The 288,358-nt window shown below is 36.8% G+C and overlaps 1 protein-coding gene, 1 long non-coding RNA gene and 2 pseudogenes across 2 annotated transcripts; 3 read left to right on the plus strand and 1 right to left on the minus strand.

Moving 5' to 3' along the window:
• The first annotated feature begins 18,871 nt into the window (after positions 1 to 18,871).
• Positions 18,872 to 19,576, plus strand: LOC110261443 (large ribosomal subunit protein eL28-like; annotated as a pseudogene).
• Positions 19,577 to 24,617: 5,041 nt separating this feature from the next.
• Positions 24,618 to 172,049, plus strand: PIK3C3 (phosphatidylinositol 3-kinase catalytic subunit type 3). The gene is given in 25 exon segments (NM_001012956.2): positions 24,618 to 24,757; positions 27,710 to 27,898; positions 32,831 to 32,974; positions 40,548 to 40,677; positions 68,392 to 68,478; positions 70,529 to 70,624; positions 73,504 to 73,575; positions 76,316 to 76,420; positions 77,517 to 77,609; positions 85,623 to 85,808; positions 93,498 to 93,652; positions 95,797 to 95,887; positions 101,709 to 101,776; positions 110,255 to 110,360; positions 112,308 to 112,424; positions 117,548 to 117,679; positions 120,535 to 120,663; positions 121,376 to 121,445; positions 123,030 to 123,094; positions 126,550 to 126,634; positions 127,758 to 127,832; positions 151,400 to 151,568; positions 159,788 to 159,878; positions 164,933 to 165,058; positions 171,836 to 172,049. Coding segments are annotated over 25 exon segments (2,664 nt in total). The 5' UTR covers positions 24,618 to 24,689; the 3' UTR covers positions 171,851 to 172,049.
• Positions 103,576 to 108,036, plus strand: LOC146402816 (uncharacterized). The gene is made up of 2 exons (XR_014805159.1): positions 103,576 to 103,668; positions 104,955 to 108,036. It is a non-coding gene; the product is annotated as an uncharacterized LOC146402816 (long non-coding RNA).
• Positions 172,050 to 216,813: 44,764 nt separating the features above from the next.
• Positions 216,814 to 217,133, minus strand: LOC106507640 (large ribosomal subunit protein eL37-like; annotated as a pseudogene).
• Positions 217,134 to 288,358: the final 71,225 nt, after the last annotated feature.

Genomic DNA, 288,358 nt, shown 5'->3' on the forward strand with positions numbered 1-288,358 from the left:
AAAAAAAAAATTTTAACAGGCAGGATTTTGAGGAACACTAGAAATCATCATTTAGCTCAGGCTGAACACCAAAGGCAGAGGGTTTGCACATGTGTGGTCTCCCCATTTCCCATGACATCCTGTGAAGCAATGTAATTGGCTGAAGAGCACTGGTCCCACCTTAAGGCTGGACTCCAAGAGAAGGATCTTGCCCTCTGCAGCTGTATTCCTTTTCTGTGGATGGGTATATATTATAAGGGAAGACACCAGATTCTGAACCTGGGTACAACTGTTCAGGGGTTGCTGAATGCTAGCAGCCTTACACAAAGTTACCTATAGGAAGCTGATCTTTTCATAAAGCCAAGACTTAATTATTTACTGATGTGAATAATTTTCCTATTCCAGGATAATATCTGTCACTAAATATCAGCAAACTGATTTAAGTAGTCTTTTCTGCTATTTAGCACTTATGTTTTCAAATAAACATATATTCTCCCAAACCTACAGTAATGTAAGCCATCACTCCTTCTGTCACAAATTCTACTGACATCTTTTATCACATAGTCATATCAATGTTTGTGTCCCCCACTTACCTCTGAAACCCTAGTGAAGATAATTTGCCTTTTTCCCCTTTGTGTTACCTAAATTTTTACAGTATATAAAACCGAATATAGTAAATGTTCAATAAATATTTATTAGACTAAGAAAACACAAAAGATTTTCTTATAAAACAAGCATCCAAAAGAAAGAAAAGGGAGTGTGATTCTTTGGATTTATTGTATTTGATATTTCACTCAGGTATTTAAGTCTTTCACCATATTTGGAAAAATTTCAGTTACTATTTCTTTGATTAATTTTTTAGTTGAGTTTTCTCCTTATAAAAGAGGAGATATGGATCCAATCCAAGGATATATGGGAAGCAATAAGGAAACCCAGGGAAATAACTGTCCTGTGTTGCTGAAGTCCCTAGGCAGTCCATTTACTTCTTTCTACCCTTCAGACTCTCCTTATGTTCACTCGTTCTGTTATGTCCAATATTTTTTAGTTGACCTCTATTTTGATTAGAACCCAAAGTTTGGGGTTACTTTAATTCATGCAACTAAGACACTACCCAGATTCACAGGTGGGGGCTAGTCCAACCAGCAAGCTTCCTAAGCAAAAACACTTTAAATGAATGAATGAATGAATATCATATGATCTGAAATTTTAGAGGAGCTGCCTTGTGGTCTAGTGGTTAGGATTCAGTGTGTTCATCACTGCATCCTGGTTTCAGTCCCTGATGTGGCAACTGAGATCCCACATCAAGCTATTGCATGTCATGGCCTATATATGTGTGTGTGTGTGTGTGTATGTGTGTGTGTGTGTGTGTGTGTGTGTGTGTGTGTGTGTGTGTGTATTAATACATACATACATACATATATATGTATATAGATATGCATACACACATACATACATATGTATACATGACTATCACATATAGTCATAGTCCTTAGTCATTACCACATAATGAATCAGAAGCTTCATCCCACTACCATCTATTTTCAATGTATTTTAATACAACCATTCTTTATTTTCATGCTAACTAAAAAAGAGACATTTTACTAAGACAACCAGGCAGGTTAACATAAAAACACTCTCTGATGAATTGTGAAGTGTATATTATAATATTTTAAAAAATAGTCACTGATCAAATTTCTGAGCTTATCTCCAAATCTGATATTAAAATCTTTTTTTAATTTTTAAAAAGCTGATTTTTAATTTTTTTAGAAAATAGTACATGTTTAATATGAAAATCATGAGATATAGAAAAGTTTAAAGAAGAAACTAAAGATACTTTAATCTTAATTCTTTAAAAATTTTGGAATATTCTTTTCCAGTCCTTTTATGTGTGTGTTTGCTTAAATGCATTAATTAGATTTATCATAGTACACATTAAATTCTCTTTTTTTCCATCTAACACTGTATCTCAACCATTTTTGTTTTGTTTTTTGTTTTTGTGTTTGTCTTTTTGTCATTTCTAGGGCCACACCCGTGGCATATGGAGGTTCCCAGGCTAGGGGTCTAATCAGAGCTGTAGCCGATGGCCTACACCACAGCCACAGCAACTCTGGATCCTTAACCCACTGAGCAAGGCTAGGGATCGAACCTGCAACCTCATGGCTCCTAGCCGGGTTCATTAACCACTGAGCCAAGACAGGAACTCCATCGACAATTTTCTTATAATACTAAAACTACTGGGTAAATTTATTTTAATGGCAACAGAGTTTTCCAACTCAGGGGTAATTCTGAACTTATTTGAATAATCCTGTTTTGTCCAACCTTTAGATCGTTTTTATTTTTTGATAATTCAAAGTGTGTTGCAAAGTATAATTTTTAAACAAATGTTTATATAATTTTGACTGTTTCTTTAGGATAGTTTTTCTTTCCTTCAATCTTTATTTTGAAGGGGAATTTCTTCTCATAAGTTTAATGCCAATATTTTGGTCTGCTCAGTAAAGGGAGAGAAATAAACAGTCAAGATTCTAGTTTTGAACTTTGCACTATGCTATAAAAGCATATAAAATGTACACAGTTATATGGAAAGTGAGAGCAATGTTTCTAGTACATATTTACATCTTTGTGATTAAATGCTTTAATAGAGCGCATGATATTTTCAGTAGTCTCTGTAATTGTGTAGAATTAGTGATGAGTGCTCTTACCTGACATACCTGATTTTCCTAATGCAGTGTGAAGATTACATTTGAAATGGAAAACAACAACTTTAAAATATACTTAAACACAGTTTTTTCCATTTTAGATCTTCATGGTATCATGAGAAGAATATGCTAATTTTTCTTGAATGACATGTAGGAAAAACATTGTTGAACACAATTTGTTTGAGAATAGCCATAGGTAGCATGGTAATTAGTGGAATTTATAAAAACCTTTGGCTTACAAGAATCACATGATTTTTAAAAGAAGTGAATCTGTTTATCATGTAAAGCATAATAATTAAGCTTCAATAGAAAGGAGTATAAGGAATATCACAAAAGATGAAAAACAAATTCCCTGAGTTCAGATGTTTTGAGGATGAAAACAAACCAGTTATAGAGTTCTTCATTTCCTAAAATGCTCAATGGTAGAAAAAATATTCACATAAAAGAGTTTAAAGATTAAATTGCCTTAAATTGCCTTTTCTTCCTTTAGAAAATAGACACAATATGGCTCTTTGAGCAACAGATCTTTTCTGCAATTGAAATGATAAATAAATGGAGCTTGGGCAAAACCCGAGGTGGTTAGAAGTTTGAGCTGAGAGTATCACAATTACACTTTCCAAGTTTCCTTTCTTAACTTGTGACTCTGGGGCTGAAATAATGATCTCTTTTTTTCCCCCGTTAAAATAAATCTTTCCCTGCTACTAACTACCAGGGGAATATTGTGAAAACATTCAGAACTAACATTACAGAACTAACATAGCTAAAAACCATGTATCAGCATTATGAAAAGGCCTATAATCCCAGAGAGAGAAAAACTCCAAACATTATCAGCAGTGCTGGGTTCTTTACTGTTGATTCTGAGAAACAGTAAGTTTGGGGTTCTTCCTGCTCATTTAGCAAAAATAAACTTTAAAAAGAAGCAGCAGCAGCAGGAGGGAAGAAAAAAACAAAAGAAAAAAGGACCACATAGAAAATATTTCCTTGTGTTGCCCTCCACCTTAGACCTCCTGACCAAACTCTCACAGGATGAAGATGATAGAAAGGAGGGAGGGGAGGAGCACAAACAGAGGGGGAACAGGGTAGAAGCATCAAGTTTCTGGGGTGTTACTTTCTCCTCTATGCTGCTTTGCTCATCCAGAAAAGAATATAGATGGCAGACACCAGTTTTACTCCACTCTGCCTTCCCAGTTGGTGTGAGACTGAACAGGGAATCTTAAGCAGCTCAGGTTATAAAAGATATTCTCAGAATTACAACCCCCCCCCCCCACCAAACACACACACAACCAAGTTCTCTGGTTCCTTTTGGTATTTAGTTACTGTCACTATATTTTCAAAGTCCACTGGGCATACCCCTATCATAGCATGTTCAACTTTGTGTATTTGTTTGTGTGTTGGGAAGAGGGATAATTCTTTGTTTCACTGCCTCCTGCTTGATTATGAACTCCTTAAGAGTATCCTTGAATCTCTAAGATCTTGCGAAGTATTTGGCACAGAGTAAGCATTCAACAGTAATAATAATTATTATCTATTGAGCAACTATGGCCTCCCAGAAATTATGCTAAGTAATTTTACATAGATAAACAGAGGCTTAAAGGAATTAAATAACTTATCCAGGGTCAGCAACTAGGAGGGCAAGTCTAGCCCCAGGAGCTAGACTCCTAACAAGCTCCTCACACATTTGTTGAATGAACATAGGAAGTTCTCTGACTCTCTCCCCATTGTGATAACTAGCTGTGACTACAGCTATTTTCAATATAGGAAACTGAAAAATCTATCTTTTCACTGTCATCAAAACACTATTTAGCATTTATATATATTGAGATTGCCTTAGATGTTTCCTGCCTTCTAGGAAGCTGGAATCCAGGACAATTACATTATGGGAAGCACAGACACATAAAGGACATACAGCCTGAGAATAAAAGCATTCTCCTATACATCAATGAACCATAAGATACTAATCAGGGGATCTCACTTTTCAAATTACACTTAAAACCACACCAGGGACATATATATATTTATACACGTGTGTGTGTGCATATATGTGTGTGTGTATATATATATGTTTGTGTGTATGTATATATCTCAGTATGAAATATTTCTGTATATGTATACTTCTGTAGTTATATACACTTCTGTTTATATGCATCATATACAGGCTTTCCCTGCTCTCCAAAAACAGAATGTTTCCCTGAAAGCTTTTGTAAACCTAAATGACATAAAGCAAAGAAGCAATTACCTTAGGGCACATCTTGCTAACAGATGTGCCAAATAAATTGAGATAAGGCACAGATGCTGATAGACACAGCTCAAAGCTACGGCAGCTAGATGCTGAGATGCTGGGTATGGTACCTAGAGAAGGAGCTTGGCGGTACCCCTCTTAATGCTCTAGGTGGGAGCTGCCTCTATAATAAGTGCCGCAAAACAAACACTGAACACTAGCTATTTGAATTTTTTCCCCTTTTTTTCATAAAAGTAAAAATCCTCTTTGGATTTCTTTTGGTTATTGAAAACAAATACTAATGTAGGTCTTTTGTGAAAGCAAAGTGGCCTAGAGCCAATTTAAGAAAAGCAAGGGATACCTGTACATATACTTATACATACACATGACACAGAGTCATTGTTGAGGTATGGCCCCTATTTCTCTGATCTCTCCTCTGTAAAATGGGTTGTTGTAAGAATTGAATGAAATGAACATAGAAAGTGCTTTGAATATAGTCTGTACCCTCTACGTCATTTTACAGATCATCACAGCAGGAGGAGACAATCCCTCTGAGTTTAAAGTTAGTAATCAGGTGAGCTGAACTCCCAGAGTGAATTATCAAGGACCACCCACCTGCTTCTGAACAACTAAGGACCACACCAGGCATATCTTGCCTCCCATACAGATTGCACTCCCATCAAAAATACACTTTATTCATTATTCCCATTCAGCCACACTACCTCTAATCTGACTCAATTCCATCCCTTCTCCTCTCTGAATCATTTCCCTGGGTCTTCTGGAACAGTCTTCTGTGATCAGATGGTCGCAGCCTCATTTCTGAAAATTCTTTTGCCTCTGTACCTATGCGTAAGTTATTTGTCCTTGAGGATAACATGATTCCTTTCAAACAGAAGCTGTTGTTTCTTTTTGCCTCTTATACACCACATATTTCAGGGCCAGGAGGTGGATCAGATATGCTCTTGATCCTCACTCTGCCTCCAAACATTTCTCCTTCTTTCCTCTTTAAACACAGATGGATTTATCTATTGGGAACAGCAATCACAGTTTTGCTTCTAGAGAACTAGGCAAATATTTTGATTTCTTTTAAAATAAGAAGAAAAAATAAATACATCACCTGAATTATATACATCTCATTAACACAGTAGTTAAAATGTATGTTTTGGTATTTTTTTAATGAAGAAAGAGGCTAATATCTCTACAGCCTAGGAAAGAAAATAATATGATGGAGTTCCCTGGTAGCTTGAGGGATAAGGATTTGGCATTGTCACTAAGGCTAAGTTTCCATCTCAGGCCCAGGAATTTCCACAGTGCACAAGTGAAGCCAAAAATAAAGTGGGGGAGTTCCCATTGTGGCTGAGTGGTAACAAACCAGATTAGTATCCAAGAGGATACGAGTTCAATCCCTGACCTCGCTCAGAGGGTTAAGGATCTGCCATTGCCATGAACTGTGGTGTAGGTTGTAGACATGACTCAGATCTGGCATTGCTGTGGCTATGGTGTAGGCCAGCAGCTGCAGCTCTGGTTCAATTCAGCCCCTAGCCTGGGACATTCCTTATGTCACAGGTGCAGCCCAAAAGAAAAAAGAAAAGAAAAGAAAAAAAAGAAAAGAAAAGAAAAGAATGTGGCCCTGCTATAAACCCCTAGCTCTTTCCAAGTTCCTGCCCTGAGGGTCTATCACCTCTACTCCCCTACTTGTCCATCTAAGGGCCAGGCTTCTGCTCTTATTTATTGAGGACCTGAGCTCCCATCCACTACTCTCCTCTCCAACTAGATTCTAATATTCAAATTTGGCCCAACTGTACACTGAGGCAGTAATGCAAGAAGCTGCACTTCTAGATCAGCCTCCTCACTGGACTGGAGAAGGTATGTGTGTTTTGGATAGCTGTGGGGATGAAGAGGAGTGAGAGAGTCAAGGCTAAGGGCTGGAACACTGTAGGTTTTTCCTATCCTGTGCAGAACATCTCAGACTTTGGGGGGATGGAATCTGCTAGTAGAGGGCCTTGGCAGGCCTGATGAGAGGAGCTGAGAATACTAGAGGGGAGGGTATGGCAACTAAGGCTGAGGATTGCACAACCATTTGGGGTTCTTCTTATTCTCTCCCTCTCTATCTTCACCCACTCCCATTTACCTGGCTGGGCTGGGTGACCCAAGAGAAGGATGCCAAGTGGCTGCGCTCATGGCCAGTGATGCTAAGGATCTCTTTGTGCTTCAGCCCAGATCAGCAGACCACATGTCTGTGCCTCTGAGTGCCCTGTGCTCTGAAAGCCTTGAAGTGAGCTTTCAAGTAGCTTCAACACATCCTGTAAGGAAAGCAAATGCTCATCACAATGGGGCGGGGGGAGAGAAAGAAACTCCTGAATCCTTATTTCCCCTGAAGCTTCCTAAATTCTTGAAGTGCAAAACAGAGAGAAAAGCTCAATGGGTGTTCAGAGGGCTCTTCACGCTGTAGAAGCCAGCCTGAGAGTGGCAGGCCATGCTCATTAAGCAGGCACAGGAGAAAGCCTTTTCTTCAAAAGGCAGGAGGCAAGATAACAGCTGATGGGGCAGATGGGTTTGTTTTAGTGTGGGCTGGGCCCTGGGACTGCTTGGTGGGGAAGAACGACTGCCTGGGGTCAGAGAATGACCCGGCCCCAGGCATCTCTGTCTCCTACCCCTTTTCTCTCTTTGTTAAAATACAGATTTGCATCAGGAAGTAGCCCAGTTTCCTAATGATGGAGACTGCCTCTGTGCCTCTGATTGATGGAGTGTGGGAAGGAAATGAAAAAGACAAAAGAGTTTATTAATTCACTCTAAGTAAGGTTCAAATCACATCAGGGGCCCTGCCAGTCTCCTCAGGCATGAAATTGGGTAAGGCAGGGATCAGCCTTGTGTTTGTTGATATTGTGCTTTCTCCCCTCCCCCTTTTCTCTAAATCTCTCTTTACTCACCTAATGATCTACTGAACTTTCAGAATGGAGCTTTACCACCCCTTCTTACACAAGGCAAAACATAAATGAAGATTCTTGCTGGTTTTTTTTTTCTTTTTTTTTTTTTTTGGCTTTCTCTAGGGCCGCACCCTCAGCACATGGAGGTTCCCAGGCCAGGGTTCCAATTGGCCAGCCTATGCTAGAGCCACAGCAACGCGGGATCCAACCACGTCTGCAACCCACACCACAGCTCAAGGCAACTCGGGATCTTTAACCCACTGAGCAAGCCCAGGAATCAAATGCGAAACCTCATGGTTCCTAGTCAGATTCGCCAACCACTGAGCCACAACGGGAGCTCCAGCTTTTTTCTTTTTAATCATTGCTATTCCCTGGGGATGATAGCAAAACTGAATTTATTGATTCACTTTTAAAGAAACTTTCATCTAAGTTGCCTCAAATAAAATGCTCCAACCATTGTTTAGTTTACTATTTGTCTCAGTATTAAAATATTTATATATCAATACAAAACGGAGATTTACAAATGCTCACTGCCACCTAGAATTTCAAAAGATAATCAGTCTAACATCAGCACTTTTTCTTTTCTTTTCTTTTTTTTTTTTTTTTTTTTGGAGTGCTGTCAGCTTTAAAAAAATTCACAACTTGAAAATTGAGAGTTAAGTTTTATTGGGGAGAAAACTGGGACTTAAGCCCTACAAGCAACTCAGGTAGTTCTGAGAAACCACACAGAGGAGAAGAGCTAGGGTATATAGGAGTTTTTGCAATAGAGAGCAGGTAACAGGGGAAAAAAAAAGACCTGAGCTCAATGAAATCATTTCTTTGATATAACCTCCACTATCAGGGCCAGTATCCTGAGTTTTCACAGCCTGCAGGACTCACCAGCTCTCATTCTTGGAGGTGACTGCATTTGTAGATGACTGTGACCTTCTTTGTTTCATCCTTAACTAGAGCCTGAGCTGCAGTATTTCAGATAGCTTTGATATATTACCCAAAGAGGAGAGGGGGACTATCAGGATATGATAAAGGTGAAGGGGAGGGGCATATAGCCATACATATATTTTACAAAAGTTTGTTGCTGATCTCCTGAAGGTTACTACTAGTCACAAGGACCAGACATCACTATGAAGGATTTTAGTGTTTTTCTAGATATGAGGAGATGCAAGAATTGGGCACATAAAATCTTCTCCTAAAAATATCTGACTATCTGAGGACATGTTCTTCCAGTTTTCCCAGAGGACAGAGTGCTTCACTCCCGATTTTCACCTTGAGCTCTGCTCAAGTGTTGCTGAGGGTTAGCAGCTGCAGTAGCTCATGATTTAATCCATGTAGAGGCTGAAGGTGTAAGTGCCAAACCTTAGTTCACAGTGCCAATATTTGGCACTGTTCTGGGACCTTTGATGAATAGAAGAAAATCAAGGTTATATTCCATGATGATCAATGTGGGATGAAAAAGCGAATGTGTGAAACAATAACAAAGAAAGTCAAATACTACATTAAAAACTACCAATAGGCAGAACAATGAACCTTTCATATTCTAGGTGTTCCACACATGTACTGAATATATAAGGCTTATATTTTCTGTATAGTAATACTGACTTGTAAATACAGTATGCTGTTTCATTAATACTGGTCACCTCACCCATAATATGAAGATCATCTGATTCAAATCAAATAAAAGAGGGGGATATCTTTTTCCTTTTGAGCTGAGATTTGTGATGCTAAGGGGAAAAAAATCAACAAACCATAGAAAGTTTCTAAGTCACACAAAACTTTCCTTTCTTTTTTGGCCACCACTGGGGCATATGGAAATTCCCAGGTCAGGGATGGAATCCAAGCTGCAGCTACAGCAATGTTGGATCCTTAGCCCACTAAGCCGCAACAGGAACTTCCTCACACAGAACTATTTAATCAGTATTAAGAAAAACTTGCATTTCAAAAGGATGCCCTCTCTGTAGAAAAGAGGAATCCTTAGCGTCTATGCATTGCCCTAAAAAAACACTTTCAGTAATCCTAAAGTCAACTGGGAATACAAATACTGAAAATGCATATCATCTAATGATCTAATGATTTAGTATGATCATATCATACTAAATAACTTCTCACACCAAACACCATTCAAAACAAAATTGCGTTTTATATAATTTTGCCTCTAGAATTTTTCTTCCATCTTCATCTAACTTTTTATTCTTTAAATTATATACATAATTTAATTTAATTTAATTATAATTAGTCAAATCTAATAGAAGTTGTAAAATATTTATCAGAGGAATGTAGTACAGAGAGAAGCCAGCCCTCTTACTATTGTCCTAACAATAGTATGTTTAAACAATAGATTCAAAAACAGGTTGAGGCTCCAGCTATGGAATGGAAAGAGAAAGGACAAATAGAGTTGACACTGGAAATAAGCTTGCAGAGGAAATGATAATTTCACTGAACTTAGAAACTGTCTATTAAATTCTAGATTTCATTCCAATTTTAGCGATGTTTGGAGATACTTGGAATCTGGGAGAGAAATTACTTTTTTTCAGGCTACTAATATAGGGAGAACATTCCATGTCTGAAGATCAGAGTTTCTCAGCAGAATGGTTTCATTTTAGATTTTTGTAGGGAGAAGTAGACAAAAATTATAGGTAGGGTGATATTACAGCTTGGATTGTTTTTATAATCAGGGGAATTTTCAGTTAGTCAGCTGAACAGGAATATTTTTTTCTGTGTCTAGCTAATTTGGGGAGGACAAACAGTTAATCATTTATGAGACAAAGAGTAGAAATATGGAGGGTCTGTCTGGTCTTGTCATAAAGAAAAAAGGTTTATTAGCAAGTTTTACCTAAGGCACAGGAAGGAAGGGAGATCTTGATAGAAAGCCATTTTCCTGGGTCATGGAGGGTATGGGTTTTCTTAACTATTCCTGTTTTACAGGAACACGGGAATCAAGATAAAGTTCAACACTGTCATTCTCAATCTGGTTATTAAAACTAGACAATCTTGCCTCATGAGAGTTTACCTACTAGGCAACCTGACTTATTCATGCAGTTGTTCATTTATTGATGTATTATCCATTGAGGGCTTTAAATTACTGTAAAATATAATGTCAGAAAAGGGTAAAAAGATGACTTTCATACGGATATAAAGATGAAGACACGCTAACAATTTCACTCCACTCATTAACCAAGGAGGGAACCAGGCAGATGTCATAATCAGTTCAAAAGAGAATTCAAAGAATAAATACTCCTAATATTTTTAGACCAAGAATATTGACATGAATATAAAAATTAAGAAAAGAAATGTTTCCAAAGTTGGTGAAGGAATTATTTTGCATTGCTATTAGTTGTCTTCAATTTCCAAAATGGTAAAATAACATGAAAGACTAGAATCATGTACCCCGGAGGAATGTTAGTAGAAATTCATAGATCTTTGTTGAAGCACAGAATTGTTTTTTCCTACATTGCCTTACAGTGAAGTCTGAACTTTTTAGTGTTCTTTACCAGGTCTTTATCTTTCACCCACTTTCATTTCCTTTCCTTGTTGTTATTGGTTAAATTGTTCCCCCTCAAAATTATTATGATCAAGTGTCAACCTCCAATAACTTAAAATGTGACCTTATTTAGAAATAAGTTTATTGCATATGTAATTATTTACAATGAGCTCATGCTGAAATAGGATGGGTCCTAAGTCAAGAAAACTGGCGTCCTTATAAAAAAGAGGAAATTTTAGGAGTTTCTGGTGGCTCAGCAGGTTGAGGATCCCCAGTGTTGTCACTGCTGTGGCTCAGGTCACTGCTGTGGTGTGGGTTTGATCCCTGACCCTGGAACTTCCATTTGCCATGGATGGGGCCAAGAAAACATCGGCGGGGGCCAGAATTTTGGACACAGACATAAACAGAGGGAGAACACCATGTGAAGACAAAGACAGAGTTCAGAGTGATGCTTCCCCAAGCTGAGGGACCAAGACTACTTCCAGCAAACCACCAGATGGAGGGGATAGACATGAAAGGGATTCTCCCCCATAGACCTCAGAAGGAGCCAACTCTGCCTATAAGCTTATCTTGGACTTCCAGCTTCCAGAACTATAAGACAAAAAATGTCTGTTATTAATCACACCCAGTTTATGGTACTTTGTTACAGCATACCACAAACGAATACTTTGTTGTGCATTTCTTTCAAGTCATTCTCTTTTGAGGAAGCACAGTCTGTTTCTTATGTGCAGAACACTTGTCTTCCTTCTTCCTATCTGTGTTTCTCCCTAGTCACCTGGCCAACATCTACTCATCTTTCAGATCTCTGCTTCATCCCTTCTTCTTCGGCAAAGCCTTCCTTTTCTCAAATGCTTCTCATAAATGTAAGGAAACATATCACCTTTCATATTTCTCATAAATAACTACAGTCAAATATGGTTATTTGTGGTAGTTACATTCCATAGTTATGAACACTGAACTAGTCAATAGTGAACCATTGCTCCTAGGGGAAATACAGGGTTACTTTCCTATGAGCCACCAGTCACTGCATTTTCATCAAACGGTATATAATCTTGTTTTATATGTGTTCCTGTTTAAAGGCACCTTATTTAATATATATCATTGATTCACCAATACTGAGGTCATGACAAACAGCACTCTAACTCATGCCTGAATGGAACTTCAAGTATTTCCTCCATAAGGCACATCACAAGTTTTTATGCTTAGAACTAGGACAGCACTTCAGTACTACGTTTGGGGGCCTTTTTTTTTTTTTTTTTTTCTTTTGCCGTAGCCACCACTTCAGAATTTCCCAGGATAGGGATTGAACCTGTGCCACAGTGACTCAAGCCATAGGAGTGGCAATACCGGATCTTTAACACACTGAGCTACCAGGGAACTCTGAGGGGCCATTTTAAACAGTGAAGTCACCAATATGAGACACAAATATACAAAATAATGTGACACTAAATAGATTGCAAAAAGGACAACTGTTTACAGTTATGAGAGCTGAAGGCAGAGCATTGCTTTGTTTGACCTCAACTAGAAGCATGCACTTTGGATGACTCAGGTTTTTGCCACTCTGCATATGTCTGTGAATGACCATGAAAGTGCCATGAGTATTAATTTTGGGGTTACAAATAAATTTTAGTGAATAGGTAAATTCATAAGTATAGACCCCATGAATAATGAGGATTGACAGTAGTTATTCAGTTTTCTGCCTTCTCTATGAGAGTGTACCTTGGAGAAAGCAGAAGCTATAACTGCCTATGTCTATTTTCTCTCCAGGGCTATCCCTGGCCCATGGCAGATGCTCAGTAAATATTTGTTGAAGAATTATTGAATGACAGATGCAATAATAAATTTGCACGCTATTGTGCTATGGAAAATACAAAGATAAATTAATTTGGGCGCTGGGCTACCTCTACAAGAGAACAAATATGCTTACATATGCATGTCAATAAGTGTAGGAGTTTCAAATATAACTAGGAGTTAGGAAAATTTGTGCCTGAAAATGGGATAAAGTTGTTTCTTTAAGTAAGTAGGGCAATGAGGTGTTGTCAAAAAAATCACACTTTTGTTTCCATTGTGGTGCAGTGGAAGCAAATCCAACTAGGAATCATGAGGTTGCAGGCTCAACCCCTGGCCTTTTTGATCAGTGGGTTAAGTATCTGGCATTTCCGTGAGCTGTGGTGTAGGTCACAGACGCAGCTTAGATCTGGCATTGCTGTGGCTGTGGCATAGGCCAGCAGCTACAGCTCTGATTTGACCCCTAGCCTGGGAATCTCCACATGCTGCAGGACAAAAAAAAAAAAAAAATCATCACTCAATATAAAAAAGAAAGGGAGCCAAATTGAGGATTATAACCCAAGAGCAGCCTCTCAAAAAGTTTCAGAACTGTTCTGCCCATTAGAAGAGCACAGTTATATACAGATTTTTTGAGACAGAGGGCTGTACTAATGTACCCTCAATAATGACATATTTTTAACAGTTTACACATTCTGCATCTGCAAGTACAAAGTGGTATGTCACTATGCCTTACAAGATCAGGAATGGATGTTACCCTTTAAGGAGTTGTCTTGTTGATGCTGGAAGATTATTGCTTTTTATGGTTAAGCAGGTATTTCTGCTGACCGAAGGTCTGGTTGATGTGTAATGGACATACACAATGTACAGTAGAGCAGAAAGAAGAGGCCAAAGGGCAAAGAAATTTTTTTTATGTTTAAATTTTTCCTGTCTTGCCATAAAATATAATTTTTATTTCACAGAGGGGAAAGGTGATTTTTAGAGAGAAGACATGGTGTAAGCAACAGATATGTGGGGAAACATGGGTTTCACAGAAGACTTCAGTTGGCTGGAATCTAAGCAGATAGTCCATCTTAGGAAGTGGTAGAAAACAACATACCAAAAGGAGGCTGAAATAAGAAGATACAGCAATAGGAGACCTGATTTTTATTCCATCAGACGTGATGAGCCATTAAAAAGTTTTATGCAGGGGAGTAACAAACTCATTGTAATATATAGTAAAGTGTAGGCATAATGGAAAGAATAGAATAAATTCTTATCTAGGCTTATTAGAAACCCTATTAAGAAAGATTTCACTCTTTATAAGAACTACTAAGAAGACCATCACAGCACAGAGGTGGCCTTTAAGAAGTGCCAAAAGATTTGGGAAAAGAGAGGGGAAGCAGAGAGAAGCCAAAGGAGATCATAAATTCCTGGGAAGCCCAACCATAAATTTAATTTTGTGCCTGTTAGCATAAGAGGTCAATCTCCTTTATGAAGTCTTCTCAAACACTGTATCCAAGTTCCAACTTTATGACCTTGGCAATTTTCTTTCATTTCTATAGGGCTTAATTTGTGTCTCTAAATGAACAGGAATGAATGGTGCAGATCAGTACCACTCAAGACAGATTCAGACTCACTCATAGGAAATGAAGTCTCTCAGGTCCCACTGCCCACACCTCCTGAAACTTAACATTCATTAGGAGGATCATATGCACACTAATGTAGAGAAGCTCTTTGTTCTCTTCTGAGAGCAAATCAGTCGCTTCTCATTATTCACAGATTCTGTCTTTGCAAATTCACCAGTTTGCTAAAATTTATTTGTATTCCCCAAATCAATACTTGCAGCCATTGATGGACATGCATGGAGCAGTGAAAAATTTGAGTTACCCATTGTACCCAGTTGAGGTCAGAAAAGGCAATGCTCTGACTTCTTGTTTCAGCTCTTTTTCTGTAAACAATCATCTTTTTGCAGTCTATTTAGTGCCATGCTGTAGTTTTTGTTGGTTTATCTCGGGGTTTTTTTTTGTATGTGCTTTTTGTTGGTGATTTCACTGTTCAAAATGGCCTCCAGGTACAGTGCTTAAGTGCCATGTAGCACTCCTAAGTGCAAGAAGAATGTGACTTGCCTCATGGAGAAAATACATGTATTAGGTAATCTTCATTTGGGCATGAGTTATAGTGCTATTGGCCATGAGTTCAATTGCCAAGACCAGCTCAGCAGGTTGGAGCTGAAGAATGGGTGCTGTGAAACTTAAGGAAAAAAGTTAACAAAAACAAGACACAGAGACATTTATCTTAAGTAAAGGTGGAAACCAGGGGACTCAGGTTCTCAGGGACCAAGAGCGCTGCCTGAAGAAACCACACTGCTTTTATTGTGCCCTTGAGGATTATTTCATGTGAGGAGGGGGTTGTAGGTGCAGGATAGAGGTTTTTTTGTTATTTTAAAAATCACATAGCCGGTTGCTGATTAAGCTTTTATTCTGACTTTTAGGCATTTAACAATCATTAGCATTGAGGAAGCTTGGCATCAGCTATCTATGCAGAGCATTCTAGAGAATTACCATCTTGCTTCTGCAGATGGCTTGCCTATCTGGAGCAACCTTGCATGCCTAGGTTTGCACCTTGGTTCTCTTTGCTAATGCATATTCTGCTAACAACCTATCATAAACCACTTGGGGCCATGAGGTTCCTCCTCTTCTTATCCTTAAGAGGACCTATCATACTGTGCAAATGGTGGGCCAATCTGCACAGGTCCGGCTTGTCTAGACCAACACATTATGTCTTCATTCAGGTGACCCTATGAATAATTTATGCCTTTTGGTCTTTGTTCTTAAGTTTAAGTCATTTACCAGCACTGGGACTGTTTTTCAAGCAGGAATATGGGGTAAGTAAAGTAGGACAAGATGGAGTTTTCAGCAAAGAGGCTAAGAAAATATTGTAGAAACATGTCTCGCGACATTCAGTGTTAACAAATGTATATTAAATAAGGTGTCTATAAATAGAAACATAGATAAAATATTATATATTCATTGTTTCATAAAAATGTTGTGACCAGAGGCTCACAGGAACATAATCCTTTATCTCCACTATGAGCAGTCTTTCCATATTCACTATTTCAGTACATTATAATTTTTTTTTTCTGCAGCATGCGGCAGCTTGATGCCAGAGCTGAGTTCAAGAATGCAGCCTTGAGAGAGCAATGTGTTGTTGAGACCATCTGGACAATGAATGTGACTGAAACCCATTAGGGCCTCTCTACATAATTACCAAGAATAACAAGAATCAATTCTATCACTGCTGGCTGAAGATAAAGGCAAAATCTGAATGTAGAATAAGAGAAAGGATATCATTCAGAATTCTTAAGTTCAAACAAACATTGAGAAACAAATAGAGGATATCAATTTCACAAAAAAAAGTAAAACTGAGCTCAAATTCTAAACAGTCCATGAAGTCCTGGAGAGACTCTGTTTCCTCTTTACACCTGTAAAGAGGCTTGGTTTAGAATAGCACCTCTGTGTTATCTTGTCTTTGTTGGTTTGCAAACTTGAAAGCTTCTGAGTACAATCTGAAACTGGCTCCATCCAAAAAGAGCAAGGAGAGACCAAAGAAGAAAGAGGCAGCTTCTCAGTTTAGAATGTGGTGCCATTAAGAAGAAGGGAACTGGAGCCCTGAAAGTCAAGATGATCCCACCCTATTTGCCAGGATTTTGAGTTTGCAGAGAGGCCCAATGGGTTTCAGTCATGTTCACTGTCCAGATGGTCTCAACAATACATTGTTCTCTCAAGACTGCATCTTTGAACTTGGCTCCCAATGTGGGGACAGTGAGCATAGTGTGAATTCCAAGGATAGAGGAAGGGTGAAGAACCTCTGATTGAGCAGGTCCAGCTCCCAGATCAACCAGTGGTTGAGTCCTCTTACTAACCTCAGCCAATAGTCAGAAAAATAGAGTTTCACCTTTGCAGCATAGGTAGACTTCGGTTTCTCTGAAAAGGTGGGAGAGTTTTAGTTCTCACATTGTCTCCTTTGAGTCTTTCTCTGTTCCCTCAACAAATTCCAACTCCAACTTTAGTATTCTTCTCCTTCTGAAAAGAGCATTAACTTTTGGAAATCTTACAGTAATTCACAGCTCAAATTCAAGCAGACTCTCAAGCCAGCAGTTCTGCTTTCCCTCTCTCTCTTTTTCATTCCAGCATTTCTTTTAGTGTTTACATAAACTTTTTGTTTAGTTTCTCTTTAAAAGGTAAATTCATACAATACAGGGAGGGACTTTCCTCCTTTTTAGGGTCTCTGCCACTCTCTCCTTGTGCATTTACAGACTCTAGTTAGGTGACAAAGTGATTAAAATGACTCCAGAGACCTTGAGGAATTACTTGTGTCACTAATTACTGTCTATGGACTCAGCCTCTGATTGCTTCTCTTCCTTTTGTCTCAGAGACGCAAGTCTGAGTGTGGGGTCAACAGCCTTTCTGTGATTAAATATTCATGCACAAACACAAATGCATACAAGCAAGGCAATAAGAAGTGCTAAAAATTACAGCAGCATCTCTGTCCTGTGGAGCATGGAGAAGCATGAACAAGGAAAGAATGAACAAAGACCAGCACCGCAGATCAAACATAATGTGGGCTGAAGATGCACTCATTGAAATGGGTTTTCTAACAGTTCTCAGAAATGTCTGAAGTAATTATCATCCCACAATATTTCTAGAACAAATTATATAAAGCTCTTTATGACCTATGATTATAGAACAGGTTGCTTGATGACATAGGAAACACACTGATGGGTACCAGGTGTGGCACCAGATGCAGATAAGGTTCACTGTTTTTCCTCTAATGAGACTGGAGAAGCCACAGTCTAGTAAGATATGAATGGCACATTTTAAGCACTCAGTAAATATTTTTTAGATAAATGGATGACCTGCAAAGATGCTGAGTGGACCAAAATCCTCTCGCTCCATGGAGTTAATCTTTAAAGAGTAAAGATGTTTACCTGAGAATATAATCTATAGAGAGGCAGAGGGATCAATGACAGTGCTATATAACACTGAGGATGCTAAAGATACTGCCATTAATAATTTTTTTCTGTTGCAAATAGTAAGTTTAGGAATTATTCTTGAGTATTCCCTCATAGTTTGGCAAAAATATGATGTGTTTTGAAGTCAGACACACCTGGCTCTGCCATCTATTAGCTATTAATCATATATAAATCATCTAGCCTACATTATAGTTACTTTTTGGTAAAATAGGGTAACAGCATCTTCTATCTCATTATTTTGTTGAAATAATTAAATAAAATAATATACATTACCTGGCCTAACATGCTATCTGGCAGATAGCAGATTTTCAAATGTTAGTTTTTTCTTACTTTCCTTATTCAGCATCTGCTCTGTGCCGGGAACTAAAGTAGGGTACAGTGATAAATAAAATTGACACACATCCTTCCCTCGCAGGGCCTGTAGTCTAGTGGGAAAGACAGCAACTGACCAAATAATAATGAAAGAAACTCTTGAAAATTCTAAGGAAGAAGAACAGAGGAAAAATAAATTTTTGAGTGAGGTGACTTTAGTGTTGGGAGGAAGATGAGATCAGAGGAGGTTTCTCTGAGGGAATGATCTTAGGCTTGCAATACAAAGATCTCACAGTTTCTTTGGCAAGAGGACTGGAGAAAGATGGAGACACTCTCAAGGTGTGGAATATTTTGTAAAAGCCTAGAGTTGAAGAGGCTTAGACTTTTAAAAATCTTTTATAATCTTCACTCCAAAAATACAACTCTTTTCTGTCTCTGCCCACCACAAGGAGAGGAGCTGCTGCCATGTCTGTGCATCAGCAATGCATGGTGGTGTGGAACTACTCCAGCTTCTTGGTCAAGAGGAACAAGTAGGAGTTCCTGTCGTGGCGCAGTGGTCAATGAATCCGACTAGGAACCATGAGGTTGCGGGTTTGGTCCCTGCGCTTGCTCAGTGGGTTAATGATCCGGTGTTGCCGTGAGCTGGGGTGTATGTCGCAGACACGGCTCGGATCTGGCGTTGCTGTGGCTCTATTGTAGGCCAGTGGCTACAGCTCCGATTCGACCCCTAGCATGGGAACCTCCATATGCCGCGGGAGTGGCCCAAGAAATAGCAAAAAAAAAAAGACAAAAAAAAAAAAAAGAGGAACAAGTAGACGTATAGCACCAAAACCAATAACCTGGAGGCCCACAACTCATTCTGCTACAAGGGGGTCATTCACCACAACACTGTGGGCGTGGAGCCCACAGCTGACTACAAGGGTGTTGTGGTAGTGATGAAGTGGAGATCCGGGCAGCAAAAGCCAGTTTATTTTAATTTTTTTGTACTTGCAGTCTACCATCAATAAGAGTGCCCCAGCCACTCTCAGCAGCACCTGGCACATGATCTGAAAGAACAAGTACCACCACGATTTGTAAATAACTGCTATTTGCAGAGCCAGTGCCATCCTGTGCAGTGAGAAACCTGTGATGATGAAGAGGAAGCAGGCCCACCCCAGCAAGAGCTCCTGAACCACTCCCTTCCCCAAAGCTATGAAGATGTCAGCTAACAACAACAACAAAAAAAAAAAAAAAAAAAAAAAAAGGAAAGAAAGAAAGAAAAGAAAAAGGGAAGAAAAAAAAAAAAGAAAGAAAAGAAAATATAAATAACAAAGAGATATTTCCCACAGTATTTTAGCTCTCCTTTCCAAGGTCTAAGTACTAGAGATCATTATTCTTACTGAGTGAAGGGTTGAGGAAGCACAATAGCTCAACCCACAACTTTGTTCCTTGAGTATGACCTGATCATGCTTCCTAGGAGAGATACTGTGGGATTTTGAGTCCTCTCCAATGAGATAGAAATCAACGCCTCTGGGAGTTCCCGTCGTGGCGCAGTGGTTAACCAATCCGACTAGGAACCATGAGGTTGCGGGTTCGGTCCCTGCCCTTGCTCAGTGGGTTAACGATCCTGCGTTGTAGGTTGCAGACGCGGCTCGGATCCTGCGTTGCTGTGGCTCTGGCGTGGGCCAGTGGCTACAGCCCCGATTAGACCCCTAGCCTGGGAACCTCCATATGCCGTGGGAGCGGCCCCAAAGAAATAGCAAAAAGACAAAAAAAAAAAAAAAAAAAAAAAAAAACAAAGCCTCTGGGCAAGACAGAAATTACCAGACCCTTATCACTCCTGCCATTGTAATACCCCCTTCCCTACTTTGAGTGACCTGGCCAATTCCTTCCTACCCTCTGCTAGAAAAGGTATATGGCCCACTCCTCACCCCATCCCTTTGGGGCCTTATACATCCCCAAGACTCCTCTCTCCCCAACCAATCAGTAGGTCATCAAGTGTATTCTAAGACATCTCCTCTCCCTGGGCTATATAAACAGACACAATCATGCACTCGGGTTGTCCCTCCCTGATCATCAGGAAGTCTCCCACTGTGCTAGCAGTTTCTCTTATCTCAATAAACTCTTCTTTCTCTTAACATTCCTATGCTAAGGAATGAGAATGCTGGAAAATTATTTTTCCAACCTGCGCACACAGATCACAACAGCTATGGTCCCATTCCTCTTTCATAGCTGGGATTCTTGATAGTGACATCATTCAACTATCAGGATCCATCAGGATTTTTTTCTCACTTGTGTCACTAAGAGAGGAAGTGCTTCTATTACATAGTAGAAGGAGTACACACACAAAATATTCTTTTTTTTTTTAGGGTCACACCCATGGTATATGAAGGTTCCCAGGCTAGGGGTTGAATCGGAGCTATAGCTGCTGGCCTATGCAACAGCCACAGCAACACAAGATCTAAGCCACATCTGTGACCTACATCACAATGCACAACAATGTCAGATCTTTAACCCACTGAGCGAGGCCAGGGGATCGAACCCTAGTCCTCATGGATGCCAGTCAGATCTGTTTCCACTAAGCCACAACAGGAACTCCTACTTTTCTGATTTTTCAGTAAATGCATTCTTTTGATTCTTTCTCTGTTATAACTGATAGAATTTACCTTTTTGAATGGAACCACTCAGGGCTCATGGGTTCCTGCTCCATGATCTCTACGAGATATACTTAAGCCCATCTTCTTCAATATTGTCACTTGACAAATGGCCATAAGTCTTGACTTATGAGGTAGAATTTTTTTCCCAAGTTTCCTGATAATGTTGTTTGTTGTACCATATGATTAGGTTCAAAAACTTCTGGAGTTATTAGAAAACTTGTAAAGGTTTTTTTTTTTAATTGGATGAAAAGCAGTTATGAGATTATTTTAATCTCACATCAAGTCATTTTATCTTGATGGAAGTCTAATAGATGGTTTCCTTTTAAAGCTATTTGTGCAATTTTTTTATTACAAGCTGAAGAGAATAAATTGGGTGACAGAAACTGTCAAAAACAAACCTGATTATCACTATATGAGTCATGGACAACTTGAGGGATCTAACCGTTACCAACAAATTTCTCAACCAACATTAAAATTATCTGAATAATTAAACACAAAATTGAAACAAGATGGCAAAGGAAACACAGGATAAAAACTGAAACTCCAAAGGTAAATTAAATATAGGACCAAATTGTTAGTGAAGTAGCCTGTCATACAAAGAAAACACCTATGCAAATAAGTCATTTTCCTGCATGCAGCAATATGTGGAACCTGGGTTTCTGCAGTGCAAATTGTGTTCTATAATTATAAGTGTGTGTTATATTTATGAGTTGTGAAAGATTATATGGGAAAGAAAACATTATTTCTTTCTCTTCAGAATAAGATGCCTACTAACCAACATCTTCCTGATCAAGGGCTGGTCCATGGAAGGCACTGCCAGTTTTGGTTTCTGTGACTTTTACCATGCTTCTGTGACCTACCATAATCCTCCTTACTGGCACATTAGGTTTTTTTATTGAATTAATATCTTTGATAATTTCAGTCCATTTCGGTCCAGTCTTCTTAAGAGCCCTCCATAATATATTTCTTTTTCTTTTTTTGGCCACCCATGGCATATGGAGTTCCTGGACCAGGGATCAGATCTGATCTGCAGTTAAAACCTGCACCACAGCTGTTGCAACACCAGATCCTTAACCCACTGTGCCAGGCTTGGGATAGAATCTGCATCCCAGTACTCTAGAGACACCACTGATCCCATTGTACCACTGTGGGAACTCCACCGTAATATATTTTTAATGTTTTTTTTTCTTGATGGTTACCTTTTTGAAGTTAATACAGGTGTACACTGGATTCTATGAATGAATATCTTAGAACTAAGCATTGATATTCATTTTTATGCCTTTATCTGTGTTGGGTTTGTGACTATATCAGGCCTTTAACTGTTATGAGTTAATGAGAAAAGAACAGAGATAGACTTAAGATAAAAACTGCTTTAGGAGCCAAGTAAAGGCCAAATTCCATCATGGTACTTATACTAATGAAAATTTCATAGTAATTTGAATTGAAAATGAGGCAAGATAATTGAATTGCCATGTTACATACAGCAATACAGATGGGCTGAATTTCAAAGAAATCAGTCCTATAAGAATAGTCAATGCCATATATATGTTGTAGTCAACAGAGTTTCAGCAAAAAGCTCTGTATTTTATTAAGGTTGTTAAATTGAAGTTTTTATATTATTTTGTAAATTTAGTTTTTAAATAATTTATAAGAGGAGTTCCCTTTGTGGCTCAGTGGTTAATGAATCTGACTAGGAACCATGAGGTTGCAGGCTTGCTTAGTGGGTTAAGGATCCGGTGTTGCCGTGAGCTGTGGTGTAGGTCACAGACATGGCTCAGATCTGGTGTTGCTATGGCTCTGGCATAGGCCGGTGGCTACAGCTCCAATTAGACCCCTAGCCTGGGAACCTCCATATGCTGTGGGAGTGGCCCTAGAAAAGGCAAAAAGATTAAAAAAAAAAATTATAAGAAATATTCAAGTATGGATATATATACACACACATATGGAGTTTTACTTAGGTTTATACATTAAATAATATTATAATAAAATTAAGTCAGTACTGGGATAAGAAAATTTAGTTCTTTGCAAATTGTCAATATTAGATTCAAGTGAGAGAAACCTGTTTGACACCAGGCCCAACATCCACTGCTGGAATTATTCTGTAGACAGGGCACTTGTACTATTTGTTTTACTGTTGGGAGCTCTGATGAGTAGAAAGTTTGATTCTCATTGTTTACTGAAATTTCATTTACTCTTAAGTTCCAACCACTTAATTAGGAACAAATTAAGTCTGCTTTCTTTTGTTGGAACTGTAAGTTATAGGAGAATAACTATCATATTATTCTCCCCAGTGCTGCTTCCACAAATACTTTTGAGAACTTATTTTAGACAAAATATTATGCATTAGTCATTTTTTGCGTTTCCAGGTAAAACAATTAGAAGCCTTTCAATCTTTTCTTGAAAGCTCCCTTCCACCCCCAATTACTGTAATTTAAACATACTTTAACAATGTCCCTCTTACAATGTGGCACCTAAAAATAAACACATAGAAAATAAAGATGTATTCAACTATCACCCATAATAATGAATCGGAATTATTAGACTCAACAATAAGGCACCAAGGGAGCAGATAAAGAACTGTATTGCACATTATTCTTGCCAAGTTTTGGATGTAGTTGGAAATAAATATTACAATTTTAGATACTATTAAATAAAATCAAGAAAGAGTGTAGGAGTTTAGAGGTCAGAAATCAGAGTTCTAGAGTGGTTACTGTACATTTCTAGGTTCTAACAAGCGTTAGGTCTTGAAAGGTATATAGGCTTGTATGTACCCAGTGAATACAAGCACCGAAGTACTTTGCTTAAAGTAGCGTATATATATTAGTGCCAAAAATGGAACCCAAATCTCTTTGTTCTTCGTCTAGTCCTTTCTCCACTTTTCAAAATACAAAGAGGAAATCTTTGCTTGAGATAGCAAATACGTGATTAAATTTACAATTTTTGTAAAGGGTAGACACTTGATAAGGGTTTTTTGCTTTTTTTTTTTTTTTTTTTTCCCTGACCGCTCCTGCAGCATATGTTAAGTTCCTGTGCCAGGGATCAAACCTGTGCCCGAGCCACTAGAGTGACAATCCCTGATCCCTAACCCGCTGAGCCACAAAGGAAGCCCCAAATTCTAATTGTTCCCGGGTTAACCTCCAGACAGTGAAAGTTGTCACAACACTTTCTGAACTGAATTTCCTTTTGGGTTGATCAAAAAAACAGATCAGGTTCAGAAGTCAGTTTCTTATTTTCTTAAAAACAAAACCAAACCAACCAAAATCACCGGTTAGCACTGGAAGAAAACGGAAAATTTGGAACGTAACCAAATAGGCTGTATTTCCGGATTTCTATTTACATTCAGGCAAGATGGTGGGCTCCTTTTGCACATGTGCAGGAGGGACGCTTGGGCGGGGCGGGGAGTTCCGCCGCATGGGGATTGGCCGGGATTGGCAGAGAGGCGGAACCGGAAGCGCCTGTGTGGTGGGGAGCCTGCCGGTTCGATCTCGGAGTCTTCCCAGCGCCTTGCTTCCCGGCAGGGATTGGCGGCGCCAGGGCAGAGAGGCGGAACCGGAAGCGCCTATGTTGTGGGAGCCTGCCGGTTCAGTGTCAGAGTCTTCCCAGCGCCTTTCTTCCCGCTTTAGGTGTTGCTGTAGCCCGGGGATGCCATGGGGGAAGCGGAGAAGTTTCACTACATCTACAGTTGTGACCTGGATATCAACGTGCAGCTTAAGATGTGAGAGAATCTGGAGACAGGAGCTGGGATTGCGGAGGCTCAGAGGGGAGGCAGGGGCCTGTGGTTGGGGAGAGGAAATGATTCTTAGCCTGAGGGGCCGCCGAGAGGGCTAGAGCCAGGGAAGAGCGAGGTGAACTGCAGCTTGGAGAGCTACCTTGTGCGAGGATTCAGGACGTGGTCTCAGTGAGGAGGACAGCGGAAGGATTAAGTCCATTAAGTCCCAAAGAGGTTTTACTTCTTAGAAGCGTTTTGCTGCTTGCAGCAACCTTTTGTGGGATTATTACTGTCTCATTTTACAGATAAATCAAGTCTTGGTAAAGTTGTCGTCCCACAGTTAGTAATTGGAAGATCTTATTTTAAAGCGAGTTCGGAAGGTGGAATGGAGACTGCAGAATTTATGGAGAGGTAGACATGGGCAGATGAGGTAGTTGAGAATAAGATGAGCACATGGATGTGGTACTAAAAGCACAGGGAGTGATAGAAGCTTCGGTTGAATCTTAAGAAAGTCTGGCATTGTTTAGCCAGGAAAGTTGGGAGTGAGTCAAAGATGAAGGTTCCATTTGCAAGGGGATCAGAATAGATGACAAGAGACCCTTGCAGGAAAATCTTAGAGTACTATTGTTGAAGTGAAGGTCCAGGGCATGTCATCTTGAGATAAGAATAATGGAATTGAGTTGGGGAACAGGTAGGAAATTGGAAATTATGTCCATTTTAAGGCAGTCTTATAGTTGCACTTTCATGTGTAATCATGAATTACTAATCCCCACATCATTCATAATGTGTTTTAGTCAGTACTCAACAAATGTGCCTCAGGCAAAGGGCTTTATATCTGTAGTAAATACATTTTCTCAGTCATCAGGTGTTCCTTTGAATGATTATTTCCCTTTGTTTTCAGAAGTTACTTCAAACTCTGACAGGTCCTTTACTATTCATTTTATGGTGGTGGTCAACAACTAAACTGTTCTTTTGTATAGTACTCTACACACCCACTTAAGGTAATTTTTACAGCATACACCACTAGATGCTTGTACAGGATCTGTATTGCCATCATCTGGTAAAGGACTTTCCTTCAGTCTTGTTCCTCTTAGTCTTTCCTGGACTTATGAATATATTTTTTAGAAACTTTTGAACATTAAAATGAAAGAAGAAAAAATTTTAAGAACTGATCCATTATTAGCAGACACATTGAATATTTTGAGGCAAAGATAAAGCATAAATCAGAAGTTTGGCAACATGCAGTACTAACCATCTTATAGCTTCTGAGAGTGGTTTTGGGGAGGGCAGGAGGTATCAGTTTAGAATCATATAATCAGAGAATAGTAAATTTTAACACTTTATTTATTCTCTCCAGGCCTTTTTAATAACAACTTGCACCTTGATGTCTGTTTTCTTAGTGCCGTAATTGAATATCTAACTGTCCAGAAGTCATGGTCACTTTGGATGTCCCAAAGCAATTTAAAAGCAACTTGTCCAAAATTGAGCATATCATTAACCTGCCCTTCTAACTTTAATCTCCTCTCACCCTGTTTTGGTAATTGTTAGCATCATTCATCAAATTGGTTAAGACAGAAAATGAATCATGCAGACGCTTCTCTTTCACCTTCCCTGTTTAATCGTTTGAAAGTTGTCATGAATCTATATGCTCAACATCTCTGATCCATGCCTCCCTTTTAGCCCCACTGCCCTAGCCTTAGTCTCCCTTTTTCCTTTTTAAACTTTCACTGCAAGTCTTCCAACCGATCTTGCTTTTAGCCCCTCTTCATTACATTCTTATACTCCTGTCAAAGTGTCAGACACACAAACAAATTGCTTTCACTTAAGATTGTTCACTTAACAGGTTTTTGAATGTTCATTCATTTTGTGTAAGGCACTGTACCGAATTTGGTGGCTAGTTAGTTTCATTGCCCTCCTAAATTTCATTCTCATCTCTAGCTTCTTCCCCACATGAGCTTCATGCTTTAGCTGTACCAACTTGTAGTTCCCCAGACACATCATCTTGCCTTTTACCTTTGTATGTGCTTTTTTTTTTATTCTAGGATGACTCTCTGCCCCTTTGTCTCTCATCTCGCATATATTGCTCAGGCTCATTTCAGGCATCTATCTAGATTACAAGCCCCTGCCCCCGAGCCATGTTAGGTGCTCCTGAGACTTTTTGATTTATCTTTATGTAGTGGGAAGAACACTGGCTCTGGCTTCCTCTGTCCTGGTTTTTGTTCTCAGCTCTGTTACTTCCTTTGTGATCCTGAATAATAAGCTTGATCTCTAGTTTCTGCTTCATAATTTATAAAATAATAATATGAAAAGCAAAAAAAAAAAAAAAAAAAGTAAGAAAGCGTACATAAAATTCCTGGCACAATAAGTGATGTAATCTTGATGTCCAAGCAGTGTTCAGACCTCTTTTATAATGTTATACATATCTTTTATTACTTAAAACACTGTATTTCTTAAATGATCAGATAATACATCTACATAGTTAAAAAAAAAACTTGAAAGCATACAAAAAGATAATGTAGTTAAAAGTAAGTTTTCTCCCCAGAGCAAGGACTTATTATTTTCTTATAATATTATATTGTTTATCTCATCTTTCATTTCTAGACCTCTATGCCTAGTACAGTAAATGTTGAAAGAGTACAGGAATAAGTGGACAGCTTGAAATTAATAAACTAATGCTTGAAAGCTTGTGATATCTAGAAAGTAAATCCAGGAGTTGGTGACAGGGTTTAAAATTAAGAAGCCTAAAATAGAGAAATAGTTTGATGAAGATAGGACTTATTTTAGGTATATTGGGATTTTAAGAGACCTTCAGTAAATGAAAAAGTGACTTTAATTTCATCTGTAGGAAAATGTTCATGTAGCATAAGTTTACTGTAACATAACCATAAGCTCTTCTTACTATTAGTTGTGTATGTTCTTAAAAAATGTGCCTAAACATTATTATTTTTATGCTTACAGAGGAAGTTTGGAAGGGAAGAGAGAACAAAAGAGTTATAAAGCCGTTCTAGAAGACCCAATGTTGAAGTTTTCAGGACTATACCAAGAAACATGTTCTGACCTCTATGTCACTTGCCAAGTTTTTGCAGAAGGAAAGCCTCTGGCCTTGCCAGTAAGAACTTCGTATAAGGCATTTAGCACAAGATGGAAGTAAGTTGTTTTCTTGCACATGAGGGGTTCAGGACTTTCTGTTTTCCTTTTTCTTTATGGATGTTGAAAGTATTATTTGGTAGGGATTACAGAGGAATTTTTTTTTTTTTTTTTTTATGGTTGTACTCACAGCAAATGGAAGTGCCCAGGCCAGGGATTGAATCTGAGCCACAGCTGCTACAGGTGTGGCAACTCCAGATCCTTTAACCTGTTGGGCTGGGTCAGGGATGGAACCCATACCTCCACAGCAACTTGAGCCACTGCATTTGAATTCTTAACCCACTGTACCTTAGCAGGAACTCCAAAGGATTACAGAGGAATTTTTAAAAATTCTTTGTTTAATGCCTGTAAGCATTGATCAAGTAGTTTAAAGCCGGAGCCTATTCAAATAGAATAAAGTGTTGTACATAGAAGTTTTATAATTGCAATGAGGTGGAATTTGTTTTTATTGAATATACTGACATTTTTAGAAGAACTTGACTGATGGACAAAATGACCCAAACCACATCTTTAAATTTTCTACCATTCTGTGCCCTTGAAACACAGAAATACTTCTGGATAGTCGGTAATCTTGTCTAAGCTGATGTGTGGCGGGAGCTCAGTTCTTTAGAGCGATATCTGTTGACCTTCTGGTTACCTTAATTGTAAAACTTTTTTTCTCTCTTCTTTTGTTAAGTTCTTGATTTATTGAGCATGGCACATTAGCAAACCACTGTTGGGACTCGAGGTAAATGTAATGAACACAAAGTTCTTATTTTTCGGAGTAGCATTGTGGGTCTTCTAATATCTTTTGATACTTCTTATTTGATAGATCATGTGGTACAGTTTTAATGTTTGATCCATGAGTATTATTCAGTAGCCTGGTAGGCTTGGTACAGGATACACAAGTTGTATGCCTCTCAAGGAAGGAAATTATGTCTGCAGTTTTCATGGAAGACAGGGTGTGGCCACATGGACTCCCAGGCTGTGCTTTTGAGGTTACAACCTTTTGTTTACCAGGTGTAGCCCAGCTGACTGGGAAAAAGTTTTGCAATGAGATCAGAAGCCTCTGGTGATCTGCCTACATTGACACCAAATATTTTAATGGTGTAGTTTCTTTAGTAGTTTTTTCTGTGGTTAGGTAAACACACAGGAATATATATATATGTATGTATGCTTGTTCTGAAAAATTTCAAACCTGTAAAAGTAGAATAATATAAATGAACTTCCAGGGCCTCAATACCTAGTTTTAATAATTACTAACTCAAGGCAAATCATCTTGTGTCATCTATACCTACTGTTATTTTGAAGCAAATTCCAAATAGTGTATCATCTTTACTGAAATATTTCTGTATCTCTTTAACACAGCTACAGTATCATCATTACCTAAAACAACCCACCAAAACTCCTCAGTTGTATCAGAGGTTCTTAAACTGGAATTAAGAAATCTACGAAGTCCTGAAATTGCATGTAGATGTTTCTATCTTGTCCATTTTTACAGGGATAGAGCTCAAAGTTTTTATTAAACTTTTTGAGGTGGTTTGTGCCCCCTCCAATAAAAAAGTTTTAGAACCATAGATTTAGGTCAGAAAGTCAGCATTTATGGTGAATTCCACTTTTTTTGCAGGAAATTTGTTCCATGCCTTGGCAATAAAGGAAATTAAAGCAAAAGAAAATTCCGAATTATAAGGAGATTGACATCTTTCTCCTCTTCTTCTCATTTACCAACTCCACTCTAAATTGTTTATGTATTATGTATTTTCAAATATATAAACACTTTCATATTTGCTGTCTCAAAGTTTGAGGTTTTAATTTATATTTTTAAAATTGTGAAAGTAATAAAATACTCAAATAATTAGAATGGCTTTTTTAAAATTATGTAGAATATAGATTGAGAAAATAACCTCATATTGAGCAAATAATATGAGGATAGGCTTTTGTCTTTGAAATATACTCTTTGGGCTTAGGGGAAACATTTTCAGATTTTGTACATTCTGCTCTTTAGTTTTTAAGAGTTGAATTTTTAACCAAATCATCAAAACAAAACTTGGATTCCTAAAATAAATAAGGTCAGGAATTCCCTGGTGGCTCAGCAGGTTAAGGACTGGGCATTGTCACTGCTATGGCATGGGTTTGATCCCTGACCTGGGAACTTCTACATGCCACAGGCACAGCCAAATCAATACATAAATAAATAAATAAGGGCAAACTTCATACAGCCATTATTTTCTATATGCACTTACTTAAAAGAAGATTCTATAAACTGTGGAGAAAATAAATTATACTGTGAAAGATCTCTTGCTATCTAAATTTTGCATTTCCTTAGTTTAGAAAGTACTTTTGGGTAGTATGATATTCCAAATTATCTAAATCTGATTTTTGAGGGTTTTTTTTTTTTTTGCTATTTTTTTTAGAGCCGCACTTGCTGCAAATGAAAGTTCCCAGGCTTGGGGTCGAATTGGAGCTGCATCTGTTGGCTTATGCCACTGCAAGGCAGGATCCAAGCTGCATCTGCAACCTACACCAGAGCTCACGGCAATGCTGGGTCCTTAACCCACTGTGCAAGGATAGGGATCGAATTTGCATCCTCGTGGATAGTAGTTGGGTTTATAACCTGCTGAGCCACAACAGGAACACTCAGATTTCTGAGTTTCTGATAGTGAGTTTTGAAAGTTTGAATAATGAGGAACTTATTCAAAATCATCTAAGTGTATTCTTTCATATCCTGTTCTATTCTGTCCTATCGTAAGAGAGCCCATGGTGAGGGAACCTGTGCTTGCTTTAGCCTGTGTTAGCTAATCTCTGTAGTTTGTTCATTGTTAAGCAGTGTAAGGTGACACTGCTTGGTATTTATCTTTTCAGTGTGGCCTACCATGTGGATAGTAATTAAATAAAATTCATTAAGTTCCTCAAGCTTATCTGTAGTGGAGAATGGCTTTTTAAAACTTTTTTTTAAGAACTTCATAGAAGAAATGGATTTAATGACGTTTAGATTCTCCTTTAAATTGTTAGCCATCTCTAATTTTCCTGTAGGTCATTGAATTTATGTGGTGGGTGTAAATATTTGGTTCTTGAAATTTTTGAAAATTTTATTCAATTTCTAACTGATGCAGGTGTATTTGACCCAGACTGGGATATACACTTTGAGAATAATTTTGAGCAAACAGAATAATTTCAAGTAAACAGAAACAATTCTGTTTGTCTGCTGGGTATTAATTTGTGTGCTGTTTGTACAGTTTTCTTCTGGGATTTTAAAAGCCATCTGTTGTTTAAGGAAGTTGAAACAATCAGATAAATGCAGGGTGAAGTTTGAGTGCAGAAGAAAATTTGTAGAGAATAAAAACAATAAGAGAGCTATGCTGTCATATTACTGTTATTAAAAACTGCTATTCCTTAGTGAAGTCGCTTATACAAATGTGCTTTGAAAGCGTTTTAAAACCAATAGCTAAGCATTCATTATTAGTATCAATGAAATAACTTGAGTAACCAAAAAAAAACTCATGTAAAAAATTGTGTTATGTCTGTCCAGAGCTTCTTCATGTTACAAAGATTTTTGTAGTTTTTTTCTACTTTGTTGAGGTGCTTAACTCTTGGACATTATAGGACTGTATTATACTCAGTAGCCTTTTGAGTATAATATGAGTAATTCTTATTTTTTTATTTTCTTGATAAATAACTGTTCTAGAGAATGCTTATCAAAAAAAAGAGCATAATTTGGTTCAAAACAAGTTTGATTTTAACAGGTTTAAGTGTTTCCCAGATTTTTATTGCCATTATCATACTCCTGTGTCTTAGTGATACTTTTTTTTTAATTGAATTATAGTTCATTTACAATATTGTGTTAGTTTCAGGTGTATAGCAAAGTGATTCTGTTATACATATATATGTCTGTATCTATACATGTCTCTCTCTCTATATATATATATATATGTATTCTTTTTTTTTCTTTCTCTGCTGTACCTGCAGCATATGTAAGTTCCCAGGCCAGGGATTAAATCCAGCTGGAGCTGTAGCAATGCCAGTTCCTTAACCCACTGTGCTAGGCTAGGGATCAAACCTGCCCTTCTGCACTGACCTGGGCAGCTGCAGTCATATCCTTAACCCTCTGTGCCATAGTGGGAACTCCTATATTCCTTTTTAAGAAATTATTTTCCATTATAGTTAATTATAAGATTTTGAATACAGTTCCCTGTTATATACAGTAAATCCTTATTGTTTGAATTTCTTGATTGAAGGATTTACCAGTACTATTTTTCATGAGCTTTGTTTTTCATAAATTTTGTTTATATGTTCTGTAGGCATACCTCAGAAATATTGCAGGTTTGGTTCTAGATCACCACAATAAAGCAAATATTTCATAAAGCAAGTCAAAATTTTGTTTTCCAATGCATATTCAAGTTATATTTATACTCACTATAGTCTGTTAAGTGTGCAATAGCATTACTTTTAAAAGCACAATGTTCATACCTTAATTAAAAATTACTTTATTGCTAAAAAATCCTATCATCTGAGCCTTCAGCAAGTCATAGCAGTAACATCAAAGATTATGGAAAACAGATCACCATGACAAATATAATAATAAAGAAAAAGTCTGAAATATTTTAAGAATTACCAGAATGTGGCACAGAGATCTGACATGAGCAAATGCTATTGGAAAAATGGTGCTGATCACTTGCTAGATGCAAGGTTGCCATAAACCTCAATTTGTAACATTGCAAGCCTGATAAAGTGAAGTGAAATAAAATAAGGTATGCTGAATTTGAAATTGAAGTTGCCTAGAGCAAAATTGAGGTAAGTGTTACATTATTTTTTGTACTATTAATTTAATCTTTGGGACATCTCCTTTGGCCAAACCTTCTGTGTAGTTTGTTAATTTAAAAGAGAGTTATATACGTATGTTTATGTTGACCTTATTTCCTTAGATTTAGGTTTATGTTATCTTTATTTCCATAGCTGGAATGAATGGCTGAAACTGCCTGTGAAATACCCTGACCTGCCCAGGAATGCCCAAGTGGCCCTGACTATATGGGATGTCTATGGACCAGGAAAGGCAGTGCCTGTGGGTGGAACAACAGTTTCATTGTTTGGAAAATACGGGTAAACATTCTATTCTCCTATGGGAATATTTGTAGCTTGCTTGCTCTTTTCTTTTTGTCTTTAATAGTTTATGCCTGGTCTGGTTCTCTATGCTAGGAAGTAAAACATATTTGGTACATATAATTCTTTAGTTCTTGAGACTTAATTTGGTACATATTGGTAATGAGATTTCTAGTAGGAAATAGTTACTGGAAACTAGATCTTTATTTTTAGGGAAAAAAAGACTAGCATATTTTTTTTGTTTTGCTGCTTTGTCGTAATAGTGACAGAAAGGACAACAAACAAGCATAAAGAGCACTACTTTGCTGTAATGGTAATGATTATAATAGAAAAGTTAATTCTGTTTTTAAAAATCTACAGATATTAGAAGTTTATTCTAAAAAAAAAAGTCCTGAAGACTTTTTTCTCTGGCCCTTTTAAACAGAGAGATCAGTCTTCATCTTAAGAAATTTGTTGATATTCTATTCTTTCTATGTTTATTAATTGTAATATTTCTCTAAAGAGCTTGGTCTTTTACCCTGTATTGAATTACCTTGGTATACAGTTCATATAGAAAAGGCAGATAAATGTGGAACTTTTTTCTCCTTTAACAATTTTAAGAATGAGTTGATGATGCCTTGGTAATTTGCAAAGGTTTTTTTTTTTTTTTTTTTTAAGTTTTATCATGAACGTTTAGGAAGTTTTATAATATTTCAATCCATTGCTGTTTTTATTCTTTATAATTCTCAAAAACTCCTGTTTTTGGCCATTAGGAGTGCCTTCAAGTTAATCCCAGATTTTTTACTTTTTTTCTTTTCCTGGCCTTGACTGTGGAATGTGGAGGTTCCCAGGCCAGGGCCTGAACCCACACCACAGCCGTGACTCAAGCCACAGCAATGACAGCAACCTGCTGTGCCACCAGGGAACTCCCAATCCCATGTACCTTTGACAGTATACTCCAGTAGTTATGGGTAGTGTCTTTACTTTCTGATAGACAAACTATTCCAGGCTCATTAGGCATTTTTCTGCCCTAGACATGGAATCTCAGAAGTTGTAGTTCCTTTCAGTATGAAATGGTAGAGAACATAATCTAGGTATTATCGAACTTCTTAATTTTTGCCCATTTTTAAATTGAAAAATATTATCTCTAAAACTAATTTTTGCATTAGATGAATGAAGATTTTGACATTTTCCTTTACTGTTTGTGGATACATTTCTGTGAACTGCTCTTTGATATCCTTTGCCCATTAAAACAATTAGATATAATTCACATGCCATAAAATTCTTTGCTTTTTTTTTTAAGTTGTCATTTTCTTTTCTTTTTCTTTTTTTAGGGCCGAACTCATGGCATATGGAAGTTCCTAAGCTAGGGTTCGAATCCTAGCTACAGCTGCTGTCCTATACACTGCCATAGGAACGCCAGATCCAAGCTGCGTCTGTGACCTACACCACAGCTCACGACAATACCAGATCCTTAACCCATTGAGTGGGGCCAGGGATCGAACCCTCATCCTCATGGATACTAGTCAGGTTCATTACCACTGAGCCAAAATGGGAGCTCCCTCAATTTTCTTATTAATGTGATAAGGGGTCTTTGTAGATTGATGAAATTAACCCATTGTGTGTAACATATTACAAATATAGTTTTTCCTGTTTGACATTTTCCTTTGAGTTATGATATATTCATTAACTTGCTTCTTTACTTGAAATTCATGGGTCTTAAATTATGATGTTGAATTTATCAGTTCTTTAGAAACTGCTGGTAGTTAGGAAGGCAGGTTATAAAACTAAATTGATTGCCTGGCTCTTTTGCTTATATATGTTAACTGGGGCAAGTTATTTAATCTCTTTATGCCTCAGTTTCCTTATCTGTAAAAATGAAATAATTGTATTTACCTCACAGAGGAATTTTTGATGAAAATTTACTAAAGGCATTTAATGAGCTTGGTAAATAGTAGGTATCATTATTTCTGAACTATTCTTACTAGTTTTGGATACTATTAATTATGAAATGTTTTAATATTAGAGGGGGGTTGTCTTCCTTATTAGTATTCCTTTTAGAATTTCTCTGGATATTCTCTATGTTTTATCCAATAGATTTTAACATTTCCCCAGTTTGAAAAAAGGTCATTAAAAAAAGCTCATTGTTATTTTGTTGGGAAGCTATTGAAATATACATGTGAGTTACAGAGAGAATTGAGACCCTTATACTAATGAATTTTGCTATTCAGTATGTCTCAAAAGCTTCAACTCGTGAATAAAATCTAGATGTAATTCCATTTAGAATAGCTTGATTAGGTATTTTAGTTTAAAAAGATATTTATTATTGAACTTCATGCAGGAACAATAATTTAGATATATCTGAAGCATTGTGTCTTCCAGTTTTAAGCATGATTTTTGACAAAATGTCATGTTACAGTAGAATGGACATTACAAAATCAGTATTGTTCCTTTTCTGGAGTGTTTTTTCCTTTTTCCTTTCTCTACCATGGTAGAATTTGCTTGCCATAGAGGAAAAAAAGTACTGCAACTATTATACTTACTATAGTCTTAGTGGTTAAATGTTCTTGAGGAACAGCCAGATAGATCTCTTGAGTTTTCCTCCTGGCCTCTTCATAAATAGTTTACCTTTAGAAATATCAGTGGGAGGTTCCCTCATGAAAACATCTCTTTTAGCACTCATATACATTTTAGTTGACCTTAGGATATAGTTTCAATAGATACTCTAGACTCTAGGTGTGAAGCAATAGTTCATTTCCACAGAAATACAGTGAAATAACCTGTTTAACACCAAATACAGTCTGAGATTGACATTTGTGACACTGTTATACCTGACTTTTGCTGAGTTTTTAAAAAGAACATTAAATCGATAGTAATCAATGTGTGTCTAAGAATCATCTGGTAAACTCACTAGACAAACACCCTTCGGCATTCCTACTGATTCACTAAGTCTGGTGGGGACCAAGCATCAATATTTTTAATAAGCTTCCGAGAGATTCAGTGGAAGGTTGCCTATGGACCACATTTTGAGAAAAAACACATTAACCTTTTCATAGTAGTCTCTTTATGTGACTTATACATGTGATTGTTTTCAAAATTTCTTCCTTTATTCTATCCCCTGGTGCTCACTTTATTTGTATTTCTTTTTTTTTTTTTGGCTTTTTGCCATTTCTTGGGCGTCTTCCCACGGCATATGGAGGTTCCCTGGCTAGGGGTCGAATTGTAGCTGTAGCTGCCAGCCTACGCCAGAGCCACAGCAACGCAGGATCCGAGCCGCGTCTGTGACCTACACCACAGCTCACGGCAACGCTGGATCGTTAACCCACTGAGCAAGGGCAGGGATCGAACCCGCAACCTCACGGTTCCTAGTCGGATTCGTTAACCACTGCGCCACAATGGGAACTCCTGTATTTCTATGTATATACCAGTAAAGAAAAATTTCTTTATTTTCCATCGAAACCATGTTGAAAATGTGCTTGAAAGTACTGTTCTGCTTTAGGAAGTGATCAAACCCCAGTGATTTCAGTAAAGGTAGTAGTAGCAATAAGTTTTAGTTAAACTTCAGTTACTTTTGCTGTTAGTAAGTAAATTAAGACTTTGAATCTTGGAGAGCCATCTGTTATCTCTTTAACTCTAACCTGAAAAATAGTTCATGCTATTCTTCCATGTCCTGAACACATCAACTCTCAGATACAAATGAAACATATTTAACTGATTCTTATGAAATTACCTTGCTTAGACCAAGGTTTCTCAAATATGAGTCATTAGCTTACTACCTTCAGAATTCCTGCATGTCTCTACTAATTATATACTTTTTTCAACTTAATATTTTTATTAAACCAGCTCACTTTCTTTAAACTTCCATTTAGTTTAAAGCAAAAACTTAGTATCTCTGCTGTATATGGAAAATACATTAAACATTGGTGGCTGATGATAAAAATACGTACAATGATAATAACTACATAATTAAAGTTCTTAAATTGAAACAAACAAAAAACCCCTAATGAAATACAAAGGATAGTAAATCTATTTGATTTCTGAAATATACATACAATATCTGCAAAAAAAAAAAAAAGTCCTTTAATTAGCATGGTTCTGTTTGTGTCTAGTCAGATATAAGGGTCTACTTAGCTCACTGTCAGCTAAATTTAAAAATAAGGTTTTACATCAACATTTTCTTTGCTAAGCAGTCCAACTGCTATATGATTGTGGGACTGTTAGCCAAAAGATAACATTAGATTTTAATACTTTGCACAGAGGTAAAGGAATGCAAAAAAGATAGATCACTCACTCTTCCTTTTAGGCTGAGGCTTGTAGTAGCCTTCACCTCAGGAAAAAGAAATCTGAAAAGCCCTGTGAAATTAAAAAACTCCATTTTCTCTCTATGTCCTGGGGCCTTTCCTTGAAGGGAAACTGGGTTGCAGTAGGCATAAGCCCAACCATTCCTTCACAGGATACTGGGCTTCCTTTGCATCTCTGGCTTGTGGAAGGATATGATATTCAGTACAAACACCCACTTGTACTGCTGGGTCAAAGCTGCTTCTTTGTATGGTGTTACATTCAGGGAGAGAGAGTAATGTGCATCTTCTGGGTACCCTTAGCAGGAGATCTGTGCACATTGTTTTCTACCTACCATTAAAAATTATGTCATGTGCTACTGCAGTTTTCATGACTTGGGGAAATAGTGCTTTTGACCTTTATTTTGTCACATGTTTCTTAGGCAATGACATAATTGCAGTTGTACCTCACCTTGTTCCTTAAATAGTCCTGGTATGGACTTAGTAGTTTTTTAAAAGTGGTCCTCATGGTGTCTAATAGTTATTATAATAGTATTCTAGTACTATAGTATGAAGAATCCTGTGACTGCTGACTCTTGCTATTTGCTAATATCTATTTTGTATACCTGATTCAGTGTGAAGCAGTCCTCTTTGGAAAATAGTATAATTAATAACTGAAAGACAGGTCTGTTTGGATATGGCTAGAATAACTAATTGTCCTCAATTTGTAAGTCTAGCTTATGAGATCCCAAGTAGCTAAAGAATGGATTGATCATTAGGGTTGAATTAGTAAAGGATCATAGGCAAGCTGCAGATTTCTCTTGCAGATGTTTTTTCCAAATGTGGATTCCGAAGTCAGGGCAGTTGCTGCTGTTGTGGTGACGTAGCCATGGGAACTGGATCATCAACAGCAGATGTTTCTGGGGCCTCTGCTGGTGTCAGAGGGAGAGCCTGCTATACTATTTTGTCTTGCCTGTTTAACTTAATTTCTCAAATGGACTTGATGCTCTGAGCATCTTCTGGCTTGCCACCCGGAGGCTGTGTAACTTTCTGCAAAGGTTCCATTAGTGTCAAAAGAAAGTAATGTGTTCACTTGATCTTTTGAGTCATTTGGCATCATCCTTGCCCTCCATGTCCTCTGTCTTTAAATCTCCCCCATCCATCCCAAAGCACCTAAATCATTTAGTAAACTGACTTCCTGCCAAATGTACTTACTTTTGATTTAGTTAAGTTCAGCCAAACTGTTCACTTGGGGATAAAGAAGTGGAGAGAAGGAAAGGAGGCTTTCTGCTATTTCTGAAGATTCATTTAAGGATATTCATTGAAAGTGGTATTAATACCTTACTGTACCCAGTTTCTTAGAGATTAAGCAGGTCTGCTTGATGTTGAATCTGTATCTCAGTTGAAAGGGAAAGAAAATGAAATTTATAAAAGCTTTTTTAAATATAACTTTTTAAAAAATCTTTAATATGACAGATAAATATTAAGCATTTTGATTGTTCACAACCAGTCAGTACATTTTGTACTGTGCCTATAAGGTAAAATTTGCTGGATATTACTTGTTTATTGCCAACCTCACAGACCTTAACACATATGATCCTTAGTCTTATAGTGCTCATGAGCTTGTAGCTCTCTTTCATAGTTCCCAATATGAATGTTTACAGCATTATTACTTAACATATGTTATATAATATTCAGGGAAAATCCTCTTTATTACCTCAGGAAAATCTGCTAAGAAATTTTCCATTAATTAGACCATAATGATAATGGTTTAAAACTTTATGTAGACCTTTTACAGTTAAGTATAGTGTTTTTTAAGATGAGAAAAATGTACCAATTTATCCAAAATGTACCTAACTTAAAAAAGTTATTTAATGTGGGACTATTCAAGATGCTTTGAACTGGCCTAATCACCTGCACACACTTTTAGTCTTATTCCTTCCATTGCAACTGACATCTTGTCCTTTCAGCTTTGGGAGGATGCTGTTTGAGTAGACTTGATATTTATTTATTTTTGTCTTTTTGTCTTTTTAGCACTGCACCTGTGGCATATGAAGGGTCCCAGGCTAGGGGTCCAGTTGGAGCTATAGCCACTGGCCTACGCCAGAGCTAGAGCAACACGGAATCTGAGCCATGTCTGTGATGTACACCACAGCTCATGGCCACGCCGGATCCTGAACCCACTGAACGAGGCCAGGGATCAAACCTGCATCCTCATGGATACTAGTTGGGTTTGTTTACCGCTAAGCCATGATGGGAACTCCTTGATGTTGTTTGAAAGGCCTTGTTAACACTTTAAAAACCGAGAACAAACTAACAAAAGATCATCTTTAATCCCCTTCAAAAAGATGAAACTGAGAAATTTGATAGCATATTTTAAAAATATAGTCGTCTAAAGCTCCTTTATGAGTTTATTTAACCTTTACTCTGGATCTTCTTGGTAGCTTTTTGACGGGAATGGAATCATGGCAATTAAGGTTCATGTAGTCTTTCACTTTTGAGCAGAATCACTTAGCTCAGGTTGAATTCTGATCATATTACATTTCTGATTTGTAGACATGCAAATTTTTTCTGATTGAATCCACTATTATGTTCCTTTTTAGACATGCCCTCTCTTATGGAAAAGAAGATAGAAAAATAAACCTGTACCCAAGTGAAAAGGAAAATAATAGCTAACATTTATTGAATACTTGTAATGTGGCAGGCACTATTCTAAGTACATTTTACTTGTACTAGTTTATTTAATTTTTCTAACAACTCTATAAGAGTTATTCTTTATAATCTCATTTTATAGATGAGGAAACTGAGGCACAAGAGAAGTTAAGTAGTTTACCAAAAGTTTTGTAGGTAATAGATGACACAGCTGAGATCCAAACTCCAGCAGTTTAACTCTACCATTTATTATGCTGAGTTGTTACTTAAAGTAGAAAGGTATATAATTATGAAAATTTTGGTGTCAGTTATTGTAAATGTGACATTCTCTCATTGGGTAGAGATTTGGCTTTTATTTTTAAGATCTCCACTGAAGTGCTCAAGTGTATATGGTCTATCACTGATCTTTCTCTCTATCCACTCTACCTTTAGAATCTGTGTAATAGTTCTGACTGCTTGGAAGAGAAAAGAATGACATGTGAAAAACAGTTTTTCATGGATTTTAGTTTCTTGGTTAAAAATTGCTTCACAGCCCATTGGAGACTTAAATCTTGGCAAGAGAGTAATGGATTTCCTTGAGTAGAATTCTCTGTTCAGATATCTAAAATTTCCTTTAATGAACTACATTAATTTAATTCTGCCCTGAACATTCTTTCTTTGCCTAGCATGTTTCGCCAAGGGATGCATGACTTGAAAGTCTGGCCTAATGTGGAAGCAGACGGATCAGAACCCACAAAAACTCCTGGCAGAACAAGCAGTACTCTCTCAGAAGATCAGATGAGCCGTCTTGCCAAGGTAAAAAAAGAAACTATTGGATCAGGTGAAAAGCTCTGAATGATATGTGTTGTATTAGAAGTTGACATTATGAATTCTATCAGATTACTTTTTAATTTAAATTTAACTTTTTAATAATTTTATTGAAGTATAATTCACCTACCATAAAGTTTACCCTTGAAAAAAATGTACAGTTCTTTGTGGGGTTTTTTTGTTTTTTTGTTTTTTCCCTTGTTAGGGCCAAACCTGCAGCATATTGGAGTTCCCAGGTTAGGGGTCAAATTGGAGCTGTAGCTGCTGGCTTATGCCACAGCAACGTGGGCTCTGAACCATGTCTGTGACCTGCCCCACATCTCATGGCAATGCCAAATCCTTAACCCACTGAGCAAGTCCACGGATTGAACTTTGCATCCTCATGGATACTGGTCGGGTTCCTTACCACTGAGCCACAACGGGAGCTCCTGGAGAAAGTTTTGATGCCAAGTATTTTACAACTTGTTGCCTCAACCTACATAGGAAGAAATCTTAATTATAAAGAATAACTACTTGGATTGACTAGACTTTGTGCTTCAACATATATTTGTTTTGTCATCTGTTCTTTGTGTGTTTTTTTTTTTTTTTGTATTGCTTTTTTATGGAAAAATAATATCATAACTTCATTTTTATCCAAATGACTATTGCCAGCTTTAATTTTCAGTTTAGCTACTCATTCTAAGATTTGTTTATAATCTTACATGTGATATTGGAAAACTAAAGCTTTTCATGTCTAGCTTCTCTTTAATTTATCTTAGTGATAAACTTTCACTGGAACTACCCTCTGTGACTTTTATAAACCTCAAATAAATAGAAGTTTTATCAGAATCAGCTCGTTTATAGGCTGCTGTTCTTGTGAAGCTTACATCTTAAATGTAGGAAAATCTTAAATTTTTTTTTAAGAACAGCATTCATTTTGAGAATGAATATTATGATTCATACAATAATGAAATTCTAAATTTGAGGGGGAATAGGCAGAATCAAGAAATATAAAGCTGTATAGTTGTGCAATTGATCCACTTTGGTTCTCTTGTATTAAACAAATTATTTAGGCTTCTATTCACATGTTTCTGATCCCCCCCCCCTTTTTTTTTTTTTTTTTTTTTTTTTTTTTTTTTTTTTTTTTTTTTTTTGTCTTTTTGATATTTCTTTGGGCCGCTCCTGCGGCATATGGAGGTTCCCAGGCTAGGGGTCCAATCGGAGCTGTAGCTGCCAGCCTACACCGGAGCCACAGCAACGTGGGATCCGAGCCGCGTCTGCAACCTACACCACAGCTCACGGCAACGCCGGATCATTAACCCACTGAGCAAGCGCAGGGATCGAACCCGCAACCTCATGGTTCCTAGTCGGATTCGTTAACCACTGCGCCACGACGGGAACTCCCCCTTTTTTTTTTGATGCAAGGTTCAAAAATAAATCTTGTAACACCTGATTGACATTTGTCCAAAAGCAGTATATGCAGCATTGGAATTTGTTTGAACTGGACTTTTTAATGCAGCATAATGTTATAGATAGATTTCTCATTTTTATCTTTTGAATTTTATGGTAGGAGAAAAAGAAGTTACTTGAAATGATTATCTTTATTATGGTTGCAACAATAGCCCCTAAGGAGTTGTAAGGGTTCATATTTATTCATTTGATTACCAGTGTACTTTTGCAACTTTAGAACTAGTGACTAAGCATATACAGAGTTAAATGATGAAGAAGCCTTCTTAACATTTTTGTTAATTTGGTAACACTCATGAATCAGTCTAAATTCTTTATGTTGGAGAGGATGGCAAGTTGGGACCTACTTTTTCAAGAGATCATTATTAAACTTTATTTGATGACTGTATTGCCCAGAGTGGCTAACCGTTTTCAAGTGAGTTTTTATGCATTTGTTTCTAAATCTTTAAAACGAGGATAAAAATTAATGTCTTTCTGATACAAATTGGAGATGAACTCCTTTCAAAGTTCTTTGTCCCTAATAGAATTCTACTTTTTGCTTCTGAGTGCAGTGGAGACTTAAGAGCTTGCTGTGCATTAGTGTTTAACTCATGTTCCCCAGAGACTAAATAGAAACAGTAATTTTTTTAACAGGAAAAAGGCATCATATTTGTAGTGTTTTTAAAGGAATTGCTCTCCCTTTGGAGGAAGCTTTTTAAATTTTTGGGCACTTGGGCTAAGATATTTCATTCTTCTCTATACAGCAGTTGGTCATGCTTTTTGAGTTTTCAGAATCTGTTATATCCTTGCTGCTATTGAAGATTGAATGTGTTTTATAAATTCTTTGGCTTGAAGAAATTGGAAACTTGGGCACTTGGAAGCACTTTTCAGTGGGAAGAGCACTATAGTAAGAAGGAGAGATTTGGCCATTCCATAAATTCTGGGAAAATAATTTCTAAGCCTGTAAAACAAGAAATTTAGAATGGATGAGTTCTGAGGTCCTGTGTGCCTGTTCATATTCTATGATTCTACCAGTACTGAAATAGCAAATAATAGGCTTTTTTTTTTTTTTTTTTTTTTTTTTTTTTGTCTTTTTGCTATTTCTTGGGCCACTCCCGCGGCATATGGAGGTTCCCAGGCTAGGGGTCGAATCGGAGCTGTAGCCACTGGCCTACGCCAGAGCCACAGCAACATGGGATCCGAGCTGCGTCTGCAACCTACACCACAGCTCACAGCAACGCCCGATCGTTAACCCACTGAGCAAGGGCAGGGACCGAACCCGCAACCTCATGGTTCCTAGTCGGATTCGTTAACCACTGCTCTACGACGGGAACTCCGCATTTTTTAAATTACATGGATTTTATTGTAGTTACCACCTTAGTGAAAATAAAATGTTCAGTCATCAGTGGGCAATTGTGATTCTGTTATTCATGTCATTCCTTTTCTTCTGTAGTAGGTATGTTTAGAGTAAAGCATTTTCAGGACTTCCCTAATGAGAGTGATCTGATTATGCTCTTAGATTTTGTTTTTTGTTTTCGTTGTTGTTCTTATTTGATTAGTGCTTGCCTCATTAGTTATACTTTTCATACTGGCTACCTGAGTATTTCACTTGCCTTATACCAGAAAAAGTATAATTTTCTATTTTTTTTTTATGGTCTGAACTTCTAAACTTACCAGGGAGAGTATGTTTTGACACTTGATATGTTCTGAATTTAAAATTATACTTTGGTATTAGTTTTGTTCTTAAAATTGTGCCACAGTAGCTCTCTATTTCCCTTCTTCTCTCCTCCTGTTTTTTTCTGGTTCCATATTTAAAGGTGTGTTCAGTTAGATTGTCATTCTTTTTCTCAAGATATTTTGAAATGGTCTTTGGTACAATATACGTTTAAAATCTGGTAAAATCTGGTAAGGATTGTCTGTGTTCATGTTTCCATTTCCATAAAAGGAATAGATAGTTCTATTTCTCACATAATCATTTTAAGAAAAGAAATGAGCATTCGAATAGAGGAGGTTAAATGGTTAGGACTGAGTGGTTTCTTGTTGCACTTTGATTTTCCAGCCTGTGAATTTACTGTAATTGTTTCTAATTGTTGAGAGGGTGTCTTAAGAGTAAAAAAGGTGTATTTTAATCTTAATTACAAAGTGTAGTTATTATACATTGTACCCAGGAGCCAAAATAAATAGCATAGTGACATTTTCCAAACTATGGTGTGAGAAAGTTTATTCAGTTAAAGAACTGCTTTAGTCTTGGCTGCCTGGAGATAGTGATAATAGTACAAGAGGGAGGCGAAATGAAGATGAACTATTTAAATGGCCTATGAAGAAACTGATGTTAGATAATTATTAAGAACCTCAAACTCAAGATGGACTAAATATTATTATTCTGACTTATCATTCAGCTTTGAAAGTTGAATTATAGCTGCAGTATGAGGAGTTCCCGTCGTGTCTCAGTGGTTAACAAATCCCGTTTGGGAATTATGAGGTTGCAGGTTGAATCCCTGGCCTTGCTCAGTGGGTTAAGGATCCGGCGTTGCCATGAGCTGTGGTGTAGGGCGCAGATGCGGCACAGATCCCGAGTTGCTGTGGCTCTGGCGCAGGCAGGTGGCTACAGCTCCAATTAGACCCCTAGCCTGGGAATCTCCATATGCCGCGGGAGTGGCCCTAGAAAAGGCAAAAAGACAAAAAACAAAACAAAACAACAACAACAACAACAAACTGCAGTATGAATAAGTGAAGTTTAAAAACCTGATTTCTAGGTTTAATATTTTTTTTGGTCAAATCTGAAAAAATGATTTTACATCATTTTGTGAACATATCTAGTTTTCCTTTGAGGAAAAATTGAGTGTGAGAAAAGGAAACAAAACTGAATAGTCTTCAATTTAGTTCTTATTTTTTTAAATTTGCATTTCTTCGGCTTAGTAGGGAACAAGAAGAAAATGAATGTATCAAAATATACTTTTTTCCTTCATCTTACTCATTGTCTTCTTTCCCATCTCTAAATTTCTTTTTTTTCCCCATCTCTAAATTTCTTGAATTAATTTTTATTATTATAGTGTCTTTATGTTTGAATTTCTTTGTGAAAATAATCAAAGGCCAGACCTCTTGGGCGTTTATTACACTTTGTCCATGACCTGGCCTTTAGTGATTGTGAGCCTTACTTGAGCAAATTTGCCTATTGTTCCCATCTGCTCCATTTTTCAGCTTGTCATATTGTAAGCATTTTATGGCTAAGATGCATGTCCACCTGGGGTTTTGGATGTGACTACCAGGCTTTAGTGTTTGATTTATATTCGAACCCATGTCTTTAGACAGGAAAGGTTAGTGCAAAAGCATGCTTCTCCGCTGTCTCCTTTTCATTTTTGCACCTCTGCTTGATGCCTTTGGAATGTGCTTTAGTTTCTGTCAATTTGATTAAGAGGAGGCAAAGAAAAAGTAACAACTAGATGAAAAATGCTTTGTGATGTGTGTGACACAGATAGGTTGGAACTGTTAGGCAGAGTATATAGGTGAGCATTACTACAGAAAAGTAGTGGTAAGATGTGGTGATGTTTCAGGCAGACCCTCAGAGTACCTACATGGTGTCACTCTGGGTCCAGGATCCAGACTTAGATTTATAGCAATAGAAGTGGATTTTTTTTTTTTTTTTTTTTTTTTTTTTTTTTAGTTCATCCAGTAATAGTAAGTATCTTGAAAATAGGTTCATGACAATCAACTCAAAGAGTTATGAATAATCTAGAGCTGTACAGTCTAATAGCTACAATTCACTTGTGGCAATTTTAGTTAAAGTTAAATTCTGTTGCTCTGTTACCATAATCACATTTCAAGTGCTCAAATAGCCACATGTGGCTAGTGGCTACCTTGTAGACAGTGTAGATATGGAATATTTCTGTTTTTGCCAAAAGTTGTATTATATAACACTGGTCTAGCATACCAATTTACTAATTTGTATGAGTAACCATATTATCATTCTGGTAACCATATTACTTGTGTCTGCTACCCAGGACAGTTTATCAAGGCAAGTTGGAAATTAAAGTAGCTTTAGAGGTTGTTAACTTCTTAGTGAGCCATGAAGGAGCCTGAAAGAGCTAGAAAGTTTTGTAATAGTATCTCTCAGTTTGGGAAAACCCTAAAAGGACTTTCTCACCTTACTTTATCTTTCTAGTTGCAGGGTTTCTTGGGTATGCTGGCTACACAGTTTTAAATATTAAGGAATTATCATGATCACAAAATAATCTATTACAATTGAGATTAGAGTAACAGGAAATTTTCTGGTTATATAATTTTGTGAAATAAGATTGAGGCTATTTATTTTAAATTATTTTAAAATAATTTAAAACACTTTCCCTTGAAAGAAAATATTTTACATTGAATGCACTGGATTGAATGGGTACTTGTTTTGAAAAATGAAGTAGAGGGGTTCCCTGAGATTTTTATTTTAAGTATGTGGACAGAGCTGCTTTATCTCCATCATTATCACTTGCTATGTTGAAGGCACACTTCTAAATGTTGAAGATTAAAAGAAGTCTATTATTAGGTTGAGGCTATTATGATTATTGCCATTATGAATAATAATAAGGGTTAGAATAATAACCTTGCATGTATAAAATGCTGTAATAGCTCTAAAACCCTTTAGCATGAACTAAAATGGATATGTGGTTAAAATCATGACTTTGAAAACCATTTCTCATTCAGATTCCAGTTGTGTCTTCTTTAGTGGTAATCTTGAATTAGCTACTTAGCCTTTACTAAGCCATGTATTCCTCATCTGTAAGTAGGAATAATGGTTATATATACTTTTTTGAGTTACTATGAAGGCTAAATATAAATGAGATAAAATATTTAAAGGATTTAACATATTGTGGGGCAATACTGAGCACTACTAAATGTTAGATGTTGGACTCAGTAACAGTAACAACAACTGAAGCCATAACTGTTGTTTGTATAACACTGGTTCATTCATGGCACAGATATGTAATGGGTGCTCACTCACTGTTTACCGAGTTACCAGGCAGCATCCTTTAGCCATACTCGAGGACCTAAGGAATATGCATTGTTTTGTTTCATACTCTCCTATTTTCCAGTCTTAATCTTCTTAATAAGAACAGCCTTCTCTATGCAAGGAAATTCTTCACAATCACTGAATCTTAAATACATGACTGATACTTATCTTTGGAAAGACATCTATGTAAAGGATGACTTTAGGTCTTTGTTCTAAAACCTACTGTTTACTTGAAAAGTTACAATAAATCACTTAATTTGTCTAAACTTCCTTTTTTATGAGGTTAAAGACATTTCATGAGTTAAAAAACAATGTTACAAGTCCAATCACTATTCAAACGACGGCAAATAAGATAAAGTAACAGGTAATATTTATTAGTGCTCAGTATTGTCTCACAATATGTTAAATCCTTTGAATATTTTATCTCAAGGCAGAGCCTTGAGAATAGTCTATTATGTATATTTCAGGCTATAGGCAACCTTCTTTTACAAATATGCAGAGCCAGCTTGACTAAGCACTTGCAGCAGAGCAAAAGATTAGAGCTAGAGGAGTAGATCCAATATGAAGGCAGATTTGTTCTTCTCTGTTACATTACCAATGTGTAAATTAAAAGCAATGGAGGACAGTTACTCTTAAGATTTTTTTCACCCATAGATTTCAAAGGAGTAAGGTTTAGGAGGCAAGGAAACATGAATGTTGAAAAGGATATATATGTTGTTCAAAGAAACAATGTGATAGGAATGTCAGGGTACAGAAACATGTGAGACCACTTTTCTAAGCATAAAAGACAAAAAGAGATAATGATAAAACTGTGGAAACATTTTTGAACCTTGGAGAGGAAATGGCTGATAGTTCTTGGTGTGATCACAAAAAAATGATGCAGTTGATTTATTCAGCATACTTTTTTTTTGGTCAAATTACTGCTTGATTACAGTATAATTTTTCAGAAGCTTAAGGGAAAAAAGACACAGCTACTTTAGGACTAATTATAAACACTGTAGAACAACCAGTTGGTGAAAGAGGAATAACAGGAACTTAGGAAAAAGCTAGAGTTGTCACATATTGGGGATTGAAACTATAGTCAAGGAATGAAATAATGGACCAAGTTATAGGTTGGTCTTAGTTGTTTAAAAAAACAGTTCTCCACAAATTTGGAGAAAGGCAAGACATTTCATCAGTGCAAGAATCTACAAGAGAAAGTCCAAGAGAGACAGTGATTCTCAGATGATTTCAGTTGAACTTAAGAAGGGGTTATGAAAAGAATTGTCTGACATTTGTAAGGAAAAATCCTTAAGGATAATATTATACTCATATTTTTACTCTCCCAGCTGCCTTTCCTCCTTACCTTCATTTATTTTCTTCCTTCCCTCCCACTAAAAGCTTATTGAAGAATTAGTTCTGTGTTAGGGAACCTAATTGAGTTAGTTGACTTTCATCTTTATCAAAGTGCTCTTTGGTGTAGGAGAGTTAACCAGGTAACTTGCCTAAGTGGTAACTGAACTCTAAGACTGGTAAAAAGAGGTAATTAGAAGGCATTCGTTGACTATAGATTCATTCAGTTTTCCCAGTCCTAGCAAGTTAAATGTCTGGATTTTAAAATTATGAATGTATATGTTTAAAATTTTTTGCCTTTATTATAAAACAAAAAAATATGCAGAATAATGCAGTAGACATCTATGTATTCACTGGCAAAACTGGACATATATTAGCATTTTACCTTATTTAACATTTTTTAGAAGAGATTTTAAAAAAATCGCAGATATTTGTAAAGACTTCATTCTTTCATTTCAATTTGCCTTTTTAAAGTTAATGCTACTTTTAGTAAGATTAGATTAACGTATACACACTACTATTTATAAAATTGATAACTAACAGGGACCTACTGTATAGCACAGGGAAATCTACTCAATATTCTATAATAACCTATCTGGGAAAAGAGAGTGGATATATGTATAAACTGATTCGCTTTGCTGTGCACCTAAAACTAATACAATGTTTTAAGTCAGCTATATTCCAATAAAATGTAAAAAAAACAAAAACCCTCAAAACATCAACAAAAAGTTAATGCTATTTTTGAGATTTATCCGTGTTAGTCTGTGTAGTTCAAATGCTTTCATTTAAACTGTGGCATAGTATCCCAGTGTGCAAGCAAGTCAGTTTATTACATATTTTCTCAATAAGCTCATTTTTTTGTTCTATTATTATCAGGGCTGAAATGAATATACTTGTATGTATCTCTTTATGGCCATAAATGAGTTTCTTTAGTGTAGAAATCTAGGAGTAAAATTGTCAGATTTCCAAGATGAAGAGCTACACCTTTTTCTGTTTGGTTTATTTCTAAATTTCATGTAGTTTTTGTTGCTAGTATAAATATCTTTTAAAGATTATATTTTTAGATCATAAAAAGAGAATAATAGGAATTTTAAAATAATAACTAATTTCTGTTTATTAATCTTGTATCTAAAAACATATATGAAATCATCATTTGTGATACTCTATCAAGAGATGATTTCAGCTGAACTTAAGGGCTTAAGAAAGTGCTAGTTTATTTTACAAAAGTTTATATGATGAATATTTGTTGAAACTTACCAAAAAATTTTTGGGAAATCTTTTTTTTTTTTTTTTTTTTTTGTCTTTTTAGGGCCGCCCCACCGCACATGGACTTTCCCAGGCTAGGGGTCCAGTCGGAGCTGTAGCTGCTGGCCTACGCCACAGCCACAGTAACGCGGGATCTGAGCTGCATCTGCTGCCTACACCACAGCTCATGGCAAACCTGGATCCTTGACCCACTGATTGAGGCTAGGGATCCAACCTGTGTCCTCATGGATCCAGTAAACTACAATGGGAACTCCTGGGGGATGCTTTTGACCATATGTTATTTTTCTCTTTAATTTAATGTGCAGGAAATGGTTAACATAACAGTCTTGAAATACCTAATAACGTAATGGATTATACTAATAGATATTAATTGCTTGATTCAGTTTGCTTATTTCCTGCTGAAAATCCTATCTTTATTTACAATTGAAAATTGTCTATAATTTTCCTTTCTTTCAATTTCCTTTTATAGTTTTGCTATCATGTTCATTTGATTTCAGCAGGTTTTGTAGCTCCATCCAGCTTATAAAACCACTTGAGTTTGAAGAAAGGGGAATAATGGGGGAAGAATTACTCTAACCAATATTAAGGCTCACTTTATATAGCTATAGTAGTAAATAATATCTTGTTATTTTTTGCATTTTGATTCCTTGATTTATGTTTTATGTTTTTTCAGTATTTTATTTTGAAGCTTTTTTTTTTTTTTTGTCTATGCCTGTGGCGTGCAGAAGTTCCAGGGTTAGGGATTGAAGCTGCACCACAGCAGTGGCAGTGCTGGATCCTTAACCTACTGTGACACCAGAGAACTCCTAAAATATTTTATTTTCAGTATTACGTTATCTGAATTTCCGGTGTATGTATTCTATTTTTTTTTTTTGTCTTTTTTTTGCCATTTCTTGGGCCGCTCCCGCGGCATATAGAGGTTCCCAGGCTAGGGGTCTAATCGGAGCTGTAGCTGCCAGCCTACGCCAGAGCCACAGCAACACAGGATCCAAGCCGCGTCTGCAACCTACACCACAGCTCAGGGCAACGCCGGATCGTTATCCCACTGAGCAAGGGCAGGGATCGAAACCCGCAACCTCATGGTTCCTAGTCGGATTCGTTAACCACTGCGCCACGACGGGAACTCCTGATGTATATATTCTAGATATTTATTATGATTATTAACTTTAGCTTTTATTGGATTGTAATTTTAGATCACAGGCTCATCTTTTTCAGGGCTTACCTTCGTAAACTGTTGTACATATTTTACTGCTACTTCACATTTTTAGCTTTGTTGTGGGAGGATTTTCAGTTTATCTTAGTCTTTCACATTACTGAAACTGGCAATCAAACCCAATGTTATTTGCTTATCTGCTCTTGATATTATGATGTTAGAGGTACTTAGAGAGAAGACATTGGAAAACAAAGGTTGGCAAATATTTTGATTTTTAAAATGAGATATAAGAAATGGATTTTGTTATAGACTAGGTATCATTCTTGGTTACAAATCCAAGAATACAAATCCAAAACTATAAAAATGATCTTTTGTGTAGATTTATTTTCTTAAGTTGTTTTGTTTGTTTGTTTTTTTGGTTCACATCTGAGACATATGGAAATTCTCAGGCTAGGGGTTGAATTGGAGCTGTAGCTGCCGGCCTATGCCACAGCCACAGTGATGCCAGATCTGAGCCATGCCAGATCTGAGCCATGTCTACGACCTCCACCAGATCCTTTAACTCACTGAGCGAGTCTAGGGATTGAACCCACATCCTCATGGATACTAGTAGGATTCTTAACCCACTAAGCCGTCATGGGAACTCCAGACTTTTAAAACCAGTACCCACATAATGGTATTTATAGTTAGATACTAGAAAAGTGAGGAATGTGGTACATTCAGGGGAGGTGTTTTGAAAATTAAAGGCATTACCTTTTATTTTATGCTTTTAAAAATTAATAGAACAAAACTGATGAAAGATTTAAATAGTAATGAGGTACATTATAACTGGGTAGAAAGACTGGCAGTCAGAACTCCTCATTTATTGCTCTCACAGTGGCACACTGATTAACCCATTATTCCTGTATTTGTGGAAATTTTTCATTGATAAAATGTGGTCAGTTGGACTCCATTCTTTATGTTAATTGTAGGAATTATAGCAGTGTCATCATCATCATCTCTATCATCATCTCAGAGACTGTTTTCTTTATAGTAGTGCAAGTTGATTAAGTATACATTTTTTTTCGGATTCTAAATACATTTTTACCTTGAAGTAGCTATATGAAATCATTTTCCTGAATAAACTGATATTCTGGATAAAACCAGTTTAATAAAATAAGTTATTTAGTAGGACCAATAAATGATCTGTCCCCATCATAACTATATAATTTACTGTTTTCAGAATATAACACTAAATTCCTAGAGATACTTTCAATTTTATGTTAGCATTTTTTTGGGGAAAGTTGGTATTCTTTGTAATGTCTATGCTTGATTAGATCTCTTTACATTAAAAAATGTGTCCTTTTAGCCACATGTAAATCAATGAAATTACTACATTCCCTCACCCCATACACAAAAATAAACTCAAAATGGCTTAAGGACTTTATATAGTCCATGACACCATAAAGCTTTTCTTTTTTTTTTTTTTTCTCAATGAATTTTATTACGTTTATAGGTGTACAACAATCATCATAACCAAATTTTATAGCATTTCCATCCCAAATCCTCAGTGCATCCTCCACCCCCAACCTATCTAATTTGAAAACCATAAGTTTTCCAAAGTCTGTGACTCAGTATCTGTTCTGCAAAGAAATTCATTGTGTCCTTTTTTAGATTCCACATGTAAGTGATAGCATTTGATGTTGGTATCTCATTGTCTGACTGACTTCAGTTAGCATGATAATTTCTAGGTCCATCCATGTTGCTGCAAATGCCATTATTTCTTTCCTTTTAATGGCTGAGTAATACTCCATTGTGTATATGTACCACATCTTCTTTATCCACTCCTCTGTCATTGGACGTTTAGGTTGTTTCCATGTTTTGGCTATTATATGGAGTGCTGCAATGAACATTGGAGTACGTGTGTCTTTGCGAGTCATGGTTTTCTCTGGGTAGATGCCCAGGAGTGGAATTGCTAGATCACATGGTAATTCTTTGTTTAGTTTTCTGAGGAATCTCCATACTGTTTTCCACAGTGGTTGCACCAGTTTACATTCCCACCAACAGTATACTAGGGTTCCTTTTTCTCCACACCCTCTCCAGCACTTACTGTTTGTAGACTTTTTGATTATGGCTATTCTGGGTGGTGTCACGTGGTACCTCATAGTTGTTTTGATTTGCATTTCGCTAATAATGAGTGATGTTGAACATCTTTTCATGTGTTTTTTTGGCCATCCATATGTCTTCTTTGCAGAATTGTCTGTTTAGATATTCTTCCCATTTTTTGATGGGGTTGTTTGTTTTTTTTTGGTATTGAGCTGCAGAAGATGCTTATAAATTTTGGATATTAATCCCTTGTTATTCATTTCCTTTGCAAATATGTTCTCCCACTCTGTGGGTTGTCTTTTTGTTTTGTTTAGGTTTTCCTTTGCTGTGCAGAAACTTTTAAGTTTAATTAAGTCCCATTTGTTTATTTTCGATTTTATTGTCATTACTCTAAGAGGTGGATCTGAGAAGATGTTGCTGTCATTTATGTCAGAGAGTGTTTGGCCTATGTTTTCCTCCAAGAGTTTTTAATAGTATCTGGTCTTATATCTAGGTCTTTAATCCATTTTCAGTTTATTTTTGTGTATGGTGTTAGGGAGTATTCTAGTTTCATTCTTTTACATGTGGCCATCCAGTTTTCCCAGCACCACTTATTGAAGGGGCTGTCTTTTCTCCATTGTGTATTCTTGCCTCCTTTGTCATAGATTAGTTGACTGTAGATGTGTGGGTTTAATTCTGGGTTTTCTGTCCTCTTCCACTGATGTATAGTTCTCTCTTTGTGCCAGTACCTTATGGTTTTGATGACTGTTGCTTTGTAGTATAATCTGAAGTCAGGGAGACTGATTATTCCAGCTCCACTTTTATTTTTTCAGGATGTCTTTGGCTATTCTGGGTCTTTTGTGCTTCCAAACAAACTTTAAAATATTTTTTAGTTCTGTGAAAAATGTCCTTGGTAATTTGATAGGGATTGCATTGAATCTGTAGATTGCCTTAGGTAGTATAGTCATTTTGATAATATTGACTCTTCCAATCCAAGAGCATGGTATGTCTTTCCATCTATTTGTGTCATCTTTGTTTTCTTTCATCAGTGTCTTATGGTTTTCAGAGTACATATCTTTGGTCTCTTTAGGTAGGTTTATTCTTTTGGATGTGATGGTCAACGGGATTGCTTTCCTAATTTCTCTTTCTAGTCTTTCGTTGTTAGTATATAGAAATGCCTATTTCTGTGTATTAATTTTGTATCCTGCAACTTTGCCAAATTCATTGATGAGCTCTAACAGTTTTCTGGTAGAGTCTTTAGGATTCTCTTAAGTATAGTATCATGTCATCTGCAAATAGTGATAGTTTTACTTCTTCCTTTCCAATTTGGATTCCTTTTATTTCTTTTACTTCTCTGATTGCTTTGCCTAGGACTTCCAAAACTATGTTGAATAGAATAGTAGTGGCACGAGCAGACACCCTATCTTGTTCCTGATCTCAGCGGGAATTCTTTCAGCTTTTCACAATTGAGAATGATGTTCGCTGTGGGTTTGTCATATATGGCCTTTGTTATGTTGAGGTAGGTTCCCTTTATGCCCCCTTTCTGAAGGGTTTTTATTAGAAATGGGTGTTGGTTTTTGTCAAAGGCTTTTTCCACGTCTATTGAGAGGATCATATGGTTTTTATTCTTCAGTTTGTTAATGTGGTGTATCACACTGATTGATTTGTGGATATTGAAGAATCCTTGCTTCCATGGGATAAATCCCACTTGATCATGATGTACAATCCTTTTAACAGACTTTGGATTTAGTTTGCTAGTATTTTGTGGAGGATTTTTGTTTTGCATCTGTGTTCATCAGTGAAATTGGCCTGTATTTTCTTTTTTAGTGATACCCTTTTCTGGTTTTAGTATCAGGGTGATGGTGGTGGCCTCATAGAATGAGTTTGGGAGTGTTCCTTGCTCTGCAATTTTTTTGGAATAGTTTCAGAAGGATCGTCTGTAAATGTTTGATAGAATTCGCCTGTGAAGCCATCTGGTCCTGGACTTTTGTTTGTTGGAAGTTTTTTGATCACAGTTTCATTTTCAGTATTTGTGGTTGGTCTGTTCATCTTTTCAATTTCTTCTAGGTTTAGTCTTGGAAGATTGTATTTTTCTAAGAATTTGTCCCTTCTAGGTTTTTCTGTTTTATTAGCGTATAGTTGCATATAGTAGTCTCTGAGGATCCTTTGTATTTCTGTGATGTCCATTGTGACCTCTCCTTTTTCATTTCTAATTTTATTGATTTGAGTCTTCACTCTTTTTTTTTTCTTGAGAAGTCTGGCTAAGGGGTTATCGATTTTGTGGATCTTTTCAAAGAAGCAGCTTTTCATTTCATTGACCTTTTCTATGGTTTTCCTCCTTTCTATTTCATTGATTTCTGCTCTGATCTTTATGATTTCTTTCCTTCTACTAACCTTAGGTCTTGTCTGTTCTCTCTCTAGCTGCTTTAGATGTAAAGTTATGTTGTTTCTTTGAATTTTTTCTTGTTTCCTGAAGTAGGCTTATATTGATATAAACTTTCTTCTTAGAACATCTTTTGCTGCATCCCATAGGTTTTGGAGTGTTGTATCTTTGTTGTCTTTTTTCCTGCGTATTTGTTAATTTCCTCTTTGATATCTTCAGTGATCTATTTGTTGTTTAGTAGCATGTTGTTGAGCACGTGTTTGTGTTTTTTGCAGATTTTTTTCTTATTGATTTCACTCATATAGCATTGTGGTCAGAAAAGATACTTGATATGATTTCATTTTCCTTAAAGTTACTGAGGCTTGATTTGTAGCCCAGGATATGATCAATCTTAGAGAATGTTCCATGTGCACTTGAGAAGAATATGCATTCTGTTGTTTTTGGGTAGACTGTCGTAAAAATATCTATTAAGTCCATCTGGTCTAATGCTTCATTCAGGGCCTCTGTTTCCTTGTTGATTTTCTATTTGGTTGATCTGTCCATTGCTGTTAAGTGGGGTGTTAAAGTCCCCACTATTATTGTATTATTGTTCTATTTATCCTTTTAAGGTTGTTAGCAGTTGCTTCATATATTGTGGTGAACCTGTGTTGCGTGCATAGATATTTAAAAATGTTATATCTTCTTCTTGGATTGATCCTTTGATCATTATGTAATGACCTTCTTTGTCCCTTAAAATATTCTTCATTTTAAAGTCTATTTTGTCTGATATGAGTATTGCTACTCCAGCTTTCTTTTGATTCCCATTTGGATGGAATATTTTCTTCCATCCTCTCTCTTTCAATTTGTATGTGTCCCTAGAAGTGAATTGGGTCTCTTGAAGACAGCATGTATATGGGTCTTGTTTTTGTATCTATTCAGCCAGTCTATGTCTTTTGGTTGGGGTGTTTAGTCCATTACCATTTAAGGTAATTATTGGTATGTATGTTCTTATTGCCATTTTATTACCTGTTTTGGATTGTTTTTGTTGCTCTTTTTTCTTCCCTTCTTCACTTGTTCTCTCCTCTTGTGGTTTGATGGCTATCTTTAATGTTGTATTTGAGGTGAATTTTCTAATTTGTGTATCAGTTGTGGCTTTTTGGTTTTCATTTATTCTGAAGTTTTGATATAGGAGTCTGTTTTAAGTTCTTAGTCAGTTAATTGCATCTCCAGTGTCCTGAATTTGTACCCTCCTCTTCTCACGATTTCTAATTTTGGTAGCATAATTGTGTGTGGATGATTTCCTATCTTTACTGTATATATGCCTTTACTGATGAGCCTTGTCATTTGTGGTATTTTTGTTTCTGATTGCAGCCTTTTCTTTTCTGCCTAGATAACTTCTTTTAGTATTTGTGGTAAAGCTGGTTTAGTGTTGCTGAATTCTCTTAGCTTTTGCTTATCTGTGAAGGTTTTGATTTCCCCTTCAAATCTGAATGAGAGCCTTGCTGGATAAAGTAATTGTGGTTGGAGGTTCTTTCCTTTCATCACATTAAGTATATTGTGCCAGTCCCTTCTGGCCTGCAGAGTTTCTGCTGAAGAATCTGCCATTAACCTTGTCAGGGTTCCCTTGTATGTTATTTGTTTCTTTTCACTAGTTGCTTTCAATATTTTCTCTTTGTCTTCGATTTTGGTCAGTTTGATTAACATGTGCATCATGGTGTTCTCGCTCTCTTCTCCTTCTGCCATCCCTATAATATGGATGTTGGTGTGTTTAACATTGCCCTGGAGTTCTCTGAGACTCTCTTCATTTCTCTTCAATCTTTTTTCTCTTTTCTGTTCTGCATCAGTGATTTCCACTAGTCTGTCCTCCACCTCGTTTATTCATTCTTCTGTCTCCTGTATTCTTCTGTTGGCTGCTTCTAATGAATTTTTTATTTCAGTGACTGTATTTTGCATCTGTGTTAGCTTAAATTTTATTTTATTTTTTTGTCTTTTGTCTTTTTTTGTCTTTTTGTTGTTGTTGTTGCTATTTCTTGGGCCACTCCCGCGGCATATGGAGGTTCCCAGGCTAGGGGTTGAATCGGAGCTGTAGCCACCGGCCTACGCCAGAGCCACAGCAACGCCAGATCCGAGCCGCGTCTGCAACCTACACCACAGCTCACGGCAACGCCGGATCGTTAACCCACTGAGCAAGGGCAGGGACCGAACCCGCAACCTCATGGTTCCTAGTCGGATTCGTTAACCACTGCGCCACGACGGGAACTCCCAGCTTAAATTTTAAATACTGTATTTCTTTGCTCAGTGTTTCCTGCAAATTATCCCTCTTTGCCTCCAGTTTATTTCCAGAGTTTTGCATCATCTTCAGCATCTACAGTCTAAAGTCTTTTTCCTGGAGGCTGAGAATCTCCTGATCACTTAGTTGTTTTTCTGGGGTTTTTTCTTTCTCCCTTATCTGAGTTTTAGTTCTCTGTCTTTTCACTTTTATACGCTTTTGGTGTGGTGTCCTCTTTGCATACAGTAGAGTTATAGCCTCTCTTAGTCTGGTACCTGCCTCCCTTGTGGCTGAAGTTGATATGGCGGCTTGCTGTAGGCTTCCTGATGGGAGGGACTGGTGCCTGCCCACTGGTAGGTGGCAGTGATTACTCCCCCTCTGGTGGGTGGGGCTTTGTCTCTGGGTGAGATTAGAGGCAGCTGTGTGTCTGGGGGTCTTTAGTAAGCCTGTTTACTGATGGGTGGGGCTGTGATCCCACCTGGGTTATTGTTTGGCCTGGGGCCTGTCATCACTGATGGTTGGGGCCATATTTTCCCAAAATGGCCACCTCCAGAGAAACACATGCTGCTGAATATTCCCGAGAGCTTTGCCTCCAATGTCATTCCCCTGCAGCAAGCCACAGTCACCCTCTGTTTTCCCTGGAGATCCTTCAATAACTACAGTCAGATCTGACCCAGATTTCCATGGGGCCTTGGCTTTGCCCTGGGACCCAGTGCACATGAAAGTCTGTGTGCACCTTTTAAGAATGGGGTCTCCGTTTCCCCCAGTCCTGTGGAGCTCCTGCACACAAGCCCCACTGGCCTTCAATGCCAGATGCTCTGGGGGCTCTTTCTTCCAGTGCCAGATCCCCACACATGAGTTTGATTTGGGGCTCAGAACTCTCACTCCTGTAGGTGAGTTTCTGTGAAACAGTTACTTTCCAGTCTGTGGGTTTCCCACCCAGGGGATACAGAGTTGCTTATATCACATAATCACCCCTCCTACCTCTTGATGTGGCCTCCTCTTTGTCTTCTGGAGTAGGATATCCTTTTGAAAGTTTCCCGTCCCTTTGTTTGAAGGTTGTCCATCATTTGGTTGTAATTTTGTTGTTTTTATGGGAGAAGTTGAACTCCATTCCTTCTGTTCATCCATCTTAATCCCATCTCCCCAACACCATAAAACTTTAAGGAGAGGATTTGGGCAAAACATCTTTACATAAACCGTAATAATGTTTTCAGTCTCTCAAGGCAAAAGAAGTAAAAGCAAAAATCAACAAATGAGACCTAATCAAACTTATAAACTTTTGCACAGCAAAGGAAACCATAAACAAAATGTAAACTTTTGCACAGCAAAGGAAACCATAAACAAAATGAAGAGTGGAGAAAATATTTGCAAAAAATGCTACTGACAAGGGCTTAATTTTCAAAATATACAAACAGTTCATACAGCTCAACAAAAACAACAACAAAAATCCAATCAAAAAATGGGCTGAAGACCTATATAGACATTTCTCTAAAGAAGACGTACAGATAGCCAACAGGCACATGAAAAGAGGCTCAGCATTGCTAATTATTAGAGAAATGCAAATCAAAACTACATTGAGGTATCACCTCACATGAGTCAGAATGGCCATCATCAAAAAATCTACAAAAAAAAAAGAAAAAAAAAAAGGAGTTCCTGTTATGGCACAGTGGTTAACGAATCCGACTAGGACCCATGAGGTTGCGAGTTCGATCCCTGGCCTTGCTCAGTGGGTTAAGGATCCAGCATTGCCGTGAGCTGTGGTGTAGGTCACAGATGTGGCTCAGATCCCATGTTGCTGTGGCTCTGGCATAGGCCAGCAGCTGCAGCTCCGATTAGACCCCTAGTCTGGGAACCTCCATATGCCGTGGGAGTGGCCCAAGAAATGGCAAAAAGACAAAAAAAAAAAAAAAAAAAAGAAAAAGAAAAAAACTACAAATAAAAATGCTGGAGAGGGTATGGAGAAAAGGGAACCCTCCTACACTGTTGGTGGGAATGTAAATGGTGAAGCCACTATGGAGAACAATATGGAGGTTCCTTGAAAATCTAAAAATAGATTTTATGGACCATATGATCCAGCAATCTGACTCTAGGGCAAATACCTGGAAAAGATGAAAACTTTAATTCAAAAGATACATGCACCCCAGTGTTCACAGTAATACTATTTGCAATAACCAAGACATGGAAGCAACTTAAATGTCCATCGTTAATAGATGAGTATTTAAAGAGGATGTAATATATATCAATAACATAGATAGTGTGTGTGTGTGTGTGTGTGTGTGTATGTAATGGAATATTACTCAGCCATAAATAAAACTGTAGTATTGCCATTTTCAGCAACATCGATGGACCTAGAGATTATCATGGTAAGTGAAGTAAGTCAAAGACAAATGACATGCTATCACTTATATGTAGAATGTAAAAACTGATATAATCATGAACTAATTTACAAAGCAGAAACAGACTCACAGATACAGCAAACAAACTTATAGTTACCAAAAGGGAAAGATTGGGAAAAGGGATTAATTAGAATTTTAGGATTAACAGATACACACTACTATATATGAAATAGATAACAAGGACCTACTGTATAGCACAGGGAAGTGTATTCAATATCTTATAATAAGCTCTAATGGAAAAGAATCTGAAAAAGAATATATGTATATATGTATGTATATATTAAACTGAATCACTTTGCTTTATACCTAAAACTCACACAACATTGTAAATCAAGTATATTTCAATTTTCAGAAAGTATCTTTTTTCCATGTAAATAAAGATTATAGCTGAAGTAGCTTGATAATTTTTGTAAACTGTTGTTTAGTGTGAACAGAATTTGCAGTGCATTAGTAGATTGGGTGTAGCAATGTAGGGATGTGACTCACGTACCCATAGTTATACAAGCCACCTCTGAATAAATGTACATACAAAATGGGTACAGGGTTTTATCTGGGTATATCTCTATTAGATTTACATTTATTTTGGCCTTGCCCATTCCTGGGCCAGGGATTGAACCTGTGCCACAGTAGCAACCAAGCCACTGCTGTGACAATGCCAGATCTTTAACCTGATGCACCACAAGAGAACCCCTATTATCTTTACATTTTATCCACAATGTAAAATGAGCATTTGAGGCTTGACCATTTGGTATTGAGTACAGAAGGAATAATTTCATATTCTCAAAAAAAAAATGCATAACCTCCTTTACGTATTTTGTATGTAACAGTATACTTTAATGACAAGAAACAAACAAAAAATGTTTTTTAAATGTCTACATTTTAGAGGAAGGAAAACTGATCAAAAAGTGTTAATTGGTAGCTCCCTAGTGGCTTAGGAGGTTAAGGCTCCAGCCCCTTGGTTAAGGCTTGTCACTGTGGCATAGGTTATTGCTATGGTTAGGGTTTGTTTGAACCTGTATGCTGCAGTTATAGTGGGGGAAAAAAAAAGTGTTAATGGAGGAATTTTTGTTATTTTACTTCATTTTAATTAATTAATTAGTCGTTTTAGGGTCATATGGAGGTTCCCAGACTAGGGGTCCAGTCGAAGGTGTAGCTGCTGGCCTATGCCACAGCCACAGCAACGTGGGATCCAAGCCATGTCTGTGACCTACCCACAGGTCATGGCAATGCTGGATCCTTAACCCACTGAGCAAGGCCAGGAATAGAACCTGCGTCCTTATAGATCCTAGTCGGGTTTGTTAACCGCTGAGCCACGATGGGAACTCCAGGAATTTTTGTTATTTTAAAAGTAAAAAAATAGAATCCTGGCTATAAAATTTGATCTGTTCAGAAGAGTCTCATTTTATTTACCTTCCTCAGGTGTTTTGTTAATGACAATAATAAATGCCTATATTATGACGAAAGCTGGTGAAATTAATCAAGGCTGTGAAACATGTTTAGTGGCACCATTGACATCATCATAATACTTGTTAGTTACAGGTTTTTGTGTTAATAATATGTATAACTTTTTAGAAATGTAACATTTGATTTGATTCTATGTTGCCTTTCCTTTGTATCATAAAAGAAGTGTTTGGGACTCTCTTACAAATTTATTAATAATGATACATGGTAGAATCTTATCAGTCACTTTGATTTGCTTACTGTTGTCTAAAGACTGTTAAACTTTTAGATTTGTCTTGAAATCAGTGGTAGCAAGTAGACTAAATTAATTTTTGCCGGTGAAAGACTGCTCTCTAAAAGAATATTGATTTATGTTCTGTAAATGTATTGTATGTCTTTACAGCTATAGTTTCTGCCAGAGGAGTAGACAATAAAATGCTTTTAGGACTAGATTAATCTCTGAGAAGTTAAAGTGAGTGAAAACTTTATGAGGCAAATACCACTCTTCCTGAATAAGATACACCTGTAAAATTTCAAGATAAAATTGTAGATTTGTGGCTAAGACTTCAATAATCAGGAAGGTAGAAGAAACTCCTGTGCTTTTAAGAATTAAGTATATAGATGTATATACAGATTGTAACATACAGATACAACTTCTTTTTTTAATCTCATTAGTTCAAGTGAATTCTTAAACACAACTGTATTTTGTCTCAACTACAAATTACTGCATAGCTGGTATTTGATTTGACAGAGATAGCACCCATTGTCTATTTTTATTGAAGAATTATACTGTTTAATAATAGAAATCTATGAGTGAGACATACTGCAAATAGAGTAGCCGACCTATAATGGCGTTCTGTGTAACTGGTGCTTATTAATTTAGCTCAGTTCTAGTCTAGGCTTAGGGAAGTATTAGAGTTAAAAGAGTTACGTTGGACCTTTAACTAGAGGGAATTTAGAGGAACAAAATAGAAGGTAGTTGAATAAGCACAACCCTCTATAATCATGCTGAAAAAAAAATTAGTCATATATAGTAGTACTAAATGATTTTATTGACCATTACACCAGTAAATGTATGAAGAGAGAAATTTCATAGACTGTGAATCAAAGTATTCTATCTGAGGACAAGAGCACATTGGGTTTTTTGTTTATTTTTTTCAAGTGTCAGAGGCTAAAAAAAGAAGGAAAAATACAGCTTTGTCAGTTTTTCTCTTTAGATTCCCCAAGAAAGCATATGGGTATCTGGGTGCAAGCATTACCTGTTTATAGCTACTTATTTTTGGAAAGTCCATTTATCTTATAACTCCCCTCTTAAGGTTTCTTGACCTGAGTAAAGTTTGAAACCAAAAGCCTATAAACTTTTCTATAGAGGAGTTTTTATTAACCACGTATTTAAAAGTAGTACCGTCATTTAATTTGTATCAGTCTTTAGTTGGACTTAGTTGAAAGGCCTTTGGAAGAAATAATTTGAGAGACAACAGTTATATTACTTGGTTTTTATTTCACTTGTTTGAATTAAGTTAATGAGATGGGTCTTTATTCTTTGAGTTTACTATGAAGTAAAAATAAACTATTTTTTTAGTGTCATCTTGATAAATACTAATCTTTTGTGGTTTGCCTAACAGAGTTTTCTCAATTATTAATTGTTTTAAAAATAAATTTAGGGAGTTCCTGTCATGGCGCAGTGGTTAACAAATCCGATTAGGAACCATGAGGTTGCGGGTTCGATCCCTGGCCTTTCTCAGTGGGTTAATGATCCGGCGTTGCCGTGAGCTGTGGTGTAGGTCACAGATGCAGCTCAGATCTGGTGTTGCTGTGGCTCTGGCATAGGCCAGTGGCTACAGCTCCGATTAGACCCCGAGCCTGGGAACCTCCATATGCCGTGTTAGCGGCCCTATAAAAAAAAAAAATTTAGTTTTAAAATAACTTATTCATATTATGATAAATACACATCTTCAGTGGCATAGAATGTTGTTAAAGTACAAAGACTGTAAAATCTCTTCCAGTCCTCTACCCTTAATGGTTGTCATTAGTATTTTAGTTGATAAGCTTTTAGTAAGTAAGCAAATAAATAAATGTGTTATATATGCATCTGTATGTATTTATTTTTAAACTGGTATCATATTGTTTGCATGTTTTTCAATGAATCCTGCCTTTACATTTAATAGTGTCTCAAAACTGTTCAAGGTCATCTGAGATACTTTCATAACATGATTTGTAAGGACTGTAGGGTTTTTGCATATTGTGGAAATGCCATAATTCATTTCATCAATTTTCTGTGGTTGGCTGTTCAAAGTATTTGCAATTCACGGCTGTTGTTAAAGCCTTAAATGTTCTACTAGCTTGAAAATAAAAAGTGAAAATTGTTCTTTTAAGTTGTTTTTATATGGCTTGTTTGATATTTGCTCATATGCTATATTTCCAAATTATCAAACATAGATATAAAGTATGTGTAGGTGCTTAAAATCAGAATCAAAGTTCAGTATACATCTTTTTGAATTCTTTTTTTTTATTTTATCAGTTCTATTCTGTTTTATGTGTTCATCTTGTTTTCATAGCTAGATACTAAAATCTGTAAGCAATTATACCATCTTTTGATAAGACAACAAAACCAGAATTTGGGCCATGTATCATTTCTTTCCAGTTTCCCTTTAAGTCTTTCTGTCTCTGTCCATTTACTTCCCTATACATTCCTAGGCAGATTTGAAATAGGTAAACAGTTTTCAGTTCTTCTTAATCTTTCCTTTCTTCCTTTGGGCTCTAAGTGTGGTGTCTACTAAATCTAGATCATGGTGAACCTCAAGAAAGCTGATTCCTGCCTGAGAGGCCTATACAAGACCCTCTGTTATCTTCTGTCATATCACCCTTTTCATGACTTTCATATTACTGTTTCAGTTTGTATATAGTCATATAGGCATTGCCATTTAAATGGCTTGACTGTTCCTACCTTAAGTTCTGGGAGAGCAGGCAAATTGCTTTTTTTGTTCAACATTCTGTGCTTATCTCCACAGATAGTTAGTAACTTATAATAGCAAACTAAGTAATATATTCTTATATTGAAAGTATCTAAATTCTATGAAATGATGACTAAAGGCATAAATCATTCTTTTCTACAGCTTTCTTTTGAGTGCCACCCACTTCCCCTTGCCCTCACCAGTTCCCCAAAGCTCTTGAGCAGAGTTCTGGTGCATGTAAACATTTGTTTTCCATTCTGTCTGCTTTCAACATTAGAAGTCCTGTCAATACATACAAATATTCATTGAATGAATATATGCTAGGTTTCGTCAACCATTCATAGCTCTAGCACTCAGGAAGCTTAGGGTATAATAGGGCAGATGTGAATAAAGAGCAATGACTTGTCAGTTGTAATCATGAAAGTCTCCCTTTTCCTAGGAATCGCTCTCTGGTTTGACATTTGTTTTCTTTGCTGTTCCTAGTCTATAATACAATGTAACAAGTTGGCCTACCTTTATTTTTGTCTTTGATAGTTATATTGAACACATACTAATCTGAGGCATCTTCTTCAAGTACATATTTCTTTCCTCTCATTAAATCTGATGATGCATGATTAGTACTCCAAACAGTTTCCTAGGCATGTTGTTATTTGGTTCTTAGAGATTCTTGTATTTAAATAGCTTTTGAAAGTCCTTGCTGTTTAATTCTTAGAGAAGTTAGAACTCAATAATTATGATAGTATTTCTGTGACAGTGGGCTTCTCTTCTGAGCTCTATGACTTCTTGTGTATTCTGTAGAAATTATGTTTCTTAAAAGGAATGAGTCTTTTACTGATGTCTTGACCTAGGTGCTTTCCAGTATGGGTTCCCTAGTGAGGATTATTTCTTCACAAGAAATTTGAAACAGATTGTACTTGTTTTACCCTGGTGTTTAACAGACAGAATGTAGATTTCCTCATTTGAGAGATCTAGGTCACTGACATTTCATATCCAAAATGAAATATAAATTGCTCAGGTTCATTGTTGGGCCTCTTTTTCTTTAGATGTTACCAAAGTGGTGACAGCTAGAAGCTCCTTTGGATTGGTGAAAACCAGCCAAGTCTGTCTATATAATCATCAGCACTTATAGAGATGAAGTGACATGGATTATGGGCTAATAACAGCTACTTAAAACAAGCATAGTGCTTTGTAGTTTCTTAAATTTTATAGAAATTTTAGTAAAATTTTTCATTTACCATTTAATTATTTCATCTGCCTAGAGTCTTAAAAGTAAAAGGCCTTATGGTTTGAAGAACTAAAATGGTTGGCTGGAATGTAGCATGTCAGTTGGAGAGTTGCAGGAGCTTACTTTGGAGAGGAAGGCAGGGCCTAATCATTTAGGGATTGTGATAGCTAATGCTGTGCTTTACCTCTGCCTAAAGTCAAGAAATGGCTTTGCCATCTTCTGATTCACTCTCCCTGTTCTTTGCAATTGAGCCATCAATTGTATTGTCTGCTTAGATTGTCTAGTAAATGCTGTGCTAGCTAGTCTCCAAAGATGACCCTCAGTGAAACATAGCTTTTGATACCCACCCTTCTTTTTTTTTTTTTTTTTGAAAGTTAGTAACAATACTAACCAGATGTATTATTATTTTTTTTTTTGGTCTTTTTTGTTGTCTTAGGGCCGCACCCACGGCATATAGAGGTTCCCAGGCTAGGGGTCCATTGGAACTGTAGCCGCTGGCCTATGCCAGAGCCACAGCAATGCAGGATCCGAGCTGTGTCTGCGACCTACACCACCACAGCTCACGGCAGCGCTGGATCCTTAACCCACTGAGCGAGGCCAGGAATTGAACCTGCGTCCTCATGGGATGCTAGTTGGGTTGGCTAACCTCTGATCCACAATGGGAACTCCCCATACTCACCCTTCTGTGTTGGATCTGCACTAGCTCTGTGACTCATTTTAACTAATATTATGCAACTGAAGCAGTGTTATGCCTGTTCCAGAGTTCAACTTTAGGACACTGTAAAAGCTTCTGTTTTTGCACTTTGGGAATAATGAGCCACTATGTAAGAAGTCCAGCTACCTTGTTGGAGTGACTATGTTGAAAGACTACGTAGAAAGGGAGCAGCACTGAGAGTTCCTTCAGAAAAGACAGAGGCCACATTACCCTAGTTTTCCAGCTGAGCCCACCCTTTCCCACAAAGGCATTAGCAATGTGAATGAAGCTATCTTGGACATTCTAGCTCCTGCTAACCAGATGACAATAGCCTTATGAGAGACTGTTAGACTAATAGAAAATAAAATATCCAGCTGTGCCTCAAGAAATGTCTTCTTGACATCCCTAAGAATAATGTACAATAATAAAAATGAATATTATTTTAAGGTACTAAGTTTTGGGTGCTTTGTTACATAGTATCAGATAAATAGTACAAGTGGCTAGGGGACATTTTGAACTCAATTGCTATAGAAATCATAGAACTAATTCAAGCAGAGAAGTATCTAGAAATTCTGCTTTCAGTCTGATTGTCTGGTGCAGGAGAATGGTCATAGCATAAATGGTACCTTTCATTCCACAGTTGCTTTTTCATTCAACAGAATCATAATGGTCTTTTCTATCACAGTATATTGGTTTTTCTTTCTTTTTCATGATAGTATTTCATAGTGTGTGTACCATAGTTTACTTAACAGTTTCCACTTTTGATAGACATGTACATTTTTTTATGTTTGCAAATGATGATGCACAATGTATCTAAGATAATTTACACTTGTCCTCCAAAATGTCTTTACTCGTTTATGGTACTGCCATCCTTGACCATACATCCTTTAGTTGATATTTGTAAGGTTGAAAAATGGTCATCTTTTAGTATTCAAATAGAGAAGCTAGGAATATACTATATAGGAAGAAATATATATTAGCAGCAAACATGAATTCTGGAGCCTAGTGAAAATGACTAGAAAATTCTTGATTTGTCTGATGTCTTTCACAGAACAGATTTCTTTTGTGGATTGTGCCTTTGCTGGTGCATCTAAAAAGTTGTCACCATATCCATGGTCATCTTGTTTTTCTCCTGTTATCTTTTAGGAGTTTTATAGTTTTGTAATTTATGTTTAGGTCTGTGATTCATTTTGAGTTAATTTTTGTGAAGAATATAAGGTCTGTGTGTATTTGTTTTCATGTGCATGTCCAGTTGGTTCAGCAACATTTGTTGTAAAGGCTCTTTACTCCATTTTATTGCTCTGCTTTGTCACAAGTCAGATGACTCTAATTATGTGTCTGTTTCTGGACTTTCTATTCTGTTCCATTGATCTGTTTAACTATTCTTTTGCCAATACCATACTGTCTTGATTATGTTAGCTGTATATTAATTCTTAAAGTTGGGTAATGAATATCTTCCAGTTTAGTTCTTCAGTACTGTGTTGGCTGTTTGGATCTTTTGCCTTTCCATATATGCTTTAGAATCAGTTTTTTTATATTTACAGAGTAACTTGCTGGATTTTTTTTTTTTTTTTGACTGAGCTTGCATTGACTCTATAGATAAGTAGATGAGAAGTACTGACATCTTGACAATATTGCGTCTTCTTATCCTTAATGGAATATCTGTCCATTTATTTAATTCTTTCTTTTTATTCATCAGTGTTTTTTAGTTTTCCTCATAGAGATCTCATACATATTTTGTTAGATTATACCAATTTCATTTTTGAGGGGTGCTAATGTGAATGTATTTTTAATTTTAAATTTTACTTATTTATTCCTGGTATATAGGACAGAGATTTACTTTTACATGCGAACCTTGTATCCATCTTGCTATAGTTGCTTATTAGTTCCAGGAGCTTATTTGTCTACTTTAAAATATTTCCCACATAAATGATCATGTGACCTTTGAATAAAAGTGTTATTTCTTTTTTTCCCAATCTGTATACAGTTTATTTCCTTTCCCTTGTCTTGTTGCTTTAGTTAGTACCACCAGTATCATGTTGATGATCATTACCATTCTTTATTCTCCTTTCTGTGAGATCTTTCTTAAAATTTTCTCCATTATATATTTTTTTTTGCAGCTCACCAAGGCTCATCGACAAGGTCACATGGTGAAAGTAGATTGGCTGGACAGACTGACCTTTAGAGAAATAGAAATGATAAATGAGGTGGGTTGTATTGCTCTTTTTTATTTCAATATATTTTCTCCAGAATTGTAAATCAAGAGGTTTTTATTTATTTATTTATTTATTTATTTTTTGTCTTTTTAGGGCCACACCCACAGCTTGTGGAAGTTCCCAGGCTAGAGGTCAGTGGGAGCTGTAGTTGCTAGCCTATGTCATAGCCACAGCAATGCCAGATCCAAGCCATGTCTGCAACCTACATAGCAACTCATGGCAACACCGGATCCTTAAGCCAGTGAGCGAGGCTAGGGATTAAACCTGCATCCTCATGGATACTAGTCAGATTTGTTGCTGAGCCACAAAGGGAACTCCCAAATCAAGAGTTTTTAAGAAGAGTTATTTTTTGCCAGGTATCTCTTAAATGTGGGAGTATTGAGAATAATCTCTAGTTGTGAGTTCTCTGCTAATAAGAGGAAACTTGGAATATTTGCCTTTTTTATATTTTAGTGTTATGTTAAACTATGAACTAGGAATTGGATGTCATAAGTGTACTAAATATCATTTAAGTAAGCCCATGTTAAGCTTGATTTCTCACTTGCGTGGTCTTTTCTTCCACCTGGCAATTTATGTTTAACTTGATTGGGTAAATCTGTCAACACAGTGCTGCCTCTTCATTTCAGTTACCTTAAGTCATCGTTAGCAGTTCCTCTCCCCAGTTACGATTCTTTGTCTTCTGTAGTACATATAGGACTCTGCAAACTTAATGAGGTTAATGGCTCAAGTGATTTGTTTGCTTCTTGGTCTTGTGTATTGGTCCAGAATATGGTTAATTGCAAGATGGTTTCAGTGGAACTCTTTACAAAAGATAGAATATAAAAATTTTTTTTGTATGTTAGCACTAAAATACTAGATGTTTGGCCTAACATTCTATGTCTAGAGAGTAGAAATAACAGTTATATATTAATAATTTTAGAAAGAGGAATAGCTATTTTGTGAAATGCCTAGTTTATAGTGATCACCACATGGCACAGTTAATTTATGGTTTCTAAACAGTTTTCAGCAGGTAGACATTTGTAATTTATAGCAAACACCTGGAAAAGTTAAATTCTAGCATTCATTTTTAGAGAACAGGTTAGGGGAGTTCCAGCTGTGGTGCAGTGGGTTAAGAATCTGACTGCATTGGCTCAGATCACTATGGAGGCATGGGTTTGATCCCCAGCCCAGCACAGTGGGTTAAGGGATCCCGTGTTGCTGCCACTGTGGCATAGGTTGTGGCTGCAGCTTTATTCAGTCCCTGGCCTGACAACTTGGACATGCCACGGGTGCAACCATAAAAACAAAACAAAAACAAAAACAAAACACACATACACAAAAAAACAAATTAGTGGTGTTTAACAACATATATATTCGGTATGAATCCTGGGCATCTTTTCTAAATTTATAATACATTCTCATATACTGAAACTGAAAGAAAAAATTACTTTTTTGAATTTTTATAATGTCATATTCCAAAAACAGCTTAATCAAAATGCATACTTTTTTCTTTTTAATTTTTCTATTCTTCAACTTAGATACCCCTAGATACAGAAAAGCTAACATTAGAGCATACTTTGTTCAGCTTTTTTCACTGTCTCTATCTGTACTCTTTAAAAGATAGGAGACTATTACCATTATCATAATAGACTATGTAATATGCTTCATAAAGCTGAACAATTTAAGTGACATCCTTAGATCTTTATGATTATATACATAGGGCTTTAAAGTCATTTTTCAAACTGTTTTGAGTCAGGACTGATCACCCTTTTGCAAATATATACAAAAAACCTTTCAAGTTTTACGTGGTCAAATTCATACTTACTGAATAAACCAAAAATGTCATTAAATTTGAGGAGGGAGTTACAAGTGAGTAGTAAACACTCCTGGATAAATGAAATAGTAGTATTGTATAAACCATTTATAATAATGAAATAAAATTTGTTACATTTTAATTTATATTTGCTAGATTCTGTGTATTACTGAGTTGGGAATAATGATACAAACTGATGTTGACGAATTCAAATCATTTTTCATATAAATCTTTTTTTTTTTTTTTTAGAGTGAAAAACGAAGTTCTAATTTCATGTACTTGATGGTTGAGTTTCGATGTGTCAAGTGTGATGATAAAGAATATGGTATTGTTTATTATGAAAAGGTATTTTCCTTGAAACTGTTTATGGTCTCTAAAGTAGAGGGGAGGGGAAATATTAAAAAAAATTACTGTTGTTCCTGCCGAGATGAGTTATTTGGCTGCAGGATAGCAGCAGACAGCTGTCAGCAACAGCTGTTTATATATCTACAAATCAAATCATATAGCTACAACAAGATTACAAAAGCCGATCATTCATGTAATGCTGTTCTGGGTTACAGAATTCAGTAAATATGCAACAGATTAAAAACTTTTTGATTAATTGTTCTGTAAATTGGCAAGTAAGACATTAAAGCAATACCTTCAGTAACAATTAGTATTTGAAAAATAAAGAGGGGATCGTATTTTTTAAGTGGTAGGCTACTGAATGTCAAGGGTATGTTTGGTTTTTTGTGTGAATATATAATGTGTTAAAATTATATATGTGGCCCTAATATAAATATGTTTATGAAAGACTTCATAAACTTCATTTATTTATATAATATATGCAGAATTAAGCAAGCCATGTTATCACTGGACTAAGTGGAAACAAATATGCAGTAATGAATTTGCTCTGGTCTGTTCATTACCAAAAGAAAGTTGTCATATATTTGATATCTACTTAGCTCCTTGAAAAATAGCTGTGTCGTAAATGCTTATTGAAGGGTCTTCATTTCATTACAACAGTGTAATTGTATGCATAGTTCCAAAACCACATAAACCAGGTACCTTTTTTTGCTGTGGAAGTACCGAGACAATGCTTATTAGGATAGCGTGAATCAGAATCAGTGTGAATGAGGACAAACTTTCAACACACAGTATAATGGAGTAATATTTCCTCTACTGTATAGCTAAGCTATATGCAGTTTATTTGTTTATTAGAAGCAACACTTTTAAGTTACATTTACACATTAGTGTTATATGTTAACAAAGAGTGATTTTTTTTTTTTTTTTTTTTTTGGTCTTTTGTTTCTTGAGGGCTGCACCTGCAGCCTTTGGAGATTCCCAGGCTAGGAGTCTAATCGGAGCTGTTGTTGCCAGCCTGCACCAGAGCCATAGCAATGCCAGATCTGAGCCGCGTCTGTGACCAACACCACAGCTCATGGAAATGTTGGATCCTTAACCCACTGAGCGAGGCCAGGGATCAAACCCATACCTTCATGGTTCCTAGTCAGATTCGGTTCCACTGCACCACGACGGGAACTCCCAAAAGAATAATTTTTAAAAATATATGTATATTTTATAACTGTTAAATTACTGTTTAAAAGATATGTTCATAATGGAGGTTTAGGATTTATATAGTTAATTTGCGATCATTTTTCTGGTACTTTTCAAGGTTTATATTTTTTCCCCTCTAGTTTGCACCCATTCCTAAAGTAAAAGATTAGGAAAATTTATCTTGTTTCAAGTTTTATTTTATAAATGATACTCTGAGGAAAAAAAGATAGGAATATAGACTAATGTTGTTAATTCACTAGAAATACTGTATTGAAAAGAAATGTGGGTGGGTGAATTGTTTTGTTACTAGTACCTTTTAACAAAATCACATTTTACAGCTCTACTATATGTAATTTCATTAAAAGCAATATTTCCTCCCCCATAGATTTTATATTACAAAAACATGCTAATGGAGATGGTACTTTGAAACATTGGAGATGTGAAGGATCATTTGAAAGACAGTTTTGATAATAGATGAAATAATAACAGAATAGAAATTAGAAGAATTTGAAGTATTTTTGAAAAGGTTCTTGGCCCTTTCTAATTACTTCTTGAAAATTGTCCATAAATTAATGCCTGTCTACCTACCCTGTCATATTTCCACTTAGTGTAAAGATTGGTAGGCCAGTGTATTGAATCTAATGGAAATAGACTTTCTTGTCACCTGTCTTTCGTGACAGATAGCCTTAGTGAAGATTACTTGTCACTGTTGGGCTGATAAATGTGTTTTCTGGTATTGTGCCTGAGAACCAGCCTATTAAACAATGACTGTGGGAATTTGTACTTTTTCTCTAAGACTCAGTTACTAAACCTAAAGTAAAGTCACAATACTTCCCCTCCTTCAGTCTCTCCTGATTTTGCTGCAAGTATCTAAAATTGAAAATATATTAGCATTTGGAAATTGACAGAGAAACTTGATGTTAGGTGTACAACTGTGAGGAAATGAATTTTGACCTTAATTAGTTTAGCCTTTTCCAGGATTTATGCAGTGACATTTATTATGCTGAATCACCTTTCTTGGCCGAATTGGATAAAAATAAAAGCCAAAATTCTTCAAAAAATGATAATATCAACAAAATAAGACAGCTTTATTTCTTAAGTGATGGATTGATGTTTCTAATTCAGAATTGCATTAAGTAAGTGCCCTCTGAGAAGCAATGCTGCTGAGTTTCTAGCCCTGTGTAACTTTGAGTAATATTAACCACTTATTGAAAATTCTGCTTTTCTGAGTGGAACACAATTGTGATAATTTGAAAAATTAGCAAAATCCACTTAGTAGTTTTTGCAAATGATGCAATACATCCATTGTGTCATATTTTAATTATATTCTGTGGTTTCTTGTTTTAAGTTTGGAAATTAGCGCATATTACTTTGACCTTGTCATTGTAAACAAAATTAAAAAACAAACAGACAAAAACTACTAATTTCCAGGCCTCATATCTCTCAAAACCATACTACAGATTTTTTTATTATCAGATTTTGTTTTTTCAACATATTTATCACTAACTAAAAGTAAAAAATGCATATGCATTTTAAAATATCGTTGAAAAAAGATAATTTTTTAAAGGGAGGAACAATGTTCATTAAAGAGAATTAAAATACATTAGAGTTCACATTATCATGAATTGTTTCTTAAAATTTGGTTAAACTTCATTTATTAATTTTTAACTTGTTATGCTGTAATCCAGGATGGTGACGAGTCATCTCCCATTTTAACGAGCTTTGAGATAGTGAAAGTTCCTGACCCTCAAATGTCTATGGTGAGTCATTGTCAGTTTTCTTATCAAAGTGTTTTCTCCAGAATGATTATGACTTAGAGCCACATCATACACTTTCTTTTTAAAAAGTGTATCTGTAACTACCTTGGTTATTTAAGAGTGATTCATAAATTCATTTCAGCTATGTAGAATAAGGTTCAGATGGAATCTTTGCAAGAAATACGAACTCTTTAAAATATCAGGATAGTATAGTATTGGGGACCCATTTTATTTGAATTATTGAAAGAGCTATGGAATGTAGTCTTGAAGTTAGGACTTAGGGAAACGAGTATTTGAAAGGTTGTCATCATACAGAAGGAGAATTTATTTATACCAGGAGGTAACACTAGAATTAATGGATGAAAATTTTAGGGAGTCTGATTTTATTGAAAAATAGGGAAGATTGTTATAGCTACTAGAACTATCCAATTTGGATTATAATGTCTTAGATAATTTTGAGATGCCTGCCTATTGAATTTTTGAGATGATAGCTCTCTTGGAAATAAGAAACAGGAGTAATTCTTACTTTGCAGCAGAGGTTTAATTAGGTGACTTTAGATTTAGAAAGTTCCAGACAAAAAAATCCTTGAAACAGCACAATAAATATTCACACAGCTCGTTTACATCACTCTGAACCATTTTATTCTTTATACATTTCTACTTAGATTACTCTCCTAATCAGAACAAAGTAGATTAAAAGTAGTACATTGGAAGATGGAAACATGATGACTGAGGTAAATACAGGTGCAGGAAGTAATGGCTGATGGGCTAATATCAAAGAACAAAATAGGGGAAAAAAGAGAATAAAAAGTTAGAATAAAAAGGTAACTTGGGGATCCTTTAGAAACAAACTCCTAAGTACCGTCACAGCCCCTATGTGTAGTATAACAAAATATAAATAATAGATCTAAAATTGACACTGAATTTATTACATAATCAAATTACTTTTTACATTCTGGATATTTGAAACACATGAGTGGGTGTACTGTATGTTTATCTTCTAAATGGTTAAGAGTATACAAATTTTGTCATATTAGAACCATATGACTTTTGTGTAACTCCTACCAAAATGTTAGATAAATGAGATATCTGTATATTTAGTGTATTTTTTTTACTGAAGGAAATGTTCAGCAGTAATTATAGGTTTAACATTATAGATGCTGTAATTAAAAAAAAACAAAGACCAGTAGTTCCTGGCATGGTGCAGTGGCTTAAGAATATGACTACAGTGGCTTGGGTCACTGCAGAGGTTTGGATTCGATCCCTGGTCTGGCACAGTGCGTTAAAGGGTATGGCATTGCTGCAGCTGCTGCGTAGGTCACAGGTGTGGCTTGGATTCAGTTCCTGGCCCAGGAATTTCCGTATACCCTGGGTGTGGCCATAAAACAAAACAAAACAAAAACAAAGATCTAGGACCTCTGTTAATTTTTTTTAGTTGTAAATACAAGCAAGCACAAAACAAAACAAAATTTTTAAAAGAAGCAAACTACCCTCCTCATCCCCTATGCCAAAAAATTTTAGTTTGTAGCCATTAGTACTAACTAAATAGAGGAATATATTTTAACAAAGAAACATTGAGTGCCACCAACCTAGTATATTACTATATCATACAATAAACAGACTTTATAAGTATAGCACCTGTACATGTACTTACATAAACAGACTGGTAGAACCAATTAAAAAGCCCAGAAATAGGGCAAGTACATATGGAAATTGATAATGGTGGTGTTTTCATCACTGGAACATAGTGTTGGAGAACTGATTAGCCATTTGGAAAAAGATAACATTAAATCAAATCCATACCTCACACTGTACATAAAGTAAAACTCCAAATGAATCATGGATTTAAATATTATAAAATGAAACTTTACTAGTAATTTTTTCTCAGTGTAGAGAAAGACTTTATGCTAAGTCAGAATCCAGAGTCAATAAAAGAAATGAGTGATAAATTTGGCTATGATATAAAGAATAGCATGGCAAAAACAGTTACAGTCAAAAGACAGTTGGCAAACTATGAGAAACTATTTGTGACATACATCGCAGACAAAAGGCTGAATATCTAATATGTAAAGAACTCTTAAAAACTGAAGAACAAAGGACCAAAAAGCCAATTGAAAATTAGGGAAAAAACATGAATGGACAATTCACACATGCAAAAATGAATAAAATAAAGTCTCTTAAGCAAAGACAGTATATTCAAAATGAATGACTTTGGCCATAGCCAAAACAGCCATTGCCAAATGCATTTTGCTCATTGTTCCACCCTCAACTACTACTGGCAATTAAACTCTAAGGTGATAGTACAATGATATCACAAAGTCACAAGTAGCTCATAGCAAGAAGGAATGCTTTAGTCTAGGTTTCCAAGGGAGATTTTGTAGTGGAGGTGACATTTGAGTGGGTTGAGGATATAAAAACCTTGAATACAGTGGAGAATTAAAACAAGAAGCTGGAGTGGCATGTACATGTGCACTGGTGAAGCATAAGGCATGCCTGCTTACTTTCCTTATCTTCACATGGTGATCTGCTTTTGAAAGATGCAACTATAGGAAACTATAGTTATAATAAGAATAAAATTAAATGTCATAAACTTTTATAAATTATAAAATATAAAAATATAAAATATCATAATTTAAATATTATAAAATAGTAAATAAGTAACTATTTACTTTTCTAAGTAGTTATTGACACTGCCTGTTGGTGAAATTTACATTGTTGGTTAATATTTTTAAATGATTTATAGGAGAATTTAGTTGAGAGCAAACACCACAAACTTGCTCGGAGTTTAAGAAGTGGACCTTCTGACCATGATCTCAAACCTAATGCTGCCACGAGAGATCAACTGAATGTAAGAGAATTTATAAAATATTAACATAAAAATAGTTAAGTGCCTATTTTGGTTGCAACTGATGTGATAGCACATCACTTAAAAGTGATTCAGGTGCATGCTTTTTCCAGGTTAATGAACCCTATGTAATTTCAGCAATTTCATGTTACTATAGTTTTACATCCTTTTGGGGCTTTTAGTAAATACGTGAGCCTTAGAGACGGAGTTACAAATAGTATATGCTTTCTTAATGCTTTCTCAATACTTCTAAAAACTGTCCCTAAAGTACATTACCTGAGAGAGACCTTATTATGTGTTTCAACTTAACAAGAAAAAAGTTTTTTATTTGTTGTTGTTGTCCTTTTTTTTTGGGGGGGGGGGGAGGGCAACTGGGTTTTCTTTTTCTCACTTAAAAAATTTTAGTCCTTTGGAGTTCACGTCATGGCTCAGTGGGACTTAACGAATCCGAATAGGAACCATGAGGTTGCGGGTTTGATCCCTGGCCTTGCTTAGTGGGTTAAGGATCCAGCATTGCCGGGAGCTGTGGTATAGGTTGCAGACATGGCTTGGATCCCTCGTTGCTGTGGCTCTGGCGTAGGCTGGTGGCTACAGGTCCAATTCGACCCCTAGCCTGGGAACCTCCATATGCCGCGGGAGTGGTCCTAGAAATGGCAAAAAGACCCCACCCCCCAAAAAAAAATTTTAGTCCTTAGAGGTTACTTTACATTTATAGCTATTACAAAATATTGGCTTTATCCCCTGTGTTGTACAATACTTCCTTAAACCTGTTTACACCCAGTAAATAGGGGGGGCAAGGGGCCTGGCTTTTGTTATTTAGGTTTGTTGTGTTTTGGATTGAAGTAAATTAGCTGTGTAATTACATACTTTTATAAATGTGGAATGTGACTTTTTTTTTTTTATCATTTTCTCCCCTTTTTGAACTGATTAAGTGTAGCACATTTAAGTCTTATTTGGCTGCATGTCCATTCTCCTTGCTTCTATAATAGTTCGATTATAGGTATATTTAAATGAATGAAAATTTTTCAATGGAATGGAAATATATGGGACATTTTTTTTTTTATTTAACAAAATAGTTCTTTTTTTTTCTTTGTTGTAGATTATTGTGAGTTATCCACCAACCAAGCAACTTACATATGAAGAACAAGATCTTGTATGGAAGTTTAGATATTATCTTACTAATCAAGAAAAAGTGAGTTTCTTGACTATTTTCAAATATCAAATCTATCTACAAACTTTGTTGCTAATGAGAAAAATGAAGCAAAATTGCTGTAGGAATACAGACTTATTGTAAAATTGAAGAAAGTTATAGAGCAATATATATTACTCCGTTCTTAAAAAAATGACAAAGATGTACTTATAAAGACACATGCATAGATAATGTCTGAATGGGTTGAATCAGAGAGGCTTTGTTTCCTCATTTTTCCAATTATGACAAGCCTCTTTCACAAGTGAGATAACACAGATGAGTAAACTTTGTTGAGAACTTAGTGCATAACTGGTGCAGAGTAAATGGTAATTCACTTGTATCTTCATTCTTCTTACTTCTTTGAGCCTGTGTGGCTAGCAAAAGATTTATGTTATTAAAAGAACTATAGAATTCTGGAGGAGATGTGGCTAGAGAGAACATAGGAGAAATGTAATTTGAAATGATAGATTGAGTTGATGGAATGGCAACCAGCTTGACACACAGGATAGAGGCTAGGTCAGAACTAGACAGTTGCTTTCCATAATGAAACCATGGATTAGGTAAAGTTTCTTGAGAAAGAAAATTGGGATTTTCTAGACTTGAGTACTAGACTTGAGTCTGGAGACTTAGTTTTGAATCTTACTATTTATTTCTGTTTATTTTCACTAAGAAATTTTTTGACTGCTTTAGTTTCTTCATATTTAATGAATTGATTAGATGATAGTAAATTCTTCTAGTTCATAAAATAATAACTTCTTAGAGTTAGGTTCAAAGACTGTTAAGGTATTACAACAATAACCAGCCTTTATTAAACAACCACTATGTGCCAGGGCTCTTTGAAATCCCACAACAACCCCAAAATGTAGATATTAATGTTAATGTTCTACAGCTGGGGAAAACCTGAGACTTAGGTTGTGGAACCAATGCAGAATCAAAGCTGCCACTTGATAGGCTCACATTTATGAGTTAGAAGAGAAGGTAGTAAGTGAAATCATAGAAAAGAGGATTGTACAGAAAATATTTGCAGCACTATGCATGCCTTAGTAAGAATTCTGAAATGCTTTGTGGGCCAGAGAAGTATAGGGAAATTAATATCTGTCTGAAACCTGTTCTATAATTATGTGAGAATGAATGAGTATGCTATCTCACGAGGTTGTCTTTAGCTACTTTGTTAATAACATTTTTTCTGAAATAATTGTATTTCCTTTAGTTTCTAAAGTAAAGATAAAAATCCAGTTATAGCTCATTTTAACTCTTCAGCTTTTCCTCTTTATCTTTTATTGATGCCTTGGGAAATTCTTTGTAAATGAATCACATTCATTCTCTTTTATATCTACAACAAGAATGAGAGAGGAATTTTAAATTTGCTATTGCTTTTGGGTGTTATTCTCTTTATCACTGCAGAAAAAGGAAATATTCATCAGCAGAAGCATAGGTCTGTCATTTTTGTGTTTTATAAAAAGATTGAGTTAGTATCATGATACTCTGTTAAATGAAGAATAACCTTAGTCGCAAAAATTGCACCTTGAATGCAGCAGTGTTGTCTAAAAATACATAGCAAGATATTGAATTAAACCTGTTAGAATGTATAGGTTCAAGAAGTGTAGAATAAATTTACAGAGTACAGCTCACTTAGATAGAAAGGCTTCCAAGAAAAATTGTTTGTTTAAGCAAGTAGTCACTTCCTGCTGAAATTCAGTTACTTCTAGATATGTGCAGAAAAAAAATAAAATGCTTGTGATATAAAGTTTGTGACAAGTTTCATTTAACTAGTTGATTTCAAGGTTTTGAAAGGTAGGTGATGAAACTTCAATTCTCAGAAATTATAGGATTGTTATGATCACTGAGTAGAGTGAAGGATATTTTTTAATGTTGAGGAAGTGCTTTTCAGTAAACCAGATATATATTGTTCTTGAAATGACCGAAGGAATTATTCACATAGCCACATTTGTATCTTTAGAACAACTCAAAATGGGTTTTGTACAAAATAAATACTCTCGTACCCTTGCCCTTTAAATTATTTATAAAATAAAGTTATTCAGGACCAGTTTCTTGGGAACTGTGATTTAGGTTATTTGACGTTTGAGCCCTAAGGCCGAAAAGATTTCCTGAAGAGAAAGCAATGCTTAGAAAGCAAATTGGTGGAAATTGGTTCTTACAAAGTTATACCTTTGATTTATTTTTTAATTACATTTGGTCTTTCTACTTATTTTGTTTTAAATGACCTGTCTTAAGTATTTTGGATAAAAAGCCTCTTGTCTAGACTTAATGTACATGAAAAATTCATAGTAATAAGTTTATCTAACAAAATCAGTTAAATTTATGAAGTATTTTAAAATTTGTTGTCCATAGCATGTAGGAAGAGACTAATTTTTGTGGAACCCCGAATGTGAATATTGTAACTTTTTAAATTCAGCTTTTACATGTGAAGTGATCTTTCTTCTCATAAAATGTTTATTTAAAATGGAGTTTCCTCATGGATCCATGGGTTAAGGATCTGGTGTTGTCACTGCTGTGGTATGAGTTCGATGCCTGGCCTGGGAACTTCTGCGTGCAGCAGGTGCAGCCACAAAATAAAAATAACCATTGCATTAGTGCCTTTCAATTATGCTTCGGGAACGAAAAAACAATATTACTCTTTCTAGAGTCATGATTGTAAAGGATCACTGTTTTACCAGTAAGCAGTTAGGTAACGGCTATAATAGAGATGTGAAGGAGAGCAAGATCAGTGTGCTGGGATTTGTGTGAGGTTTTGCAGAGCTAAGATTGGGCTTAAAGTTTGAATAAACTTTGATGGTCATTTTTGTTTGATGATCATTTTTCATGGAAAAGAAAAGCATTAGTAAGGCAAAGTGTTAGGTTCAGGAGAAAGAATAGTTTGTATGAATGTTCCTTATTTTTAATTTTTAAAAATTTTTTTTGTCTTTTTACGGCCACACCTGTGGCATATGGAAGTTCCCAGGCTAGGGGTCAAATCAGAACTACAGCTGCTGGCCTACACCACAGCCACAGCAACACAGGATCTGAGCCACATCTGTAACCTACACCATAGCTCACGGCAATGATGGATCCTTAACCAATTGATTAAGGCCAGGGATCAAACCTGCATCCTCGTGGATACTAGTCAGATTCATTTCCGCTGAGCTATGACGGGAACTCCGAATGTTCTTTAAATAGAAGAGATGGAGTCAAGTTTTAATGAGCTTTGAATTCTGTGGTTTAGAGGTGAATCTCACTGGCAGTAGGAAACCACTAATGCAAGAGAAAGTATTTTAACGAGTGATGTATTAAGAGAGTTGAACCAGGCGGATTGGAGTAGAGCTGAGAATGAAAAAAAGAGACATAATTCTGAAGTTCATGCATGGATTTTGAGAGCTGTATTGGAGGGCAAAGGAAGGAGAGGATAATATACAAAGTGACTTGGAGGCAATTCCCAGATAATTAGGCCTGAGTGCCTGAAATAAGGAAATATGACAGGTTGAGAGGAGCAAAGTGAGGAGATATTTTCACTTTTGAATGTTTTGAATTAAACATATTAGGAGAATAGCTGTGATATGAGGATATAGTAGGAAATAATATATTTGGTCTTCATATCTGGTTCCTGGCACAGAGTTTCTAAAACCATAGGAATTTCATGAGTGGTAGGGATGGGAGGAGAATCTTTTGTTTTTCATAAGTCTCTTTCAACTACACCTGTATTTATGCTGATGGAGGTTGGAGCTGATTACCAGAACCAAATCTCTCATTAGAGGGTTGGAAATTTTCAGCCCCACTACCGACCTTTGGGGAGGGGCGAGTGAGATGAGAGAGGGGTTTGGGGATTGAATTGATAATCCAAGAATAGGTAATGATTTATTAAAACATGCCTTCATAATGGAATCTCTATAAACCTATAACATTGGAGTTCATAGAGCTTCTTGGTTGGTGAATGCATCCACATGCCAGGAAGGTAGTGCATTCCTAACTATGGGGAACAGAAGCTCCTATGCTTGGGACCCTCTCACACCTCTCTTAATGTCCCTCTTCCCCTGGTTATTCATTTATATATTTTATAATAAGCCAGCAATAATAAGTAAACTATTTCTCTGAATTGAATTATTATAGCAAATTATTGAGCCTAAGGAAGGGTCCTGGGAACCTCTGGTAGGTAGCCAAGTTGAACCAAAGTATTATGGGTACCTGAGGACCCAGTGTTTGCCATTGACATCTGAAATGGGAAGCAGTCTTGTGAAACTCATTCCTTAACCTCAGCAGTCTGCACTGAGTGTCAGAATTCAGTTAAATTATAGGACATTTAGTGTCTGCAGAGACTTAGGGAATTGGTTTTTGTGGAAAACCCACATATTTGGTGTCAGGAGTGTCTTGAGTAGAGGGACAGGTTTTCCATTAGCAACAAAGTAGAAATTTCTAATAATTAAGTTGGTTGAAGTTAAAATTAGAAATATGGGAGTTGCTGTCATGGCTCATCAATAGCAAACCTGACCAGGACCTATGAGGATGCGGATTGAATCCCTGCCTTGCTCAGTGGGTTGAGGATCCTATGTTGCCGTGAGCTGTGGTGTAGGTCTCAGACTTGGCTTGGATCTGGCATTGCTGTGGCTGTGGTGTAGGCCAGCAGCTATGGCTCTGATTTGACCCCAGCCTGGGAACTTCCACGTGCCCCAGGTGCAGCTCTAAAAAAAAGCAAAAATTTAATTAATTAATTAATTAATTAATTACATTAGAAATACATATGATAAATACAGTGTCTTCAGCTCTGAAATGTGATCATGATTCTAAAAGTAGGAAATAACAATGAGGTGATTATAATATCATAAAGGAGGTTAACAATATATTTATTGCTATTAATATAAAACATGGTAATGCATGCAATAATGTTAACATTTGATGCTGGACTCAACAAAAAAAATAAAATAACAGTAGTATCAGATATTGAAATAATTTACATATATCAAGTACTTTGTACATATGTATATGTGTATATATTAAATATATACATACTGTATATCTATATATGCACACAGTTTTAAAATTTACATTCATTAACTTACTAAATCTTTACCACAACCTTATAAAATAGATCACTTAAAAGTTACATAATATGCTCCATGTGACTCAAGAATAATTGTTGGAGCCAGAAATTGGGATTTGAACCCAAACACACTTTCCCTTTCTAAAGCCTCTACTCTCCAGTTACCTGTGGAAGCTCTAGGGATAAAATATGTTTGAATCTTTACCTTTATTTTACACAGATCTATAAAGCATCTTTAAAGGACCTGAGATTAAATGTCTTCATTATTATTGCTGTTTTCAAATTCTTATGCTTCCTTTCTCATTCCTCTTCTCCTTGTTTCCCCCTTCATTCTACTATCTCCTTGTTTACATTTGTAACATTTAACATTATAAAATGGTGAAATTTTGTACAGTGCCTTAAGTTTCATTGCAGCAGTGTACTCCATAAATTTTCCTAGTAGATCTATAAATCTGAGAATCTGGAAGATTGTTTCAGTTATTGATTTGAATACATAAGCATGCTACCAAATTTGCTTATAATGAGTACGTAACCTGCACATTTCTATTAAGTCTGCTACTGTACTGTGCATTGGAAAAGCTTTCACTGTAGTTATTTAAGAAGTATTGCTTTGTTTCCATATCTAATCTAGATTTACATTGTAGAAGTGAAAAATAAATGCATAGAATAAGTTAGAAGAGCAGTCTGTGTTCTTATCTGGAGAGCGAACATGGTTCTAAATGGAGTGCCAGAGGTGTGGAAGAAATGGTTAGCTGTCCTTGTGGAATGCAGACTCCAGTGGTAGAGGTAAGAATGCCCAGAAAAGCATTTGGTAGTTAGGACAGCCTCATTTAAGTGAAGGTAGTAAAATTGAGGCAACTGCTAAAGAAAGAGCTGAAAGTTGCTGAAAACTTCTTGGAAAAGTTGAGATTTTGACAAGGTGGCCGTAAAGAAGATGACACTGCTGTTTGGGTGAAGAGCATAAGGAAGGAACTTCTTGTAGACAGGAGTTAGTCATGTATAAAATAGGTTAACTTTTTTGAAGCATGGGGGCAATGAGAGTTTAATGTGAATTAGAGGTTTGGATTATGGTGAGAGGTATCAAGGAATGTTTTGAGAAAGAAACCAAGGTTTTTTGTTTGCTTTTCATATTTGTCTTTTATAAACTAGACTGACCTTATTATCTAGCGGAAATCATATTTAAATAATATTGGAGTTATCTTCACACATTGGAAAGACTATCCACGTGGTAGGGGTTTAAATTTACTCTCATTCTTTCCAGACAGTTAAACTGACCAACGGGCAGAAATTACATGAAGGAACTTTAATCTTTTCGTTCATTATAGTTTAAAAACAACAAAAATGGCTTTACTGTCTATAAATACAATGGATACTTTGGAAATTAGTCATTGGAATTACTTACGTAAATACTGGATTTCTTTTTTGGCAAAGATGTTATAAATTAAATTTCTGCCAACAATGGGAGGTTGTGCCATTAAAATCACTTCTCACTTGGGCATCTGACAGTTTGTGAAATGATTAGAAAAGAAAGAGGGATTAAGGCTTTCAGCTAGAAGGCTGTGCCAAATTCTAGATGTGTGGTATAGTGGGAATCAGTCTGAGGGGAATGACAGGAAATAGTGCCAGAAAATAATTGACAGGAATTGGGAATGGATTTAGGAGGTAAGTATTGGTAGAGTAATAGCTCCAAGGGGCATAGCATAGTCAATTAGGAGATGGTAGTGCCTTAATGGTAATGAGGAGCCATATGGTGGAACAAGTATGAGCTGAGAGTCAATGGATGTGGGTTCTAGGTCTAGCTTATCCACCATTTTGAGGAGATGGGCAAGCTACTTCATTGAGGTTATGTACAAATTTGAACACTGGACTAGATAATCTCCATAGTGCCTTTTCCCTTAATTTAGTCAAATCAAGAGTAAATTACAGATGGAAATGAAGATTTATTTTATATCTTACTAACAAGTATTGTGTTTTGTTGTCCAGGTGAGTATTTTCTTGAGAACTTGATTACTAATGAAAAGATTTTTGTGTCGGGCAGAGTAGGAATTTAAAAATTTGAAGTTATCTTTGTTCATGATAAATTTATAGAGGGGAGAAAGAAGAAAATAGCCAGAGGAGTGTTGCCAGTAGGGAGATCTGACAATAGGGACTGCTTTATTATGGAAAACAGGCATACACTGTACTTTAAAGAGCATTTATTATGTATGCCACCAAGGTAGTTTACTTCTCTGACAGTCTTATGAAGATTGTTTGTCTAAAGAAGACTACCTGTCTAAAGAAGTGAGGCTCTGGAAAGGTTCTGCAGACAACCAACTGAATCATAGAATATTTGCTAGCCTTTCTGTGTTTATCTATTTTTATGTTTGTTTCTGTGGAGGTTTTTTTTTAAATTATTATTGTCATTTTCAGTAATTACTTCTTTGAGTAAGAAACACACATATATTCACCTTAGTTTGAGTCCTCATATATGAGTATCTAGGAAAACCAGTGACTCTCATATGAGTATCTAGGAAAACCAGTGACCAGGTAGGTATTTCAAGAGTGGAGTTAGTGGAGTTCTACCCTTCTTGGCTTTGGACTCTTTCATTCATCAGCTGCAATATTTTATGTCTCACATGCTGATTAAAATAAAGGTTTTCTTTAAGGCATCTCAGAGTTTGTGAGGCACACCTCAACTGTTTCCTGCGGTATTTTAAAATGACGAAAATGAAAGGAAGAACTGAAGAAAATTTAGAAATTCATGGTACTCTGTAGTGGTTTGACTTGAAAAAAATGTAAGTTTACAGGAAACATTTTTTTTTTTCCTGATCTGCAGTATTTTTCTAAGATTGCATGTATAACTTTGTTTAATGTTTATACAAGGAGTATGTTATTGACTTTGTGACTGTCATCAGGACCAGGTTGAACTCTGGCTAGTCACCCCTGACCTTCCCTATTTCAGAATAAGATATTGTTTCAAATTTTTAATTCTTTTCTTATTTTAGGCTTTGACAAAGTTCTTGAAATGCGTTAATTGGGATCTACCTCAGGAGGCCAAACAGGCATTGGAACTTCTGGGAAAATGGAAGCCAATGGATGTAGAGGATTCCTTGGAGCTATTATCATCCCATTACACCAATCCAACAGTGAGACGTTATGCAGTTGCCCGATTACGGCAGGCAGATGATGAGGTGCATTATTATTCATTACTCCTCTTCAGCTGGGTAATTTTAAATTAGAGCCTGATTATAGACTCTGTGTGTGTGTGAGAGAGAGAGAGAAAGAAATTTTTAGAAAGGAAGAGGATATACTATGTGTATTTTCAGAAGTAAAATTAAAATATTCCTCCAAGGACTCCTCTGTGAAATGAAAATTTACTTCTTGATCTGTTACGTGATAGGACAGTCTCTCCCAGGACATTTACCTGGCAGCAGAGCTTATATTGCTCTGTCTGGAAAAAGGAATTCTAATGAAAAATGGTTTAATGTAGTGTCAGCTTGGGAATAATTCAGATCCCCTCTATCAGTCAGTCTACAACAAGCCACATTTAATTGTAGCCTTGAAAAGCCCTTGGGTCCTTTAAAGCTTAGAGTTGCACGGTCATCTTATTTTCCTAACTCTTCTTTTAAACTTTAAGCTGCTGACAATTATGTGTATATGTGTAGATTTTTGGAAGGTGGTTTTAAATCCTCTAGAAAGACTACAAACTTTATTGTGGCTGTTTATATATATATAAGGTTAGCAGGGAAAATAGAACACTCTGTTGACCCAAAGCATTGCTGGGTTTGGAATTTTAGTAAGTCCTAATAAGGTAGATGGATCTACTAATTTTTTACTTATTTATTTTTATGGGGAAATGTGTTCTCAAATTTAACCTAATATTTTATGCACCCTTTATCGCTTATGGGATACGAGATGACTCTTTTCAAGCCTTGATATACATAGGAGTGTGTTACCCCGTAGAACAACTGTTATAAGAGATCTTTTTTAAAAAAATTTTATTTTGAATTCCTAGTGGTATTTGAATTTCAAGAAGCAATATTCAGCATTTATTGAGATTGATAGTTGTATACATATTTAATTATGCTAAAATTTAAACACTAAAGGAAACAGTATAGTGAAAGCTTACCTGTAATGTACCTGTCTTCAGCGCTTGCCAACTCAGTCTGTTTTGTTTCATCTCTAACATCAGTTATTCTCTCCTCTCTGTTCCCTACCCTCTACTAGATTATTTTGAGGAAAATCTCAGATAGTGTATTTTTTGGGGATAGCATTTTTTTACCTTCCTATCAAATAGCAATTCTTAGCATTGTGATTCAGCATATTATCTTCTCCATCTTTGTTTTACTGTATCACAAGTAAAAACAATGTATTATAATATTTATTTAAAATAATGAAATATTTTTTTGAAATGTTTTAGAAATTTCACTTAAGTTATTAAGTCTCTATGTTTGACATGAGTCAGAGTTTAGATAAAGGCCTCTGGGCTGTAGTCAAGACAGCCTCTGTCATTGCGGGTTCAGAATTTAAATAGAAAATTGTAAATCATGATATTTGATTGTGTAACTTTAATTCACTCACAAGTTTAGAGGCCAAGCATTTGATTGTCTTTGGAGTTATTATTACTCATGCAAGTATTGAACTATTTCTCTACCATTTTGTAATTTTTGTTATGAGATAAAGGATAAATAGAAATAGTGCATGCATCCTAAAAAGCAAATCCTTTTTTATGTGTTTTTTTTTTTTTTTTTTTTTTTCTGAGGTTTTAGAGATAAAGCATAAATAATGTTGTGGTCATTATCTCTTGATTTTCCCTTTCTCTGAACTTACTTTAGTAATGAATTGTATACACTTAAGCTTAAGAAAAAAGTACTTTTAATTCAGTTGCACTGATTCTTTAGATATATATTAAAATTTGAATTTTGTCTTTTCTCTGACCCTGTGTACCCATATATCTTTGGGAACATATATTAGTCTCACCTCAGTTTCCTATTCAAAAAAAAAAAAAAAAAAAAAACAAAACAGTGATAATAGCTGCAAATATCACTTCATAATTATGAAGGAAAAATTATGTGGAGCAAAATTTTGAAGACTATATTCATATAGATATGCAGAAAGATTGTAAATTTATGTTTCATACTAAAATCATTCATGTTTTCTAATTGGTTTATTTTTTTTTTTTTTTCATTTTTTTTTTTTTTTAAGGCTGCAGCCAAGGCATATGGAAGTTCCCAAGCTAGGGGTTGAATTGGAGATGTAGCTGCCAGCCTACGCCACAGTCACAGCAATGCAGGATCTGAGCAGGTCTGCGACTTATTCCACAGCTCACAGCAATGCCAGATCCCCATCCCATTGAGCAGGGCCAGGGATTGGATACTAGTTGGGTTTGTTACTGCTGAGCCACAGCAGGAACTTTCCTAATCAGTTTAAATTGTCTCCTTGGAGTTCCCCTCGTGGCACAGTGGTTAACGAATCTGACTAGGGATCATGTGGTTGCGGGTTCAATCCCTGGCCTTGCTCATTGGGTTAAGGATCTGGCATTGCCATGAGCTGTGGTGTAGGTTGAAGATGCGGCTCGGAGCCTTTGTTGCTGTAGCTCTGGCTTAGGCTGATGGCCACAACTCCGATTGGACCCCTAGCCTGGGAACCTCCATATGCCATGGGTGCGGCCCTAGGAAAAAAAAAGTCTCCTCGTGTTTGCTTTATCTGTGGAGTATAATATTTATGATATTATAAACTTCAACTGTTTTTTGGTATTGTAACAGATAATATAGTATATAATAATATATTGTGTAATCATATAATCATAGCATGAAAAGATACATCAAAGACTACTTTGTCTAAATATACACATCTTGGACAGTTGGAGAACTTGAATGAGAAATACTGTATTTTAATATTTGGACAGGTTGTCTAATTTTTTTCAATATACCTTAGTCCCACTAGTACCGATGCCTCTATATATATATTACTTCATCATCCTAGAGGAGTGTTCACCCTGTTCATCCTTCAGGCTGCAGCACAGTCCTCACCATCTCTGGGAAACCTCTTTTAACCATTCCAGGAAGCAAATGGCATTTTTGTCTGTTTCTTTCCTGCTCCCACATCATTTACCATATTATCACCATCTTTTTTTTTTTTTTTGCTATGATTTTTAATTGTAAAAGAAACAGTGATATAGAAAGTAATACTCATTTAATATCTCTACTCCTCCAACCATTTTTTATCCCCAGAAAGGTAGCCACTCATACATCTTTTAATATATTCTATGCAAATTGCAAGCATATATATGCATGTATGTGTATATACAGCTCTTTAAAAATTAATATAAATAGGAATATCCTATACTTATTGTTAAAAACTTGCCTTATACACTCAACAGCATAATCTTGGACATTTTCTTATCATCAACACATATATTTGGTATTTATTAAGTCTGGAAACATAGGCAAATTAATATCAAGGCAAATGATGTCAAAGGCACATTCAGTCTGTAGAAAAACACTGCTTTTAGACTTTATGGACATCAATAGATCTACCTTATTCTTTTTAAACAATAACGTAATTTTTTACTAAAAGTTTAGAATTTATTTAACCAGTCAACCTCTTTTGGTAGGCAGTTGTGTTATTTCTAATCTTTTGCCATAAATGTATTTTGGTGAACAGAAATGTGTATATATTTTTCCGTATTCTTGAGTCAGTAGCTTACATTGGAATTATAAAGACAAATACTATATGCCTTTTATATTTTGCTGATAATCCTTATGAATCCTCCATTTTTGTGCTTGTATAATACTTTTAAAAAATTGCAGTTGCTTCATAACTTTAAACACGATTAGATAAATCCCCTTTCTTCTTTTTTAATACTTCATAATTTTTGTACGTTTATTCTTTCTAAGGATTTTAGAATAATTTTGTCATTTTCTTAAATCTCTACCAGAATCTTGAGTGTAATTACATTAAATTTATATATTAGGGAAAAATTAACATCTTTATGATGCTAAATCTTTCTTTCTGGAGATATGTGACTTTTTTGTTCAGGTCACAATTTTATAAGATTTTTTTCACATTTGAAAAAATTCTGTTTATTCTGTGACAGTTAATTACTGTTATAAATTACCTCACCCCTATTATCTCTTATTTCTGTTTATAAGTATAATGGAAAACTATGGTTTTTGTTTTATTTATTCTAGTTACTTTAGCAATTACTCTTACTAGTTCTGCGAGATGTTAGGTGGGTCCCTATAATCTGTAGGTATAGCAGTATGCTACCTGAAAAACATTGGTATATAATATATACTATATATGAAACGTATGCTGAATATCAGCCATATATTTATAAAATAAATGTTAATATATACTATATTGGTAGATAATATATACCAATTATATACAATGGTGTATAATATATACTATATATGAATGTATGCTGAATATATATCAGCCGTATATTTGTAAAATAAATCTTAGTATCTTCCTGAATTTGATTTGTTTAATGTTGTGTTTAGGATATTTGGGGGATGGAGGGATGGGGTGGGGGGAGAAGGGGGCTCTGTGTGCAGCGGTTTAATGTAGGATCTTTGTTCCCAGATCAGGGATTGAATCCTGGCCGCAGCCTTGAAAGCACCGAGTCCTAACCAGTGGACCACCAGGGAACTCCTGTTCTGGAATTTTTAAAACTGTATTTCTTATTGCCATGTGGCACAAAAGGGGAGAGAGTCCCTGTTAGAATTTGAGGAAGAAGTGCTATTTGAGGTAGATATTGAAGGAACTGTAGGATTTTCAGTTTGGACATGAGTTTACATTTCAAGTGGACAGAACAAGGAGAATGAAAAGTACAGGAAAAGTAGAAAATATTTCTCTTTTAATATAATATTTTGCTTTAACAGAAGTATGGCATAAATGTAACTGTCTGAGAAGCAAGGTCAGAATCCTTTTCTTTCTAACTATAAATGCCTATATGAAGAGTTACTCTTAATTCAATAAGAAATAGGAATGATTTTGACATGGAATGTTGCATTTGTACTCTGAAGCATTAGAATTAACTTGTTCTTGAGAAAAAGGATGATCACTATCTATATAGTAGCTCATAGCTATTGGGAAATTTTTACTGTATTGCCTGAGATAGAAATCTGATTGTTTGTTTTGTTCTACTTGTATGCTTATGTCCTTCATGCTTGGAGGAATTTTATGTTTTTTTCAAGATGTATCTGTATAATGAATAAACAGACTTGCAAAAGTTATAATTTTGTAATTTTCACACAAATGAAGGAAAGTGTAGTTTGAACACAGAATACCAGATGACCAACACAGTCAGATGGTGATGAGTGACTTAAAAAGACAAGTTTTCTTCTAAATTTCCCCTTCCTGGGAAATTTAATAACAGTGCAGCCTTTTTGATTTCATGCTGTAATAAGTCTTCTATAATTGGGAAAACACCCAGGTGACACATTCAGCAGCATTTCCCAAGCATTCCTGGTAATGAAGACTAGCAGTGAAACTGAATTACTTATACTTCCTAAGAAGGATACTTGATTAATCAATTTTCTGTTATGTAATTTTTTTCCTTAGAGTAAACATATAAGCATACCTATATCATTAGATGCCATAAATCTCAAAATAATAGAAAATCAAATGTTTATTGATCCAATTAAACTTTGTTTTTTTTTTTTTTTTTTTGTCTTTGTTGCTATTTCTTGGGCCGCTCCCACGGCATATGGAGGTTCCCAGGCTAGGGGTCGAATCGGAGCTGCAGCCACCGGCCTACGCCAGAGCCACAGCAACGTGGGATCCGAACCGCGTCTGCAACCTACACCACAGCTCACGGCAACGCCGGATCGTTAACCCACTGAGCAAGGGCAGGGACCGAACCCGCAACCTCATGGTTCCTAGTCGGATTCGTTAACCACTGCGCCACTACGGGAACTCTAAACTTTGTTTTTAGAAACAGAACACTATAGAATCCTTTATAGTTGATTTCCCTGTCCACTGATACTATTATATTTAAGTAAGAATTATAAAAAACAAAAGGAGTTCCCGTCATGGCTCAGCGGTTAACTAACCAGACTAGCATCTGTGAGGATGCAGGTTCAATCCCTGGCCTTGCTCAGTGGGTTAAGGAGCCAACGTTGCCATGAGCTGTGGTGTAGGTGCAGACGCAGCTCAGATCCCATGTGGCTGTGGTGTAGGCCAGTGGCTACAGCCCCAATTGGACCCCTAGCCTGGGAACCTCCATATGCCTCAAGCGCAGCCCTAAAAAAGACAAAAAGACCAAAAAAAAAAAAAGCCAGTTAATCTTTTAGTTTTTTTATGAAAAAAATCATTTTTAGTGGTAAAATCATGTGTGTTGCTTTTTGTCAGTATTTGGGCAGTTATAAAAAAATGTTGACTATGTCAGTATAAGGAAAAAATTATGAAAAGAATATTTTTTGGTATTAAGTAAAGGAAAATAGGTTGTCCTTAAGGAGTTTATAATAAAGCAGAAATGACAAAGAGTAGATAAGTACATAATTAGAAATGCTATAATTGTTACAAATATGAAAGGAAAAAGTGGTCCATGAAATATTTGCTAGGGATTTAACCTTGTTTCTGGTCTTAAAAAGGTGACTAAAATTGAACTAATAGTCACAAAGTCTCAAAATTATCTAATTATGAGTGTTGAGGGCTCGAGTGGCAATTGGGACTGGAAGAAAACAGGTGCCTTAATTTTTAACAGCAAAATTTTTGGAGTTTTCTTAATAGTCATTGGGGATGGCTAAGAACTACATTTATAGAGTAAAACAGGAAATGTTTCCATTCTAAACATTAAACATAAAGAGTCTAAAAACCTAAAGAGTAAAACATTAAGGTAAAACTCAAAAAAAGTAAACTGTACTTTGTTGAGACTTTTTAGTATGAATTATCTCATTGATTGTTGGTATGAGAAATTTAGGTTTAGGAATTTGTTTTCTTCAAGCCATTACTGGTAATTAGCAAGAAATTAAACATTTCATTTAATCAAGAATGTTAAAATACCTGTTTTATTGTAATTTCTATTTAAGAAACAATTCAAATTCTCTAAAGCTTTAGCTTTGGTTGGGGGAGTGTGGAGGAGAATGCTGTATTTTTAAAAATGCCAGTCAGAAAAGATTATGAAACAGAAGCTCTTTTGAAAACTTGAAAATTTAGAGTTTCTTATGTAATCTTAGACCTAAAATGCCATTATATATATGATCTATTGCTAAATAAAGGGTCCTTGATTAATTTTTTAGTTTTATATGAACCATCTCAGTCTTTTTTTCTGTTTTTTGTCTTGTTTGGGGGATACCACTTTAAATTTAAATAAGACATTTACTAATCACTTACTCTGCCAGAGACTATTTTGTAACTTTCTTCCATTAATTGATTAAATCATCACAACTCAGTCTCTTAAAGTTTATGTGATTGACCATTTTAAAGATGAAGACCCAAGGAGGTACCAAGAGTTTAAGAAACTGTAGTTCCCGTCATAGCTCAGCGGAAACGAATTGGACTAGCATCCATGAGGATGCAGGTTCGATCCCTGGCCTCACTCAGTGGGTTAAGGATCTGGCATTGCCGTGAGCTATGGTGTAGGTTGCAGACATGCTCAGATACACAGTATTGCTGTGGCTGTGGCATAAGCCAGCAGCTGTAGCTCCAATTTGACCCCTAGCCTGGGAACTTCCATATGCTGTGGATGTGGCCCTAAAAAGAAAAAAAAAAAAAGAAAGAAACTTAGTGAACTGCCCAAAGTAACATGGCTGATAAGTGGTAGATAAAAGTAAATTGTTAGCTTTATATTTGGGAATAATTAGACATTACTTGCTGTAGTCATATTGCATTTTTTTCTAATGTTAGCTTATTTTTTGTTTATTTTCCAGGATTTGTTGATGTACCTATTACAGCTCGTCCAAGCTCTCAAATATGAAAATTTTGATGACATAAAGAATGGATTAGAACCTACCAAGAAGGAAAGTCAGGGTTCAGTGTCAGAGAGTGTGTCAAATTCTGGAATAGGTTCTGCAGAAATAGATAGGTATGGAAATTTAAGGTGGACTAATTTTCAAATCTGATGGTTTTCCACCTTTTCAGTCTTTTCTTTTTCTCCAGATGTACCAAACCCTAGTTGGTACTAAGTTTGAAGTTTCACCAATGAATGTGGCATATGCACTCTCAGAACACAAACTAGTATATTGCAGGGCAGTGTTTTGCAGCTATACAGTCAGAATACCTTAGTTAAAATCTTCCTTCTGCCACTTACTAGCTGTGTAAATTTGTGTAAGTTAAATATTCTCTGTGTGGCCCCAGTTTCTTATCTCAAAAATTGGGGAAATAGCAAGAGTAACTGATCTTTAAGGGTTGTTGAAAGAGTAAATAAATGAGTTAATACACATACGCATTTAGAAAAGTGACACGTGGTACTTGGTAAGTGTTAGTGTTATTAATTCATGCAAAAATAAAATAAAGGACAAGCCATGTTAGTGGACTCAAATATTTTATTAAAGATATATATTTTTATTGACTGCCGTTTGCTTCTATAGTAGTTAAAACAACATGTTAGCTGAATGTTAGCTTTCAACAGTAATAACAATTAAGAATGCCCCCTTCTGTAGCAGATACCAGGAGATGGTCCACACACATTAAACTTGTTGTAGGAATCCTCTGAGGCAGTTATTCATATCCCTAATATAGATATGAAGGATTTAAGGAGAAGTTAGTAAATTGCCCTAAGTCTTTTATCTTGCAAATTAGGTAGACTTGACTCCAAAGCCCATCTTCTTTCTACTTTGCCATTTTGCTTTTCACGAAATCTTAAAATTCGAGATGAATGGTAACCTTTGGGTGAGAAATCTGAGGCTTAGTGATATAAAATTGTTTTGCGGAGTCATGAGATTTGTTAATTACAGAATGAGGTCTAGAATTCAGATTATCTGAATTAGGGCCGTTTTAATTATCACAAGATTATATTTCAGAATTTTTTTTTTCTTGCTTTTTAGGGTCACACCCATGGCATAAAGAAGCTTCCAGGCTAGGGGTTGAATTGGAGATGCAGCTGCTGGCCTATGCCACAGCCACAGCAATGCGTATCCAAGCCATGTCTATACCCTATACCACAGCTCATGGCAATGCCGGATCCTTAACCCACTAAGCAAGTCCAGGGATCGAACCCAAATCCACATGGATACTAGTCAGGTTCATAACCCACTGAGACATGACGAGAACTCCCTGAAATTTTCCTGATGATAATGCTGTTTTTAGCTTCTGTTTTTTATTTGGAGAACTGAGACATGGGAAAAAACATTTTTTTCCTTAAGGCTGCTTTATGTTTTTCTATTTTTTATGAGAAGAGGCCCTTACATTTTCTTACACTGTGCTTTGGAGGCCTTTAGTCTCTGGTCATGATTTTTTTTTTTTTTTTTTTTTTTGCTATTTCTTGGGCTGTTCCCGTGGCATATGGAGGTTCCCAGGCTAGTCGAATCGGAGTTGTAGCCACCGGCCTATGCCAGAGCTACAGCAACTCTGGATCCAAGCCGCGTCTGCAACCTACACCACAGCTCACGGCAACGCCGGATCGTCAATCCACTGAGCAAGGGCGGGGACTGACCCGCAACCTCGTGGTTTCTAGTCAGATTCGTTAACCACTGCACCACTACGGGAACTCCTAGTCATGCTTATTTACCTTCATCCTTACTTTTGCCACCTAGATTTTTTTATTGGCGGTCTATTTAAGATTTTATGACAGAATGTAAACTATAACCCAGTATTTCTGAAATTATGGTCTTCCAGTCACTAATTTGTATTTTTTTTTTTTTTTGGTTTGTTTGTTTGTTTATTTATTTATTTTAAAGTAGGAGTTGTCTTGTGGCCAAATAAGTTTGGAAAATACTGGCTTAAAGTAAAATGTGCTTTTAAAATATATGCATAGTATTTATCAGAAACTTTAATGCATGCAAAGTTGAATATATATCTCAAAGAGGCTATTACCCATATTCTTTGACTACATAGCCTTTTTTTCTGTAACATAATGTGACTCTCTAGTGCTACACAGAACATACTCTAGGAAGTGATGCTTTAACCACACACATTTCAGATGAAGTGTGCTAAAAAATAAAAACTGTGTATCTTCTCTTATGGAAAGAATATTTTAATATCAGTGATACCTCCTGTTATTTTTTTCAGCTCCCAAATTATAACCAGCCCTCTTCCTCCAGTGTCTTCCCCTCCTCCTGCATCTAAAACAAAAGAAAGTTCAGACGGTGAAAGTCTGGAAGTGAGTATAAAGCTTTTCAAATTTTCTATAGGAGAGATTCTACCAGATAAACATTTTATGTTGGTCTTAAAACCATTGATTTTGATTAATAAACTAAATATTACAACTTTATTAAATAACTTGGTTTTGTGATACATGTTTATAACTTTTCCTCGTAGTAAAAAGTGCCATCTTCAATTCAAGGCATTTTATTGGATCTAATGGATTTACATGCAGTGTGAAAATAACTGGGCTTAAATATTTTATTAAGGAAACTCAGAATATTTATTGTTAACATTTATGAGTGCTACTGTTATTGTTGGCATCTGTGATTACATTGTAGAAATTTATGACTTTGATATGGATATAATACAATAAGCAGCTGTTTTTAGCTGAATTAAATCCTTTTAGCTAAGCAGACTAATTTTTGAGGTAAAACAGGTCTATTTGGCTAGTGCTACTCTGAAAAGTGCATTTAGGAGTGCATTTGCAGAAACTGATCTAGAATATATTGTTGATTTTTCTAAGTCTTCTAATTTGAAAAGAATTTTTCATACCAGTAATGTTGAAAATAAATAATACATGCTTGATATTAGAAAGTTCAATTGATTTCTTAAATGTATATATTATTGCTTTTAGTCAAATTTTAGGAGCTACCTATTGATAACTGAATGACTTTTTGTTTTCACTATTAACTGTTAAAGCTTGCATATCCTACCTCTTGATAGAATAAAAAATATTGAAAAAAATTTTAAATTACGGGTTCATGGAATCCTTAGGGGATTCCTTTAAGGAACCCGTTCAGCTCCAGTTTAATTGTTTTGCCCTTTCAAAGCTAAGGAATTACTTATTGGTTCACTAATCAATTCATTCACACATATTTTTGATCTCTTAATATGTACCAGAAACTGTTCTAGGTGATGGGGATGATGTAGCAGAGAATAAAACAGTCACAATCTTTATCTTCATGGAATACTTTCTAGTGTTTGGGCTGATGATAGTAATATTTATATATAGTAGAAGAGGTAATAGTATCTGCTTTCTATGGAGAAAAATAAATTGAAGAAGAGTGATAGAGAATATCGGAATGGGGTCAGGTGGTCGCAATATTGGTAAGATTGGTCAGGAAAGGTCTCCCTGGAAAAGCACCGTCTTTTATAGAGATGAAGCAGGTGAGATAGCAACCATGTGGTGATCTGGGGGAAGAACAGTCTAGGCAGAGGGGACAAGTATAGAGGCGCTATGACCAGAACTTTGGTGTCTGAGACCTGCATGCCTGGCTCTGGGGAGTGAGCAGAAGGCAACGTGGTGAACGACTCAAAGAAAGAGCAGGAGATATGTCACACAGGGTCTGTAGGCCAAGTCAAACAAACTTTATTTGGAAGCTGCTGAAATAATCCAGGTGAGAGTTGGTGATTGCCTGAACTAGGGTAGTTTACATTGAAGATTGTGTGAAGTGATTGGATTTTGAAAGTTATGTTCAGAATATAGTTTTATACACTACCTGTTACTGAAAACTTTTAGGTTAAAAGTAAAATTGTTTTTATATATTTCTGATGTTTTTGTTTTGCCTGATGAACCTGTCTATTGTTACTCAGTGATTAAGACATTTTATATTTTCTCAGCTGAATAGTTCCTTAATAGTTTCTGATAATCCATGTTCTTTGTGAAAACTATGGGGATCATTTGAGTGCTGTTTCCTTTTCCCTGCCCCCAGGAGTGATAGTACTGTACCAGCAGTCATCACCTTTAATACATCCCTAAATAAGTGTTTAATAATATCAAGGTGATATCTACCCACGATGACTTACCTCTCCTCTGATCACTGCGGAAGACAGCATTCCAGTCTACTCCTGGATTCTTGATAGTGTCTTATTTATTTATTTATTTTTTAAATAAAGTCCATGAGTTCTTGAAAAGAAGGTCTATTCTCCAATTGTTGGGATACATCATTGTACATAAGTCACTAGAGCAAGCTTATTCATTGCATTGTCGGAATCTTTAGTACCTTTGCTTAGTTTTTTTTTCTGCTTGATGTGTTAAAAAAAATTAGGGTAGCCCCCCCCCATCAGTTTCTCCTTATATTTACTGTTGGTGTTTGCTTTAAGCATTTCGAAGCTATTTTATTAGACGCATTGAAGTAAATTGCATACTTCTATTAACTCTCTTTATAATCTATTCATGTTTTTTAAGCCTTTAAATCTGTTTGATACTAATGGAGCTTTGTCCATTTGAGAATTCACAGGGATACTTTTCAGTTCTTTCCTTTCAGTGTTTCTGTGGCCTTATATTTTAGGTTTGTAACTTGGAAACATCATATAAGTAGATTTTGTTTGTTGATCCAGTTTAACATTGTTGCCTTATAACTAAAACTTTTACTCCCTTTGCTTTTATTGTGATCAGAGCTATTTTAGATTTATTTCATCATTTTATGTGGTACTTTTTATTCTTTATATATGTGTGCATGTGTGTGTTTGTGTGTATGTATGTATTCTTTTCGTGTCTGTATTTGACTGGATTCCCTCTCCATCCTCCATCTGTACCCCCATCTTAGAAGTTACATTGTCCTTATCAATCCCTTTCCTGAATTATATATATTTTAACATCTTCCTTAACTTTAAATCTGACATAATCAGATTACCCTCCTCCAACACAGTATACTTCTTTACTTGTATATAATTTTTACCCAGTAATTTAGCTCTATCTTATTTAACCTTCAAACTAGATAATATTGTTGTATATAATCATTAACTATATAGATGTACTTAACTGTATCCTTTTTCATCATTTCTTCTTATATCTATGCCTTCAATATCGGATTGTTTTCTTTTTGCCTGTTTTAAAATTTTAAAATATTGCTTATTCAGACGAGTTTAAAAATTTACGTATTTCCTCTTTCACAAATGTTTTTAAATTTAGCTCTCCCCTTTTTATGCTCTGTAATTTTTTTTTTTTTGGCTTTTTAGGGCCGCACCCCCAGCATATGGAAGTTCCCAGGCAAGGGGTCGAATTGGAGCTGCAGGTGCCAGCTTGTGCCACAGCCAGAACAGCATGGGATCTAAGCAGCATCTGTGACCTATATCTCAGCTTGTGGCAATGCTGGATCCTTAATTCACTGAGCAGGGACAGGGATAGAACCCATATCTTCATGGATATTAGTTGGGTTCATTACCACTGAGCAATTGCGGGAACTCTGTAAATAATTTTTTAATGAAAAAAGTGTCAAATGAAGTACATGTATTTTCTCTTTAACTATATACATCACTATTATATACTTTTATAAAGTATAATATCCTCATGTAGTCAAATGTAAACTTTATGCCTGGATTCCACCTATTAAACTCAGGGATTCAGTCTTATATTATGGCTTTCTGATTGGGGTGTTTCATTATTGGGTTTTTAAATGCTACACATTTAAAATGCAGGGAAAAAATTTTAGCTCTAAAATTGGAGCTAAGATTCTCATTGCCTCTAAAAGCACTGACATATTTACTTTGCAATAACAGCCTCTTATTATTGTTCTAATTTAGTTTTTAAGTACTTCTCCTGCATTGAAAAGTCTAATCCATTGATCTCTACCCCTTTCTTTGTTTAACAATGCCCTTCAATATTTGTTTTCCTCTGAATGTAGCTTTTATCCCAGGGCTGATAATTTTCATCATTTTTTACTAATACTTTTGATTTCTTTTACAAAATCTCACACCTTGATAAGCCTAATTAATTACCTGATTTCTCTATGCTTGAATGTTGCTGAAGAAATCACATAGTTTAGCAGGCTAGTATTGCTGTAAGTTCATGACCACAGAGGTCAGGCGGGCACTCCCTACTGACTGCCTTCTTATATTTCTCTAGATGGGTTGCTTTCCCCACTCTGCAGCAGCTCTTTCATACCTTTTCTATTATTCTTCACACCTTGCCTCCTGTCTCTAGCTCACAATTATGCCTCATACTTAATGGAAATAAATAGAAGCTATTAGCTAAGAAGGGCCTCAGTTTTCCATCACCAGATTTACAGATGAATCTGTCCCCATACTTTACTTCTGTTTTCTTACATTGAAGAAATATAACTCCTTTAAAAGATATGTTCTCTTCTTTTCCAAATATTCAGATATGTATTTAAAAATTCAGAAGGAAAGACAAAACAAAACATTCTCCTTTACTACCACATCCCTCAAAATAGCACCTTATTTTCTTACGTCCCTTTGTGATCAAGCTTCTCAGAGGAGTTACTTATACATCCTGATTCTCCTTCTTTTCTTTCCAGTCTTTTTTTTTTTTTTTTTTTTTTTTTTTGCTATTTCTTGGGCCGCTCCCGCGGCATATGGAGGTTCCCAGGCTAGGGGTCTAATCGGAGCTGTAGCCGCCAGCCTACGCCAGAGCCACAGCAACGCGGGATCCGAGCCGCGTCTGCAACCTACACCACAGCTCACGGCAACGCTGGATCGTTAACCCACTGAGCAAGGGCAGGGACCGAACCCGCAACCTCATGGTTCCTAGTCGGATTCGTTAACCACTGCGCCACGACGGGAACTCCTCTTTCCAGTCTTTAATCCACAACATTCTGGCTTTTGCTTCCCATCATTATATCAAAACTTATTTTGCTAACGTGGCAAATGACTTTAATGTTTGTGGTTGTCCATGCTTTCAAGTTCTTCCCAGCATTATTCAGCAAAGTAAATGACTCCCTTCTCAAAAAACTGGCTCTTTTCATGGTTTGGATGATACCATGCATCCCTTGTTTTCCTCTTCACTTCTCTGGCTGTTCCTTCTCAGTCTCCTTTGTCAGCACTTTCTCTGCTGCTTGACATCTTATTGTTCCTTAGGGTGCTCTTCTTTTCTCAATTTATATTCTTGCCCTAGGCTGTACCAATAAACTCAAATTTATATTTCTAGAACATTTCTCTCATCTGAGTTTTAGATTCATATATCCAAATACCTACTTGATCTTCGTTGTATATCTGACAGGCATTTCAAATTTAATATTCCAAAATATAAATCTCTCCCTGCACTCTTTCCTGATCCTTACTTGAAATTTCCATCTGTGTTGTAACAAATCAACCCATTTGCTCAATCCATAAACTTGGGAGTGATTGTCAATTTTCTTTCCTTCCTGTCATCAGCAAGTTCTATTAGTTATCCTTCCCAAATATTTTAATAATTTGTCTACTTCTCTCCATTTCCACTTTCACCGTTCACTCTCCTAGACTATTATAATAGCATCCTAACCGATCTCAGGTCTATACTTCTCAGACAAACTGAAGTCTTTTTCAGAAAATGTAAAGCAGACCATCTCACTCTCCTGCTTAAGATCTTTTGTCAAGTATCGATTGCTTTGAAAATAAAATCCATACTCAGTACTGTGACCTTAAAGGTCTTGTACAAGTTGATCTTTGCCTACCTTTTACCCTCCTTTCTTTACTTTAGTGTTCACTATATTTCAGCTACATTGAGCCTTTTTACAATTCCTTGAACAGTCAGGTTCAGGGCCTTTGTACATACTATTATTTTGGTCTTTCCTTAATATAACATCTTTATTGCTGCCTATTCTGACCTCTCAATCTAAATTATTTCTATGACATTCTTTAAGGCATCTCTCCTCCACCAACTGTTAGCTTTTCAGTAGGGCAAGGAACTCTGCGAACCCTGCCGTCCTTAGCCTCTTACATATTGCCTGGTTTAAAATAAGTATTGGAAGGAAGGATGGAGTAATAGAGGGATAGACTAATGCATGAAAATTCAGTCTGTTGCATAGATATGTAGGTGACTGATAGGCAAATATAGACTCTTTTTTCCCCTTTGTTAATAGCAGATGGTGATAAAAATTTATATACATTTCTTTCAGCAAGATCTGTGTACCTTCCTGATATCAAGAGCCTGCAAAAACTCAACACTGGCTAATTATTTATACTGGTATGTGAAATAATTTTTTTGTGTATTTTCTCATCACTGTTTTGAACTATTTTTCCTATACTGTAAACAGTTTAAAATAAGGTATAAGCAGTAATCAAAAGCCCAGATGCAGTATATATATCTAACTGTATTCCTTTGCAACTGTGCTCACAGAAATGCCTGTTAACACCACTGTTTCTCTGCCTTCACTAACTTTCCAGGATCTAAGATAAAACTGGGTAAGGTAATGAGTTTTTTCAGTTTGATATCTATTTGCCTTTTATGCTATTTAAGTAGCATAAGTATGGATACTGCATTATCCTTTAGGACTATGTATTTTCACATTATTTACTAAAACATTGGAATCATGCAAAAATAGAAAGTTAGAATTTGTAGTTACTTATCTTACAGGTGAGGAAACTGAAGCAGAGGCGTAATGTAACTGAGATTGGTAAAACCTAAACTAGGATTAATTGTTTATCTAGCATTTTGTCATTTACTGAGTATTTTCAATGACCTTTTTTATTTTTCTTTGTGAAATTAAATAGGGCAAGTGTGAGTATCTCTATTTTATATGAGAGCAGATTTTCTGAGTGAGTTGAAGGAAAGAAAGAAACGAAGGCATAGAAAGGTTAACTGACTTCCCGAGACACAGTTAATATGAAGCATGACTCCTTTTGTCTGTCATAGACTAAAGTATAAAGAACAATATTTGGTTTAATCACTAGGATTAAACTCTAGAGAATAAAGCCTAGGAGAGCAAACAAAGGTCAGAGCCAGCCGGGTAAGCTCTACCTGAAGCTTCCTGCAGATTTGAGAGAACATTTTTTTAAACTGCTTGAGAAATGTGGTATTTTTTAAACTGTGAAATGATCTCTCATCTAATCTTATTGCTCGGTTTACTCTGTTTAACAATACAAATTAATAGATATCAATTCGGAAAGATAATTGCTTTTGAAGAATAATGAGGCATTTTGCTTTCCATGAGGAAATTAAACCAAGTACTCTATTGTTTTAGACTGAGTTTGGAGAAACTATCCTGCAGATCAAGTCAAGCTTTAACTTCATTTTCCAATTCTCCATAGTGTCATCCTAGATAATTTCCTCGAGGCCAAGAAATAGGTAAATCAATCAAAGGCCTTTTTAATAAACACCTGTGTCCGTTATTTACGTAACAAGTATTTTAGTTTTAGCTTTATGATTTCCACTGAAGAAAAACCACTATAAACAATCTTAACTAAGTCAGTCATTTTCCCCTCCTTTAGAACCTGTGATTTTTTTTTTTAACCTCTTTTGGCCTAAGTAGCAGGAAGAAAAAGAGTTATTTGCTTTCACTTTAGTAATTTAATATAGTATTCATAAAACTACATTTCTATCTCAAAAACTTTCAGTATGTCTTTGAAAATACCCACAAAATGTTTTGGCTAGTTGCTAATCACCATTTTACTTGAAAAGTTTACTTAGAAATCCTCATATTACCAAATTGCTCCTATATCGGTTTTTTTTTTTTTGTCTTTTTGCTATTTCTTTGGGCTGCTCCCACAGCACATGGAGGTTCCCAGGCTAGGGGTCGAATCCTATATCGTTTTAATATAACCTCTTGCTTCCCAATGTTCTCCATATTCTAATCTGAATTCTGTTTGTTTTTTTTACTTTTCTTTGCTCTTTAATAAAACAAGAGCTGTTACTTTTTTCCACTCTCTTCCATAGAATTCCATGAATTCTGACATGGAACCATAAAAGCAGTAGATTTTAGAAAATGTATTTCATAATATTACCCACATTGACAGAATATAATTCAGAAGGAAAATCTCCAATTTCTTTTTTTTTTTTTTTTTTTTTGTATTTTTGCCATTTCTTGGGCCGCTCCCACAGCATATGGAGTTTCCCAGGCTGGGGGTCGAATCGGAGCTGTAGCCGCCGGCCCACACCAGAGCCACAGCAATGCGGGATCCGAGCCGTGTCTGCGACCTACACCACAGCTCACGGCAACGCCGGATCCATGACCCACTGAGCAAGGCCAGGGATCAAACCTGCGACCTCGTGGTTCCCAGTCAGATTTGTTAACCACTGCGCCACGATGGGAACTCCTCCAATTTCCTATTTTATTGTCATATCACAGGTCTCTTTATTCATGCAGTCTTTTATCCGTATCCCGGTTAGAAGTACTGACAGAGCAAAGGGTAAAAGATGAAAAAAAACTCTTCACATGTGACTGTATGATAACTTTTGTGTACCTAAAAAATTTATTTCAACTATTTCTAGCAAGGAAAATGGAAAAAGTCTTTTATGGCCAACAAAAAAGTAATTTTTCTTATAGTTAAGGTATCCAGAACCTACCTCAAGGAGCCAGTTGGAAAATCCCGAGAAATACGAGAGTATCATCTTCCTTCCTTTCTCCTGCTCTTCTTCTCTCCCACTTTCCTCTCTTCCTTTCCTTTCCTTCTTTCTTTCTCTCTCTTCCTCTTTTTTTTTTTTTTCTTTTTAGGGCCACACCTACAGCATACGGAAGTTCCCAGGCTAGGGGTCGAATCAGAGCTGTAGCTATCAGCCTACACCACAGCAACAGCAACATCTACAAACTATGCCACAGCTTGCAGCACTTAACCCACTGAGCGAGGCCAGGGATCAAACCTGCATCATCATGGACACCAATTATCAAGTTCGTAACCTGCTGAGCCACAACAGGAATTCTCGGAGTGTCATTTTTCAATGGCTCCTTAATTAGAAAACAGTTTTTAGATTTTATAAAATTGAAACTGCTTGCATATTCAAAGTACACTTTAATTTACCCATGATTCCAGAGTTCCTGTGGTGGCTAAGCAGTAATGAACCTGACTAGTATCCATGAGGATGTGGGTTCAGTCCCTGGCCTTGCTTAGTGGGGTAAGGATCCGGTGTTGCTATGAGCTGTGGTGTAGGTCGCAGGTGCAGCTTGGATCTGGTGTTACTGTGGCTGTGGCATACCCTAGCCTGGGAACTTAAAAAAAAAAATTACCCGTGGATCCAATAGACTTCATAATGAAGAGAGAAAAATGTTATTAACTGATTTAAGGAAAAAACATTACCTATTAAACTTCATAATGGAGAGAAAAATGTTATTAACTGATTTAAGAAAAAACATTACGTATTAAACTTCTGAACTAGTGCTAAAAGCATACTTACAGAATCATCTCAACTCAGTGTTCATTGGTGAAAGCAACAAGCAGAATCCATACTCCACAGAGTCACTTTATGAATGAGGGACTGATTAAAACTTGTATAAGTGATAACCTATACTCAGGTTGAATTTTTTCCAATATGAATTCTTAAGTGTATATCTTACTCACTGTTGTTGTGACAAAAAGTTTCCTCATAAAAATCTAGGTGAATAATTTGAAGGAAAAAATATCTTTTTAAATATAAGTACTTACAAGCTTCAGGTATTTAAAATTAAGATTTTTATATCTATCTTAAAATTACTTACTAAAAGTTCTTTTATAGATATTTTTATTTCCTTGTAATATTCATGGAACATTTGTTTTGGCTCAGAATTTATAGTCTAGAGTAATCACTATTACAAGAGTTGTGTGTACATATACTGAGTATGTGGTGTTTAATATTATGTATTCTTTGGACTTTACTATTGACCAGATTTCACTGTAAAATTTGAAATTAGTCGAGATAGAATCTTTGATATCTTACTTCAAGTAGGAAGAGTTTTTGAACTATTCTGAAAGCACTGAACAGTAGGAAACCTGTTAGATGAACAAACTCCAAGAGGCAACAGTTTCTGTTCAGAAAGAACACTTTGTTTTCTCCATAGATAATAGACAAAATACAGCCCTAGCTCCCAGTCTCATAAGCAGTCCATCAAACTTAGACTTGATTTGTGTTTTCCCACCATGTCTCTGATTCATTGAAGTAATGGAATGTGCTGTGTCTGTTCATTCTCTGAGGAGTAATTGTTTTTCCCATATTTATAGTCTGCATATTACATATTCAGAAATACTTATGGGGAGAAAAAGCTATTGATGTGGACTGCTGTTTTGATAGGCACAGCTTCTGTGATTGTACAGTGAAAGTATGAGAAGTAATTTCAAATAGTTGACTTAAAGTGATCATTCTCTTCCTTTTGAATGTGGACAGATCAGTATAGAAATATTAATCATATGTAACAATTTATATGTCTCTTAGTCTTATCTTACACTATTATAACAAATGTATTAAAATACAAATTTTCAGTGATTGTGCTATTTCCTTTTGAGCATATCGAATTTCCTTTTTCACTTGTTCTCTTACCATTGATTTAAACAGTATTTCTGCCAAAGCTGAATCCTTAGGGATCTATAGTGGTAAGACAATCCTTTTAAAATGAATAGTGTCAACCTTTTAAACCACAGAGGGGAGTTATAGTCTCCAATCTGTAAAATGTTGGACGTCAGAATCTATAAATCGTTCCAGGTTTTTTTTTTTTAATAGCCATTCCAGTATGTTGAAATTGAAAGTAAACTTTGGGTGCTTTGACATGTTTTCCTATAACTTTTAAGGCCTTTCAAAGTAATAAAGGTTATTTACCTCACAAAATGAAATTGCCAGGAAACAGGTAGGCTGATATCATTATATAGTGGGTACCCAGGCAGGTTTGTCTGTATTTCTACTTGAAAATGACAGGTTTCAAGGAAATACCTTAGAGTGCTTTGTAAAACCTACTTACTACTGTGAACTGAGAATTCAGAAATGACTCAAATCTAGGTCCTTTAGTCTTGATCTGAATTTACCCTTCATTTTGGAGATAACACTGTCATTTTTATTTTAGATGGACTTTCTTTGCATCAGAACTTTGGCTTGAATGATTTTGAGAAATGTTTGATGTGTGACCTTTATCACACAGCTATAGCCATTGTGTTTAGTGAACAAAGCAATGGAGCCTGTATATTGTGGTCATCTGTATTGCTCCTTTAGAAAGGAGTTTGCTGGGTAAACACAGGAAAAGACAATGTGTATTCTGAGGTAATGGAGACCATCAAGGACTTTTAAGAGTTAGAAGGATATGGATTAGATTTGAATAGAACTGTAATGACAGTTTTATAGTTTAGAATCACTGTCTGACAATCTAGGTTGTTTCCTAAAATAACCTAACATCCTGGAATATCTTGAATAGGAAATATGAGTTTATCTTAACTGTCCTTAGCTTATTCATCTAGAACAGAGCTATCTGATGAATCTTTCTCCAGTGATGGAAATCATCATGCTATACACACAGGTACTGAGCACTTAAAATATGAATCGTGTGAAAAGCTGAATTTTAAATTTTGTTTAACAAATTTTATTTTAACTAGCCATATGTGTCCTGTGGCTATAAGGCGTTCTTGATTCAAGATTCAAGAATGCTTTCTTGATTTTTTTTTTTCTCTTTAGGGTCACACTTGCAGCACATGGAGGTTCCAGTGGTCGAATTGAGCTGCAGCTGCTGGCCTGTGCCATAACCACAGCAATGCCAGATCCAAGCCACATCTGTAATGTGCACCACAGCTCAAGGCAACACCAGATTCTTAACCCACTGAGCAAGGCCAAGGGTCTAACCCACATCCTCATGGATATTAGTCGAGTTCGTTACCGCTGAGCCATGACTGGAACTCCTTTCTTGAATTTTTGATTTAGAACTCTTATTGAGAACATAATATGTTGGTTTAGTGCCTCGTACCACTTTACAGAAAATTCTGAGGACTTCCAGAACACCTTTTTTTTATCATGGTATAGTGTCACACTGGGAAGTCAAGAGGAGATGGCTCCTAACTTTTATCAACTTTTAAAATATTTTCTAGGTATGAGACTGTATTACTAGTGTCAGGGACTACTAAAGATTTTTAAGATATGGAATCTAATGTCAGTTTTTTCATAACTCTGAAGGGAGCTATGAGTAAACATGTGAAACAGTGATGAGCAAGTTAATGTTTATCACACAGGTTGTGTGGGAGGCTGCCTATTCTAGGAAGTCAGAGAAGGGTTTGCAGAGACTTCCTGAAGAGATGGAGTTTCACCTATATTTGAAGGTGGATAGAATAAGGAGAGATGGAGATGGAAAGGTGTTTCTGGACAGTACTGAAACATGATCAGAAGCACAAAGAGGGTATATATGAAGGGTAGTTAGAGAGTGGATCTAACTGGAGTGTGAGTGCATAAATTGGGCATAGTGGTAATTTGAACCAGAAGCTCTGGGCCACAGAAACTGTTTAGGAAGCTATTAATGTCTTTGTCGATATATGTGGGAGAAGATGAAGATAGCTTAAAGAAGAAAATTTAGGATGATTATATTGATCAATAAAGGGTTTGTTTTTGGAGTTGGAGACATCAGATAAAAGCCGTTATCTGGTTGATTCCAAATGGACTGGCTAGTAATACAGAAATATTATAAGAAGCATTTTATAAGAAAAAGCAATAGAGTCCAGTGAATAATTTTTTTTTTGTTTTTTTGTTTTTGTCTTTTTGCCTTTTCTAAGGCTGCTGCCGCGGCATATGGAGATTCCCAGGCTAGGAGTCTAATTGGAGCTGTAGCCGCTGGCTTATGCCACAGCCACAGCAATGGGGGATCTGAGCCGTGTCTGCGACCTACACCACAGCTCACAGCAATGCCGGATCCTTAACCCACTGAGCGAGGCCAGGGATTGAACCCCCAACCTCATGGTTCCTAGTCGGATTCGTTAACCACCGAGCCAAGATGGGAACTCTAGTGAATAATTAAGGATAGATATTTGAAGTGGGGGAATGTGAACTAAGTTTGGCTCTAGATACACAGACCACAAATCAAAGACAGTGCTGGTGATAGTTTTAGGTAGAGCCTATGTTCTTTGGTGGGGTTACAACCTCACTTCTTTTTTCATATAGTCAAGTGATTCAAACATTTATGTTTTCAGCCTAACTTTTGAGAAAGCTTGAATTTGAAAACCCTTCCATATGAGAATTTCTAGCCTGAATGTATGTAATATTTGATAGTACTTTCAGCTAAGTTAGAAGAATAACTCTTTTAGTCTGATGTCAGTTTTATACATGTTCAGTTAAAAATGACAAGCAATGCCTTGAAAAGGAAATCTGCTGCTTGAAAATTCGGGCAGATGAATGTAAAAGCCAGCCACATAATGAAATATAAAATTAGGGCTTGCTTAGATATGAAAAAAGAATGTATATTCATATTTTGAGAATTATCAACATTGACATAAATAAATTCATAAGAATATAGAGTCATTCATTCAATCAATAGATTGAATATTATGAGCCAGGCATGGAAGTGCTGAGGGTATAGTGCAAACAAAACAGACAAGTAAGCTCTCTGGTCTCATGAAGTTTACCTTCTAGATGGTTAAATATTTTCCTTCCTGAAAATAGTATAAAAGAGAAAAATAAACCCAGTGACTTGAAATTTAACTATCAATTAAGGGGGTTGAAAAGTTTCATTGTGTTTTTAAAGATGAAACAGTAAGCTTTTTAAAGCTTGGTAGAAGAGAAAGAATTCTTCTGGCCTAGGGAGTCCAGAGTCCAAGGTTCTGATTTCAGCTCTTCAGTCAACTAATTGTGCCACCATGGACAACATATAGCAACCTCTAAGTTTTGCTATTGATGAAACAAGCAAGTTTCAAACTACAAATCATGATCCCTTGAAATCAATTTTAAAGGCTTGCAATCTAACATTTGTTGTTTAAATAGAACAGAGTAACAAGTATTAAAATATTCATAGAGTATTGCTTTGTGAACTTTTTTTTTTCAGTTTTATGCTTCTGTGTGTACACATGTGGCTGTGTGTAATGAGTTGTGACATAAAATGCGTTTCTTAGTATGGCTTGTTCTAATCAAAACAGTTGGAAACACAGATTAGATAACCTCTAAGATCTAAGCCAGATTATTATGTGATTATATGCATTGTATAAGTAGTTCAGGTTTAAGAATATGTTCATATTTTTTAAAAATTTAGCTTGCTAAAACCATAGTTTTATGATGGAGAAATTGAGGGTTATAAATGGAATGTTGATAAATGGTGAAATTGGATGGGAATGTAAAAATTAAGATTTTTATTTTTCAGACATACGTTAACGAGAAAAAACTTTAATTTTCAGAATAAGACAGGCTTATGTAATAACAAAATTATTATGTGGATTTTGAAAATATTTTTGTTCATGAATTACCTGGTAGATTTGTGAGTTTATATGATTTCTGAAGATGTTAATGCTCTACGTACCTCATGAAGCATTAGGAGAAAATGCTCATTTTGATGCCATTTTTAGAAAATCTAGGATATTGTACATATTAAGACATTACTGTTATTAATTTACCTTTTATAAATGGTTATATATGTTGTTCCTTAATTTTCAACTTTTAAAGGAGTGATGATAAAATGTTTTGTTACTCCCCTTAATTATTTTTGCAAATATGAATTTATCTGTTTTAATGGAAAGGCATAAATATTTACAGAATGAATATGAGTTTGATTTCACACTTATATGAATGACTTAACATATTTTTAAGGTATGTGATAGTAGAATGTGAAGATCAAGATACTCAGCAGAGAGATCCAAAGACCCATGAGATGTACTTGAATGTAATGAGACGATTCAGCCAAGCATTGTTGAAGGTAAACCCTTAATGTAGGGATTGGCAGACACTCCTTGGGCCAGATATGGCCTCTTGCCTCTTTCACCATGCCCTATGAGCTAAGGTTTTATTAATTTTAAATGATTGGCAAAAGTCAGAAGAAGAATAATACATTGTGACACATGATATTTATGTATAATTCACATTTCAGCAAGTAAAATTTTATTGGAACTTAGTCATGTTCATTTGTCTTCAGATTGTTTAGGAACACTTTTGTACAGCAGTGGTTATTCAGTAGCTTGAATGGAAACTCTGTGGCCAGCAATACATAAAGTATTTATTCCTTGGCCCTTTCCAGAAAGTTTTTGACCCCTGGTATAATAAAATACACCTAGACCTGAAACAAAAAACTCATCACTTAGGCAAATAAAGGAGAAATAGCAGTTCCTGTTGTGACATGGTGGTAACAAACCCTAGTAGTATCCATGAGGACTCGGGTTTAGTCCCTGGACTTGCTCAGAGGGTTAAGGATCCCGCATTCCCATGAGCTATGGTGTAAGTCTCAGGGGTGGCCCAGATCCCGCAATGCTGTGGCTGTGTTGTGGTCCAGCAGCTGTAGCTCCGATTCAGCCCCTAGCCTGGGACCTTCCATATGCTTCTTGTGCAGCCCTAAAAAGAAAAAAAAAATGACTAGTTACATTTATGGAAACCTGGCAATGGTCATATTATAGATACTTTTATATAACTTGTACTTTTGCTTTTACAGTTTCTACAGATACATAAGCCATTTTTCACCAGGTATTCCTGTGATTCTTAAGGCAATGTCACAGTTCAACCAGCAGAGGGAGTAGGGACAATGAAAAGCTGTCACAGCATTAATGTGATTTGCTGCAGAAATGTTTTTACTTCAGAGCATCTTTATCTGCTGTGTCGTGTTTCATTTAAGTTTTCTTAAAAATTTAAATCTCATCTTTTTGAACTCTAAAACTAAACTTTGGTATAGTTCTTAGAGCTCAGAGATTCTCTGTATTTAACTGATTGGCAAATAAGCAGTTGGTCCTGTCCTCTAATCTCAATTCTGTCACTTATAGCCTTTGTCATCCTGTGAGAAAATATCAGTTTCTTTGAATATAAATTTTCATCTTTGAAGTAAGGATAAATAGTATTTGCTCAGCTTCCTTCATCAATGTAATTGGGGAAATTAAAAATGTTATTTTATAGTATTTTATGAACTAAGAATTACTACATGAGACTTTATAGCATTTAGTTTTTATAGCTTCTGTTTTACTAAGTAAGCATACTATAATTGCAATTTGAGAGGTTTGCTTTTAAAAGTGTATATTTAGTTCCTTGAAGATAGTATTATTTCTGTCATATGCCCAGCACATTTAGAGGATGTGATAGGCTTCCAGATATTTTTTTTTTAGGGCTGCACTTGCGGCATCTGGAAGTTCCCAGGCTACAGGTCCAATTGGAGCTATAGCTGTTGGCTTACACCACAGCCACAGCTATGCAGGATCCAAGCCATGTTTGCAACCTACACCACAGCTCACAGCAACACTGGATCCTTAACCCACTGAGTGAGGCCAGGGATCAAACCTCCATCCTCATGGATGCTAGTCAGATTCATTTCTGCTGAGCCATGATGAGAATTCCAGGCTTCCAGATATGTATTGAATCATTGAGGGGAATATATTTTGGGTGTATGAATTCGTTCTTGTCACAAGGTTGCATGTAGAAAAAAAGTGCAATTTTTGATAGGCTGTTATTTGCTGAAGACTCAGGTAATTTTCAGCTGTGGAAGAATTTGCCATGTTTAAAATAGCAGATTCCTCATTATCTGTGAATAAGATAATTTTTTTTCAATTTTACTTGGTATTGAAGTGTTTAGCTATTAGAAGAATAAGTAAAGGTCACCCATGGTATTGAGGAAGTCCTGATCATTATTCTAGAATTAATTTTTCTTTCTTTTGAATTCCTCCTTCAGGGTGATAAATCTGTCAGAGTTATGCGTTCGTTGCTGGCTGCACAGCAGACATTTGTAGATCGACTGGTGCACCTAATGAAGGCAGTTCAACGTGAAAGTGGGAATCGTAAGAAAAAGGTAAACCTGTGAGCATTGCACCCTGTTTATGACTAATAATGTCTTGGTATCATAAAATACTGAGTTTTGGTATTAATTCCTTAGTTGATATATTTTATGAAGTTCTTATCATGTAATTACAGGCATACCTCGGGGATATTGTGAGTTCAGTTCCAGACAGACCATTGCAATAAAGCAAATATCACAGTAAAGCGAGTTGCTTCGGTTTTTTGGTTTCTCAGTGCATATAAAATTTAGGTTTATACTATACTGTAGTTTGTTAAGTCTGCAGTGGCATTATGTCTTAAAAAGTAGTCTATATAGCTTAGTTAAAAAAACTTTATTGCTAAGAAATGCTCACCATTATCTGAGCCTTCAGAAAGTCATAATCTTTCTGTTGGTGGAGGGTCTTGCTTCGGTGTCGATGGAATGATCACTAATCAGGGTGATCATTCCTGGAGGTTGGGGTGACTGTGCCAATTTCTTAAATAAGACAGCAATGAAGTTTGCCACATCAATTTACTCTTCTTTTCATTAATGATTTGTTTTCACTGTGGCGTGCAGTGCTCTGTGATAGTATTTTACCCACAGTAGAACTTCTTTCAAAATTGCAGTCACTTCTCTCAAACCCTGCCACTGCTTTATCAACTAACTTGGTATAATATTCTAAATCATCTGTTTGTCATTTCAACGATATTTACAGCACCCTCACCAGAAGTAGATTCCATCTCAAGAAACTACTTTCTTTGCTTATCTGTAAGAAGCAACTTTTCATTTGTTTTATTGCAAGTTTGTAGCAATTTCATTACATCTTTAGGCTCCACTTCCAAGTCTAGCTTTCTTGCTAGTTACTTCCTCCACCGAAGTCTTGAACCTCCAACAGGAACGTTACATTCTAAGGGTAGGAATTTTTATATTTACCACTATATCCCCAGAACCTAGAAAAAGTGCTTGGCACATAGCAGGCATGTAATACATTTTTATAGAATAAATAAATATTATAACCTAAAGAAGTACAATGTGAAAAGAGACTAGTTACATTCAAAATGAAAGCTTTAGGAGTTCTCTTGTGGCACATCAGGTTAAGTATCCCTCGTTGTCACTGCAGTGGCTTGAATCACTGCTGTGGCATGGGTTTGATCACATGTTCTTCAGTGGAACAGTTAAGACATTCACACTTTATTAGATTAGCTATTTTATATGGGCATGGTTCGTGATACCCCAGATCAATTTAATAGCAACATCAAAGATCACTGATCACAGCTCATCATAACAAGTATAATGAGAAAGTTTGAAATATTGCTAAAATTACCAAAATGTGACATGCAGTCACAAAGTGAGCAAATGCTCTTGGAAAATTGGCACTGATGGTCTTGCTTCATACAGGGTTGCCGCAAACCTTCAATTTGTAAAATGTAATGCTTGCAAAGTGCACTGAAGTGAAGTACAATAAAAATGAGGTATGCCTGTTATTAGTAATAGGAACGGTTAGAAGTACTGATTATGTATTGATGCTCCTTTATAAATTTTTATATATTGATTTTATTCTCACAGCACCCTTGTAAGTTAATTACTATTATTATCCCATTGTAAGGAAAAGTAGGTAATGGGAGCTTAAATAATTTGCCATATGTCCTCAGGTAGTAACTGTTGGAGTTGGAATTTGTACCCAGGCTTTCTGAGTCCATATTTATATCTACAGTGCTCTTCTGGCTCTCATTTTAGGGTCTTCACATCTTAAAATCTTTTTTTTTTTTTTTTTTTTTTTTTTTTAGGGCCGCACCAGTAGCATATGGAGTTCCCAGGCTAGGAGTTGAATCAGAGCTACAGCTGCCAGCCTGAACTACAGCCACAGCCACAACAATGCTGGATTTGAGCAACCTACACCTCAGCTCACACTGGATCCTTAACTCACTGATCAGGGCCAGTGATCGAACCCACATCCTCATGGATACTAGTCAGGTTCGTTACTACTGAGCCACAACAAGAACTCCCTTAAAATCTTTTTGACATGGAAAGAACCTCTAGGAATTATTTAGACTAGAATTCTTCTGAGAAAAAGAAGATCCAGAGTAACATGCCCATAATTGCAGAACTGTGATAGCATCTGGCAGTCTCTTCTCATGGCAAGTACATTGATCTTGCCCTCAACAGGGTGAGGTGTCTATTTGATGAGAATAGATGAGTATCTGTTCTTCATATGTCATTTTTCCTGATTTTTAGCCCAAATGATATTAAGGATTCATTTGATATCTTCTCTTTACTAATCTCATAATTGGAAGATCTTTCTTAGTGACCTTTGTTGAACAGCACAGCACATTTTACTGTTCTTCAGAGCTATGAGAGGAAACTGGAGTCAGGAATTTAAAGGCAAGGAATCAGGTCTAATAAGAAATCCTAGCAGAGATGTGTGCAAGGAAATGTTAACAAGGTTAGGAAACAGGAAATAGGCTGAAGAAAAATACATTTTTATTGAGTTGACATTTTCTTTGTTTTTAGAACAATCACAAGCCATGGTTAAATAACTGTGTTCCTGGAGTTCCCATCGTGGCTCAGTGGTTAACAAATCTGACTAGGAAACATGAGGTTGCGGGTTTGATTCCTGGCCTTGCTCAGTGGGTTAAGGATCTGGTGTTGCTGTGAGCTGTGGTGTAGGTCACAGACACGGCTCAGATCTGGCATTGCTGTGGCTGTGGCTGTGGCCAGCAGCTGCAGCTCCAGTTAGACCCCTAGCCTGGGATTCTCTATGTGCTACAGGAGCAGCCCTAGAAAAGGCAAAAAGACAAAAGCAAAAACAAAAACTATATTCCTACTGTTATTTCTCCTAGAGCCCATCTCCAGAGGTGTGTATGTGAAGCAGTGTGATCCTAAACGCCCACTAGCAGAAGGAATGACTGTTCTTGTCACTGTCAGTTTGGGGCATATATTTAAACCAACACAGTTTGTTCTTGTGTGACATGTTCTTCTGTTCACCACACACTTGAGCCTCTGGCTACATATCAGTTTTCACTGTTCTGGAGGATGACTAGCTACCTACTTGAGAGATAACTTATAGTCCTCCAAAATCATTTTTTTTTTCCTGCATACCCTATGTTTTAAGTCAGTCCCAAATTGTCAACACTTGCTAAACATCCTTTAATTTTTTTTTCATGATATCATAAAAGACAAAATTTATTTACACAGTTTTACTAGAAACAAGCCCTGGCATAACAGAGAAATGCCAAGATAGCTGTCTCCATCATTTGTGTTACTCTAAGGAATAATGAAATGACTACAGCTAATAATTTAAAATCATATGTAGTTTTTTTCTGTCCCTCATAATGCAGTTGGGAAAGACACAGCCTTGTGAATGCCACAGTGTGAGATATGTAAAAGGGGATCTGTGAGTTAAGTATCCCATGGTAAAACAGATGATAATATTATTGCTACCTTCTTTCCTTTACTGATCTCATTTAGGGAAAACTTTCTTGATTGAGGTCTCTGAATCTAAATATTTGAGTTCTAATAAAAATGCATTGATTCTAGACTTAAAAAATAATAATAATAAAGCTTTTTTTTTTGCTGCAGTTGAGACATGTGGAAGTTCCTGGGCCAGGGATCAAGCCCATGCCACAGCAGTGATTCAAGCCACTGCAGTGACAACGAGGGATACTTAACCTGATGTGCCACAAGAGAACTCCTAAAGCTTTCATTTTGAATGTAACTAGTCTCTTTTCACATTGTACTTCTTTAGGTTATAATATTTATTTATTCTATAAAAATGTATTACATGCCTGCTATGTGCCAAGCACTTTTTCTAGGTTCTGGGGATATAGTGGTAAATATAAAAATTCCTACCCTTAGAATGTAACGTTCCTGTTGGAGGAGAAAGTTAACAAAATAAGTAAAATATATAGTGTCCCAGATAAGGTTGTAAGCTGTGGAGGAAAACAGAATAGAAAAAGAGACTTTGAAGTGCCAAGTTTGAGTATTAAGGCTGTGTTTCACTTCTCAATGGAATGAGTGGTCAGGAAGGCCTCACTGAGAGTTGATAACTGGACAAAAGCCTGAAGCAAGTGTGGGAGCAAGCTATGTGAATATCTAGAGAAGACAACAAAAGAACAAGTACAAGGGCCCTGATGAAGCCAGAGGAACAAGAAGCGCAAAGGCCCTGATGTGGGAACATTTGAGAATTAGCATATTTGATCCAGTTTTCTTGCTTTAAGAGCAAGCTCACCTTTAAAAAAAATTGCAACACTCTTCATTCACAGCTTTCAAAGGATAAAGTTTGTCCATTTGAAATTGAATAGATGGGCTTGGTTTAAACACTATAGATGCTGCTAAATGACAAAGCCGTTTCATCATGACTTGAATTTCTGTTTCTGTAATCTTGGTTCAGTGCAGTATGGGTGTGAACTAATAAAAAAAAAAAATGATATCTTAGAAGAAGTTTGATCAGATAAGAGTTACTGAACAGTAAAATCCTCCAAGTGAATTGAGTTTACTTTCTAAACCCAAAACATGCAGTGGAGCAGCTAATGGAATTCTTAATTAATATTTGGTAATGTAAAACTAAGCTTCAAATGAAATTATAGTTTCTCTTTGTGACTTCACAGATCCTTTGAAAATGGAAATTGAATCTTTATGTCCAACTTGAATATATTCCTGATTCTCAGTTGCAGCAAGAGCAGTGTTCCTCAACCTTGTGAAAGTCCAGCTTTTCATAGGTCAAGGAGTTGCTCCTCTTAAAGCATGTTGCTGCTTTTGTCAGGTGGATTATAAGTGCTTGCCTCTCACACATACTATCTCTATTATATTATGTTATTTTGCATATTTTATGGTGTGTTGCAGATATTTTAAAGGTAATTGAAGTTCCCCCTCTTTCGCAGTGAGTTAAGAGTGGCTCAGGTTGCTGCAGAGGCATGGGATTGATCCCAGGCCCAGCATGGTGGGTTAAAGGATCTAGTGTTGCCGCAGCTACAGTGTAGGTACCAGCTGTAGCTTGGATTCAGTCTCTGGCCCAGGAATTTCCACATGCCACAGGTGTACCCCTAAAATAATAAATATAATAGTGAAGTTAATAGAATCAGTCTTTATGTCTTTTCTATATATTTTAAAAACCGCTTTTCCATTTTCACTTAATACTTTCAAACTTGTTCTCCTAGAATGAGAGACTACAGGCATTGCTTGGAGACAATGAAAAGATGAACTTGTCAGATGTGGAACTTATCCCATTGCCTTTAGAACCCCAGGTGAAAATTAGAGGAATAATCCCAGAAACAGCTACATTATTCAAGGTAATTATAGTGGATCTTTAATGTATATGATTAGACCAGAGACACTACCTCAAAAAAAGATACCTTTTTTTTTTTTGTCTTTTGTCTTTTGTCTTTTTAGGGTCACACCTGCAGCAAATGGAGGTTCCCAGGCTAGGGGTCAAGTTGGAGCTGTAGCTGCCAGCCTACACCACAGCCACAGCAACACAGGATCCTAGACTTGTCTGTGATCTACACCACAGCTCACGGCAATGCCAGATCCCTGACCCAAGGAGCAAGGCCAGGGATGAACCCACAACCTCATGGATACTAGTCAGGTTCATTAACTGCTGAGCCACAACAGGAACTCCTAAAAAAAGATACCTTTTAATTATCCATATATTTAAAATCTTTTTGCATTACCAATAGGCATTTTTATATGAAATGTATAAAATATTTTTATACCTCTGGGTTGTTTTTTAATCTTTAATTCTTTGAACTATTAATCAGAGCCACACCTGCTTTTTTCCATGTAAACTTTTATTTAAAAAAAAAAGTTAAATTGCAAACTTAGGCATTCAATTCACAATTTCTTAGGGTTACATGAGAGTCCCGGTTAATCTTTCAAAATTTCTCAATCTGATATCTGTTCCTATGACTTAATTTTTTTCTTTTATTCTCTCTTTAGTCCTTAATAGCATGCCAGGCCTTCTTTTGGCTGGCCACCACTTTGACAGTTAGAAAGAACGGGGGACAGCTGCCTTCTCTAAGCCTGCCGATGGGCTGAGTGTCATTATTTGTGATACATCATTATCTGCTGGGCATCATATCGAAAGGTCTCTGTAGACATGGTGTTTTAGGTCTTCTGATTCTAAGGGTGGAAAGCCAGAAGTTGCTTTGGGATATTATTTTGTATCAGATAAGAAGGGGCTCATAGAACAACTTGGGTTTATAAAAAGGTAGGTAAATACAGTAAGACATAGTTCAGATTTTTTTTTTAAAGGTTGTATTAAGACAACCTATGGCAGTCCAGCTTGCACAACTGAAACATAAGTTTCATAAAATAGTACTTACCCTTACTGCATGTTATAGACTCCGATAGTTTCTGTTATTTTAAAAATTATTCTATTGCATTAATTTTTAAATGTTGTTTGCAACCTATTTAATTGGTTTTAAAACTCATTATTGAATTTTAACTTTCAATTTGAAAAATGCTGGTACAGGAGATTAAATGCAGATAATTCTTAGTTCATGTTTGCAGTCCACTGGATGCTAAAATATAATAAAGAACTTTGCATAAGATAGGGTTTATAACAACTGATGTTCCTTTGTGCTAGAACTCCCAGATAATACCTCCTTCTAATATTTTCATTCCCTAAAGACTAATTAAGAACAGTGACTCAGGGAGTTCCCGTCGTGGCGCAGTGGTTAATGAATCCGACTAGGAACCATGAGGTTGTGGGTTGGGTCCCTGCCCTTGCTCAGTGGGTTAACGATCCGGCGTTGCCGTGAGCTGTGGTGTAGGTTGCAGACACGGCTCGGATCCTGCGTTGCTGTGGCTCTGGTGTAGGCCAGTGGCTACAGCTCCGATTCGACCCCTAGCCTGGGAACCTCCATATGCCGTGGGAGCGGCCCAAAGAAATAGCAAAAAGACAAAAAAAAAAAAAAAAAAAAAAAAAAAAAAAAAAAAAAAAAAAAAAAAAAAAAGAACAGTGACTCAAAAAGTTAGTTTTATCTTTTTTTCAAACAGATGAAGAAGAATATTTAAGACATAGATCAGGAGTTATAGGAGTAGGTTATAAAATCTATGATATTTTTGTTAAGTGGGTTCTAGACTCATTTTTTTCCTTAATTAATTTTATAATTATGTCTTATATACACAAAGTAACTGGTCAAAAGAATATCATGGGACATCTTTTTAATTGTAACATTCAGTCCCAATTTTTTTCTTCCAGACCTTATTAAGTATGTGGACATTTTTGAAAATTCTGAGTTGGAGTTAAGGTTTAATGATTTGGGACATTTACTACATAACTAGCATAGCAATTCTTAACCATTTTGGGGTCATGGATACCTTTAAGTATCCAATGAAAGTGATGGATTGGACACTATAGAAAGTAACCTTGTACATACAATGAAATGTCTGCACACAGTTGTAGGGGACATCAATGAATTATCTTTTTATGAGCTCCTTGGAGCTGAAAAGGTTCTAGAACCAGTTTTTGGTATTTTTAAACAGTATTTTGTAGACCTTAGCTTAAGAACCAAAGCTAGATTTCCATGGGGAATTAACCCCTTAAGGCACTGGGATTAGTGCTTAGTTTTCCTGTCAATTGCTGGTATTAGATTTCAGAAGAAATCTAAATTTCACAATCAGATCTGAATCTGAAAAAAGAAATTACAACAAAGAGCCTCTTGCTATCATTCATCTTTAGGAAGATCCCTTCCAGTTGTTCTTGAACTTTTGTGAGCTAAGATACAAGGTAATTTATAAAATATATTTTTGCCTCAGGTGATAAAGGATACTGCAGATTTATGACTTAGAGTTTCAGTCTACTAGAGGTTATAAGTTAGAAACGTATATTCTTTGAAGCATCTTTGATGCCATTTCCCCCAAGATTGTATAGAAGCGTTTTCAAATATATAGCAAGGTTGGAAGACTTTCACAGTAAACAATGATAGACCTACTACTTCTATTCTGTTATAACATTTTACTCTATTTGCTTTTTCACATGTCTATTCATCCCTCTCCCTGATACTTTTTGTGCTATTATTTCTCATGGCCTGTATAAAATAAGGTTATTATAATTTGTTTTCTTTTTCAGGCTGATTTCTTTATTATAAATTTCTTCACATTTCCATCTTATATAATTCAAAAACAATGTTTTTATTCCCAGAGTGCCCTTATGCCTGCACAGTTATTCTTTAAGACAGAAGATGGAGGCAAATACCCAGTTATATTTAAACATGGGGATGATTTACGCCAAGATCAACTTATTCTCCAAATCATTTCACTCATGGACAAGGTGAACATAACTTTATGTTGGTAGGGAACATTTTTTCATTTTAGAATCTTTGGTTTAGTGGTTATGCTGTACATGGACACAGAACTATTTGTAATATCCAGGTACAACCCTGGAAAGCTGAACAGTCTCCACTTGATCCTGAACAAATTTAGTTGTTTGTACACTGCAGGATGTCTCTTATGATGAGTGTAAAATGAAACTGCATGTGTTCCTTTTTATAAACAGTTTCCCTAGTTAAGTTCTCTTAGAGTTGGATTTAGTAATTTTCTTCCTTTTAGTCAATTAAATCTTCTTTTTAAAATCCCATTTCTGTCCCTGACTTTTAAAGCAACATATTTATCCTCATTTCCTTTATGACCAGAAAGGCCTACATAAATCCTCAGAAAGAACCCTTTCTGTTCATTGAAAACTGACAGTGATTTGGAAAAAGATAGAAAAAAATTGGCATATCACCATATAAAGTGCTTAATCCATTTATTTTGATGATTAAAGGTAAATTACCTAATTGATAAGTAGATCTTAAAGTTTACCTTCTGAAACTCTGTGGTATTAAACTGCTGTAATATTTGCCTGCAAAAAGTTAAATTAATTAACTTAAACCTTAATTTAAGTTTACCTTCTAAATATATTATATTAAATTGCTATAATACTTGCCTACAAAGCTGTTTCATAATAATCTTTACATTTGGCCAATATATGTTTTGATCTTAAGCTGTTGCGGAAAGAAAATCTGGATTTAAAGTTGACACCCTATAAAGTATTAGCCACTAGTACAAAACATGGTAAGTTTATTTTATAATGTGTCTAAATTTTAAATTTAGACACTAAATTTATTTCAGTGTCTAATGAGTCTGTTTTTCCTTTTTAAATTAAAAATTATTAAGAATGTCAGAGATTGAACTCATTTCAGTCTGGCCACTCCCAAAACTTTTTGATGGTTTAATTCATCTTCTCATTTTCCTCTGAGAATGATCTTGTTAAAAGTCAAATGTGCTCTTTTATGATTCTACATAAATTGATTTACTAGCTTTCTTTGCCTTAGCTTAGCTTACAAGTTCTTGTATGCTGTGATATACATCTGCATCTGTCTCTCGCACCTCTCTTTTTGACATTCTCCCTCTTCTTCTTTGGCTTAGCCATACCAGCCACTTTCCATTTTTCTCAAATGTACTATGCTCTTTTCAGCCTTCTATGATCATTATTTTTAACATCCTTTTTTCTAAAGCTTTTCTTATTAACCTTTACTATACTTTAAAACATCGTTGTCCTCTGATCCCTCTTGTAACATAGGTCTCCCTATACTATTTCCTTTAATAGTACCCTTTCATTCACAGTGTTTATCCTAATAAAACTTGTAAATTTGTGAGATCTTTGAAGGAAGGGTCAAGGCTATATTTTTGCTTACCTGTCAAAGTTCATGTACATAATAGAAAAACTGTAAATATCTGTTAAGTGCATTAACGCAGACTGTTCAGTATTTGTGATATAGGAATAAATGAGACATTTCTTATTGAAAGAAATATGCAGTCTCCTAATTTGCATGCAAATAATTATAATGTAAGGCTTACTAAACCCAGATTATGGTTGTTTATGATCCTGAAATAGTTTCCCTAATTCAACTTTGATTTTTTTTTCATGGATTTATAGCTTTATACTTCCTTTCTTGGACCCATACTTACCAGACTTACTTTTTTTTTTTTTCTTTGTTCTCTTGTCTTCTGTCCTCTTCCCCCTCTTTTTGGCAATTTTAGGGACTTATACCTCCCTCTCATTTCATTTCCAGGGAATGGCAGAAGATGGAATATTACACAAAGAAAGCCAATGAATATAATTTTAGGGTTAGATGATTGCTATTCCACAATTCCAGACTCCTCTTTTTTTTTTTTTTTTTTTTTAGCCACACATGCAGCATATGGAAGTTCCCAGACTAGGGGTCAAATTGGAGCTGCAGCTGGGGCCTATGCCACAGCCACTCTTAACCCACTGAGCCACAACGAGAGTGTCTGGATTTCTTAAACTGATTTTAAATTTAAAATGCTTTTAATCGACATATGTTATAAAACTATAGAAGAAAATTTTAGGACAGAATTAAGAAGCCTAGCCTATTACTTTGTGTTCCTTGTGTATAATAATAGAAATTGGCTGAGTGACATTCAGATTGTCAGCTTAATTTTTTAAAAAAGTTTCCTTATATTTCCTGTGATGTCAATGCCAGTTATGTACTAAATATAATGTTTATAGAGCTCTATAAGCTTTTAGTCGTGTGGTGTATACATTTGCAAACAAAGATTGTTCTCAGTAGAATCTGTATTTTTTATTGTTTAACCAATAGTTAAGCTTAATGCATTGCATCTATTTCTGTGTAGGCTTCATGCAGTTTATCCAGTCAGTTCCTGTTGCTGAAGTTCTTGATACAGAAGGAAGCATTCAGGTACAGTATTTATTTTAAAGGTTTATAAATTTCATGAATATATTCTTGGTATAAAAAGTTCAATCTTTATAAAAAGTGTATAAAGTTAAAAATGAAAGTCTCTTTTAATCGCCCTTATTCCCTGAGATTGTCTTCCTTTCTTGAGAAGTAAACAATACTAACAGGTGGAAATGCTCCCGTGGTAGTACACATAGATGTTTAATTCCTTAAACAATGCCTGGCATCTAATATCAGGGGTTAATTGGCGCACAAATTTAAATTTGTTGAAGTTTATGATTATATTATATTCCAGAATATGGAAATATTATAATTTATTTAGCCATCAATGAATATTTTAGTTCTGATTTTGTATTCATAACAGTGCTTTAAGTGATATTCTCGCTCATACATGTTTTGTGTAATTTTTTCTAAGCCTTATCCTCTCTTCCAAACTCATCACTCTCCTTTAATATGAGAAAAGGCAAGTAGTTTCTGGGACTGTAACTCATTTTTAAAAGACCCCATGAAATAATGTTTAATACAAAATTCTTATTGCATCTTAATAGTTTATTTTTATCTTTTAAATATAATTTTCCTGTTTTCCCTAAGAAAAATATATGTAATTCACACAGAAAAATTGATATGCCCCAGGTGAAAAATAATACAGAGAATGCTTGATAGAGGATATTTACTACGATTCATTTTTGTCTTTCTCAGTTTAGAGTGTCCCAGTAATTCAGTGTGGAGTTTAGATTTGCAGAAAAGCATTACTCTGGTTTCTTAGCACAGCAAGTGTTTGGTTCTTTTTGGTTTGGGGTACAGTTCATCTTTGGTGGTTGAAAGCTCAGGCTCAAAGCGTCAAACTGCCTTAGTTCAGAGTTTGGCTATGCAACTTTCTAGCCGTCTTTTGAGTGACTGCTTAACCTTTCATGCAGTAAAGAGCATAGCAGGCCTAAGGCTATTATTAGAAAGACCTACTTGCAAGGGTAGCCTTTGGGTTGTATCTGACCTTTAGTGGGAACTTGGCACTTAACTGATAAGGGTGGTCCACTTACCTAGACTGTTTGTACAAATAATATGATTTATAGCAATGAACCTGCTTTGCTTCTATGATTTTGATAGTTATTGGATTAGACAGACTATGGATGGTGCTTATATGACCAGCCCCCATTAAAAACCTTGAGTGTTGAGTCTCTAATGGGCTTTCCTGATTAGTAATGTTGCATCCGTATTAAGCCTTTTTAAATTGTTCCCTATTGAAGAAAAGTAGTAAGTGTGCTCGATGTATCACCTCATAGAAGAGAGCAAGGAGGATTGTGCATGGATTTCATAGGCTTTGCCTGTGTATTTTTCCCATGCTCATCTTGATATGTTTACTTTTGCTGTACCTTCCTTGTGATATAACCATAAGTTGAGTCTGTGACTCCATTTAACACATCAAACCTATAAGAGGTCTAGGGGACCCCCTAACATACTTTCAAGTCTCAGTTGTTGTTTTTTTAATCTATAAAATTTGAGTAATAATTGGAGTTCCTATCATGGCACAGTGGAAACGAATCTGACTAGGAACCATGAGGTTGTGGGTTCAATCTCTGGCCTTGCTCAGTGGATTAAGAATCCGGTGTTGCTGTGAGCTGTGGTGTAGGTTGCAGATGAGGCTCGGATTCTGCGTTGCTGTGGCTGTGGTTTAGGCCAGCAGCTGTAGCTCTGATTGGACCCTAGCCTGGGAACCTCCATATGCTGTGGGTGCAGACCTAAAAAGCAAAAAAAAAAAAAAAAAAAAAAAAAAAAAATTTGACTAATAATTAATAGTACCTAGCTCTAGAGTTGTTCTGAAGATGACCTGAAATGTATGTAGCGCTTTAACATAGGCTGTAATTGAAGTGATTGTTTAATAAAGTTATCACTTACTGTGTTGCTTTGTGTAATTATGATTTTGTAAAATACAAACAGTGATAGTTTGTGTACTGATACTTAGTTCCACGTGTGATCTGCGTAAATAGTTTCCCTGAGTCATAGTTTATCTCATCTTCAACTTTAGTACATAATTAAAAATTGTTTTCCAAAGTAGTTGTTTTTGGAAACAACTATTTGTCATTGCTATACATCTTTGCTTAATACTGATATTGTCAAACATCTAAATTTTGGTATTTTATCATTTAGTTTTCATTTTGCTGATTATCCACAAGGTTGAGCACTTAAATATATGTATAGGCAATTTATTTCTTCTGTAAAGTGCTTAATCATATCTTCTACCCATTTTCCTATTGTGCTGTTTTGTCATTTCCTTATTGATTTATGGGAGTTCTTCATATATTCTAGATATAGACTCATTGTCAAACACTTATTTTTTTTTGTAGTATGGTAGTTGTGTTTTCAAATAATATACTTCCTGTATTTTTCTTTAACATCTAGTTATAAGGAAATAGGTCCAGTTGGTTATCCAAAAAAAATTAAATGCACAATTTTCTCAGTGCTTTCAGACTCTTTGGACACTCTGGTGGTTTTATTGTGCCCCTGTAATTCTTTAGTTCAGTATGCAACTTTTATATTTATCTTTCTAGCAATTTTTTCTGAATCAGAAAACTCTTACCATTGCATTCTAATTATTTTAAAAATTTTTAAATCGGAGTTCCCGTCGTGGTGCAGTGGTTAACGAATCCGACTAGGAACCATGAGGTTGCGGGTTCGATCCCTGGCCTTGCTTAGTGGGTTAACGATCCGGCATTGCCATGAGCTGTGGTGTAGGTCACAGACGCTGCTCGGATCCCGTGTTGCTGTGGCTCTGGCATAGGCTGGCGGCTACAGCTCTGATTGGACCCCTAGCCTGAGAACTTCCATATGCCCTGGGAGCAGCCCAAGAAATGGCAAAAAGACAAAAAATAAAAAATAAAAAAATTTAAAATAATTTTATTGAGGAGTTCCCATTGTGGCACAGCAGAAACAAATCCGACTAGGAACCATGAGGTTGTGGGTTCAATCCCTGGCCTCACTTAGTGGGTTAAGGATCCCGTGTTGCCGTAAACTGTGGTGTAGGTCACAGATGAGGCTCAGATCTGCATTGCTGTGGCTGTGGTGTAGGCTGGCATCTACAGCTCTGATTGGACCCCTAGCCTGGGAACCTCCATATGCCGCAGGTGTGGCCCTAAAAAGACAAAAGACAAAAAAGAATAACAATAATTTTATTGAGCTTGTTAATGGTAACTGCATTTCAGTAGCTATACTGAAATGGTAATTTTAAAAACCATGTTTTACCTATGGGATAGAAGTAGCAGCTTTTTATTTATTTATTTGTTTGTCTGTAAGCATAGTAATAAGACTGATTCTTGAGGACTGTGCTTCCTAAAGTCCACATTTTATAATTATTGACAAATTTTTAGATCAGATTCCTGTTAGTCATTGTTTATAATTTTGAAATGCCTATTTTTTTAAGAATTGTATTGATTTTATAATTATGTAAATAATTATCTGTTCAGAATTTTTTTAGAAAATATGCACCAAGTGAGAATGGTCCGAATGGAATCAGTGCTGAAGTTATGGATACTTATGTTAAAAGCTGTGGTAAGTTTTTCAAGTTACTACTTTTCATTGATAAGTTGGAGTAAAGAAAAGCAAGCCATCCTGCTATTACCCTACTCATACACGTTTAGAACATGTTTAGATTTTTTTTCTTAATCCTTTTGGGCTACAATGACAGAATACCAGAGACTGGGTGGCTTTAAACAACAGAAATTTCTCACAGTTCTGAAGGCTGGAAATCTGACATAAGGTGCCAGCAGGGTTAGGTGAGTGCCTTCTTTGGGTCAAAGACTTGTTACTGTTCTCCACCTGGTGGGAAGGCTAGGGAGCTCTGTGGGCCCTCTTTTAAAAGTTGCTAAACACATGCATGAGAACTATAATTATTTTATACCATCGTCTTGAGCATTAGGATTTCAACATCTGAATTTCGAGGGAGCACATTCAGACCATTGAAGTTGTTAAGTGCTGTATAAAAAAAGATATAAAGGAGTTCCCGTCGTGGCACAGTGGTTAACGAATCCAACTAGGAACCATGAGGTTGCGGGTTTGATCCCTGTCCTTGCTCAGTGGGTTAACGACCCGGTGTTGCCGTGAGCTGTGGTGTAGGTCGCAGACGCAGCTTGGATCCTGTGTTGCTGTGGCTCTGGCATAGGCTGGCAGCTACAGCTCCAATTAGACCCCTAGCCTGGGAACCTCCATATGCCATGGGAGCGGCCCAAGAAATGGCAAAAAAAAAAAAAAAGGTATAAAATGTGATGAAAGAGTTCATTAATATTTTGACATAATAGTAGGAATACAGTGTAAATTCTCTTTAGTCTTTAATAGATGTATCTTTGTAATCTCTTAACTGTTCTAAAATCACAGGTCATTTCTTCCTAGAAGCTGTAATTTTCCCCTAGGTTTTCCCTGAGTTCAAGTAGCTGCAGTGAAGTAGACTATAGAATGTCTATCACGAATAATTATGTTTTCAGTAAATCTCAAGAGCTAAAATGACAGTGCTGTGTTAGGAGGTGCCTCTCATTGTATTTTATATTAGTACTTATGGTCCCTTCCCGGAAGTAAGTAGAGTCATGCTTTTGTATTCAGTTTTATGTATAACCTGGTTTGCATGTGTTTTTCATAATTCTTCTCTTTCTGTTTTTTTGTTTCTGAACTGTTAATGCAGCTGGATATTGCGTGATTACATATATTCTTGGAGTTGGGGACAGGCACCTGGATAATCTTTTGCTGACAAAAACAGGTAACAAATAATGGCTCCTAGTAGATACATATTTTATATGTCAGTGATTTTTATCCTGGAATCTACTTAGTAAGAAAGTTAGTTGCATAAGTGAAGATAAATCGTGTCTTAAAATTCCTTTTATATGGTACAAAGGACATCTAAGTAGATATAGTACTTACTGTAGTAGAAAACCTACAGATGGTCATCTAGTCTTACTTCTTGAAATGCTTCCTATAATGAAAAGGGCATAATGTATGCAAGCAGTCCATTCTCTTACTATATAGCTCTAGTTGGAATGTTAAAATATTCCTGCTCTTATCAAACTTAACTCTCATTAACCTCTATCTTTAATTCTTTGTCTTTTCCTCTTGGAGTTACATGGAATAATCATTCTCCTTCTCCTTCCTAACTCTTTGGTCCTATGCCTTTAAACACCATTTCTGTGTAGACAGCTTCCAAACTTACTCTACTTCAGTCCACTTCATTAGCTTCAAACAAATATCCAGCTTGAAATCCTAAATATGTGGTCAGTTGTAAAAGTTGGTCCCTTCCTCCATTACCTACCTTATAAGCAGCCCCTCACTTCTTTTTCCCATCTCAGTAAATAACAACATCCACTCCATTGTTCAAGCCCCAGACTTGGAAGTCATTTTTTAGTCCCATTAGCTTCATCTCACATATTGAACCTATTAGTAAATCATACCTACAGCTCACCTACAAAATAGGTCATGCAATTACCCCCTCCCTTTCATTTCTACTTCTATGACCCCATTTGAAGGCACCAGTATCTTTTACCCAAACTGTTTGAATAAAATATGAACTCTTTAGCTGTTGTGGCTTGCCCACTCTGACCAGTTTGAATGTCTGAATGTAAAACCAATTCTGTTTTGGGCAAGTGCCCTTTCTGTTTCTTTTTCTTGGGAATCTCTTTGGTCAGAACTTTGCAAGTCCAACTTCGATTGGTAAGTCTGAGTTCAAATGGCATCTTTTTAGAGTAGTCTTTTCTAACTCTCTGATCTGAAATAACATGTACTTGTCACCCCACCCCTCTCCTATGCTCTCTAATTATTATTCTGTTTTCTTTTTCTTTATAGCACTTATCACTATCTGAAGTTTAATTCACCAAATATTTATTGAGCACCTGCTATTTTATAGGTCCTATTCTAGGTGCTGAGGATAACAAAATGAACAGAGCAGACAAAAAATTCTGGCCCTCAGGGAGCTTACTAACTATCATCACCATCTCCCTCAGGATGTAGGTTCCATGAGAACAGGGACCTTGTCCATCCTGTTTGCCATGCCTCCAGAGCCTTGAATAACACCTAACTAATGTTTTTGATAAGTCATTGTTATTAATGAACGAATATTTCTGCTCTTCTGTGTAGCCTTTTCTTCCCTCTGCCAAATAATTAAAGTTTCTTCAACCCTCCATAGAAAATAGATTTTAAAGTACCCTTAACACAGTCCCTCAGGTAAGGACATTATCTATTTTGTTAGTATTCCTCCAAATTTTGATACGAAGAATTTGACATAGTACATTGGGTATATATAGCCTGACTAATTATTAATATGATAACTGTATTAAATCATGTAGTCTGGAATTTCATGTATTCGGTTTAAAGTTATTAGTGTGCAAAATTATCTGGTAGAATTTGTATGTGGAACCACATCTGCATCAAGGCCAGGAAATCCCTTTAATAACCAAGACTAAGGAATGTAAACAATTGTTGTGGAGGTTCTTGCCAAATATACTAATTTAGCAAAGGATATTTATAAAACATTATGCTGTGTTTGAAGAGAATTACAATTTGGAAAAAGTTTTCCTGTGCTGTTTTCTCAGCTCTTTTTCATTTGAATCTTTTAACTACAAGAATCAAACTACCAAAGTAATTCCGTTTGTTTTTATATTTTGATCACTTATAATCACAATAGAATTCTTTAATGTATAGAGTAGCATTACATCTATAATGTTCACAGATCTTATTTATCTCTTTTGGAAATTAATATAATAATAGACTTTTTTCTGTTGGACTTTGAGAAATGCTGTATCTTCTGTATGTCAGCATGTATTGATGTGGATACTTTAAGAGTAAGATTTGGGAAGAAAGATCTACCTAATACTTTTCTGTCCCAGGTCAGAGATAGTTGTTTTATGGAAATTGAATTGTAAAATTTCACAAACAGGTTTTAAGCCCTTTGTCACCAGTTTTCCACTAGAGGGTACTCCAGATTTTTTTTGAAGAACAAAATCTTAACCTAAAATGTGGTAGATAAGAGGCACATTCTCTTTGTGTTATTTTTTCGTACCTGCTTTTTAATTATTCCATCCTTTATATCATATGCTTACATTTTAAATCTTCCTCACTAGGACAAATGTTTCCAATTTTCAGGTTTAGTTTGAATAAAACTGGATAATTTAAGGAAAGACCAGTTATATCAAGACAAATGGAAGTATAATATATTCCTCAATTTCTAGAAATTTTTAGTGATTTATTTTAAAATTTCTTGGGTCACAGTCATTTTTTACTAACAATCCCTATTTCAGAGCAGTTTCAAGTTATATTAATTACATATGTTGTAATTGGACTTTGTATAGTGTAGAAAACTATTATATATTTAAAGTGAATCTTGAATGTGTTTCATTGCAGGAAATAGATTTCAATGCTTGTACTTAAAAAAATGCCTTGAATGTCATGAAGCATCTTCCATTGTTTATTTTGAATCCATTGTGCCTTCAATACATACATATTAAAAATTTAGAACTTTAGATTCTCTTATATAGCTCCCAGTCTCTTAGTGTTGATCGGGCATTTTTTAAAATGATAAATAGCATTTCTTCCATTATTCAAAATAAAATATCTTTTATCTTCTATTCTCATCCACCAGATTGGGTAGATTTAGATGGAATTAGAATTATAATCAGAGTTATACTGATTTATTTGTGCTCAGTTACCTGGTTTGAGGAGTGGAAAATAGAGGAAGGAGACACCCAGATTTCACCTCAGTTGGTTTTTGAGGAATTCTCCGTGAATGCACTGTTTTGCCTATAAACATAGTTATGACAGAAAAGTGTCAGACTAAGAACTTAAGGAATGTGTAGAGGAAACTGTTTTACTGCATATAGAGAATTTCAAAATCTGTGCAGTGGTAATGTGCAAGAATGTAAAATTATCAGTCTGAAATTTAGATTTCCCAGAATTTTTTTTTTTTTTTTTTTTTTTTTTTTTTTTTTTGGCCCATGCTTTAGCAGGTGTGATACTTTTAGCTTGGCTGGAGTTTCCTCAGCTTGTGCACCAGAGGGCGTTGTGTATCCACCACAAATGTAAAAGTCTGGAAATTCCTTTGTGTCAGTGTATCATCATGCGGTCAATTAAAATGTTTTTTTCAAGCATATTTGAGTTAAATGATACTTCACTTACTAATGCACTAATTAATATTAATTGGGCAAGAAACTACACAATTTAAGCTGTGATATGAGATTGGAAAAAATGTGAATTTTTTTCAGAGTTGCTGTCCTTTGAAGAAGCTTTAAGAAGTTTATTCAGGGTAATTCATTTGTGGCAGGATTCAAATGAAATATGACTTGAGTTTAATGTCAACTCTTTGGAGAAAGTTTTGTGTTTTATTTTTGAGAATTTGAGAGGGGAAAAAAAGGACCAGTAGAACTGAAAAACATGTTGTTTGTTTATGGTATAGAGACTTTGTAATATAATTAACCTATAAAATTAATATGTAAATAACTGAAAAATATTCCCCAAAATAGAAGCAGGGTGTCTGTAGCAAATCAAAGGTTCTTTGCAGGTCCTAAAGATGGCCTTGTTAAACCTGGGGTTATCCATTTATATAAATAGTAGAGAAGGGGTAGCTTTTTTGTCCGTCCTGGCATTTCAGAGGAATAAGTACCCTTTGAGCCTTTTCTCAGAAAGCTTAGAGCAAAGAAATAGTCATTTTTATACTAACTGCACATTTTTTCAATACATCTCCTATCCTGATCTTTATCATTCTTCAATTTTATGTTCAGTTGATTCACTTCCCTTTTTAATTCTGAGGAACAGTCTCACATAGGAATTAATATGTCAGGCTCTAAAATCAAATTATTTGGGCTTAAATTGTCCCTCCACCATTGGGTGACAGAGTAAGTTATCTGATATATCTGTGTTTCAGTCTCTTCTTTTTCTCTTTTTTTAAGGGTAATATTTATTGGAAAAATGAAAATAAGAGGGGAAATAATCATACAGCTTCACCAGGCATTTTACATAGTTTAATTTCTTATCACATCGGATCCTAACTATATGTACAAGGAAGTGAGGCAAAAAAAAGTTAGATAAATTGTTCAAGGCCATGCAGAATTGGTCTGAATCCAGGTTTTCCTGCTTCCAAAACATATTATGCTATACCCCCTGTGTGTTACTTACTAGGTTCTGTAAGTCAGTATCTCCTTCTGAATGTGTGAATAATAATAGAACTTCTCTGGCAATGTGAGGGTGGAATGACTTAATATGGTGAAATCGTGTGGTACTGAGCACATCGTAAAAATTCCTTAAGGGCTGACTGTTGCGGTTTTGTTTGTTTATTTTACCACCAGGAAATAAGAATGCCTTCCTTTTTAAGCTTATATATTTGTTATTTGGAATCATAATTTTAGACATAACAAAATAGTATATTTCAAAAAAAATTTCCATTCTAAATCTAAACTCCTATAAGTTACTGCCCTCTAAATTCTCTTGAGTGACATATTATTTCAGTAGAATAGAAAGATTTATGAGAGAAAGAGTCACTTTACTCAGTGATTTAATATTATCCTTTCTGTGTTTTATTTTTTTCATTTATAATGATATTTATTTTTTCTGTTTATTTATGGTATTCTATCAATTTTCTACTGTATAACAAGGTGACCCAGTTACTCATACATGTATACATTCTTTTTTCTCATATTATCATGCTCCATCATAAGTGATGAGACATAGTTCCCAGTGCAATACAGCAGGATCTCATTGCTTATTCATTCCAAAGGCAATAGTTTGCTTCTATTAACCCCAAATTCCTAATCCATCCCACTCCTTCCCCTCCCCCACCCCCTTAGCAACCACAAGTCTGTTTTCCATGTCAATGATTTTCTTTTCTGTGGAAAGTTTCATTTGTGCTGTATATCAGATTCCAGATATAAGTGATACCATAGGGTATTTGTCTTTCTGTCTGACTTACTTCTCTTAGTATGAGAGTTTCTAGTTCTCTCCATATTACTGCAAATGGCATTATTTTGTTTGTTTTAATGGCTGAGTAGTATTCCATTGTGTATGTATACCACATCTTCCTAATCCAATCATCTGTTGATGGACATTTGGGTTGTTTCCATGTCTTGGCTATTGTGAATAGTGCTAGAATGTATATGCAGGTGCATGTGTCTTTTTCAAGGAAAGTTTTGTCTGGATATATGCCCAAGAGTGGGATTGCAGGGTCATATGGTATTTCTATATATAGTTTTTTTTTTTTTTTTTTTGTCTTTTGTCATTTGTTGTTTGTTGTTGTTGTTGTTGCTATTTCTTGGGCCGCTCCCGCGGCATATGGAGGTTCCCAGCCAGAGGTTGAATCGGAGCTGTAGCCACTGGCCTACGCCAGAGCCACAGCAACGCGGGATCCGAGCCGCGTCTGCAACCTACACCACAGCTCACGGCAACGCCGGATCGTTAACCCACTGAGCAAGGGCAGGGACCGAACCCGCAACCTCATGGTTCCTAGTCAGATTCGTTAACCACTGCGCCACGACGGGAACTCCTCTATATATAGTTTTCTAAGGTACCTCCATACTGATCTCCATAGTGGTTGTACCAGCTTACATTCCCACCAACAGTGCAGGAGGGTTCCCCTTTCTGAACACCCTTTCCAGCATTTGTTATTTGTGGACTTATTAATGATGGCCAATCTGACTGGTGTGAGGTGGTACCTCATGGCAGTTTTGATTTGATTTTTCTCTAATTATCAGGGATATTGAGCATTTTTTCATGTGCTTGTTGGCCATCTGTATATATTCTTTGGAGAAATGTCTCTTCAGGTCTTTTGCCCATTTTTCAATTGGGTTGTTGGCTTTTTTGCTGTTGAGTTGTATAAGTTGCTTGCATATTTTAGAGATTAAGCCCTTGTCAGTTGCATCATTTGAGACTATTTTCTCCCATTCTGTAAGTTGTCTTTTTGTTTTCTTTGTGATTTCCTTTGCTGTGCAAAAGCTTGTCAATTTGATTAGATTCCACTGGTTTATTTTGCTTTTATTTCTGTTGCTTTGGGAGACTGACCTGAGGAAACATTTGTAAGGTCATATCAGAGAATGCTTTGCCTATGTTCTCTTATAGGAGTTTAATGGTGTCTTGTCTTACAGTTAACTCTTTAAGCCATTTTGAATTTATTTTCATACATGGTGTGAGGGTGTGTTCTAGTTTAATTGATTTATATGTGGCTGTCCAGATTTCCCAGTAGTGCTTGCTGAAAATACTGTCTTTTCCCCATTTTATATTCTTTCCTCCTTTGTCGACTGTAGGTGTCTGGATTTATTTCTGGGTTCTCTATTCTGTTCCATTGGTCTGTATGTCTGTTTTGGTACACGTACAACATCGTCTTGATGACTCTGGCTTTGTAATATTGCCTAAAGTCTGGGAGAAATATGCCTCCTGCTTGGTTTTTGTCCTCAGAATTGCTTTGGCAATTCTGGGTCTTTTGTGGTTCCATGTAAATTTTTGGATTGTTTCTTCTAGTTATTTGAAAAATGTCATGGGTAATTTGATAGGGATTGAATTGAATCTGTAGGATTGCTTTTTTTACAATATTAATTTTTACAACCCAAGAGCATGGAATAGCTTTCCATTTCTTACATCTTGTTTAATTTCCTTGATTAATGTTTTATAGTTCTCAGTGTATAAGTCTTTTACCTCCTTGGTCAGGTGTTTTCTCAGGTATTTGATTTTGGGGGAATGTAATTTTAAAAGGTATTGTATTTTTGTATTCCTATTCTAATATTTCATTGTTAGTATATAGAAATGCGACTGATTTCTGAATATTAATCTTATATCCTGCTACTTTGCTGAATTTGTTGATCAGTTCAGGTAGTTTTGGGGTTGAGTCCTTAGGGTTTTCTATATCTTGTGATCTGCATGCAGTGAAAATTTTACCTCTTCTCTTATTTCTTTTGTTTGTCTGATTGCTGTGGCTAGGACTTTCAACACTATGCTGAATAAAAGTGGTGCGCGTGGGCAGCCTTTTCTTGTTCCAGATTTTAGTGGGAAGGCTTTCAGCTTTTCTCCATCGAGTATTATTGGCTCTGGGTTTGTCATTAATGGCTTTAATTATGTTAAGGTATGTTCCCTCTTTACCCACTTTGCTAAGAGTTTTTGTCATGAATGGATGTGGGACTTTGTCAGATTCTTTCTCTGCATCTATTGAGATGATCATGTGGGTTTTGACTTCTTTTTTTGTTAATGTGGTGTATAATGTTGATTGATTTGCGTATGTTGAACCATCCTTGTGAACATGGGATGAATCCCATGTGGTCGTGGTGTATGATCTTTTTGATATGTTGTTGGATTCGCTTGGCTAAAATTTTGAGAATTTTTGCATCCATAATTTGTCAAAGATAATTGGCCTATAGTTTTTCTTTTTCGGTGGTATCTTTGTCTCATTTTGGAATTAGGGTGATGATGGTATCATAGAATGGCTTTGGGAGTGTTCCTTCTTCTTCAAACTTTTGGAAAACTTTAAGGAAGGTGGGGATCAGTTCCTCTTTGTATGTTTGGTAGAGTTCACCTGTGAAGCCATCTGCTCCTGGACTTTTATATGTAGGGAGTGTTTTTGTGACATATTCAATTCCATTTCTAGTGATCCGTCTGTTCAGTTGATCTGTTTCTTCTTGATTCGGTTTTGGCAGACGGTAAGTCTCTAGAAAGTTGTCCATTTTTTCTAGCTTGTCAAATTTGTTGGCATACAGTTGTTCATAGTATTCTCTTTTGGTTTTTTGTATTTCTGCAATATCCTCTGTGATTTCTCCTTTTTCATTCCTTATTTTGTTTATTTGGGTTTTTTCTCTCCTCTTCTTGGTGAGTCTGGCTTGAGGTTTGTCAATTTTGTTTACCTTTTCAAAGAACCAGCTCTTGCTTTTTTTATTTTTTTCTGTTGTTTTTGGAATCTCTATTTTATTGGTTTCCTCTCTGATCTTTATGATTTACTTTCTTCTGCTGACTTTAGTTTTTGTTGTTGTTGTTGTTGTTGTTCTTTTTCTAATTAATTTAGGTGGTAGGTTAAGTTGTCAGTTTGAGATTTTTCTTCTTTTTTGAGGAAGGCCTGTATTGCTATGAATTTCCCTCTGAGCACTGCTTTTGCAGCACCCCATCGATTTTGAGTGGTTGTGTCTTCATTATCATTTGTCTTGAGGTATTTTTAAATTTCCTTCTTGATTTCCTCATTGACCCATTGGTTTCTTTAGTAGCATGTTGTTTAGTCTCCATGTAGTTTGTTTTTTCTCATTTTTTTTTTTCCTGTGGTTGATTTCTAGTTTCATGCAATTGTGATCAAAAAGCTACCTGATATGACTTCTATACTCTTAAATTTGTTGAGGTTAGCTTCATGCCCCAGTATGTGATCAATCCTTTAGAATGTTCCATGTACACTAGAGAAGAATGTATATTCTGATTTTTTTGGATGTAATGTCCTAAAACTTTTCTGTTTTGTCTTTTATTATCTCTATTGACTTTTGATTTTCTGTCTAGAGGATCTGTCCATTGATATGAGTGGGGTGTTAAAGTGTCCTACTATGATTGTACTCCCATCAGTTTCTCCTTTTATGTATGTTAGTATTTGTTGTCAGTATCTGGGTGCTTCTATGTCAGGAGCGTATATATTGGTGATTGTAATATCCTCTTCTTGAATGGATCCTTTAATCATTAAGTAGTGTCCTTTTTCTTTATGCCCTTTGTTTTAAAGTCTATTTTGTCTGATGCGAGTATTGCAACACCTGCTTTCCTGTCTTGTCCATTGACATGAAACATCTTTTCCCATCCCCTCACTTCAACCTGTATGTTTTCTTTCTCCTAAGGTGAGTCTCTGGTAGAGAGCAGATTGTAGGTTTTTGCTTTTTTATCCAATCTGCTACTCTGTGTCTTTTGATTGGAGCATTCAGCCCATTGACATTTAAGGTAATTATTGATAGATATGTATTTATTGCCATTTTAAACCTTGTTTTCCAGGTGATTCTATGTTTCTCCTGTCTTCCTTTTCTTTTTTGGTTGGATGGTTTCCATTTATTTTATGCTTGAGTACTTTTATTTTTAGTTTTTGGGAATGTAGTGTTGGTTTTGATTTGTGGCTGCCCTGTTTTTGTATATTAACCCCTTCCTGTATGTGCTTTCTTTAGCCTGATACTCATGTAGGCTTAAACACATTATTAAAATTAAAAAAAAAAAAAAGAATCTATATTTCTGACTTTCCTTCCCCACATTGTATGATTTTGATGTCTTTTTTTTTAACATTTTCATGTTTAGATCTCTATGCTGACTTATTTAAGTGACTGCTTTTCAATTGTGATTTCCTCTATCCTATTTCTTCTTTTTTTTCAATTTAGAGGAGGCTTTCAGTATTTCTTTCAGAATGGGTTTAGTATTGCTGTACTCTTAGCTTTTGTTTGTTGGAGAAATTCTTTACTCCTTCTATTTTAAATGATATTCTTGCTGGATAGAGTATTCTAGGTTGCTAGGTTTTTCCTTTCAGAACTTTAAATATATCTTACCACTCCCGTCTGTCCTGTAGTGTTTCTGCAGAGAAATCAGCTGATAACTTTATGTGGGTTCCCTTATAATTAACACTTTGCTTTTCTCTTGCTGCCTTTAGAATCTTCTTTTTATCTTTAACTTTTGCCATTTGTATTATAATATATCTTGGTGTGGGCCTATTTGGGTTCAACTTGTTTGGGGCCCTCTGTGCTTCCTATATCTTGATATCAATTTGTTTGTCAATTTTGTTTACCTTTTCTAAAGTTCCCTTTAGATTTGGAAAGTTTTCAGCTTTCAAAATATAATTTATTAAGTATATTTTCAATTCCCTTTTCTTTTTCTTCTTCTTCTGTAATTCCTATTATGTGTTGACTGGTCTGCTTTATATTATCCCATAGATCTCTTATATTGCTTTCATGTTTTTTCATTTGGTTTTCTGTCTGCTGTCCTGATTCGGTTATTTCCATTATTCTATCTTCCAAGTCATTAATTTGTTCCTCTACATTATTCATTCTGCTGTTTAGTGCCTTTAGCTCAATTTGTGTCTTTGCAAATGAATTTTTATAATTTTTTATGTTCTTCCTTATATTTTCTAGTTCCTTTCTAAAGGAATCTGCACTACTGTTCACATCTGCTCTTAATTCTTGATATTCAGTCTTAATTCCTTCAGTATTTTCACTACCTTCCTTTTGAACTCAGTGTCTATCAGACTACAGAGGTCTCTTTCATTGTTTGCTGCTTCATGTGAATTCTGTTCTTTTAACTGGGAATGGTTCCTGAGCTTCCATATCTTGCTAATGTTCTTCTTTTTCTGTGAGTTTAGGGAAGCCAAACTGTAGCCTTGGAGGGCTACTTCTACACAAGAGAGCCCCTTTGTATTTTATGTGGGGTTACTTTTTATTTTTGGTGTGGAAGTTTGATTATTTGCTATCTCTTTCTTCAATGTGAGCAGGCCGTTATCCCCAGGGTACTGAGTGTGTTTTCAGGGAGAAGGAGGCAGTGGGTAGGGCTAGTAGTCAGTTCCTGGCTGCTGGGCTCTCAACAGCAGCAAGGACCTACAGGAGGGTGGTACAGGCCACTCCTAGTTGTAGGGCCCTGGGAAATGGTAATGAGGCTTAGGCAGCTTTACAAGGTGCCCAGAGAATTTTGCAGTGGCAGCAGAAGGATGTGTGAGTTCCCGGGGAAGTGAGAGCAACCACAGGTAGTTTTTGATTGCAATGCCCTCCTCGGAGGTGACTGGAGCCGCAAGTGGTGCCTGTTCAGGGACCCTTAGTGGTAGTGGACCATGACTGTCTCTGGAGTCAGCGATAACTGCAGTGGTTTGCCCCCGCCACCTGCAGACCATTCAAGAATCATCCCATCTCACTTAGCCCACACAGGAGGTGCAGCACAGGCTACTCCTAGTTGCAGGATCCTGGGAAGTGACAGAGATCAACTGTGCGGGCACTGCCCAGAGCATTTGGCAGTGGCAGTAACAGGGCCATTGTGCTCCCAGGGTGGGAGAGCAACAAACAGGTGGTATTCCATCACAGTGCCCTCCTCTGTGGTACCCTTGAGGTGACTGGGGCAACAAGTGGTGCTTGTTCACGGACCCCTAGTGGTGGTGGGCCACGCCCACCTCTGGAGTCAAAAATAACTGCAGTGGTTTGCCCCCACCACCTGCAGATCATGCAAGAAGCACCATGCAGGAGGTGCTGTACCAGCTGCTCCTATTTGTAGAGTCTTGGGAAAGGACAGTGATCAAGCATCTGTGCGCTGCCCAGAGTATTTGGCATTGGCAGCTGCAGGGCGGGTGTGTTCTCAGGAGGTTGAGAGCAACAACATGTGCTGCTTGGTTGCAGTGCCCTCTTTTTTTTTTTTTTTTTTTTTTTTTTGGCCGATCCCTGAGGTGACTGGGGTCACAGGTGGAGCCCACTCACAGTCCCCCATGACCGCCATGGTCCGTTCCTGCTGCCTGTAGATCACTCAAGAAGCACCATGTTGAACTTAGTGCCATGCTTCCCTTAGCCCACACAAGAGGTTCCTGGCCACCATAGCCTGAACCAGAAGGACCTGGTCTCCCGTAGCCTGTGCAAGTGGCTTCTCCCCACCGGTAGCCTGTGCTGGAAGCACCCCATCCTCTGAGCCTGTGCGCACGTGTGCGCAGGGAGATTCCTATGGCGGTCCACCCCTCCTCCTCTCTCCTTCCACCTTGCTTCTCTTGCGGGCCCAGACCTTCTCCTGGATTCCCTTTGCCATGGCATTTCACTCCCCAGCCCATAACACACCACATCTCCTCCCATGACACACTGCTCTTTAGCCCCTCAGGCTGTCCCAACACAGCTAACCCTAGTCCTCTTCCCAGGAATGACCTCCAGAGCCTAAGCCTCAACACCCACCACCCACCAAAGTATCTCAGGCTGTGGTATCTGGGGCAGTGGTGCAAATGGTCGTGCTGCTCTCACTCTACTTTGTCCTCAGTTCAGCTGCTGCGCTTTTCTCGGAGACTTTGAGGTCCCTCTGTCTTGGCTGATCTCCCAGTAGGTTAGGTGGCTTCCCAGGGTGTGGGTTCCTTTTCTCCTACACAGCTCCCTCTCAGGAATGCTAGTCCCGTCCTGATTCCTTTTCTCTCTCTCTTTCTTTTGTTCTACCCAGTTATGTCAAGGGTTTCTTGCCCCTTTTGGAGGTGTAGATAAGATGGTGTACAACAGTAGATGTTCCGTGCGAGTCATTTTATATGCAGATGTGTTTTTTTGATGTGTTTGTGGGAGAAGGTGAGTGCGACCTCTTACTCCTCTGCCATCTTTATCCATCCCCTTCCTTTCTGTGTTTTAGGCAAATTGTAATATTTTTTAAATAAATATGATTTTAAAATTTTTCATCAGGGCATGTAATGGTTGTTCATGATACTCAAAATCTTACATGGGAAGAACTTAGTTACTATTTGAATGGTGATACTTTCTCAGCTATTTGTATTTAGTTTATTCAGATTGGGGGATTAAATACACTGTAAAATCTAAAACTATAAATTTATATTCCTAATATGCTTATTTATTCTCTGGAACATGAGAGAAAAAAGTGTAAAACGTTTTGTGCACAATAGGCACCCAGCAAGTGCTTTCAGAATAAATAAATGAACCAGATGTTTTCATCTTGTCTGTCTTTGGGGTTTCAGAAAAATCTGTTTCCTGTGAAAACTTATTAATCCTATAGACTATGGACATACTATCTTTTCCAATTTGATTTGTGTTTCTCACTTGCTATGTGCAAAAGAGAACTAAGCACCTAAGACCTTCCCTTTTTATCTATAGATATTTTTTTTAGTCTTTATTGATCATTTTTAAGATGTTTAAATAGTGAGGACTTTTTTTTTTTGGACTGCACCTGCAGCATGTAGAAGTTCCTGGGCTAGGGATTGAATCTGATCCACAGCTGCAACCTACACCAAAGCTTTGACAATGACAGATCCTTTACCCATTGTGTTGGGCTGGGAATCAACCCTGCATCCCTGGAGAGACAATACAGATTGTTACCCCACTGCATTACAGTAGGAACTCCATTTTTTTTTTTTTTAAATGAGGACTTGTCTTTATCTGAATAGTTTTCTTTTTAGACATTATTTAAAATCTGATCATTTTAAAGTTTCTTAAATATTCAGAATCAGGAAGTCAGTCTCTTTTATGTTTACTGAAACCTATTGTTGACTGAAAAAAATCTACAGCCTAAAAGTTGAGAAGTTCCTGTTGTGACTCAGTGGGTTAAGAACCTGACATAATGTCTGTGAGGATGTTAGTTTGATCCCTGGCCTCACTCAGTAGGTTAAGGATCCAGCCAGCATTGCTACAGGCTGTGTTGTAGGTCCCAGATACAGCTCAGATCTGACATGGCTGTGGATGTGGCATAAGCCAGCAGCTACAGCTCCAATTCCACCCTTAGCCTGGGAACTTCCATATGCTTCAGGTGCAGCCCTAAAAAGAAAAGAGAAAAAAAAAAAAAGTTGAGAATTATGTTTTATTTGGTGGACAAAACTGAGGACTTAAACCTCAGTTCTGAGAGACTGCTCCAAAGAGGTAAGGGAGGAGCAGGATATACAGGGGTTTTTGCAACAAATACCAGGTAGTTGGAGCATTAAAAGTTTACCATTAATGAAAGAAAACTGTATATCTCAAGATAATGAATTTAGCACTTTTCTATGTATGAGAAGATGCAGGAGTCTGGACTCATTGAAATCATTCCTTGGATATATGCACCTTATTTACCTAGGGCCACTATCCTGTTCTTTCCCAAACTGAGTCCCATCAGAGTGCACTGTTGGGGGTGGCTTCAGTGACTGAGGGCTTGGCAGAGGGCAGCCCCTTTGTCTCCATCCTAATTTCCCTCAGGGCTCACAGTCTGTGTGAGCAGCTATAGTGGCTTGAAGTGGCTTGATGGCTGCAACATCCTTTGTTTACTGATATGGCAGGCAACATTTTTGTTATCCTAAAAATTGTTAATAGTTTTCGTAAAGCGTACTTTTTTTTTTTTTTTAAGTTTGTGAAGGACATTGTTTCTTCTCATTAGAAGCAATAAAAAATGATAAAAGGCTACCTCTTTGTACCTAAGGAGTTGGAAGTTACTTCATGGAGAGAGTAACTTAGACGGGGTCATGAAGAATGTGTTGGATGTGTATGGGATGCAAATGGAGAAAAGCACATATTTTAGTAAAATACCCAGAAGCTGAAATAAGCACTGCAGTGCTTTTGCAGGTAATATATAGGCTGGTTAGAGAAATTTGAAGTCAGACTATGGAGGGAAATAAATCTATTTCCTTTTGGCTCACCTTTTATGTGGAAAGGAAGGCTTCAATTCAGTCACTGAAGTAAAAACTGTATTCTAATGTATAGTAAATTTTTTAATGTAAGTTTTATCAGGTGAGATATTCCTTAATGCTAGTTAGATACTGTTTTGCTTTGAAATGAGTAATTTGGGGAGAGGGTTACACTTTAATGTATTGTAAAGCATTCAAAGTTTGATAAATTATTTAAAAATTGTTTTTAGAAAGTTCCCTTGTGCCACAGTGGTTTAAGGATCCTTGTGGTGCAGTCCAGGTTTGATCCCTAGCGCAGGAACTTCCACGCGCCACGCGTGTATAGCTGATGAGAAGGGAATTGTTTTTATAGTAACCCCTAGAACAAAAAATATTTGTTGTTTGTTTGTTTGTTTGTTTAGGGCTTCACCTGAGGCACATGATAGTTCCTGGGGCTAGGGGTGAAATCTGAGCTGCATCAGCTGCCTGCCGGCCTGTGCCACAGCAGTGCTGGATCTGAGCTGAATCTGTGCTTGTGGCAATGCTAGATCGTTAATGCACTGAGCAAGATCAGGGATCAAACCCATATCCTCACAGACACTATGTTAGGTTCTTAACCCACTGAGCCACAATGGGAGCACCTCAGATTTTAGCTTAATGGGGTTGAACAACACAGGGAAACTATAACCATTAGTCTAAATGAGTTTTAATTCATTTATGTGATTTATCTTGCCACTGTCTCCTGCACGATGACCTCACTGAAACCAAGAGTTGTATTAGTCAGTATTAAGTAGATCAGAAGTCCTCAAGCTTCTGAGTGTATCAGTCACCTGGAGAGCCATTTAACTTACAGACTGCTGGGCTCCAGGCTCAGTTTCTGATTCAGTAGGTATGGTAGGTCCTAAGAATTTGTTTAATAGTGAAGAAAACTCTGTAATGTAACTAGATGCAGGTTTGGCCACTCGCTACTCAACAGCCAGTAAATTGAGGGGCAAGCTTCAGTAGAGAAGAAAGATGATTTTTTTCAGAAAAGCTGGCAATCTGGAGAGAAGGTGGAATCTTATCCAGAGACCAACTTTGAAGATTCTGCTCAGCTATGACAATTTTTAAAGGGAAAAGGGGGAAACAATCTCAGTTAATTTTTAAGGCAGGAAGTCAGATTTTTCATCGTTTTTCCATTGCAGGCAGACCTGCTTACTTTTTGTGATCTTCCTAGGGATGCTGTCTTGCTCACCTGATCTGCCTGAAATTGAATGTTCTTTTGCTCATATAGTCTGCCTGTGCCTAAGGGGTTCACCTGCAGATTTACTAAGGGGAAGCTAGGGATAGAGTCAGTTATTCTTTAACTATTTAATTCTTCATTCTCATTCCTTTTGATCCAGAAAAGGAATCAAGGAATCAACAGGTTAGGTAAGGTGTTGTATATATTTAGAAAAGCAGAAATCAGAAGCTAAGTTAAATGTTGCCTTAGGTCCTCATCCTTATGATTAAGGTCAAAGGAAAACACGGATGAACAAACAGAAAAGGAGCAAAAAAATTGTTTACAGTAATTCTCTGAAAAGGTTATTAAGATTTTTTCTGTCTTTCAAAGTCCATATCTGTTCAGAGCTTTGGTTCTTATACTTAGTCAAAACAATAAATCATAATTGATTGTAAAAAGCAGCAAATGTGAGAATCCAGCTTCTCCCATTAAGCCAGACATGAAAAAGGCAGACATGTAAGGCAGTGCCACTCTTCTCGTTAAATTGTATTTTGTTTTAGAAAACAGTCATTATTCATAAAAAGTTATATTAAAATGTTATTGACTTCTGGAGTTCCCATCATGGCTCAGCGGTAGTGAACCCAGCTAGTATCCATGGATTCGGGTTCGATCCCTGGCCTCGCTCAGTGGGTTGCTGTGAACCATAGTGTAGGTCACAGACACAGCTCAGATCTGGCGTTTCTGTGACTGTGGCATAGGCTGGCAGCTACAGTTCCGATTGGACCTCTAGCCTGGGAACTTCCATATATCTCAGGTGTAGCCCTTAAAAAAAAAAGCAAAAAAAAAAAATGTTATTGACTTGTTATTTTTAAGTTAATTAATATTTTTAAGGTCTCAATTTTAATTTCAAATGCAATAAATATCAGTAATGTTAAGCCCACCAAGACTTATGGGGGATCCTCAATAATTTTTAAGAGCATAAAGAGTCCTGAGACCAAGATCGTTTAGAATTGCTTTTTGAAGGCCATTGTTTTTCATCTTCAAAGGGTTACTGTTCTGCTTTAGGCAATAAAATAGTTGTCTAGAAGAAAAGAGTCTTTCAGAGAAAAAAATACTGTGGTTTTGATGACTAGGAAAATGAAAATATATAATGTTTAATTTTTTTTTTCCTTGAATGGAAATAGACTATAGTCAGAGATACTGAGTAGACATGGTTTTGCCCCCTTAATTAGCTTAATTTTATCCCTGTTTATAAGCAACCGTCTTAATAGCTGAATGTGAAGTGATAATATATTTTGTGAAATATTTAGCAGGTGATTGGAATGTCTATACCAATCTATACTTAGTATGTTTCATTGTACTTTGTTACTCAACTAGTTTTAAAAAGTATTTCTCATTACTATGTTTTTTTTTTTTTTAGGATTTTTTTTTTTTTGTCTTTTTGCTATTTCTTTGAGCTGCTCCCGCGGCATATGGCGGTTCCCAGGCTAGGGGTCTAATCGGAGCTGTAGCCACTGGCCTACGCCAGAGCCACAGCAACGCTGGGTCCAAGCCACGTCTGCAACCTACACCACAGCTTACGGCAATGCCGGATTGTTAACCCACTGAGCAAGGGCAGGGACCGAACCCGCAATGTCATGGTTCCTAGTCGGATTCGTTAACCACTGCGCCATGACGGGAACTCCTCTTTTTTAAGTATAAGTGAAAATGCCTCTAACTAAGTATTTCTTAGGAGTTTAATAAGGGTTGGGAGCAGTGGGAGTGTGGGTATAGGGAGCATTTTTCATTCTAGAATGTAAGTTCTGTTGTATCAATAAATAGTTGTTAACCACTTCTTTGTTTCTAGGTTTTGTGGTAGGGAAACATGAAAGATATAGCATTTGCCTAAGAAATAAAGTCATTTTATGAGAAAATAATAAAATATCAGGTTGTATACAAAAAAAAAATATTTGAAGAGTGCGAAACACTATGGAGTAGAATGACAGGAAGAATTTTTGAGTTTGGGAATTGTGTGATATTTTCAAAAAAGTAGAGTCTGGGAGTTGCTGTTGTGGCGCAGCAGAAACAAATCCAACCAGGAACCATGAGATTGCAGGTTCGATCCCTGGCCTTGCTCAGTGGGTTAAGGATCTGGTGTTGCCATGAGCTGTGGTGTAGGTTGACAACACAGCTCGGATCTGGCATTGCTAAGGCTGTGGCTTAGGCCAGCAGCTGTAGCTCCGATTGGACCCTTAGCCTGGGAACCTCCATATGCTGCAGGTGTGGCCCTAAAAAGGCAAAAGACCAAAAAAAATAAATAAATAAAAAATAAATAAATAAATAAAAGAGTCTGGATTATAGAGGGAGGAGTCAAGCAGAAGGACTAAGCAGGGATATGAAAAATGGAATAAGTACAGTTTAGAGATTGGTTGCATTTAATTATTAGATAGAATGGAATTTTAAAAAGTCTACTATGAAATACTATTAATTTCAGCAGTATCTATTTTTTTAATCCAAGAACTACAAATGTCTTCAAATACAGGGGTTTTTAAAAATTTTTTTTGTCTTTTCTCTTTTTGGACCACACCTGCGGCATATGGAGGTTCCCAGGCTAGGGATCAAATTGGATCTGATGCCACTGGCCTGTGCCACAGCCACAGCAGCTCAGGATCCAAGCTTTCTCTGCAACATACTACACAGCTCATGGCAATGCTGGATCCTTAACCCACTGAGCAAGGCCAGGGATCAAACCTCATCCTCATGGATGCTAGTTGGGTTTGTTAACTACTGAGCTACGATGGGAACTCCTCAAATACAATTTTTAAAATATGTTCAGGAGTTCCCGTCGTGGCGCAGTGGTTAACGAATCCGACTAGGAACCATGAGGTTGCGGGTTCGATCCCTGCCCTTGCTCAGTGGGTCAAGGTTCCGGCGTTGCCGTGAGCTGTGGTGTAGGTCACAGACGCGGCTCGGATCCTGCGTTGCTGTGGCTCTGGCGTAGGCTGGCAGCTACAGCTCCGATTCGACCTCTAGCCCGGGAACCTCCATATGCCGCAGGAGCGGCCCAAGAAATGGCAAAAAGACAAAAAAAAAATTAAAAAATAAAAAATAAAATAAAATAAAATATGATCATATCACTTATGCAAATAACAGGAAAATTTAATTAGCACCTCTTATTTTCTTTGTATTATAAGACAGGAAAAAGCAGGTAACTACAGTCCACATTTTTTATATACACTTTACCTCTTGACTAATTAAGGTAATAGATTTGAGTCAGACCACACTCCCTAATTTTTTTAAACATTTTAATTTCATCAAGTGCATTTAAAAAAATTCTTATACATTTCTTTTACAGGTGTTAACTTAAAAGCCCTTCCCCTTGGTGTGTATGGGCATGAATTTTCTTAAAACATTAATACTCTCTTCAAAATACATTCCTCCTTGAACTTGCAAAGCATAGTAATAGTTTCATAGTTAGAAAATGAATCTTTTATGCCTTGTAATTAAGTATTACTCTTGTTCTTAGAGAATTTTCTTATAAGAAGGATAGAAATACACTCTTCATTTGCAGGCAGTAATGCATAGTTGACATTGGAATTCCAGTAATGCTTGTTATGAAATGAAGTGGGGCTAAGTTTCCTATTAAAAGAGTGGAGCCTATTAAATAAACTGTGTGACAGTTGATACCTTTTGATACATTATTTATTCACGGTAGCAGTTTTGAGTTGAATATTGTTCAGATAGCTTCCCTGCTCAAGTGGTGGGTGTCATTAGGAATTATATTAATAAAAAAACATTATTTAAATAGTTAAATAAAAGCAAGGAGGGTTTATCTGTCCCAATGATATTATAAGCCTCTCATTTCTTTACCTTTTTAGAGGGTGATATTTGTGTAACAAGATCGATGATAAAGGCGAACTCCAGAATGAGGATAAAGCACTAAATGAAGTGCTTAGCTGAAAAGAGGACACATGTTTAGTTGAAGGCAATGAAACCTTTAACAGAAATTGGTCCAAGGCTTTTCACCAAATCATAGAAAATTCCATGATCGCATACTCCTTTAAAACTTAAACAATTAGGAGACAATGGTTTCCCAGTAAGAACCAAATGGTCAAGTTATTTATTCCAAAACCAGTTTCTCATCCTTTTTGGAATCATGGACTTCCCTTGGGAAATTGGTGAAGTCTGTGAATTTCCAAAAATATTAATTTCATTGTGTTTAGAGACCCCTGAAACCTATTTTGGAATTCTGAAAAGGTGTTTTTCAATTATGAGTAATATGTAGAACTGTTTTAAACAGAAATGAAACCCCACGTTGACATATTACATTTTATAACCTTAAATATGTACAACATAAAGCCTGATATTAACTTACTGTGCATCTGCTCTTACATAACTATTAAATAAAAAGAGATTTATAAATTAAGTAATGTTACAAAGTAGCAAGATTTATTCTAATAACATTAATATGACAGACAAAGGAATACTGCAACTAAATTGTCACTTGCTGATAAATATTTCAGTCCAGAGTGCTGTTAATGTCCTGTCCCATGTGAATATTCTTATGCTAATTTTCTCTCCTTGAACTAGATCATAACTTCCATTTATTTAGGATGCTAAAATGTAATTTTCAAGGCATTCTGCTTCTGTTATCATTAGCCTGCAGCAATTAAAGTATCCCTGCAATCAAACAGAAACGACAGAACAGTTTTTAGTAAGGAACCACTCAAATTATCCAGACTTGGCCTTTACTAATTTTATCATAGGTCTTCTTGGAAATGAAGAGTCAAAATTTTTAAAAAAATAACAACTTCTGTGAGAACTATTAGGTTTCTAGAAGACAAATTCTCACATTAATAAATATTGTTAAAAGTTGTCTAAACTGTAAATGCAGAATTGAGATGTCATCAGTTAAATAAAGGCAAAATAGCTACATTGTATGTTCCTGTATGCTGGTATGCTAGGCATTATTGTAGGATCCAGGAGTATAACAACAATAAATACAAGATTCTTTCTTTCTTTTTTCTTTTTTTCTTTTTCCCTTTTTTTTTTTTTTTTTTTTTTTTGCCCACCCACAGCATCCAAAAGTTCCCAGGCCAGGGATTGAATCCAAGCCACAGCATTGACAAAGTGACATGGCTGGATCCTTAATCTACTGAGCCACCAAGGAACTCCCAAGATTCTTTATTATAAGACTCTTAATGGTTCATTAAAAATTTAGCATTGGGGAGAAAGATGAGTAAACAAATAATTTCATTATACACCTCAACCAAAGTGTTTTGACAGAATTAGATGAGGTAGGAGCCTCTATAATAACTGCTAACCAAATGCATGCTGATGTAGGAGCCCTGGTATGACCTAGAGGAATTATTTAACCTGTCACTGCCTTTGCTGTTTGGAAGCATGAACAGACAGCCGCTTTTCACTTCTCCACAGATTTCTTGCTCTCTGTATCTAATTAGAATTCTTTCTCATTTCACCTCTTCCATTTGTCATTTACTCTACTAGATATATCCGTCAAAATAATTTCTTTGAGACTCTTGAGAAAGAAATTTTCATCTTCCTTCTAGTTTCTTCTGGCTGATCTGAGAATTAAATTGACTAGATGATTGACAGATTAACAGGAGAAAACCTGCAGTTTATTAATATGTGTATGTGGGAGAAACCCAGGAAACCAGCGAATAACTCACCAGGTGGCTGAAACCTCACCTTAAATCTGCAGCTAAAGACAAAGGAAGATATTGGAGGTAGTAGGTTGGGACCTCTAAGAGAAGGAAGGTGTTTGTCATGGAGCTGGAAAAGCAGATGTTTGGTAAATAAATGTTTGCTAGGCCATGCAGAAATGGTGGGATGCCAAGGGGAATTTTTGACAAACTTTGTTAGGTTCCTCCCTATCTATGTACAGAGTTCATACTATAGTTAATCTTTGGTGATAGGTCTCTTCCTGGAACAGGTCCTCTACTGACATCTTTTAGGTAGCTAGAGGGAAGTCAGAGCTTCTTTCTTCAGGGCCTTGATGGATTTCAGCTCAAAGTGAAGATATGGAGATGATTTTGATAAATGGAAAACTCGTTTTCAGTGCAACAGTTACATTGGTGGTGGTGTGGGGGAACAAAATTGGCCACCCCAAAGTGTTTCTAGCATGTGATTTCAAGATGAAAACAAGGCCAAAAAAACTCTGACAGAAACTTTGACCTTACCCCTAACTGCCTGAGGACTTTAGATAGAGGGCCTATCATAGGGAGAGAGCTATCACCAGAAACGTCTGCAAAGAATACAGGCCAGGTGTGGGGGAGAAAAATTCTTGGAGATTGGAGTCCATTCTGTGTTCCATTGTCTCTGCAAGGCCTAGCCAACATTTCTTTCCCAAATATTCACTTTTCCATCTTCATGTCAGTTGCCTTCCTCACATTTGAAGTCCAAACCCCTACCCCATCATCCTCATTTATCTTCAGCTGAAGATGGTATTTAAGATAAGAATTTCAACCATTCAGAGAGTTACTTAGTTTTTCTGGGTCTCTCCCATGTACCTTTGTTAATAAACTTTGATTTTCTCGTCTTAATCTTCTCATGTCAATTTAATTCTTAGACCATCCAGAGAATCTAGTAAGGTAGAGGAAAAATTCTTCCTCCTGGACAATGGCTACTTTTTCTATAGCCATGTGATGATAGTGTTTAAATCTCTGGTTAGTTGTCATGAACATTCATTTGTAAGCTTTTATTTCTCTTTGTATAATGAACTCTATGTCCCAAATTTAGCAGTGCGTCTCTCAACTCCAAATAACTTGAAGTATAGCTTTCTTCACTCTTGTGGGGAAGTAATGCCAGTATCTATCTTGAATTTTACTTAAATTTAATATCACTTTTGTCTAAAATTTGGAGTTTCTTCATTCATTTCTTCATTCAACAGTGAGTGCTTACTGTATACTAGAAACCATTCTGAGGCTGGGCATATAGCAAAACAGGCACAAATCCCTGCCTTAGTGGTGCTTAGATTTTAGAATCCAAGGGGTTACTTTTTGTGTTACATTGTATGCCTACTTTATACCTACTTGAAAACACAAGATGTTTTATGAATTCAGTGATGTATAATTCTCTAAGTTAATGAGCAGTCACGTCCTTACATATCTGGCCTGTGAGTTTAGATGACTGCTCAAGGGTTGGTCTTCATGGGACTACAGCCATATTCAGCCCTTGGCAGAGGTGAATACTGTGCTTGGTTTCTTAGTCTAAAGCCACTAAGTGATACAGATTAGTTGGAAATGGCTCCAATGAAGCTAACAATATAATTTGAAATTTGGAGGATGTTTTTTTTTGTTTGTTTGTTTGTTTTTGTCTTTTTGCCATTTCTTGAGCCGCTTCCACAGCATATGGAGGTTCCCAAGATAGGGGTTGAATTGGAGCTGTAGCCGACGGCCTACACCAGAGCCAAGCAACACAAGATCCGAATTGCGTCTGCGACCTACACCACAGCTCATGGCAATGCCGGATCCTCAACCCACTGAACAAGGCCAGGGATTGAACCTGCAACCTCATGGTTCTCAGTCAGATTCGTTAACCACTGAGCCACGACGGGAACTCCTGGAGGATGTTTTTGAAAGTGGGGAGAAGAGTGATAAATTAAAGGAAGGATTCATCTCAGGAAATATTACCATGAAGTGATTTTTAAGTATATTTTCATCTGAATGAATGTGAGTTGAAAGGAACTAAAGTATGCTCTGAAGGCCACTTCCAAGCCTGAGGTTAGAGGATCAAACAATTTAATAGACTTCATAATGAACTAATATTCTTTACGAAGAGACACTGCTTTACCAATTGTTACGACATATCTATTTCCCCAGTTCCTTAAGATAAAATTCTGGAAACAAATGAATCTCTTGTCAATATCCAGGCAAACTCTTCCACATAGACTTTGGATATATTTTGGGTAGGGACCCAAAGCCTCTTCCTCCTCCAATGAAGCTGAATAAAGAAATGGTAGAAGGAATGGGCGGCACACAGAGCGAACAATACCAAGAGTTCCGTAAACAGTGCTACACAGCTTTTCTCCACCTTCGAAGGTAAGTTGATTTGCTTGACATAGAGAATTTTGGTAAGTTCATTTCATAGAGCAAGAAAAAGATTTGTTCAGATCACATCACTCTTTTTTTCAAAATGACACAGGCAACAATATTTATTAATGTACGTTTGATGACGATAAAGTCTGATATCAAAGGAAAAAGACAATTTCTTTCTTTCTACTAATTATCTGACTGCTGAATCCTGTCACATGGGGAACTGGCATTACACAAGAATGAAGCATTAGCTCACTTAGAGTGTTTAATCAAATCATTTTTACTCTTTATAGCACCTTTTTCAGTCTTAGTTTTGGCACTCTTGAGGAACATTCTGAAATTTGTTAAATGATTGAAGAATAAATGTTACATATGCTTTTGTCTCTTAAGCACCTCATCAGTCATCCTGCTTTAAAAAACAATACTGATTTTTCTCTGTTCCTTTTTCTCCAAGGCCACTATATCTCTGCTTCCTTCATCCTAATTTACTTAGGACTAATTATGTATCATCAGGAAAAAGATAAATTAAAAATCATATTTGTTAAATTCAGGACATGTCTCTGATGATTAATCAAAACTGATGGAACATTTGACTCTAACTCCATTTTCAACTAACTATGCAAATTGAATATTCTTAGTCCACCAGAAAAATCCCAGTTCAAGAGACAACCTATGTGTTCTTCCAGGTGAATATGTAACCAGTAGACAGTGAGTTGCCTGTGCATGTGGGCTCTGTCTTTTCTGTCTTTGTAGCCTCAGTTTAGATACTCAATATATATATATAAAATGAGAACTTACAGTGTTTATATGAAAATTCCTGCTTCACATCTGGAATGAGGCCCTGTTCCCAGATGATGTTGATGTTGCTAGCCCCGGGTGAATGGCTGTCCTCTGTTAATCAGGTTTCATCTTTGCAGTGGCCTAATAGATCTTCACTGTTAACTCACTCTCTACCACATGTCACTAACTTGACCATAAATTTTACAAACAGCTGCCTTATACTGTCAGTGGTAGGGTGGCTCAGTTTTACTTCCCAGAAATGCTAAAAGAATAATGAGAAGATCAGTGCCTGATGGATGCAGAAGTACTTTCAGAGATGAAAATTCCACTTTAATATCTGGGATTTTTAATTTAAAATAGTCAAAACCTATAGAAAGCTAGGTGAAACTATGGTGATCAGTAAGGAGGTAGACAAGATTATATGAAATGATAACTAGAGAAATGTCAAAGGTGCTCTATCTTATTGAAAACAGAAGGAAAACAATGTTCCTTATAAACTGTCATTGATAATGGATTCAAAACAATTCAATAGAATGAAGAAATAGAGGCAGAGTATTAATATGGAGTCAAAGTTAACTTTCCCCATTACTAAGAAGAATCACAAAGATAATAAACCAACTCACTTTATGTTGTATTCATGAAAACTGTTTCATTTTTCACTTTCACAAATTTCACTGTTAAGATTATCTGGACCCTAATTTTTTTTTTTTTTTTTTTTTGCCATTTCTTGGGCCGCTTCCGCAGCATATGGAGGTTCCCAGGCTAGGGGTCGAATCGGAGCTGTAGCTGCCAGCCTACGCCAAAGCCACAGCAACTCGGGATCCGAGCTGCATCTGCAACCTACACCACAGCTCATGGCAATGCCGGATCCTCAACCCACTGAGCAAGGGCAGGGATCGAACCCACAACCTCATGGTTCCTAGTTGGATTTGTTAACCACTGCGCCATGACGGGAACTCCTGGACCCTAATATTTTGATCAATGTTTATTTTTTAACGTTGTATTTTAGAGTATGGTATAGAAAATTTCCCTTAGGGCATACGAATGAACTGGATAGTTAAAAGCTCATTTGGAGGTAATGTTATTTGACACACTTATCATTAGAGTTTTTAGGCATGATCAACCATGGTCTTTTCATGGTTTTTGTTGCTTTCTGATCAGTTTCTGCAACAAAAATCCATTGAATAGACTGTATCATATTATCAGAGAGGTCCCTTTGAACCAAGTTATAAAAAGGTTGTATAGAAATCAGAACACATTTTCTGATGTGTTTTTCATGTAACCAAATACATTACTATAGCAATAATAAATGGAAATTTTGTTTTTTGAAGACTCTTATGTCAACAGTAAATGCCTAAACATTTTAAATTCTAAGTGTTCAAGGCAAATGTAACTTCTATTAATTCTTATGCAGAGCACTATGCTAGACTGATGATACAAAGAGGGCCTAAACTTTTCAGTAAAAATGTTGAAATTTGCTGTATCAAGCAGTTTTTACATTGTCTTAGAGAATGTTTTCCTAGCCACCAAACGGCAGTAAATCTATTGATCACCTTGCTTTTCATCATTAACCTCATTGTTTTCCGTCCTGGAAGTAGTACACTTACTAAGTAAATCTTTTTGTAGAATTCTACTCTGATATTTGTTGCATACAAAAAGGATAGACTGTAGGGGAAAGAGATGCTGTAAGCACTTGATAGAGTTAATGCGTTTTTATTCTTTTTATTGAAGGGGTTTTTTGGGGGGTTGGTTTTTTGTTTTTTGGTTTTGTGCTTTTTTTTGTCTTTTTAGGGCTGCACCCACAGCATATGGAGCTTCCCAGACTAGTGGTTGAATCAGAGCTGTAGCCACTGGCCTACACCACAACCACAGCAATGCCATATCTAAGCCATGTCTTCGACCCACACTGCAGCTCACGGCAGCACTGGATCCTTAACCCACTGATCGAGGCCAGGGATCGAACCTGTGTCCTCATGGATACTAGTCAAATTCATTCCCACTGAACCACGATGGGAACTCCTTTTTATTGAAGGTTTTTACTGAAAAATTTAGGCCATCTTTGTATGACCAGTGAGTAGCATGGTGGTTGGCATAAACATGAGTAAGAGAAAGTATCTTTTCTTTCACTGTGCTCAACCCACTCCTTTTTAAAAATTGAATGTGTATCCATCCTTAAATCTTTGTCTAGACCTGGTTTTACACACTTTTCCCACCCTGTCATTTTTTTTTAACCTCGATCACATATTTTCTTTTGATAATAGTTTTAAAGATTTCTAGTAACTTTTAAATCTGTTTTTCTGGATAGGATATTGAATGACCAATATATACTCTCTATTTTGTGTTACTGGTTCTGTCTTTTTTTTTCTTTTTTTAGGGCCACCCCCATGGCATATATGGAAGTCCCCAGGCTAGGGGTTGAATCAGATCCGCAGCTCCTGGCCTACGCCACAGCCACACCAGATCCAAGCTGCGGCTGCTACCAACACCATATCCCACAACAATACCAGATCCTTAACCCACTGAGTGAGGCCAGGGATCGAACCCAAATCCTCACGGACACTAGTCGGATTCATTTCCGCTGAACCACAATGGGAACTCCCTGGTTCTGTCTTAAATAGAAGATGCAGGTTAATGGCAACAGATGTAAAAGATTAATACAGTTAAGGTAGTGACAGATTATCTACAAAGTAATTGGATGTTTAAGTTTCTTATACAGTATTCCATTTTATATTTATTTTCATTCTGTTTCACTTTGCCATAATAATAGAAACATGAGTGGTTAAAATTTAAACCAAATGGTAATCCAGAAAACATTAATATTTGCCTTTTACAAATGTTACAAAAATTATGTTACACATTATGCTTCCATAAAGGCAGACATTTTAACATAGATCCTGGCTGCCCATTAGAATTGCCTGAGGTTCTTTGCAGGGGGAGTTGAGTGGGAAGGGTGAACCAAGACAGTTCAGGCCCCATCAGATTTAATTGGTTTTGGATTTGGCCCAGGCATTGATTTTTGTCAAGAAGCTTCCTAGGTGAATTTAATGGACAGCCAGTTTGAGAACCTCTGAAATATCCCTTTCAAAATTGATTCTTATATTCCTCTCCCTGTGTTACCCTGTCGTAGATTGCAGAGATTCCCCCATGGTAAGATTCAGGGAAACTGTGTATAGTCAACAAAGCAGAATATGAATGACTGAGCCTTCATCATTTTTCGTAACATAATGTATAGTGGTTGGCTATACTCTGCAGATACCATAGTACTTACAGCTTTCTCAGTGGATTGTCTTCTTTTTTTTTTTTTTTTTTTTTTTTTTGTCTTTTTGTCTTTTTTTTGTTGTTGTTGTTGTTGTTGTTGTTGTTGCTATTTCTTGGGCCGCTCCCACGGCATATGGAGGTTCCCAGGCTAGGGGTCCAATCAGAGCTGCAGCCACCGGCCTACGCCAGAGCCCCAGCAACGCGGGATCCGAGCCGCGTCTGCAACCTACACCACAGCTCACGGCAACGCCGGATCGTTAACCCACTGAGCAAGGGCAGGGACCGAACCTGCAACCTCATGGTTCCTAGTCGGATTCGTTAACCACTGCGCCACGACGGGAACTCCCGGATTGTCTTCTTTATTTCAATATCCTACATACCACAGAGCTTAGACAAAGGCTTGGTGCCCTTGGTCCCTAATGCGCTTCCAAACCATTTCTTTCTTTGCCTTCTTAAAGAAGAAAAGCATAGATGCGCACAATGAAATTATAGCATCAGATAAACAACCTACCACTGATCATTAACTCCCTAGTTTCCTGTCATTCTCATTCACTGAAAACTTTCACTGTCTTCTTCAGGACTGCTGCATGCATAGTCCAGCCATGACCTGACCTCTCACGGCCTTGTCCTCCTCATGTAGAGCCAACCTTGCCACTCTCTCTCTTCAATACTAGGAATTTTACAGCTTCAGAATATTGATCCCCAGCTTTCTACTCTATGACCAACACCTTCTATCCTTACAGCTCTTCTATTCCTACAAGCCTTAAACTTCATTGATACCTACTGTTTCATCACCCTAACACCATATGTAATCTACCTTATTTCTCATTTTTCTCCTTCTCCTACTGAATTTTACAGCCCCAAACTGTAATCACTCTTAACTGCCTCTCCCTCTAAACCCTATCTTACATATTTTAATGTAGTCCTATAATGTCACTTGCTAAACCCTAACTCTAATCAGAACTGCCTGCCTTACTGCTTCATGTGCAGCAGCTATTTGCTACCATTCAAAATCCAATAATGATGGTGTTCTCATTGTTGGTTTTAAGTCAATGGTTCTAAACCGAGGGCTGCTTTGCACTCAGCCTCCCCCCAAAGCATATTTGACAGTGTCTGGAGATGGTTTTGGTTGTCACAGCTAGGTGAGTACTACTGCCTTGTTTATATTGTACTGCTGCCCCATTTCTTCATTCTCCATCATAGTACATCTGCTTTAAAAAGTTCTCACTATCTCCACTAACTTGCCTCCTTTCTTCCTTCAGCCTTCTCCAGTAAGGCTTCCAGTTTCACTCTGCTATTGAAACTAATAGTATTAAAATAAACAGTTAACCTGTACCAAGTTTAGTTGCCACTTTGGCTTCTTAGAAGCTTTGATGCAGTTGACCATGTCTTTGTTCCTAAAAACCTTTCTTATATTTGGTATGTCCTATTCCCCCTCTTTTCTTTTTTTTCTTTTTTTTTTTTTTTTTTTTTTTTTTTTTTGCTTTAGGGCTCACTTTCTCCCCTAAACTCTCTCCTTAAGCATTTTTACCCGGATTTGTGATTTTAAATAGGATCCAAATAATGATGACCCCAAACTATTACCATCAGCTCTGAGATACATCTAACTGCCTACTTAACATCTAGTAGGGATCTCAAACTCAATATGTGTCTAAAGTGGAATTCTTAATTCCCAGCCCAAAGTCCTGTTCTTCTTTCATTCATTTTTTAAAATTTTGATAAATAACCTCAGTACCTCATGTAAACTAAATTCTTATTGACATTCAGTTCCTCTGTCCTCTGTTATCCATTTCATTGAAACCATCAGCAAGTGGCATCCACTTCCTCTCCAAAATATAGCTTAATAATGTCCATATTACTTCTTTTCCACCTGAACATCTGTGAAATAGTTTCCCTTCCTCCATTCTTACTCCCCAAAAGATGGCCAGTGTGAGCTTTTAGAAAATGTGTATGTGAGTATGTCACTACACTCTTTAAACTCTCTTTGTACCTAGTACAATTAGAATAAAATCATACCTCCTTAAAATGACTTTTCTTCCCCACCCATCAATCTTTGACCCATTTCTCTATTTTTTCTTTATTTTTAAAAATGTTTTGTCAGTCAAACAGGTAAGAAGTTTTCTTCTTTGTCAGTTTATTGTGAGATCTACCTTCCTCCAGAATGTAATCTTGGAGGGATCTCGCTTGTTCAATTCACTGCCTTTAGTGCCCAGAACTGTGTAGAGTGAGTATTCAGTAAGTATGTGTGTGCTAGTTAAGTGAATAAAATTATCATGTGAGTAGAAGTGAAATAATCTGTGATGTGCATTTTATAAATTTCCACTAGGAAATCAGTAACTTTTAGAGCTAAGTTAGAGCTATTGAGCTATGATCATACTTTTTTTTTTTTTTTTTTTTTTTCTTTTTGCCATTTCTTGGGCTGCTCCCATGACATATGGAGGTTCCCAGGCTAGGGGTTGAATCGGAGCTGTAGCCACCAGCCTACGTCACAGCCACAGCAGTGCAGGATCCAAGCCGCGTCTGCAACCTACACCACAGTTCACAGCAACGCTGGATCCTTAACCCACTGAGCAAGGCCAGGGATTGAACCCGCAACCTCATGGTTCCTAGTCGGATCCGTTAACCACTGTGCCACTACAGGAACTCCAACTGTAATCATACTTTTTAAAAAAAAAAAAGTGTAAAAGGGAGTTAGGGCCTCATTTGCTTAGACGATTACATCAGGATAGAAAATTTTTTTCATTATAGTCCCTGATTTTCAGAGATATATAAAATTCAAAAATGATGATGAAATAGGTAATTTGAGGTTCATATGGATAGTCATTTGTGTCTACAAATTCCATTATCATTACAATTCAAGTATCAAATGATTTTTATGTACTTTTTTACATTATGGATAAGTAGACAGCTGGAATAAAGGTTCTGCATCTCCTAAATCCTGACTTCCATCCCCTAGAGAAGAAAATGCAAGGCACGTGTATTGACTCTTTTACTGAGACCAGCTAAAAGCCTTTGTTGCCTAAAACCAAAGCTTTCTTTACTCATTATCCATCCTCAAACTCAAACCTGCATCTCCTTTTATCATTGTAGTGCTATGGGACCACTCAGCATAACCATCCAAGGGGAGAATGTTCTGGAGCAGGAAGTGGATTGCACCCAGTGTACACTTACTTTCACCTTTCTGCACATGGCTCTACCTCTGTAAATGAGCATTTGGAATATTAACATTTTTTCTCCGTGTTTGGAGGAAAATGAAAAGTTTGAGGGTTGATGAGGATAAACCTTTAGTTCCTGTAGGGGCTAGCATACTCCAAAGATGGTATTATTTCTACATCTTGCACATTTTGGGGGGCATATCCATGGCATGTGGAAGCTCCAGGTCTAGGAATTGAACCCACACTGCAGCAGTGACCTGAACTACAGTAGTGACCATGCCGGATCCTTAACCTGCTGAGCGACCAGGGAACTGTACCTTGCACATTTTCAGTGGAGGAGAGTACTAGCTATTTTCTCCTTCATTTAGGGTTGCTTATATACAGACCAGTCACTATAGTTTCTAAATTGGTGGGATTAGTGTACCTGAGGGATACTTATAAGTGATTAGAGGAATCAGTATTTCACTTTCATTCTTTTACCCATGACACACCAAGGTAGTCTTTTTTTTTTTTTTTTTTTTTTGCCACACCCACAGCATGTGGAAGTTCAGGGCCAGGAATCAAACTGAGCCACAGCAGCGGCAACGCTAGATCCTTAATCCTGCTGCACTCCCTGGGAACTCCATGAGGTGGTCTTAAGATAATGAATTCTTGTCATTATTGAGCAAAGATAGATCTTCATTGCTTAGTAAAATGCTAATTAATGGTATTAAGCAAATTCTATTTTGATCCCTTCTAAAAAGGATATACTTTCTAAAAATTGTAATTATTAGGTGGTTACTCCAAAAGTGTGTTCCCTAGTGGGGGACCTAGAGATGGCATTATATCAAGACCCTAGAATAACTTATGTTTTCGAGGCTTGATTGTCATTGATACAGCTGGTGAATAGGCTCACATTCTATTTATTGTCCATAGGAATAATAGTAATCATTATAAAGATCTAAGCATTACTACTTCTAAGAGTGTTCTTAATATGAGAAGAATGGCAAAACTCTAACACATTGCTATTATTTTCTTCCCACTCTCCTTTAGGTATTCTAACCTTATTTTGAACTTGTTTTCCTTGATGGTGGATGCAAACATTCCAGATATTGCTCTTGAACCAGATAAAACTGTGAAAAAGGTAAATTTTATACACCCTCAGATATCTTTCTCAGTCTACTTGTCATATGTAAAAAATATTAGGGTTTTAACAACTCATTTCCCCTTGTCCCAATCCCTAGGCTCTTATTTTTTATCCCCACATTCCAGAATACAACAGCCTTTCAAATTTCAAGTCCTCTGCAGCAGTTTTTATCCCCTTCCCTTGTTCATACCCGCAGTTTCATGAATAGGTCACTATATCAAGAGCTAAACTTTACTATCATGAGAAAGAGCTTGCTCTTTGTTCTGGAAAGTTTAGCTTCTCTAATATTCCTGGTAGGATACCTGATTCCTGGTACTCTCAGCCTAAGCATGCTGAGAATCAGAAACAAAATATTTTAATGGTATGTAGAAAACAGTCATTCTTTATCCTTCCCATTCATACCCTTGGTTACATGGGTTTCTTAACTGTGTCAGGAGAGTAGAGACCTGCTTTTTAACTTAACCTGCAAAGAGAAGAACAAAGGAAAACAGTCACGTAGATGAGCAGTTATTCAAAACTGCCTTACCCTGATTGAAGCAAGAGATGGGAGGGAAGGTAGTGGATTTGAAGATTTTTATTTGAATTAACCTCTGACTCTGATTCATTGAGAGGAATGTATGTAATATACTTTATACAAAGCTGTCGTAAAATGATCTTAAATATCAGTGTGGTTATTAATACGGAACTTCAAAGAAAGACAAGGTAGCCTTTTAACTCATATAAATATAAACTTACTAAAATTGTAACACTCTCAGACATGGAATTCCCCTGATGGTTGAAAATAATAATTAGCACCATAAGCCCAAAGTTCTGATGTAATTGATTGAACATTATTAGAAAGTTCCCTGTGTGGATTAAACATTGTCATAGTCCTTTGGGCAGCTATAACAAACTAGTATAAAAAACTACAAGAGACTAGTGGCTTATAAACAACAGAAGATTATTTGTGATGCTTCCAGAGGTTCGAAGTACTAGATCAGGGTGCCAGCATGGTCAGGTGAGGGCCTGGTATGAGTAGAAGATTTGTTGTATCTTCATAGGGTGGAAGTGACCAGGAAGCTCTGCGGGGTCTCTTCCTTATAAGAGCGCTAATCCCATTTATGAGGGCACCACCCTCATTGTAGTACATGTCTTGGAGGTACAAAAATATTAACATCATTGTAAACATGAGTGAGACTAATGGTTTTTACCTTATTGTGTGAGTCTTTTGCAAGCAATGAGAGGGATATTTATTTAATGTAGGTCTTTTATTGTTTAACCATTTAAGAAAATTTTGGTCTTTAGGATTTTATTTGTTACTTTATCCAGCAAGCACCATTTCAATTACCCCCCCCCCCCACTGCACCCACCACGTAGTTAGGAAATGGATTATCACCCTAGGTTTGGGTGTGGGTTTTTTAGTTGTTTGTTTTTGTTTTGTTTTTTTGTCATCTATCAAGAAACATAATTGGTTAATGAAACTTCTTAGCTGAAATTCATAACTGCACCAGATTTCAAATGTTGTCTTTTTTTTTTTTTTTCTTCGTCTTTTGCTTTTTGGGTTTTTTTGCTTTGCTGTTTTTAGGATCTGTTTTTGCTGTTTATTTTATTTAATTTATTTATTCATTTGTTTATTTATTTTTTTCTTTTTAGGGCTGCACCCACAGCATATGGCAGTTCCCAGGCTAGGGGTCTAATCGGAGCTGAAGCCACCTGTCTACACCACAGCCACAGAAATGCAGGATCCGAGCTGTGTCTGTGACCTACGTCACAGCTCATGGCAATGCCGGATCCTTAACCCACTGAACAAGGACAGGAATCAACCCGTGTCCTCATGGACGCTGGTTAGATTCACCAACTGCTGAGCCGTGATGGGAACTCCTTGCTGTTTATTTTAAACCCATTTATCTCTGTTATATATTCATTCTTCCTTGACTTCACTCATATTCAGAAGTCATTTATGAAAGTTCTAACAATATTTGTCACTTCCAATTTCTTCTGCCAGTTAAGTTGTATAGTTGTTATTCTTTTAGATCTTTTGTTTTAACTCTTCTCTATTAGACAGTCATGATTTTATTGTTTGAGCTTTCTTTATGGCATCATCTTTTAAAACATGAAGTGACTCATTTTATGAAAAAAAAGTGCATGCGTATTTGTCATTTTTCTTTAGACTAATTGCTCCCTAGGTGCTTATTCTAGTTTCAATTGAATGAACGTGGAACAAAAGGTATTTTACCATATTTCCCCCCAGTGTTCCATAAAAGATTTCTTTGCTTGCTGCTATTTTTAACCAATTGAAACATAAACTTGCCTTTTTCTTTCTTTTTTTCTTTTTAGAGCTGCACCTGAGGCATGTGGAAGTTCCCAGGCCAGGGATCGAATTGAATCAGCTATAGCTGCCAGCCTATGCCACAGCCACAGCAAAGTAGGAGCTGAGCTCTATCTGCAACCTATACCACAGCTCATGGCAATGCTGGATCCTTAACCCACTGAGTGAGGCCATGGATTGAACCCACATCCTGATGAATCCTAGTTGGGTTCGTTACCACTGAGCCACGACAGGAACTCTCAAACTTGTCTTGTAAATAATATTAATATTGAAAAGTGATGTTTCAATAGGCTAAAATTTATGTTTCATATTTTGGCTTTTTTAAGAAGTAAAAGTAGGTTTTTATACTTTGTGAACTAACATTTGCTGGAACTACTTTGAAGTCTTACTACCTAGAAATTTTTGCATTGGCCTCATGAATGAAAGCCAGCTAGAGAAAATGCAGCACATTCGAGGCTGAAATCTTAAAGGGAAGTACAGATTCAAATTATTTACATGATTATAACAAAGTTCAGTATAATATATACTGTAATGTATAATGGATAATATAGTATAATTCAGTATAATGCTTCTATAATGTATTTTAGTATGCATATATCAATTTAAAAATTTTTTTGAAACTACTTTCATTGTTGTTCACTTTGTTGTGTTTTACAGATAATTGCATTTCTTTCAAATTTTGAAGGTTTGTAGCCACCCTGCATTGAGCAAGTTTGTTAGTGCCATTTTTCAAACATTTGCTCACTTTGTATCTCTGTGTCACATTTTGGTAATTCTTGCCATATTTCAAAGGAAGTATATCTGTCTACCTTTGACATACAGCTGAAGAGGCTGAGATTTGCAAGTTTGTAGCTTTTTCTTGAGACACTCCCCAGACTGAGTGCAGCCCTGTGTTAAAGGTCACAAGAGTTTGAAGCTTGCTGGTAGGGATAACCAGGAAATCAGGGAAGAAATTCTAGAAAGGTCAAAGTCACAGAGGTGACTTTGGGGACAATAACAAGTAGCCCAACACAACTCAGTGTATATGATACCAAATCAACCTTTTATATGCAGTTAACTTTCTTTGTTGTAAAAGAGAAGGTTTTCATATTTGGTAAAATAATATTTTCTTTGTATGCTAAATATATAGCTTCTGTTTGCAATTTAAGCATTTATATAAGTATGCAAGTTTTGATAAAATTAGGTGAAAGGTTTTTTTTTTTTAATTCTACTGCCTTATAGTTTTTTGACATTCTTAAAAAAAAAAATTAGTTCCAAAATAGTCAGACATGACTCTCTAAGTAGAAGTCAAATAATGTAATGTATTAAACTCAAGGAACATGTATGTCTTTAACTGGGATCCAGAAATGGGAAATAGAGCTGATTGTAGGTGTATTTTTAATGTCTTTCCACCAAATTGTCCTTCACTTTTTATATCTGCCTCTCTTTTACCTCCTCTACCTCAGGCTGCAGGGCTGTTGGAGTGAAGATAAAAGAGCATTAAGTGAGGCCATGGGTTGTAGTGCTGTCTGCCCTTTCTTCTTCCTAGTTTTATAATAAACTCCACACTTGAAAAGAAATACTGGAGTTCTTTTGTGGCTCAGTGGTTTAAGGGTCTGGCATTGTCACTGCAGCAGCTTGTGTTCTATCCCTGGCCCAGGAACTTCCACATGCTGCGAGCACAGCCAGGAAAAAAAGAAAAAAAAAAAAAAAAGGAAATACTAATTGTGAACCTCTACTTGGAAGTTCCAGTTTTCTCCTAGCCTGCCTTTTCAGAAGTATATATGGATCATTTATAAAAGGAGAAAGGAATAACTATAATCATTAGTGTGGTGGTATGAGATTGTCTGGAAGTACGAGCCACTTATCATCAGTTAAAGGTCCCTGGGTTAGCTTCATAAATTCTCAGTGTCTCAGTTTCTGCGTCTTATAGATAGAAATATTGTCTACCTCAGAGCCATTTGAGAGTTGAGTGAAATACTTCATATAACGTGCTCTTCACAGTGTTTTGCACAAAGTAGTCATTCAGTAACATTGGCTTCTGTGTTTTAGGGGACTATTCTGATACATGCCTCTACTGATTTTTCTAGTACTTATTGAAATTTAGAATCAACTGTATTTTTTAATATGAGGTAATGAAAATTTTCCTGAATTTGGAAATTATAAGACAATTGAAATAGCTCTTTGCAAAGTACAGGGAACTTCTATTGGAAAGGGGACGTTTTAGAAAATGTAGTTTAGGTTATTTTGCCAGTGATTGACCTAGGTCCTATTCATAGGTAGGCAGAGAAGGTGAGAGAAAATATTAATATAGGCTCACCTTGCTATATTCACTTCATAAAGTGGAAGAGATTCTTAGTAAGTATTATGTCACAATTCAAATCTTATATAAATTTTATATTATGTTCTAACTTTGAAATGCAAAAAATAAAGCACATCTTTGAGTTAAAAGAACAATTTTTATCTTTTTTAAATATGCTAGGTCTAACAGAATTATATTTGCTATTCACTTTGTTAGTTTTTTTTTCTGAAAAATATTTACAGCCAAAATAGGGTGATATAAAGAGCATGTAGCAAAAAAAAAAAAAAAAAAAAAGTTCCTTATTCAAGAAATAGTATTCAAAACACCTTATAGGTTATGAATCATTTCTTTGGCATAGAGATAGCTCATGATATATTAATATGTCTATCTGTTTGTTTTTGTCTCTTCAAAATATGTCTGTTTTTCTTCATTCAAAAGACTTAATAGACTATGACCTTGTAGGTTCAGGATAAATTTCGTCTAGACCTGTCCGATGAAGAGGCAGTCCATTACATGCAGAGTCTGATTGATGAAAGTGTCCACGCTCTGTTTGCTGCGGTGGTAGAACAGATTCATAAGTTCGCCCAGGTAAGATCTCTGAGGGCAGTGCATTTAATCTCAGCTCTTCCCTGAACTACCCTAGAATCCTTGCAGAACCACGTCTTTTTCCTGCCAATGACATCTTTTCTGATTTTTCTCCTTCTTGACACCTCACCAGACTTCTGATGTGAAGGTGTTTGATGTAACTCTAAAACACCCCCACTGAAATGTTCTTAGTAATGACTAAATTGTAAAGCATCAGCACAGGTATATTTGTCCTTTGAGTCAGTGATGACTATAAACTTGAGAATGATCTCGAGTGTGGCAGAGGTCTTGACAAGTAAGGCTGGGACACTTGTTGGGTTTTGGTAAATGGTAATGTGCTAGGAAAGGAGATTAGAAGCTGAGAAAAGCAATACATCCCACGCACAGAAAAGGTCCATCTCTGCACTTACTCTTAGCAACCTCTTTCCTACAGATGTTTGAGGGAAGAGTTTACACTAGTCTTGATGATAAACCCCAGATTTAAAACCTATTTTAGTTTTGACTTTCATAAAGAGAATGATGATGGAAGCGGTTAGCAAACAGAAAAATGAGGCTGCTTTCCTCCCCCACATCCTCACACACTACTCCTTCTAACTTTACACATTCAGTTAATAATAGTTTTACTAATCACCCAGACTCAAAGTTTGTCTATGTTGACCTCTCCCTTATTCAGCATCTGGAATATCACCAAGCATTGTGAGTTTCTTTAACCATTTTCCCACTACTGACATTTTAACCGATTTTTTTTTCAGTAAGTTACCCTAGATAAATAAAACCCTTCATAACTGTGCTCTGTTTTAGTCTTTTTCATCCCTCAACATTCTTGTCTTTATTTTGCTAAATATTCCAACCAAATACATTTCCACAAAATAATGTTTTCCTTTGTTTTCTTATTTTAATTTAAATGTGAAAAATATTTCCTCATTGCCTAAAAGTGATGTCCAATCTGTAGCAACTCAAGGCCTTCCAGAATGTTGTGTTCTAAACTTTTTTCTCAGCTGTCCTCCTGATACTCTCTTTCAATATTGTTGTTCTCTTCCATTTCTCTGGCTACTTTGCTGTTCCATTTCTTCAGCCCGGACTATCCATCTTCTTAGTAATGAATCTTCAGTAAACTCCTACTTGCCAAAATTGAACCTATCCTCCTAAGAGCTATTCTTAATGCCACTCTGATTCATCTTCCTCTGGATATTAATAGTACTTTGTACTTTTATTATCAATGCACTTCCATTTTGTTTTCTATTCTAGATACTTGGATGCTTACCTAATAACTCTAAAATGCACAGTTCTTAAAGGCAGGGATGTCTGTCATTGACCCTAGTAGCACGATGCCTTTAAACACTTAATAAATAGCTAAGGAACATAAGGGAATTTTTTTTCCAGTAAATGATAGCTTATACTTTTTCTCACTTAACAAAAAAATGTTTCTTCTCTCTAAACACCAATATAAGTCATATTTTATTACAAATGCCAACTTAAGTTCCGCTTCTCATGTTATTAATCATAACTAATCACTTCTCAGGAGAGCAAACTCTGACTCAGCTGCTACGTGACTTGCCATCACTCGGGTAGCTGATGGTAGATATGGATCAGCATATAGCACACAGATTATTTTAGAGCTATAGGGAAAAAAAGCCCAGAGAGGTATAATGACCTAGCCAACTTCATGTGTCTAACAAGGTACAGAACCAACACATGAACCCAAATTTTTGACCCTATATCCAGCCACTGATAAGCTAGATTTTTTTCTAGTTTAGAAAGCCCAGGTCTTTTTTTTATCAGAATCCCATATCCTTTTTATTTATTTATTTATTTTTTATTATTTTCCCACTGTACAGCAAGGGGGTCAGGTCATCCTTAGATGTATACATTGCAGTTACAGTTTTTTCCCCCACCCTTTCTTCTGTTGCGACATGAGTATCTAGACATAGTTCTCAATGCTATTCAGCAGGATCTCCTTTTTATTTTTAATAAGGTATAGTTGTTTTATAATTTATATAAGTTTCAGGTGTTCAACTTAGTGGATTCATAAGAATCCTGTATTCTTCATCCTAAGAAGTTAACTTGAAAATGGCCATGCTATTTTGTTTAGGTTTTTTAAAATATGTCACCTGTACTTACACAGTTGTACAATTGAAATAGTGTGAATATGAGCAACATAAAAATAATAAGTTTAATTGGAACTTAACTTAGGCATTGAAGGGTACCAGCGGTACGAAAGAAGGTCATAACTTCACATAAGTCTTTCAGATTATATAATTAGAGAAGCATAGATGTTTCTTAATTAATCTCTGAGGAAGATTATTTTCTTTTTTTTTTTTTTTTTTTTTTTTTGTCTTTTTGCCATTTCTAGGGCCGCTCCCACGGCATATGGAGGTTCCCAGGCTAGGGGTCGAATCGGAGCTGTAGCCTCCGGCCTACGCCAGAGCCACAGCAACGCGGGATCCGAGCCACGTCTGCAACCTACACCACAGCTCACGGCAACGCTGGATCGTTAACCCACTGAGCAAGGCCAGGGACCGAACCCGCAACCTCATGGTTCCTAGTCGGATTCGTTAACCACTGCACCACGACAGGAACTCCAGATTATTTTCTTTTTGAAACTCACATCCCTAAGTATTAATACTAATAAATCACATGCTCATTCAGATTCTGATGATCAATATCTGGTTTTTGTCACTCATAGTATTTATTATAGGGATACACATTGCTAATTAATATTCCAATTTTGGTGCATTCCTATTAATCACTCTGGATTAAGGAACCCAGTTTTTTTAAAATAGAGGTAAACAGATACATGTTATCAAAAATCATAGTTGTTTTTACGTAAAAGAAATCATATCCTTAAAAATGAGTGAAAAATTGCCAGGTACAACTATTATGTTGAAATGCTGAAAAGGCTTATTTTATTATGATCATGCCATTTGCAGGAAGGTAGAGATTAAACACTGCAATATTTGTTGCCTAGAAACACACAACTATAAGTGGCACAAATTTTCCACTGAAAAACACTTTCATTTGGGTTATTGTCTTTGAAATTGCATCATCAGAACTCTTCTTCCGATTAAAATGATCTTTAAAGGGCTTTCTAATCTTGTCTGCACAGAAAGGTAGAGCTCACTTAGTTTGGGTTGCTTAAGGTTTCCATTAATCTTAATACATATTAAATCTAATTAAATGCATCTTTATAGATTAGGGTGAGAGATGTATTTTTTGCACACTGAATGTAAAAAAGTAAGAACAGATTTGATTCACAAATTTTTACCTAAGTTCCAGCTCAAGATACTAAGAACATATCACTGTCATCCATTTGGCAGGAATCTTTACTTAACCCCTCTTGTGTTTAAAGAGGGAGAACACAGGTCCAGGCAAAGGGTCACATGAATATGCAGTCCCATCTTAGGCCTCTTAACTGAAGAGAATCCATCTATATACACACAGTGTTACACTCAGGATTAAAAAAAAAAAAAAAAACAAAGGAGGAAAAGAGTGTGTTTATTATGTCTGACATGCCCCCTGAAGAGCATGTATCTTCTAATAAATATATCAGGGACTCCCTCAGAAGTGTTTCAGATCCCAAGTGCCTCCCATAACATGACATTTTACCATGCTGAATGTGATGCCAACATTGAAAGGTTTTTGGTTTTTTTTACAACATGGTCTCTAAGTACAAGCTATCTGCTCCATCTGTTGCTCTAAGAGACAGGTTTTTTGCAGCAGTACAGGGGGAAAAAGCTTCCTATTTTGGACTCTTTGAGAAATGACACTAATGTGTTGCCATCTGAAGGGCTTTTCTTGAGTAATTTTATTTACTTGTATTCCTGTTTTACCTTTATGTTCTGACCTTAGCACTTAAACCCAGTGTAGGATGTTTCCACTGTAATTGCTCTGCTCTCTCATCTACTTTGAGAAGGCACAGATGCAAAAGATGCCCTAAGGAGAAGACAGTAGAGCATCATTTTGGGTTTACATTATATGGACCTAATTTACTAATATTTAATAATATTCCTAATATACCATTAGGAATAAAGAACAGCAGTATAAAATATTTCATTGAGCAAAACAAAAAATATTGAATTCTGAGGCCAAGTAAAAACTCTTCTGCTCTAAAACCAAGTGTTTTTGTAATTAAAAAATAAATATATTTTTATTAAAAAATAAGTATATAATAAATATTTCTAAAGAATCATCTGATTCCCAGACCAGTGGCTTAAGTAAATAACATACAACACCAGCGTATTGTGCAAAATTATTTTGTATGATTTTGTGCCCTACATATATTCCCAATGTATTTGAGTTATCCTGGGAGGAATAAGTAGAACAACAACAAAGAAACCACAATGGTAGCAATTATAACAGCCTGTTGAACATTTAAATGTGCCAGGAATTATGTAAAGTATTTTCTCTGAAGCATCTCCTTTAATCTGCACACCTGTGAAGTAGGTGTATCACCAGGCTTGCTTTATAGATGAGAAAGCTGAGGTTTAGATAGCTTAAATAACTTGTCCAAGGTCTCAGAGTTAATGGGTGAAAAAGTTCAAATTCAAACCCTGGGTTGTAGAAATAGACAGTAGTTTCTAAATAATGTTTTTTTTCAATATATATCTATGGCTTAGTTTATTAGATGTAAGTAAATTTTGTGGTAAGTAGGGAGTTTTTAAAAATAGACTTGTAAATTTAAAAGATAGTCTTCTAATTTTTCCTCCTTAATCTTTTATATGAGCATCAAAGAAAAAAAAAAAAACTCAGCCAATAGCGTATGACATAAAAAGGAGTCATTAATCCCAGATAATGTGATAAATATGGAATAACACTTACTTTGCACATTGACCAAACCAGTCTCGAATTTTTTTGACTGCATTTGCTCTTTTGCACTGCAACCAGTACTGCTGCACAACTGCATTAAAACTCACGATGTTTTAAAATATAATATAGGCACTTGCTACATTGCAAATGTTTTAAGGTCTTAAGATTAGTTATTGTAATAGCAAGAGTCAGCAGAATGCCCTGTAACTTCATCTAAAATTCCCTGCAGTTTATTTTTCATTTGTACAAATTGAATTTCCTTATCTTCTCTTAGGAAAGGTTTCAGACTCTTGAATGTAATCCAATGGTAAGATTTGCCCATTTGCTTCATTATCTACTTTGAGTAAGATTGTTTGTTAAACTAACCATTGTTTTCCAGCCCTTCTGTTATATCAGACTTTTATGTAAATTCCTCAAGTGTGAAGGGAGTTGAAATTTGAAACTGGCTTTACTACATAAGACAAGTTTTTCCCACCACAGGCACAGACACAGCATTTTTCTCACATATGTACATATATACAAGTATGGATACATTGATGAGATTTTTCAGTGTTTCCAGGATATTCAGACTTCCTAACATATAAGGACCTTTCAGAGTTTGGCCTTAATCTACATTTTCAGCATTCATCGTCTTCTACCAACCTTCTAAAAAAAACCCTCTTTGTAGCTCTGATAAGCTGCCCTGAGCTACTTGATGACAACTCTTATAGCCATTATCTCCACTACCCAACTTCCATTACCCAAGCAGTACACCTTTGCTCTTTGCCTGGAATGAGTTCCCCAACCATCTGCCCAAATTTCAGATGTGTGTTTGTGTCTTAAAGTAACTTGGGGTCTCTCATCTGAAATGTTCCTGGTACATGGTAGGCACCAAATAAATGTATATGATTTTATATAAGTGTCAAGGACCATTTGAGAAGTTTATTTTCTCTGATATTGCCTTTAAGAAAATATTTAAATAGCTTCTTAAATTATAAGTTATAGAGGTTCCCACTGTGGCACAACGGGTTAAGGATCCAGTGTTGTCTCTGCTTGTGTTGCTGACGCACTGGTTCAGTCCCCAGCCCAAGAACTTCTATATGCAGTGGGTGTGGCCAAAAAAAATTATAAATTACGTTCCTTTTATTTCTATTAAAAGTAAATCTTGGAGTTTCTGTCGTGGCGCAGTAGTTAACGAATCCGACTAGGAACCATGAGGTTGCGTGTTTGATCCCTAGCCTTGCTCAGTGGGTTAACGATCCGGCATTGCCGTGAGCTGTGGTGGAGGTCTCAGACCCGGCTTGGATCCCATCCCACGTTGCTGTGGCTCTGGCGTAGGCCAGTGGCTACAGCTCCAATTAGACCCCTCGCCTGGGAACCTCCATATGCCGTGGCAGCGGCCTAAGAAATGGCAAAAAAAAAAAAGTAAGTCTTAACATATTCTTTCTAGAAATGCCACTTATACATTGTATTAGATTAAAATGTCAGCATCTTTCACATTTGTATACACATACACATGCATGCGCACATGCATACACAAACACGTTTGTCAGCAAGGTTCTTTTTCCCTCCATGTTTTTTTCTCAGAGTAATAACGAGGTGAAGTTCATGAAAACAAACTTAGGTGTTTTTGTTAATTCCTCCAAGATAAAGCCAGCATATATTTGATTGAATCAGAGGGCACATGAGGTGTGGATGACTCAATGTATAGTCACCCAAACAAAATCATCAGAGTTGTTCTTACTGAGAGAATGAGTGGGTAGTTAGGTCAACTGTCATTAGCTGTTGCACATTATTTTGAGATGGTGAGGGTACCTGATATAAAATGTGGAGCTAAAAATGTTGATAACTTGTATCCTGATTTTTTTTTTTTTTTTGGTAAAAAATTACGTTTGTCTCTTTCTTAGCAGTTTTTAGTACTGTAGACTGTAACTTTCTTTGTGAACAGTGAAGCTAATTATTTTCTATTTGTTTATTTGTTTTTAATTTTTGTAGTACTGGAGAAAATGAAACTGAGTTTGATTCATCAAGATGCTTAACTGCTAAAGAAAACAACTTCAGAAGCTGTGTGGAATGAAGAATTTAGACTAACGAGCAAGGAAGAGAACATTGTAATCTTCAAGATAACATATATCCTAAATGTTACATGGTGCCTGAATTCTGCTTCCTTGCATATCATTGCTTAAATATAGTCTTGAAGGGTTTGTTTTGAAATGTTGTTATTTATTTTCAAATGTGTACATTGTTAATAAGCTAAGAAGTAACAAGCTTGTTCCAGAACCATGTATATATTATGAGAGTTCTAGAGGAATTTAATGTTGAAATAGTAAAATATTTTAGTCCTTAAGAATCCATCTTTTCTTCATCTCTTCACATCAGGAGAGCAGTATTTGAATCTAGATTGGCTCAGTTTTGGGTTTTTTGCTTTGTCTCTCCTCTTTTTCTCTTCCTTCTCTTCTCCCCCTAGATTTTTTATTTTATTTTTTTGGTCCATCCTAAAGTTTTACATGTTATGGCCTATTCTTTTACACTCTGAGGATTGTATATATTTCAAATAAGATGTCATTGTCTCTTACTTACAAATACCTGGTTTTTTTTGTTTTTTTTTTTTTTTTTGTCAAAGTTCAGTTGAATGTACTGGGTTCTTTTTTATGTTCTATTGATCTACTTGTCTGTTCTTTGTCCAGTACCACACTAAGTTGCTGTAGCTTTTTTTTTGTCTTTTTGCTATTTCTTGGGCCGCTCCCACAGTATATGGAGGTTCCCAGGCTAGGGGTCCAATCGGAGCTGTAGCCACCGGCCTACACCAGAGCCACAGCAACGCAGGATCCGAGCCACGTCTGCAACCTACACCACAGCTCGCGGCAATGCCGGATCGTTAACCCACTGAGCAAGGCCAGGGACCGAACCCGCAACCTCATGGTTCCTAGTCGGATTCGTTAACTACTGTGCCATGATGGGAACTCCAAATACCTGTTTTTTGACCTTTGTTTTTTGGTGTTTTTTTTGTTTTGGTTTGGTTCATTTTTTGTTTTTTGTAGTTCATATTTCTCCTAGGTTATAAGTACACGAAGCAGGTTATAAAATTTTAGCTTATGTGAATAATTGGCCAAAAGGTAATATCACGCAACTTTTTGTATTGCGCCTGAGATATTTTTACATGTAAGCATAAGTTGTCTTTCTGCAATAAATTTTTTTAATGAAAACTTAGTGTTCAAGAGCTTTTAAAAATAGCTCCCCTAGACCTATTGAAGTAATATATCCTTTCAGATTAAAGCAAAATAATTTTTGGTCTTTTAAGAACAGAAGTCCTACCAATCCATCTAGCTTTTTTGCCTCATAGGACTTCATGGAAAAGGAACATACACAAATGAGAAGAGCAACACAGTCCTTAGAAATTAATGTGTTGCATAGTCATGTGACTTTGTTTTGGAAGATAAGCAATATCTCATTCTTTTAGTGCTGAAGAAATATTAAATATCAAAGGGCAGAAAAGATTAAGAAAGTTAAATTTAAGGCAAAGTTTCAGAGAATGTCATTGATTATATTTGTCACCCAATTCATTTCTGTGAGTTTGCTTTGTTAGAGTGGGGTTACTATCTGGAAAACAGGCATATGACTAAGAGATTTCTTAGAGGGATATGGAATGTGATTTGTATAAAACATACATGCAGATTAGAAAAATGATAAAGATGAAAGACCTTTGCAAATTATCTTAAAGAGAATCTATGCCCAATCTAATTGGCAAACTCTATCCTCTATCTTGCTTTTTTTTTTGGTTTGTTTGCTTCACATATTTCCATTGTTTTTTGTTGCTTAGTAGTTCATAACCCATCCTCATTCTTATTCTTTTAGTCCTATTTCTCTGGGTACCTCCTCCAAAAATTTTTCTAAAAATGGCCCTGTTGAAAGTGACCACTTTAACTTTCTGAATTTTTAAAAAATATCCCACTACTGGGATATTTTGTTATAGTTGCATCTTCTGTTTCAGAGATGGGCAAAGTCAGAAAAACTGTAAAGGGCCAAGACAGTAAATATTTTCAGCCTTGAAAAGCATGTGATCTAGGTCACAACAGTTCCACTCTGCTGTGTGAGTAAAACAATCGTAGACACATGTCAACAAATGGCATGAAATTGTATAAGGACAAACATTGGCAAGTAGTAAGGAGGATTGATCATTAGTAACCTTGAATTTAGTGCAGACTTGATAGGGATTATGAGGTGGATAGAGCTTTTTGGGAAGGGAAACAGCCGTTGACTGAGGATGGACAGTGGCTTTGGTTTTGCTGAGAGTATTTTGACTGTGGGTGGTGATCCTGCATCAGAAAGAAAAGTGATTCATCAGTTTCAACTTCTGTTCCTCAGAACAACCACCTTGTTTCTACTATTTTCCTCAAATACCATTGTTTTTATAACATAGTCTGTGTTTTCCTTTACTATCATTGCCATTCAGATTCTTTGGCAAGTTTCACAGTGTTTCAGGCCCAATGTTTGGAAGAAAGTGTTTGTGAGTGCACAGTGCTTTAATTAAAACTTGTGAGTACCATGGTCATATACCATAGTATTCAGAGTGAGATTTCTGAGTTGAGGAGAGAAAATGTGGATGGCAGCCACTGAGAATGGGGCCATCAGAAAGAAGTGTGGTTCACAACCTGATTTTTGCTATTCTCCATATACTAGGTTAAGACATTCCCCAGATCATTTGTATTTCAAATGGGTAAATATTATAACAGTCAACATTATTTATAAGGGCTTACTGTTACAAGTCAGGATTGTGCTAATTGCTTCATATGCCTTATCTTACTTTTCTGTATAACAATCTAATGGTATCAAATTGCCTCCCCATTTTCCAGACTTTTAAGGTAGTTGAAACATTTGCCCAAAGCAAGGCTACAAAATGAGAGCAGAGTTGGGATTCGAAGTTGAGTTACTCAGATTCCAGTGATCACAGTCTTGACCTTCAAAGTCTCCTGGCCTTCATTTCTCATTGAGATAGTGATGATAACCTCCAGTGTGTGCATGTTTATGTAGTCCATTAGACTTGAATCCCCCAAACAAAGCCTATTCCTTTTCTTGTTTTTTTTGCACAGGATTACCAAAGGTACAGGCAGTAGTCAGTAAATTAAACAAATTTCTAAGAAACTGAGTTGTGTCATCATGCCACATATTTGTACTTGCCTTTAAATAAGAAGTTATTATAACATACAGGCACAATAAATCTTAACCATGCAACTGTTAATCCACAGTCACAATGTACTTTATATTTCTGCACATAGATTTAACACTGAAGTTTAAAAAAAAAAAAAAAACCAAATTGAGGCTTTTAAGAGGATTTTTGAGGGGCATTTAAATTTCAAAAACAACATGAATTTTTATAATTAAATACAGAATATATACTGGTTCTCCCAAATGAATAATTTGATATGGTAATGCTTAGCATAAAGAATGCATACCACCTGCATGGGATCCTGGCACAGGAAAAGGACATTAGCTAAAAAACTAAAGAAATCTAAATAAAGTGTGGACTAGTTTTTGGGTTTTTGTTATGTTTTGTTTTGTTTTAAATAGAATTAGTAGCCTCTAAGTATAAGACAGTTACTTTGTAGAAAACCCCGCAGTTTAAGTTTGCCCAGTTTTCCTTCAAGATTTGTTCATTTTTGGTAGGAATACTTCAGAAATAATGCTGTGTACTTCTCAGGGCCTCCCATCAGAAAGCACATGATGTCAGTTTGTCCTGTTCCCCATGGTGGTAACTTTTATTACTTGGTTAAGGTGTGTTTTACAGCTTTCTTCATTCTGAAGTTAACTTATATTTAATAAAGTAATGAGCAGTTTATAGGTGTTTTATGAGGAAATATTTTGAAACTATGCAAATGTCTTTTTCTTTACCATATCTTTACCTGCCAGTTTTAGTATAGATTACCTCAATCTAGTATTATTATGGTGAAAGCCAAATGGTGATTTAAAAAAAAAAAAATTCCATTCTTCTTTCTGTACTTATTAGTGATCTACTGTTAGGTAGAGCTTTCCTTTCTCCATTAATTATTCATTTACTTAAATTAGCATGGACTCTATTTTATTTTATAGTATAATACATTCCTATTATCACTTATTTTTATGGTAAAATTGCCCACAACCGACTTATCTTGGTTCCTGTGTCCCTGACATGCTGGAATAGTCTTTGAGTCCTTTACTTTTTGGCCCAACAAGATGATCCAGGCTCATTTATGGTATCTGTCCCAGCTCAGGAGCCAGCCATTTCTACTAGGAGTTCTGGTTCTTTTCTAGTTTAATTTTACCAGATAGCTCCCCAGACAAAGTGTCTGACTTTTCTAAAATAAAAGTTAATCTAGCATCCCAATTTTGCCATTCTGAAACTGGAGTGTAAATAGAGGGAATGTGGGTGTAAATTAGCTCAAAATAGGTAGAATAACCCACATCAGAATGAACCACAGAATTTAACTAGAATTCAGCTATTTCTTCAGTTCTTCTCAGCTTTAGATCATTATCTCTGTTACCTGCCTTGAGATTATCAGGACAAATCTTATTATGCCCTTTATCTCTGTTTTGTTAGCACAAATGGTTTATTCGCAGTTAATAAAAACATTAATTAGAACTTCCTTCACCAATTTCTTTTTGTTAATATTTTTTCTTCACCAATTTTAATTTTAGTTTTCAATAGGCTGGTTTCTTGATCAAACATTTTCTTTTAAATCTACTAAAAAGAGATCTGTGTTCAACATCCACATAAAGACCTCTATAAGAATGTTCCCAGCATGATTCATAATAATCCCAAAGTGGAACAATTCAAAAATGTCCATCAACTGATGAATGGCTAAACAAAATGTGATATCTTCATACAATGGGATACTTACGTTTCAGCATTGAAAAAGAATTACTTTCACTGTAACAATGTGCATGAACCTCAAAAATATGCTAGGTGAAAGAAGCCATATATTGTAAGTTTCAGTTTATCAGAGAAAGTGAATCTTCAGAAGCAGAAAGCAGATCAAAGGTTGCTAGGGGTTGGGGATGAAAGTGGGAATTGACTGGAAAGAATCACTGAGGGAAAATTACACAATGATGGAAATGTTCCAAATTGGACTTTGGTGATAGTCACATAACTACATTTACTAAAAATCATAGGATCATTTTATGACATAGAAGGTATATGCCAGTAATGCTATTTTTAAGATAAGAGAGCCGAAGCAACTCACCGTCTGAGGCCGGGAAAGACTGGCTTTCCATCTCTTGGGAGCCAAGCACATGTGGCTCGTGGCAGCCTGAAGAGGCACTTTCTTGGCAATTTCTGAACAAGCCACCTCTTCCACCATTGCCCACCTGGACATCACCAGCATCTCCACCTTCACCCGTGCCATGGTCACCACCCTGTGATGGGCCTCCCAGCCCCTGGCTGACACCTCCCTTCTTCCGGCACTGCTCTCCCAAGTCCTGGGAAAATGACACAGTGCACATTCCCAGGCTTTGGCTGATGGTAAAGATTGACCAGGCCAAGCCACTGCAGAAGAACAAGAGAGCCCCTTCCAGGTGTGGGGCTGCAAACACCCTGTTTCTTCACGATTGCCCGACTTGGTGCAGGATACCAAATCCAGTTATGGAAAAAAAAAGCCAAGATGGTATTCTAGGACTAATGTAACTCTTCTTTTGGGGTCAGTTGAGAAATTGGTATTGATCCCAAAATATATGCTAAGAATAGTCCGCTTGATGGGGATTCTGCTGAAAGCAGCTGCCATCTGCTGCCATGTTCTGTTTGTCTTTCCTTAGGGAAAAAAGACACATATATGTCCTATCACAGAACTAGCAGACTTAGCCCTCAAAACTTCTGGGCATACGTGTAGGCACCTAGCCTATACTTTCCTAAGAATGTCTCTGTGAATCGAAAGTCTGTTTTGAACTTATTCTCAATTCATATCAAAACCACAATGAGGTGTCACCTCACACCTGTCAGAATGACCATCATCAAAAAGTCTACAAATGCTGGAGAGAGTATTGAAAAGGGAGAACCCTCTTACACTGCTGATGGGAATAGGAATTGATGCAGACACTATGGAGAACAGGATAGAGTGTCCTTAAAAAAGCTAAAAATAGATCCACCATGTGATGCAGCAATCTCACTCCTGGGCATATATCTGGAAAAGATGAAAATTAAAAAGATAACATGCACCTCAGTATTCATAGCAACACTATTCACAGTAGCCAAAACAGGGACACAAGCAACTTGTGTCCATCAACAGATGAATGGATAAAGAAGATGTGGTATTTATTCAACCATAAAAAAGGGTAAAGTAATGCCATTTGCAACAACATGGTTGGACTCAAGATTATCCATACTAACCAAAGTAAGTTAATGATATCACTTATATGTGGAATCTAAAAAATAATACAAATTAATCTATTTGCAAAACAGAAACTGACTTAGAGACATAGGAAACAAACTTGGTTACCAAAGAGGAAATGTGGGAGGAGGGCTAAATTAGGAATATGAGAGTAACAGATACATCACTATACATAAAATAGATAAGCAACAAAGCTTTACTGTATAAGAATATTCAATATCTTAGAACCTAAAACAAATCAGAAAATTATATATCTGTGTGTGTGTGTATATACATCAATCGTGTGTATATAATTAATTTACAACACAACACTGTAAATTAATTATACATTAATAAAAAAAATTTCTCTTGGCCCGGGTCCCACATTGCTGTGGCTGTGGCTAGACTGGCAGCTACAGCTCCAATTTGATCCCTAGCCTGGGAACTTCCATATTCCATGGGTGCGGCCCTAAAATAATTAATTAATTAATTAAATTTTTAAAAAAATTTCTGAAGTTCCTGTTGAGGCTCGGCAGGTTAGGAATCTGACTGGTATCCATGGGGATATCATTGTTTGATCCCTGTGCCTTGCTCAGTGGGTTAAATGATCTGGTGTTGCCGCAAGTTGTATAAATAGCAGATGCCGTGGCTTGGATCTTGCATTGCTCTGGCTGTGGTGTAGGCTGGCAGGTGCAGCTCCAATTTGACCCCTAGCCTAGGAACTTCCATATGCCTCAGGTGCAGCCCTAAAAAAAGACAAAAAAAAAAAAGGGGGGGGGGGGGAACCACACACGTTTCTCTCTCTCTTTTTTTTTTAATTGAACTTCCCTATGAGAGCATTAATATCCAAGGCCACTACAACTGAATGACTCACTTCTGCCCACCCACCCACAGTACTGTTAGTTATACCAGGTCTTTGTAATGAACCCCTGACACCCTCAGTGTAATTCTATTTAGTCTGTCACTGAACAAGAGTCCCAGAAAATGCAATTAGAGCATCATGACCTGATAGTTCTTCAAATCATGTCCTCCTACTTTCCTGCCTGCTTTCTCAGTCTTTGTGGGCTATTTCTCCTCTGATCAACCTCTAAATGTTGAATCAACACAGTGCTTACGGCCAGGACCAATTGTTCTTTTTATCTGGACTCTCAGGGGGATCTCATCCAGTCCTGATAAGTGCCAGTTACATGCTGATGATCAGGGCCAGCTTCATAGGTGTAGCACTACTGTGCATTTGCACACACTCCACATTCACAAGGCCCTGAGCTTAGTTTAATGGTCTGCTGTTGCTGTGTTAAAGCCCTTAGTAATTTTATCTTTGAGTTAGTGTTTTGTTAAAAATGGGGCAGTGGAGCTTGTGCAGGGGGCAGAGGAGATGTCTGTGATATGTGTGTCTACTGCCATTCCTTGCTAATCTATCTTTATTTAAATTGCCCCAGGAGCACAGCTTTCTGGTAGATCCTCATTGCATGGGGTTCAGTGAGACTCAAAGAGAGAAGAGATGATTCTGTTACACCTATGATTTAAAGTGGCGACACTGACAGCTTTAAGAAGCCACACTTATACTATTTGAACCAGAACTTACTTTGAACACAGAAAAGAGACAATGCTGTTCTAGAAACAGCCAAGAAACTCTGCATGTCTTGAAATGTCAGGAAACTGAGTGCGGGGGTGGGGGTGGGGGTGTCCAAATGATAGCATGAAGGTTAAAGCCCATCTAGTGCACAGCAGTGTCCATTGTGAGACTTCTTCCTGCAACTGTATTTTTACTTCAGATATAATTGAATATAACATTGTATGAATATAAGGTATACAGTGTGTTGGTTTGGTAAATTTATATATTGTAATATGATTACTATAGTAGCATTAGCCACTATATATATAATTAGCTAAATAACTCTTTTGTGTTACATGTTTATCATTTATTTTTTGTGCTAAAAATAGTTACAATTAATCTCCTACTAACTTTGAAATTTATAATAAAATATTGTTGACTATAATCCCTATTTTATGTATTAGTTCTCCGGAACCTATCTACTAGTTAAAAATTTGTACCCTTAAACATCTCCCCAATTCCTCCATCCCCTAGCCTCTTATAACTATTGTTCCACCCACTGTTTTTACAAGGTCAGAGTTTTTAGATCCCACATATAAGTGATAACATATAGCATTTCTTTTTCCCTGTCTGACTTATCTCACTTAACATAAAGCTTTTAGGGTCCATATATGTTGTCACAAATAGTAAGCTTTCAACCTATCTATCTACCTATCAACATCCTTATATTTCATATATATCTCACATCTTCTTTATCCATTCAGCCACTGACAGACACTTAGGTTGCTTCCATATCCTGGCTATTATATATAATCTGCAGTGAACATGGGTGTACAGATAACCCTTGGAGATACTGGATTTTAACTCATTTAGTTAAGTATATACCCAGAATTGGGATTGCTGGACCATATGGTACTTCAATTTTTGATTTTTGAGAAACCACCATACTTACATTCCCACCAATAGCATTTCCTTTTCTCCATATCCCTACCAGCAATTGCTATCTCTTGTCTTTCTGATAAAAGCCATCCTAACAGGTATGAGGTGATATCTCATTGTCATTTGTTTCATCTGCAGATCTTTTAATTTCATTATGCTTTTGGGTTTAGTCGTTTTCTCCTAAGACCAACAGCTGTACCTGAAATACCTTACTGTTTCGGCCATCACCTTGTACTGATCCTAGGCCATCAGCCTAGACTTCTGATTCCCTCAAGGATATTTTACTTTGAGGTCCTTGCTATCCTCCATGTCCTTGTACCTACTCCAGTTCCACAATACTCCTTTATCTCTGTGTCTCAGAGAAGAGGTTGCTATAAGGGGCTTTTTTTTCTTCTTCTTCTTCTTCTTTTTTTTTTTTTTTTTAACTCAGAGTCCTTTGAGATCCTCATGCAAATTGTTCCATCTACTCTTGAAAAGTTTGCAGTAGTAGAAAGAACAGACAAGGTTCCTACCTGCATGGATCTTACAATTTAGTGAGACACAATTACCAAGCATATAAACAATGAATACTTATAAAATGTAATAAATGTGTTGGAAGAAACAACTGTGTGCAGTGAAAGAGGACATGAGAAAGATGTAATTTAGATATATAGTCATCAAAGACAAGTAGTCTGAGGAGAAGATACTGAAGCTAATAAGAGCAGATAGGTCAAAGGAACTACCCCTGGAATAGTAGGAAGTTGCAGTGAGGAGGAGAATTTTAATCAGAGGAGACAGCATGTGCAAGGACCTCAAACCAGGATGAGGGAACCAAAAAGAAAGCTGGTATGTCCCAGAACCTGTGAGCAAGGGGCGACATCAAAAGATAAGACAGGAGAAAGTACATGGACTCAAATCATGCAGGGGCTTATATGCCATGGGAAAGGTTTGAAATTTCATTTAAGTGTAATGTACATCAGTGAAAACTTTAAAGAAGGGGCCGAAAATAATCTGCTTTCAGGTATTAAATAATCAGTTTGTTTGTGTAGAAAATAGATCTTTGGGGAAAAAAATCAGAGACACCAATTAGTAATCTAGGCGACAATTAGGATGACTGGATTAAGGAGTGTTTTGTTTTGTTTTGTTTTGTTTTGTTTTTATGGCTGCACCCTTGGCATATGGAAGTTCCTGAGCCAGGGAGTGAATCTGAGCTGCAGGTACAACCTATGTCACAGCTGCAGAAGTACTAGATCCTTTAATCCACTGCTCCAGGCCTCAGATGGAACCTGCGCCTCCACAGCAACCGGAGCCACAGCAGCTGGATTCTTCACCCATTTCACCACAGTGGGAACTCCTGAATTAAGGTTTTAAAAGTGGATATGGGGACAAGTGAATAGATTTGCAGTAGGGTTTGGAGGAAGGACAGATGCGACTTGCTGATGGATTAACTATGAGAGTAAAGAAGAGTAAGGAGTGAACACTGACTGTCAGTTTCCTGTATGAGCAATGGGGTGAATTATGGGGACATATGTAGTAATTAAATGAAACTAACAGAACAAGAAATGGGATGGTGGGTGTTGTAGGGATGAATTTTCTGTATAATTTGGACATTTTGACATAGCTTCAATAGGAGACACAGTTTCAGAAAAGGATTTGGGAAATAGAATTTGGGAATTATCTGTTTACAAGATGGTATTTAAAGGATTAAAATTGATGAACTGCAAGTGACCAAAAACACCCAAGACATTCTTGAAAAAGAAGAACAAATTTAGAGGATGCAAACTTCCTAATTTCAAAACTTACTCCAAAGCTACAGTAATCAAGATAATGTGGTATTGGCATAAGTATCGACATAGATATCAATGGAATATAATTGAGAATTCTAGAATAAATAATCATAGTCAATTGATTTTTGAAAAGAGTGTCAAGAAAAATTCAATGGGGTGGGGATGTGGGGAAATGATAGTCTTTTCAATAGATGATGCTGTGACAACTGGATAGCCATATGAAAAATGATGAAGTTATAACTGTAACTCACACTATACACAAAAATTAATTCAAAATGTATCACAGACCTCAATGTAAAAGCTAAACCGTGTGAGCTTGGGTTAAGTAGTGACTTTTTAGATATGATACCAAACTTACACACGACAAAAGAAGAAAATAGATAAATTGGACTTTATCAAAATTAAAAGAAAAATCTTTCGTGCTTGAAAGTACACCATGATAAAGTGAAAAGATAACTCACTGAACAGGTGAAAATATTTGCAAATCATGTATTTGATGATGGTCTTATATCTAAAGTATATAAAGATCACTTTCTATTTAACAATAAAAATACAACTCAAACAAAAATGGGCATTTTCAGTTATTATTAGGAGATTACCTAATAATTGCCTCCTATCATTGGGGGATTGCCACTTCATACCCACCAGGATAACTGTAATAAAAAAGACAGAGATAACAATTGTCGATGAGGATATAGGAAGGTTGGAACACTTACACCTTGCTGGTGATTGTAAAATCTTTCAGCCTGCTTTGGAAAACAGTTCATCAATTTCTCAAAATGTTAAAGAATTATCATATGACCTAGCAATTCTACTCCTAGATATAGCCAAGAGAAATGAACACATATCTACACAAAAACTTGTACAAAGATATTCATAGAATTATTTATGGTAGCCAAAAAGCAGAAACAACTCAAATACCCACAAAGCTATAACTGAGTAATCTACTGTGATATATGATACATTGGAAAATATTCATCAGTAAAGAGGAATGAAGTTACAACACATTACATTGGATGAACTTTGAGAACATGCTAAATAAAAGAAATCAAGCACAAAGACCACATATGGTATGGTTCCATTTACATGAAATATCCAAGTCTATAGAGATAGAAAATGGGTTAGTGGTTGCTAAGATGGGGGGGAGGAGGGAAAGGGAAGCAAGTGCTTAGTGGGTATGGATTTCTTTGGAAGATGACGAAAATATGCCAAAATTAGGTAGTGGTTATGGTTGTACAACTCTGAGAATATTATGGTATGTGAGTTACATTTCAATGAAATTGTTATTAAAGAATTGGTGAGATCACCTAGGGAGATAATGGTTAAAAAAAAAGATTACAAAGGATTGGTACACAAAATTGACATGTGAGAAAATTCTATGTTTGGGGGTTGGACAGGGCAGGAGGAGCAGACAAAGGAGACTGCAATGGAATGGCCAAAGGAATAGGAGAAATGTATTAGTGTGTGATGACACAAGCCAATTAGAAGAGGGTGTCAAAAACAGAGCGGTAATCAACAGGAATGGTGGAGGAAAGGTATAGGAGGTTTGAAGAGAGAAATTATAAAGTGAAATGATTACCACAATAAGGTTAGTTAACACATCCTTCCCCTCATGTAATTACAATTGTGTGTGTGTGTATTGAGAACTTTTAACATCTACTCCCTTAGCAAAAAAAAAAATGTGTTTCAAAAACACAATACAGCATTTTCACTATAGATTTCATGTTCGTTCTCAGAATTTATTAATCTTAAAACTGGAAGTTTGCATCCCTTGAACACTTTCACCAACTCCCCTGCCTCTGGCAACCACCAATTTACTATTTCCATAAGTTCATTTTTTGTAGAGTTCACATATAAGTTGAGATCATACAGTATTTTTCTTTCTGTGACTTATTTCACTTAGCATAATGCCCTCAAGGTCCATCCATTTTGTTGCAAAGGCAAGATTCCCTGCTTTTTAGGGCTGAATAATACTCCATGGTGTGTGTGTGTGTGTGTGTGTGTGTGTGAGAGAGAGAGAGAGACATATTATATTTCTTCATCCATCCATCCATCCGTGGACACATTTTGTTTCCATTTCCTGGCTATAATAAATCTGCAGCAAAAAATGGAGGTGCAGATATTTCTACATGACAATTGTTTCATTTGCTTTGGACATGTGCATAAATCCAGAAGTGGAATTGATAGATCATATGGTAGTTCTATTTTTAATTTTTAAAGGACACTCCATAATGTTTTCCATAGTAGTTATACCAATTTATAGTCCTACCAACAGGTATAAGTTTCCCTATTCTCCACATCCTCACCAACACTTACCTCTTGTCTTTTTGATAATAGCCATTCTAACAAACAGGTGTGAGATGTTATCTCATTGTCATTTTGATTTGCATTCCCCTCATGATTAGTGATGTTGAGCATCTTCATTTCATGTACCTATTGGCCATTTCAATATCTTATGTAGAAAAAGGTCTTAGATTCTTTGCTCACTTTAAAAATCAGATTATTTGTGGGTTTTTTTTTTTGCTATTGAATTATATGAGTTTTTAAAAATACATTTTGGATATGAATTCCTTATTGGACATGTGATTTATAAATATTTCCTGCTATTCCATATGTTGCCATTTAATTTTCTCAAGCTTTTCTTTTGCTGTGTAGAAGCTTTTTAGTTTGATGTAGCTTCACTTATTTACTTTTGCCTTTGTTGCTGGCACTTTTGCTTATATCCAACACATCATTGCCAAGAAAAATTTCAAGGAAATTTTCCTCTATGTTTTCCTTTAAGAATTTTATAATTTCAGGCCTTAAGTTTAAGTCTTTAACCCATTTGAAGTTAATTTTTGTGAGTAGTGTAATATAAGAAATCAGTTTCATTCTTTTGCATGTGAATACCCAGTTTTCCCAACACTGTTTATTGAAGAGACTTTTATCCATTGAGTATTCTTGTCTCCCTTATCAAATACTAGTTGACTATGTATGTATGGGTTTATTTCTGGGCTCTCAATTTCATTCCATTTTATAAGTATCTGGTTTTATGCTAGTACCACACTGTTTTCATTATTATAGTTTGTAATACATTTTGAAATCTGGAAATATTATGCCTCCAGCTTTGTTCTTTCTCAAGATTACTTTAGCTATTTGAGGTCTTTTATAGTGCCTAGAAATTTCATCTTTTTTTTTTTTCCTGTAAAAATGCCATCAGAATTTTGATAGGGATTACATTGAATCTGTAGATAACTTTGGGTAGCATGAGTATTTTAACGATATTAACTCTTTTATCCAAGAACAAGTTATATCTTTCCATTTATCTGTGTCTTCAATTTCTTTCATCAATGTCTTGTAGTATTCAGGTTAGAGAAATTTCACCTATGTGTTTAAATTTATTCCTATGAATTTTTTATGCTAATATGAATGAGATTGTTTTATTTTCCAGATATTTTGTTGATAGTGTATAGAAAGACAACTGATTTCTGTGTGTTGATTTTGTATCTTGCAACTTTCAAAATTTCTTAGTTCTAACAGTTTTTAGTTTTTGATTTTATGGACTCTTTAGGATTTTCTCTATATTAGGTCAGGTCATTTTAGATGAGATCAGGCACATTCAGGGTGATATGGCTGTAGGCAGTCATGTCATTTCAAATAGAGGTAATGATACTTCTTCCTTTCTGATTTGGATGCCTTTAATTTCTTTGTCTTGCCCGATTGCTCTGGCTAGGCCAATTACTCCTGTAAATAATTGTCAGTATTGATCATCCACCTCAAGATCGTGATCATGAATAAGGTAAAGATGATTGTATAATATCTCTTTTTCTTCTGACAAATTTCAGCTGTAAGTATGGAAAAGTCAGATTGTTGGAGGTTTTCCAGAGCTTTGGTCTCATAAATGCCACGAGGGTAGAGAATTAGAGAATTCAGGATTTTTAAAGGAACTCCTTGAATTGATGAGGCATGTCATCTGAACTCCTCGAAGAGGACTGTGAAGATAGGAGAATAGGTAGATTGTGAAAGTTGTGGAGTCAAGTGTATTAGAGGTCTCCAAGAGATTTAAAATGAGCTAGAAGGGCAGGTGGTAACAGTCATGGAGAGGTCTATTTGAGATCAGTATTTTAGGGACAATGGAATTTTGATGTTGATACTGCCTATGTAGGATGGAGTGGTGAATAGCTAAGAAAGAGTTGAAGGGGGAAAAAAGGTAAAAATTATTCAATTGAGAGGGCTGGTGGGCATTGGATGGACTGTCTGCATATGGAAGTCAGTGAGAATGATGGCCCCTTAAGCTACTAAAGATGGAGGTCTGTTCTCTCAAAATCTACTTAATGGTAACACCTAATGTGGCCTAAACAAAGAGCAATTAATAGCATCTTTAGCTAAAGAAAATTGGTGTCACCATTTGCACATTGGAAATATTTTCTGGTGGGCATGTCTAAGTTTGTACCAAGATTTTTGTGCAATCTCATTTAAAATTTAGAAAATCTTGAAGATTTTCTTTTTGGAAAAGTTATTATAATCCATGTCTGAAAAAGGACACTTTGTTATTCTGTGGTCCACTCTAGTTCTATGTTTTTCCAATCCATTCATTTATTCATTTGAATTTTTTTTTGGTCCTTGCATACTCTGTGCTAGGAATGTGCTAGCACTACAAGTTCAAGTAAAAAAGATATGCGCAGCAGTGGCCCTCACAGAACTTCTAGCGTGATAAAATGTATAGTGGTGTACATCATGTGATCAATTATATTATATCATTTGCATAACTCCTTGTGTTGGTTAAGTTTGTGGTTTGTGCGTCAATAGATGCTTTATGACTCATCACTAGGAATTAAAGGTAAGTAGTAATTTTTTGTAGTGTTGACATCAAACTTGGCCATATTCATTATATGTATTACTTTTGTAGTTACTGTTTTTCTCATTATTTGGTTTGATTTGTTTGATTTTTTTGCCTTCCAGACTTTGACATTTTACTGGAAGACAGTGAACTGAGAATGCCTTGGATTGACAAAACACATGATGGTCTTGTCATAGGATGTATGTCACTGAAGTTTGCAGAATGAGAATTGATAGATTTTCCAAATCTGGTGTCAGGAACTTGTTGCTGCAGCTACTTTCCCTAATTTCAAGAATTTTTTGAGCAAATTTCCAAACTCTCCTCAAGGTTGTACAAGTTGTTGAAGAAGTGGAAACAGAGGTTCTTTCAGGTTGGCATAATATGGGACAGTCTGAAACTGCCTTCAATGATCAAGAAGCCCCCCCCTTAACCATTTAAAATGTTACTTCAGCCTCCATACACTTAAAAATGTTCAACCAGGGAAGCCAGCCTTCAGCATGTCAACCAAATATCAACTCTGTTCAAGGTTGCTGCCATTCCAGTTTCTTGGCACATATTATAGAATCAAGTTTAGTAAGGAAATGCAGTTTTTTAAAATTGTGTGGTGACCTATCGTGGTCACTAAGTGAATCTAACTAAACAATTTGTTGGGCTGTGTTTATATTTTTAAAATTTTTATTGAAATATAGTTGATTTACAGTGTTGTGTTAGTCGCAGGTGTACAGTAAAGCAAATGCAATTTATTCTCCATTCAACTTTTTTAATGACCTTATTTTGCAACCCATTCCTGCTTGCTTTAATGAAAAGGAAACAAGTTGTAAATGTGTTTACATATATATTACCCTTGTGCCTGTATCCTAATTTTCCTTTGGACTTCAAAAGAATGTTTATATTACGCTTTGTGAGGGAGTTTTTAATAAAAAAGACAACTCTCTCACCCTCCCCATTCTCATTATTTTCCTGCAGTTAACTCACAGATGTCCCACTCTACATATTTCTTCTTAGTTGAGATTAAAAATGAATGTTAGGGGGTTCCTACTGCAACGGGAACAGCTACGTCTCTTCAGTGCCAGGATGCAGGTTTGACCCTTTGGCCAGACCAGTGGGTTGAAGGATCACCTGTTGGCACAGCTGTAGCATAAGTCACAACTGCAGCTTGGATCTGATTCCTGGCGCGGTTAACGAATCCAACTAGGAACCATGAGGTTGAGGCTTCGGTCCCTGCTTGCTCAGTGGGTTAAACGATCCGGCATTGCCGTGAGCTGCGGTGTAGGTTGCAGACACGACTCGGATCCCACGTTGCTGTGGCTCTGGCATAGGCCGGTGGCTACAGCTCCGATTCGACCCCTAGCCTGGGAACCTCCATATGCCGCGGGAGTGGCCCAAGAAATAGCAAAAAAATGAAAGAAAGAAAGAAAAAGAAAGAAAGAAAGGAAGGAAGGAAGGAAGGAAGGAAGGAAGGAAGGAAGGAAGGAAGGAAAGAAATAAAGAAAGGAAGAAAGAAAGAAAGAGAAGGAGGGAGAGAGAGAGAGAGAGATAGAGAGAGAAAGAAAGAAAGAAAGAAAGAAAGAAAGAAAGAAAGAAAGAAAGAAATTTATCATAATATTAAAGTAATTTCATAGATCTTTATGTAGAACTTATCTTCACTGTATCAGCTGGATTTAATTTTTTTCAAATCACAGGCAACTTGAATCTTGAGAATAAAGTAAATACCAGGGTAAATAATTTTGCTCATATTGCTTAAGCTATGGATCTTCAACTTCTTTTACATGTGAATTGAGCTTTTCACTGTGCTACATGGAATGCAGGGTAGAATGTTCATCGTTAGAAAATATTTTTAAAGCACTGTTTTCTTTTTATGAGGTTTTCTAAAATGGCAAGTGTTGAGTTAAAACTCTCAGATTCTAGCCTGGCTAGAAATCAAAGATGATTACAGTCTCTGAATTTAATAAATAATGAAAATGGCTGGAGAATGTATGAAATGGGGCTACTTGATACCATCTCAAATTTTAGTCATGTTTTTCTCTTCCAAATAATCATACATAAAGTTCTTTACTTCTTTGTACCTATTCTGTGCAGATTTAGGGGATATTTCCATTATGGTGCACAGCATGCCCAGTGATAAAGATGGCTATGTGACTGACACCAGCCCTAATGGTACTCAGACATGTCACATACATATGGGATTTTATGTGCAGTCACTAGGAGAGACAGCTAAGAGACCTTTTCTTTGGGGTCAGCTGGGTTGATGGAAGCCAGAGCTCTCTGTGGATCTGCAGTTCCAACCTTCTATGCCCAACACCAGCCCCCAATCTCTTGACATGAAGTTAATCTGACTGGAGGAGGGGAAATAAAGGACAAATGTATGAAAGGGAAGAAGAGAAGGAAGGAGAGAGGGAGAGAGAGAGAGAAAATATGAGAAAGAAATGTAGAGAAAGAGAAAGCAAGATAATCGTTTGACCCCTTGGATTTATCTATGCCCAAAGTGTCTTCCTGATCTTCCCAGTTACATGATGTAATAAATTACTCCTTTTTTGCTTAAGCTAATTTGAATTGGTTTTCTGTCACCTTTATCTGAAAGACTCCTGACTAATGCAATTACCTATGCCCAATATAGGGGAATTGAAACTGGGTCAGGACAGAAGCTTAAAAAAAAAAAAAGAAAGAAAATCCCAAGAATAATGAGTAATACTGGGACATGAGCCTTAGTTATTTTCATTTATTGAGCACTTCCCAGTTGCAAAGCACCCTAACATAGGGGAATTAAGCTGGGAAAAGGAAAAAACAAAAAGAATCAACAGAGCAAGTTAGAATGTGAAGAGACCCACATCCCAAACTCAAGACACATGGTCTATGGAAGGGGAGGCAATATCAACTGGGAATTCTAAGGAAGGGCTCCTGGAGAAGGTGAGGACCCACTGGGACATAGCCAAGTGATCTGGGCTGGAAGCAATTTGGTTGAAATGCAGCTTGGTGAAAAAGAAATTCTTTGGCTAGGATTTTATAGTATTGTTAATTGTGGTGCTCCTTGGGGGCAGTTTGATAAATTTTAAAGTATTTTTAAGCATTTTTTTTCTGCTCATAATTTGTGCAGTGTTTTGTTTTTGTTTTTGTTTTTGTTTTTTTCTTATTAAATGCTATTTATAATTTAGAAAAGTTGGTGTAATATAATTGTCTAACAACAGATGGATTTTTAAATAGAGTAGGTCATAAAACATACCCATGTGTTTTATGGGTATGTTTGCATAATCCTATTTTTTAAAAATAATTCATGTAAATATTGAAGGATCTAAAAGAGATACACAGCAGTGTATTATTGGCAGGTGGCTCTCGGAGTGTGGGCATCATAGCTATTCTTTGTGTTAATTTGTCTGCCTGTATTTTCTAATATTTTTGTAGTAATCATGTATGCTTATGTTTTCAATAAGAAAATGGTGAGAGACATAAGCATCAAAAAATATAAAAAAGTAAGAAAACTGAACACAACCAACATAGCAAGGAGGAAGGGCTGGGTTGATGAAGGGTAAAGGGATGTCTGGATGGAAGTGGAAATGTCTCAAGCAGAGATCTGGTCTTGGGAGGAAGCATCTGTGTTGGGCGTTTAGAAGGAAGGGGAAGCAATGAGTAAGATTTTTTCTGTTGCACCTTTTTTGCATTACCAGTATTATTTTATTTATTTAATTAATTTATTTAAGCCACACTCACAGCATGTGGAAGTTCTCAGGCCAGGAATCAAACACATCCCACAGCAGCAACCCCAAACCACTGTAGCGACCTCAGATCCTTAATATGCTGTACCACATAACTCCATGTCATCAGTATTTTAAGTAGTAAAACAGATATTATTTTGAAAGGAACTTAAATGAAAAGGTACCAATAAAAATGTACTACACTGGGCTAATAAAGTAAAACTATTGAAAAGCCAAATTTAAAAAATTATATATATATAATTATATGAAAATTCTATATATAATATATATTATTAAAATTATACAAATTATTTATATATATAAATATTATATATAAATATATATATAGCTACTTTTTAAAGTCTATTTCAACATCTATTGTTGAGTTGGTAATTGAATAAGTTGATGAGAGGTTAGTACCATAGCGTCTACAAGAAAAGGTGATAACTTAGGTGGATGTTATCCTTGAATAGAGGCCACTGTCTTTGTCACCTTGCTCTCAAATTTGAGGGAAATACAAAACACAACAACAATGTGAAACAAGTTATTTAGATTGAGGAACTGAAAAACACAAGCAACAATGAAAGTGAAAATAGGATCTGCCAAGAATTCATTAGGACAACGGATATCAATTGCCATGTCTCCAGGAACTTAAAAAATTACTTGGGTTATAAGAGAGGAAGTATTTCTCTTTGAATATGACTGATGGAAGGGATCAAAAAAGCAAGTGTTACCAGAGGATTGGGAATCTAAATAATCTGCTTAATGTTGCTAAATCCTACAAAAACAAAACAAAACAAAACAAAACAGCAAAACCCCACAAAACCCTAAGACCTATTTTAAGCTTGCTTCTTAGAAAGTTCAAGTAGGGAAAAAAAGGCAAATTAGCAGCAACCAGTTTCTGTGGGACTAAATCTGAACAAGCTAACAGTGATGGGAAGAAGTGAAGTCTTGGCAATAAAGTTCTCTATGGAAAATTAAAAAAAAAAACAGGAATATTGAAAGTTTAAAACATTGGAATGAACAGCCACTGAATGTATATCCCTTGAAATTGGTGATTATGTAAGCCTTGTTTTAAAATCTATGGATTGTCTGTCAATGGTGGAGTTTCATAAAGTGTTCACATTGGGGTCACTTCTCTAATCGTGGGTTAGGAAGAACACAGGAATGCTTAATTGAAGAGAAAAACAGAATTCGAATTCAAAGATTTTAAGTGAAAAGTATGTGATATCAGACTACTAATTGAGAAAATGCTACCATTTCTTAGCATTACATTGTAATGTAGTCAAAAAGCCCTGCTAGGTAGTGAGTTTACAAGGTTAGAATCTATGTAACCCTGATGGGACCCAGACTCCCCTTCCTCCAGCTACTGCTCCTTGCTTTATTTTCCATGACTCAAACTTAAGTGCAGGCCCTTGTACTTGTGGTGCCCAACTCTTTTGCCCTCTTCAGGCACTGTTATCTGAGACACCTGTGGTCACACCCCACTCAGTGAATTCATCAGCTCAGGTTCCCAGCTGGCTGCCCAGAGACTGTTTTACTCCGTAATAAAGGAGTATTCTGAGTACTTGTTCAGATCAAACTGCTGTTGTTTGCTGGCTGTCAGGGTGATTAAAACCCAGATAGCGTGGATTCTTATTTCTTGCTTCTCTAAAGCAGATCAGGAATTTCCCCTTGTCCATTTCTCACACTCTCCTGTGCCCATTATGTCTCAATAGATAAAGTTCTGAAGCCTTGGCTTTCAGCTCATTCCTCTCCATGTTGCATGGTTGGTTGTATCTATTGCCAGTGCTGCCTGTTACACCCTAAGGCACAGAAACCCCTCACGATGCTCTAAGAATTTTGTTCCTTCATGCTCATCAGAACCTTAAATCTGGTGGTTATGTTTCTGGGAAGGTTTTGCTTATTTCATTGTGCTTTGCAGAGTGAAGGCTCTGATGAAGTGTAGGGTGTTCTTTTTCTTCCTCCCCCTCTCCCTCCTTCCATTCCCCTTACATCCTTCCCTCCCTCTCTTCCTAAGGCAAAGGTTCTGCAGTTGTGTTATCTTTGCAATGACAGTCTGATAGTCTGATGTAACTGGTAAAGGAGGTGGTTGGAGGGAGCTTATCTAGCTTCTCTTATCTAGCCCACCCCTTCTCCTCTCCTGTCTTGCTAAAGTAGGTCTGTGACCCTTTGAAAGTAGGAAAATGGAAAGGGAGAGACATCGAGGGCCTGAGAATTCATTGCTGGAATGGCCCTGCCCTGAGACAGCTTTGTGATATGTGGACTTTTATGTGTTTAAGGCTGTCTCTTGCTCAAATGTGTGCCTTCTCAGAGGCCCCTCCTTAGGGACCACACCACCAGTGGCTTCCTCCATCCAGTTGCCTTGCCCTCAGCCCTTCTTTGTTGGCAATTTACTTCAAAGACACTCTGTCTCTGGAAACCCATATCTTTCCTGATTTCTTTTGTGGGATTTCACATGGCTCTGGGCCAGCTCTCTCTCCCATTTAGAGCAGGTCTGGTCCATGAGAAACTCATATGCATTCTTTGCCCCAACAAAGCAGTGACTCTCTTTTACTCTCTCTCCAAAGGTGTTCACTGCCCATCTCTTGTGCTCCAAGCTTCTTAGACCAGAGTCAGGCACCAGGCCATTGAGTATTCTCCTTACTGCTAGAGGACCCATAGCGTTTTAACCTGTAGTTCCTTCTCCTTAATGCTTAGATAAAGGGCTGGACCCCAGGAGAAACTGAGTGAGAAATACATCTGGGGTCAGAATCTCTTCTTCCTTTCAGTCCTGAGTAAGTGCCATTGAACTAAGAGTTTCATCTCTCCCTTTTTCCTTAGATTACGCTTCCCCAAGGAGGTCATGCTAGAGATACTCTAGACAAGTAAAATGAATGTAATAATAGCTCCAACCTCATAGGGCTGTGTGAAGGTTAAATGAGTTAATGTGTATAAATCACTTACAGCCGATCCTGGCACATAGTAATTGTCATGTAAGTATCAGCTATTATCATAATTACAGTGCCATGAGGATGAACCCTCTAGTTCATGTCTCTAGTCCTGTGGGCTTGAGACAGGGGGTGGAAACATAGGTAGAAAAAGCAAAGATTAGTCTCCAACAGGAAGGATACTTGGGACTTGGAGTGGGGGATCTTAAGTACATTTGGTTTATTAACTGGACAGGAAGTAGCTAATTCAAAAACAAGGTTATTGAAATTTCTTTGAGCTAGGCTTCAAGAAGAGAAAATGTTGAATAGTCAGACAGTGAAATATTAAAAGAATGCATTCAGCTAGATTGGAAGAAACAGTTAATGGAATATACTGCCTTGTTAAATACATACAGTAATGAAGCTTTTACTCAGTAAACTTACGTGAATTTTTGAAATCCCAGTTTATGTCTCAAGGCTGTGTAAGTAATTGGCTAAGATTTCAAAGGGAATATGAAGCCCAATAGAAATTAAGATGCCAGCTCATTAACCAGTCAGTATCTACCTGTCAGCAGTTCAGTTGTTGTCCATTTTAAGCCTTGAGCTGCTATCGTGGGCTCTGTATTTTTAGGCAACTGAAATCTGCCAAATATGCAGAACTAAGAGTCCTCCCATGTTTTAGGAGTCCTTTGTTTTCCAAATTTTATAAGATTAGCACATTCTTTAAAATCAGATAAAAGAGCCCTTCAACCTGAACTAGTAAGCAATGGGGTCTTGTCTACCTGCTTTAATCATTGTCTACCTTCCTTGATTGTTCTTTCTGCTCACTGGCCTGCCTGGCCTGCCTTCAGCTTCTGCTGACCTCCCTGTCTGCCAGCTTCAGGAGCCTTGCTGACCTGCTTTGCATGCTATCAGATCCTGCCGGCTCTGTCTCCTATCTCCCAATAGCTGCATGTAAAACACGTGGTGTTCTGCACATTTTAATTTAGCCACATTGATTCCATTGATGTCTCGTCAGATACTCTGGAGCCCATGGCCTCATCAGCCACATAGGACAGATCAGACATGGGCCCTCTGGTCTTTTGACTCTGATTATTCTTTCTTTTTATTCTGACTTTCTCTTGGCATTATAGAATTATGTGGTGAAGGAAAGCCTGAGGGAGGGGGAAGCAAGAAAACAAGGAGGAGGGAGTAGGAGGTCAGAGCTCACAAAAACACAAGAACAAAGGAACTGCAAATCAAGACTTCTCTGCACAGGCACATTCCCTTCAGGAAGTCAGTGTGCACCATCCATCATGTCACAGGACTACCAGCTCAGGGTCTGCTTGGACCCTGTGAGAGCTGCCTTGGCAGTTACTCATGAAGGCCACCTCTCTGCAGTCACCCTGTCTTCCTAAGGGGACCTCCCACTGCCTGTGGCGGCTTCACATCTCAAATATTTATTAAGGAAACTAAAAACAATTGTTGATGGAGCCTGTAGTTGGAGAGCAACAGGTGGGCCAGGGCTGGAGCTGCAGCCTGGGTTTTTGCCTGGTAGATGTTTGACCAGATTTATTTCATTATAGTTTTTATTTTGTTAAGATGTTTGTTGTTACTGAACACATCCAGACATGATATGCACCTATGTGCTTTTCCAGAGTACTTTTGGACAATTCCGATAATTAATTGGCTTTCAAAATTCAAGTCTTGGTATTGGAAGTTTTCCCAATATTTGTGTCTGGTTTGTACGTGAAGGTGGAATTGGAGAGTCTATGAATAATACATGTGATTTGTAACCAGCTGTGGAGCTGAAAATGGAATAGATTTTGTGTGTGTGTGTGTGTATAAAATCTTTGTATTTGCATCCAGTATTTGGAATTTAGAGTTTTAAGTGGAAGTTGTTGCTTTTATCTGACCTGTCAACATTACAGATGACACTATATATTTATAAAGATATTTACATATCATTTACCAGATGGATGCTCTTAGATTATTTAGTGTTCCAGCTTGCATTTGGAAAATAAATTAATAAATGAAGTGAAGCTGAAAAGCTCAGGGGATTTGACTTATTCCCAGTCCTATATTTCTCTTGCACTTGGGATGTATGACTTTTTGGGGTCAATGCTGTATGTAGGCTAATTAGTGAAATAGGAACCTTCCCACCTCTTTTTCTCTTTTGTCACTGCCCACCTGCAGGCCCACAGAGTATCCCAACCCTTAGAGGTTTATCTTGGGTCCTGCAGTTCATTGGTTATCATTTAAAATACACCTCCCTTCTATTGAGTTTTAAATGGACAGTCTCAAAGACCTAAAACATCCAAGATTTAAAAATTGGAGTTCCTTAAGAACTTCCACAATAAAAGCAAATCTGGTTGAAAATGTGCTTTTGCATATATTATTTCATTTTGATTTTTCTTTCACAATTTCTGGAGCCCTATTTGATAAGGATAGATTTTATTGTGTATGCTGTATAGATGACAAAACTGACATTCAGAGTACTATGGCATTTAAAGCCACAGTAAGCCTCAGCCCTAAGGTAGAGGTTCATTTCATCACATTCAATGTGCTTTCCACCACTATGGTATGACTCTTCATCTCTTTTCTAATGATGCAGTTGCAGGCAGCAGGACCAAAGAGGAAGAGAAACTTTTGGCTAGAGAAGCTTACTAATGTCCTTGAGGATGGCCCTCTGTTCTACCTCATCTGGAATAGCAAAACCTACTTGGAATCAGACAGAAATCACTCTGCAAGCTGTGTGATTCAGTTCTTAATCCAGCTCTTGCTAGCTGTGTGAACTTTGCAAAGTATTTAACATCTCTGAGCTCCAATTTTGCATTCTGTAAGATGGAATATCATGGAAGAATTTGAGATATGCATGGCTTATAGTGGAACAATATTTCTTGTTTTTAATACCTCACATGCACTTTCTCCTTTTGGGGGATGAGGGAAACTCAAATAAGTTCAGGCTACACGTACAAATGTTTACACACAGGTTGGCTTTGGGTTAAAAAAATAACTAGTCTTGGAATTCCCGTTGTGGTGCAGCAGAAACAAATCCGACCAGGAACCATGAGGTTGTGGGTTCGATCCCTGGCCTCACTCAGTGGGTTAAGTATCCAGCATTGCCATGAACTGTGGTGTAGGTCACAGATGCAGCTTGGATCTTGTGTTGCTGTGACTCTGGCATAGGCCAGCAGCTGTAGCTCTTATTGGACCCCTAGTCTGGGAACCTCCATATGCCATGTGTGCAGACTTAAAAAGAAAAAAAAAAAAAAAAAAGAGAACTAGTCTAATTGAGATAAGCAATAATTTTTCTGTTATCAAATAGTTGATTCTGTGGAGTTTAGGTTTTCCTAAACCCCATTTCATTGAGTTCTCATTCTTGGCCGCCTATTATGCCCAACCTGAAACAATCACATCATGAACTGTGAGGGGTCTGAAAATTTTTTCCCTACTTTCAAGCTAACACATTGGTTAACCGATTTCATGGGCACAGCTAAAAGACTTCTGGGTCAGAGAAAAAGGACATCACTACTCACAGCACAGCAAGCAGCATGAGCTTCACGTTCATGTCCATTGCCCTTTGTCCTCAAGTCCTGAAGCAACATGGGCAGCCCAGGTGAAACTGACAGCACTAATGGCCTGAACCTAGCTAGAACATAAATTGGGATTTGTACCCATGTGTTGGGACTTGAACCCAGACTAAAGCCAGTTTGTGACTTGAACCCATGGTTTTAAATTAGAATCACTTACCTGGTGTCTGGAATCTGGACTCACTGAGGTTCAGGTTCTTCATGCCTCTGCACAAAAGGAATTCAGTGAGAGACAAAGTGATAGTCAAGAAATAGATTTATTGAGATAGGACACTTGTGAAAATGCAAGCGGGCAGGCACAGCTACAGTTTTATCACACAAGGGGAGTGGGGGGTTGGAAAGGACTGCCTCTTTTTTCTTCCAGTGGTAGCTCCTTCTTAGTATCTGATAAGGTTTGTATTCAAATCAGCTGGAAGTGTGTTCCTCAAACTCTTGACCTTGGTCTGAATCTGAATGCAGGCCTCATCCCATCCCCCAACCAATGACCTGAGGCAATTCTTGCACCTCCACTTGTCAAGCAGACCTGTCTTATTCTGATGGCTTTTTTGAGCAATTTATTAACTTACAGTGATCTCCCAACATCCCCTATGTTTCCCTCTCTGTCTATGATCCTTTATTGGGATTTCTACAGCTACCTGTGCCTACTCCATCCCTATCACAGGTAGATGATACACAAATTCTGGTATGCATCATGGCTTATAATTCCCCAATTTAGGGAAACCTCTCATTGTATAATGGGCTGCAAGTAAGGCTTTTCAACTTTGACCTCAAAGGAAGTCATTATCTTTACTATACTGTGTAGAAAACAAAACTGCCCTTGGTTCTGGAAGAAGAGATCTTCTAAGGCTATGTGCTATATAAACATCCTTAAAAATAGAGTCCATAAATGGGGCAGGAGGGACAAATTAGGAGTATGGGGTTAAGACATACAAACTACTTTCACTGATAGATTTCTGCCTTGAGCTCTTTCTCTCTTACCAGTAACTTGACCAGACTGTACATTTTTAAGTTACTCCCCCCTTCCCAAATATTTAAAAGTACTTGTCATTGAGCACTAACTATGTGTCAGGTTGCTGATACTTCTCATAAGTTACAGAATATTATTTCCATTCCACAGATGAAACCAAGGCCCAAGTGTTAAGGTGGTTTAACCAGGGTCACATGGGTGATTAGTGGCGGGGATTAGACTGAAAATCTGGTTCTTTGCAATCTCACTTAAAAAGAAAGAAGGAAAGAAAGAAAGAGGAAGGAAGGAAGAAAGGAAAGAAAGAAAGAAAGAAAGAAAGAAAGAAAGAAAGAAAGAAAGAAAGAAAGAAAGAAAGAAAAGAAAGAAAGGGTGTCTTATGTGGTTCTCCCTTAAGGAAATATACTTGAAGGGGAGGAATAGTTGTAGAAGGGAAAAAGAATTGAGAAGCAGGGACAGAAAAACTGGGGGAAAATTCTCTTCACATTTTACAGTCATTGTTTAAGTCACTCTATATACAAATAGTACTTGGAGAAAGCTGTAAAATAATTAATAGCACATGGAAGAAACAATTATATTTCAATTGTCTACATTTAAGAAACACTTTGCATATCCGTTCAAGTCTTCCAGGCACGGTTTTGAATATGAATGAGTGAGGAGGAAACAAAGGAGGCCCAGAGGCAAGAAAAATCAATTAGAGGGCCTCAGACAGAGCACATCAAGGGAGATAGAGGCCCTGGCCTGACCTCACTGTCAAACTAGGTGAAGTCTCAGCCTGCTTTTGGCTGTTTTCTTATTGAGAATGAGTCCCCCTTCATGGCTTCCTCTGAGACTAACCCGTGATTGCATCAGAACTTGGGCCAAAATTTTCCTTTATAAGTGGCATGTGGGGCTACATGCAACATCTAAGTTTTTGGGCTGTAACCAGTCCCTTCATAAATTTGCAGCTTCATTGGTTAGGTTAATATGTGCCACAATCCTAGAAGGAAGTAAAACCGACAGGTTTCAGCCAAACTTACCTAAATTCATGGGACCTTGAGGATTCTACTTTCTGTTAGAGCAAAAATTAACTTACATCTTTCAAGTGAAGTTATGAAGTAATAGAGACGTTACTTTGCATTTTTTTTTTTACCTCTGTAGATGAGAGGTTAAATACAGCAGGTGGTGTTATTCTCAATTTTATGCGTGAGATACCAAGTGCAGAGTTAAATGACTTTACTGAAACTATTTGGCTAATTGCTAGTAAAACTGAACCGAGAAATAGTCTTTCCACTAGATGGCGTGGCCCACTAAGCTAGAGGCTTGGGGCTGCTGTCAGCAGTTAGCTATTTTCTCAGTATACAAAAGCCTGGAAGAGTCCTCCCCACCTCACCCCTTAAATAACTGAAATGAGAAAGCCTCATTAAAAGTTCTATGGTCTCCCTTCTCTGTTCAGCCATAATTTGGTGTGATTAGCATCAAGATGTAGATCTAAACACAGTATTCCTGGAATAGCTGCATTTTATGTAGAGGGCTGGCATTTTGGAGGCCACATTTTACAAAATTTCTGAAGAGTAGATAATTTTTAAAAAACTTTGTTTTACCCGATTAAAATGATTTATATCCATGATTGACATGGGTATAAGTAAAGAAGTCTGGCATCCCAGACAAAACATGGGCATAGAAATGAGAATAATCAATGATAACTATACTGTTAGAAGAAAATCATACCATTTGGATAAGGTTTGGGAATAGTAAGTGAGAATATGAAACAAAGAGAAATATTATTTTGAAACTGCATTCTAATTTTTGAATATCCAAGAAAAAATGTGATAGTGTGTATTGCCCCTATAGGGTTGGGGTGAGGAATGGGTCACATACCTTTCCTGGTAGGGGGCAGGAAGGAGTAGGCCAGGTTGCTGGAAGTGGGGAATGGCATTACAATGAGAGAGGTGGGTGATGATAAGGGTCTGGCAATTCTTGTCTTGGCCAAAGGCTTTGAGTTCTATCTCCTTGAAGAGGCTTTGAAGTTCCACAGGAAGGTCAGAGTTATATGATTTTAGCGAAGGGGATACATGCACTCAAGCACACATTTTGTCAGAGACTTGTTGCTAGTCACAAGGAACAGTTGTTCCCATGTAATGATTTTAGTGCTTTTCTAGATGTGAAGAGATGCAAGAATTTAGGCTCATACAATCTTCTGAAAATATCTAACTCTCCGAAGGACTGTTCTGTCAGTTTTTCCTAGAGTGCAGACTAAACTCCATACTTTAGAGTTCCTTACCTCTTTGTGTTGTACATAAATGTATCCAGCATTATAGCATCATACAGAATAATTTCACCATTCTAATTCCCTGTGTTCCATCAAACAACACAATTTAAGAGAGTAATTTGAATATCTAATTGGTTTTATTAGGTGATTCATGATTTTGGGGGCAACCAGAAGGGTGCCCTGTAGTGTTGTACAGATGGAAAGTTTTCACAGGAAGAGGGGTGGGGCAGGGGAGCTATTAGCAAAAGAAAAGGAAGAATTATTTTAGGCCAGGACATCTTTGGGGGATTAAGGAATTGGCACAGACTTTATCATGCTTTGTCTTCCTCTGAGAAATGGAGAGGGACCCCTGGACAGATTACCTCATTGGTACTGACCAGAAAATTCCAAACAGGTTGATTAACATCAATTTTTGGGGAAGGTTGAAACTGCAATTAAATAGCCTGGGATTTTGCACAAATGATGCCATATTGGGACCCTCTGCTTATAAACTTCTCTCCCCTTCAGCCACCAACCCCTGACAATCACAGTTTTATTTATTTATTTATTTATTTTACTGCCTGTATGATTTTGCCTTTTCCAGAATGTCATGTAATTGGAATCAAAGAGTACTTAGTCTTTTCACACTGACTTCTTTTCCTCAGCAATATGCATCTAAAATTTCTCCATTATTCTTTTGTGGCTGATAGCTCTTTCCTTAAAATTGCTGAATATTAACAACTACATGGATGTACCAATTTGTTTATCCGTTCGCTATTGAAGTACATCTTCATCAATTTTTGGCAACTGTGAATAAAACTACTATAACAATTCATGTGTAAGTTTGTGTTTGGACTTGTTTCCAAATCATCTGGTAAATACCTAGGAGCACAGTTTTTGGAGTACATGGTTATGAACATTTAGCTTTGTAAGAAATTGCCCAAGTGGCTGTATCATTTTGCATTCCCACCAGCAATAATGCTGATTCCTGATGTTTCACATCCTCATCCTCAAGCCATTAATAGGCATGTAGTCTTATTCTTGTTTTATTTTGCAGTTGGGCATCTTTTCATTTTTATTTGTCACCTGCTATCTTCTTGGGTGAGGTGTCTGTACTGATCTTTTGCCCACTTTTTAATTGAACTGCTTTCTTACTGTTGAGTTCTAAGTGTTCTTTATTTTGGATATTATTATTATTATTTTTTAATCAGATATGTCTTTTTTTTTTTTTTTTGCTATTTCTTGGGCCGCTCCTGCGTCATATGGAGGTTTCCAGGCTAGGGGTCGAATCGGAGCTGTAGCCACCCGCCTACACCAGAGCCACAGCAACGCGGGATCCGAGCCACGTCTGCAACCTACACCACAGCTCATGGCAAAGCCGGATCATCAACCCCCTGAGCAAGGGCAGGGACCGAACCCTCAACCTCATGGTTCCTAGTCGGATTCGTTAACCACTGTGCCACGACGAGAACTCCCAGATATGTCCTTTTGCAAATATTCCCCCACTCCCCAGTCTGTTTTGCCTTTTAATACTCTTTAAAGGACATTCTTTTCTAGGCCTATTTTGAACAAGAATTCATTTTTTTGTCTTCCTTCTTGTGGTTTCCACATGTATAAGAAGCTTCTGAGGGAATTTCTAGATACCACTCTGTTATTTATTTCCAGTAATAAAAAAAATATTTTTCTTTTTATTACTACTTTTGAAAAATTCGATTATGATATACCTTGGTTTAATTTTCTTCATGTTCTTACGCTTGGAATTTGTTAAGCTCCTTGGATCTGTGAGTATATAGTTCTCATCAAGTTTTGAAAAGTTTTAGTCATTATTTCTTCAAATATTTTTCTGTCCTTCCCCTTAGAACTCCAGCTATACATCACTACTTATTCTTTTGAACATCTGGGATATAGCTATAGTATTTAAAATATTAGATCTTAAGATTGCTATCTTATTGTTTTCTGTTTATTCTGTTTCTTGTTCCTTTGTTTAATCCTTTCCTTCTTGCAAGTTACTTGAAATTTTTTTTCAGAATTCCATTTTCACTTATCGCTGGTGTTTTAAGTGTAACTTTTTAAAAGTGGTTTTTTAGGTATTAAAATATATATGTGTAATGTATCAGAGTTTACTTGTATCAACATTTTATTGCTTTTAATGAAATGTGAAAATTTTATTTTCATGTAAGTCCCTATATATTTCCCAATTTTAGAACATAGATGTCTTTAATATCTTCTCTACTAACACTGAATACCACATCAGATGATGTTATAATTTCTGCTTCATCCCATCAAATATAGTTTTTAAAAACTCAAAAGGGAAAGAAGAGTGTATTATATTTGCCCCTATTTTTACCCATTCCTTTGTTTTTTTCTTCCTTTCTTAAGTTCAAGTCTCTTTCTGTTCTGTTATCACTTCCTTTCTACTTGATGTTACTTTAGTCATTCTTTAAGAATAGGCTTGTTGTGAAAAAACTCTTTTAGTTTTATGTATTTCTTCCATACAAAAGTCACATGCATTCAACACTCAGAATTGTTAATTTTATGTTCATAGATGCAGAGACTTTATTATTAGAAGAATGTTTAGATGTAGAGAGAATTGAGCAGCACAGGTGACAGTATTAAATATAAAGCAGTCAAATAACCAAGGAAGATATTATTCTTCGCGTGTCATAATTTAGGAATGTCAGACTCTAAGGGATCAGATGACTTAGTGTTATATGAAATGATAGTACTGAGGTCATTTAGGGATAAAGAGTGTCTATGTTTTCATATTTCCTCTTCCTTTTTTGAAAATGGAACTCTTGTTTTCTGATCCTCAAACCACAACTCCTTTTGCACTAACCCTGGAGTAGCTTGTAAGAAGGCAAAGATCTCACTTATATAATTCCAAGAAATGTTGATATCATGATATGATGTAGAAGGGAGGGTGTGGACATCTTCACCCTGTCTCTGAACAAGGGTTATATAAGAAAGAAGAAAATATTTTCTCCATTGCAACCTTTCACAATTCCCTTCCAGTTTCAACAATGTAGTGCATTGCAGCCACTTGCACTTTGTGATCTTAATTCAGAGATAGTTGCCCTGGGTGATTCCTTATGAACATAGTTGGGGAGTGAAGCTTTTTAGACTTTTTGGTACAATATAGGCATTTGGGGCCTCCCTCTAATATGCAACATCTGTAAACTTGGAAGATGTTGAAATGCATTGACGCCTTATAATTTATACCAACTGCGTTGGGGGGAGCAAAGATGAAAGGAAACATTCCAAAAGAAAGGAATTGCAAGTTATAATTAGGTGTTTCTACTTAATAGACTAAAAAGATATTGGCAGGACATGATAAAAACCGCTAATTATATTGGCTTTGATTTCAGACTTTAAGTAGGCATCTCAAAACTCTCCTAATTCCCACTGCAGCCATTGCACTCAATATTTTACCCTGGTGAGGCACAATGATCTCAGAATAAATAGTTTGAAAAAATGGAAAACAACAAAGAAAAAAATTTGAATAATGAAATGATTCTTGAGTATCAATTTATGTTTCCTTTGGTTCAAGGATTCAAATGTTTGCTATTTTTTTTTTTTTTTTTGGAAATATCCCAAAGAACAGCATTCCTAAGATAGCTTTTTGGAATTGTTATAACTAGACTTATATTGGTCATGGGATTTAATCACTGACTCTTTGTATGCCTGACACAGTGTTATCCACATACTAGGGGCTCAGGGCATTTTGTGGTTGATATACATGCTATTGAATGGAGAATCCTTACTGTCATATATGAAGACCAGTCCAAATAATTGAGGCTGACTTACGTCTGTGGTATTTGAGCTGTGTTGTCTATTCAGAGTAATCAATGAGATACAGAGCTCTGATGGCTGTGACATAAAGCACTATATGTTTCTGGAGCACCAGGGGCTTATATATCCATTGAGAGAGGGGTATCAGCATCTTACTTTTTAAAACAATCTTAAAAATTTCTTTGAAGTGACATATGCAACTATTTTGAGAAATAAAATAGTTTCCAAAGCTTGCCTCAGTCAATGCTAAAGACTCTTAGTTTCCTTCTAGCATTAACATTTTGGTAATAATATATGTGATAAATTATATTTTTCAAGAAGTTCTTAATAAGATCTTCAACTCATGTATTTTTTTTATTGCAATGGAACATTGACATTCCCCCAATGAGAGGTAGTGTCTACATTTTCTCCCCTTGAATCAGAGCATTCCTGTGACCGTGGTGGAGGTGACACTATGTGACTTCTGTACCTAGGCCATAAAAAACAACTTCAGCCTCCTGGGGCATTTGGATCTCTGAGATACAACTTAAGAAATTCAAGGCCACCATGTCACAAAGAAATTCAAAGCATATATAGAGGCCATGTGTGGCAGTTCTAGCCAACAGCCTAGGCTGAGGTCCCAACCAATGGCAGAATGAACTCTGCATATGTGAGAGATAATAAAATGATGGCTGTTGTTTTAAACTGTGAAGTTTTGGAGTGATTTTTTTTAAACATCAATAAGTAACTGAGACATTCATGTACATTTCTATCTTTTGAACCTTCAGTCATAGACAGTATCTGTTTCCTTCCTTTTAAGGTAATGATAATTTACCTCTCTTGTACCATCAACTCCTTGGTTTCTTCTCCCCATCCTTCTAATAAAAGTTTATATTATAACTTTTTATTAAATTAATAATTCTATTTGTATTATTATACCTATAATATACTCTGTTCCTTTTCTTCCTTTTTATCTTTTAAATTATTGCTGGTAATTACCTGGATTTTTTTTGGGGGGGAGGGGTCTTGCCTATAGCATACTGAAGTTCCTGGACCAGGGATCTAACTGGAGCCACAAAAGCGGCAATGCCAGATTCTTAACCACTAGGCCACAAGGCAATTCCAGTAATTACCTTGATTTTTAATCAGCTTTGTTTTCTTTATTTTAATTTGTTTTCATTTCATTTCAATACCTTCCAGTACAATTTTCCATAAGGGCATAATAATGGTAGCCTTGAATGAACCTATCTGGAATCCAGGTCGGAGTAGGTATGAGAAAACTTTGGGGACTTTGCATAACTGAAAATATATTTTTTAGAGTTTGACATTTCAAAAAAATCAAAGTTTCCTCACAGCAACTTTGCCTAAGTTAGAATGAAAGTTTTCAGCTTTGGGGCAAAACTATGAGCTGCTGTAAATGGATACACTGATACTAGGTGCATTTCTGGAAACAAGCTTAACTTGGACAAGATAAGTAGAAAGAGAAGTGACTAGCCCCTGGTAGTGAGCCTACAAGAAGGATTACTGATTTCTAGACTAGGACCTGGGAAAGTACATGCACATATGTAGAGAATAATGTGTGAAATAAAATTAAAGAAATTAAAGTCCTCACACAGGGGAGTTCCCGTCGTGGTGCAGTGGTTAACGAATCCGACTAGGAACCATGAGGTTGCGGGTTCAGTCCCTGCGCTTGCTCAGTGAGTTAATGATCCAGCGTTGCGGTGAGCTGTGGTGTAGGTTGCAGACGTGGCTCAGATCCCGCGTTGCTGTGGCTCTGGCGTAGGCCGGTGGCTACAGCTCTGATTAGACCCCTAGCCTGGGAACCTATGCCGCAGGAGAGGCCCAAGAAATAGCAAAAAGACAAAAAAAAAAAAAAAAAAAAAAAAAAAATCCTCACACATTACTGATGGGAAAGCAAAATCATTCAGCTATTATGGAAAGCAGCTTGTTGGTTCCTCAAAAAGTTAAATGTAATATTACCATATGATCTATCAATTTAATCCAAAGAATTCAAAACAGGTGCTCAAACAAATACTTAAACATAAATATTCATAACAACACTATTTCACAGTAGTCAAAAAACTGAAAACATTCTATGGCCATCAATGGATAAACAAAATTTTGTATATCTATACAGTGGAATATTATTCAGCCCTTAAAAGGGAAAGAAGTACTGATATACACAGCAATTCAGATTAACCTCATAAATATTAATCTAAGTAAAACAAGCCAGACACAAAAGGTCACATATTATGTGACATATATAGAATCAGTAAATCTATAGAGACATCTTGGTAAATCCATAGTAAATCCATTGGTAAATCCATCAGTAAATCCATAGAAACAGATATAGAGTAGATTGATGGTTGCCAGGGGCTGGGGGTAGAGAGTATTGAGGAGTAATTTCTTAATGTATGGCATTTTATTTTGGATGATGAAAATGTTCTGGAACTAGATAGAAGTGGTGGTTGTACAGCATTATGAATAGGTTCACTTTATTTAATTTTTTTTATTTTTTAAAGTTTTATTGAAGTATAGTTGATTTACAATTTTGTGATAATTTCTGCTGTACAACAAAGTGATTCAGTTATACATATACAAACACCCATTCTTTTTCAGATTCTTTTCCCATATAGATAATCACAGAATATTGGGTAGATTTCCCTGTGCTATACAGCAGGTCCCTATTGGCCAATCATTCTGTATACCACAGTGTGCATATGCCAATCCAAAACCCCCAGTCCATCCCTCCCCCATCACCTAAACCGTTCACTTTAAAATGGTGAATTTTGTTATGTAAATTCAAAACATCAATTTGGACAAAGAAGTAAGATGACGAGTGTCTTATTTCTAAAAATGAACCTATAAGAATGTGGCCTAAACTCAGCCTTTGTCCACTGGTGCCAAATAGAAATGTGGAGACAGAGTTTTGGGTGAAAGAGAAAAAGATACTTTTTTTTTTTTTTTTAAAGCAAAGGATGCTTTAAAGCCTGTGCCATCCATTGGGAAGAATTGTGGGGAGTTTTATAGCAAAAAGGAGAAAAACAGGTTTTCAGCTAGGAATAGGATTGGGGCAGACCTGCATTCTTCTTTCTTTGGGGGACTCTTAGTCATCAAACCTGATATCTGGAGATCTTGGCATGATCATGATGGTGGCGTTCTGGGTTGTTGCCTAAAATAGCAGTACTTGCAAAAAGGGGATATTGATAAGAGATTAGAACAAACTAGGAAAGTTCCTGAAAAACATCATGTGCTAATAATCTTTAATAGGCAATTATGCCTAATCTTAAACTTAAAGGGTAATTGTGTTTAGGGTGCAATTAAGACAGGGAGAAGGACAAGTAAGGACTCTAAGCTGTTCAGTTTTGAAGTATTCATTTCTAAAAGAAGCATAAGGAATATAACTTTTCTCTTAGGTGTATTAGATGCCTACATCATTGTGTGTATCCCTTAAGAGGGAACCAGGATCCTAAGGCTGTACTAACGTTTCTTGACTGTTTCTCCCTTGTTTTTGCATCCCTTTCCTTCCCTGATCAGCAACTGTCTAAACCTGTCCCTAGGAACTCAGGAAAGGCTATGGAGGCTGAATGAGGCCAATTTCCTAAGAACAAGAATGCCCCATAGGGCCCTGCTCAGTTACAGGAAGGCTCTGTTTTCTAGATCGGGAACTGAGAAAGCACATAAAGACATTTGTGAGAATTGCATGTAAAATGAAGTGAGTATGGACATGTATATGTAGATATGACATATATTTTGACTTTTTACAAAAATACTTTGCTTACCTAGTGCTTTATATAATTTAATACTTTGGATACAAGAATATTCCAGAAAGATGAATTCTGGCTAAATTTTACTAAATCATGTAAATATATTATGTGATAATAATTTAAAAATTCATGATCAAATGAGACAGAATATATGAGAAAAAATGACATTTAAAAATGTTAAGTACAGAATAACATCCAGGGATTTTTACAGTTAATAATTGCCAAATGATTTTTTTAAAAAACGTTTATAATTTAAAATAAAATGGAAGTGGGACAAATGGCAAGTTGAATAAGAACCTCACCTTAGAGGGCCTCCCTCTGACCAGCGAAGATGGCTATCTGCCTCACTGCGCACATTTATTGCGGGAGTGAATGTCGCTCTTCTAGAAACATGGAGTGAGTGAGCGCTTGCCAGGAAGCCCAGCCCAACCAGCAGCAGAGCTGTTATTAAGCTATAGCCCTAGAGCCTCCCAGCTTTATTTTATTGTTTCTGGGATAAGAGTGCTATGTAGTTCTTAGGCAACTTTCTTTCCAAGCAATTAAGTCCCCCATCTCAGAGGGCACAAAAAGGAAGTAAATAAGAAGGGGGAGGCAGCAGCTTGGTGGGGACTTCCAGGTTATTTATTACTTTAATAAATCTGGGCTCCTCTTGGCCCTCTTCAAACTCCTGTTTCTGTCAAGCTTGCGAGGACAAACAATAGCTTAATTGTAGGGTTTGTGGGCCAAGGTTGGTTCTAAGCAAAGTTATTGTCTGGGAAAGGCTGTTAAGTAAGACAATGTGATAGTGCCCTGGCCAATCTGTCATTAAACAGAAATTAAAAGCAGAAAACTTCAAGTAGCCACTCTCTAACTTGCATTAACCTCTTCGGTTGTGCTTAGAACCCAGGGGAAGATGGGAAGTTTAATCAGGGAGGCAGGAGAATAGAGGGGGCTTTGGAGTGAGAGTCATCAGAGGATCCTGCCTCCTGGAGGGCACGGCCCTAACCTGCTCTACCCCCATAGCAGCTGCACTGCCTAGGGCCCTGGGGACCAGCAGCTGCCAAACCCTGGCAACTTGTTCTTTTCTATGATTTTACTCAACCATTATTCCTCATTTGCAATACACGGGCACATTACTATTGCTGCAGAAGAAGATGGCCAGGGGCCTGGGGCTTTGCTTAGGTCACATTGTTGGGTGAAAGCATGGCCATGTCTGCCATGTGGCCACCTCTTCTCAGCTGCTAAGTTTCACTGGGAGCAGAAACTGCTTATCTCAGAGAATCAGTCTTGGACTCCACTTGGAGTTCATCCAGGCAGTGAGTGTGGTATTCCCTCATGCAGCAGAGTACAATTTCTCCCCTCTTGGGTTAAGGAATAGAGTAACAAAGAACTCTGAATGATGGTCAGGAACTTACCACTGCAGTGAAGAAATCCACAGAGCAAGTGAATCATCAAATGGTGATTTCAACTTGATTTAATTCTCAACGGTCTTCTCTTTGCCTGCACCATCCTACTTTGCTCCTTTATCCCCATCTCTTTGCAAATCTCTTCTCCAAGTCACTCCTCCTTGTTTGGGACTTTTCCTGATTTCCTCTGTCTCAACTCTCCCCTTCCCTGTTCTTCTTAGCCTTTGGTTTTGTTTCTTTGGTTCCTGTCTGGTAATTTACTCAAGTTTTTTGTTTCCACTCTCTTTTTCATTTCTCACCCCTTTTCAGAGCTTTCTGTCCCTTTCTTCCATTCCACTTTGCATAAACATGACATTTAAGGATCATATATATTTTCAGCACATATTGGTTCTATTGAATATGTTAGCTAGCTCTTAATTAAAGATAGTAAATATTGGGCAATTAATATTTCTCTAAGGGAAGCAGGACCAAATAAGTCAAGCTCTTTTTTTTTTTTTTTTTTGTATGTAGCGCTTGATTATTTTTCTCTATGTGATCAGTAATTCTCAAAAGTAATTTCCTACCACATACTAGTCAGTTTGAAACTTACCCACAAAGATTTTAACAAATGGAAAAAAATGTTTTCTCAACATATTTCTAATCCTGTAAAGATTATATGCTCAATCCTATATTTTTCAGCTTGAAAATGTTTTCCCTTATTCAGTCCATAGCTGAGAGTGTTGTTTCTCTACAAATAGTGCAATTGAGTGGATGACCCTGTAATCACAACTCTTTCTGTTTTAATGATGTTTGTTTCCATTGTTTCTCTCTACTTATATTCTGACTTTGTTAAGGAGAATTATCCAAAATTTGGAAATGAGGCAGAAAGAATCCTGCATACCCTTTCAAAACTAGACTGGAATATTTTATAACAAATCCACCCCAGGGTCATCTCACACTCTGAAGAAAAGTAACCTTATTTGGCTTATTAGGTATTATTTGATTAGGGCTCACATTCTATAAAATTGGATACTAAATTATGGAAGATTTATATGTTGCAAATGATTTGTATTGGATTGAAAAGATACCTCCAAGGGCTATGGTTTTATTGTTCTGTAGGACATTAACCAGTTTTCAATCTAAGTTTGCAATTTTATTCTTTTTTTCCTCTGACACGTATCAATTTCTCAACTTCTCCTTCAAATTAGCTTTGCCATCCTGCTGGTTCGTCATTAAAATGTTAAAGATATTTTTGACTCATCTCTGTACTCATATGATACTGAGCTCGTTGAAAAATGTTCTCATATCTTCAAATTTAGCTCAAATGACACCTTATGCCTAGACATTCCCTTATTACTTCTACAACATCTATTGTGCTGTTCACTGAGTTTTTATAATAAAAAAGTTCTATTTTAGAGATAGAACCTGTGTTGTATATTTCTTCTATACTCAGTTTTTATCTGTCAGTGAAAACAGAGACAGCTTCCTTAAATGTTTATTGGATTGAATAGAATTGCACTGAATCTGTTTCAATTGTCTTCAGTCTTCGGCTGCTAACAATAGCTGTATGGAGAGAAAGCTTTAGTTCTCACAGAATATTAGTTTCTGGAGATCTCCATTATTGTTTCTTGGGAATATTTACCCAGGCTAGTGTTTGTTCTTATAGCTGTCCATCTCTGGTCCAACTTTGGAGCTCTTCCTGGAGTCTCTAGGTAAACTGCAGCCTATATTTGAGTCATCTTGCTTAATGCCAGTAAAATGTCACCCAGGTTCCACCTCAGGGTGTTGAGCTTAAGCTAACTGTATCATGAATTGTATCCACACTGGGATGGTTGCTGCCTGGAAATTACAGAAAATGTAACATTTATGCCCCTTTTTTGTTTTCACATGTTGAAATTAATGTGTCATTGTGAAGATTCTAAACAGATGGGGAAAGGTCAAGGTTTCTTTGTTGCTAAGTGTGTTTCCATGGCTACGGCAATATGCCATGCATTATCAGAAAGCATCATTTATTTGGCTGTGGTGGCTCATTAGAGGAGGGAGGAGCCCTGTTTGATGGTTCTGGATGGTTTATTTCTCTTTTACTTTACATCTGGCTCTAAGAACCATAGTCATAGGTTGGAACACAAATAAATCTGGTGGCTGCAGGTGGAAAATACTTCCATATAAATAACCCAAACAGTTTAACTGGGACAGCTGAGCCCAGATTAAATATGCTTTGGGTAAAATGAAGCAGTGTCCAAACTACATATCTTGATTTGGCTTTTCTCAGGGCTGAACACTCTGTATAGCTCCTGCCCTTTATGTTCTTCTGTTTCCTAGCACTGTGTTGCTATAGCGTGGGGGAACCACATTTTATTCTGTGTTTCCTAGGAAATGCTGTCTTCCGTACTTGCTGTTTTAGTCCTGTCTTAGGTGGTTTTGCTATAAGGCATTTCTGGGATTGCAGCTCAGAGAATGTGAAGATGAGTACCTTGGATCAGACCATATTAGGGCTTAGAGATCTGACCAAGCTGACCCCCTTAGGACAAGGCCTGTAGTGAAAATTCTTAGATATAAATGTATGGCAAATTGAGATTTAATTCAAATAGAATCCAAGATTCTGATATGGGTGAGACACAGCAGTGAGCATCTCTGAAGGGATCCTGGAAGTCAGACCCACAGTGGGCTGTCTGGTTCAAACAATATCCCAGTCAGCGGCTAAAGATTTCAGGGACGTGGCATGGCTTCTAGGATGAGAAGTTAATGAGGTAGGCTATAAAGGGAAACTGAGATTCAAATCAATATTTCCACCTCAGTGAACACATGAAGTGGGCATTGGTGCCATGGATGGCATTCCAGACTTAAAGAGAGCAAAAGTAATTCCCATACTCCACTAGCCAGTGGGTCCATGCTATCCACCTTAGCAAAGTGCTGCCCACCTTGATAAAAAACTCATTTTAGACCTGTCACAGTCCTGGGATTTATTGTCTCTGCATTTCCAGCATCAAGCAGCAGGACTGTTTCTTAGCAGGGCTCAGTGAACATTTGTCAGTGAATGTGTGAGGTGGGAGGACCGAACATGAAGGATGAAGGATTGTGCCTTTCACTTTGAGCAACCAGCCAAGAACTGAGAGCTTCCACCATCTCTGTCAGGAACACGCCTTTACTCTGAATCTTAGTCTCTCTGGGTGATGATGGATGATGTGACAAGAGGTGCACTAGAGTCACAAGAATGAAGCTGTTCTCCTTAATCTGCCAAGACTGGTTGATATAGGACAGTCCTCTCTATTTTATAGCCTCAGTTTCTTCATTGGTCCAGCTCAGGATTGGGCCCCCAGTTCTGTTGCTGATCTTTTTAAAGTATGCTGAAGAATTAACAGCAGAAAATTGCCTGGTATCATAATTTTGAAATGAAATAAATTCATCTTGGTTAGTACCTTAAATTGATACTATGAAAGTAACTCCACCTACATCTGAAAGATGAGATATGTCTGATTTTTATTTATTTTTAATTTTTAAATTTTTTGTCTTTTTGCCTTTTCTAGGGCCACTCTCGCAGCATATGGAGGTTCCCAGGTTAGGGGTCCAATTGGAGCTATAGCCACCGGCCTACGCCACAGCCACAGCAACATGGGATCATAACCACATCTGCAACCTACACCACAGCTCACGGCAACACAGGATCGTTAACCCACTGAGCAAGGGCAGGGACCGAATCGGCAACCTATGATTCCTAGTCGGATTCGTTAACCACTGCACCATGATGGGAACTCCGAGATATGTCTGATTTTACCCTGCCGCTCTTCTAGTCTGGGCCATTGTCATTTTGGGCCTGGTGTATTTTTGCAGCCTACTAACCAGTCTTCTCTGCCTCTGGTTCTTTTCTACCTTTGTATATCTAGCTCATTGCTGCCAGAATTATTCTTCCTATTTAATAGCAGACTATTATTTCTATGCTCAGGAGAGTATTCTGTGCTCCACCAAACATAGAATAAAGAATAAGCTCATTACCTGTCTACTGAAAGCCATGCACAGACCATTTTTTATTTTCCATCACCGCTAATATAAAATAGATAGGCTAGGCTCTTTGTTTCTCCCCAAACTGGCAATTTTTTCTTCGTGCATGCTACATGACTTCACATATCCTCCTGCACTCATGCAAGCTGGTTTCCTGGTCTAAGGTGTGATCAGTACCTCCCAAGTCACCTGGCTAATTTTTATGCATTGATTGGCTCCTCACTAGCACCCCCTCATGATGTACCATGAGATGTACCACATGGCATTGACCTTATCTATCTAGAGGGGTAGAACCTAATCACATTTATCGTGGTTCCTCAGTTCAAGTCATACACACCTGATCAAACTCAACAAACAACAGATCTTTGCTGATGTTATTTCTCCTTTTCCCTTGAATCTCTCTTCTAGTTGTGCCTCCCTCAACCCTGCTGTATTCTGTGTTTGGTGAGCTACTTTTATTTTACACATGCTCTTTCTATATCACTTTTTTTGTGAACCCTCACCTAGCTCTCTCCTACCATTTAACTTCATTGCAAGGAGTTGGAAGGAAGCTGTTAGGCTACTCAGAATCCCAGACCCTAGCCCAGCCTTTTAATACATGTTTGTGGAATGAATACTACTAATTTTTGTTTCTAAGACAATATAAATTTCATAAAATTCTTCTACCTTAGCTGTATTTTCTTATAAAACATGTAGATTATATATGTAGGGCAGGAAATTTTGGCCTTTTTTTTTAATACATAAGGGGACTTAGATTCATACAAAATGGAACCTGGCCAAGATCAGAGTTAGAAAGCCAATGTGGGAGTCAAACCATTATATTTTACGTAAATGGAATTTTTTTTCACCATTTCTATAATGAGATAATCACCAGAGTCCCCTCCTCATGGATTCTAGAAACCACACCCACCCACCTGGGATCAACTCAAGCCATCAAAATGATGCTTTCACATCTCGCTGGCCTCCACCATCATCTACTTCTCTGTTAGTTGACAGGCTACCTGTGTGACTGGTGTGGCAAGAGGGACCTGACATTTGTGGTGTTCCTAGGTGGTAGAGGTTTCATATTTATTAGGAAAATTTTACATAAACCCTTTGCTCTACCTAATTATGATCTGTTATTAGTTCATGTTGCATATTTTGTAAATTCCTTGGAGGGAAGGGTAGATTTTTGGTCATTATTTGTATCAGCCTGAGCATAAGAGAGGCCAGACTGAAATTCTTACATCCTGTTTCTGATTCTATGGCATTTCCACCAGACCTCACTGGCTAATTAAGGAAGGGAAGGAGTTATGGAATCTTGGTCCTGAGCAAGAATTACATTCCTAATAACACACATTTGAAAAATTCCTTGCATTCTCTACTTTTAGATATTTCCTTCTTCTCTTGGAAAACTGATAAGCAACTAACTAGACACAAAAATGAAGGATCACCTTTGGCCCAATTTTCTCTTCATGAAAACAGAAAAAGCATTACTTTATTAGAAAGTACTTTTCTTTTTCTTTCTTTTTTTTCTTTTTCTTTTTTTTTTTTTTTTGACTTGGTGCTGTCCCTGTGGCATATGAAGTTACCGGGCTAGGGGTTGAATCAGAGCTGCAACTGCTGGCCACAGCCAACAGCCATAGCAACATGAGATCTGAATACATCTGTGTGTGACCTACACTGTAGCTAGATCCTTAAGCCACTGAGCAAGGCCAGGGATCGAATCTGCATCCTCATGGATACTAATTGTGGCATATGAAGTTACCGGGCTAGGGGTTGAATCAGAGCTGCAACTGCTGGCCACAGCCAACAGCCATAGCAACATGAGATCTGAATACATCTGTGTGTGACCTACACTGTAGCTATATCCTTAAGCCACTGAGCAAGGCCAGGGATCGAATCTGCATCCTCATGGATACTAATTGGGTTCTTAACCTGCTGAGCTATAAGAGGAACTCCCCATTAAAAAAAAAATTCTTTTTAATTTTAGTGATAAGCTCTATTTCAAAAATAACTTTCCTTTGTAGGAAGAGTGCTTTTGGTGCAAACACTCTGTTCTTAGATAAAACCTAGCCTACCAGGGGCAAAATAACAAGTGAGGAAATTCCTTTCGGAGCCCTCCTGGAAATACCTGGTCAATATGTTGTACTTGAATGTACCTTCTGTCATGGACAATGATTTGTTCTGTAAAGTCAAAGTATTGAGGGAAAGTGGATTTTGTCTGACAGCAAAAAAAAAAAAAAAAGCATACAACTTGAGAAGAAGGGCAAAGACATTTTGAAGCTACTCAACATCAGGAATCTCATGGAAGTTAGTAGATAGGATGTGTTAGAAGTAATGTAATGTGTCATGGCCAAGACTACTCCATTTGTGCATTTTTTTCTGGATTTGGAAGGTTGGTTTAACAGTTTACTTGATTACAAGGGACCTAATGTTAAACATGGTAGATGATCATTTTCTTGGTGAAGCTTGAGAAATTACAGATATCTTAAGAGTGATGGAATCATTAATTAAAAGGCTGAAAGAATCTTGGAGGTTATCTTCTAGAATTATGTTTTTCAAACCATTGATCACAACCCTTTAGTTAGGCATGAAATCAATTTAATGATGGCATTTAAAAAATTAGGATGAACCAAACTAAAATAGCATAGTACTCATCACATGTTTAAAAATCACTACCCTAAATCTAGATTTTTGTTTATTTTCACCACTGAATGAAATACCTGAACCCAAAAAGGTATTCATACACATATGTTAACTTGTATAGACCATTCCTGTTATTATATTACTGTGGCCCAGAAAGGTGAAATGTCTTGTCTAGAGTCAACAAACTGGTTAGTAAAAGAATCAGGAGTTCTTAGTACTGTCATATTTTACAATGCCTTCTATTCCATCCTTACAAAAGAAAAAAATTCTTCATAGAATTTTTATTGTATTGGAAGCTTGAACTATTTTTCCTTATAACATGAATCCTCCTTCTAGGAATTTGACCTCTTGGTCTCCCCAGTCCTTCCTTGGTCTGTCTGTTACATCTAGTCCCCTTTGTCTTGCAATAATTGGCCCTGAGCTTAGTATCTGTCCTCAGACCATTTTCCATTATCTCATCACTCATCTTGCTTAGACTTTTGGTCACAGTCCCCTTCATTTTGGTCCATGCCATGTTGTCTTAAACCCCATGCCCCCAAACCTAGACATGGTCATCTTTAACTCATATTTTTTTCTATTAATTTTACTTAATTGAAAGGATACTGTAATTTTGCATTCAACATTCTTTTATTATTATTTATTTTATTTATTTTTAAAAGCCAGAACTTTTATCGTGTGACTGCTGAAATCCTTAATATGAACTTGGATGCTATAACAGCCACCTTCTTGGGTTTCGGTGGTATTCCTTCACAGAATCTATGGCTGAATCTTAGATACATACTATTTTTAGATGCCTCATTTGACCAGTCCCTGTGGTATTTAGTCTTTTAGCTTTTGCACTCCAGTTATACTTTCTCTTTCTCTTGGCAGGGTAGCCAGATTTGCCACAGGTCAACTTCTGGAGATGGTAGGCCTTAGAGCCACAGCTGCAGTACAACGTGTGCGTCTTATTCCGATGCTTTTCAAACGATGATGTTCCCTTCGTCATCTTGCCTTCACCTCCAAGACCAAAGAGTGCATTTCACTTTCTTCTACTAATATTTTGAATGATAAAGTGTTTAATGAATTTTTCATATCGTGTTATAGAAAACCGATGGCCATTGTGTATCAGAGCAGCTTATAATAAAAACTAGCAATCTTTATTCCTGATTGGTGCTGCTCTCTATGATGGCATGGCTCAGTCTGGAATCCCTCTCACTCCCTCTCCAGTGCTAAGCTGTGAAGGGAAGGAATGGATTCCCATCAGATGACATAATGGAGTAGTGACTTGTGTTGATGGAGTCATGCACTATTTCTTTTGTACTTGGGTCTTGTTTCAGAGAGTGGTAACTTGTTCTTGTTTTGATAATTACATAACACCAGGATTAGGAGAGACAAGGTAACTTAGGCTTCTTTTTTTTTTTTTTTTTTTGGTCTTTTTTTTTGCTATTTCTTTGGGCCGCTCCCGCGGCATATAGAGGTTCCCAGGCTAGGGGTCGAATCGGAGCTGTAGTCACTGGCCTACACCAGAGCCACAGCAAAGCAGGATACGAGCCGAGTCTGCAACCTACACCACAGCTCAGGGCAACGCCGGATTGTTAACCCACTGAGCAAGGCCAGGGACCGAACCCGCAACCTCATGGTTCCTAGTCGGATTCGTTAACCACTGCGCCACGACGGGAACTCCTAACTTAGGCTTCTTAAAAAACACTTTTTCTTTAGGGGTTTAACCAATGTTTGGTACACAAGTAAGATGACATATTATACTTTTTGTTTTGTCTTTTGTCATTTTAAGGCTGCACTAGCTGCATATGGAGTTTCTCAGGCTAGGGGTTGAATCAGAGCTGTAGCTGCTGGCTTACACCACAGCCACAGCAACATGGGATCCAAGCCGCATCTGTGACCTATACCACACCTCTCACTAGATCCTTAAGCCACTGAGCGGGGTCAGGGTTCAACCTGAGTCCTAGTGGATACTAGTCAGCTTCATTAACCATTGAGCCACAACAGAAACTCCTACATATTATACTTAAAGTTACTGAGGTTGGATTTGTAGACCAGGATGTGATCAATCTGAGAGAATGTTCCATGTGCACTTGAGAAGAATGTGTATTCTGTTGCTTTTGGATGGAATGTCCTATAAATATCTGTTAAGTCTATCTGGTTTAATGCATCATTCAGGGCCTGTGTTTCCTTATTGATTTTCTGTCTGGTTGATCTGTCCATTGCTATAAGTGGGGTGTTAAAGTCCCCCACTATGATTGTGTTATTGTTGATTTGTCCTTTCAAGGTTGTTAGCAGTTGCCTTATACATTGTGGTGAGCCTAGGTTGGGTGTGTAGATATTTAAAATTGTTATATCTTCTTCTTGGATTGATTCTTTGATCATTATGTAATGACCTTCTTTGTCCCTTAAAATACTGTTCATTTTAAAGTCTATTTTGTCTGATGTGAGTATTGCTACTCCAGCTTTCTTTTGATCCCCATTTGCATGAAATATTTTCTTCCATCCTCTCACTTTCAATTTGTAGGTGTCCCTAGAAATGAAGTGGGTCTCTTGAAGACAGCATATATATGGGTCTTGTTTTTGTATCCATTCAGCCAGCCTGTGTCTTTTGGTTGGGGTGTTCAGTCCATTACCATTTAAGGTAATTATTGATATGTATGTTCTTATTGCCATTTTATTAATTGCTTTGGATTTGTTTTTGTTGGTCTTTTTTCTTCCTTTCTTCTCTTGTTCTCTCCTCTTGTGGTTTGATGACTATCTTTAGGGTTGTATTTGAGTTGATTTTTCTTTGTGTATCAATTGTAGATTTTTGGTTTGCAGTTATTCTGAAATTTTGATATGAGTCTACATGTATATGAGATTGTTTTAAGTTGTTGTTCTCTTAATTGCAAGTTCATCTCCAGTGTCCTGCATTTGTACCCACCTCTTCTGATGACTTCTGATTTTAGTGGTATAATTGTGCATGGATGATTTCGTATCTTTACTCTATATATACCTTTACTGGTGAGCCTTGTCATTTGTGGCATTTTTGTTTCCTGTTGCTATCTTTTCCTTTCTTCCTAGAGAAGTTCCTTTAGTATTTGTTGTAAGACTGGTTTAGTGTTGCTGAATTCTCTCAGCTTTTGCTTGTCTGTGAAGGTTTTTATATCTCCTTCAAATCTAAATGAGAGCCTTGCTGGGTAGAGTAATTTTGGTTGTAGGTTTTTTCCTTTCATCATGTTAAGTATATCATGCCACTCCCTTCTGGCTTGCAGAGTTTCTGCTGAAAAATCTGCCAATAACCTTATTGGGGTTCCCTTGTGTGTTACTTGTTTCATTTCCCTAGCTGCTTTCAAGATTTTCTCTTTGTGTTTAATTTTGGTTAGTTCGATTAATATGCACCTCAGGGTGTTCCTCCTTGGGTTTATTTTATATGGTACTCGTTAGGCTTCATGGATTTGGGTGGGTGGTTCCTTTCCCATGTTAGGGAAATTTTTGGCTATTATCTCTTGGAATGTGCTTCCTGTCCCCTTCTCTCTCTCTTCTCCTTCTGGCACCCCTAGTATACGGATGTTGGTTGCATTTAACATTGTCCCAGAGTTCTCTGAGACTCTCTTCATTTGTTTTCAATCTTTTTTCTCTTTTCTGTTCTGCATCCATAATTTCTACTAATCTGTCCTCCACCTCGCTTATTAGTTCTTCTGCCTCCTGTATTTTGATGTTAGCTGCTTCTAGTGAATTTTTTATTTCAGTTATTGCATTTTTTAATCTTTTCTTGATTAGGTTTTATATCTTGTATCTCTTTGGTCAGTGTTTCCTGTAAGTTATCCATCTTTGCCTCCAGTTTAGTTGCAATGTCTTGCCTCATCTTCAGCATCAACAGTCTAAAGTCTTTTTCCTGGATGCTGAGAATCTCCTCATCACTTAGGTGATTTTTCTGGGGTTTTTCTTTCCTTCCTCATATGAGTTATAGTTCTCTGTCTTTTCATTTTGATAGGTTTTTGGTGTGGTGACTTTTTTCAGATAGTAGAGTTGTAGCCTCTCTTACTTCTGGTGTCTGCCCCCCTTGTGGCTGAAGTCGGTATGGGGAGGCTTGCTGTAGGCTTCCTGATGGGAGGGACTGATGCCTGCACACTGGTAGGTGAAGCTGATTCTAATCCCTCTGATGGGTGGGGCTTTGTCTCTGGATGGGATTAGAGGCAGCTCTGTGCCTGAGGGGTCTTTAGGTAGCCTATTTACTGAGGGGTGGGGCTGTGATCCCACCTGGATTGTTGTTTGCCCTGGGGCTTCTCAGCACTGACGGTAGGGCCAGATTTTCCCAAAATGGCCACCTCCAGAGAAAGGCAGCTGCTAAATATTCCAGAGAGCTTTGCTTCCAATGTCCTTCCCTCACAACAGCCACATTCACCCCTGTTTTCCCAGGATGTGTTCCAAGAACTGCAGTCAGGTTTGACCCAGATTCCTATGGAGACTTTGCTTTGCCGTAGGACCCAGTGCACGTGAAAGTCTGTGTGCACCTTTTAAGAATGGGATCTCTGTTTCCCTCAGTCCTGTGGAGCTCCTGTGCAGGAGCCCCAGTAGCCTTCAATACCAGATGCTCCAGGGGCTCTTTCTCCCAGTGCCAGATCCCCACACGTGAGGGTTTGATGTGGGGCTCAGAACTCTCACTCCTGTAGGTGAGTCTCTGTGAACCAGTTAGTTTTCAGTCTGTGGGGCTTCCCACCCAGGAGGTATGGGGTTGTTTGTATCGTGAAATCACCCCTCCTACCTCTTGATGTGGCTTCCTCTTTGTCTTCTGGAGTAGGATGTCTTTTTTAAGGTTTCCGGTCCATTTGAGTGAAGATTGCTCAGCCTTTAGTTGTGAATTTTGCTGTGGCTTAGGTCACTAGTGTGGCTCTGATGAACCCTGGCCTGGGAACTCCATATGCCACAGGATGGCAAAAAAGGGGGAAGAAAAAAAGGGAAAAGGAAAGGAAGACATTTAATGGGGCCAGGCTTCAGGGCTCCCTAGTTTGAACCTTGCTTCCTTCTGCAGTTTGATTTAATTTTCTCATTGATGCAGTTTGGCTTCCCATATGTGCCAAGGAAAGTTGGCAAATCTGTATTCACCTACTTTAGATTCTCCAGGGGGAAAAAAGAGCTTCTGGTGTCTGTATATCAACTCCAGAGATGAGCTCTGATTGGTCTTGCTTGAATCATCTGTCTTCCTCTTAGCGTGTTGGGTTATATGATTGAGAGTCTCACTGTATGACAGTCATGGTGATGTCCTGCTCTGATGTCTCCTGTCTAGAACTTTCTGTGTGGAGCAGTGTTTATTGACTGCCTCTAGTTGCCACACCTTTGGATCACAGCAGGGCACATTTTCATTGAGTTGCTCCCAGCCAATGACCAAGCACAGTGGGAATCCTCAAACCAGACCTCATTTCTGTCTGATGAGGGATTTCTCTAATGGGCTTTAATGAGTTCAGGGACCACTCCCTCCACCCCACATTGGCCTGGCTGAGACTCTCAAAATTGCACTACCCAATTTTTACTTCCATTCCTCCTTTTATAGATGTCAAGCCAGCACCATGGGCTGAATGAAGTTTCTCCCTATTTCTACTCTCTCCTTCAATCTCTCCTTCATCATTTTTGCATGGTGTTTCCTCCAGTAAATTTCTTGCTTTCCAATCCCAACGTGATGTCTACTTCTGGGAGGATCTGAACTGATTCAGACTAGAACCAGATGGAATGGAGATGAAATGATTCACCCAAGGAAGAGATGTAAGGTATGCAGAAGAAAATGCATGCCCCCTACAGGCTGAATCTTTGGGTGTCTTACAAGTATTATTCACTCTGTGGAGAGGATGCTGAACAACTGCCAAGGTCCAGAGCAACTAGGCATGTTTCAAGCCCTCAAGAATCTTTAGAACAAAGAAATAGCAACAACAACAACAACAACAACAAAAGACAAAAGAAAAAAAATTTAGGAGTTCCCATCGTGGCGCAGTGGTTAACGAATCCGACTAGGAACCATGAGGTTGCGGGTTCGGTCCCTGCCCTTGCTCAGTGGGTTAACGATCCGGCATTGCTGTGAGCTGTGGTGTAGGTTGCAGACGCGGCTCGGATCCCGTGTTGCTGTGGCTCTGGCGTAGGCCGGTGGCTACAGCTCCGATTCAACCCCTAGCCTGGGAACCTCCATATGCAGCGGGAGCCGCGGCCCAAGAAGTAGCAACAACAACAACAACAACAAGAAAAAGACAAAAGACAAAAAAAAAAAAAAAAAAAAAGAAGAATCTTTAGAACAGGATCTATATTTCTTAGGGTCAGTGAAGCCCCTAAGAGTTGAGATAAAGACACCAGGTCTTGGTTTTGAATTTTTTAAACATAAATAATCTAGATGCTCATTCAGAGTTGTTACAAGAGCTACGCTGAGCCTTCTCAGACATCAACCATAGAGCCCCTTGTTTTACTAACATTATATATCAGAGCAGGACATTACCATGACTGCCATACAGTGAAACTCTCAATCATATAACCCAACACGCTAAGAGGAAGACAGATGATCCAAGCAAGACCAATCAGAGCTCGTCTCTGGAGTTGATATACAGACACCACATATTTGATGTTTCCAGAGCCTGTTTTGCTTATTTTTCAATGGAAAAAACCCCAACAACAGAGAATTACAACCTCTATGTACTCATCATTTGGAATTGACAAATCTAATGTTTTGTTATATATGTTCCATATTTGTTTTTTTTGTTGTTGTGCAAGTATTTCACTTTTTATTTATTTTTTATTATTATTATTATTATTTTTTTTGTCTTTTTGCTATTTCTTTGGGCCGCTCCTGCGGCATATGGAGGTTCCCAGGCTAGGGGTCGAATCAGAGCTGTAGCCGCTGGCCTACACCAGAGCCACAGCAACGCGGGATCCGAGCCGAGTCTGCAACCTACACCACAGCTCACGGCAACGCCAGATCGTTAACCCACTGAGCAAGGGCAGGGACCGAACCCGCCACCTCATGGTTCCTAGTCGGATTCGTTAACCACTGCGCCACCACAGGAACTCCGGATTTCACTTTTTAAGGGGAACTTTATCAGTACTAAGAAATGCAGGGTTTTTGTTGGAGAGTGGAGAGAATTCTTCCACTATTTAGCCTTAAGATATCTGTCTTGTAATGCCATTGATTTTCTTGTTGATAATCCATTTGGCATTCTTTATTTCTTTCTTTTTGGAAAATTATTTAAGAGCCTATTATTAACATGCTAGTATTCCTGAGAGGAGTTACTTTGAACTTTGGTCACCTTTCACAGGCTCTTCAGTGTGAGCTACTTATTTGCTCTGATTTCCAACTGAGAACTTGCTGAGAGCAGGACAAGAAAGGGCAATGTAATTTCAGTGAATCTGGGCCACCGGGCATTGTCTCCACAGACTGGCTTCAAGGGCCACAAGAATCATGGTGGAAGTTGTTGGAGGCTACTGGAAGGTGAGATGAGGAAATGATCAGATTGAAGAAGAAATGGGGGAAACAAAGGCTTTTTGCTTTGTGATTGTGCGAAGGACCTGATTTGGACTCTGTTGCCTTTGCAGGAAAATCTGCAGGAGTTACAATGACATCCTGAACAAAACAGGTGGTCACAATCTCCCCTGCTTCTTGCCATCCAGAGAAGGCTAATGTCCAGCCCCTGGTGTGTCCCACTTGGTTCACCAGCAGGATTATTTGAGGATCTATGCCAACCCTCCTGCTTGGCCAAGCTGTGAGACCAACTGTTCCTTATTTTCCAAGCATTGAGCTGCTTATGGATTTTGTTCTTTTGTTTAAGAATTGTATCCAGTCCCTCTCCTCAGAATTTTCTGGCTCTCCAAGCCTGATGTCAAGTCAGCATTGGCTATTATCTATTCTAGCAACCACACATTTAACAACCATAATAGCCACACCACACAGTTATAGGCTTACTTTTTCTTTTCAAGGAGTTTCTTCATATTCTAGTTACTTTGATACTAGAAAATAAACTCTACATTGTATTGGGAAGATATTGTCACCTGTTTGCACATGTAGGCCTGAGGTCTAGAGAAGTTAATATAAAACTAATGTCAGAACCAGGAGCCCACCTTCAGCTTCTTTATCAGCATTTTTATAGTTCAGGGATACCATATGTTTCCTGTTGGGAAGAAAATGTACATCCCAACTTCCTATTGGGCAAAGTTTAAACTCTGATAGTACTTGTATTTTGTTCCTCATTCTCAAGTAGCCGAATGAAGGAAAAGGGGTATCAGGGAGGGGAAATTTTCCCCTACTTCTATTGAGTTCTTGTGGCTAGAATAATAATAAAATTGACACCAGACATTAACAGGAGGAAAAATAAACAATTTTAATTCATGCATCCAGAGGCCTCATAGAAATTGGATGTAAGACGTGGCCAAAGTCGGCAGCATTTACACTTTTTTGGACAAAGAAATAATACATTTGTGAGGAATTGATAGGACAAAGATACTGAGGTTTTAGGTTTTCATTTAGTGAAGATCTAAGCAGAGTTTGGCTTTTGTGTAGTAAATTAAAGAAGTCACATGATTTTTTTTTTTTTTTTTTTTTTTGGTCTCTTTAGGGCCGTACCCATGGCATATGGAGGTTCCCAGGCTAGGGGTCTAATCAGAGCTGTAGTCACCGGCCTACACTACAGCCACCGCAACTGCTAGATCCGAGCCGTGTTTTTGACCTACACCACAGCTCACGGCAATGCCAGATCCCTAACCCACTGAGCGAGGCCAGGGATCGAACCCCCAACCTCATGGTTCCTAGTCAGATTCCACTGTGCCATAATGGGAATTCCACTTGTTTTTTTGTTTTTTGTTTTGGTAGAAGTAACATGATTTGTTTATAAATTTTCAGCCCTAATTCCCTTTTCTGGTGATAAGGGTATCCTTTTACCTGCAGATGCAGGGTAACTTTCACATGAGAGATTTATTTTCTGTTTTCAGGGAGATGGAGAGGAAGAGTATTCCTCTTTTGTTGGCTGTTTCTTGGGTAACTTTAATTCAAAGGAATCAGTATGCCATTGAAGCATCCTATGGGGTGGCCACTTTCAGCCCCAACAGGGCCATTGGCCTTGCGGGGCCTAAGGCCATCCACCTGACCATGTAAAAGCAGGAACTTGCAGGAGTGGGTGGTTGTATCCATGATTTAATAAGAAGAACATAAGAGGAGGAATGAGAAAATTTGAATTTCAGTCTTGACTTTTCAGTGAATTAACTGTGATATTCATTAAACTTAACCTCTCTGAGCTTGGCTTTCTTCTTAAGCAGGAATAATAACCTGCCAAATATATCCCATAGAGTTGATATCAGATGAAACTTATAAAACCATATTTTAAACTGTAAATCAAATTCAAATAGAAACATGTTTTCAGCATTTTAAAAATTATTTTCACACAGAAGGACTAAATAAATATCTGTTGGAAGAACAAATGAAGAAAGGAATGAATGATTTAGCTCTTTTGACTACTCTACATCTTTATGAGCTCTTATAGTCTGTCAGCTTCTCCAATCCCTCCCTTCTTCTCAGGGCCTCATCTACTGTGGGTAGATTATTTTTCCCTCTTTTCCTTTAACTGGATGTCAATCTGCCAGTCACCTTGATCCCAAAAGTGCATGTATAGTCACCAACCAATAATCATGATTGTCAATGACAGCCCCTGCTTATGTCCTAAAATACCAAAAGCATCCTTTCTGAACCATTTGGCCTTACCTCCCACTCCTGTTCTTCCCTCTACTTAGCAGTGTCTAAGAAGTTGTCACCAAGTTTAACTAATAATGAAACTCTTAGACACTATAGGGGTATTCCTATAGGGGTAGACTTAATTGATTCAAAGAGCTAAAAGAGTCCTGAGAGAGACTCTTAACCACTCTCCTTTTACAGATGCAAGTGCTGAGGTTTGCAAAGATGAAAGTGTTGCATTGGGCCCACTCAGGTAGCTACTGAAGGAACCACTAACTCCAAGATTCTGGACTTATCAGGGCAGTGGTCTTTCCAATTTATTATCCTGAAAGGAGGCTGCAGAAAGAGAAAGCCGAGTCTACTTGGAGTTTTCAAAGAATGCACTTCAAAGTCTGTCTCTGTTGCCCTCACCTCCCAATTTTGAAGACCTCTTCTTTAAAACTTATTCAGCCTATGTAGTGCCCTTCAGTGCTATATCCTGCTGAAGCTAACTATTCTAGGCAGTATTATTTTTCTGACTTATGCTTTAGGGAACTCAATATTTAGTGCTCACCTTCTTGTTGTTCATACACTCTTTACATGTTATTTCATTAGAGGGTGAATTCAGCTAACGACACCCAGGAGTAATTTAGAAATTAAGGGGCTGGCATCTGAACAACCTGGAGCAAGCTGGGAAAAATCTCAGTGATCTTTTTTTGGGGGGTAAGGGTCATTGCATTTTTTAATTGAGGTATAATTGTCATACAACATTATTTTAGTTTCAGGTGTGCAACATAATGATTTGACATTTGTATACATTGCAAAACGATCATCACAATGAATCTAGCCTACATCTGTTACCATATGCAGATTTTTTTCTTGTGATGAGAACTTTTAAAATCTTTTAATGACTTTCGAATATGTAAGACAGTATTGTTAGCTATAGTCACCATCTTGTACATCACATCCCCGTGACATTTATTTTATAACTGGAAGTTTTTACCTTTTGACTTCCTTCACTTATTTGGCCCACTCTCTGCCTCTGACAATTACCAATCTGTTCTCTATATCTATGAATTTGTTTTGTTTGTTTGTTTTGTTTGTTTGTTTGTTTTTGGATACATAGTGAGATCAAATGGACAAATGTCTTTCTCAGTCTGACTTATTTCACTTGGCATATTGCTCTCCATATTGTCAGAAATGACAGGATTTCCTCATTTTTTATGGCTTAAAAATATTATGTATATATATATTATACTATTGATGAACACTTAAGTTGCTTCTATATCTTGCCTATTGTAAATAACACTGCAATGAACATGAGGGTGTATATATCTTTTAGAGTTAGTGTTTTTACTTCCTTCAAATGAATACTCAAAAGTGGAATTCCTGGATCATATAGTAGTTCTATTTTTCATTTTTTTAGAAGCTTCCATAATGTTTTCCATAGTGGCTATATTCTCATCAATAGCATGCAAGAGTTTCCTTTTGTCCACATCCTTGCCAACACTTATTATTCCTTGTCTTTTCAATAATAGCCATTCTAATGGGTGTGAAGTGATGTCTCATTGTGGTTTTGGGTTTGCATTGCTCCAATAGTTAATGATGTTGAACATTTTTTCATGTACCTGTTAGTCATCTTTATGTCTTTTTTGGAAAAAATATATATTCCGATCCTTTGATTGTTTTTAATTCAGTTTTTTTTTGCTATTGAGTTATATGAGTTATTTACATATTTTGGATATTAACTCCTTATCAATACATGGTTTGCAAATATTTTGCAAATATCACATTCTGTTGGTTGCCTTTCATGTTGATGGTTTCCTTTGCCCTGTAGAAGCTTTTAGTTTGATGTCATTGCACTTTTTTATTTTTGCTTTTGTCTTTGCTTTTGGTGTCAAATCCAAAAAATGATAACCAAGACCAAGGTCAAGGAGCTTATCGGTGGTCATATTTCTATTTTACAAGGTTGTGAGTTTTTGAGTGTGTAAGTTAGCTCAAGTAACATCTTAAATTATTCTTTTAGAGGTTTATTCTATAACCCTAAAGAATAATTATATTTATAAAGTTTTTGAAAATACACTTGTCAAGCAGACTGTCCACACAAAAGTGACCAGATATGGTCAGAAGGTCAAGGGTAGCTTTGACTCTCTTTGTGTTCAGGGTGATTTTTGCCGGCACTTTTTATTGCTAATAAAATTTTAATGTTTTTAATTTTTTTTTTTATTTTTAGGGCCATACCTGCGGCATATGGAGGTTCCCAGGCAAGGGGTTGAATTGCGGCTACAGCAGCTGGCCTATGCCACAGCCACGGCAATAAGCCTCATCTGTGACCTACATCACAGCTCATGGCAACTCTGGATCTCTGACCCACTGAATGAGGCCTAGGATTGAACCTGAATCCTTGTGGATACTAATCAGATTTGTTTCCACTGTGCCACAATGGGAACTCCACTTGTAAAATATTTTTGATTTCTCCTTTGAAACATAATTCCTGGTTTGCTGCAAAACATAAATTTCATTAAGAGGAACCTTCATTTTGGGAATGGGGTGATTTCAGGAGCCCTAATGAAGACTCTTAAATCATACCTAGATACTATCTTAGTCATATAAAAGTGTAATTTTACTGAAAGTCCTTATGTTTAAAGAGTATAAAAGAAATTATACTATGCTTTCATATTTATGACCTCTTTTAGCAATCTTTTTTTCTTGATTTATTCAATAACTATTTCTTGAGTCCTTGCCCTGAGTGTTAGTCACTCAACTAAGCAGTGTGCAACTAAAGCTTGGACTCAGAGCCTTCTGATTTTAGGTTCAGTGCTCTTTCTGTTATATTATGTGCTGTGTCTCCTGACTTCTACTATAGGCTCGGTTGCCAGGATTATACTGTTTACTCTTAGCATGAGACAGTGAACTAGATCAAGGTCAAGCCTTGGATTTGAATATTGTGGAAATCAGCCAGTTGCTGAATTTTTCGCTTTTTAACTGTGTCCATTCTGATTATTCTATTCCCATGCCATACTGGTTGGTAACTATTTGTATATCATCTGGTTATGACATCATCACCAGGCTACATTGTCTCTGTTTATTTTTGTTTCTTAATTTTAAGAAACATTTTCATTGTGGTACAGTACAGATAACATTGCCATCTTAACCATTTTAAGGTATGCAGTATAGTGGCATTACGTACTTTCACATTGTTGTGCAATCAATCTCTAGAACACTTCTCATCTTGCAAAGCAGAAACTATATACCCATTAAACAAAAATTCCCCATTCCTCCTCCTCCTCCTCATTCCCAGCTCTTTGGCAATTACCCTGCTACTTTCTGCTCCTATGAATTTTGCTATGAATTCTACTATGTGGCTCATATAAGTGGAATCATATAGTGTTTGTCTTTTTGTGACAACCTGTTTCACTTAGCATAACGTCCTCAAGATTTATTCATGTCATAACATGTGCCAGAATCTCTTTTCTTTTTAAGGCTGAATAATTTTCTGTTGTATGTATGTAACACATTTTGTTTATCCATTCATCCACTGATGGGTGCTTGGGTTGTTTCTTCCACTTGGCTACTGTGAATAAAAGTAAAACATGCATGAGGTTAGAAAAGTCAAGTCATTTCTAAAAAACTTATAATGTCCTCATCCTTATCTCTGTGCCTTCCAGTTGTTCTTCCCGACCTCGAATTCGTAATCCTAAATAACATGTTAACACTGTTATTTATTGATTTATTTGTTTCAGTCATTATTATTTTGTAACTAGAGCAAAGATTTAGCATTCTTCAACCACTCTCTTCCTCTGTTCTTTCTATTCTCCCAATATAGTTTTGTAAATGTGTTTAGTTAATTCAATATGATTGTCATTTACTTCTGAGCTATGTATTGTAAATATTGTAGATAAGTCACCTTTCTTTTCTTTCTTTTTCAGATTTAATAATTGCCTCATGCCATACTGGTTGGTAACTATTTGTATATCTATTTTGGTCTATTTTCTATATATTTGTTGCTAATTCTTCCCATGTACTTCAAAATCTTAAATTAAAAATTTAAATTAAATCTTAAATTAAAGATTTAATTGTTGTTTTATATTGTAATATAGTTGATTTATATTGTTGTGTTTCAGGTGTGCAGTAAAATGATTCAGTTATACATAGACATGTATCCTTTCTTTTTCAGATTTCTTTCTCATATAGGTTTTTACAGAATATTGAATAGAGTTCCCTGTACTATATGTAGTTTCTTGTTAATTATTTTATATGTAGTACTGTGTATATATTAATCCCCAATTCCTAATTTATCCCTCCCCTCCTAAGTTTCACCCTTGACAACCATAACTTTGTTTTTGAAATCTGTGCATATGTTTCTTTTTTGTAAACAAGTTCATTTGGATTTTTTTTAGATCCCACATATAAGTGATCTCATGTGATATTTACCTTTCTCTGTTTGACTTACTTTACTTAGTATAATAATTTCTAGGTCCATCCATGTTCCTGCAAATGGCATTATTTCATTCTTATTTATGGCTGAGTAATATTCCACCCCATGGCTTCTTATTTCAAGCTTTTATAGAGTCAAATATGTCAGACAGATCATAATTTCCCTGTTTTCCTGGAAATGCTCCTTCTGGAGCCCTCTGTTCTTACTCTTTCAATGTAGATGCATTATTTTCTAATAGGCTCCATTTTCTTTGAACTGAACTAGCTACTCAGCTTTGGGAACAGTGTTGGCCAGAACTTCTCAAACTCTTTATTGGCTCAGATCTAGTTTATTCATCTATTGGACCCCTTTTTCAAGCGTACTCTGGGCCTAACCCTCTCTCTAGAACTAGAGCTGGGTCTGAGGGGATGCCTGGAGCGAGTACTGCACAGACCTCAGACTCTTCATCTGTGAAATTGGAATTATAAAGTTTATTTCACAGAATTCTTCTGAAAGTCAATTCTTAAGCTTTGTGGAAGCACTTAATAAATGGGAGAAATAAAATATCACTTTATTTTTGTGCAGGAAAGAACAAAACCACTAATGCATCTAGCATTTCACATACATGTCAGCAAGAACACTGATGTATAATCTTCTTTTGTGTATAAGCTGGTCGCTAGTCTGTATTACATTTTTGGTCCCTGTACTATGCCTGACACATGATGTATGTTTGAAGAAAGAATAAATTAGTTTAGTAAGAAAATAAGAAATCAATGCCAAAGGACATATACAGAAAATAAGTCCTATGTAAATTCACAGAGGTGAGAAAATTCAGTTACGTGGAGGTATGTTATAGAAATTTTTGTATAGGCTTAATTTAAGAATGAATAGTTTCTAAAAATTTAATTTAAGAAATAGAATTTAATAAATTTAAAGATTAAATTTAAAGTTAAAATAAATTTAATTTAATAAATGCATTTAATTTAATTAAAATTTAATTTAAGAATAGTTTCCAAAAATTTAAGAAAGAATAGTTTCTAAAAATAAAACTATTAACTATGAAATGAATTATCATAAGATTATCACAAATGGAGATAAGTTTCTTACTCTGAAAGTATTCTAGAGAAACCTAGAAAAATCACCTATCAAAAATCATCTGTGCAGTAATGTAATAAAAAGTAATAAAAGTAAAATAATCTAATACTTGCGTATAATGACTACACATTTTCGAAGTAATTTTACATTAATCCTTTCATTTGATTCCTACTATGATTACGGTATTGTAAAGATGATAATATATACTAAGCACTCTTCTATATATTATTAATATATTAATTATCATATTATATTAATATAATATATGTAAATTCATTTAATCCTCAGGAAACCTTGTGAGGCAAGTCACTGTTATAATCTTTATTAGACAGACAATGAAACTAAAGCAGGAAGAAGTTAAGTTAACTTCCCTAAGGGCACATAGCTTATAAATGGCAGAGCTGGAATTTGAATACATGCCATTAAAGCCAGCATTGTGTGCTCTTAATCATTACACCATATTGTCGAGAAGCAAACTCTGATGCCTATTTGGTCCTGGCCTGAGGCACGCACGAGTGACATGTGCACACCAGAGAGTGACAGCCCCCTCTGAAGACAGCAGCTGACCCTCAGTTCCAGGCAGTTTTTGCCATATTAGAATGAATGTCCAGGGTTGCTAGATGTTCTGAGATCTATAAGGCATCATCCAAATTTTAAATATGGCAATTAAGTAAATATATGCTTCAATATGTGTGTATGTGTGTATGTGTGTACATGTGTACACTTATACCTATGTATTTATGTATGTATATGTATATTAAGACAATGTTCACACTGAGTAAGCCTGTGGGCTGGGTTTAGCTTGCCTGATTTTCAAGCATGTGACCTCTGATTTCACTGAAATCTGGGGAAACCCAACATTTTCTGAGACACAGGAGAGGTTAATTGACTTGCTCAAGGTGTGAACAGTGAGTTTACTCTGGGCAGAAGGAAGGCCTGGCTTTTATGTCATTATCATGTCTGTTCTGTGCTATGTTCATATAGAGACGAGGTGAAGGAAGGAGTAGATGAAGGGGATTCCTCCTTCATGTGAAATACATCTCAATATCCCAGTGATAGGTTAAATTGGCCCCTGATTCTTTGTTATTCTTGTCACTGAGAGATGGAGTCTAATTTAGCTCCCCTAGTGACTTGACTGGTTGATCCAAAGAATGTGGTGGAAATGATGGGACTTCTGAAATTAGTTACAAGAAATCTAACAGCATCTGCTGGGTCTTTTGGTATACTTTCTCTTGGGATGCTTTCTCTGGAACTTGGCCACCTATTGCAAGAGGGCCAAACCACATGGAGAGACCAAGGGTCAGCTCTCTGGCTGACAGCCACAGCTGGGCTCCCTGGCATTGGCCAGAATCAGCTGTCAGGCATCCTGCCCAGGCCTTGGAGCAGTAAGCAGATACCATATTGGATGTGAATCCTTCTTCCTCAGCTACCCCAGTAGATGCTACATGAGTCAGAGCTCAATTTTCCAGTCCAGCCTCTTTTAAATTCTTGACCCACAAAAGCGCCATCCAAATAAAATAGTCATTTCAAACTACTGCATTTTGGAGTAGTTAGCTGCATAGCCATAGATAACCTGAACAACACCTTTAATTAGCTAACTCAGGGAAAAACTCCAAAGCTTCCTTCTCCTCTCTGCCCACTTTGCTTTCAAGTTCTACTGTCAAAATATCATTTATCGCTAGGACTTCACATATACCTGGTTGTGCAGCGAAGTCATTTTTGTAAAAGATGACTTGGGAGGTTCCATTTTCATATTGAATGCATTTGTCATTTGGACACAGCTGACAGGTAGAAATCCTCAGACAAAGGGGGTGAGTGACATATGAGTGCATGTCCCCAGGCATAGGATTTATCACCCCATCTCTGTGGGCCTTTGGAAGACAAGGAGAGTTGGGAGGATGAAATGACTCCATGCCTTCTTAGGATTCCACCTGGATTCATAGTGCTGATTGCAAGTGACTGTTGTGGGAAGAGAAAGCAAAGTGTGTCCCTGGCTGCTGTGTTTGACAGCCTGACACTAGTGGATGCACCAGACAGTGCACATTTGTATACACCACCCAATTGGCCCTCCAGTTCATCTCATCATAAGCAGTGTGCAAGGGGCTGAAGTTATAAAAAGGAATGAGTATGCTTCTTTTCTGAAGAAACTACAGACTAAAATATTATGAGTGTATACATATATATGTGTGTATATATATATATATATATACACACATTTATACATATGTACAATTTTTATATATATTTATGTAAAAAATGAAATGGATTTATTACTTGGGTTGAACTTTGTAGAGTATAAACAGAAACAGCTTTGTTATTATCTTACCATTTCCTTCAGCATGCTTTATCTCATTTCCCTTCTTGCCTCCTGATGACATCTCGGGCAGATTACATAGCTGTAAAATCCCTTTTACTTCTTTTTGACAATGTAAAGTCCCTTTTGGGTATCCAAAAACCTATTTCTGTCCAAGATCACATCTAATTTAAAAGTTCTCTTATTCACTCAGAGAATGAATCACTCAGAGAAGGTTTGACTTGTGTCTTGGTCACTGGGGCGGGGCAGGGGGGGACTGTTCTTTCTCTGTCACCTTCCCTGGTTCTGCTTAATGGTCCTCCAGGGTTGGAGGTGGGGACTAGGAAAGGAAAGGTTAGGCATGAGAAATTGCAAGGATAAGGGTGATAACAATCACATTGATGATGGTTTGTAAAGCGGGCATCCATGGGCTTGGCTGTAGCAGGTGTCCAAATGCCATAGAAGGCATGTTATAGGTAGTTCATAGGACATGCTGTCCAGTACCGCCACCCCACCTCCAACATGGGGATTTCTGCAGTGCAGTTTTCTAACACAAGGGTCATATTCTTTGAATGGCCCTGGCTGCCTCTGAGGTTAAACTACAGGCATCCCAGCCCTCCTGGGCAGGATCTCATCAAGATGCCTCTTGCTCAGCCATCCTCTGAGTCACTGACTTGGTCCATAGGGAAATATCACACACTCAGCAAGCCCAACACTTTTCTGATGCTGCCTTCTGCCCTCTCACTGCCATCCTGGGCTGCTCTAGGCATCCCTATGCTCTGAGTCCTCCAGGTGGGAAGCAGGTTTCAGTCTTTCTGGCCACATATGTTCCCAACTCAGTCTCTCCCAAGAAAGCACACCCAGTGCTTCATTCGGATCCCAGGCTGCTGCAAGACGTGAGTTTCTGTGGCAAGGGTAACACTCTGCTGGAGAGGGGGTTCCAGCCTCCCATTCTTGCCACCACATCCAGGATCTACCAATAATGCTCTTCAAGCCCTTTCTCCAGCCCCTTGGTTTAGAAAAGTCAAGAACTTTCTATTTCCTGAAACTCCTTTCACATTTCTTTAGTTCTTTTATAGCCTGATGCCTTGGTGGTCTCAGTTTCTCTTTAGAATGTGTGAATACTCTCTTTTTTCCCTGGTTTTAGCTTAGATTCTAGAACAATAGGATGCATCCCATTAAATAAAAGATATTCTGAAACATGTTGATAACTGTTAATGGAACCAGGCACTAAACCATTTCAAGAAGAGGAAGAGGCAGGAGGGCCATAGGCATCCAGGAGGAGCTCTGGAAGGACAGTGAGGAGGAAGCTCTAGGCAGGGGCACAAGGACAAGCCTGATGATAGAGTCTGGTGAACCTGAAGCACAGCAAGTTTGTAAGTCAGGTCTGAGTGGGAGGGGAGGGTCAGAACTACAGAGGCCACCTGGAGCCAGAGCTTAGAGACATGGGGCCACTGAAAAGCTGTAGGTAGGGGCTTGTGTGATATCATTCACTAATCAAAAGGAGCCAAGGGAGGGGGGCAGGAAGAACAAGCAGTTAAGAGGCTTGTGCCAGGCCTAGAAATGTAATAACAAAGGCCTACATTGGGCAGGAAAGACTTGTGGAGGAGGGCTGGCTAGAGAAACACCTTGAGACAGAGCCTGGGAATGGACTGGCTGTGTAAGACTCAGGGCTCTGGGTGGAGGAAAAAACCTTGTCCGGGCCCCTCTGGTTATCCCATTTACCTTCAAAATTTTATCCTCCTACATCTTTCTTAGCTATCCAGTTATCTTGTTTTCTTGAATCTCTTCCTCTTCTATGTTCCCCTATAAAGGGGTGACAGAGAGTGGTCAATTAGTGGCAAAAGTGGCCACAGTCCATTTTTGACCACCTCAGTAAGACAGTGAAGCCCGTATATGAAAATGCTGTTAAAAACTCTAAACTGAGGAAATGCAGAGAGCTCTTATTTTTGAGGAGATATTGTTTGCAACTCATTTGGCAATCAATCACAAACTATGTTATTTCTTCTCTTGTTATCTGGAATTGTTATTTAAGTCTATAAATCCAGCTTGCCCCATCCCTTGGGGCTCAGCTTCTCAGTTTCCAAGGTGACAGCCACCTAGCAGGTAGATTAACTCATGCTAAGCCGTTAGTTACCACCATAAGAGGCAATACTCAGTAATGCCATGCATTTTAAATCTAGTGATATTCAGAAGGAAAAAAAAAATCATACCCAATGTACTGACCTAGATAATTTTAAATTATAACATTAATTAAGTATGTAGATCATTTGAGTGTGCCAGATATGTTCCTTTAGACTTTATGTACTTTAATTCAGATTGAATAAGTCTCTGAACCCTTATCCTGCCAGGCCAGCAGGAAATTGGATCTTAGTCTTATTAGGGCTCCCTGCAGATCAGCTGAAACATCCACTAAAGTTCATGTAAATATTTTGGGAGGGTCTTGGGCAGCGACAGAAGCATGTAAGCTATTGGGTCTACTACTTTTCAGTGACATGGACTCATCTAAATAGTCACGGCAACTTAATGTCTACTGCCCTCCTCACTCAGGACTATGTCCATGGCCTTGGGCATTCCTTGGCTTGCAGATGCATCACTGTAATCCTCCATGTCACATGGCATTTTCCCCCATGTCTTCACATCATCTTCCCTCTGTGCATGTCTGTTTTTGTGTACAGATTTTCCCTTTTTATAAGGACACTGCTTGTTTTAGGTTAGGATTTGTCCACACTCATGTTAACTTAATTATCTCTGTAAAGACTCTATTTCCAAATAAGGTCACATTCTGAGGTACTGGGGATAGGACTTCTATGCAAGTTTTTTGAGGGACATAATTCAAACTGTAGCAACTTCTCTTGTTGGTCTGAGGGCACAGGTAACTGATCAGAACCACCAGGGTCATTTTATTTATTTGTGTATTTTTATTTATTTTTTATCTTTTTAGGGCCTCACCTGGAGCATATGGAGATTCCCAGGCCAGGGGTCAAATCAGAGCTGTAGCTGCTGGCCTATACCACAGCCACAGAAATGCAGAATCTGAGCCTCATCTGCAAACTACACCACAGCTCACGGCAACACTGGATCCTTCACCCACTGAGGGAGGCCAGGGATCATACCTGCATTCTCATGGATGCTAATCAGATTTGCTTCCACTGAGCCGCAATAGGAACTCTACCAGGCTCACTTTAAATGTTCAGTTGGGGCAGTTGGTATGTTTGTTAACAAGATGGTTCACTGTTCCTACCACCAAAACAATTTATGGCAATCTTCAGATTCAGTACACTGGCTGAAGTTTGGAACTTCTGACACTGCTGTGTGTCAGTGAGAAAGTCCTTTGGCTACAAACAAATTACATCAAAATGTTTATGTATATTCATAATTCAGATTTCTTTATCCACTATGTAAGATTTCAAAAATCTCTTTTGACCAGATTGTCAATCTTTTGATCACATTCACTACTCTATCTCCACTGTCCAACAGCTGCTTAGCAAATACTAGCCCTGTAGTCTTTCCAAGTTTAAGCTGTGAGTTTCTTTTGCTTTAAAAAAGCAAGCTGCTATATATTTTTTTCTTTAATTTTTTTTAAAGTTGGATTTTGGTACTGAGTCTGATTCTCTCACAAATGAAGAAACATAATGCCAAGCTTGGGGCAGTAAAATGAGGGATTCAGAAAGAAGGCTCTGTGGGCTATGTTGTGATGGGAGTGGCCAATTGTGTCCAAAGATTTTCAAAGTCTCTGCATTTCAATACTGGGCTTTCATATTCTGTGCAGATTAGATTCTCAAGGAGGGCTCTGAACAGAGGCCCTTGCCTCATGGACATAAAAGTTTTCTTGGAGTTCCCATCATGGCTCAGTGGTTAACGAATTCGACTAGGAACCATGAGGTTGCAGGTTCGATCCCTGGCCTCGCTCAGTGGGTTAAGGATCTGGTGTTGCTGTGAGCTGTGGTGTAGGTCACAGGTGCAGCTCAGATCCTGTGTTGCTGTGGCTCTGGCATAGGCCGGCAGCCACAGCTCTGATTAGACCCCTAGCCTGGGAACCTCCATATGCTGCACCCGCGGCCCTAGAAAAGATGAAAAAAAAATTTTTTTTCTTTGTGGAGTCTCATGCCTAACAAAGCAAGGAATGGAGCCTGGCTCATCAGGCTGGCTGAGGCTTTTATGTGGTGGCAGGAGAGTGAGGGTAAACAGCTTTATAGAGTGCCCTGTCAGGTAAATGCACGTTTGACACCAGAACACTGAGTTATCAAGTTTTCTCCAAGGGCAATCATCTATCTCAGGAATCCAGAACCAAATTATATTTGACATTTCATTTAAAGCCTGAGACATCTTGATGTTAAACCGGAGTCTTGGAGTGTAAAGCATGAGGCTGTCCAATTTGAAGGAGAGGATGTTTCTATTTCTATCTTACCTGCATGGGTAATAGGCAGGTCCTGATAGTTCTTCCTTATTTCATCCAGATGAAATCACCGAGTTAGCTCTCTACTAAAATGACACTAGCTCAAAGTTATTTTCTCTCTGGAAACGTGGAGAGAGCACATCTGGAGTCATTTAGAAGCTGCAACGTGGTGGCTGGTATTACTTATGCAGTGGATAACTAACTAAGCTATATTTACCCGGCTTACATTCCAGATTGAAAAGGTAGAGGTGTGTGTGCGAATAGGATGTACTTGAGCAAGCCCATTCGGTGATATTTCCTCTGGTTGTAGGGGAGAGAGAGGGAAGAGGCTGGGGAAATTGCCTTTAACTGAGGGTGGCCATGATTCCCATATCTTCCTTTTTATGAGAAATTTATACTTGTCTATATGAATTGGAGAACGGGGGCAAAAAGGAGAAAACAGGGCAGAAGGAATGCTGGGTTTAGTCCAGTGTTTTCCAGAGGGTATAGAAATAAAATTAATTTATCATGTAAGAATAAGAAAAATTTAGATGTATTGTGCAGCATGGTGATATGTAAGTTGTATATAATTCATAGCTAAAGAAATATGTGTATGTTGAGAGACAATGCTCGAATATATACCTAAATCTACATGTAACACTACCTATAATCCTTATAATCTACATATAATCTATCTATCTATCTATCTATCTATCTATCTATCTATCTATCTATCTATCTACATTTTTGTACTGAGGGAAATACATGGTCAAAAACCAGCCAATGTCCTGTACTGGTTGGTATATTTATTGCCTTTGGAAGTTACAATTACATTGTTGGTCCATCTAGTAGTCAATAATTGTTTTATGACTACCTAGTATGTAAATAGTCCTGTGCTGAACTTTGCAACAGAAACTAAGGGACGAGAGATGGCCTTTGTCCTCAAAACACTCTCATAATGGAGAATAATAAAGGGAATAAAGTGGATCCCAAGTGAATTACCAAGGCACATGCATCCATATTTCCAAGCTCAATGCCTGCCAAGGAGCCAGGGATTAAGAACAGTGGGCAGAGTGAAGGAGTGAGTGACTGAGTGAACAGATTGGAAAGTGCTTTCAGCCTGGAGCTAAGGGAGAATTCATAGTAGACTGGGCTGCAGTAGCCATAGCAAACTTGAAAGAAAGGGAACGCTTATGAGTTTGGCATTCCTATTTTATCTGTGAACGTCTATAAATGCAGGCAGTGCCTTTTTCAGATGCCTGAATCAGGACTCGTGGCCAAAAAGGGCTCCTAAAAGGATGAAAGAAAACACATCCACTCCTTCAACACTAGCCATCATGATACCTCCCTGCTCCAAAATGTTCTTTTTGCTTCATTTATCCTCTCTTTTAAAAATATTTTTCTGTCATTACAGCTAAATGTTAGCACACCAGTAGAGGTGTATTGCTGAATTTTAGAGAAGAAAAACCCCACACCAGCACATTCTCATCACTCAGAAGTTGCCATTGTTAGCACCTTGTTGCGTATCCATCTATGTCTATATATGGCGTTTTATACCAAAATGAGATCATGATTTATGCTATTCTGTAACCTGCTTCTATCTCAGCAATGAATGTCTACCTTTTCATTTTATTAACTGGTAAACTGACAAAATATTTTCCCAAATGACATTCAAGTAACTTTTAGAGTTGGTTTCTCCAGGATTAATCTAGAACCACATTGACCCAGGCAATATCTGCTAAGCAGTGGCATGCCACAGGTGGCTATGACTGTACACAAAGAAGTTTGTGAGCTATTTGATGTCACACAGGTAGCTTAAAATTGCCTTGATTCCATTTGCAAAGTGGAATCAGTAAATCCTGTAAATCTGGCCCTCATCTGAAGGGTATGAAACATTACCAGCTCACCTTTGCCACTAGTATCTTTAATCTAGCAGAGCACCCTTGTCTTTTTTTTCTTTTATTGGAGCATAGATGACTTACAGACCTGTTAAGGTGTACAGCAAAGTAAATCAGTTATACATATACATACACGCATTCCTTTGCAGATTCTTTACCCATAGAGGTTATTGCACAGTATTAAGTAGATTACCCTGTCCTAGTTACCTATTTATTTTATACATAGTAGTGTGCATATGTCAATCCCAACCTTCTAATTTATCCCCCCATTTCCCTTTTGGTAACCATAAGTTTGTTTCTGAAATCTTTGAGTCTGTTTCTGTTTTATAATTTATTTTGATCAATTTTAAAAATTAGATTCCACATATTTGTGACCTCATATGATATTTATCTTTCTCTGACTTAACTTCACATAATAGGATAATCTTGAGGCCCACCCATGTTGCTGCAAATGGAATTATTTCATTCATTTTTATGGCTGAGTAATATTCCATTGTATATATGCACAACTTCTTTATCCAATCCTCTGTTGATGAACATTTAGGTTGCTTCCATGTCATGGCTATTGTAAATAGTGCTGCAGTTAAACATTAGGATGCAAGTGTCTTTTCAAATTACGATTTTATCTGGATATACACCCAAGAGTGGGATTTCTGGGTAGTTCTATATTTAATTTTTTAAGGATGCTCCATACTGTTCTTCATATTGGTTGCACCAGATTACATTCACACCACTGTTTAGGAGATGTCCCTCTTCTGCTTACCATCTCCAGCATTTATTGTTTTTGTTTTGTTTAATTTTGTTTTTGCTTTCTATCTATGACAGCACCTGTGGCATATGGAAGTTCCTGGGCTAGGGGTCAAATCTGAACTAAAGCTCCTGGCCTGTGCCACAGCCACAGCAATGCTGGATCTGAGCCACATTTTGCAAAAATGCCAGATCCTTAATCCACTTAGTGAGGCCAGGGATTGAACCTGCATCCTCACAGATGCTATGTTAGGTTCCCAATCCCGTGAGCCACAACAGGAATTTATTGTTTGTAGAGTTTTTGATAACGGTCATTCTTGCTGATGTGAGTTAGTATCTCATTGAAATTTTGAGCTTCATTTCTCTAATAATTAGTGATGTTGAGCATCTTTTCATGTACTTTTTAGCCATCGGTCTGTCTTCTTTGGAGAAATGTCTGTTTAGATCTGACCATTTTTTAATTGGATTGTTTATCTATTTATTTATTTATTTTTGAAATAAAACTGTATGGGATGTTTGCATATTTTGGAGAGTAATCCCTTTTGGTATCTTTCTTTAAAAAATTTTCTCCCATTCTGTGGGTTGTCTTTTCATTTTATTTATGTTTTCCTTTGCTATTGAAAAGCTTGTAAGTTTAATTAGGTCCCATTTGTATATTTTGTTTTTATTTTCATTATTCTAAGAGGTGGCTCCAAAAGGATAATTGCTGCAATTTATGTTAAAGCGTGTTCTGCCTATGTTTTACTTTAAGAGTTTTATAGTATCCAGCCTTATATTTAGGTCTTTAATCCATTTTGAGTTTATTTTTGTGTGTGGTGTTAGAGAGTGTTATAATTTTATTCTGTCACATGTAACTGTCTAGTTTTCCCAGCACCATTAGTTGAAGAGGCTGTCTTTTCGCCACTGTCATAGATTAATTGTCTTTTCTCCTTTGTCATTGATAATTGACCATATGTATGTGGATTTATTTCTGGACTTTTTAATGCTGTTTCATTCATCTATGTTTCTGTTTTCATGCCAGTACCATACTGTTTTGATGACTGTGGCATTGTGGCATAGTCTGAAGTCAGGAAGCCTGGTACCCACAATTCCATTTTCCTTTCTTAAGATGCTTTGGCTATTCATGATGCTTTGTGTTTCCATACACACTTAAAATTTTTTTGTTTTAGTTCTGTGCAAAATGCTAATGGAAATTTAATAAGGATTGCACTGAATCTATAGATTGCCTTGGGTAGTACTGTCATTTTAATTGTATTGATTCTTTCAATCCAAGAACATGGCATATCTTTCCATCTGTTTGTGTCATCTTCAATTTCCTTCATCAGTGTCTTATAGTTTTCAGAGTACAGGTCTTCCGCCTCTTTGGGTAGATTCTCTTTGGTGTGATGGTAAATGTAATTTTTTTCCTTAATTTCTTTTTCTGATCTTTCTTTGTTAATGTATAGAACTATTATAGATTTTGGTGTATTAATTTTGTATCCTGCAAGTTTATCACATTCATTGATCAGCTCTAGTAGTTTTCTCATAACATCTTTAGCATTTTCTATGTATAGTAAGTATCATGTCATCTGCAAACAGTGACAGTTTTACTTCTTATTTTCCAATTTAGATTCATTTATTTCTTTTTCTTCTCTGATTGCTTTAGCTAGGACTTCAAAAACTATGTTGAATAAAAGTGATGACAGTGGACATCCTTGTCTTCTTCCTGATCTTAGTGGGAATTCTTTTAGCTTTTCACCATTGAGAATGATATTAATGGTGGGTTTGTCATTATGGCCTTTTTTATATTGAGGAAGATTCCCTCTATGCCCACTTTCTGAAGAGTTTTATCAAAAATGGGTGTTGAATTTTGTCAAATCTTTTCAGCATCTATTGATATGATCATATGGTTTTTATTCTTTGATTTATTGATATGGTATAAAACATTGATTGATTTGCATATATTGAAGAATCCTTAGATCCTTGGTATAAATCCCTCTTGATCATGGTGTATGATCCTTTTAATGTACTATTGTATTCAGTTTGCTAATATTTTGTTGCAGATTTTTGCATCTGTGTTCATCAATGATACTGGCTTATAATTTTCTTTTTTTTGGTGGTCTCTTTGTCTGGTTTTGGTAACAGGGTGATGGTGACCTCATAGAATGAGCCTGGGAGTGTTTCTTCTGTAATTTTTTTGAAGATTTTCGGAAAGATAACTTTTAACTCTTCTCTAAATGTTTGATAGAATGAAGCCATCTGGTTCTGGACTTTTGTTTTTTGGAAGTTTTTTTTTATCACAGTTTCAATTTCAGTACTTGTGATTGGTCTATTCAGATTTTCTGCTTCCTTCTGGTTCAGTCTGAGAAGGTTGTACCTTTCTAAGAATTTGTCCATTTCTTCTGGTTTTTCCATTTTATTGGCATATAGTTTCTTGTAGGCTCTTATGCTCCTTTGTATTTCTATGGCGTCAGTTCTAATTTCTCCTTTTTCATTTCTAATTTTTTAAGTCCTCTCCCTTTTCTGTTTCTTTGATGAGTCTGGCTAAAAGTTAATCAATTTTGTTGACCTTTTCAAAGAACCATGTTTTAGTTTCTGACACTGACTTGTTAAAAAGAACAGGACAGTTTCCCTGTAGAATGTACTACCTTCTACATTTGTCTGGGTTGTGATGTCATATATCCCACATATTTCCCATATACTGGAGGTTATTTCAAAAGCCTTAATGTATTCAAGTTAAACATATTTGGTGTTTAGTTGATTTTAGTATATAATATTGTAGTGTTCCAGAAAATTCATATTATTTGGTTGACCCATCATTAATGATTAGCCGTTGGATTAAATTTAGTTAGGGCAATTCAGCCCCTTCTCAGAATTATGTTTATCTTTTTTGACTAGAAAGTAATTAGTGTAGTATTACTTTGTACTATTTGAATATGTTATCATACAAGAAATTTATCTACTGGTTTCGATGCCAACTGATAATCTTTGCCTGAAGCAGTTAATTTAATTAGAGTTTCTAAAATGTTTTTAAAATTCCACCACAACTTCCTCATTTGTTAGCTGATATTCCTATGTAAAGAAGAGATTTCTCTCACCAAGTGGGCTATTTTATTACCCTGAATCAGATTCTACCAGAAAGTGAAGATAAATGGTCAATTCTTTTTCCTTTATTTTCCAATTTTCAAAGAAAGTTAATACTTATTTCAAATGGTGACGAATGAGATTTCTACCACTTTTTTATTGTATCATTATGTACTCATTGATTTTTCATTGATTCAATCTATTTCAGTAAAAACTCATTATTCTTTTTGAGGTCTAAATTGTCTCAATTTTGACCAGTGATAGCATCTCCACATTGACTCCTGGATGTTTGGCACAACCCCATTAATCTTTGCGAGCACCTTTGCTTTCTGGCACAAGAGAATCCATATTCAACTTGCTCCCATTCTCTCTTAGACTGGAATCATCCATTTCTCCAATCAGCCTTAGTTTCCCTTCATGGAGAAAAGTAATAGAGCCCACAGTCGGGGCACAAGGGACATTCATTGCTGTTGAGATTACATTGCTTTCGGAAGATTTTAGAGTGTTTAAATATTTTTTTAAAAAGTCATGAGCAGAGTTCCCATCATGGCTCAGTGGTTAACAAACCTGACCAGCATCCATGAGGACACAGGTTTGATTCCTGGCCTCTCTCAGTGGGTTAAGGATCTGGCATTTCCATGAGCTTTGGTGTAGGTTGCTGACATAGATTGGATCCTACCTTGTTATGGCTGTGGTGTAGGCTGGTGGCTACAGCTCTGATTGGACCCCCTAGCCTGGGAACCTCCATATGCTGCAGGTGTGGCCCTAAAAAGACAAAAAAAAAAAAAGTCATGAGCTCATATTCATAATTTAAATTAAAATGTCCACATAAGATGGAGTTCCCGTTTTGGTGTGGTGGAAATGGATCTGACTAGGAACCATTTGGTTGCGGGTTCAATCCCTGGGCCTCCCTCAGTGGGTTAAGGATCTGGGGTTGCCATGAGCTGTGGTGTAGGTCACAGACATGACTCAGATCTGATGTTGTAGCGGCTGTGGCTGTGGCGTAGGCTGGCAGCTATAGCTCTGATTGGACCTCTAGCCCAAGAACCTCCATATGCTGTGGGTGCAGCCCTAAAAAGCACAAATAAATAAATAATAAATAAATAAAATAAAATAAAATAAAATGTTAACATAAGAGTGTTTTCACTTTCCCCATATAAAATACATAATATATATATAATATAAAAAAATTAAATAGAATATACAATTTATATTCTTTGTTTTACACTGAAAATTTTGATTCAGAAAATATCAATAACTTGTCTTGATATATATTTTAAAAAGTTAGAAAATACCAATGCTAGTTTTATAACAATGTAGTTTTTTTTTTTTGATATGGTTCTTTTTTCCTTAGAATATCTCATACTGTATTACAATATCATAAGTACTCACAATCAAAATATTGTATTTTCAAGTCCTTTGAATGAAATATTTTTACTGTTCTCAATTTGGTATATAGTTAGGTGCATTTGTTTCCATTTGAGGCTTTTTTTCTAATTTAATTTTCTGGAAAAATTAATATATCCGTATAATTAAAAAGTCAAAACAATGTATTATATACATAGAAAAGTTATGCTTTCATTTTCCCCTCACCAATTTCATGTGATCATTTAATGGCTTCTAGTTTATCATTTCAGTGTTTCTTTTTCATGTGTATTTTCCCATTAGACCATATACAATATTCTGTGTTCTGCTTTCTATTATTATGCAATATTTATTGCTGATCTTTCTATGTCAGTTTATGAGTATTGTTCTCACTCTTTTATTTCTCTGCAGAGCAGTCCTTCCTGAGAGTCTCTCACCGGTAGGGAAGGGAGCAGAAAAGCCTCTCCCATTGCTTGTGGGTGTGTCACAACAAAACCAAAAGGAGGTAGAGTGGGAAAGTCCAGGTTTATGCCAGGAGGGGAATAGGAGTATGCTTTGGATTGGATAATGTTTTCCGGGCAAATTCCTTTCTTCTCCGTGGGCTGAAACTGAGTCATCCTCCTTTCTCAGTACAACAAGATTTAAGGCTCCCTGTGCTGTAGTGCTTCTGCAAATGAGAAGGACCGGTATTATCTTTTTCTTTCTTTCTTTCTCTCTTTCTCTCTTTCTCTCTCTCTCTCTCTCTCTCTCTTTCTTTCTTTCTTTCTTTCTTTCTTTCTTTCTTTCTTTCTTTCTTTCTTTCTTTCTTTCTTTTTTCTTTCTTTCTTTCCTTCCTTCCTTCCTTCTTTCCTTCTCTCTCTCTTTCTCTCTCTCTCTCTCTCTCTCTTTCTTTCTTTCTTTTTAGGGTCTTACCTTTGGTATATGGAAGTTCCTGGGCCATGGGTTGAATTGGAGCTGCAGCTGCCGACCTACACCACAGCCATAGCAACACCGAATCCTATGCTGCAACTTACAGCAACCCTGGATCCTTAACCCACTGAGTGAGGCCAGGGATCAAACTCACATACTCGTGGATACTAGTTGGGTTCCTAACCCACTGAACTACAACAGGAACTCCACAGATCAGCATTTCTTAGAAGGCATCAGGGCCTTTTCCAAAGTGGTCTGGTGATAGGTAAGAGGTTGATGAGGTGTCTTCTGTACAGGATTTTCCTCTATGAATTTGTTCCTTAATAACAGGTGCTCAAATTTTCTGCTAAATTGATGAAAATAGGCTTATACAAAATTCATAACCATGTCCACTTATTATTTCATTAATTCATTCATTTACTCAACATATATTTAATTGACCATCTACTATTTTATTTTTCTTTTCTTATTTAATGCTTCTAAGAGAATTCATTATCTGCTCTATTCTATTAAAATATTAGCAAGGTAATATGCTTCCATTGAATTATTCGACAATGTATTCTTATGGTAGATCCAGAATAGATGCATGCACATCATTGGTTGTCATCAAAATGTAAATATGAACATGTCTGCATATATCCCTCCCTTTATATATCCTTCTGTGCCTCTGCTTCTAACATAATGAACAAGTCCTGACTCAGAGATGGTTTACCAAATCCATGTCCAAGATGTACTTTTATATCAATTATTTTTTTTAAAAATCTTTACAAATTGGTTAATTCACAAGCTCTACGTTTTATCATGCATTCTCGCCTCAGAACACTTAAAAAAATTAGATGTTGAAAAATAAAGGATGGACTTCATCTACAATAAGCACAGGTACTTTACAAAAATGCACATATAAACCCATGGTTATAAATCTAAACCCATCTTTTAGATATGGAGATACTATGCAAGAGCCCTTCCCTTTATTCTTTTTCTTCTCTCACTTTCATCATCTCAGTGGATGGTCATCTATTTTCTATAAACTTAGGCAGAATAAAACATAGTCTTGTTTTTAAGATCTTCTAGCACAGAGCATGGGTCCCCCCACCCCAAGCTTTTTAAATCTCGCACCCCAGCACTAAACACTTTTTGACATGCATCCCAATTATTTATTCATAACAAAACATACTTTGCTTTTGTACTATGAACATGATAAAACTAACAAAGAAATTATAGAAATAAAAAATTCTAGTATTTTCTCTCTTAGGATGGTTTTGTGAAAATTATTGATTACAATGCCAGTGCACTATGACCTATTGAAAGCATTTGGACATCCTAGTAGAAATTAGGCCAGTTAAAACACTTTGTCAAAGGTCTTCTTACCTTCGTATCCACATCCCTGGATCTTGCCTCTAATGTTAACATGGAATTGCTTAGTTCAACTAAAGCAATGGGATCTTTTATTTTGTTAAACTAAGACAAAAAGACAACACAATTTTTTGTTTCTATGGCGGGGGTTGGGGGTAGGAAAATGACTATGTGCAATATATACCACCTGGTTAAAGCCAAAGGCACTCGTTATAATCCTAACGTAGTTAGGGTGTAGTTAAGGGACAAGTTTGAGTTCAGACTTTTTTTTCCCCCTAGGTACACCATAGTATTCTGTGTAAATTCTAGTGCATCTGGCTCTTGATTCAAAGGCACTATTACTAAGCAGAATCTATGCTTATACTCTCACTCAAAATGAGGCTTTAAAATACTGAACTTCTATTAATTGAGTTTGGTGAAGGATTTTTTCCTTCTCCAGTGGTCTCTGAGTATTGCTGCCCTCAGCTCTGTGATCCTGCAATTGTTGTGACCTGGGTCCTCTTGGTAAAGTAGATTCTTTTGTTTTGTTTTTGTTTTTGTTTTTTAAGGCCTCACCTGCGGCATACAGAAGCACCCAGGCTAAGGCAGAATCTGAGCTTCAGCTATCGGCTTCAGCTATCGGCCTATGCCACAGCCACAGCAGTGCAGGTTCTGAGCTGCATCTGTGGTCTACACCACAGCTCACAGCAATGCCGGATCCTTCAACCACTGAGCAAAGCCAGGGATTGAACCCGCATCTTCACAGATACTAGTCAGGTTCGTTACTTCTGAGCCATGATGGGAACTCCTGGTAAAGTAGATTCTTTATGAATTGTGGTGTTTTGGGGTTGGGTAGTATGGAAGTATCCATTTTGGAGAAAGACTTATTTCCCTCTTGAAGTCCTGGGTGAAAAAAGAGTTTCCTCATTGTGCAGAAACATGAGTGTCATGACATTTCCTGCAGAGATCATTAAACATCTCCATGGCAACAGCAGATTAGGACACTGTGTTAATCACTCACATCCAACGTTTTGTGAGTTACTTCAAGGCAGAGCTATTAGCACTAAATCAGAAATGTAAATGCTTTTTGTAACTTCAGGCTTACTACTCTAAGTTAGAAGAGAAATTTAAACAAAATGTTCTTCAAGTTTTCACAGGAAATTTGTTTTAAATGACATAAAATAATGATTTCTAATTTTTGTCGTTGTTTGTCCATAAATGTGTGCTGCTAAAGTGCTTGAAAATCACTTAAAATATTATTAAATGTTGCTCACTCCAGCCACCAGCAGTTTACTTTGCAATATTAATTTACTTAGCAAAATTCTCCTCACAGATAACTTAAAAGGAGGCTTCAGCCTGAGTCAGAATTGTTCAGATTTTAAGTAGCACAATCTAAATTACAGATGCCTTAGTGGACTTTAAGGCTTGGTTTAGGGCTGACCTGACAAGCAGCAAGGAACCAAGCCTGGCAATGAGAGAAAGCCTCTGATGGGGTGTTTTGTAGGATCTCTGTTCTCTTTTTTTATGGGGTTTGTTTAGCTCTCTCGTGAGTTCCCATTAAGATAATAACATTCACATACATATATTTATAGAGTACTTCCTTTCCAGGGAGGAAAGATATTAAGATTAAGCCAAACCTTTTTATTTCCCCAACTGCATTATGAAGTAAACAATTGCTTTGCTTGCTTCTGGGGTAGAACCTAACCTTGGTTGTCTCCAAGTCACCTAGCTACACTGGGGATAAAAGTGACTGAAATTACGGCATCATTTTAAACTGAAGATCAAATGATGGAACTTTGAGAACAATACTCAAGTTAATGAAAATGAGTTTGGAAAGTGAAGTTTTCTTAGAGAGCATTCAGTCATCTATTTGGCATTAAAACAGCAGAGAGATGGTGCCTTCATTGATAATGATCATGACTCACTATTTGCAGCAGCCTCCTGCTATTGGCTGTTAATTGGATACTGTGTGATATATAAACATAATCCTAAGCATTCTGCACCCCAACCTCCTCTCGTAGCCTTTTCATAATTCATCTGATTACTTTATTAACGTCTGTATTCCTTCAGACCACCTACCCCATGAATGTAGGGATTATTTCTGATTTATACTCAGCTTCTGCACATGAACTAGCACCTACTAGTGATAAGTACTTATCTGTAGGAGGGGGAAGCAGGGAAGGAAGGAAGGAGAAAGGGAGGGAGAAAGGAAAAGGGAAGGAAAGGTAAAAGAAGAAAAGAAAATAGAAGAAAAGAATCAGGGAGGGAAAGAGAGAGAAGAAAGAAGGAGAGAAGGCTGAGAACAAAGAGTGCAATACAGCTGTAGTCCTCAAATTTTTGGTTGGGGCTCTCCAAATGCTTTGGAGAGGTAGGTGATTTTTAGTTAACTCAGAACCTTCAGGTAGATTATGGGATAGGAGTAGGATGACCATAGTTCTGTTTGCCTGACTCAGTCCTCATTTGTCCTGTTGACCTAGTATAATTATTAGTAAAGACCCTTTTCAGTCTCAAAACTGTCCTGATTTAGCAGACAAACAAATGGAAGTTCATTAGTATGTGAACCTCATGTATATGTGGGAAAAACCCAGGAAAAATGAAACTCAAAGGGCTGGCTCTAGAATTCAAGATTAATATCATCCTTCTTCTTCTTCTTCTTTTTTTTTTTAGTCTCTTGTCTTTTTAGGGCCGCACCTGCGGCATATGGAGGTTCCCAGGCTAGAAGTCAAATCAGAGCTCTAGTGTCTGGCTTACACCACAGCCACAGCAACTAGGTATCCGAGCCACGTCTGCAACCTATACCACAGCTCACAGAAATGCCAGATCGTTAACCAACTGAGCAAGGCCAGGGATCAGACCTGCATCCTCATGGATACTAGTCAGGTTCGTTAACCACTGAACTCCTAAATATCATCTTAAAGAGAAAAGAGGGGGAGGCATAGGCCTCTTAGGGGAGAGTAGGTTATTTTTATGAAAGATTAATGAATTTTCCCTTGGACAGATGGAAGGTGTGCTGGCTTGTGGCAAAGTGTGTCTGGGTGTGGTGTCAACTTCTAGCCTACTCTCCCATGAAAAAAGTCAATCTTCCCTGGTTGATAAAACTCCTGGGAAGGGGATATATGAAATTGAGTCTCTTTTGGAGGATGTGCATTTAGGCAGATAAGGGGAGTTCACAGAATGCATGTCCCTGCATTTCAAGTGCCTAGAGGTCAAAATAATCAATATTCCAAAGTAGACTATTTTGGGCTGGCATATTCTGCTACCCTTCAGCTTACAGCTCCTTGACCTGGTCCATAAGCAGAGATCCACAAAGACCTTTGAATCAAAGGCTTATCTCATTCAAACATTTTCTGGTTCTTCTAAGGCACAAGATCTGGCTCCATTTTCTTGGCTCCATTTCTTGGATGCAGGACAGAAATAAAACACCTGGAAGAAGTGACATTTTCAAAGTGGCATTTTCCAAGTGCCTTAGTGATGCTCTTGGTTCTCACTTGTTTATGACATTTTACAGCAACTAGAGTGCTTAATTTCATTCCTGAATAAGAGCAATAGGCAGTGAAACAAGAGCTGGAAGGATAATTTGTATTGATTTTTTTTTTAATTTCACTTTTTTTTTTGCTTTTATTTAGAAACATAATTGATTTAAAATTTTTTTTTTGGTCTTTTGAGGGCCACACCCATGGCACATGGAGGTTTCCAGGCTGGGGGTCCAATCAGAGCTACAGCTGCCAGCCTATACCAGAACCACAGCAACGCCAGATCCGAGTCATGCCTGCGATCTACATCACAACTCATGGCAACGCCAGGGATCATACCGGCAACCTCATGGTTCCTAGTTGGATTTGTTAACCACTGCACCATGATGGGAATTCCTGATTTGATTTTTACAATATCAAAACATTAGGACAAAAAATAAAAACCTTCAGTGAATTATCTGAATGTTTATGTGGCATCCATCATATGGATGACAGATTTGGAAATAGCCAAAATATTCTGATTACTGTTTATCTGATTTTTCTTCTCTGAATACATAGCTGGTACTCCTCTGGCTTAAGGCTTCCTTTGGAGTGATAGCAGGGCCAGACCTGCCAAGTGTTCTACTATAGCCAATAGTGAAGGGAATTAACTTTAGAGTGAAAATTGAACTACAAGCAACTACAAGACTCCTCAGATCATTGTAGATGAATTTCAGATTTAAGAGGAGCTCGTGTACTTATCACAGCCACATTTTGGTGATGAGGAAATTGGGGCTCAGAGAGGTGACTTGGCAAATGCCACCTCTGTTTCATGGTGTGGTCTATGCAGAGTTCAGACAGAGCACTCGCCCACTCTGACTTTTACTTCTCTCAGTGCTGAGTGGAAACCAGAATTCTTACTTCAAAAAGGACTGAACTACAGTGGAAGAATCTAGGAACAGCCCTGCAGGCTTCGAGGGGGATTTGTAGCCAGTCTTGTGAAATTTGGGTGCTTGGCTGAAAAGGACCTCAGCTTCAGTTTCTTTCTGGCTCTTTCTCTGGCTGTTAGGAAGGAAGTAGGGTAATTTTTCTGTTGTTGCTTTAGTTGTAGTTATGGGTTGATATTTTGAACAAATACACTTTTTCTTCTTCAGATCTTTGTTTCTGGTTAGGTTCATTAAACTGGGCATTTGAATTTCATATCCAGCACCAAGAAAAGATAGAGACACCTCCCTTCAGATCTGCATGTTGTTCTCAGCCCCTGCTATTTCATGTATCCCAGTCCATGAAGTCTATTCATCTTAATTATGTAACTATTTGAAAAAATTCCAATATTGTCTACTTATCAAAGATCTCTGGAACACATACCACCCCCCTCTAATTAGGGGTGGTTAGGGATGATTAGAGAAATACCTGATATGAACTCTTTTCACATTTCCTTCTGTAATGATTGTCCAAAAAGTGATTATTGTGGTGGCTAGGCTGGCTGTTCTCATTAGAAATCCATTGATTGTGGGATGGTTATAGTTCCACTAGTCAGGCTAGATGTGCTGCATTTGATTCATAGTGTGAGGAGCCAGATAAGAAAAAGGAAAATTAAGGCCGGCATTTATCATCCAAGCTCTGGTAAAATTGCTTTACCTTCTCTCTACTTCCCTAGCTCCCTCCCCAAAGAAATGACATTAAATAGTGTTTTCAGCTATGCAGCCTTTGGAGGCAATACTCTTGATCTATTGAAGGCTGCATTATTAAAATTATCTGCTGTGTCTGTCCTTAATAAGGTCAAAGAAAGGATCTATGATAGCTGATTCATCACAAAGTCCCTGGGGATGCACACTTTTGAGAAAGCCAATTTTATTCTCCTATTGCAAGATAGAACTGGGCTACAACATCCTTTGCTTATCAGAAAGACAAAGCCTAGAGATTCCACCATTAATTTGGAGAAAGTCCTAATTATCTCATATGGCCTTCTTTGTGGAAGTTTTCTCACAACCAGGCTACCTAGAGAGGCAATAGTGGTAAAGGAGGGTTTTAATTCTCTAAGCAAATGATACTTCCTCTCAGGAGATGCTTGTTAGAACAGATTTCCCTCTGAGCTCTTAGCTTATATTTCTTTAATAGTTATTAATGCCACTGTACTGGTATTGCTCCCCTCCCACCATGATAAAATCTCTGCAAAGAGGACTGCTGCTGCATAAGTTCAGCAGGATTTAGGAAGACAAGATGCTGGGAAAGAAAATTAATTTTTCCTCTTTCAATAGAGGACAATGATGAGAATATTGATGTGCCTTGTAACACAAAATCTTCAACTTTCTTCAGATTGCATAGGATACTCTCCATACTGTCATCAGAATATAAAGTCTCCCCATTTGGTATGTACTTTAATTTGTACTTTGTGAAAAATAATTGTTTCCTGTTTCTACTAAAAAAGAAAAATTGTAGTTCCAGAATTCCTGCTGTGGCACAGTGGGTTAAGGATCCAGCATTGCTGTGGCTGTGGTATACATCAGAGTCGTGGCTAAGAGTCAATCCTTGGCTCAGGAAATTCCGTATGCTGCAGATGTGGAAACAAAACAAAACAAAACAAAACAAAACAAAACAAAACAAAAAACTGTAGTTCCACAATTTGGAGGATAACCAATGTAGGAAAAAGTTTGGTATTTGGCCCTATACACAGACACATAGTAAGTACCAAGGAATATTTGCCAATTTGTGGATAGGTTGCCAAGATAAAAAGGTAAAATTCCTCAGGAGTCATTACAATATAGCTCCTCCCATTTACAGGAAGTAGTTAGAGCTTGATCTTTAGCATAATCTATTTCTTAAATAAGTGTAACTATGGAATCTAGGCATTGGCACTTCTCTTAGCTTCCCCTTCACATCAAATACAGCCAGCATCTGAGAAGCCATCATCCAGCCTCCCGCTATAGGCTTGTGTTATCTTTTCCCTTTCAGACTCGCAGTGATGTTTCTTAAATTTTGGCCATATCCCTAGCCAAGTAGCAGGAATATTAATAAAGCGAGTCATGAAGTAGGTTCTTTTTCAAAGCTTTGAAAGTAGTATTAGATTTCTCAGACTGAGAATACTGTGCAAAGTCTTGATTACTAGGTCATATCAGGCAGTTTGTTATTCCTCATACTAAAAATATATATCTAGCAATTTCTAGTGGGTTTCGGGCCTTTTACTTGGAGTTGAAAGTATGAAGATACCTAAATCATGGCCTCCATCCAGCTAGTCTGATTAGATTACTAAAAAGTTATGGGGAATGAAGGACACAAAATGATTTCCCAGTTGAATGTGCCGCAGAATCTGAAAAGATTACAGTCTGTTCTGGAAAACTTGGTTTACTTGAAGGTGAATGGCTAGAGGAGAGCTGAGATGTAAAGAGAGGCCAGGCTATGTGGGACTTGATGGATCAAACTGGGAGACTGGATAATTTGCTGTACAGCCAACAGAAAAATTTAACCTGGGATGAAAAGATCACCCTGACCCTTTAGAAAGTTTGTGTTTGTCCATCAATCCAAAGAAAACAAAACAGGAATTCAGGCTACAAATTGCCCCACATCAAAAATATACTGAGATCCAGCCCTGGCTGTTGCATCATTCTATTGAGGGCTTTTAGATTTTTCTCACCTATTTCAAAAACATACCCCAATTGGGAGATCACCAATTTTTACTTCTCACTGCCAACATCACAGAGAAAAATATCCAGGAAGATTGATTGATCTTCAGGTGGGATAAAATATCTTGCATGTACTCATCATTTGATTTCTGATTTACATTGTAGCTCTCTGTTCAGCAAGGAACACCCTGTATGGCTTCCTGATGCTGACCTGGATTTTACTTACAGCTGCCTAAATTGTGTTATCATAGTGAATCAGCTGTTCAGTATTCAGACTTGCTCCTCTGTAACTTAATATTATGATTTATTTCTGACGTGGCTTTTCTTTATCAAATGCAGACTTCCTCTAAGAGGTTCATTGGAAAGGTACTGCATGGAAAAATGGGCAGTTTGTCCTCAGGGCAAAAATGTGAATACTGACCCAGGGACACAGATACAGGACAGAAGAGATGGTGCCATGAGTATTTTAGCAGCCAGCAAAATTCACTTATTCCTTTGTCTCTTCCTATGCTCCTAAGCGTTTTGGAGTGACTGCTCATTTTAGCATAGAAAATAAAGTTAAGAAGTAATTGTCTGCTCATAACCTGTTCTTTCAACCTCAAAGTTAAAAAATTCACTTGAAAACTGACATTTTCATTTTATCTTGGCCCAATGGACCAAATTTTAAGATATGTGTTGGCTCTGATACTACCTAAAAAGCAAATATTTCTTGCAGTCGATTTCTGAATGTTATGAATGAGCTCAAAGTAAATGACTCAGAGATGGATTAAATGCCCCTTGAAACTCACCCAAACTTAATAATTAGGAGAAGAGTGCTTGGAAAAACACATTTAGAGTGTTATTGAGCATAAGCTTAGATGGTCCACATTTTAAAAAGACAGTGAGTCTATAACATGTTCTGGGGAGTTAAGCTGATTATACCATAAATAAAAATGGCAGTGAAGGTGTTTGTTTTATCATTCAGTTAAGTAGGAGGAATTCTTTCAGTCCTAGAGGGACTTCGGTAAGACTGATGATCAGACAACTCTAACAATAAGAACAACAGAAAACAAGAAAGCATTACTACGCAAGAGTATGAAATATTTTCTCAGTCTTTTAGGATTTAATACTTTTTGTTGGAATGTCAAATTTAAACTTTCCCTAAAGCAGCAGATAAGTAGATGACTCTTTACATGCCACCCAGGGCTTATAGTTTTCATTATGCAACTATCATCTTTTTTATGTTTCAAAATCATTTCTTTCAGTTTCTCAGATGTTCAGAAACCTAGTGGATTGAGTGAGGTGTGGAAGAAGGAGTTCAAATACTAGCTCTGTCATTGGCTTGATCTCTTCATTTTGAGCAAGGTACCTAGTATCTCTGAGCCTCAATTTCCACATCTGTAAATGTGGAGAAGTGAAATACCAGCTTTGTGAGGTTGCTATGTGGCTTGAATGAAATTCACAGGGGATGGTGTTTTGTTTTGCAACAATCTCCTTAGCCAGCAATGAATCTTTTTGGCATGTGGACTCAGACATGCCTGCCAGTGTCATCCTGTGCCACTTTCTAACATATCTCATACAAGTCTCTGCCAGCTGTTGTATTTTCCAGTCCATTAATATCCTTGGCATTGTCCCATATCTGTACTTGTCCACATTACTCCCCTGTTCATGGAACCTCTAGTAAAAGTGGAATCTTTTGGAGGACTCTCTGAAGTAGAAATATTTCTAGTCCATAGTGGATCTAAAAATAGATTTGAGATTATCATACTAAGTGAATTAAGTCAGAAAGAAAAAGACAAATATCATACGATATCAATGTGAAATTCAAAATACAGCAAAAATGAACTTATCTATGAAATAGAAACAGACATAGAGATAGACTTGTGGTTGTCAAGAGAGAAGGAGAGGGATGAACTAAGATGTATATATATCTCTGTTCTTTCTATACAGCAGAAATTGGTACAATATTGTAAATCAGCTATACTTTATCTTTGATTCTATTTTTTATTTTTTTGTCTTCTTACGGCCAGACCCATGGCATAAGGAGATTCCCAGGCTAGGTGTCAAATTGGAACTGTAGCCGCTGGCCTATGCCACAACCACAGCAACACAGGATCCGAGCCATGTCTGTAACCTACACCACAGCTCACAGCAATGCCTGATCCTTAACCCACTGAGAAAGGCCAGGAATCAAACCCACAACCTCATGGTTCCTAGCCAAATTCGTTTCTGATGTGCCACAATGGGAACTCCCCAAATCAGCTATACTTCAATATAAAAATTTAATTAAAGATAGATTCATACCAAAAGGAAAAACTGAATGTGATTGAAGGTGAAATTATGCATTTCCTCAGGACATACCTAAATAGAAAATACTCATTTTTTACTTAAAAAGAGGGAAAGTTCAGGCATCTTTCTCTCACAATTCTGGTTGTCGTAATCATACAGAGAACTGGTTCCCGACTGAGGCTGCAGCCTATTTGTATATATAGATGCTTCTCATTCCTGTGGTTTTCCCAAGGTCCCCTCTGGAACAGACAGAAGTCCTCACTGTCCCCAAGCTTTAGAGTCAGACATGGCATCTACATTATTCATTACCAAATGGTTTTTCACCGGGATTCCACTTGCTTACTTTCCCTCAGTCCATCCAGTCCCTCTGATGGACACCTGAATCATCCTAGTTGCAGCTCTTCTGCTCATCTCTGATACTGGTCCTCGGGTCATGTCAAAGAGCCTGGCTTGTGTACAGCTATCCCATACTAATCTGTTTCCAGAGCTGTCTTAATGGCCAGATAATCTACAAAGTTATTTATTTAGAAATCCCTAAGGCCAAAATGTCTTTCAGAAACTCACTCCCTTGGGTTATCTTAGTCTTCTTCCTGTTCAAATGCATATGCTCTTGTGGAGAATATACATCAAATCATCTCTCCACTGACAATAGTGTGACTCTCGCATGGGGCTGGGACAAGTTTATGATGGGCAGTACAAAAGTGAGGAAAAAGATGCAAAGGTGCTAAAGTAGTTAACAAGGGAGAATTTCATGAAAAGCTTGGGAAGAGGATTTGGGACAGATCTGCACATGTGTAGGAGGACAGAGAAGAACCAAACCCTTGATAATGTACTATTATGCCACGAGCTGGCTGTGCTCTCCACAATGTTTCAGCAGTAGTAGCCACCTGTACCTTTCATTAGGAGCACCATCCCTTTTTATTAATAGTATATTCCACTTATTTAGAAGTTAAGTCTTCTACTAGCCTTCTCGGAATGACATTCAAGTTTTCATAAAAGCCCAGTACAAGCATATTTCTTATCCATTTTGAAGGTTATAATAAATCTCTTCTATTAACTCACGAGTCCTTTAACCACATGCAAATTTTGGTCCATATGCTTTTCATCCTCTTTCTAATCCTTGGAAAGATCTTTCATACCCAATTTCTGTGGATATCTGAATATGAAATCAGGTATGGTTATCATATTCCTCTAAACAGAAGGTCAGCAGTTACCTGGGGTTTTTCCTGCTCTCCTCCAGCTGAACATTGGTATTTAGTAAATCAAACATTGGTTACAAATTAGTGAAGCTGATTGGCTCAATAAGATAGAGCCTGGAGTCTTTGTTGAAAGGGTGAAGGTTTAAATATGGTTTGAAGGGAGATCATAGGTGAACTCTATTTGTCAAAGCCATAGAATTAGCAACGTGGAAGATGAGGTATGTTCTTCTGTGGAAAAATGTCAAATTGTATGTAGAATGGGAATATTTCACAGGATGATTATTGAACTTTGAGCATAACTCAGAGAGGATTAGATGTAGATTTTTTTAAAGGTATAAGGAAGTAGCTGGAAACAATATTAAAGTATTTCAGCTTAGAAATCAGGTGCTAGAGTAATACAGGATAAGTAATACAGGATAAATATTATAGGATAAGTAACACAGGGTATACGTACTACACCCATGTAAGTAAGTAATACAGGATAAGTAATACATGGTGTATGTACTTGAATCATGAAACAATTTTCAAATAATAAAGTGCTAACCTATGTGGTATGGATCACAGATGGATTAGTATACCAGAAAAGGAAGGAAAGACAGTGGCACCTGAAGAAATTGCAGGGAAGCTTCATGGACAAGCTAAGGTCTGTACCGGAACATAAAAAATGTGTGTGGTTTCTCTAACAGAGGTAAGAAGAGAGGGAACTAGAGTAGGATGAATGATACAAATAATGATGAGAGGGGCTGGGGAAAGTGAGTATATCTGGAAATGGGATCATGAGTAGGAAGACCTTCCTTCCATGGACACACCAAAACCAACTACATCTGGAAAAACTCACTCTAAGAATAACTTGAAGACTAGCAGAGTGGATTTTATATAATTAAGGCTCTAAAGACAAAACACAAGGAGACAGATATGAAGGGAAGAGAAATAATCTAGCCAAGACCCATACTCCCAGGTGGTGATCCCAAAGAGGAAGGGGATATCACAAACTCAGAGGTCCTTCCTAAAGGCAAGCAGTTGGCCTCCCCAGTCCTGGGGACTGGCTATGGGAAAATAAGTCCCCCTAATGAGTACTGAAAAAAAAGTGGGGCTTATAACTGGGAAAGGCTGTAGGAAAGCAAGACTCCACACTACAGCAGCTCTGGTTGCTGCTGTGGTGCAGGTTTGATCCCTTGCCAAGATATTTCCGCATGTGACAGGTGCAGTGAAACAATAACAAACAAATAAATAAAATCTCCAAAACTCCACCTGTGAAGGGCTTTTGCACAAACTCAGTCACAGAAGTAGCTGATTGAAAAGCACCTGGCATTTTGGCTGGCCAGCCAAGGCTACCTCAACATGACCCCGAGTCCACATTTAGCTCTGACTCTAGCAAGCTTCCAGAGAAGCTCTGGCCCATGCCGGGATCCAGATCTAGCCACTCTGTCTCCAGCATGTCCATTTATGTTCCCCACCAGGGCTGTGGCTCCAGTATGCCTTGGAAGAAGACCTGGTCTGTGTTAGGTTCCAGCTATCCCCTCTGGCTCCAACAAACCCTGCCAAGATGGCCCCTGGGAGAAGCCCTGGCCTACATGAAGCTCTAGCTCCAGCCCTACACAGCCAGGATGGGGACCCAAATCATCTTTGGGAGAAGCCCTGGTCTGAGTGAGACTCCAACTCCAGCCCAAATATAACTATAATAAATAGTTAAAGAATACACAAAAAGATGAAAAATATGATGTCAAAAGCATAAAACTTTGGGAAAGGAGTAAAAACGTACAACTTTTAGAATGTGTTCGAACCTACATGACTAGCAATATACATATACTCTATTAATATATATTGATAATATGAACCTCATGATAACTATAACCCCTCCAAAATCTCATACAATCAATATTCAAAAGAACAACAAAAAAGAACCCTAACATAATACTAAAGAAAATCTCACATAACGAGGGAAGTGCCTAAAAGAAGAAGGAAATAACAGAAAACTACTAAAATAACCAGAAACAAGTAACAAAATGGCAGTAAGTTTATACTTATCAATAATCACTTTAAATTTAAATAGAATTATGCCCCAACTGAAAGACATAGGGGGAGCTAAATGGATTAGAAAACAAAACCTACCTATATGCTGCCTACAACAGACTAGCTTCAGAACTAAAAACATAGAGAGACCGAAAGTAAAGGATTGTAAAAAGATACTCCGTTAATATGGAACTGTAAAGAAATTTGGGGTGGCAATACTCATATCAGACAAAATAGCCTTTGAAACAAAGGCTGCAATAAAAATCAAAGAAATGGTAAGAAGGTAAATCAAAAATAGAAGTACCTAGTATATGAAGCAAATATTAACAGACATAAAGTGAGAAATTTATAGTAATACAGTAATAGTAGAGATTTTGAAAGTCCATTTATGTCTATAGATAGATTATCTAGATAAAAAATCAACAAGAAAACATTGTCCTTAAGTAATGCATTAAACTGATGAACTTAAGTTATCTATAGAACATTCCACCTCCAAAGAGCAGAATACACACATTCTTTTCAAGTGCACATGGAACATTCTCCAGGAGGCTACAAAACAAGCGTCAATACATTTTAAAAATCTGAGATTATACCAAGCATATTTTATGATCAGGATGGCATGAAACTAGAAAGAAATTACATAAAGAAAACTAGAAAAAGCGCAACCACATGGATACTAAACACATACTACAAAAAACCCAATGGGTCAGTGAAGAAATCGGAGGACATAAAAAATACCTTGAAAAATTGAAGGAAAATAGAAACTTAATTTTCTTTTTTTTTTTTTGTCTTTTTTGGGCCACACCTGTGGCATATGGAGGTTCCCAGGCCAGGGGTTGAATCAGAGCTGTAGCTGCTGGCCTACACCACAGCCTTAGCAACGCAGGCTCTGAGCCATGTCTGCAACCTAGACCACAGCTCATGGCAACACCAGATCCTTAACCCACTGATCAGAGCCAGGAATTGAAACTGTGTCCTCATGGATGCGAGTCAGATTCATTTCCACTGAGCCAGGATGGGAACTCTGAAACATAATTTTCTTAAATCTATGGGATACAACAAAAGAGGTTCTAAGAGGGAAACTTGTAATGATATAGGCCTCCTAAAAAAAAAAAAGAAAAACTCAAACAATCTAAATTTACAATTAAAATAATTAGAAAAGAAAGATCAATCAAAGCCCAGTGTTAGTAAAAGAAAGATAATAATAAAGATCAGAATAGAAATAAATGAGATAGAGATAGAGAGAGAGAGAAATCAATGAAACTAACAGCTTCTTTTTGAAATGATAAACAAAATTCATAAATCTTTAGCCAGATTCACCAAGAAAAAAGGGAGAAATTACAAAGAAATGAAGTTAGGAACGAAGAGGAAGTTACAACTAATATCACAGAAATATAATCATAAGAGAATACTATAAACAATTACATGCCAACAAATTGCACAACTTAGAAGAAATCAATAAGTTCTTAGAAACATACAATCTTCCAAGACTGAATCAGGAAGAAATTGAAAATCTGAATAGACTGATTACTAGCAATTAAATTGAATCAGTAATGAACAAAAAAAACCTCCTAACAATCAAAGGTCCAAGACCAGACTGCTTCCCACTGGAATTCTACAAAAAAATTATATAAATTCTAATAACTATCCTCAACCTATTCCAAAAAATTGAATGCTAAAACTGAAGACACTAAAAAGAAAAATACAGCCCAATATATCTGATAAATATAGATTCGAGAATCTTCAGTAAAATATTAGCAAACTAAATTCAACAACACATTACAAAGACCATATATTACGATCAAGTTGGGTTTATTCCAGGTATGCAAAGATGATTCAATATACACAAATCAATGTAATATACCACATTAACAAAACAAAAACTTAAAACCACATGATCATCTCAGAAAAAAAATATTTAACAAAATTAACATCCATTCATGATACAAACTCTCAAGAAAGTGAGTATACAGGGAACATACCTCCAAAAAATAAAGGCAATTTACAGCAGTCTTACCACTAATAGATAAAAGGTGAAAGTTTTTCCTCTAAGATCAGGAGCATGACAAGGATGTCTACTCTTGTCACTCTTATTCAACATGGTATTGAAGTCCTAGCCACAACTATCAGACAAGCAAAACAAATAAAAGTATTAAAATTGGAAAGGAAGAAGGAAAATTTTCACTATTTTCAGATAGCATGATACTATATGTAGAAAACTCTACAGACTCCACCTCAAAACTATTAGAACTAATAAATCAATTCAGTAAAGTTGCAGGATACAAGATTAATATATAGAAATCTGTTGAATATTTACACTAACTTTGAAGTATCAGTAAGAGAAAGCAAGGAAACAATCCTAGTTACAATCATGTCACAAAGAATAAAATACATTTGATCCTTGAACAACACAGATTTGTTGTTGTTATATACAATACATACATACTACAGTGCTACACAATTCATGGTTGATTGACACCATGGAGGCAAAAGCATTGATACAGAGGGCCATCTGTAAAGTTATACACAGATTTTTAATTGAGTTGGAGAGTTGGTCCCCTTAACCAAAGCATTGTACAAGAGTCAATGTATCTAGAAATAAGTTTAATCAAGGAGGTGAAAGATACGTACTTGGCAAACTAGAAAACATTGACGAAAGAAATTAAAGGCAAAACAAATAAATGGAAAGATAGTCCATGCTTATGATTAGAACAATTAATATTGTGCAAATGTCCATACTATCCAAAGCAACCTGTAAACTCTGTTTAATGACTGAATTAGGAGAAACACTCCTATAATGTGTATGGAACCACAAAAGACCTCCAATAGCCAAAGTAATCTTGAGAAAGAAGAACAAAGCTGGAAATATCTTGATCCAAGACTTCGAACTATCCTACAAACCTATAATAATCAAAACTGTATGGTCTGGCACAAAAACAGACACAGACTAGGGGAAAAGTATAGAGGGCCCAGAAATAATCCCAAACACATATGGTCAATTAATATATGACAAAGAAGGAAAATGGGGAAAACATAATCTCTTGGATAAGGTATGTTGGAAAATTGGACAGCCATATGTGAGAGGATGAAACTAGACCATGTTCTTATACCATATAAAAAATAAACTTAACATAGATTTAAGGACTTAAATTTAAGACCAAAAAACTATAAAACTCTTAGAAGAAAACATGGAAAGTATGATTTTTGACATAAATCCTAACAATTTTTTTTTTTTTTGCAAATGTCTCCTCAGACAAGAGCAACAAAAGCAAAAATAAAAAATGTTGACAAGGATGTGGAGAAAAGGGAATCTTTGTGCATGGTTTATGATAATGTAAATTTGTGCAGTCACTATGGAAAACAGTATGGCTGTCCCTCAAAAATTAAAAATAGAACTACTATATAATCTAGCAATTCACTGTTGGGTATTTATCTAAAGGAAAGGAAAACATTAATTAAAAAAGATACATGAATGCCAACAAATTTGACAACCTAGAAGAAATGAACAACTTTCTCGAGACCTACAGCCTACCAAAACTGTATCAATAAGAAATAGATCAACTGAACAGACCTATCACTAGAAATGAAATTGAATATGTCATAAAAACACTCCTACAAATAAAAGTCTAGGACCAGGTGCTTCACAGTTGAATTCTACCAAACATACAAAGAGGAACTTATACCCATCCTCCTTAAACTTTTTCAAATCAAAGAAGGAACACTCCCAGAGATATTCTATGATGCCAACATCACCCTAATTCTAAAATGAGAAAAAGAAACCACCAAAAAAGAAAACTATAGGCCAATATCTTTGATGAATATAGACACAAAAATTCTCAACAAAATTTTAGCCAACCGAATCCAACAACATATCAAAAAGATCATACACCATAACCAGGTGGGAATCATCCCAGGTTCACAAGGATGGTTCAACATACACAAATCAATCAACATCATACACCACATTAACAAAAGAAAAGTCAAATACCACATGATCATCTCAATAGATGCAGAGAAAACATTTGACAAAGTCCAACATCCATTCATGACAAAAACTCTTACCAAAGTGGGTATAGAGGGAACATATCTTAACATAATAAAAGCCATTTATGACAAACTCAAAGGAAATATAATACTCAATGGAGAAAAGCTGAAAGCCTTCCCTCTAAAATCTGGAACAAGACAGGATGCCCACTCTCACCACTGCTATTCAACATAGCATTGGAAGTCCTAGCCACAGCAATCAGACAAACAAAAGAAATAAAAGGCATCCAAATAGGAAGAGATAAAACTGCCATCGTATGCAGATGACATGAAGCTATACATAGAACACCCTAAGGACTCAACTCAAAAACTACTTGAACTGATCAACAAATTCATAAAAGTAGCAGGATATAAGATTAACATTCAGAAGTCAGTCGCATTTCTGTATACTAGTAATGAAATATTAGAAAAGGAATACAAAACACAATACCTTTTAAAATTGCACCCCCAAAAATCAAATACCTAGGAATACACCTGACCAAGGAGGTAAAAGAACTGTAAAACATTCATCAAGGAAATTAAAGAGGATTCAAAGAAATGGAAAGATATTCCGTGGTCCTGGGTTGGAAAAATTAATATTGTAAAAATGGCCATACTACTCAAAGCTATCTACAGATTCAATGTAATCCCTATCAAATTACCCAGGACATTTTTCACAGAACTAGAACAAACAATCCAAAAATTTATATGGAACCACAGAAAACCCAGAATTGCCAAAGCAATTCTGAGGAACAAAAACCAAGCAGGAAGCATAACTCTTCAGGACTTCATTCAATATTACAAAGTCATAGTCATCAAGACAGTGTGGTACTGGTACCAAAACAGACAGACAGAGCAACAGAACAGAATAGAAAACACAGAAAAAAACCCAGACACCTGTGGTCAATTCATCTTTGACAAAGGAGGCAAGAATATAAAATGGGAAAAAGATAGTCTTTTCAGCAGGGATTGCTGGGAAAACTGGACAGCTGCATGTTAATCAATGAAACTAGAACACACTCTCACACCATGCATGAAAATAAACTCAAAAAGGCTTAAAAACTTAAATATAAGATAAGACACCATCAAACTCCTGGAAGAGAACATAGGCAAAACATTCTCTGACATCAACCTTATGAATATTTTCTTAGGTCAGTCTCCCAAAGCAACAGAAATAAGAACAAAAATAAACCAAAGGGACCTAATCAAACTGACAAGCTTTTGCACAGCAAAGGAAACCAAAAACAAACCAAAAAGACAACTTACAGAATGGGAGAAAATAGTCTCAAATGATGCACCTGACAAGGGCTTAATCTCTAAAATATGCAAGCAACTTATACAACTCAACAGCAAAAAAGCCAATAATCCAATTTAAAAAATGGCCAAAAGACCTGAATAGACATTTTCCTAAGAAAGATGTACAGATGGCCAGCAAGCACATAAGAAAGTGCTCAACATCACTGATTATTAGAGAAATGCAAATCAAAACTACCATGAGATACCACCTCACACTAGTCAGATTGGCCATCATTAAGAAGTCCACAAATAACAAATGCTGTAAGGGGTGTGGACAAAAGGGAACCCTTCTGCGCTGTTGGTGGGAAAGCAAGCTGGTACAACCACTATGGAGAACAATATGGAGGCACCTTAGAAATCTACACATAGAACTACCACATGACCCAGCAATCCCACCCTTGGCATATATCCAGACAATACTTTCTGTGAAAAAGACACATGCACCCGCATGTTCATTGCAGCACTATTCACAATAGCCAAGACATGGAAACAACCCAAATGTCCATCGACAGATGATTGGAATAGGAAGATGTGTTGTATATACACAATGGAATACTATTCAGCAATAAAAAATGAAATAATGCCATTTGCAGCAACATGGATGGAACTAGAGACTCTTATCCTGAGTCAAGTAAGTCAGAAAGAGAAAGACAAATACCATATAATATCACTTATATCTGGAATCTAATATATGGCACAAATGAACCTTTCCACAGAAAAGAAAATCACGGATTTGGAGAGTAGACTTGTGGGTGCCAAGGGAGAGGGAGAGGGAGTGGGATGGATGGGGAGCTTGGGGTTAATAGATGCAGACTATTACTTTTGTAATGGATTAGCAATGAGATCCTGCTGTGTAGCACTGGGAACTATGTCTAGTCACTTGTGATGGAGCATGATAATGTGAGAAAATAGAATATGTACATATATGTGTAGCTGGGTCACCATGCTGTACAGTAGAAAAAAAATTGTATTGAGAAATGACAATTTTTAAAAATTGGGAAAAAATTATAGCAAAACAAAACAAAAAGACACATGGGAGTTCCTATTGTGGCGCAGCAGAAACATATCTTACTAGGAACCATGAGGTTGCAGGTTTGATCCCTGGCCTTGCTTAGTGGCTTAAGGATCTGGTGTTGCTGTGAGCTGTGGTGTAGGTGACAGATGTGGCTCTGATCCAGCTTTGCTGTGGCTCGGATTAGACCCCTAGCCTGGGAACATTTATATGCCGTAGGTGCGGCCCTAAAAAGACCAAAACTAAATAAATAAAAAAGATACATGTATCCCAATGTGCCATTGTTCACTGCAACACTGTTTACAATAGCCAAGATATGGAAGGAACCTAGGTGTCCCTTGTTGGATGAATGAATAAAGATACTTTATATTTATCTCCTAATGGAATATTATCAAACACAAAAAAAGTACAAAATGTCACATTGTGGCAACACAGATGAACTTAGGAGGCATTATACTAAGTGAAATAAATTAGAGACAAATCTTACATGATCTCACTTATATATGGAGTCAAAAAAAAAGAAAAAAACAAATATAACTAGATGGAAAAACACTCAAAAATACAGAGAACAAACTAGAGGGGTGTGGGATAGGGGAATGGGTGAAACAGCTGAAGGGACTTAAAAGATACACACTATCATTTGTAAAATAAATAAGTCACAGAGATGTAATGGGAAATTGGGAAATATAGTAAAAAATATGGTGATAACTTTGTATAGTAAATAACCTACAAAAATTTTGAATCACTGTGTTGTATACCTGAAATGAATATAATATTGTAAGTCAACTATTACTTACAATAAGTAAAAAATGTGAAAAGAAAGAAAGTTTGTCCAACTGCAGCTGAAGGTAAGTGCTGGGAAATGGTAGAGGAAGATATTGATGGTCAGTAAAAGATTGGCCAAGGCATTCGGAGGTGCTATTTATATTTTAATTTAATTTAATTTAATTATATTTTATTTTATTATTTTTTGGCCACCCCATTACATATGGAGTTCCTGGGCCAGTGATTAGATCCTAGCCACAGTTGCCACCTAGGCCACAGCTGTAGCAATGCTGGATCCTTAACCCACTCTGCTGGGCTGGGGATCAAAACTGCATCCCAGTGCTCCCAAGATGCCTCCGATCCCATTGTACCATAGCAGGCACTCCGTAGAGGTGATATTTTAGATCAAAGGGATCCACAGCTCTTTCTCGAAAATAATACAAAAGGAAGATAAAAGTGGTACTTTAGTACATATCCTGTCATTGGGATTGAGACTGAGAAGAAAATTCATAATAATTCCTGGATATGACTTAATGGGATTAGTTTACAATAAGGAGCTAGAAGGAAGTCACAATTGTGCAGTGAAAAATGTCAATAAAAACCATAAGTACTCTATCACAAGACAAAGAGGATTTTAAATAATTGACAAGTTTCCAGCCTGCAAGGGAAGAAAAAGTTGTATCTCTGGCTACTGTAGGTCTTCTTTGCTGTAATGTTTCCAATTCAGCCAAATCACTCAGTATATGTGAGGCTGGGCCTTCCCATGTACAGGTAGACTCAGAAAGCAGCTAGTTGCTGGGGGAACTTGATGCAGCTCAAGACTACCTCTCTCCCAGTGGAACTGGGATAGGCCTACTTATTAAGAGGTGGTGGTAGCATAGCAGCCGTGGAGCTCTGAGATGTAATGGTTGCAGCCTTCTGGGTTTATGAAGGACTCTGGAGCTCCCTGGCCACTTGCACTTGGATTAAGGCACAAAGAGGAATTGTTTATGCTGAGTAGCAGGTACAAATGGCTGCTTGATGTGGTCTGACTTGTGTGTGGACCTGCTGCCCACCCAGGATTTGAATCTCAGAATGGCTGAGTGTCTCCTTTCTTATCATTATCCTGTTTCCAGTAATTCTTGTGGAAGATCTAAAGGGGACACTGAAATTTTTCCTTTAGAATATATTGCATTTAATAATGGCAGAAATGAAATACTAAAGTAGTATTTGCAATCTTAAGTAATAGTTAAGGTCTATGAACATATTTGTGAATATGAAAGTTGGGAATGAATCACATTGGGCCTGGGCCTGTTCAGTCTTGGCTATTGCTCGGGTGTGGGGTGGTGTGTGGAGGGAGGTGGCAGAAATAGCGCAGGGCAGATGGGGGTCAGGTGTGCAAGGTCAGAAACTGAACCAAGCTAAGGAACAGACAGGCAGAGCTGGAAAAGTTAGCTGGATGTTGAGGCAAAAGGAGGAGACTAAACAGCTGTTTGTGAAGAACCATCTCTTATGGCAGCATCCACTCATAGTTCTCTGAAGGGTCTGGTCTGTGGAAGCTGAGTGAGAGGCTGGCAATGCCTTCTTTAGAGCCAAAATTGACTCTCTGCTACTGATGGCTTTTCTGAGCTGGTGACAGTGGCAGTCCTTCAATTTGGCGTAGGGATTGTGAGAATGTCAGACAGAAACTGAATTCTTGAATCTCCAGGGTCTTCACTGTCCTATTTGTTTGCTGCAGCTGGGACTGAAGCAGCTGAAATGGGGCATGTAACTCGGGCTCTGAATCCCTTTAGCAGTCATTTTCACACTTTCAAAAAATGATGTGTTTTCCCAGGCAGGTGTGTGGCTGCCTATAGCAACCTTCAGCCAGATGAAAGCATTCTCTTGGTCTCTGGGGAACCAGGTACTGACAGACGAGTTTCTTGGATTTAGAATTTCCTGTGTTTGAATCTAACAAAAGAGAAAAATCCATCCTGGGTGCAATTGGACCATTTTTTTTCTTTGTCTTCTCCCTCTTTCCCCTCTGAGAAATAGAAGAAATGTGAAGGGCAGAAATTTTCCACTGTTATTGGTAATTTTAAGCCCAGTGTGGGTGAGATAATATCTGATAACAAATAAAAGGGCTTGTGTGTCCTTTTAGCTCTCTGAAAAAGCTATAATGCCGTGAGTACACTCTGAATAAGAGGGTCATTCTCAATATATTCAAATAAAGTGAAGGATAATTTTATTATGATACCTTGAAGTAAGGCTTCATGAAGAGCTAGAAGCTCCCAGAGGAAAGCAGTTTCAGAGCAACTAGCACAGACTGAGAAGGGCATGTTAACCCTGAGAGTCGTAGAAGGAGGGAACACACATTATTCACCATTGCAAAGAGGGTGTTGTGCCCACAGGTTTGTAGTAATATTAATTGTGATGTATTCCTCCCAATCTTGTTACTGCTAATAAACACTGGTATATGTGATAACTTCCATTTTAAAATTATCTTTGCTGAGTTACAATTTACCTGCAGTAAAATTAACCAATTTAAAAAATACTGTTTGATAAGTTTTGGCAAATGTGTGTAATTATGTAATCACCATAATAATCAAGATCTAGAATGTTTCCATCACCTAAAAATGTTCCCTGTGCCCTTTGCCATGAGTTCGTGTCATCCCCTCCACCCTATCCCATGGCAACTACCGATCTGGTTTCTATCCTATAGTTTTGTCTTTGATTTTCCTCTACTGTATTTCTAAACTAATCTTTTAGGTAATTACCATATTCTTTCTAAACAAATGCTAATATTATTGGTTTCACTTTAGCTAAGTCTTTATGGCTTAGAGCCATTCTGTCTCTTCAAGGTAAATTTGTAGATTTCCACTTCCATCAGTAACTTGTTATCCATACGGTGATCATAGTTTAACTTGTTTCCTTTTCTCCCCTCCAGGTTCTTGGTGGGGAATACCTCATTGTCATTTTTATACTTTAGGAATTGTGAGAGGAGGTCAAATATACATATATGTGATGGGGACAGGGAAGAGTTAAGAGAAGGGGCTGACCAGAAAGTGGCTGAGAGCAAGGACGGGTAGGCATCACTGATGATTCTGGAGGAGGGAAAATATGTTGTTGTCTTTGGAGGCGGTAGAGGGTGGGGATACTTCTGGAACAGCAAGCAAGAGATATGGTTAACAGTTTAACCTAGAGTTGAAGAAATGCCAGTAAGTCTTGTGTTGAGAGTGACTAGAATAGATAGAATGAGGGATTCTGAGGATTGGCTAGAAGTTTACAACCACTAGAGGAAACGCTGTCCAGCAATAACTAGGTATAAAGAGAGAAATCGCTGAGCGCATTGGGAGACTGGTTGCTCCTTTAGGTACCACCTGGGTACCATTTTCTATAGGTTCTTCTTTGATCAGATGGATCCTTAATTCTGCTCAAAGTTTTATTAAAAATTCTTTCACATCTATAGAAAAGTTTTAAGGACATTATATTTTATCCCCATATATCCTTCACCTGAATTCAACGCAATGTTAACATTTTGCTACATTTACTTTCTCTATCATATAAGACATCCACAGTTTTATACTTATAATTATTATAATAATTATTATCATCCTGCTGAACCATTTGAGAGTAATTTGAAGAGGTCATGACTCTTTATTCCTTCAGCATGTATTTTCTAATAATTTGAACCTTTTTTTTTTACATAACCACAGTTCAATTCCCAAAATCAAGAAATTTAACATTGTTAAATTTAGATAACAGCACTATGTAATATACTATCTAATGTGAAGTTCATATTCAAATATTTCCCACTGTAGTGGCTTGCATCATAGATGAATCTCTTTAAACCAAAATAGTTTCATGACTCAGAAGAATGATACTCTCAGGGAACTATAGGACATATGGTTACTATTTGAGAGGAGTACCCATTGACCAGATATATTCCTAATTTTATGAGAGTGTCCAATAAATATTCATTTAATTGACCTAAAGTATTTGAATCATTTGCTTGGCTTTCATTTTTTTTTTTTTTTTTTTTTTTTTAGCTTTGGGTAGCTTGCTGTTAATGAGTGAGCCAGCCAGGCCATTAGCTATTTGGAGCACTCCATTTCAGCTCCATTTCTCTGGTGCCTTGTAACAGGCAGGACTGTACGAAGGAAAACCTGTTTTATTGCCCCAATTCATATCAATCAAATACAAGGGAAAGGATCTTAATATCTTTCTAAAATATTTTCATTTATCTTGGAGTTTTGTCATAAAATCGTATGTTTAAGGTGTCCATCGGGTGTAAATTGTCCCATAAACTCTTATAACTGAGTGACATGTGATAATGAAAGTACCTTCACAAAGAACAACAAAATAGATCTTTTTTTATTGTAAACATCAAATACTGTGCCCAAAGGTATTGATTGAATTATACATAAACCTGATATGGAACTATAAAAAGAATGATAGCATGCTGGTTCAAAACAAACCACACACAGATTAGGAGGCAAGAAATAACCTTTATTCTAACAATATACAGCCTCCACTGGATGGATCACAAAAAAAAAAAAAAAAATATTTCTGGACAAAAACATTTCCTACAACTTTGTAATTTTTTAGGATTGCACTGTGAGAAATTTTATAAATCAAAAAGTAGGAAAGACTCCGGTAAGTCTTTGTCGTTTGACAGAGTCATGTTCCAAGCAGCTTTGCTGAATTCCTTTCTAGATCTTTCTTTACTTCTTGGTTTATATCCAGCTGTCACTGTTTATTCTATTTCATGTCCTTCTATTTACTTGGACTTATTTTTATTTTTCTACTGAATCACTTTGAGTCATTTTTAAAATAAAGGATGTACTGATGTATTAAAAAATAGAAACTTAGTGTTTCTCTTTGAAGGCAGATAAACACATATATGGTTAGTTCACTTTTAACAGAGGTGCCAAAGAAGTTCAATGGGGAAAGGGTAATCTTTTAAACTAATAATGCTGAAGCCATTATATAGCTATATATGTACACGAGCAAGCAAAAAGAAAACAAAAACACCCTCAATTTTTACCCGATACCATAAACAATTAATTTGAAATGGATTTTATTGCTAAATGTAATAACTAAAACTATGTAATATCAAAATAAAAATTAGAAAAAATCTTAATTACTTTCTGTTTGGCAAAGAATTCCTAAACACTATGCAAAAAGTATAAAGCAAAAAACATTAAAATTAAAGATTTGACAGTCAAAATTAAAAATTTTCCTCTCTGAAGACATTGTTATGAAAGTGAAAAGGCAAAGACACATTCTGATTAAAAACACAACAAAACATATATCTAATAAAGGATTTGTATCTAGAATATATACCCTTATAATTCAATAAGAGGAAAATACCCACATTTTTTAAAAAAAGCAAGAGTTCTAAAGAGATTTTACCATAGAAGAATAAGCACATGGAAAGATGTTCAAGATCATTAGTCACCAGGGAAATTGAAATGAAACCTTAGTAAGATACCAACCACTACACTCCCATTAAAATGGCTAAAATGAAGAAGACTGACAATATCAAGTGTTAACAAGGATGTGGGATAACTTGAACTCTCACATACCACTGCTGCTGGGAATATGAAATGGTATAATTACATTGAAATATATAAATTTTCATAGCAGTAGCCCAAACATGGAAACAGCAGGTGAAAAACAAACACATTAGAGTATATCCATACTGTGAAGTATTACTCAGCAATAAAATGGAATAAACTATTGATACATGTAACAACATAAATAGATCTCAAAATAATTATGCTGAATGAAGCCAGAACAAAAAAATACATACTGTATGATTCTATTAACATGATGTTCTACCATATAAACTAATCTATAATGAGGAAAAGTAGATCAGTGATTATTTGTGGGTGAAGAGAGGGACAGGAGAAAAGAATTAAAAATAACCCTGAGAAAAGTTTAGGGATAATGATTTTGGGGTGTTTCACTTATTATGATGATGGTTTCATGGTTGTAATACATACTAAAATTGGTCAAGTTGTACATTTTAAATATCTACTTTATTGTATGTCACAATATTATCTTAATCTATTTTTAAAAAATTGTCCCCAAACTGATATAAAAATATCAAAAAAGCAAAAGCTATCTGTTTTACAGATTCAGAGGAATCTTATTTCTCTTTGGAAGGCAAATGTTGTAATATAAAGAAAATGGGCTGCTGAGTTATATAGACATGAGTTTGTGCCATTGCTCTGCCACTTCCCAGATGAGTAAACTTGTATAAATTCTTTTGAGTTTAAGAACTTTAGTTTTCTCTTTTAGAAAATGGTTATAGTAATAACTACCACAAAGGATCTGTGGAGAGATTATACAATGTAGGCAAAGCACCCAGCGCAGTGATTTCCATGCAAAGATCATTTCCTTTTTTATTCCCTTCTCTCTTTTCCCTTAAGCCAAGCACAATTTGCATGTGTAACAAGTGCTCAATAAATCTTTGTTTGAATTATTCATCATTTGCTTATTTCAATTCAGTCAGTAAAAGCATCTAAAACACAGAATCAAGATTTGTCCATTTTTTTTCTTTCTAGTCTGGGCATAAAATAAGGGCAAACTTTGAGTACATGTAACTAGAACATATGGGACAAATTTGACTTGACATAATTTTATATTTGCTAACATAATTACTTATAGAAATCTGAATCTTATCATGCACACAAAACAACTACCTCAGATTTAATTATATTTATAGAATGAGAATTTTGATCATGAAATTTTTGGTCAGAAAAACTGCCATAATTATTTAGTATTTTGAATATGTCCAAACTATATAATACAAATCTCCTTAATCCAGAAGAGAGAAAAGGTTTGACTAGCTTAATACATCAAGCATTCAGGAATTCAAATAATATCTTCTTTAGGCTTCAAGAAACCTTCCATTTGTAATATGCCATTGATGACATTTCATTCAAGCAGTTCCTTCTTGCCTCCTCAAGTCTATAGGAGTATTTTTAAATATCTTCGATAAGGCAGTGAAAAAGTTCCCTGTTAGCCACAGGCACCCTAGACTTTTGGTTAACACTTGTTTCCCAGGGGTGATTGGGTCAGATGGAAAGTCCTCTATACACTAGGTAACCAGCAAGAAGTTAGACAAAGCTGTAGTCTGGGCAGAGAACGTTGCTAAAAAAGCTGCGTTATCAACTGGAAAAATATAAAGTAGCTACAATTTCTTTGTTTAAAATGTTATCATATAGAAAACCAGCAAACCAACAAACAAATTTTAAAAACTTTACAAATCCAGTCTGGATTAGTTTGGAATTTGTGTTATTCAAACAATGCTTTGACTGAAGTTTGCATTTGCTTAGAAAATTCTTTTTTTTCAAAATTGTTCACCAGATTGTGCTGTGGTTATTATGGAGTTCCTTAAAATATTCAAAGATAATATATCTTTAAGAATCCATATATACTTAAAATTTTTCACTTGAAGGAGGCTTTTAGGCTTATAATAACCACATGATTGATTTTCACTTCTTTAATGTAAATTTTTGAGATTTAAATTTCTTTTTAAAGGAGGCAGACTACTCTTGAATAAGTCAATAAGCAATAGGACCTAATAACAGATGCTGTCAATTCCCTACTCACATTCCTGTGGCAGTAATACTTAGATGCATACCTTCCAAATATCTGCCTGTCAGTTCTTGGGACTCTACCTGGCTGTTCTATCTGGCTGTTGGAGCCTGCCTTGGCTGCCCACTGAGCAAGACAGAATTACTCATACATTCCCGGCTCCCCTTCAGTTGGGTAATAAATCTCCTAACTCCTTTCCCCATGGAGTGGAATAATTCTGAGGCCATGTTCTAAACTATTTTCCAGTTCCCTAGATGAAGTATGCTCCAGGTTCCACAGCAATGACTTTCTTGAGAACACACCCTTTTCTGGTCCTTTTCTTTTCTAGCTCACTTCTCTGCTCCTCTACCAGTGGATCACCTTCCTAGTAAACTACTGCACTTGAATTTTCATCTTAAGATCCTCTTCTGTTGGAATCTACTCTAAGGCAGACCTGTGTACATTGGGTTTAAGCACTTCTTTCTCTGGAGACTTTTATAGAATTCATATTTTCCTGTGAGGGAGACCCACTCCTTGTAAACTTGGTGTGAATCAGTTTAAAAGAGAAAAAAATACACGGTTAAATGAGGCACTTCTGAAGACAGAGAGAACATCAAGAAGGAAAGTTATCTACAAAAGCCAACTTTCCTTTTTTTTTTCACTTTCTGAGGGGAGAAGGTGACCCTGGACATCAGCAAACTCCACTGCATGAAATTTGGGAAGACACCTCTACTTTCAACCTCGGCAAATATTGCTTGTAGCATATGTAATGAAATGATGGCAAACATATTTCTCTGTTGTTGGCAGAGTTTGAAGACTTGCTTACTGCCTAAGATGTGATGTATTTGAAGGAAAAACACAAATAGATGCAGTATGCCTGTCTTTGTTTAATTATTGAATTTTCAGTGGGGTTAGTACCAGCAGAGTGGGGAAGGAGGCAAGTGTAAGTGCAAAGAAACATGTTGTATGCTATATGGAAAGACAAGAACAAATGTCTATCAGCAGTATAACATGGTGTTTATGAAATTATGGCCAGGAGGTCAGTCACTACTTGGACAAGTGAATTTCATAACAAGAAAGAAAATAAGAGTCCTGAAATCTTAGAAAGGAACCATAATCCCAGTTTCTTATATCATACAATGTAAATAATCTCTTGCTCCATCTTCGTGTGAGAACATGAGTGTTGGCAAGACACTGTAATTTCCAACAATGATGCGGAAGTGCTTGCCCACTTTATCTCCAACTCAAAGATGAGTTTGGACTCTTACAGGTGGGTGTGTTAGTTGCTCAGGCTGCCATAACAGAATTCCACAGGCTGGGTCGCCTAAACAATAGAAGTTTATTTTCTCACAGTTTCAGAGGCAAAAAGTCCAACATCAAAATGCTGTCAATGTTGGTTTCTGTGTATGGTCACCAAGTCTTTTTTCTCTGTGTGTGCAGGGAGAGACCTCTGTGGTCTCATTCTCTTCCTATAAGGACATCTGTCCTATTGGATTAAGGCTCTACTCTTATGATCTCACTAAACTTGACCTTACAAACGCCATCTCAAATAGTCGCATTGAGATTTGAGGCCTCAACATATGGATTTTAGGAAGACAAGTCAGACCAAAACAGTGGGAGTTAAGAGCTGGAAGGGTGGCTGGCCTGAAATAACTTCTGATCTTCCTCCCTTCACCCTCACTGTAGTACTAGGGTTATGCAAACATACCTTACACACTGCAATTTGGAGGCTAGCAGAAAGAGATCTTCATTTGGTGAATATCTGCTCTGTGTCAAGTTATTTTATATAACATTTAAATTTGATTATTTGATTCTTTGATACCAGTCAAATCCTATATTGCAGGTAGTTTCTTATTTTCTAGATTAGGAAATTGAAGCTCAAAAAGTAGATCAAGCTAGTATGTGAGCCAGGGTCCAAACACAAAACTCATGTTTTTTTCCATTCTATTACTATAATTCTTCTCACTGAGGAATCATTCTGGAAACTGATTATGGTTTCAACTTTCTATATTCTTCCCTGATATTCAGTTTTTATTAATTATTAAAACTTAATGACGAGGCTTCCAGACTAAGACATGTAGTTAGAGAATAATAGGTTATTAAAGGGTATTTTTTTCTATTGGAGGTTAATTATGCATAAATAAATGAAAGCATTTCAAAATTACCACTATAAATCAATGAAAATCACATTTATTTAACAAATATCTTATTTACAAGAAATTTATGGAGAGAAATTTATGAAGGTAATAAGGAATATTAAACAGTATGGACTTCTATTTCCTTCCAAATATAGAAATCAAGCATAGTTGTTTTTCTGCCATTTCATTCACTTATCTATTCTGTTAAGAATACACAATATTCTTATTTTATGAAAATTTTTGTGTTAGGTCTTTCACTAGCTGTACATAGTGTAGGATATATTTAAGGTACTTTTTACTCTAATGATGGTAATGCAGACACACACTCACACACCTATCGAGATAGAAGGTACAAGCTGAGGAAAAAACTGATCCAAAAGAAAAAATAACCCAATTTCTCTATTTTTTTGTGTGTGTTCATTTTTTAGCAGACGCAGCTTGGATCCTGCATTGCTGCCGCTGTAGGGTAGGCCTGCAGTTGCAGCTCTGATTGGACCCCTAGCCTGGGAACTTCCATATGCCACAGGTGCCACACTTAAAAGCAAATATAAAATAAAAAAAAAATTAGGTTCCGAAATGTATAATTTCTACTAATATACTTAGATAAAATATGAATGTATACTAACAAAAACTGAAAGAAAATAATATGAAATGAAATCAACTCTTCTGTTAGAGCTATAAATTGGGATAATTTATGTCTTTAAAATCCATTAAAAAATGCATTGAATGCTATTTATGCTTGTGCAATAAAGAATACATTTGACTAGACAATTAGCTCTTGGCCATTATTACAAATTCTATAACAACAACAAAAAAATCTTATTTCACAACACTAAAAAAATAATGAAATCAAAAGGTATTTTGTGGAATTCCCGTAGTGGCTCAGCGGTTAACAAATCCGGAGATGCTGTGAGCTGTGGTGTAAGTTACAGTTGTGGCTCGGATCCCGAGTTGCTGTGGCTCTGGCATAGGCCAGCGACTACAGCTCCGATTAGACCCCGAGCCTGGGAACCTCCATATGCTGCAGGAGCGGCCCTAGAAAAGGCAAAAAGACAAAAAAAAAAAAAAAAAAAAAAAGATAGTTTGTAAATACTTAGAAATTATATGATGATAGTTAAGTTAAAGGCCCAGAAAGTTTATTTCCTCATTTACAAAATGGATATGATAATTCCTGTCACTCCTATTTCACACATTTTACAGTGCTTAAAGGAGGTAATACATAGAAAAGTGCTTATTAATCATATTGTCTTAATGCATTCAGCTTCTTTAACAAAATTCCGTAAGCTAGGTGACTTGTAAACAAACAATTTATTTCTTACGGTTTTGAAGGTTGAGAAGTTTAAGATAGGACACCAGCAGATTCATTGTCTATGAGGACTGGCTTCCTGTGTGGCTAACTTTTCCCTGTAACTTCCCAAGGTGGAAAGGGAGCAGTTCTCAAGATCTGGTGATTGGAATGGCAGATTACATCAACTTCTTTCTAAGAAGAAAGGTTATCTTCTCAGGCAATGAGTTTATTAAAAATTCCTTGTTATTAATTACAGCATAGCTTAAATTGTGAACTATGAAATGCACCAAAATAGAACTTGCTATGTGTACTTGTGTATGCATATGTGTGTTTGTGTGTGAGTGGTTAACAGAAGATGCTGAAAACTCAAGATATTAACCATCAACTTAAAATTTAATTACACTCAAAGTTTTTTTGTGAAATATAATGGAAAACCAGTGTGGAAGACATGTGAATACCCTGTAAAAATGAATGTAGCCACCATCTTAAGGATCATGTGAACAAGATAGTATATACAAAAGAAAAAATAAAATATCCCTTAGAGTAAAAAGCAAACAAACTCCACAATCAAACCATGAAACTTCCATTTGGGAAATTACTTGTACTTATATTAATACTTCCTCCATATTCCTAGGATTGGCATCATCCAGGACATAAATAATCTGTAATTAGAGGTTTTATTTATTCATTTATTATCTTTTTAGAGCCACACCCATGGCATATGGAGGTTCCTAGGCTAGGGGTCTAATCAGAGCTACAGCTGCCAGCCTACATCACAGCCACAGCAACGCCAGATCTGAGCCGTGTCTGTGACCTACACTATAGCTCAAGGCAACACCAGATCCTTAACCCACTGAGCGAGGCCAGGGATTGAACCCACAACCTCATGGTACTGCACCATGACGGGAACTCCTCATTAGAGATTTTACACAGAGGATGAATTAACTACCACAGCAGAGAAAATTCCTTCAAAGTGCTAGAGGGTGGGCTTACATGACCCAAAATAAGACTTTAGGTCTCAATACCCAATAGCTTGATGATTTTGTATTTTCAATTATAATTATTTTCTGAAAAAGGTATGCATAGTAATTGCAGTCATTTCAGACCATACCAGGCTGCTTCATTTTTTACTTTGCTTATCACAACATACACATGGCCTAACATAGTGTTCTAAAAGTATTTATTTTGTAATTTTTTTGTTCATTTTGATTTAAAATGCTATCACATCATTTTTTTTTAATTTTTATTTTTCATTATTGGCAGTATGAAATATTCTCCCATGTCTTTGGCATCTCTTCATAAATTTTCTTTTTCTCTCATTCTTTGCCCATTTACCTACTGATATTTTTTATCATTTATTTATAGATACATTTTTTCTACTGTACAGCATAGTGACCCAGTTACACATACATGTATACATTATTTTTTCTCACATTAGGTGTTCCATCATAAGTGACTAGACAGAGTTCCCAGTGCTACACAGCAGGATCCCATTGCTAATCCATCCCGAAGGCAACATTTTGCATCTATTTGCCCCAAGCTCCCAGTCCATCCCACTCCCTCCCCTTCCCCCTTGGCAACCACAAGTCTATTCTCTAAGTCCAGGATTTTCTTTTCTGTGGAAAGTTTCCTTTGTGCTCTATATTAGATTCCAGATATAAGTGATAGTATATGGTATTTGTCTTTCTCTTTCTTACTTCACTCGGGATAAGAGTCTCTGGTTCCATCCATGTTGCGGCAAATGGCATTATTTTGTTCTTTTTTATGGCTGAGTAGTATTCCATTGTGTATATATACTACATCTTCCTTAAATGAGCTGCCTACCTAACATTTCTGAATCCCAATGATGGGATTAGGTTGCAGCTTGGACTCTTGATGACATTACAATTATCCATATACCTGCCAATCTCTACAAAGGGATAGTTCTCCATACTTGCTATATATGGTTTTTTTTGGAGGCTTTATTGTGTTTGGGGGCTCAGATGAACCTGAGTAGTGTTCCAGTTTTTCTGGTATCCCCATTCTCTTGGCAGAACTTCAGCCAGGTACACTTGGAAATTCTGTGAAGTTTTGCTCAAGGAAAGAAATCTGTTACTTTCCCTTTTAATGGGAAGATTATTAGAATGACCTTTGCAGCTAGAGTATAGCAGACTACCTCAGTCCCAAACACTTTGACCTTAGATGTCAACTGTTATCCTCTGCTTACCTTGTGGGCAGTTGAGTTTGTACACAGACTTTCCTGATTGTAAGAAACCCCAAGTCTCAGCTTGCATTTTAGAGGGAACTTTTTGGAAGTTAGAGTTTCCAGGGTAGAGGGTAGTAATTTATTGGAACATGGCTGTACAACTATAGGACTCAAATGAAACAAGGCATTTGGAGCCATCATAAAATATAAGGTGAAAGACAAAGTCAAAGTCTGGGTGATCCCAATATGGGCATTCTCTAGTAATGAGAGTGTGAGAATATGTATTTTAAAGCCTGTACTAATTCTAACAGGTGGGTATTATCATAATTTTGATTTTTGGCACACATACACATAGAGCGAGGTCAGAAAGCTGATAAATCACATTGTAATTAGAAAAGCGAACATTATCTATTATCTACTCCAAATGTATTCGTGTATGTGTGACTGTTTTTAAAGACTGAAAACTTTCAGAGTTTCCGTTGTGACACAGTGGAAACAAAACTGACTAGTATCCATGAGGATGCAGGTTGATTCATGGTCTTGCTCAGTGGGTTGGGACTCTGGCATTGCCATGAGCTGTGGTATAGGTCACAGATGTGACTCAAATTCTGTGTTTCTGTGGCTGTGCCATAGGCCAGCAGCTGTAGCTCCAATTTGACCCCAAGCCTGGGAAGTTCTATATGCTGGAAGTACGGCCCAAAAAAAAAAAAAAAAAAAAAAGATTGAAAACCTGAGTTTGAAAATGGCAATAATCACTATTTTGCCAGTTTAATAACTTACCCTTTCATGTATTAGTCAGCTGATCGACAGTGGTATTTATTCTTTTCTTAATTTTCATATTTGTATTTTTTTTTCATGAACAGAGTGAGGTTAGGCCAAAATATTGAAATTAAACCTTTTTATTTTGAGGTGTTTTATTTGAAAAGCATTTTTTTTAAGTTTTAAAAGGCCAAAATATTGAAATTAAACCTTTTTATTTTGAGGTGTTTTATTTGAAAAGCATTTTTTTTTAAGTTTTAAAAGTAAACTTTTCACTGAAGTTTAATAAACATGCATAAGGATGCATATAAATGAATCTCAATTTCTATAGATGTGTGTAACTAGCACCAGATGAAAAAAATCAAAGATGTCTAGCTTCCAGAAGTCCCTCTTGGGGCCTTCTCCATTACTATCTATACTGGGTGGTTAAAACGAGGTGAAAAGGAGGAGAACCCCTAGCTATATGGCAGCTCTTGGGTCTTCAATTTGCTTATTGTGGATCTTACCATCCATCAGAAAGAACAAAAAATTTCCCAAAGAGCCTTCTGGTGGAGGGAGTGGAAGGAGAGGAGATGGGAACAAGGAACAGAGACGTGCTAAGGGGTTCCAGAAACAGGGTGACAGTTTCCTGTACCATGTTGCTGGGGATAAGGGGACAGGCTGGACTGGTGACTCATAAATGAGTGAACAAGGACTTGAAAGCTTTAAAACTGGGGGCAAGCCACAGGTCAGGAAATTTGGAAATGAGAGCAGTGAGCAAAGAGTAGCTAAGTAGTAGAAAGCAGTGAGTTCAAGGAAGGCAGTAAATTAATCTTAGGAGTAGATAGAAGGAAGAGTGGGTATTCGTAAGCTCAGGAAAAAAAGAAGCAACAGAAGAAGAATAAGAAAAATGAGCTGGTCCTGGATCTGGGGCTTGGATAGCTTGGATACTAAGATCGGTATCAGTGAAGGAGACCATAGTCTGGAGGAGAGGCCATGGGCTTCAGATGTGACCAGTCCCACTTCAGAGAAAAAGAGGAGTCTGTATTGTAGTGCTGTTCTCATGGCTTCATCCTCTTAGGGTGTGAGATGGAGGGGATCAGAAACTAACTGATAAAATCACCTGAGGTTTTATAGGCATAAGATAAAGTTGTACAGCTTGCTGTTTTGATAAGAACATTCTTACTTTTATTTACACATGTGATCTTGGAATAAAACTTTTGAAACTAGTTAGCTTCAAATAATACCTTTAAGGTTCAATTCAACAACAATTACTAATTGCTGTCATAGGAGTTCCAGCTGTGATTCATCAGGTTAAGAACACTGCTAGTATCTAAGAGCATTTGTATTTGATCCCTGGCCTCATTTACTGCATTAGGGATCTGCATTGCCATAAGCTGCGGCATAGATGACAGATGTGGCTTGGATCTGGCATTGCTGTGGCTGTGAGGTAGGCTGGTGGCTATGGTTCTGATTTTACCCCTAGCCTTGGAATTTCCATATGCTGTGGGTGTGGCCCTAAAAAGACAAAAAAAAAAAAAAAACAATAGCTGTTGTAATATTGGTTAAAATGTATTGAGGGACTTGCAGTCTTAATGAGGTTCATTATCTCATAAATTTTTACAAAAATCATATGACATAGGTAAGTCTATCCACATTTTACAAATGAGGAAACTGAGTTTCAATATGGTTAAACACTTTGTCCAAAGAGACTAAGCAAATGCATCACAGAGGGAATCTATAAGCTATCTGAATTTTCTACTAAGCATTATGAAAACAAGCTAACAAACAAAAACCTTTCTTTAAGGACCTTTCAATCCAGAAGGCTCTGTCATCAGCAATAACCTCTGCCTACATAGGGGAGGTAAGAACATGAGGCAGGAGCACTGAGTGGGTTGGGGAGGCCCATGGGCACATGTAAGTAGGTCTCTCAGGCTCAATGGGCAGCCCTAGAACACATGTTAATTTGTTTTGATACTAAAGGCATAAAGTTCGATGCTGGAGATGCAATGCAGAATTCCAGGAGCACAGAAGTGTTGGAATCTGAATGAAAACAAATGTCTCTTTCTCAGCACAGGTGCCAGGTACTTGCTTGCACATAGCAATTTATCTTCAAAGAGGAGGGTTTGTCATGCTCTGGGCATCGTTCCTTGGCCTGTCAAGTTTAAAACCTGATTCCCTATTCTCAACTGAGTTTACTGTTTAATCTTGTGAGAATTTATCACTTTAAAAAGTCTTCAAGGGCATGATAAATATTTTAAAACATTTAGAAAGTCTGGGGGACTTTAAAGCTTTTTTCTTCCTATGATGATTTGCTTCAGGTTATTGTGAGCTTGCTCCTGCTGTGTCTTCACTTCTAAGCACCTTGTGGAGCAGTGCTTCCAGACCTTTTCATGGGAATATTTGTATGGCTTTCTGGGGTCTGCTGAAGGGTATCTGGGGGAATTTCCCATAAAACAGTGAAAACAGTTATTGCCTTTTATGTATATTATATATAAGAACCATAAATATAAAAATGAAAGAATATAGTAAATATTAGATATTCATAAAATTAGAGATAAATTATTTTCATTTATTTTTACTGAGAAATTTGAGCATTTTTGCATGAATATAACTTTTTATTACAAAGAATAAAGCTTGAAATGACTACATGAAATTTCTGATAAAAAGTTGTCAATGTCTTCAAATTGTTCATTGTCTTCATGAGCAAGAGTGTCTTATTCCACAAATGGTTTTACATGAAAACTTAAAACAGTTTTTGCAATTATTCTACAATTTACAACAATTGAAATTACATTTGAGGACCTGACAGCTTTTCCTTTCCTTTCATGGAGTGATGTTGACATTTCTTGTGATAATGGGAAAAGATTCAAATCTAATTGAATTTTTTCATATCAAGTATTTAGAAATAATGGTGGGTTTCTACTTTGCAGATCATGCATGAATTGTTAGAGCTATCACCCTGCAGATAGCTCGAATGCTAATAAAAGTGTACATCAGCTGCAAATTGACACAAGTTTCAACATATTTCAAGGCAGGGATTCAGGGCACTGCCTGGAGTTTGTATGCCAGGTACTTGCAGTTGGGATCTCAAGGCACCCTGTGGCCACACTTTAGGCTACAAACAGAAGTGCTCCTTGTCTACCCAGAATATATCATCTCTAGTAGCTCTGTTGGTTGTCTTCATTTCAGCAGCAGTGTGTTCTTTGCAGCTGATTTCTAAAGTGTATTGCCAAGTGGTACAATATCTGCATTCAGCCTGGAGGAGTGCACAAAAGCAGATGATAGACATCCTCATCTTGCCAGCGGCCTGGGTGTGGGTAGAACTTCAGACCCTGTAAATCTCCAGTGCGTCCCAAGGAACCTGGAAGAAGCAGACTGTGGTAGCAAGTGGCCTATTGGTTTTGGCTACCACAGTGCCCACCTGGCTGCTCCAGGGCTGAATGGATCAGTGTCTCCTGGTAACTTTGTAGCACTCATTTTTTTTTTTTTTGGAAAGCATTGATTTGGAAGGACAAATTTCTTGTTCTCCCTGACTCCTTAGGACATTGAGCTTCTTTTTAAAAGTTTTCTAAGTTTAAGTTCTTTTCTTTTGCTCTACCAACTTACTTTTTCTGCAAACAGCCACTTGGCAGGATAAGAGGCAGCTAAAGTGTAGTTCCTCAGAGGGTGGACTCTGGTGTCAGACTGATGGATTCCAAATCTTAGCTCAGCCAGTTACTAGCTGTGTGCTCTGTGTACAAATGGGGATGATAATAATGCTGTTTTCCCAAGGTTATTAAGAGGAATAAATTAGTTAATACGTTCTTATTTCTTAAAACCGCCTAGCATAGAGTAACTAATGGTATTAGTTGATGATATTATTATTACTATTGTTGTCCATAACAATAAGGTCATGTTATTGGTGTTAATAAGAAGTTGATTATTATTCTAGTAGAGAGTTTTTTTTTTTTTTTCCTAAATAGAATTGGATTCAGGGGAAATAATACCTATGAAACCTGGAGGAATTTTAGCTTTATCCAATCACCAGTCTAAAATCATTCCTTTTCCCCCATTTTATGTAAACTAAAAGCCAAAAACAAACAAAAAAAAAACCTAGTTTACTTATTTCTCCCACCACCCCCCTTACAACCACCAATCTGTTCTTTGTACCTATGAACTTTTTAGTTTTTTTTTTTTTAAGATTTCACATATAAGTGACATTTTGCAGAATTTGTCTTTTTCTGTCTGACTTAATTTCCCTTAGCATAATACCCTCCAGCTCTATCGGTGTTGTTGCAAATGGCAAGATTCCACTATTTTTTATGGCTCAATAATATCACAGTTTCTTTATATATTCACCTGTCAATGGATACTTAAGTTGTTTCCATACTTTGGCTATTGTAAATAATGATGCAATGAACATGGAAGTGCTTTGTTTTCTTTGGATAATTCCACTTTGTTTCCAGAAGTGGAATTTCTGGATCATATATGGTAGCTTTATTTTAAATTTTTTGAAGAGGCTCCATTTTTTTTTTCCATAGTGGTTGAACCAATTTACATTCCCACTAATGGTGCATGAGGATTCACTTTTCTCCACATCATCATCAAAAACTTGTTATTCTTGGAGTTCCCATTGTGGCTCAGAGAGGTAAGAGCCCAACTAGAATCCAGGATGCAAGTTTTGATCCCTGCCTTGCTCAGTGGGTTACGGATCCAGTGTTGCTATGAGCTGCAACATAGGTTGCAGATGAGGTTCAGATATGGCATTGCTATAGCTTTGGTATAAGCTGGTAGCTGCAGCTCCAATTTGACTCTTAGCCTAGGAACTTCCATATGCCACAGATGTGGCCCTAAAAAGTAAAACAAACAAACAAACGAACAAAACCCCCTAAAACCTTATTTCTTATCTTTTTGATAACAGCCATTCTAACAGGTGATATCTCATTGTGATTTTGATTGGCCTTTCCTTGATGGTAAATGATATAGAGCAACTTTTCATGAACATATTGGCCATTTATGTCTTCTTTGGAAAAATGTCTATTCAGATCTTATATCTTTGAATTTATTATTTTTAGCTATTGTGTTTTTTTAACATATTTTTAATTTTAATTTCTTAGATATCTTTTGCAAATATTTATATCATTTAGTAGATTACCTTTTCATTTTGTTCATGGTTTTCTTTTGTTGTGCAGTAGCTTTTTAGTTTGCTGTGGTCCCACTTGTTTATTTTTGTTATTGTTGCTTACTATTTGGCTGTTAGTTTTAAAAAAATCACTGCCAAGACCTATGTAAAGAAGCTTACTGCTTGTGTTTTCTTTTAGGAGTTTTACGGTTTTAGGTCTTAGGTTCAGGTCCTTAATCTGTCTTAAGCTAATTTTTGTGTATGATGATTGTCCACTTTCACTCTTTCGTATGTAAATATCCTGTTTTCCCAACACCACTTGTTGAAGAGATTCCTTTCCCCATTGTATGTTCTTGGCTCCTTTGTCATAAATTAATTAACTGTGTGTGGTTTTATTTCTGGGCACTCTGTTCTGTTCCATTCAGCTATGGGTCTGTTTTTATGTCAATGCTGTGCTCTTTTAATTAGTATACCTTAGTAATACAGTTTGAAATCAGGGAACTTGATGCCCTCAGCTGTGTTCTTTCTCAAGATTGCTTTGGCTATTTGGGGTCTTTTGTGGTTTCAAAAAATTTTATACACATTTTAGGACTGTTCTATTTCTGTGAAAAAAAAAACCATTGGAATTTTGATAGCGATTGCATTGAATTTGTACTTTGGGATTTTTCATATTTCTATTTACTCTTTGTAACCAGAATGGATATTATCCTACCACTTTAGTTACTTGTAACAAGATAACAAACCAGGATTAAGGTTAGGGATTGAGGCATGGAATAGCTACCTATCTCTAAGAAGACTGAATTCTGCATTTAGTGTCATTGAGTGGGCTAGAGTAATATGCAGCTAATGCAAAAATTCACTTTGTTTAAATTGTTTATATCACTTTATGTCATAAAGTGTTTAATGTCACTGTTCAGTGATATAGTTTTTTTTTTTAAATGTATTACTCTTCTTATACCCAGAGTCATACAAAATTTTCATTCTTTGAACCTTGAACTCAAGGGGATAGCCACAATAATGAGACCATTTACAATTTTAGTATTAACTAAAGATGTAAGTTGGCTTCACAATTGAAATGGGACGGCTACAGAGGGAACAAACTTTATGTTTTTTGCCTATTGCAGGTTTTGTCACAGAAAAATGCATTAATATGGTAACATTTCATTATAAATGGACATTAATGAATGCTAAATTACTACCAAATTCCTATGGAACTGCACATAACAACTACTTTCACATTCAAAGAGTTTCTCATGATTAATGTTATTGTAATGAATACCAAAGAAATTAATAACCATCTGTCACTTTAAAAAGAGTTGCTGATTAATTTTATGCTATTTTTCTATTCTCATTTGTCATAAGAGTGAGAACACAGAATTTTAATGTCTAATATGTGGTGTGAATTAAAGAAGTAGCCATGCCATTCTGACCTTTTCAATATTCTAATCTTTGCTTTGCTGACCTCTCAGACCTCATTCTGACAATAGTTAGGGTTTTTAAGAAGGGGGAGTGCTGAACATGTTGGGTAAGTGAATAGAATGAGGAAGCATTTTAAGACACACTTTCATAATTCACTGACTGTATTGGAAATTCAAATTTTCAGGCTATTCATTATCTTGACAAACATTGTAATATGTGCAGAACACGGCACCACATAAATCCATTCTGGTGACAAAGAGTATAATGAGAATGGGAAATAGTAGAAACCTGAAGCAATCACTTTACAATCTGGAAACTGGTTGAAGCCTAAGTCCCTTCAGGTCTCACAGCATTCCTTTTTTTGGAACTCTTAACAATTACCTTCTACAGAAAACACAGCATGGCATCATATTCAAGCACTCTTAATGGGAGTCATAATTGACAAGTAAAATGTCAATTTAATAAATTCATGTCCTTTACTCTGTGGGGCAATAATGTGACATCACTGTTGATTTATATTCAGAATGATTTTGAAGGGACATAAATATTTTCATCTATCAGTATATTCCTTGATCTATTAACTATTCAATAAGTACTTATCAAATAACTGGTGTGTTCATGGCCCTATGCTAGTTAATATAAGGAGCTAACAATAAAAGGATTGTATAAGGATGGACAGACAATAAAAGTACAAAGCATTCATGATAGAGAATTCTCAAAATGAGAAACTATGCCTAAAATTTTCTGGAGACTATGGGGTGGGGGCTGCTTATACTAGTCATGAGGAACTTGGGCCATTGTGTGCCTGTAAGGGAGTATTTGGTCTCTGGAAGTGTGGGGATGGCTTATCTGCATGAGAAAGTTATTTAAAGGAATGAGAAGGAATGAAGAAACAGCTGTATTTTTTAATTTTTAAAATTTTTTTTATTTTTTTGTCTCTTTGCCATTTCTTGGGCCGCTCCCGCGGCATATGGAGTTTCCCAGGCTAGGGGTCTAATCGGAGCTCTA

Source organism: Sus scrofa, chromosome 6 (genome assembly GCF_054392235.1).
Source record: "Sus scrofa isolate SSC_HxYL_T2T_F1_AM1 chromosome 6, Sscrofa_HxYL_maternal_Yorkshire_Landrace_v2.0, whole genome shotgun sequence".
Classification (NCBI taxonomy): domain Eukaryota; kingdom Metazoa; phylum Chordata; class Mammalia; order Artiodactyla; family Suidae; genus Sus; species Sus scrofa.